Source organism: Eschrichtius robustus, chromosome 3 (genome assembly GCF_028021215.1).
Source record: "Eschrichtius robustus isolate mEscRob2 chromosome 3, mEscRob2.pri, whole genome shotgun sequence".
Lineage (NCBI taxonomy): Eukaryota > Metazoa > Chordata > Mammalia > Artiodactyla > Eschrichtiidae > Eschrichtius > Eschrichtius robustus.
The window spans coordinates 93975505-94263862 of NC_090826.1; the positions used below are offsets into that span (position 1 = coordinate 93975505).

Sequence of the window (288358 nt, forward strand, 5' to 3'; positions counted from 1 at the left end):
ACAAGCTCAGTTCAAGGTTGCATTTACTATGGTTTACTCCCAGAGCAGTGAATACGTTTTACAATAAATCTAAACTAGAAAAGAAGCAGAGGGTGGACACAGCTTCCCATTGCCTCTTTGTATTCCTTTTAAACATGTCCTCAAGTTCAGAGCTCTCAGAGCCTCTGAGGAGAGAGAAACCCTTTGGGTCAGAGGCTCATGGTATGATGGGTTCCCTGACTTATATTCAGAATCACATCAGCACATAGCATCAGCTCATACTCTTCTACTCAGGAAACCACATCACAAAGCCTGTTTTGCAAAATCTGGTTCTTGCAATTCTCTTGTATTGGCACAGGGAAAATACCCACTTCCCTGTGTGTACCTGACTCGAAGACTTTGCATGCTTTTTTGTTTTTATGGTTTTTTTGTTTTGTTTTGTTTTTGTTTTACTTATTTCACACATGGGGACTTCCTGAAGAAAACCAGCCATAGACTACCATACCATTCAAGGGAGAAAATTGTACTTGTATCCTCATAGGAAAATAAATAAGAGCAGAAGTACTATTGGTGGTCACAAGACCCTTCATTACCCCAGCTCTTCTCTTATAAAGAGATAACATTAGGTTAAAATTTTTAAAAAGGAATACAGTCTCCATGTTCTCAATGTGAATTATACAGAGGGACCTTTAGATGAAGTTCTGCAGTGAATTTTTTTTTTTTTAAGCCAGTCTTTGGAGACTGTCAAAAATCCCAATTAGTACCAAATAGTACAACATTTTTATTTTAAAGCAAAATCTATTTTGCAGTAAGCCAGTATATGTTAAGGGCTTTATATTATCCAGTTGAAAGAAAACTACAAAAGAAAGGAGGCAAGTTAATATTCCTGCAAACAATTTTGAAGTCTACCACCATGAATTATTTAAAAACTTGTAAGAGGATATTATATATTTCCAAGGGATATTTTAAATTAAAAAATTAAATATTCTTGCTCCAAATGCCATATTGTAAATAATATGACAGTCACTTCAACATATTTTTCCCTTGTCAAAAGAAAAGAAAGAATTATGTATAATTCTCCTTTAATACTCTCCATCTGGTGTAATGATGTTCTGAGTGGCTAAGGACTCAATTTATTTGGAAAGAATATTATCAATATTAAAGAATTGGTGATCTGTCCCAGATTCTCCAAAATTGATAGGTTGACCCAGTCATATACTAAAGGCACAACAACTCCTCAGTATAGCCAAGCTTCCCTACCTATAAAGATTGCTTTCCCCATTATTCCTGAAACACAGGCTGGCCGCTTGAACTCTGCACTATTTTTGCATATTGTTTCATCACTGTTATTTTCAAGGAAATCACAAACTGATAAATTTTATAGAAGATGTGAAAATAGGGTGTAATGGGGACTTACAGGTGGTGCTCCCAGCTCAGATTGTCAGAGAGACATTTATGGAGGAAATAGTATTTAGCCAGGCAAAGATTAGTTAATGGACATTTTAGAAAGAAGAAGAGGGCTTCCCTGGTGACGCAGTGGTTGAGAATCTGCCTGCCAATGCAGGGGACACGGGTTCGAGCCCTGGTCTGGGAAGATCCCACATGCCGCGGAGCAACTAGGCCCGTGAGCCACAACTACTGAGCCTGCGCGTCTGGAGCCTGTGCTCCGCAACAAGAGAGGTCACCATAGTGAGAGGCCCGCGCACCGCGATGAAGAGTGGCCCCCACTTGCCGCGGCTAGAGAAAGCCCTCGCACAGAAACAAAGACCCAACACAGTCAAAAATAAATAAATAAATAAAATTAAAAAAAAAAAAAAAGAAAGAAGAAGAATTACATGAAAAAGAATAAAGAATTGGTATTTTATAGGAGAGATGGTAAGAAATCTTGGCTAGGTTTAGGTACTTGAGGGTGTGTGATATATCAAGCCTGGACTCTATCCAGAACATTAGAATGAGTCAAAGAAGAATTTAAATAGAGAAGAGAAAATGAACACAATCGTATTTTAGAAAGACAGCTCTGCAAGCAATATGGAGAATAGATTCAATCAAGTTAAGACTAAAGACTTAGTTTAGAAGTAAACTAAAGTGCATTTCTTCCCCAGGGAGAAATGACGACTGATTGAATTAAGGCAATGGCTGTGAGAATGGAGATAGAATGGATTCCAGAAATGTCAGCTCAATTGGTGAACAGCAAGATGAGGAAGGTAATGGAGAATGAGAAACTCAGAAAGATTTCCCAGTCATTGACTTGAAAAACCTGTATGGATGATACCACTATTTACAGAGACATGAACTAAAAGAAACAAAAGATGGGGTTTTTTGGGGGAGAGAGTTGGAAATCATGAATTTAATTAAACTATAGCTTGTGAAATAATAATAAAATTAAGAATACAGACTAACAGGCACTACTCTGATCTATTTTTATCTTTATCTCATTTTCTCCTCATAAAAAATCTCTGTGAGGTGGTTATTATTATTATTATCATTCCATGTTACAAATTAGGAAATTTAAAGAAACTAAGTAATCTTTTCAAGTTTACCCAAATAGTTAAATTCCATGCCTAGTAGACTGTTGTGAATACGTGGTTAAAGCTCAGAAGAGAACACTCTCATAGACGTTTATGTGTAGAACTTACTGGCTTTGTAGTTGAAGTCCTGAAAGTACACAGATATAATGTATAGGATGAGAAAGGAAGACCAAAGGCAAACCTCTGGGGAAGACTATCTCCCAGGAACAGAGTGAAGATGTAAGATGTATAAAGGCAGGAAGTCTAGGGAGGAAACATTATCAGAGTTCAAAATCTGCGTGTTGATCAGTGCTACAGCAGGGAATACATCGTCTGGATTTAGCATCTAGTAAGTCAGGAGTAGCTTGGAGCAGAGAAAGGGTGTTGGATTTTTTCAAGGATGAAATCAGATAACCGTGTGCCCCGGCATGATTAGGAGGAGAGTGAGTAGAGATAGAAAGCGGAAAATGACTTTTTAAAGTAGCTTTGCTGTGGATGCAGAAGAGAGAGTAGCAAGATCTGGGGAATAGGTTGCTTTATTATGTTGTTGCTTTTCTTAATACAGGAGAAATTTGAAGAGAAAATGTCAGAGTATAAAGTTAGGGACAAAAGAGAGGGCAACTGCTTGAATGATGTTCTTTAGGAGATGGGATTTTAGCAAAAATGAACTGATAAGCCTCAAAAAAAGCAAGAGCTCCTCTTCCTCTAAACAGAAGGAAGGTTCTTTTCTGTCAAGATCTGCATTCATTTAAGCTTTCCAAACAAGACAGAGGGGTATATAAGTGAAGTTATTTATTTTTGTTTTAAAACTATTTTAAGTACTTTCAAGGATTTGAAATTCCTCTTCCCAAGAATAGTTTCCAGCTAATGACTGAAGTTTCTAGATCAGATTTTTTCCTTTTTGTTTATCATTGACTTTAATCTTTACATCTCTTTTACTTCTAAAATAGTTGTGGAAGACATAATACGTTCAATCTTTAATGAAACTGTGCTTTTTTTTTTTTTTTTTTCAAAATACAGTCTTCTGTTGGAAGTTTAATAGCAATTGTAGGCAAAGGATGAATTACCTCAGAAAAGGATGGGATGTGTCTTAGAAAGTTTTGTTCACTTTACAGTCCCTGCTGCCTCATAATTCTAGATTACATTTATTTTTCATTCTCCGTGACTGTCTCTGTGCCTCCAAACTGCATTTCTAATCCTTGGTTCTCTTAGTCTCTCTGGGCTGTCACAACAAAATAACATAGCTTGGGTAGTTTAAACAACAGAAATTCATTTTCTCACAGTCTGGAGGCTAGAAATCCAAGATAAGGGTATCAACATGGTTGGATCTGATGAGGGCTCTCTTCCTGGCTTGCAAATGGCCACCTTCTCTCTCTGTCCTCACATGGCATGGTGGAGAGATCTCTCTCTTCCTCTCCTTATAAGGCCACACTCCTATCAGATTAGAGCCCGGCCCTTTCAACCTCTTTTAACTTTAATTATCTTCTAAAGGCCCTTTCTCCAGATACAGTCATACTAGGGGTAAGGCTTCAACATACAAATTTGGGGGTCCAAGTTAATGTCCATCATTAAATGACCAACCTGCCCTTCTAGCTTTATCAACTATTGATCATTTGAGGGTACATGAGCAGAGAGTACATTGACCTCACCTGGAACAATGTTCACTGGGCAGAACTTAGTAATGAGTTCACAATCCCCCCATTGTCTGCAGCTCTGAGGCAGCAAAAAGGGACTTAGCAGGACTTGAGGACAAGGAGAGGGGTCCTGGCCCTTGGACTGTAGGATTTATAACCACAAGATAAAGGAAGCACTAGTGTTTTCCCTAGAAAGAGTCAGCAGCTGGTCTGAGGTTTGCACTTAGAGTAGTACGAGGTGGTGAAATCTTGTTCTGCCTTCTATGTAGTCTACTAGGATATGCATACCTTATGTCTTTTTCCATTCATTGACGTTCCCTCTCCAAGCAGTCCTTCTACACATAAGGCTGGTGTTTGCTCTGGGCTGCAGCTGCAGGGGACCAGTCTCACATCTGGTTAACCCTAACCTCTGCTTTTCCTACTCTACCCATATACCAACCACTCAAAGCTGATTATTATCCCAAAGTAGTTATACTTGTCACAATTCCTATTTTTGCGTTCCTTCTCTTTGTGTAGGATTTCTCTTTCTTCTCTTCTACTTGGGGAACATCTTCTAATAACCTAAGATATTCTCTATCCAAAAGAGCCAAGAGAAATCTCTCCAATTATCTTACCACATTGTTTGGAGTATTCTTCTATGACAGCACTTATCAAAGTATTTATTTGTTGAATATAAATTTATTAAAGCCAAAAATCATATCTCATCCTTCCTTGTATTCCCAGGTTTTATTACCATGCTTGGTATGTGACAAATGCTTGATAAATCTATGTTGAGTAAATCATTAAGTGAAATAGTTTCTCAAATCTTGGAATTCCTAAAAGCATGTATAGCCTGTACCTCACATTGTATTCATTCATTCTTGCAACAAAAAGTTATTTGATACTTTCTGTGTTTCAAGCATCATGCTAGGTCCTCTGAGTACAACCATGGACAGAAAAGTGGTGTCTGGTGTCAGAACTGAGTTCACTTCTGGGTTCTTCCATAGTAAATGAGTGCAGGCAAGATATTTTACCCCTTCAAGTTCCAGTTTCACTATATATAAAATGGGAGGATCATAGTGCTTTCCTATGCAGTGTGCTATGAGAATTAAATATGACCAATCAATTTAAAAAGCTTAGCACTTTTTTGACACATAGTAAAAATTTCTTCTCTTGCTACTTCTTCCTATCATTATTACTTGAAGAATGATCACTGCTCTCATGGATCCCATCCATGGTAAGTACATAGAAGACCTTTGTATTGACATTAATCTGTTTCACATGTGTAAATATTACTTGTATGATTGGATTGCAAATTCCTTGGAGGCAGGTATTCTGTGTAAACAGAAACTCTGTGAAGAGCAATTTCTCCTTCTTGATAGGACTGTAACATCATTTTCAAATGGTAACAATATTAGCAAGGATAAAAAGTTAGTTGCTCAATGTATGTATTAAAGAGAGTGAAGAATCAGGGTTGAATCCCAACCAAGGGATAAACAATAAGTACAATAATAAAAATATACTTTGACAGAATGATTCCTATGGATCAGGTTCAGTGTTCTAGGTGGATCATATAATTTTCTTCTCACAGAAACAGCATCAGATAAACATACGTTTCCCCTGTGGAAACTGAGTTTCAGAAGTATTAAGTAAGCTGCCCAAAGTCACTTCTTCTACCCATTCTTTACCAGGCTAGTGATTCCCAGTTTTTAAAACAGCTAACAAGATCTTGGCACTTTATATTTTATTTTGTGATGTTTTGTCTTTTCCTGCTTCCATCTTTCTATCAATCCCTAAACTATAAAGCAATATGTGACACATCATAGTTTACCTTTAGAAATACACTTAGAGAATTTTTATTTTGTGGGTTTCTTTTAAAGAACTGTGGCTCTCTAAAGAAGAATAGAAATGCTCTGGGAAATAGAAAAGTCAAAGTGGGTAAATATGCTCAATCAATTAAAAAATGTTTAGCATGTTTTTGACAAAAAAATTTTTTTTGACAGCAGAGAGAAATAAACAGGTATAACATTGCACGTGTTGGATATGGGGAGTGTCAAATATGTACTGGAGCCGTCTGTGCCGTATTTGGTCTCAGATACGGGCCAGAGGGAACAAATGTATGCAATGGATGTCATGAACAATCACATTAGTTTGGCCCATTTTATCTTATCTTAAAATGCTTTAAAGTCTCTGTTGATGATTATTATATAGTTAGATTTGGAATTTTGTGTCCTCCACTTTCATTATGTAGTATGTTTGTATTTGTAGTGAATGATTAATTGGATATGGTAACCATATGTCCTGAGTTAGCAATTGCTCTGTATTTTTCATTTTTTAATAAAATATTATTGTTAATATTTACAATAAAATAAGCCAGCATGGATCTGGAAGACCCCCATGTTTTTCTTCCTGCTGCTAGCATGATCACATCTGCTGGTTGTGAGGCTTATATATAGTAAAGAGAAATCACACTTTAATACATGGTTAAACCTGAAAGATGACCAGAGATAATTGATTTTTCTTTCCCAGCTCTCTTTTGGGGCAATGTAACCAACACCACCCTTTCAAGGGAAGCATGCAGTGTACTTTCTGATAAAATGAAGTACTTTTGGACACTGATGGTTAAGAGCAGCAAATTGCTTCCAGTCTTGAATAAAGGTGGAGAAGTAGTCACCACTGCTCCCCTTATGAGACATTTGGTGAGCCAGCTCTTGTGCTGGGGCCCATGCAGTGACTCAAGAGATACATGAAGCTGCAGATTATCAGTTGGCCTATAATATGCTGGACAGCCAAAAAAATAATGGTCATTAAAGTAGACATCATAGAACATTGGTCTCCTTAGGTCTCTGTGATTAGTATTGTGGTGTTGGGAGGTCATGACTACTGAGTAGAGGTCTCCAGTATTATTAACAATCTAAATCAACCCGTTCTCTCAGATAACACTGCTCACTCTTGGTAACCCACCATTTATCATGTCCCTTGGTAACAGAAGAGATTGGGGTTCAGTTTCAATCTCCATTGCAAGTGCCCCTGCTTGTAATGACCCAGACCTCCTTGGCTATAAGTATGACCATGACATTCTTGTGGTTTTCCTTCTCAGGAGATGATCTGGACTTCTGCTATTCCTGATCATACCTCCTGAACATAAAAGATACACTCATGTGGACTCCTGAGTGTTGACACACACCTACATTTCTACTCATGTGCTCTGAAGTCCTGGAGAGAACGTCTCCTTATTTTAAAGCCCTTGTTATTTGTCTAAATTTTGAGTAAAGTTTGCTGCAAACTTTGAGTTGTGTGCTTTGGCCTACAGTAGAAACTAGATTTCGCTAGATTTAAAAAGATTCTCGGGGCTTCCCTGGTGGCGCAGTGGTTGAGAATCTGCCTGCCAATGCAGGGGACACGGGTCCGAGCCCTGGCCTGGGAGGATCCCACATGCCGCGGAGCAACTAAGCCCGTGTGCCACAACTACTGAGCCTGTGCGTCTGGAGCCTGTGCTCCGCAACAAGATAGGCCGCGATGGTGAGAGGCCCGCGAACCGAGATGAAGAGTGGCCCCCACTTGCCGCAACTAGAGAAAGCCCTCGCACAGAAACGAAGACCCAACACAGCCAAAAATAAATATAAAAGTAAATTAAAAAAAAAAAAAAAAAGATTCTCTAACATTCAGTTTGCTCTATTAGACAAAACTGTGTTCGGTAAAGATAAGAACTGTGGGGGGAAAGTAAAGCAGAGAAGAGAGATACAAACTTCCATGGATTTCAATTTTAGATCAAGCAGTCACAGAAGTTTTCACTGAAAAGATAATATTAAAGAAAAAGCGTAGAGGAAATGAGGAAGACACCATGAAATGTTAGGAGAAGGACCTTTCCGACTGAGGGGAAACTAAAACACAAAGGCCTTGCAGCAGAAGCATACTGGTGAGTTCAGAGAAGAGCAAGGAAGACAGTCTGGTAAGAAATGGTGAAGAAGTAGCAGGTCAGAAAGGTAATGAAGCTTACATTGTTCAGAGCGGCACTGTCCAATGGATATCACGAGTCACATAAGTAATTATAAATTTTTCAGTAGCCACAAAGATAAAGTGAAAAATGGAAACTGTGAAATTAATTTTAATAACGTTATTTAATCCAATACATGAAAAGTATTATCATTTTAACTTCAATCAATTAAAAAATATTGACATATTAAAATTTTTTTTATACCAAGTCTTTGGAATCTGATGTGCATTTTTTACTTACAGCACATCTCAATTTAGACTCCACATCTGGAGTGTTCAGTAGCCACGTGTGGAGGTAACCACTGTGCTAGACAGGGCAAATTAGGGACTTGAAATCTATTTTAAGTACCTTGGATTTTACTCGGAGATAGAAAGCTACTGGAGGATTTTTAGAACAAAAAAAGAGGTAAGATTTGGCTCACACATTTTAACAGGATCACTCTGACTACGGTGTTAAAAGACTGAAGAGTGGAGACTATTGCAATATCCCATAGGAGATATGAGAGTAGCTGAGATGTCAATTGTGGCGGCTTTGTGCAGTGATTAGGATCTGGATATATTTTGAAAGTAGAGCCAGACGTAATTTTCTGGCATATTGGTTGTCAGATGTGAAAGAAAGAAGTTAAAAATATAAATTGGGCCAGATACGTATATATTTGAAAGCATCTCTGATCATTCCAAATTGCATTATTGGTCAAGAATCATTGGTTGTTGGCAGTTCCTGTTTCTTATCCTGATGTAATCCCCATTGCTTTGCTTTCCTGATAAATCTCTAGACCTGGAAAGTTATTTATTTTGGATAGAGACATAGTGGGATTTGGAGTTAGAGAAGTAAGTAAGCACTTCCAAAGACCTTAGAAATAGCAAAGAAATTCCTTGATTATTATTTAGAAAACAGCAGTGAAGAGAAACAGGGAGATTGTTTTGAAGTCTACTTCAATGGCCTAGCTAAGAGGTTCCAAAGGCTTGGGCTAGTGGGTTTTTGGGGTGCTAATTATTTGTTTATTGATCAGGATTCTGGATACATGACTATTGCCAGCACCTGAATTCATGGAGCTATACAATTATTTTATATAGATATAGTATTCCAACAGAAAGCAAAATAGAAAACAGTGACCAGTCTCTCTGAAATGTACCAACATTCACCAAGCTTATAAAGTCAGAAGGCCAATGTTTTAATTTATAGTGAAAAATACAAATATTATTTAGACTGAAAAATTGTCTTAATTGATTCTGCAGGTAAAACTACATAGGAAGCCAAAATATAATCAGAAGGTCGCTGGGTGGAAATGGAATCAGAACAAATGGAGTTACTAAAATGAAATTGATTACTAGTGTAAATGAGCTCTGAGAACATAATTCACCCATCCTCACTACAGAAACATAAGTCTTGAACATTCAGGGTTCAGAGCTGGGTGCTGTTTTCTATGGAGGTTGCTGAAAACTGTTATGTCTCATTGTTCTTCTGCCTTTCTCTGCTGAGCCATCTCCCAAGATTGATATAATATTTGTTGTCTCCTTGAAATGTTTTAGCACCATAATAAAGTCCTGGAAATAAAGTTATTTTAAGATTACTTTCTAGATCTTATTCTAGAATATCTATATTATGACTTGACTGAAAAAAAAAAAAGCTTCAAAGCTTTTTAAGGAAAGCCACATTATTTTCCTCATGTAAAACTCACAGCATCTTGAGATGATGGACACAGCATTTAGAACACGTTGAAAAGTCAAAGATGACCTGGAAGATCCTTGCCTTGGAAGCATATTATGCTCTTTCATTAGCCGAGGTAAATAAGGTAGGAGGAGGAGGAGTAGTTTTGGGGAGGATGGTGCTAGGGGCACTTTAAAAATGTAAAGTTTGAGGTGATGCATCCAATTGAGTTCACTCTGTATCTTAGAAGTCCTAGAAGACAAGACAGTTTGAGATGTAAATGTGTTGGTCATTTTGCTCTGAGGGAGACTAAAATTGTGAGAATTATTGAGATCACCCAAGGAAAGAGGAGGAGGAAAGAAGTGTGAAAAGATGCAGAAGAGTGAGGTTTGAGGAAACACTGTCAGCTGGTCTTAAGATTTTCGTGACATAATACACAATGATTTCTATAAAGGCCATTGATTGATGAAGTAGCTTAGAGCCTTGAGATAATTTGAAAAAATCTGTATCTGCCTCAAAAGAGGCTATAGGTGTATGTACACAGGGGTTGCTGAGTCATTTTTAAAGAGCTCGTATAAGGTTAGACCATATAAAAGAGTTTTAATTTTTTTAGGGAAGTTTTGTTTTCACAACAAAACTGAGTGGAAGATACAGAGATTTTCATTGTTCCCTTTGCCCACAGTGAAGTCTTTTAACATATTTAAGGAAGTGTTTTGTAGCATCATTCGACAACTATGACTGCACAATATTTTACAAAGAAAGGGAAATAGAGAATATAAAGGGCAAGTAATATAATCACTAAGTTGAATTCCTTAGAAAGAAACTTCAGGGTTCAAGTCTTGAAAGTGGTAGGGTTTGGTTCCGGTTTTCTCTGTTTTGTTCTGCTGTTTGTTTGATAACGAGCTGGTATGAAATGCTGAATGTGAAATGCTGAAAAAGTTCATTGGAATTTAGAAGATAAAGTAACAGAGGCCAAGACATTGGAAAAGTCATTGATATAGATTTTTGAAGTCATCAAAAATAACCACATAGAAGATAAATATATCAGCATACTGTGTACTTCATGTGTTGTGGGGATGAGTGTTTAAAAAGAGAAACAAAGATTGGGGAAGGTTGTGGAACAAAGAATTAAAAGAGTGAGGGATGATAGCAAAACAAAACAAAACACCTTGCAGGGAAGCAAGAATTCCACCGACTTCTTGCAGTCAGGATTTTGCGGGTAGTATCTCTACCCCTACTAGGATGGTTTTGAAGAAAAAGGAGTCAGCTGGTTTGTTTATTTTAATAAAGACTGTAATGGCTAAAGTTGTATTTGGAGAATTTCTATTGCCATCTCATTAGACATTTTTCTGAACTGTTTATTTCTAGGTTTCAGAGGTGAGTTTTAATGAATTTTTACGTTGCACATTCAATTTAGACAGGAAAGCCGTATGTTGATAAACTTACTGACACTCAATCTGCTTATCATGGTTTCCCTTCAGACCTCAAATTGCATATAAACAGAAAAACTAATCAACTGAAGCAGAAACACAGTATCAATTAGGTTGATGCCTGGGAACTGAAAAAAGAGCAAACAAAATTAATTCCAATCAGTTTGGTAATAAAAAATAAAAAATGTGTAATAACTTGAGATGACTATGCCAGAAAGTAGCTGTGATTTGGCAAAGAATTTTTATATAAATGCTTAGAATCCTTCAAAATAGTATTCAAACATATATCTATTTCTTTTTTGTGGCCGCAACACATGTTATTTCAAAACAATAAACATTTATTGAGCACTATTCTGTACTTTATGAACTTCACATACTTGAAAAAAATCACTGTGGTACTCATTCACAGCATGATGGACTTTACTGTATTAAAGAACCTACAGGTAAGAGAATCTAGTGATGGAGGTTTCTCCAAATTGCCTTCAAAAGTGAAGAAAGTATATTTAAACACCAAGCAAGGCAAGAGAGTACCAACCCTTGACCACCTTGATAAAATGAGTCAAATTAGATTCAGGAGACATTACATACCCCCTGGTAAGTGAGAGAGGAGAAACAGAAGCACAGAATCCAGGTGGGGAAAATAAGGAAATAATGATCATGCTTCCCTTTTTCCTTTCCTCAGTCTTGCAACAAGGCCAAGCTGCAGTGTGGGAAAGCCTGGAATGAAATTGGAAATTTTGATTACAACCTGGAACTCAAAATATTAATTACTGAATTGGTACTCTTTACCAAAATTTATTATTCAAGACTGTCCAGAAAATGTGTTGTGATTTTTCTTAAGTTGCATCCCACGGATATAGTGGTGCCAACAAAGTGGACTTGCAAAGACATTAATTAAATAAACAATCTAGCTGTTTTCTGATTTTAACCTATGAGCCTCTTTAGTTCAATTTAACAGTTATAGCTACATGATAAATACAGTTACTTAGCATAGCACTCAAGGCCTATAAAAACTGGGCCCTGCTTGCCTCCCCTGCTTCATGCACTTCCTAAACTTCTCTTCTCTCCTGTATTTTAAATGTATGTACAACTCTTAGATTCCAGTCAATTTTATGAGTCTGTTCTATTTTCAAGGTGGTTGTTCTAATGAAAGTTCCCATGCCAATTGCTAAACTATAACTTTCAAAAAGTTAAAAATATGACTCTCATGTGAATATAAACACCTGAGAAAAGATTTTATTAAACTCACTATTTAATGAGAGAACTAGTAAAATGTCAATACCATCAAAAGGAAATAGGAAGAAAAGATATACAGATATATAGATATACTTACATATCTATATCTATTTACTATCTATCTACCTATCTAATGGGCACTGGGCCTACACACACACACACACACACACACACACACTCACAATATTTAGTTAGGAAAGCTGAAATAAGCTTGCATATATTCAGACTAGTTAGTATCCCATATCCCTTAGGGTGATGAAATGCAATGTTTAGGTTACTATTTGTACTGGATAGAAATCAATTCTATCTTTACTGAAAAAAATATTTTTATTCCTATGAATATGAATGATTTGTGTGACTCTCAGTTTCCTAAAAGTTAACTCCTACCCCTTCAGATTTGAAAATAACCTAGTCAATAGAAAGTTAACCAAAGGTACACAGTCCTGACCGCTAAATATCACTTAGCACTCCACTGAAAGGACAACTAATAATATCTTTTGCCCATTTCCATGCCTTGGACAATTTTTCTGAAACCATCGATTTACTGGTAAACACGCATTTGTCAAGACTAACCCCAATTGCCATCTCCTGGGTGAAAATGTTTTGAATGCCTCCATGAAAACTCTCTGAGATCCCTCTGTTACATCACCTACATCGTACTTTAGATCGAGAGGGTAGTAGTTCTGTATGTCTTGTCTCTCTGTTCAATGACTAATAGTATTCTCAACATACAGAACCTTATTCAAGCTGCATTGCAATTAGAAGGTTTGAAGCCTGGTTCCATCAATTAGTAGCTGTATAACCTCATGCAAATTATTTACCAGTCGAAGTTTTATTGATCTCATCTTCTGAATGAGAATAATGTCTAGCACAAATTTTACTGTGAGGAGTAAATGAGGAAAAAAGCTTAAAACATTTATTACAATATAGACTCTCAATAAATAATAGTAGAAATGGTAGTAAAGATATCAAGAACATAGAAAATGGTAGAAGGAAGTGAAATTTAGATATACAAGGTTTAACTCATGAGCTCTGAGAATTTCTGAGAATGTATATTTTATGTACCACTTGGTATATTCCACTAGACCATAGGATGATCCTTAAATCAGACTCAAAAATGTCAGTTTCAAGTCCTACTGAAAGTGGATTGTGAAAAAGTACAAATCATTTACTTTATCAAATTATGTAAATCAGAGTAATTCACAAAGCAATTCAAGTTTCTTAAAAATTTATCTCCAAAAGAATTTTATACATGTTTCTTTCTTTGTTCTTTTAGTTTATAAGCTATATAAAATACATTTCTTGGAATTGTATAATCTTCAGACCCTCCTACCCAGATGTTATTAACATTTTTCCAAAGGAAAAAACTAATAAAAATATAATGGCTATCTTTAGGAAAACATGGCTTAATCAGTGAGAACGTTTTATTTTAATGGTTGTATAAAAACACAATTCTAGGCAAAAGGAATGATGCAGGAGAAATTAGAGACGTTGTGGTTCCCAGCATAATATTTACACTCATCTAAGTATTCACACAGAGGGGACTATAGCTCTATAGTCCTATAAGGGGATTTTGAGCCAGAAAACCTGCTCTATTAATTTTCTTCCAAACCATCAGACATCTCATTTTAGAGGGAGAATGAACAACAAATTAATTCCGTTTTAAAGACAGACAAAATGGGAGCCTGAAATATGACAACAAATCACTTGAATTCTTCATGGAGGTTTACCCAAAACCTGGCAGAACAATCACCATCAAAACAAGTAAAAAAATAACATCAATACATTCTCAAAAGAGGTATACCACTTCCACACAACAGTTCATTTCCAGAAGTTTTTTTCTAAGCTGGATTCTTGTAAATTGAGTCATATTTTAAAACCATTGGAAGGACTAATGATTCAAAGGAATCCTTAGTTTATGCAAAAATTCAATGGCTTTTCCTTTTTTTCTATTTTATGAACTTGTATCTCCATAAAACAGAACAAGAAGTTAGCTAATTAGGATATTTGTTGTGAATATTGTACATTCTGATACCAGATTTGGAATGCCAGTGTATGACCGTGAATTATGTTATCATGAATAATAAATATGTCTAACATATTGAGTGCTTGCTTTGTGCCAGACAGTGTACCAAGTGCTTTATATAGACTATCTCATTTAATCCTCATAATACACAAGTGAGGTTTTTTTTTTTTTTTTTTTAACAGAAGAGGAACAGAGATGAGGTAGTTTGCCCAGATGATGGAGCCTGGATCAGACACAGTTTGATGCCAAAGCCAAAGTCCTTAACAGCTCCACCATCCAGCTTTCCTGTCTTAAAGAGGTTGAGAGAGTAGTCACTTTAATAAATGAAAAAAATGATTTGTTCATTAAATTTCCAAAGATAAAATGCTTCATTTTCAGTGGCCCAGTATGAATAAGCTTAAGAAAAAAGAACTATTTATTTCTCCTATAATCTTAAGAGGCAGTTTAAATGCCCTTTTTTGGGAGTGTGGAAGAAGTAATACTTACTTTATTTTTAGCTTTTCATTAAAGGATTTGGGTTGCTTTGACTCAATTTGTGTAAATGCAAACTGCATTTAGAAAATTGTTATATCTATTAAATTTACCTGCTACTAGTGGATCCAATTTTCAGATATAATTAAACATGCCAAAGAGAATATAATGAAATGAATGTGTACTTTCTCAAATAAGACTAACAAGGCTCATAAAGGGGTCAACTTGGTAGAACTATAGGAAGCCTCATCAGGATGGCCATGGTTTCTAACTCATATATATCTCTCATTAGAAATACTGCATAATTATACATTATCTATTCAAAGAAATACATTAGAAATCCTAAAGGGAACAGACTTCTTTCTTTTCAAATAATGACTAATTAACATAATAACCATCTTAGTATTTCAATTAATAATCAAGAAATTTTGTTGAAACCCGAAGGGGTTACAAAAATGAGGTAGGATACCAAAAGAAGTGTGGGTGGGTAGGTAGCTTTCAGTAATTGTCATCAAATCCCTCCCAGCCATTTAATTTTTCCCTTTCCAAGTTCGTCTATGAAATTGTAAGCTGGAGGCATATGACTGTTTGCATTGCTTTGACAACAGGAATATAATCTAAAAGAAAAAATGCAGTGAGAAATTGTCCAAAGGTAGGTTGTAGTTATAGGAAAGATCAGTTTGTTGTCTTAGAGAAAATCAGTGAAACTTAATCTTCCAGAATCCAAATTTTAGGTGTCTTTTTAGAGCTTAAAGGTGAAAAGACTCAGTTGAAAAAGACTCACTTTGGGGTCCTAAGCATATAGCTTATAACCTCTGATATTTTAAACTTTGCAAAAAGAGTGAAAAGAAAAATGAGGTTAATAAGAGGACTCAATAGAATGGAAAAACGAATAATATGAAGAATTTAAAAGCTTGCTAGAGACCTTCAAGATGGTGGAGGAGTAAGATGTGGAGATCACTTTCCTCCCCACAAATACATCAAAAATACATCTACATGTGGAGCAACTCCTACAGAACACCTACTGAACGCTGGCAGAAGACCTCAGACTTCTCCAAAGGCCAGAAAATCCCCACGTACCTGGGTAGGGCAAAAGAAAAAAGAAAAAACAGAAACAAAAGATTAGTGATGACACCCGCACCTCTAGGAGGGAGCTGTGAAGGAGGAAAAGTTTCCACACACTAGGAAGGCCCTTCATGGGCGGAGATGGGGGGTGTGCGGGGTGGGGAAGCTTTGGAGCCACTGAGGAGAGTGCAGCAACAGGGGTGCAGAGGCAAAGCTGAGAGATTCCCACACAGAGGATCGGTGCCCACCAGCACTCACCAACCCGAGAGGCTTGTCTGCTCACCTGCTGAGGCAGGTGGGGTCTGGGAGCTGAGGCTCGGGCTTTGGAGATCAGATCCCAGGGAGAGGACTGGGGTTGGCTGCGTGAAGACAGCCTGAAGGGGGCTAGTGCACCACAGCTAGCTGGGAGGGAGTCAGGGAAAAACTCTGGACCTGCCTAAGTGTCAAGAGACCACTGTTTTGGGGAGCGAGAGGAGAGGGAATTCCTGCTCCGTGTGCCCACAGAAGGCACAGCAGCACCTAAGTGAGCTCCAGAGACAGGCGAGAGCTGTAGCTAACAGCTCAGACCCCAGACACGGGCATGAAATGCTAATGCTGCTGCCGCTGCCACCAAGAATCCTGTGTGCAGGTACAGGTGACTACCCACACCCCCCGGGAGACTGTGCAGCCCTCCACTGCCAGGGTCCCGAGATCCAGGGACATCTTCCCTGGGGGAATACACGGCACACCTCAGGCTGTAGCAATGACATGCCAGGCTCTGCTGCCCCAGGTTCACTCCGCATTCCAATTAATACTACCATACTCCTCCATCTCCCCGGCCTGAGTGAGCAAGAGATCCCTAATCAGCCGCTGCTTTAACCCCCTCCTGTCTGGGTGGGGAACACATGCCTGAGGGTAGCCTACACACAGAGGTGGGGCCAAAACCAAAGCTGAACCCCAGGAGCTGTGCAAACAAAGAAGAGAAAGATAAATTTCTCCCAGCAGCCTCAGGAGCAGTGGATTAACTCCCCACAATCAACTTGATGAACGCTGCATCTGTGGAATACCTGAATAGACAACAAATGTTCTCAAAATTGAGATGGTGGACTTTGGGAGCAACTGTAGACTTGGGGTTTGCTTTCTGCATCTGATTTGTGTCTGGTTTTTATGTTTATCTTAGTTTAGTTTTTAGTGCTTGTTATCACTGGTGGATTTGTTTATTGGTTTGGTTGCACACGTTTTTTTTTCTCTTTTTTAAAATTTTTAAATATTTTTTTCCTTTTTTCTCTTTTTGTGAGTGTGTATGTGTATGTTTCTTTCTGTGATTTTGTTTGTTTAGGTTGGCTTTTATGATTTGTCCTAGGGTTCTGATTGTTCAGTTTTTCTTTTTGTTGTTTGTTTGTTTGTTTTCTTTTTATGAATATGTGTGTGTATGTATCTTTGCATGATTTTGTCTGTTTTGTTTTGCTTTTACAACTTGGTTTGGGGTTCTATCTGTTTGTTTGTTTCTTTTTTTCTTCCTCTTCTTCTGAGCTGTGTGGCTGGCAGGGTCTTGGTGCTCCGGCCTGGTGTCAGGCCTGAGCCTCTGAGGCGGGAGAGCCAAGTTCAGGACATTGATCCCCAGAGACCTCCAGACCCCATGTAATATCAATCAGCGAGAGCTCTCCCAGAGATCTCCGTCTCAACACAAAAAACCAGCTCCACCCAACGGCCAGCAAGCTCCAGTGCTGGATGCCCCATGCCAAACAACTAGCAAGAGAGGACACAACTCCACCCATTAGCAGAGAGGCTGCATAAAGTCATACTAAGTTCACAGACACCACAAAACACACCACCAGATGCAGCCCTGCCCACCAGAAGGATAACATCCACCCCCACCCACCAGAAAACAGGCACCAGTCCCCTCCACCAGAAAGCCTACACAACACACTGAAGCAGCCTCACTCACTGAGGGCAACACCAAAAACAATGGGAATTACAAACCTGCAGCCTGGGAAAAGGAGACCCCAAACACAGTAAGTTAAGCAAAATGAGAAGACAGAGAAATACGGAGCAGATGAAGGAGCAAGGTAAAAACCCACCAGACCAAACAAATGAAGAGGAAATAGGCAGTCTACCTGAAAAAGAATTCAGAGTAATGATAGTAAAAATGATCCAAAATCTTGAAAATAGAATGGAGAAAATACAAGAAACGTTTAAAAAGGACCTAGGGAAACAACAAAGATGGACAACACAATAAATGAAATTAAAAACTCTCTAGAAAGAATCAACAGCAGAATAACTGAGGCAGAAGAACGGATAAGGGACCTGGAAGATAAAATACTGGAAATAACTGCTGCAGAGCAGAATAAAGACAAAAGAATGAAAAGAATTGAGGACAGTCTCAGAGACCTCTGGGACAACTTTAAATGCTACAACATTTGAATAATAGGGGTCTCAGAAGAAGAAGAGAAAAAGAAAATTTCTGAGAAAATATTTGAAGTGATTACAGTTGACAACTTCCCTAACATGAAAAAGGAAATTATCAACCAAGTCCAGGAAGCGCAAAGAGTCCCATACAGGATAAATCCAAGGAGAAACACGCCAAGACACATATTAATCAAACTATCAAAAATTAAATACAAAGAAAAAATATTAAAAGCAGCAAGGGAAAACAACGTACAAGGGAATCCCCATAAGGTTAACAACTGATCTTTCAGTAGAAACTCTGCAAGCCAGAAGGGAGTAGCAGGACATATTTAAAGTGATGAAAGGGAAAAACCTACAACCAAGATTACTCTATCCAGCAAGGATCTCATTCAGATTCGATGGAGAAATTAAAACCTTGACAGACAAACAAAAGCTAAGAGAATTCAGCACCACCAAACCAGCTTTACAACAAATGCTAAAGGAACTTCTCTAGGCAGGAAACACAAGAGAAGGAAAAGACCTACAATAACAAACCCAAAACAATTAAGAAAATGGTAATAGGAACATACATATCGATAATTACCTTAAATATAAATGGATTAAATGCTCCCACCAAAAGACATAGACTGGCTGAATGGATACAAAAACAAGACCCATATATATGTGGTCTACAAGAGACCCACTTCAGACCTAGGGACACATACAGACTGAAAGTGAGGGAATGGAAAAAGATATTCCATGAAAATGGAAATCAAAAGAAAGCTAGAGTAGCAATTCTCATATCAGACAAAATAGACTTTAAAATAAAGACTAGTACAAGAGACAAAGAAGCACACTACATAATGATCAAGGGATCAATCCAAGAAGAAGATATAACAATTGTAAATATTTATGCACCCAACATAGGAGCACCTAAATACATAAGGCAAATGGTAACAGCCATAAAAGTGGAAATCGACAGAAACACAATCATAGTAGGGGACTTTTAACACCCCACTTTCACCAGGGGGCAGATCATCCAAAATGAAAAAAAAATAAACACAAGCTTTAAATGATACATTAAACAAGATGGACTTAATTGATATTTATGGGAGATTCCATCCAAAAACAACAGAATACACTTTCTTCTCAAGTGTTCATGGAACATTCTCCAGGATAGATCATATCTTGGGTCACAAATCAAGCCTTGGTAAATTTGAGAAAATTGAAATTGTATCAAATATCTTTTGTGACCACAATGCTATGAGACTAGATATCAGTTACAGGAAATAATGTATAAAAAATACAAACACATGGAGTCTAAGCAATACACTACTAAATAACCAAGAGATCACTGAAGAAATCAAAGGGGAAATCAAAAACATACCTAGAAACAAATGACAATGAAAACACGATGACCCAAAACCTATGGGATACAGCAAAAGCAGTTCTAAGAGAGAAGTTTATAGCAATACAATCCTATCTCAAGAAACAAGAAAAATCTCAAATAAACAACCTAACTTTACACCTAAAGCAATTAGGGAAAGAAGAAGAAGAACAACAAAAGAAAACCCAAAGATAGTAGAAGGAAAGAAATCATAAATATCAGATCAGAAATAAATGAAAAAGAAATGAAGGAAACAATAGCAAAGATCAATAAAACTAAAATCTGGTTCTTTGAGAAGATAAACAAAATTGATAAACCATTAGCCAGACTCATCAAGAAAAAAAGGGAGAAGACTCCAATCAACAGAATTAGAAATGAAAAAGGAGAAGGAACAACTGACACTGCAGAAATACAAAGGATCATGAGAGATGACTACAAGCAACTATATGCCAGTAAATTAGACAAACTGGAAGAAATGGACAAATTCTTAGAAAAATACAACCTTCTAAGACTGGAACAGGAAGAAGTAGAAAATATGAATACACCAATCACAATCACTGAAATTGAAACTGTGATTAAAAATCTTCCAGCAAACAAAAGCCCAGGACCAGATGGCTTCATGGGTGAATTCTATCAAACATTTAGAGAAGAGCTAACACCTATCCTTCTCAAACTCTTCCAAAATACAGCAGAGGGAGGGACACTCCCAAACTCATTCTACGAGGCCACCATCACCCTGATACCAAAACCAGACAAAGATGTCACAAAAAAAGAAAACTACAGACCAATATTAGTAATGAATATAGATACGAAAATCCTCAACAAAATACTAGCAAACAGAATCCAACAGCACATTAAAAGGGTCATACACCATGATCAAGTGGGGTTTATCCCAGGATGCAAGGATTCTTCAATATATGCAAATAAATCAATGTGATACACCATAGTAACAAATAGAAGGATACAAACCATATGATAATCTCAATAGATGCAGAAAAATCTTTCAACAAAATTCAATACCCATTTATGATAAAAACTCTCCAGATAGTGGGCATAGAAGGAACTTACCTCAACATAATAAAGACCATATTATGACAAACCCACAGACAACATCATTCTCAATGGTGAAAATCTGAAACCATATCCTCTAAGATCAGGAAGAAGACAAGGTTGCCCACTCTCACCACTATTATTCAACATAGTTTTGAAAGTTTTAGCCATGGTGATTAGAGAAGAAAAGGAAATAAAAGGAATCCAAATTGGCAAAGAAGTAAAGCTGTCACTGTTTGCAGATGACATGATACTATACATAGCGAATCCTAAAGATGCTACCAGAAAATTACTAGAGCTAATCAATGAATTTGGTAAATTAGCAGGATACAAAATTAATGCACAGCAATCTCTTGCACTCCTATACACTAACAATGAAAAATCTGAAAGAGAAATTAAGGAAACACTCCCATATACCACTGCAAAAAAAATAATAAAATACCTAGGAATAAATCTACCTAAGGAGACAAAAGACCTGTAGGCAGAAAACTATAAGACACTGATGAAATACGATACAAACAGATGGAGAGATATACCATGTTCTTGTATTGGAAGAATCAAAATTGTGAAAACGACTATACTACCCAAAGCAATCTACAGATTCAATGCAATCCCTTTCAAACTACCAATGGCATTTTTCACAGAACTAGAACAAAAAATTTCACAATTTGTATGGAAACACAAAACACCCCAAATAGCCAAAGCAATCTTGAGAAAGAAAAATGGAGCTGGAAGAATCAGGCTCCCTGACTTCAGAGTATACTACAAAGTTACAGTACTCAAGACAGTATGGTACTGGCATAAAAACATAAACATAGATCAATGGAACAGGGTAGAAAGCCCAGAGACAAACCCACGAACATATGGTGACCTTATCTTTGCTAAGGGAGGCAAGGATATACAGTGGAGAAAAGATAGTCTTTTCAATAAGTGATGCTGGGAAAACTGGACAGTTACATGTAAAAGAATGAATTAGAACACTCCCTAACACCATACACAAAAATAAACTCAAAATGAATTAAAGACCTAAATGTAAGACTGGACACTATAAAACTCTTAGAGGAAAACATTAGCAGAACACTCCATGACATAAATCACAGCAAGATCCTTTTTGACCCACCTCCTAGAGAAAGGGAAATAAAAACAAAAATTAACAAATGGGACCTAATGAAACAAAAGTTTTTGCACAGCAAACGAAATCATAAACAAGATGAAAAGACAACCCTCAGAATGGGAGAAAATATTTGCCAACAAAGTAACTGATGATGGATTAATCTTCAAAATATACAAGCAGCTCATATATCTTAATATCAAAAAAACAAACAACCCAATGCAAAAATGGGTGGAAGACCTAAATAGACATTTCTCCGAAGAAGATATACAGATTGCCAACAAATACATGAAAGGATGCTCAACATCACTAATCATTAGAGAAATGCAAATCAAAACCACAATGAGGTATCACTTCATACAGGTCAGAATGGCCATCATCCAAAAATCTATAAACAATAAATGCTGGAGGGGGTGTAGTGAAAAGGGAAACCTCCTGCACTCTTTGTGGGAATGTAAATTGATAGAGCCACTATGGAGAACAGTATGGAGACTCCTTAAAAAACTAAAAATAGAACTACCGTATAACCCAGCAATCCCACTACTGGGCATATACACTGAGAAAGCCATAATTCAAAAAGGGTCATGTACCACAATGTTCATTGCAGCACTATTTACAATAGCCAGGACATGGAAGCAACCTAAGTGTCCATCGACAGATGAATGGATAAAGAAGATGTGGCACATATATACAATGGAGTATTACTCATCCATTAAAAGAAACGATATTGAGTTATTTGTAGTGAGGTGGATGGAGATAGAGTCTGTCATACAGAGTGAAGTAAGTCAGAAAGAGAAAAACAAATACCATATGCTAACACATATATATGGAATCTAAAAAAAGAAATTGGTTCTGATGAACCTAGGGACAGGACAAGAACAAAGATGCAGACGTAGAGAATGGACTTGAGGACACGGGGTGGGGTGAAGGGTAAGCTGGTATGAAGTGAGAGAGTAGCACTGACATATATACACTACCAAATGTAAAATAGATAGCTAGTGGGAAGCAGCCACATAGCACAGGGAGATCAGTTTGGTGCTTTGTGACCACCTAGAGGGGTGGGATATGAGGGTGGGAGGGAGGCTCAAGAGGGAGGGGATGTGGGGATATATGTATACATATAGCTGATTCACTTTGTTATACCGCAGAAATGAACTCAACATTGTAAAGCAATTATACTCCAAGAAAGATGTTAAAAATAAATAGAAAAATAAAAGCTTGCTAAAATAACAGCAATTAATGGCATTAGTATCTGACAGAGTCTATCACGTGTGATGATCAAAGCATTTTAAACTTTGGAGGATTAACAGTTTAAAATAAGATAGTCTAGCTGTTTTAATTGCCTAGTCAATTACCAATTATTTAAACTGGATAATTTATAAATCAGATTTATATCTAAACCTTTTTTCAGAGTTAAGCCAGGGATCTAGGATTTGCCACTTAAATCAAACAGTTCTATTTGGCTGCTCTTGTAAATGTGGAATCTTCCAAACCACAAGCTGCTTTTGGTGTTTAATAATTCTACAGGTAAAAAACCTGTGGCTATGTAACTATGTGAGAAACCATTGTATTCCTCATTTCTGCAAAAGAGATGAAAGCTAAACAATTCCATATCCTTTTTTTGTCATATTAATTTACTCATTGGCAGTAAGTACATTTTCTGCCTTCTTGCTAAGTGTAATTCTCAAGGCTTAGAAACTAACTTCTTTTTTCATGGCACAAAAGGCCATGTCTTTTAGAAACCAATCACTAAGAGCAGATTGGTTGTCGCCCCCCCCCCCCCCCGCAAGACTGATGAATCACAGTGAAGACAGCTTCACTGTAATCCATTACCTCCAACATAGCTCATAACATAATAAAAGCAAAAAGGAAAAATTAATGTCCTTTTCATGGATAAAATGTTGCTAGGTGCATCATCATTTTCTTTTTCTTACATTACACATTCCAAAGAGAAAAATGAAGTTGGAGTGGCATTGTATTCCAAAGTAATGCTAATGTATCTGCAATCAAGAAAGAAAAAAAGAGTCAAGATTTTTAAATTATAATTACAACCAACGCAGGTTGGGATTCTCACATTGAAATGTGTCTTGTGGAATAATAAAATAAAAAGTATTTCCTTTCATCACCATCAAAGTACTTACAGCTAAGGAATTTGCCATTAGATAAAAATTAGCAGTGAGACTGATTTCACTGTTTACATGATTAAGTGCCCTTGTGTGGTCTAATGTATGTTGGGAGATGCCTCAATCTCTGAAGGTCAGATGTTGAAAATACAAAGTAACAGTGAGGAAGAAGATAAAAGCTTTCTTGTGGCAAAAACATTTCAGAGGAAAAAAATATCTGGTAGTGACTATCATATTTATGGGACTAGAACCTATCCCTTAGTACCTTGTGAAGACTCCGAGACAAAATGCAGTTATTAAAATGAAGAATGTCTTCAAATCTTTACTGAGGATATATTCTCCACATGACATGAAACAATTGTCAGTTGATTCAATAACGTAGAAGTATACGTTATTGATCAGAAAGAGCAAGGAAAATACAACAGTGTATAGGTCTCTTCTTGCTTCTGTAACGAATTACCACAAACCGAGTGGGAAAAAACAATAGAAATTTATTCTATTACAGTACTGAAGGTCCAGAGTCTAAAATTAATGGGTCATCTGGGCTGTGTTCCTTCTGGAGTGTTCAGAGAGAAATCTTTTTCTTTGCCTATTTTAGTTTCTAGAGGCTGCCTGCATTTCTTGGCCTGTGGCCCCTTCCTCACGTTACTCCAACTTCTTCCTTTTCTCATCACATCTCCTACTTCCCATTGTCTCCTTCTTATAAGGACCATTCTGGTTATATTTAGGACCCACCCAGATAATCCAAGATAATCTTCCCATCTCAGGATCCTTAATCACATCTCCAAATACACTTTTGCTGTACTAAGTAACATATTTTTGTAGGTTCTAGAGATTAGGCAGTAGATATCTTTTGGGGGACATTATTTAGCCTACCATTAAACCACCAATGATAAATGCTAAGTGGTAAAATTATTTATGATTTATGTTCATTCATTCATTCATAAATTACTCATTCATCATTCTCAGTTCCTTCTACATGGAAAATATTGTGCCAGGTGGTAGAGATACAGAGAAAAAGTACAATTCCTACCCTAAGGAATTTAGTGTCTTATTTGAAGAAAAACAGACAAAAAACTGAAATGTGATGGGTGAATGAGAAAACATGTAACTCAGACTGAGGGAAAGGAATATGTCAAGGAAGTCTTCTAGGAAGTATCAGGACTGACACGTGAAGAAAAAGTTGGAATCAGTCAGCAAAGTGATGGGGCACAGGCTGAGTTCAGGCAAAGACAACAGCATGAGAAAAAAAGTCTTCTTCATATTTTTAGTCACATGTTTTAATATTTCAGAGAAAACTATGAATAAAAGTTATAATAAATGTTAAGCAGCCATTTCCTTTTCCTCTACTGATCTGTAATGTTTAGTCTTACACAAAAATGTATATCAGTCCCTGTCACCACCCATTGCTGATTAGACCATGACTGGACTTGAGGACAAGCAAACCTTTGCTGGCTAATAACTACTCAGGTTTTCTCTCCCATATGTTGAAACTAAGAGGGACATAGACTGAGGTTAGTTGATGGTAGGCTCTAAAGCTAAAACACTATGATTTAAAGCAGCGGTATACAAGAATCACCTGTAGAACTGTTTACAAATGTAAATTTAGAATATCATGGTATAGTTTTGTACCTTGAATTCCCACATAAAAATGGACAAAGTAACTAAACTGCAAAATCAAAACCACACAGAGAACATTTACAACAAAACTATGTGGTGAGATATACCTACAAACCCTGATATGTCCACAGGTGGGGACAAATTACCAACAACCACAGGAATTTGTATATTACTGACATGAGGTCTGACAGAAGCAAAGTGATGTTTGACCTGAAAATGAGAGAACACCAAATGGCCAAAAGATAGTCCCTGGAATATGCAGCAGGCCAATTTGAGAAAAACAGCTAAAACTGAGGGGTTTTCCCCAACATTAGCAGGTGAGTGAATTCAAGGGGTGCCTGGCAAGATCATCAGAGGGGCGGAAGCAGTTTGTCCCATATGAGCTCGAACCTGACCCACTAGAGCTCCCTTCTAGAATAAGAATCCACATTAAGGAGAAGCAAAGAAAGGAAAAACATAAATAAAATAAATATAAACACACAAATAGAAGAAAAAGCTCTGTGAAGTTAGCTAGCTTGCTCTGTGAAGACAAGCTAACTAAACCAAGACATTTTCTATAAGTTCAGGAAAAATTACTTAACAACAAAATGAGCAAAATATAAATATCAGACTCAAATTCCATACAGACCTCCACAGTTTACAAAAGAATTACAAGGAGAGTTTGTTAAAAATACAGGTATCTGGCTCCTTTCCCAGGAGGTCTCAGCCATCAGTGATTCACCCGTAACATCTCCCCTCGCCCACAAATATCCAAATTATTTCCTTTTTTATGTAAATATTCAAGTACTCCCTACCTTAATATCAACAATAAGTCTCTAACCACACTCTTTATGTGTACCTTACTAGTTTAATTCTCAAAAGGTAGCATTGTTTTCTACTTTTTTTTCTGTAAATTCATTGCATCCTACTACATTTATATGGACTATATTTATCCTCTTAAAAAAATGGTTTACTCCTCCAAATATGCCTTGGTCTATCTTAATGAAAAAATGTGAAAACAAAGGCATCAAGATTAACTCTAGTCTAGATTACATAGTGAATGAAATGTATTTTTAAGCATATTGGAAGAAGTTAACAGTGACCCTAAATATATGTATATTAGCGGAGATGGAGTGAAAAATATTAAGTAACAGATGTAAGAAAACACATGACAACACTGATTAACCTGACATATTTTGACTATAAAGAACATAATAAAACATAAATGGAGTAAAGATAATTTCAGTTCCTAGGGTTTCAAACTTTCTATGACAAATGGCCTGTCAAACTTACCTCCTAGGTGATGACTAAAAGCATATCATCACTTGAAAAATATTTTATTAAATTTTTTAGCTTATATTTTGGGATTTTATAGTTCAGCATGGCTTAGGTAGAGTGACATGAATTGTATATAATCTGAACATATTAAAACAAAGCACTGGAGAAATGGCAGGTTAATATGTAACCAAATTAAAAATTTTATCTGTAATAGTGTCAAATACATTTGTTACCTGGGAAATAGGCTCGATGTTAAAACCAAACAATGATATGAAGTGATGTTTCCAATACCTAAATTATGCACTGAGCTTGATGAAACTGAGCATGACAAACATTCAAAAAAGTATTCAAGAACTTGATGCATAAAATTGATTTCTTACTATTGTATTTCTTATTATATTCATTTTCATGAAAACTCCTAGAATTTCTGCAATTTCCACAAACAAAGGAAAATAGAGCTTTCAGAAGACTCTACTTCATGTCAGATTTCTTATGTTCAAAATAAATTTATAAAATAAATATAATAACATGAAATGTATAGAATCCTGTTAGAATAAACCTTATGCTGGTAATTTTCATTCATAGCAACTATGAGCATCATCAGTCTTCTATGAAGGTCTTACCTACTCTATTAATAAGTTTAAATGTACTAAGCATTATATCACAATCAGTACCTTTGACTCACATCATGCATTTAACCTACTGTGCCACTAAAATCCCTTGATTTACACCCCCAATATGTAATCTGGAAGTCTAAATAAGAATGAACCCCAACATTGTCCAATGTTATCACATTTATACTTTACAACGTGGTGTAAAGGCGATTAGTCAGGTACTTTGATCAATATTTACAGGTAAATTTGTCCACTTTGGCTAATATCCTGAATATAGCTGTTGACAATTTGCTTCTTTTTATGTTTATCCTTACTTTTCTATGATTTTAAGTGGAATGTTTAGTTTTTTCATTTCATATTTCTTTCACTCTTAATTTATAAACTCAAGGTAGAAAGTTGTGTTTAGTTTAATATTCCCTGAATTTAAATTGAGCTACAACCAGATTAAAAAAGTTATTTTATTTTCCTCCAATCTGAGAAATGTTGATACAATCTCTACATTTGGGGTAAAAAAGACTATAAAGATAAAATATAGATCCTGAGTACATTTTTTACCTGTAGCCCGTAGGTTTATTTTTTCCCCAGATTTAAAGTGAATATTTACTCATCAAGATTCCCAAACAGTTTATTAAATATCTTTCCTCCACAAATAGAATTAACACCAGGATTTGTCAGGAAATCTAAATGAATTAAATGCATTACATAGGAACTGAACTAAATACACTGTGTCTGAAATCTGTTCATCATAAAATTTGAGTCTGGTACATAATTCCTTTCTGTCCTCCATTGCTGTACGTCCTTCCTTTAAGACTGGAACTGAGATCATAAATTGGCTAATACAACATAGCAGTCACTGTAATCCTCCAAAAGAAAAATAATTTATTTGATGACATACTTATTTGGATGATTACTTACTGGTAATTAGCATTTCTACAATCATTTTAAGTGGCAATACATATTAGGCTAGTAGAAAAAAGTTGAAGCAAAGCCCTCTATTTTGATCTCACAAAGTCATATCCAATATGACAAGAGAAGACATATCTGATTTGTCCCAATCAGACTTCATGGAATTATTTTTAAAAGTTTTCTGGTAAAGATGAACTTGGCTTATCATAGAAAGAAAGTTCTTTGAAATCTCTGCTAAACTCATTTTCTTTTGGGAAAAGTAAATTTCAAGGCATGATAGTGCAAGGAGTAAATTTTTCATTTACAGATTAATTATAGAACATTTATAGATTACTTGTGCTTAGTCTCTAATTTCTAATTTATTTTAAAGAACAAAAATTATGTTCATAATTTTACTTTGCCTAAATTTAACTGTACACCCTTGAATCACACCAGAATTAGGCAATTTGATTATCCTAATGGTTGTGTCTTAAAACCTGCACACTGGGACCAAAGATGAGGATCTGCATATGTGAAGCTCCAACAAGTTCTGTACACAAGGACTCTCCTCTTGGGAGTCCAGGGATCTGAGAAAGCAATTCTCCCTCAGAACAAGTTTTCAAATATTGTCTCAATAATTAATTCAGAAAAACGGTGCTAAGTGGAGAGTGCATCTTCTTGAATTAATTCTGGGAGGTCTGAGTGTGCCTGGAGCCCTCTTGGGTATATGACAGTGGTGGCAAATTCCTCAAACGTGAGTATTCCCTAATGTTAGGGGGGCGGGGGTCAATCAAAGTTTCATCCTGCTTCACTTCCAGGATATTTCAGTCTGGCACCAATGGAAGCATAATTGGAAGAGCCCATGGCTTGAGATCAAGGCATACATACTCTACTTTCCATGTGAGAAAGGCTCGAAGTGGTTTCTTGACTGTGTGGGTTAAAATCAGAGTAAGAGGGAGGAGGTTCAGAAGGTTTTGCATCTCCCAGTGTACTTCTACCTCAGCTACAGACGCATGGCATCGGAGGACCAAACATGGGTTCCAAACTTTCAGACGGCATCTGTTTGCTTACCATTGCCTGCTGCAATCTTCTTTCTTGTTCTTTTCTTTTGTTTGTTTTTCATCTGAGTGATTTGTCTTTTTAATTTGTTCACTTCTGCCTGACAAGATTCAACAACTCACTCACTCTTTTCCACAGCTGCACACACTGCCTGCGTGAAGTGCGATATAAACCTGTGAATAGCCCTGATGTCTTTCATTACTCCGTCCTTGTTTAAAAAAAAAAAAAAAAGTCATTACCATGCTCTTTAATAACTGGCATAACTCTTAAGATATGGCACTGAAGGCACTTTGTACTCATGCTGGCTAATCTTGCCTACGTTGGGAATAGCGAAGGATTTCCTTTGATTCCATCTTCGATTTAGTCTCAAGAGAACATTTACTAAAGCATGAGTGGAGTTGTTGGCTGTGGAGATGAAACTGCAGAGAAGGAAAAGGAGGTCAGGCTTGGGGAGAACGCTGGTGAGCTGCTTGTGGAAAATCTCCTCTCTGCGTGTTTCTGCTGTGTGTTTTGCCAGAAGCTGTACCCACCAATAACTTTCTCTGATCTATAAGAATACCATGCAAACTGTCTTTACTAACTTTGCTCGCCTAGTTATAAAAACTAAAAAGTTTTGAAGAAGGCTAATGGTTTCAATTACTTGCAAAAATTCTGCGTTGTTGATTTGTGAGTGACCAGTGCTAAAGGTTTCACCTTGTCTTACCTGTTCCAGCAAAAATCCTTCCTCAAATTTGTCACTTAAAAATAGCAGTCCCCAAATATAATCATGCTTAGGCTGGTGCTTCCATGAAGGGGGTCAATCTGGTTCTGGCAAGGAAGGGCAAGGGGAAGCAAGTGAGATTCTGCTTGGCATACATCTGTGCTTAGGACCCCCAATTTATGATGAAGGCAGACCTCAGAGAAGCGCTAACCCAGGGAACTGGGTGTGGGCCTTGGAGCACTCCCCATAGGTTTTAACATGTAGAGTCTAAAAAATGTATTCTATATTTTTAATATATTTTATCAATTCAATATAAGATCCTTCAGATTTTTATAGAGATTTTAAAGCATTAAAATTTATTGTTCTAATTGTTATTTAGATGTCATCTTCTATAATCCTATTTTATGCTCTTATTTTACTGTTTCTTTTTTTTTTTAACATCTTTATTGGAATATAATTGCTTTATAATGGTGTGTTAGTTTCTGCTTCATAACAAAGTGAATCAGTTATACATATACATATGTCCCCATATCTCTTCCCTCTTGCATCTCCCTCCCTCCTACCCTCCCCGTCCCACCCCTCTAGGTGGTCACAAAGCACCGAGCTGATCTCCCTGTGCTATGTGGCTGCTTCCCACTAGCTAGCTATTTTACGTTTGTTAGTGTATATATGTCCATGCCACTCTCTTTGTCCCAGCTTACCCTTCCCCCTCCCCGTATGCTCAAGTCCATTCTCTAGTAGGTCTGTGTCTCTATTCCCATCTTGCCCCTAGTTTCTTCATGACCATTTTTTTCTAGATTCCATATATATGTGTTAGTATATGGTATTTATTTTTCTTCTTCTGACTTACTTCACTCTGTATGACAGTCGCTAGGTCCATCCACCTCACTACAAATAACTCAGTTTCGTTTCTTTTTATGGCTGAGTAATATTCCATTGTATATATGTGCCACATCTTCTTTATCCATTCATCTGTTGATGGACACTTAGGTTGCTTCCATGTCCTGGCTATTGTAAATAGAGCGGCAATGAAAATTTTAGCACATGACTCTTTTTGAATTATGGTTTTCTCAGAGTATATGCCCAGTAGTGGGACTGTGGGTTTGTATGGTAGTTCTATTTGTAGTTTTTTAAGGAACCTCCATACTGTTCTCCATAGTGGCTGTATCAATTTACATTCCCACCAAGAGTGCAGGAGGGTTCCCTTTTCTCCACACCCTCTCCAGCATTTATTGTTTGTGGATTTTTTGATGATGGTCATTCTGACCGGTGTGAGATGATATCTCACTGTAGTTTTGATTTGCATTTCTCTAATGATTAATGATGTTGAGCATTCTTTCATGTGTTTGTTGGCAATCTGTATATCTTCTTTGGAGAAATGCCTATTTAGGTCTTCTGCCCATTTTGGATTGGGTTGTTTGTTTTTTTGATATTGAACTGCATGAGCTGCTTGTAAATTTTGGAGATTAATCCTTTGTCAGTTGTTTCATTTGTAAATATTTTCTCCCATTCTGAGGGTTGTCTTTTGGTCTTGTTTATGGTTTCCTTTGCTGTGCAAAAGCTTTTAAGTTTCATTAGGTCCCATTTGTTTATTTTTGTTTTTATTTCCATTTCTCTAAGAGGTGGGTCAAAAAGGATCTTGCTATGATTTATGCCATAGATTGTTCTGCCTATGTTTTCCTCTAAGGGTTTGATAGTGTCTGGCCTTACATTTAGGTCTTTAATCCGTTTTGAGTTTATTTTTGTGTATGGTGTCAGGGAGTGTTCTAATTTCATACTTTTACATGTACCTGTCCAATTTTCCCAGCACCACTTATTGAAGAGGCTGTCTTTTCTCCACTGTATATGCTTGCCTCCTTTATCAAAGATATGGTGACCATATGTGTGTGGGTTTATCTCTGGGCTTTCTATCCTGATCCATTGATCTATATTTCTGTTTTTGTGCCAGTACCATACTCTCTTGATTACTGTTGCTTTGTAGTGTAGTCTGAAGTCAGGGAGCTTGATTCCTCCACCTCCGTTTTTCTTTCTCAAGATTGCTTTGTCTATTCAGGGTCTTTTGTGTTTCCATACAAATTGTGAAATTTTTTGTTCTAGTTCTGTGAAAAATGCCAGTGGTAGTTTGATAGGGATTGCATTGGATCTGTAGATTGCTTTGGGTAGTATAGTCATTTTCACAATGTTGATTCTTCCAATCCAAAAATATGGTATATCTCTCCGTCTGTTTGTATCATCTTTAATTTCTTTCATCAGTGTCTTATAGTTTTCTGCATACAGGTCTTTTGTCTCCTTAGGTAGGTTTATTCCTAGGTATTTTATTCTTTTTGTTGCAATGGTAAAAGGGAGTGTTTTCTTAATTTCTCTTTCAGAATTTTTATCATTAGTGTATAGGAATGCAAGAGATTTCTGTGCATTAATTTTGTATCCTGCTACTTTACCAAATTCATTGATTAGCTCTAGTAGTTTTCTGGTGGCATCTTTAGGATTCTCTATGTACAGTATCATGTAATCTGCAAACAGTGACAGCTTTACTTCTTCTTTTCTGATTTGGATTCCTTTTATTTCTTTTTCTTCTCTAATTGCTGTGGCTAAAACTTCCAAAACTATGTTGAATAACACTGGTGACAGTGGGCAACCTTGTCTTGTTCCTCATATTGGTGGAAATGGTTTCAGTATTTCACCATGGAGGATGATGTTGGCTGTGGGTTTGTCATATATGGCCTTTATTATGTTGAGGAAAGTTCCCTCTATGCCTACTTTCTGGAGGGTTTTTATCATAAATGGGTGTTGAACTTTGTCAAAAGCTTTCTCTGCATCTATTGATATGATCATATGGTTTTTATCCTTCTATTTGTTAATATGGTGTGTCACATTGATTGATTTGCATATATTGAAGAATCCTTTCATTCCTGGGATAAACCCCACTTGATCATGGTGTATGATCCTTTTAATGTGTTGTTGGATTCTGTTTGCTAGTATTTTGTTGAGGATTTGTGCATGTATATTCATCAGTGATATTGGCCTGTAGTTTTCTTTCTTTGTGAAGGAAAGGTGTTAGCTCTTCTCTAAAGGTTTGATAGACTTCACCTGTGAAGCCATCTGGTCCTGGGCTTTTGTTTGTTAGAAGATATTTAATCACAGTTTCAATTTCATTACTTGTGATTGGTCTGTTCATATTTTCTATTTCTTCCTGGTTCAGTCTCAGAAGGTTATACCTTTCTAAGAATTTTTCCATTTCTTCCAGGTTGTCCAATTTATTGGCACAGAGTTGCTTGTAGTAGTCTCTTAGGGTGCTTTGTATTTCTGTGGTGTCTGTTGTAACTTCTCCTTTTTCATTTCTAATTTTATTGATTTGAGTCCTCTCCCTCTTTTCCTTGATGAGTCTGGCTAATGGTTTATCACTTTTGTTTATCTTCTCAAAGAACCAGCTTTTAGTTTTATTGATCTTTGCTATTGTTTTCTTTGTTTCTATTTCATTTATTTCTGCTCTGATCTTTATGATTTCTTTCCTTCTGCTAACTTTGGGTTTTGTTTGTTTGTCTTTCTCTAGTTCCTTTAGGTGTAAGGTTAGATTGTTTACTTGAGATTTTTCTTGTTTCTTGAGGTTGGCTTGTATAGCTATAAACTTCCCTCTTAGAACTGCTTTTGCTGCATCCCATAGGTTTTGGATCGTCGTGTTTTCATTGTCATTTGTTTCTAAGTATTTTTTGATTCCCTCTTTGATTTCTTCAGTGCTCTCCTGGTTATTTGGTAACATAGTGTTTAGCTTCCATGTGTTTGTGTTTTTTATATTTTTTCCCCTGTAATTGATTTCTAATCTCATAGTGTTGTGGTCAGAAAAGATGCTTGATATGATTTCAATTTTCTTAAATTTACTGAGGCTTGATTTGTGACCCAAGATGTGATCTATCCTGGAGAATGTTCTGTGTGCACTTGAGAAGAAAGTGTAATCTGCTGTTTTTGGATGGAACGTCCTATAAATATCAATTAAATCTATCTGGTCTATTGTGTCATTTAAAGCTTCTGTTTCCTTATTTATTTTCATTTTTGATGATCTGTCCATTGGTGTAAGTGAGGTGTTAATGTCCCCCACTATGATTGTGTTACTGTCCATTTCCTCTTTTATAGCTGTTAGCAGTTGCCTTATGTATTGAGGTGCTCCTATGTTGGGTGCATATATATTTATAATTTTATATCTTCTTCTTGGATTGATCCCTTGATCATTATGTAGTGTAGTTCCTTGTCTTTTGTAGCATCCTTTACTTTAAAGTCTACTTTATCTGATATGAGTATAGCTCCTCCAGCTTTCTTTTGATTTCCATTTGCATGGAATATCTTTTTCCATCCCCTCAGTTTCAGTCTGTATGTGTCTCTAGGTCTGAAGTGGGTCTCTTGTAGACAGTATATATATGGGTCTTGTTTTTGTATCCATTCAGCAAGCCTGTGTCTTTTGGTTGGAGCATTTAATATATTCACGTTTAAGGTAATTATCAATATGTATGTTCCTATGACCATTTTCTTAATTGTTTTGGGTTTGTTTTTGTAGGTCTTTTTCTTCTCTTATGTTTCCCACTTAGAGACGTTCCTTCAGGCTTTGTTGTAGAGCTGGTTTGGTGGTGCTGAATTCTCTTAGCTTTTCCTTGTCTGTAAAGCTGTTGATTTCTCCATCGAATCTGAGTGAGATCCTTGTTGGGTGGAGGAATCTTGGTTGTAGGTTCTTCCCTTTCATCACTTTAAGTATATCATGCCACTCCCTTCTGGCTTGTAGAGTTTCTGCTGAGAAATAAGCTGTTAACCTTATGGGAGTTCCCTTGTATGTTATTTGTCATTTTTCCCTTGCTGCTTTCAATAATTTTTCTTTGTCTTTAATTTTTGCCAATTTGATTACGATGTGTCTTGCCATGTTTCTCCTTGGATTTATCCTGTATGGGACTCTCTGTACTTCCTGGACTTGATTAACTATTTCCTTTCCCATGTTAGGGAAGTTTTCAACTATAATCTCTTCAAATATATTCTCAGTCCTCTTCTTTTTCTCTTCTTCTTCTGGGACCCTTATAATTCGAATGTTGGTGCATTTAATGTTGTCCCAGAGGTCTCTGAGACTGTCCTAAATTCTTTTCATTGTTTTTTCTTTATTCTGCTCTGCAGTAGTTATTTCCACTGTTTTATCTTCCAGGTCACTTATCCGTTCTTCTGCCTCAGGTATTCTGCTATTGATCCCTTCTAGAGAAGTTTTAATTTCATTTATTTTGTTTTTCATCACTGTTTGTATGCTCTTTAGTTCTTCTAGGTCCTTGTTAAACGTTTCTTGTATTTTCTCCATTGTATTTCCAAGATTTTGGATCATCTTTACTGTCATTATTCTGAATCCTTTTCCGGTAGACTGCCTATTTCTTCTTCATTTGTTAAGTCTGGTGGGTTTTTGCCTTGCTCTTTCATCTGCTGTGTGTTTCTCTGTCTTCTCATTTTGCTTATCTTACTGTGTTTGGGGTCTCCTTTTCACAGGCTGCAGGTTCGTAGTTCCTGCTGTTTTTGGTGTCTGTCCCAGTTGCTAAGGTTGGTTCAGTGGGTTGTGTAGGCTTCCTGGTGGAGGGGACTAATGCCTGTGTTCTGGTGGATGAGGCTGGATCTTGTCTTTCTGGTGGGCAGGTCCATGTCTGGTGGTGTGTTATGGGGTGTCTGTGGCCTTATTATGATTCTAGGCAGCCTCTCTGCTAATGGATGGACTTGTGTTTATGTCTTGCTTGTTGGATGGCATAGGGTATGCAGCACTGCAGCTTGCTGGTCTTTGAGTGGAGGTGGGTCTTGGCGTTGAGATGGAGATCTCTGGATGATTTTCACCATTTGATATTATGTGGAGCTGGGAGGTCTCTTGTGGACCAGTGTCCTGAAGTTGGCTCTCCCACCTCAGAGGCACAGCCCTGACGCCTGGCTGGAGCACCAAGAGCCTGTCCTCCACACGGCTCAGAATAAAAGGCAGAAAAAAGAAAGAAAGAAAGAAGAAGATAAAATAAAATAAAGTAAAATAAAATAGTTATTAAAATACAAAATAAAAATAATTATTAAAAAAATGTTCTAAAAAGTAATTAAAAAAAAAAGAAAGAAAGAAGAGAGCAACCAAACCGAAAAACAAATCCACCAATGATAACAAGTGCTAAAAACTATACAAAAAGAAAAAAAAAAAGACAGAACCCTAGGACAAATGGTAAAAGCAAAACTATACAGACAAAATCACACACAGAAGCATACACATACACACTCACAAAAAGAGAAAAAGGGAAAAAAATATATATATCATTGCTTCCAAAGTCCGCCTCCTCAATTTGGGTTGATTCGTTATTTATTCAGGTTTTCCACAGATGCAGGGTACATCAGGTTGATTGTGGAGATTTAATCTGCTGCTCCTGAGGCTGCTGGGAGAAATTTCCCTTTCTCTTCTTTGTTCACACAGCTCCCGAGGTTCAGCTTTGGATTTGGTCCCGCCTCTGCATGTAGGTCACCTGAGGGCCTCTGTTCTTCCCTCAGACAGGACAGGGTTAAAGGAGCAGCTGATTCGGGGGCTCTGGCTCACTCAGGCCGGGGGGAGGGAGGGGTACGGATGCTGGGCGAGCTTGCGGCGGCAGAGGCCAGCATGACATTGCAACAGCCTGAGGTGCGCCGTGCGTTCTCCCAGGGAAGTTGTCCCTGGATCATGGGACCCTGGCAGTGGCGGGCTGCACAGGCTCCCGGGAGGGGCGGTGTGGAGAGTGACCTGTGCTCGCACACATGCTTCTTGGTGGCTGCAGCAGCAGCTTTAGCATCTCATGCCCGTCTCTGGGGTCCGCGCTGATAGCTGCGGCTTACGGCCGTCTCTGGAGCTCCTTTAAGTGGCGCTCTTAATCCCCTCTCTTCACGCACCAGGAAACAAAGAGGCAAGAAAAAGTCTCTTCCCTCTTCGGCAGCTCTAGACTTTTTCCCGGACTCCCTCCCAGCTAGCTGTGGTGCACTAGCCCCATTCAGGCTGTGTTCATGCAGTGAACCCCAGTCCTCTCCCTGGGATCCGACCAAAGCCCAAGCCTCAGCTCCCAGGCCCCACCCATCCCAGCGGGTGAGCAGACAAGCCTCTCGGGCTGGTGAGTGCTGGTTGGCACCGATCCTCTGTGCGGGAATCTCTTCGCTTTTCCCTCTGCGCCCCTGTTGCTGAGCTCTCCTCCGTGGCTCTGAAGCTTCCCCCCCTCTGCCACCCTCAGTCTCTGCCCACGAAGGGCCTTCCTAGTGTGTGGAAAACTTTCCTCCTTCACAGCTCCCTCCCACTGGTGCAGGTCCCATCCCTATTCTTTTGTCTCTGTTTTTTCTTTTTTCTTTTGCCCTTCCCAGGTACTTGGGGAGTTTCTTGCCTTTTGGGAGGTCTGAGGTCTTCTGCCAGCGTTCAGTAGGTGTTCTGTAGCCATTGTTCCACATGTAGATGTATTTCTGATGTATTTGTCGTGAGGAAGGTGATCTCCATGTCTTACTTTTCTGCCGTCTTGAAGCTCCTCTACTGTTTCCTTCTTAATTGCATAATTACTCATTTTGTAATGTATTACGAGTTTTGAAATATTAGGGTAGTCTTTTTCCATACTGCCTTTGAAGAAAGAACAGTTGAACACTTTTATAGCTTCTCTCTTACCTTCTGACTCTTCCCATATATCTGTATTTTATCTTGAAGATAGAGTCCATTAATTGTCACCATTTTTTTTTTCTTTTATATCCTACTTTTCTCCAGCAGTTATACCAGTTAAGATTTTTCAGTACTAGCTCTCCTTCAATTTTGGTGTTCTGTATTCTAATTTATTTTATTAGTCTTTCCCCTGTCTTAATGATGTTGTTTAATTAAACCTAAGTGTTTCTTTTCAAAAACAACAGCCACATTTAGTGGATATTCCATTATTGGTACAAAATTGTACCTATACTTTGAGAAATCAATTATTTAACTCTTTGTGTTCATCAGTGATCCCATGAGTCTTTTTGAATGTCTGGGGATATATTAAGATATAACCTGCACAATATGTATTTATATAAGACTAAAGGATGATCAATTTAGATAAAATAGGAAGACGTGCTAAGTGAACAAAATGCTAGAAAATGCAAAAAGAAAAAAGACATTGTTGTTGAGCTCAAAGTGTGGAATTCCATGTTTAAGATGTTATATTACATCTGCCAGTGTTTTATTCAGGAAAAGATATTTAAATAAATTATTGGGTTGGCCAAAAAGTTCGTTTGGGTTTCCCGTAAGATGTTATGAAAAATGCCCAAACGAACTTTTTGGCCAACCCAATATTTAATCAGTATTTGTTTGATATGTTATTTCATTGAGTTTTGGCATTGAAAATTAAAGTTAAAATTGTTAATGTCTTTCAGTAGTAGTTTATATTTGTACATTTTACTTGGAACATAGTAGGCCTTTTTAATTTCTCTTAGTTCTCAATCTTGAGAATTTATTTACTTTAGTTCTAGATTTTTAATGTTATTTTATTATGTCCTTGCTTATTTAGTCATCCCTCTTTGTTCTGTGCTCTTTTCAGGAGACTCCTATTACTTACATAGTATATTTTCATTCTCCTTCTCCTCTTGGAATAAAATTGCTCCAATCTGTCTTCTATTTCACTTATCTGATTTTCTTCAAGGACAATTCAACTACACTATATTAAATGTTTTCAATACTGATTTTACTTTTTACACTTTAGAAATTATTTCAGTCTTTCTGGGTTCATTGTTAAGTTTCAGTTTACTAACCATTGGTATGAGTTGTTTTTATAAAACTTTCTAGGAATTCATGTGAAAGTTCCTCTTTAGGAATTCATATTACCTTTAAATTTTGTGATTTCTCCTTTTTCTTTGATGTTACAGAATATTTGGTTTGCTTATTTGTTTTAAACTGAGAACGGATTTTTTTAAATTAATAGTCTCTATTAATTTGCTTGCTTACTTCTGGGAAATAGAACTTGAAACAGACTTAAGAGTCTTAATGTTTGGAATTGGAAAGTGGACTAGCTTAAGAAGTTCCCTTTACTTGCCTTCAAAACTCAAATATTTTCAGAAACACATTCCTGTATTTAAAACAAAATAGAATGCAATTCTTGATTTCATGTTGGCAATTTAATATCCCAAGAGAAGGATAAATGAATGAACAGAAATGTATGCATATAAATGTTTACTGAAAGCTATATGTTAGAATATAGATAGCAGCACTCTTTCTAATAGCCCCAAACTAGTAAACCAAACAAGTGAGCAAAAGTAGAATGAATAGATAAATTGTAGTATATCCACAAAATGGGATACTAAACAGCAGTATTAATAAATAAACTACTAACAATGCCAGTACTTACACACCTAATATTGAGCAAAAGAATCCAGACACAAAAAACTAAAACTCATCTATGGTGATGAGAGGTGAGCTGGTGTTACCTTTGGTGAGGAGAGTTGTGATTGGGAGGGAGCAGAGGCCCCCACTTGGGAACTTGGTAATATTTCATTTATTGCTCTGGAAAGGGGTTATATGAACATGTTCACTTTGTGAAAATTTATTGAGAAACATATACATGATCTGTGCACTTCTTTGTGTGTTTGTAATTCTCAATAGTTTATCTTAAAAATGCATGGGATGTAGGGGTAGCCACACTGCATCTGTATCTGCCACACATCTGTAACTAATCATCTTCAGTATCTGTAATGAATATGTTGTCTAATGATAATATATATCATATGCCATTAAACAAGAATAAGCGTTATGCCATAAATGAATGAAGAGAGGGTGAAATAATTCTGATGAGGAATCAGAAATGGCTTCATAAAGGAATTCTTAGTGTAGAGGATTGATCTGGGTGTACAGAGAGACAAAATGAAAGGAAATCAGTTAAGAAGCTATTGCAATACTCTAGGATTGCATCTTAGTATTTAAGGGCTGAGCATTGTGACTTGGGCAGTTAGGTGACTTCTAAGTATTTGTTAAACATGAACAACATTGGACTGAATGCTATCTTTGACAATAAACTGAATTACCACATGGGGGGAATAAAAGCACAAGCTTTTCTCATCATTTATACTAATTATATTTTGGGGAAATTCTGGACATGAGCATGGGTTTTGGGATTTTGATTCTCATTAAACAAAGATATATTGAACCCCAAATTTTGTTTATATAGTCATTAGTGTGTTGGAAATATGGAGACTAATAAACATCACAAAAGTGACAAAATAATTGCAAATTACATGTTGTGAAGATTTCCAATTCACTGAACTCCTTATTGATTTATCTTTGCACTTATTCTTTGATTTAAAAAGTACATAGCAATATTTTAGAAATGCAGATGTAAGACAATATAAGAAGAAGAAAGAATTATATGTACCCAACTCTAAGGTGACCTCCTTACCATGGATTAAATCTATCCACTCATCCACTGAGACAGCACTTACTATAGAGGGTTTAATTTCACTTTCAGCAGCATTATTCAAAGAACGAACAGAAAAACTTAGCAAGTCCACTAAATGTGGACTTCATCAATCAGCTAGCAAACACAACCAAGTCTAAAACAAGTCAATGATTATTTCTATTGGGTCAGAAAGCAGAAAATGAAATATAAAGCAGCTCTGGATTTCTCCAAGAATAGCAAGTTGTCTGAGGTCAACAAAACTTCCTGCAAGTGTTCCTTCTCCCTGAAAAAGATATTATCAGTATCACAATTGTAGACAACCCTGTCATTTTACAGGAATTTGGAAAATGATGTCACTTACAACACTAAACTGTGAAATATAAATGAGAGAGGATGTATTAGAATCAAAAGAAGAAAAAATCTTTAAAAAAAAAAAAGCTTCAAATTAATTCTAACCTCATGTAGAGGTGACAAATGAGAAACCATAGAAGGGAGATAGAGAAGGAGACCAGTGGGGCGAGACTGAATGCAGAGAGACAGGACCAGCGTCAGAAAGCCATGCCTCCCCGCCCGCCCTCCCGCTATTCTTACTCTCTCCTCATACTTCCTGGTTTGGTGCTTTATGCAAATATGCACCTGCTTGGAGATCTCCCGGAAGACAAATGGTGAGGAAAAACCTCTGTTCACTTGCTCACAGTGGGCAACCTGGTTAGATAAACTTATTTTACTTCAGTCTTCAACTGCAAGTAAACAAAATCAAATGAGGAGTATATGAAAAAATAAGATGTATAAATGTGGGAAGGAAAGATCACTACATGCATATTTAGTAAAAAATTTCTAAAGTCTCATCATATGTGCAGACTATAACAAAATTGATCATTTCTAGATATTTCAAGTCAAATCTGTACCAAATCACTGGCATTCCATGAACCAGAACAGACCTCTGATCTGGTGGCATCAATCATCCAACTAGGTCATGCAGAGCAGCTTAAAGACCACGAAGCTTCATTTTGTAGCTCACAGTATAATTCCCACTGTAGCCTTACTACCCATACAAAGCAGAGACTTCAGAGCAGAAAGCCTCCAGGTCAATAAGGTAGTTTTTTTAATCTTTTTTTTTTTTTTTTTTTTTTGGATTGGTTCATTCTTAGGTTCCTGTACTCAGCTGGATTTAAAAAAAAAAAAGCCTCATGAGGAAAGACAGAGAAATGCCCAAATGCTCAGATTTTTTGTTTTGTTTTGTTTTGGGTTAGGGAATATATCTTGTCTCCACTCTCAGTACCCAGAAAAGGCAAAGGACGTCCTCAGTATATATGCTATGGAAGGAAATGCCTTATTCTACGCACTTGGTTTGGGACCTTAGGCCAGTCGTTCCCCCTCCTCTCAACTTTAGTGCATCCCTGGTAAAGTGTGGTTGGTAGTAATACCTCTTCCTGGGATTGTTTCAAAAACATAATTAGATAATGCCTGTGAAAGCACATTGTGAATTCTAAAGTGTTCTGCAAATATAAGGGATAAAAGATTGGAAAGTGCCTCTGGGTGGCTTCTTCTCAAATATACCCAGATATTAACATTTTAGTGAAAAAATAGTGCTAATATTTCTCATTGGCACTTTACTACAGCAGAAGTAAGTAATCTAAGTAGAGAAATATATTTTTCCTTAAGACTCAATAAAGCTATTTTCATTTCAATTGGGAAATTGTGGCACATAACTATTTTTATTTTCCCTGAATTGACCTTGTGGAGAAAAAAAATTAAAATGTTATTCACCACTTGTCTAATGGAAAAATCTGAAAGTCAGAGGAACCGTGTTCTCATCTTGCCATCAAGACCTTGTGTGTGACCTTGGACAAGTTACTGTTCTTCCCATCAATCAGTTCTGTCCAACAAATATTTATAAAGCCCGAATGTATGCCAAGTTCTGTGCTAAGCTCGGCCTGAAGAACAAAGAAAACAGCAAAAGGCATAGTCCTTGACATCTAAGAACTTTACAACTTAATAAATTTTTTCACCTTCCAAACAGAAGGGGTACCCATCTCTCAGGTTTGTTATGAGAATAAAATATAGGATGGGAGAGTGCTTGGCAGAATTGGAATGTGTTACATATGCAAAGTGGTATTATTACTAGACATAAAACCATCAGAAGTATGTAAATGGTTAAAGAATACTTAACAGAGAGAAGTGGAGAAGGGATTAATGTTTATAGAACTTCTGCTCCAGACAGAGAGTTCTACATATATTATTTCATCCACACAACAAACTGGTTAGACGGATATTAATCGCTGCTTTTGACCAGTGGGGAAATTGAGAATCTTATCAGTTAAAACGACTTAGCTAACAAATCAGAGCCCCTATGCAAACCAAGGTCAGTCTGACTGCAAAGACTACAGAAACAGTTGATGTATATTGTGCATTGCTTCAGAAATCCACACATATTTTCACAGGGAAAGGAGTCGCCAAAACTTAACAAGCAGCAATAATCAGCTGTAGAAATAGCTAAGAACATATTTTTTCAACTTATCTTTTTTAACAAAGGCATTTGAAGGAAAGGACAGATTGAACTAATTTAACTAAATTAAGATATCAACATAAAGGAATCAAAAACCGGTATCACTGTTCTCTTAACCCCCGAACACAACTCATGCCTAGTATAATTTTTGTTTAAAAGCAAAACTAATGTTGTTTTGTGGGTCCTTAGGTAGTTAGAATGGAAGGAAAAACTGCACATTTTGGCACTCACATGGTTAAAGGAATCATTTAGAGAGGACTTCATGAACTGATTTCTGTAATGCTTTCTGTGTGGATTAGCATACCAAGCAAAATACAAAAGGTAGCTTAATGCCTAGATATATTGAAATCAAGAGCTTAACTTCTAATATCCTCTCTCCAATCAGGTATGGATTTACAAAACATTTTACTATGGTTGTTATTTTTCCTAGCTAAAACTCACAACTAAATCCACTAGCTTGAAAGACTGTTGAGTTATATTGGTATGATTTTCAAAATTTATTTTCAACCTACATAGAAGAATGAGATAAACTCTGGGGGTATGCAAAAGCTGGAAACTGCTTAGAAGCAGCTACGAAGAGTACATATAAATCAAGCAGCCTGGAATTATAAATATATAATGACTATTTAGAAAAAAATTTTTTAATGATTGATTCTCTTGCTGACCTAAATGGCTATGAATTAACACATTTCCCTCATAGCAGGAAGAGAGCTACTAATATTTATCTAGTGTTTACTAAATGCTAGACCCTGTGGCACATACTTTTTATACATTATTTCATTTACCTCCCACAAAAACCCTATGAAGCAAGTAATATTGTCTTTATGTTCCAGCCAGATGATGGAAATTCTAGATGATAGGATTGAGATTTAGAATTCAAATAATGGTCCAAAACACAAAACTAATAAATAGCAGAGCCAAGATTCATCTCTGAGTCTGTCTATTCCCTTCAATATCCTGCATCCCTCTTCATGTTAGGTACCTTAGAAGGTGCCATCTCTGTATGCCATTTGCAAATATAAAAGGCTTGAAAGGCAATGAAAAGAATTCCTAGTATAGGTTAATTCATTAATTCACTTAACATGTAATTATTAAGTACCTACTCTTTGCCAAGCCCATGATGGGCAACACATTGGTGAAGGAAACATACATGGGCTTTGTTGTCATGGGGTTTACAGTATGAATTATTTTAGGCTTTGAACCAGAGGAGTCTCAAAATAACTCAGAACTGAAAATAAACTAGACTCCACATTGTGAACCAGATGTATCTACTCTGTCACTCACTGTCTGGTGACTCAGGCTAAACAGTAAGCACACTGAGTGCAGTTGTGTCATCAATAAAACAGAGATAACAAAAATTGTACTATTTACCTCAAGGTGGTATTATGAGGAATAAATAACACAATGCATATGAAATTACCATCAACATTCAAAGACAGATGCACATATACATAAAAGGATTATTGTTCTGCTTATTAAGGAAAAGATAATACATTTTTAGCTTATGAAAAAAGCAATTATGTGACAGTATAGCAACAATTTCTACCAGATTGCAAAATTTTGAGGCTCCTGCTCATGTAGACATACAGATAATAAATTGGGAAAGGAATTGCAGAAAAGAATAATTCATTTATTATTTTAATTATTTGATATATAGTATCAAGGCAATCTGGTAAAGCATAAAGCATAACTTTGGAATTTTTATCTTGTGGATTTAGATTTAACTGATCAACCCAAATGCTTGTGCACACACTGAGTGGTGAAAGTGTACCAGGTTAACAGAAAGATGACAAAGAGATGCTCATTGTCCAGTGTGCCAGGCACCGTGATGGGCACAAGAGATGGGCCATATTCCCAGGGAACTTGTAGTCTACTGGGAGATACAGAAAATAGCCAGATGCTATTCACTGATGCTAAGTGTTAAATCAGGAAGATTCAGGGCATTACAAGAACACAGTCTAAAGTCACTTAAATCCATCCTAGTATCTACGAAACCCCTAAACTGAGGGTTTCGGGATGAAGAGGCAATTCCAGGTAAAGGTTAGTGTTTGGTGGTAGAATATTTCAAGCAGAAAGAAGACCTAATGCAAACACATGGAAACAAGAGCAAGCAGGAAACATTGAAGACAGAAGCCTAGTCTGTGGTGGCTGGAGCAGTGGAGCATGCAGAGAGCAAAGCAGGGGAAGTAGTTTGCCGCAAAGTATGAGCTTGGAGAAGTTAAGGGAGAGGTACCCTGGGCATAAAGACTTCTGAGGATGTATTGAGAAATGTGGAATTTCTCCTCACAGTAAGGTAACTGATACTAAGAGGCTTTGATTTTGAGTTGGATTTTGGCTTGGGGATAAGCAAGAAGGTCACAATCAGACTTGCTCTTAAGAGATATCCCACTTGTGTCTGGGTGAAGAATGGGTTGGTAAGGTTAAGCCAGGAGGCTGATTAGGAGGATGCTGAAATCGCTAAGCTAGAACTTTTCCTGAGTTACCATGACCCATGACTGAAAATAAACGAGTACCATAAATATAAATCATAAGCAGAGAGAATCGTTTGCCAAAGAAGTGAAACGCTAATTGAAAAGCCAGAAGAGTACTGAGCAAGGTGTGGAAGATCATGGAGGTGATTAAAGTTGTTTCCTTTGGCTTAGATTTGTGGGACTTCCAGGATTAACTGGAACAATCTCCCTGCTCTCACCCCCCAAGGCCTCCCAATTATCCTTTTTGTTCTGACTGGGGGAGAAGTGTGATTGCTGCCCTTTCAGTAAGTGAAATGCAGGCCCCATCTGTGGGATCCTGAAGGCCAACCTGGTACAGCGTTACTTAGTAGGGGCCAGGGGTCTTATCTGACTAAGAATTCATTTGTGGCTTTCAGCCCTGTCTTTGTCATCACATCCAAAGCACTCAGACTATCTCCTCTCTGCACACATTGCTGCTGTAGAGCATGGTACTGTTTGTTTCACATAGGAAGATAGAGTTATTCATTTCAGTGGTATCATAATATTGAACAGCTGGTCATTGTATCTCACTGTCTCACTTCTCACACACTCTGCGTTTTCAGCCACAGTCCCATGACCAAACACTGTGAAAACCAAAGGAAACGTGTTATAAAAGCAACTATGCTGATGAACAAAACATATAGACCCTCTGGGTATAAGTGAAAAATCCAACAATTCATATTTCTGTCCTTTTCACAATTAACTCTTAAAAAATGTTATGCTGATATAAAACCTCATATTTGAACAATCTATCTCTTATTTTTATAGTTATAATAACAATTGATCTAATTTAATTAGTGATTTTAAAAAGATATTATTAGGGAGATCAGTTATATAATCAGAACATGGAAATTAAATAAACTATTCAAAATTCACAGGCAAATTTAATAATTGCTGGTACTTAACAGCAGGTCACTTGACTCCAGGATGAATTGCCAACTCCCAAACCAGGTCTAAAGGCTCTGTGTATCTGAACTGGCCCTTTGATCAAACCATACGGCAGGCTCAAAGACAATCTTTGTTCAAAGTCAAAACCCCATATGCAAGTCTTCCCATTACTATCTTTGTATCATTTGTGGACTTTTGACTGGTATTGGGATGATAATAATAACATAGTAGTAATAACAAAAACAATGATAACTGAGCAGCTGTCACATAATGGTTAATAATATTAAAACAACAACAAGAATAATAGAGCAGCTGTAACAAGGTAATTAAACATGCAGGCTCTGGGCCACATTGTCTAGGTTTAGTGTACTGGCTCCAACACTCTTTGACTAAATGTATGAGCTTAAGCAAGTTATCTATCCTCTCTGTTCCTCTGTCTCTTTATTTTTTAAATAAATATCATTCAGGTATAAGAAAAAAATTGATTATAATAACACCATCTAACAGAGATGTAGTTTAAGGATTAAAAGAAGTAGTACCTATTAGGTGCTTAAAAAATTATCTGGCACATAGTAAACATTCAATAAGTATTGCCTACAATCATTATTTTTTAAATATGTGTATGTATCTATAGTATTATATTGTTAAAATATTATTAGTATTATTGTTGTCATTATTGTTACTACTGTCATTACTACTTTCTGGCTCACAAAAGCCCCATGAGGTAGGTGGTAAACAGTTACTCAGTTAGCTATTAAGGGATTGAGTAAGGGTTTGAACCAGACATGCCCAATATCAAAATCCATAAAGCCTTGCTTAATTTCTTATTGCTCCCGTAAAAAATTACCACAAACTTATTTTTTGTATGGTATTATAGGTCAGAAGTCTAGCATGGCTCTCCCTGGGCTAAAGTTAAAGTTTGGCAAGGCTGTGTTCCTTTCAGTGTCTAGGGGAGAACCCATTTCCTTTCTCATTCAGGTTGTTGGCAGAACTCAGGTCCTTGTGGTTGTCAGACTGAGGTATTCATTTCCTTGCTGGCTGTCAGCTGAGAACTCTTCCCAACTTCTAAAGGTCAACAACTCTCTGCCTCATGGCTTCCTTCCTTCACTGTCAAATTGAGCTACAGAGTGCCAAGTCTCTCTCGTACCTTGAATGTCTCCTGCCTATTCTTCCATCACATTTCTCTGACTGACTCTTCTGCCTTCCTCTCCCACTTTTAAGGGCCATCTGATTACACTGGGCCCACACAGATAATTCAAGGTAGTCTCCCTATTTTAAGGGCTGTGACCTTAATTCCATCTTCCAAGTTCTTTTTGCCATGTAGTGTAACCTATTCACATGTTTCAGAGCTGAGGGCAAGGGCATCTTTTGTGGGCCATTGTTCAGCCTATCACATTGTGGCACCTCTGAGTTGTGCTGGAGGCCAGTTGGAGTCAGAGCAGTAAAGCTGCTAGTGACAAAGAAAGAGGAAAATGAGCATTATAAGCAAGAGGATATATTAATCAAATGTTCTAAAAGGCAATTCTAATGGCATACTAAGCATGAGGCCAATGGTGAAAGCAAGAGTGTGGGTACAGTAGATCAGTTTTGTGAGAAACAAAACAAATTATAAATGTATTAAAGTGGTAAATGGAAAGTGAAAAAAATAAAAAAGGGTAAATATTAATTTGACAGTACTAAATAAGTTATTGGTTGAAAAGAATAGAAAGGAATTATAAAGAAAACATTAATAGAGCTGAACAAATAAAATATGTATATAAGAAGAATATTTCAAGGGGTTAATACCACAAATGTATTAATATCTCTTGCCAATCAATAAGATGAAAACTCCAATAGACTTGTGGACAAAGGAAATTCATAAACAGGCAATTCATAATTGAAGAAACATCAATGGTCAATAAATATATGCAAACACTTAATTCCATATATATATTATTCTAATATCAAATTTGAGCAAAGATAAAAATTTGTCTAAATAAGAATGTTTTCCTGTGATACAACTTCTAAATGTTTATCTCAGGGAAATAAGTGGAAATATACACCAAAAATATGTATAAGGATATTCATCACAGCATTATTTACTTATAATAGAAAAAAAAATTAAAAGGGTACATGTGACTAAAATGATCCCTTGTGTTTGCAATGAATGTCTTACAAAATCATTGTTTAATTTTTTGGCCAAACGTATGAACATGATTTGGTGTAGAAAACAAACAAATGAAAAATCTATTCAAAGTGTTTTGAAAAGAAAATAAAAATCAAGCTATTGAGATTTTCCTAAGAATACAGATTTGAAAAATAATCTGAGACCCCCAAGCCACAGTGAACCCAATAGGAAGTGGCTTTAAAACCTTTTGGAAGATTTCAAGGCACAAATATAGAACTATTTGGGAAAGAATAAACTAGGATAAAGGCTAAAATACAAATGTGAAGCAAGCATATAAATACATCTGGTTTCATGGAGATTGGGGCAAACATGGAATTTAGAAAGATACTATCGTGAATTGAGTTAGATTTAGTCATAAGTTTACATTTAATGATTCAGAACGAATCATGATTTTTCATTTAATGAGTAAGATTTATGAAATTCTACAAGATTGAAAATATTAGTAATTAATTCAAAAGGCTTGGTAAAGAAATATGATCGCTCACTCAAAGACAATTCGGTATTGGAAATGAGGCATGATTACATCTGGCAGAAATTTATAATACTAAATTGATAGTAACATTTAACTATAGGAAGAGAATGTAAATTTCACTCAGATTTCACACTATGAGTAATGAAAAATCAACTGAGGAATAATTGCAGTCATAAAACATCATTATTCATATACTTCACCTCACAGGGCATCTTTGCACAATACAGAATATGATAATACTTGATCAGAAATGGAGAAATGATCATTCCCATTGGCATCTGGAAAGGTCTAATAGTCAATACCAAAATACACAATATCATAAATGATCAGTTAACAAAGTACGAGATATAAATTAAAGAGTATATGTTTCCCTTACTTCAGGATATTTACCTGGAAAGAATGGGGCTATACTTTTCAGAGAGATTAAACATGAAGGTATTTTCCATGTGCAAAAACACAAATACTTTGATCATTACCATCTTCCTCCAAAGAACATTTAATTTTCTCCATTATTCCCCTTTTCAAAATCCATTCTTTAGAAAAACCTTTCAATTCTGTCCAAAAAATTATTTCCAGTAATCTTGCCATTTGAATATTGCTCACATGCTACGCTTTATATGTGGTGTGTGAATCCCTGTATCCTGTGTTAAATTTACATTTTTCAATCCTTGAAGCAAGAGTTCTACTGTCTAATGGAAATAGTACACTACTGAGAGGAAGAGAAATTCATTAGAAAACTTCTGAAATTTCTTGGTGTTTCCTTTTTCCTAGAAGTAGTAGTCGAGTGAGGTCAAGATCCCTACCTGGATCTGCCCTTAGTCAGGTACTATGTGAAGAAGCTTAGGAAAGTCCTGTGAATGGAAAAGACAGGTTATCCCCAAAGTTGAAGAATACAATCTTTTGATATTTGGGATCTTCTGAAGAGACATAATAAGAACATTTGTTAATCAGTATTTAATTATAAGCTGGAGAGTTCATGTGAGTCACCTAACAGGGAACTCTGTTAAGAGACTTGAGACGTTCTCCAATTAAAATCCTACAGTAAAATAGAGCCCTGGGTATAGTGTCATCATGGAATAGATATATTACCAAAAGGCCAAAGGACCAAAATGAAGAAGTGACAATGCAAAAACATATAAAAATACATTTTTTAAAACTCCATTTAAGCCACAGGGATGAGAAGAAGGAAGAGACAGCTGTTTCAATGACTAAAAATGTTAATAGATTTCTATTCACTCTTTAACATCAGCACCTGTGTTTGTCTGTTTGCTGCAGTGTAGCCATTCATACTCAGCCTCCAAAGACTTCAGGGCTGGGAGATTTGTCACATTTTCTGCATATTCCAAATGGTTAGGTACGGCTAGGAGGCAGCACTAATAATAAAGTACACTGTCATGAATTCACACTAATAACTAGAAAACCAACACAAATTGCAGAGTTGGAGAGATTAATGGGAATGCAGAGACATACAATAAGCAAATCAGCCCTACTTCATCAAGCAAATGTTCTTTGCTGTACAATAACAAAGATAATTGAAGACTATACTGGAAGGGAGTCTAACAGTCTAATAAGTACATGGCTGTGATTTGCTTGCCAATCAGAAACTGAGACATGACCAGTTCTGAAGCAGATGATGCCTGATTTGAGCACTGGCCTTATTGTTTATGATTTCAAGTTTGGCTTAGAGGGTTACATTAGAGTTAAAAAATAAATAAATAAATAAAGATTTCAAGGGAGAGATCGATCAGTCAAAGTGAATTTAACTTAAAGTTTTATCATGTCTTCAATTCACTTTTTTTCATTTCTCTGTAATCAAGATATTACTTTTGTGTGTATATATATATATATATATACATATATATGTATGTATATATATATATATATATATATATATATACACATATATATATAAAGGAATGCAAATCAAAGCAATCAAACTGCTGTAGTTTCCCACACACGAAATAGGCTGCCAACATTTTCGAGTAAAGGAATCTCACTAGTTGTGTACCCTTGAGCTAGTTTTCTTTAAACTTTAGTACACTCTGCTGTAAAACATAAATAATATCGCCTGCCCTGTAGGGTTGCTGTGAGGATTAATTAAGATCTACTGTGGATTTATTCGGTAGGTAGCAACTGAAGATTGGACATGTAGGACGAATGATAGCTCCCAGCATTTCTTTGCATAAATCTATATGAATGAGAAATTTTGTTTTTGGTTCCAAGAGGAAGAAAGAGGATGGAGCATGGTGACCAGAGGCAGAGGAAACCAAGCTGAGAAAATAGAAAATGAAGTCAGTTGTCCACCCACCTCAAGTTCTAAAAAAGAGGTGCAAAGCAGAAGATGAGGGGTCATTTTGACAAAGGATAGTGAGAAACTAGGCATGCAGTCAGCCATACGTCAGGGCTTAGGGAACAGAGATTTAGGAATAGCAAAATTCTTCCCATTTTTCTACCAAAGTGGCAGCATCAAGCCAGAGTGTAGAGCAGACAAGAAGTATCGGTAGTGCCAGCTATGCCTGACAGAGAGGCAAAAATTTCAGTACCACTGACAGCAGTGGCCATGGTGAAATATCTCTCTCAAAACATTTTTGGGCAATAAACACCCAAGAGAATGCTAACACAAAAGAATATGAGTAGACTTTTCTTAAGAAAAGTCTTAGAAATTGCAGAGTAATGGGAGGGCTTGTCAGGGAAGTGAAGAGGGCTGCTAGAAGGAACTAAACAGACATTAAAATCTGGAGCTTAATGTATTTTGTACCTGCAGCTAATAGCACCCGGGTCATTTGAGTTACATGTTCTCCATTTTTTTGTTTGTTTTTGCTTTTTACCCCAATGAAAGACAAGCTCCTAGAGAACAGATGCGCATCTCAAATGTTTTGTATTTCTCACATTACCCAGCACTATGCTGGGCACAGGTTATCTGTTTAATACATTCATATTGACTTTCATAGTGCATAGGCCAGAGGAATTGATTAATAAATAAATAAGTTGAGAGGATGCTTTAGAAAAAAAATTGACAAACAAGACATAAATAAATCACCAAGAACAGATGGCATGCAACCAAATGTTTTTAAAGCAGTCAGAGGACACTGGAATTGCTAGCTAAAATGTTTAATCTTTCATTAGGATTGGACACTGTACCAATCCATTGGCACATTGCCATCTTGTTTTTTTAAAAGACTTGGAAAGTGACCTTGGAATTGGTTTGCTGCTACAGAGTTGAAAATTAGTAAATTCTGTGGTAAATATTAAATAAGCAGTTTTTAGTTGTTTTATAGAAAGGTAAAACAGGCCAAAAAAATGGAATTAAATTTAACTAAGTGGTATTTATATTTTGAAGAATAGGGGACCAAGGGGAACCAATGGGAATCATTTCTTTCAACCTTTAGAAAGTCTTGGGAAGGTTCCAGACTAACAAATTCACCAGATGATTAGAGAAAATGCTGACTCATGAAGAGAAAACTGACTTCAATAGAGGAAACAAAGGCAGGACTAAATTGTTTATCTTTATATAAATGGTGACATTGAGGGATGGTGAGGCATGGTGACAGGACAGATATATATATAATATCTACATAACCAATTTCAAAGAGGAAGCAAACAATTTTAAAGAATGAGTGAGCTTTTGCCAAATAGAGAAGAGAGAGAAGGACAGTTCAGGTGGAGGAGACAAGGTATGCCAATGATACAGAGATTTAATGCTTGCGTTATTTAAGAGAACAGCCTTAGCTCAGATGAGGAAGGAATGGCAAGAGTGGAGTCTGATCCAGAACATGTTAAGCCCCCACTTAAAAGGATGGCTCTATCCTTTAGTCAACAGGGAAGGACAGTATTTCCAAGCACAGAATAGAGGTGATGCTATTAGACTTTTTTTTAAGAAAATAATTTTGGAAATAGAATTTGAAGGAAGTCAGAAGAGATGAAGAGCTGACAGAGATTAGCAGCAATTAGAAGGTAAAAGGGACAGGTTTTTGGTGTGTTCTCAAGTGGTGAGAAGGAGAACTCAAAAATGAAGCTGATATGTTAGAGCTTGAGAGATTGACACATGAGATAGGTAAATTATAGAGGCAGAGAGTAGGCAGAGCAAGCTATAATGAGTTTGGTACATGCCATGTTTAATTACAGATAGAAATGTTCAATTGGCAGAAATATAGGTTAACAAAAATTAAAGATATAGACATATAGACTTGTATAAGTGATAGTTAAAATCTGAACGATGTCTATTTTATAGCAAATTTTTGGGAACACTTCTTATATACCACAGCATTGAGGCTTTCTTTCCTAATCTATTATTCTGCCACATTTAAGGCAGGGTATTATTATCTCCCTTCTGGGCTCTTTGGATAACCCTTTTACCATTCCCTCTGCTTCCAGTCTGTTTACCCTCAAAACCATTTGCATTCTGCAGTGTGTTCTCAGATCACTAATTCCTCAAGTTGAAGAAGCACTGTCTACTCTCCCCGTCTGGGATATTTATGTGGAATATCAGCCATCTCTGAAGGCTCTGGAAGTCCTGTAGCTTGGATATATGCTTCACTTTGTTTAACTCAACATTTCCCAAATTTATGTGACTATGGACATGCTTTATTATTTATTCATTTCTACCTTTCGAAGTAAGGTTTTTAATACGCAAGAAACTAAATACAGTCCACTAAATACAGCAATTAAAATGCCACCTTATTCCCATTACTCTTGGATTGAAAGGAAAATTTTCTAGTTTCCTATGTCTTACAAAATCAAGACCAAATGCACAAGTTGTCCATTCAGCCCTCCAGAATCTAACATGAATGTACCTTTGAAATCTAAGCCTGATCCTTTATGAAACTTTCCCAGCACTTCCTCTGGGAACATAGCATTTTTGAGAGGTTACTTTGTTACAGGTATTTATTCATACCAAAGTTATTCCAACGAGACCATTTTAACTGAGTGTTTTTGATGGGGGTTATTTTGAAATAAACAAGTGAAAGCACCAACTTTCACCTATTTCAGTTCTAGAGGACATATATTTTTACCTTATTTTTCAGCCTCACTCCATCTCACCACTTCATGGTCAACCCAAGGTGGAGAATGGAATAACGCAGAGGCCAGGGGTGGGTGAGGCAGGAAATGGGCTGAAGGATGAAATGGTTTGTGAGAAACACCTAGCAGACAAACAACATATAATCAGGAGTCATGTCACTATACCTGCTTTTCTCAGGAAAAGCCATTAATCAAAATAAGCTAAGTATTTGCTTATTCTCTCCGTATTAACATATACCTTATATGAACTGTCTCTCATCCTTTGATTTCTCACCTAAAAATAGCATTTCATAATGGAAATAGACTAAATAGTCAGTCTAATAATGGTAATTTTCCTATATATATAGGAAATTGTTTTTGGTAAGCTTCCTGATTTGGCCTGTGAAAAATATTGCCTGCCATATCAGTAAACAAAGGATGTTGTAGCCATCCAGCCATCACATTACAGCTGCCCCCTATGGTGGGCCCTGAGGGAACTCAGGATGGAGGAAGGATTCCCCCTCCATCTAGCAGTGAGCTGCTGCAGTCACCCTGAGGGTATACCCTGAGGGCTCAGGATGAGAAAACACAGAATATGGCCCCAGAGAGCTGAGGTGCATATCAAAGGAATGATTTCAGTGACCCCAGACTCTTGCATCTTCCAATACATAGGAGAGCACTAAATTCATTAACTTGAGATATCTGGTTTTCCTTAATTAACAATAATCTTTTGATGTTCTGACTACTTGGTTTTTGTTGCAAAAACTCCTGTGTAGTCTGGGCTCCCCCACTTGCCTCTTTGGAGTACCCTCTCAGGGTTATTTGAGATGCTGTGTCCCAGGTTTAAGTCCTCAGTTTTGTCCACTGAATAACACATAACTCTCAATTTTTAGGTCATGCATTTTTTTGGTCAGTCGACAGGCCAATGTTGTTTCATTGAGAATATTTATTTGAGAAACTTGATTTATGGGGAAATATAGCAGAGAGTTGGGTCGTAATATGATTACTTTTCTCTGCATCAAATTGCACAGAAAATTCTCAATGATATTTCTATTATTATTTCTCTTAATAATAATGGCATTCACATATTGTGTTTTACTTTGTTAAATATTTTTATAATAACGAGAAAGCATCAGGTGTTAAACTCCTAAACTGCTATCCTGGTATTGGTTGTTTTCTTGTTGTAAAAAAGAATGCTCATTGAGGGTCAGAAAGGGAGGTTAGAAAAGAAGTCAGGATCAGAGATATGTTGCAGCTTGACTTACTAATAAAACTAAACAACACATGTAGCCCAAATGAATCTGTGTTTTAAAACAGATTAGAAGCTCATCTTGGCCTTGTCACATCCAGAAGAAACAAATCCAACTCCAGTAGTCTTGAAAAAAATCATACAGTTCTCTACCAAAGTACCTTGACGAGGTGGTGAAGTAGGTGAGGAATATCACACAAAACCCTCCAAAGTCCTAATCAGTCCCGTTTACCCATCTAACGCCTCAAAAATCCTCTTTGCCAGACAGCTGCTACTCCTTAAATCTCCTTTCTCTATCTAATCATCAGCCCTCTTTCCATGACTCCTTGCCCTCAGGATAAATTCTCTTGTTTCTTAAGTAAATCAATCACACCTTTCCTTTTCTCCAGTTCTTCTTTACTGGAGACAGAGATGTTGATGATATCTCTCTAGTGGGAGATAATTATCATTATGTGATCAGCACAGCAAGATGGAGAAAGGCAGAAAATTCAGGCACTTCCTTGGCAGCCATATGAGAAGAAAAGCCTCTGAATACTTCTCATGTGATATATTTGTCACCGTTCCTTCTATTTTGCCAGAAACATTTTGATGCAAACACATAAAAAAAAACTAGAGCATCAAAATGGCCCTATCAAAATGTCCTGCTATCCTTAATGCACTTTGTACTCTAGCCAACTACTTTCAAATATTTATTCTGTTACATCTGAGTTTAAGTTCAATTATTGTGGGCCCTGCCAATACATAGTCACTTCAAGCTACTTACTGTACTCTCACTCATTCATTCAAAAGTTATCTACTGAGGGCTGGTGATTGCAAGAGATCTGGGGAGGGTAGATACAACCAACAACAAGACAGACTTGAGCCTAGCTTTTAGGATATTTTACATTCCAATGAAATGAACGGGGAAAATAAAAGACAAACACATTCAAGTAAACTCACAAGAAAATGTCAAATAGTGCAAAGTGTTAAAATTTAAAATTAGAATAGGTTTATATGATGGAAGTGAATAGGAAGCTGCTTTTGATGTGTGGTCTCTCTGAATCAGAATGACAGAAAGGAACCAGTCATGAGAAGACCAGGACAGTGTATCAGAGAAAGAAAAACTAGTGTGAGTAGGCAGGAGTAAGTTGCGAGGGGGTAGGAATAGAAAGGAGGCTCTAGAACAGCTGAAGATGAGGTCTGAGAAAAGCCTAAAGTAGGAGGCAAGTGACAGGTCATGAAAGGCTTTTTAAGACAGAGTCAGAAGTTTGGATTTTGTTCCAAGCATAAGGAGAACCTAGTGGAGAGTTTTGGAATAGGAGTCTGAATGAGCTCACTTATGTATTTTAAACATCTTCCTAATACTTTTCTAGATATAGAAATTCCATTCCTCAAAGTTCAATTCAAGCATTTCCCTTCTATCATTAGGCCATTTCTATACATTCTGATCAAAATGTTCCTCCTTATTAGGAACTCTGTTAGAACATCAGGTATGGGGACTAGATAGACTTGAAGTCCAAGTTTTGAAACTACGTAGCTTGGGTCCAAATCCCAATTCTACCACTTAAAAACTATATGGCATTTAGAAATCTACAAAAACTTCCTGAGTCATGACTCAAGTATCTCTGAAAGAAAGATAATAATGCTTGCCTTACAAAGACATTACAGGGATTAAGTGACATAATTTATGGAAAGGCTTTAGCACATTGTGTAGAACGTAGTAAGAGATTTTAAAAGATTAGTTTCCTTAATTTCACCCATTTCCATTCATGTCTACTTAGTTTCCAGTGGAATGGGATGGAAACTGTGAGAGGTTACAAAGATTGATCACATACAGACCTTACCTTCAAGGAGTCTGCATCCCTTCATGTAACCACAGAGAGAAGACATGCAGGCGAAGTCCATATACAATGGTATAAAGTGACAAATACTTACTGTAAGTGAGGAAGAGATAAATTCCGTTTAAACCACAAAGAGAAAGTATTTTCTTTCTTTTCCTCCCTCCCTCTTGCCCTTCCTCTCTCTCTCTCAGCTTTCCCACTGCCAAACTTGTGCTTCTTTTTGCAAGCTGCCTTCATTGTATTGGAACGTAAATGGCTTCCTCAGTGTGATTGGGTATAGTGGCCTCAACCAACTCCTGCTTACATAAGGCTAATAATAAATCACTATGGCAGAAACGTCCCAAAACTCCAGGAAAGACTTGATTACCAACCCATTCTAAACCTATTACTGAGATTTAAAACATGAAAGACTTTAAATAATCCAGGTGTAAAAATACCTATTGAGTGACTGTTGTCCTTACCAGAGATAGGAGAGGGAGATTTGAGACCCAGAGACCCAGGGAAGAAGGCCAGGTAGAGGTAGAGGCAGACATTGAAGTGGCACTGGCACAAGCCAAGGAACACCAAGAACCAACAGAAACCAGAAAAGGCAAGGAAGGGGCATGGCCTGCTGGCACCTTAATTTGGGATTTCTAGCATTCAGTACTGTAAGAAAATAAATATCTATTGTTTAATGTACCCAGTCTGTGGTACATCTTTATCACAGCCCAAGCAAACTAATACAACTTCTATTACTGTTTCTACAACTACTTCCAATAACTGACAACTTTTTTCTTATATAGTACCAGGAGCTGATCTAAGGGAATTACGTTTATTAACCCATTTAATTCCAACACAAACCCCATAAGGTAAGTACTATTATTAGCCTCGTTTTATAGACAAAGCAAACTAAGTAACGAACAAGTAACTAACCACAAGTAACAAGTAAGTAACTTGTTCACATGAATAGATTTAAGGATATAGGTTTGGATCCGGATTCTAGAGCTCTCAGTATCTACACACCATAGTCTACCTCCCTGTAGCTACATACCTATGAGATGTTCTTTTCCCTACAGATCAGGATCCTTGGGAAGGTAAGGCTATTTTCCCAGTTAACTTGCCTCTCAAAATTTTTATTTCCTTTTGCACATCCCAGAACGTAAAAGTTACCATTTCCCCCATTAAAAGGGGGCTTTGGCCATTGCTTCTGTGAAATAACCAACTAAAACCCTGTCTGATTTAGAAATAGTTTTGCATGTGCGGATTTTTACTGTTCCTCTTTTCTTTTTCCACACATCATGTTCTTGCTAACTTCAAAGTGTAGAGATCAATTTAAATTCTGTTTCAGGTGGAGGCTGCACCCATTCTTCACCAGGCACTGTTTCTATCTTTCTTTTTCTTTTTGCTTCTTTTCAGGACTGAAAATGCTGAAAACACATGTATTATTAAGCCCCTACTTGTACTTAAAACTGTGCTGAGTCCTGGACTAACCAAAGAGACACAATCTCTGCCCTACAGGAATTGTAAATGTATGTGAGAGTCATATCCGTATCTATAATCTAAAAGATATACCTGTCTAAACAAGAGCAAACAGATTCATCTATGTACTAAAAGGTCAAACGGGCAGTCTATCAAAACTATTGCATTGTTAGTAGAATCATTTTAAATGGAAGCTAAACTCTATTGGTGCACATATTGTTTTGAAATGAGAATGTGCCCTTTCCTGTTTATTCCGGAGGCAGCAGTTTTATGATTTCTGCTGTAACAATATATTTTTGCAAGGCACAATTATGACCATAAAGGGAATTGTGTGGTAAAAACTACAGAATTTGCCATTAGGCAAGAAGATGACTTTTTTACTCAGCTGGCTTACCAAATCTGAGCAGGTTCTTAGCATTTGGGAGAGATTTATGGCCACTAAAGGAAGCATGACTGCCAACCATAAGACTGAAAGTCCTTCTTTAAAAAAAAAAAAAAAAAAATCTATGAGCAAGTAGTAACAACTCGATGCATCTTGGTTCAAGAACGCTCTATTCACTAACGCTTTTGCCCTGCCTCTCTACTCAAGGCTATTTCCTCCCCTAAGTCCCTCAAGAGTACACCCATTTAGTGATTGTCTACATACACACTTGGAAAAGTTAAATTTGCAAGAGCTGAATTTCCCAGGAGGAACCTCTGATTCAGACCAGAAGGAATAGGCTGGAAATTTCCAAGTCTACTTACCCAGAAGCTCTTGGGAATATATCATAAATAACTTAGTTCATCCTGATAACCAGAAGGAAAAAACATTAGGGGACCAGTCCAGGTGATGGAAGGGCCTGTATATGCATCTTTCTGGCCTGAGGCAGGCATTGATTATGTGGGCAATAAACACAGGTTGACCTCTTTGCTAATGGAAGAGGTTAAAGGGAATGAAGGAAGACAATGTAATTAAGATCCCAATCAAATTCTGAAATAATAACAAATCAATTCTTTAAATATTAAAAAAGATAATTGATTAAAATGGGTACATTGAAAGATAATCTTGGAATGATAAACATTTTTATAAGTAACACACTGCTATAAATTTTAGAAAGAAAGAGTGCTATTTATTAAAAATTAAAGGTTTCCAGTGGCTATTTTTTCTTAAATAAAGTAAAAAGACTATCTTAAAAAGTGTTTGTAGCACATGTAAATTTTTAAAGAATTTATAAAACAATAGTAGCAAAGATAAATAGTCCAGTAAAAATAATAAACAGAGGATATGATGAAGCAGTATGTGTTGAACTGGACCCTAATCCAATATCTAGTGTTTTTGTAAGGCAAGGAACCCTAGGACTCACAGATACACAGATTAGCTGGCCATTAAAGAAGAAGGCGGAGATTACAGTTAATGCTGTCAAAAACCAAGGAATACCTGGAGATACCAGAAGCTGAAAGAGGCAGGAATGGCTCCTATCCTAGAGGCTCCAGAGAGGGCATGACCCTGACAACACTTGATTTCAGACTCTGGCCTCCAGAACTGTGAGAGAATAAATTTCTGTTGTTTTAAACTACTCAGTTTTGGTAAGTTGTTACAGCAGCCTTAAAAAAGTAACACACCAAGCGAATGGCATAAAAAACAACACAGTCAATAAATATTAAAAGTCAGTTTGAGCATCATTTTATGAATTATTAGCCATTTGTAATTTTGCCTCTGTCTTTGCTGTCATGTAGTCTATTCTCCACAGAGCAGCCAGAATGTTCTTTTTACAAAGTATATTAGATTAAATCAGACTCCAGCTAAAAATTAACCGATATCTGCTATATTAGGATAAGTTTGGTTACAAGTAACAACAAACCCAAATATCAGAGGCTTAAACAAATACCATCACTTAGGGGACTAGAGGCAGGTAGGTCAGGGACTCAACACTGTCAGGAAGGACTCAGCTGCTTTAAATCCATGAATCTATTGCTCCATTCTCAGATTAATATGATATTATTTCCCACCTCTTCTCTACTTATCCTAGCACTCTGTTTTTTGCAATACAAAATCATCAAATCATAATCATCAAAATCCCCTAATTACTTCATACTTCTCAAAATGTTTCCTTCCCTTTGTTGTTTGCATGGTTACCTGCTCTCTTTGGAAGACTCCACTTCCTTTGCAAAGTCACTCATTAGTACTGATAGTATTTCTCCCATGCTCCTCACACCCTGAACCTGAGAGTTTCAGGTGCCCTCCCTGATGCACATTAGTACTTCATGACCATTTTCCTTCCTTCTCCTTTAAATCTCCCAGCTTTCAATTTTATGCCATTAAACTATGTCACTAGCATCCTCTCCAGATTGCCGTCATCTACAGGCCCTCACTGTAATTCTTTGAAAACCTTAGCTCCTGAATCACGATCACTCTCTCCAATGTCATTCCCTCATAATTCTTCGTAATTAATTATCCATTTATATGATTCTTCCAATTCCCTGGCCTCTCAGTTCCTTGACCTCCTATCCTCCAAAAGTTTCATCTTCTATCCTATTTCAGCCACCTGATCCCATGTTCATTCCTTAGCCTTCCACATTAATAATAATTACATCTGTAATTATGAATAATTACATTCGTAAACTCAACTTCAGGCATTCACTCATTAAAGACAATCTCTTATTATTCCATCTTAGTGTCTCACTTCCATGGGGCTTTAATTTTCACTGTCCCTCAATTTTCCTCAGTTCCTGACTTCCATCTTCATCAACCTTAAATTCCATGGTCATTCATGATAATCACACTCACGTAAGTTCATGACCCCCAAGATCAAATGGCTCTTAGTGTTTTCGAATAATCCTGAAACTCCCCAGTCTACTCAGTTTCCTTTATTCCTAGATAACTATTTATTTCTTACTTTTTACATTCTTCTCAAATGAACATCTCTTTCACCATCCCCTTCTCTCCTGAACTCAAGTCTAATATTTCCAGCTGCTTCACTAGACATCTCTGGATGACCGTCTAATAAGTATCACAAATTTAGAATGTCTAAAACTGAACTCTTCACCCTACCACTGAAAATATGTTTATCTAGAGAATTCCCATCACAATGACTGGTAACTCAATTCTCCCCTTTTCCATAGACCAAATATTTATTGAATTAATAAATTAATTTTCAAAAATTTGGGGGTTCCTTGTCAGCTCATGGCTTCAAGATGGCTCCCACAGTGTTAGACATCATTAGAATATTCAAAGCCAGGAAACAATGGTGAAAACACTTATGGTTCAAATCTTGCATTTTATCTGGGGGCAAAACATTTACTAAAGTGCACAACTCACTTCCCCTTATGTATTATTGGCTAAAATTAGTTTACATTTCCAAGCCTAGATGCAAGGAAGACTTGGAAATTGAGTTTCTATGATTTAGTTTGACCTATCACAATTCATCCCTTGGTCCTGGGCTCCTTTCCTATCATATTTTAATCCTTACTTGGACTTTTATATGCTAGTTACAAAATACCCAGCACCCAAAAAGATAAAATTCAAAATGTGTGGCAACTAATAAAAAATTATCAGGCACACAAGCAGGAAAACATGATGCATAGTGATGAAACAAATTAATTAATAGAAATGACACTAAAATGATATCAATGATAGAATGAATAGACAAGGATATTTTTAAATAGTTTAATTATATTTGATGTGTTTGAGAAAGTAGAGGAAGCATGAACACATTAAGTAGAGTCACAAAAGATATATTCTTAAAAACTGAACTTTAAGAGATATAAAAAATGTCTAAGATGGAAAATATACGAGATGTGATTAATAGCAGATTAAACACTATAGAAGAAAACGATGGGAAACATGAAAACAAAGCAATAGAAACTATCAAAAATGAAACACTGAGAAAAAAAAAGCCTGAAAAAGTGGACAAAACACCAGTGAGATGTGGGACAATTTTCATGTCTAATATAGTTGTAATTGGAGTCCTGGTATTGGCAGCTGGGGAACAGATAAAAACATATATATGAAGGCATAATGGCCAAAATTTTTCCAAACTTGATGAAAACTACAAACTCACAAATTCAAGAAGTTCAAAGAAACCAAATCATGCGGAAACTACACTAAGGCACATCACAATAAAATTGATTAAAACCAGTGACAAAGAAAAAGATATTAAAGTCAGCCAGATACCTACCATAAAAGGGAATAAAAATAACAGAAGACTTCTCCAAAGAGGAACTGCAAGCTAGAAGATAATGCACAATATCTTTAACAATAACAACAAAAACAAGCTTTCGAATTGGAATTCTATACCCAGAAAAAAAATTTGTATTCCTTTATACATACTTGAGTTGTGTTCTAAGATATAGTTATTTTGAAACAGGTTGATCCTTTCAAAGCTTGCTTTCGAGATTTGTTAGGTTGGATTAAAGTAGTCTTTTGTCTTGTCCCACTAATGAATCAGTACCCTCCTAAGTACTCTTCAGGCCCATGTATTACAAAGTTTGCCACTGACTGTTGGGTCATGTGCTGTATCTAGTCTTGTGTTAACCCTAAGAATTCTGTCTCCAGTTCTTTCTCTGTGACTTGTTTCTCACCCTTGTGCTCATAAGTACTCAGTTGAGGACTCATGGGGAAAACTCTGAAGTTTTCCCTGGAAAGTTTTCTTCTCTCTATTACTCTTCCCTGCATATTTTGCCTGCCTTTCCCTTCCTGAATTCTCAGCAATGTCTCCTCAATTCAGGGTGACCACCAGGCTCTGTTTATGGTCCCCTTCCCAGGCTGTGGCCTGGAAATGCTCTATTCACTCCACTAGGACAGTTGACTCATCTCATTTGCTTCCCTTCTTCAATGATCACTGACCTATGATGTCTATTATTGAAAGTTTGAACACTTGATTATATGTGAGTGTGTGTGTGTATATATATAAATATATATATAAACACATGCATATATGTTGTTTTGTTTTTTGTTAAACATTCTTAATTTCTATAAGTATTCCACTGAAGAGTAGTTTTGAGAAGAGGCTACTTTTCAACTTCATAAAGTTTTCTACCATATATTTTAAATTATAGGTATTATTTTTATAATAAAAACACTAAATATTTTTTAAAATATAATTTTCAATGAATTTGAAAGGGAACAAAATCCAGTTTTAACAGACCAAGGAGTATGAGTTGGATTGTGATAAAATATTAAAAGGAATTGTGTGGAATATTACTCAGCCATTAAAAGAATGAAATAATGCCATATGCAGCAACATGGATGGACCTAGAGTTTGTCATACTATGCGAAGTAAGTCAGAAACAGAAAGACAAATATATGATATCACTAATATGTGGAATCTAAAATATGACACAAATGAACATATCTACGAAACAGAAACAGACTCACAGACATAGAGAACAGACTTGTGGTTGCCAAGGGGGTGGGGTAAGTGGGGGAGGGAAGGATTGGGAGTTTGGGATTAGCAGATGCAAACTATTATGTATAGGATGGATAAAAAACAAGGTCCGGGATTCCCTGGTGGCGCAGTGGTTGGGGATCTATCTGCCAATGCAGGGGACACGGGTTCGAGCCCTGGTCTGGGAAGATTCCACATGCCGTGGAGCAACTAGGCCCGTGAGCCACAATTACTGAGCCTGCGTGTCTGGAGCCTGTGCCCCGCAACAAGAGAGGCCACGATAGTGAGAGGTCCGTGCACTGCGATGAAGAGTGGCCCCCTCTTGCCGCAACTGGAGAAAGCCCTCGCACAGAAACGAGGACCCAACACAGCCAAAAATAAATAAATAAATAAATAAATATTTTTTTAAAAAGTTCATTTTAAAAAAAAAACAAAAAAAATAAAAACAAGGTCCTACTGTATAGCACAGGGAACTATATTCAATATCCTGTGATAAACCATAATGGAAAAGAATATATATGTATAACTGAGTTACTTTGCTGTACAGTAGAAATTAACACAACATTGTAAATCAACTATACTTCAATAAAATTTAAAAAAAAGGAATTGTGCACCTTTTCAAGTTAAAACAAGGGCTGGGTGACATTGCTCAAGAGAGAAGAATTCAGATCCTCTCATCTAGAAAGGGAAACTCATGTTTGCACCAATAACTGGAAGAAAGGACATAATGATTGGAGCCATCTACTGAGAGAGAGGCAAAATGCTGCTATTTAGAGCTGCTGGCATAAGCAGAAGTTACACACTCTTCCTGGAATATGAAATTGAAATATGACTGAGACCTTAGTAAGATTCAATAATGTAGAAGCCACTAAAAAAATGGATTTGACTTCTATGTCACATTTGCCAACAACATCATAGGTCCTAAATGAGGTGAAATGTATTTGATAAATTGTCAATGACCAATCAAAAAATTTAATTGCAATTTGAAAGGAAGGAAGAAAATCATCCATTTTTTCACCTGAAAGCAAATTAAATACTAAAGAAGAAAACTGATGAGACAGAAAATCAGAATAAAGAATGGTTCCAGCGTTTTTAGGATAAAAAAAATGCAGAGATGTTCTGAAGCAAAATTGGAATTACTTAACTTAGTTCTTTTTCCCACTTGCCTGTAGTTCCATAGAGCAGAAAACATGTCTGTCTTTATTGTCCTATCCTTATCACCTAGCACAATGCCTGGTACATAGTAAGTACACAATTCTGAATCAATAAATTAACTCTAACTAAGGCCTAAACCGTGTTTATATCATTGCACAAAGAGTGAGTAAAAATTGGGGGGCTTAACTTTTTAACACAAATATGCACAAGTTTTTTACATAATAACATAGTTTGTTGCTATGGAGCTGACAACTAACATCTCAATAGAAGGAGATACCTCAAGTAAATACGTTTTATAGAAAGGGAAATGGCAATACTTAACAAGAAGTTTGTGTGTGTGTGTGTGTGTGTGTGTGTATCACAAATCTAAGGATAAATCCTGGTGGTTGGAGGATTGTTAGGATAGGACACCAGTGATTCCTTAAAGAGAAGCCAGAGAGAAGTTACATTTTCTTAAACTATACTAGAAAAGGAGCAAAGAGGAAGAAATTGAGTATTTGTGGAAACAAAAAACTTCTAAAAGACTCATTTGACTGAAAGCAGAATATTAGAACAAGTTTTGATGTATCTCTGACAATATCCACACTCATAAGGACAATACAAGCTCTACACAAACTCTTCTAGAAAATAGAGGAGGAAAGAACACTTCCAACTCATTTTTGAGTTTCCAACTCATCAGTTTATACTAATATGAAAACTGGACAAAGATATTACAAGAAAAGGAAACTACAGATCAATATACTTCATAACCATAAATTCAAAAGTACCCCAAAAATATTGGCAAATTGAATTCATCAAATCCAACATGATCAAGTGGGGCTTATCCCAAGAATGCAAGTTTGGATCAACAGGTGAAAATCAATTTAATTCACCATATTAACAGACTAAAGAAGAAAAATCATATGATCATTTTAGTAGATGCAGAAAAGCACTTAATGAAATTCAGCATTCATTAATGATATGGAAAAGATCTCAGCAATCTAAGAATTAAAGAGGATTTCCTTAACCTGATTAACAGCATCTACAAAAGAAACTTACAACTAATGACACAATTACCAGTAAAGTAAAAAACGTTTCTCCCTAAGACCAGGGACAAGTCAAGGATTTCTTCTTTGATCTCTTGTCTTCAACATATAAAAATTGGGCAAAACATTCATACAAACACTTCACCAAAGAGGATGTATGGATGAAAAATAAGCCCATGAAAGTATGTCAATGTCACGTCCGTCATTAGAGAATGCAAATTAAAATCACAGTGAAGTACCACTACACATATATTAAAATGGCTAAAACAAAAAAATAAATCTGCTAATACTAAGTCTTGCTGAGGTTGCAGAGCAGCTGGAACTCTCACCACATTAATGCTAGGCATGTAAAATGCAGACACTTTTCAAAACAGTTTAGTAGTTTCTTATACAGTTAAACCTACAACTTACCATGAAACCATATAAACCCCATCCTTTGGTATTTAACCAAAAATGGAAAAATATATACCCACAAAAAATGTTTACAAGCATTTATAGTGGCTTTATTATAATCATCCAAATCTGGAAATATCCCAAATGCTCATCTTCTGATAATAGATAAATAACAGTGGTAAATACATGGAATGGAATACTGCCCAGCAATAAAAAGGAATTAACTACTGCTACATTCAACAACTTGGATGAATCTCAAATACATTATATGAAGTGGAAGAAAACAGATGCAAAAGGCTACATACTATGATTCCATTTATGATATTCTGGAAAAGACAAAATCAGAGGGACAGGAAATAGATCAGTGTTTTCCAGGGGCTGGGGGAGGGCAGGGAGAGAAAGCTTAGAATGTATCAAGAGAGAACTTTTGGGGGTGAGGTTGATAGAAATGATCTATATTTTGGTTGTGGTGATGGGTACAAAGCTGTATGCATTTACCAAAACTCAAAGAACTGTATACCTTAAAAGGTGAATTATATTGTATGAAAATTATACTAGTTACCTATTGCTGTCTAACAAAGTATCCCAAAACTTAGTGGCTTACAACAATAAACATTTATTATCTCACAATTTCTGTGGATCAGAAAAGCAGGCTCAGGTACCTCTGGCTCAGAGTCTCTCTCACAAGGCTGCACCTCAAGTTTTGGGCTGGTACAGTCATCTCAAGGTTCAGTGGGGGTAGGATCCACTTCCAAGCCCATTCAGGTGGCTGTTGGCAGTACGCAGTTCCTCACTGCGTATTGACTAGGGGCCTTCCTCACTTTCTTATAAGGTGGATTTCTCCATAGGGTAGCTCACAGCATGAAAGCCTGCCTCCCATAAAATGAATAAACAAGAGATGGAGAGGTCAGCCCAAGACAGAAGCCACAGTGTTTTTCAACCTAACCTTGGAAGTGACATCCATTACTTTTGCCTTATTCTACACATTAGAAGCAAGTCGCCACATCCAGCTTACACATGAGGGGAGATTATGCAAAGACATGAATACCAAGGGTTAGATCACTGGGGACCATGTTACAGCCTGCCCACTGCACAAATTATACCCCAGTAAGCTTGCCTTTTAAAAAAATAGAAGGATTATAAATAGGACTAAAGTGAAGGGCATACTTAAGGGCAACTAAGGTAAGGAGACAAAGTAAACCAGAATGTGTTAACGTGAGCCCAAGATGCATGCTTACATGTCAAGAGTGACATCTCTCTAGGGAAGATCAGATAGCTGAGGAGGCAGTGGGAGAATGGGAAGAGATAGGACTTTATTGATTAGGCACAAATTGGGGTTTAAGAGCAAGACCTGAGACAAGGAATGAAGACAGAGGTCTCAGGACCTGGAGAGACAAGAGATGATGCCAACTGTCAATACTGATCCCTCTGGGAAAAACTTCAATCCAAAGAGCAAAGCAAAAACAATCAAACAACAGCAACAAAAAACTAGTTACAAAATCAGGCAACAAAATCATGGGTTAACAAATGCTAAGTTGCCAAGCCCCAAATATAGAATTTTTAAAGTTAACTATTGGCTCTCACTCAGTTCCTCAGGATTGGCATGTAACGGGGACAGAAGCCAGGCGGGTCATTACAGAGACCTGATTTGACAGCAATGCATGTGAAGAAACCCTGAAAGGCTTTAGCTTACAGCAAGTTCAATATGTGTCAATAGTGAAATTAATTTGCTTGAAAGGTCAATTCAATATTAGCCTGTGCTCAAAGACTATCATGTTCAATCAAGGGATATTCCCATCCACCTTTATGATAAGATCATACCAGAATCAAATGATCTGGCAGATGTTTTCTCTGTCACTGAGATCAATCTTTAATATCTGAATGACACAACAGAAATGTTAATAGGGAGTTGCAACCTAAAATGTAAGATGGGTAAAGAGATTTTAATGGAATATGTAGCATGCACACAGAGCATGAAAACATATAAATTTATTTTTATATATTATATAATATTAGTTATACTTAATATATATGTTATAATAATATAATATAAATTTTATTTATATATAACTATAAAGCATTTCAAATATTCTGCCCCATTGCCAAAAAACAGAGATTCTTCCCTGGGGTGTGGATAATCTTCAGAAGTAAGAATTCTAGTTCAGTCATTTTGCAGATTGAGACGTGCTAAAGACTTCAGTGGAAAGCAATTACAGTGGCAGTGCTGTTCCTACAAGCCTATTCCTTTAAAGTCTGGAATATACATATAAAGTTGAAGGAGAAGCTTGTGATTTATTTCTCACATGTAGATAATGGGCAAGAATAACTATTTACTATCAGGTTTCCCTTTGTGTGAGTGTGTTTAAATATGCCATTAATTTGAATGCTTTCTAATTGATGAGTAGAAGAATTTAATTTTCATATATGGCTTCAATGAGAAATGGAGCCATTTGGTTCTGGAAAGTTTTTCAGTTACTCTTGTTATCCCTTTTCTTAGAATGTAAGATCCAGAGGATTAGGGGCCACATGTATTTTGTTTACCAGCCCCTAGAAGAAACCCTGCTACATGGTAGGTAGTCAACATTTGCCTCAGAACTAGGTGATAGCCTCCTTACTTTTTCTACTCTCTAACTGTAATAATATGAATTCTTGTTGGTATAAATATTCTTGTTGGTCTCAAGGGTTACCTTTTTTTTTCCAAAAAAAAAAAGGAAACTATTTTCACATAATCATCCACAAAATGCGTCATTATTTACAAAATTAATCCCGCCCTCTTAAGTAATTTGGAGAAGCCTGGATGGGTGGGGGAAACAATTATAAAAATTTTTCTGAAGATACAAAATCCCCATTTAAAAAATGCTGAGCAAATATGCATAAGGTCAGTTACCATAAAGGAGAGCTTACTCTTAGAAAAATTAAAGATAAAATTCAATCGAATTATAAATTAGACCCAAAAAACTATAGCCTGAAGAATGAGGTAATTGACTAGATGTTTTAGTTCAGATGCCAATAAAATAATAATTAAAAACCTTTGATATTTATAATGATAACATATCAATAAAAAGAGCAAGAATTTATTTTTGGCCAGAGTTTACACATATGACCACACAAGTGTGCACTGTACAACTGAAGTGTGCAACTTGTATACCTGAGTGTGAATGATGAATCACTATTTGCCAAGCACAGAGTGATTTGCATACAACATTTCATTTAACAACAATCCCACAAGTAAGATGTTACAACTTCCATTTTGTGTAAATGGAAATCGAGATACACAGAGTTTAGATGGTATCCCCAAGTTCATAAAGCTAGTAAACAGTGGAGTTGAAATTTATGTCACGTCTGTTCAACTCCTAAGCTCAATTCTCTTTTCATTTAGCGTCTCTATCTGAAATATCACTACCGAATTAATTTAATTATTTAAAGCAATATTTATTTGATAAATAGAATTTCTTGGTCTGATTTCATTTCTACAAAATTCTACTAAGCTGTTAGTCATAAATGTAAACAAAGATTTAATTAAATTGATATTTGTTATAATAGTGCTTAAAAAGTAAAACAACAATAACCAACAGAAAAATAAGCAGCCTAAAATTCCAAAATAGGCAAGTAGTTTAGAATATTATGAAATACAGGGTATTCTCAAATTTTAATGACATGAGAAGTGTTCACCAAGTATATAATCTTAAGCATTTACAAGTACTAAGAAGCTTACAAAGTAGTACCACAGTAAATGCATAACCTTAATGTCTTTTTCCTTGTAAATCACATTCATGAGATTTCATTCAACATCTGGATTTTTAAAAAGTCACTGTCTGACTGTAAAATTCACCTGACTCCAGTTCAATATAACAAATATGTTCCTCTTCTCTCCCCAAAGATTATTTTAATAACAGAAGAAATATAAATATAACATAATCCACAATTTCAATGGAGAATCATGAAGGGGACATCTACTGAGCAGCACTGAGGAATAATGTGAAATGTAAAGGAGATTGCACTGGATTAATAACAAAACCTTAGAGAAAAGAAAGGAAGAAAGAAAGAAAGAAAGAAAGAGAGAAAGAAAGAAAGAAAGAAAGAAAGAAAGAGAGAGAGAGAGAGAGAAAGAAAGAAAGAAAGAAAGAAAGAAAGAAAGAAAGAAAGAAAGAAAGAAAGAAAGAAAGAAAGAAAGAAAGAAAGAAAGAAAGAAAGAAAGAAAAAGAAAGAGGCAGAGAAGGAGGGAGGGAGGGAGGAAGGAAGAAATCCCATTAGACAAATATAATAACTTCTTAATAAAATAAAATTGCCTCTAGAAAACCTGGACCCAAGGTCTAGATCCATCAGTACAGGATGGAGTGAGAGTAAGCCAAGAAGCAGGCAGCAGGTTGTTCATCCAAGTCAAGCCCAGTCTTCCATATGCTTGGCTGTGATGTTTGTTCTCAGCAAATGATATGAAATTAACTCTTGAAATAATGTATAACATGTTTCTTGATAAAGCTCAAGAATAGACTTTACGGCCAAAGAGAAAATTAAGGGAGTTCTTTGGATAATTTTACCAAGGAATCAGCAAGAGCTACAAAACTAGCTCTTTGTACTTTTTGTACTTTCAGAGAGCTGGTTGTTAAACATTTACCAGAACACCACATAGCTGCAAGGGAAACTGGAAAATAAACGTTTTTCTCTGTTATTGTTTTAAGCTGAGCATATTGCCATCCCATATTTTGTTGGGAAAGGAGGAGGAAATGGTAGAAAACTAGCAGTAACTAATACATGGAAAGATGTGATTTTTAGTTCTCAGAAATTAAAAATTTCATCATTAAAATAATTTCAAATCTCTACATAAAGACTGACTTGAAGAACAAATAATACTTAAAATGGAATTAGTAATCTAGAAGATATACTTATTTTTTCCACAGTGTAGTACAAAATAAACAATAATATAAACTACAAAGGAAATTTAAAGACATAGAGGGTGGATCTGAAAGGTCTATTTCTATTTTATCCGTACATTAGAAATTTCACAAGCAGTGTAAGTATTCTACAAATAAAGAACAGAAATAATGGAAGAAGAGAAAACATCAAATACTTAACACAGAAAAATTTCCATTAGAGACACATGTCTAGGACAGACCTTCATGTAATCTGGGATGTCAAAGGATAAAGAGAAATTCCTATCATATTCAGTAAAAAAAAAATAAGTTACTTATGTTAGATCAGGAATCAGACTGGAAATACCCAACATTTGCTTAAGAGTGAAAAATGAACTTTTTTTCATTCAAATAGGGGGCAATTTGACAGATTTTACAAAACTGTTAAAGGTGCATATCCTTTGAGTGATCAGATGATTATTCTGGTAGCTATCTTCCATAAATATTGGCACAAATGTGCAAGGACATATACAAAAAAATGTGGCACCATGTAGCAAAAACTAGAGTCAGCCTAGAGGCTTGTCACCTAAGAATAATTAAATGCATTTTAATATTTTCATATTATGGAAGTCTATACAGGCAATTAAAAGAAAAAGTGATATCTCAATGTGCTATGTGAAAGGATTCTATATATTGTTAAGTGAGGAGCAAGTTGCAGAACAATGGATAGAATTTGCATATCCAGGTAAGTGCAGAGGATACACAAAAAATTGTTAATAGCAATTAGTCTTAGACTGGATAAAGGGAGATGAGAACTTCTGCTGTTTATTTTTTACATTTGTTTAATCTTTGATTTTTTTCACAAACAGCAAACCTTTCTATAGTAATTTTTAAAAAGTTATACAAGAATTTTTCATGAATAAAGGCTAGATTTCCAAGAATAAGAATAGTCCAAAAATGCTGGGAAAATATAATAATAAAAAGCCTATACCTTTATGAGTTATAATTTTCATATTTAGGCAGAAATCATGACGTTTATAAATTCGAATACAGAAAAATTAAAACAAAACTACAAAAAGAGCTCCCCCCACTAAAGAAAAAGAAAAGAAAAAGTAAAGTGTAGGGAAAACAAATACCATAAATTAAGATAAAAGACAAAACAAATTGAAGGGACAAAATCATGTAACATGCATAGTAATACTTAAAAATACAAAGTAGAAGAAAGGGAGTTCAAACAGCTTGCCCGAAATTATTTAGCTAAGAAAGCAAAGATATGACAAGACTGGAATTTTGTTCAGGCAGCATCAGTGAAGGGCTCAGGGCCTGACCACCCTGGTGCCCACCTGTAACTGTTAAGTTCTGGCTGTAGGAGCAGCACAGGGACAAGGGGCAGGACACAACAAGACCGCTCATGTCCTACTGGTGCATGTTTAAGTCAGTTCAGAATTTCTGGACAGAAATCTGTGAAATGATTAAAATACCTTTGAAATGTGCCTATACGTTAATTCAGCAATCTCACATGTAGAAACTTACTCTAATAATCAGATACGTATTCAAAACGGTCTTATGAGTGACTACAATTGTGAAACTGTGAAGACAACTTAAGTATCCAACAATAATGGACTGGTTAAAATAATTACAATGTATGGATAGATACAGATTAGACATACAGAGAGATATCCACACAGAGGCATGGAAATTTCTTAACTTTTTATGTATTTTAAGAGGTGAGAATACAGGCTATTTCACATGCTTCCATTAATGAAAGAAATTACATGTATATAGAAATGTGTCTGGAAGTATATTAAATTCACTCCAGAAATATTAGTGAGCATCTAGTACAGAAGGGCAGCACTGTACAGTGGTTGCAAGCACCCACCCTGCAGCCAGATAGCCTAAGTGAATCCCAAGTCTGCTGCTTCCTAGCCATGGACTTGGGCAAATCATGTATGCTCTCTCAGTGGAAAAGGACGCTATGAAGAAAAGTGCAGCCCGGTAAGGAGAATAGAGAGTGATGGGGTTGGACCTGGTGTATGAGTGAGAGTGGTTATGGGAGGCCTTTCTAAGGTCTGAAGAAGAAAACTGTAAGAAGTGAGGGAGCAGAGGGCAAGCACCCCAAATATCCAGGGAACAGAATCCCAAATGGAAGGAATCGCAAATGCAAAAGCCTGAGGTGGGGAGTTTGTGGAGTGTTCTGGGAAGAGCAGGAGGCGAGGGTGGCCATAGTAGAATAAATCATACCCAACTGTTCATAGTGGAATGCATGGAGCTAGTTTTCTCTTCATACTTGTTTGGATTTTTGCAATTAGCATGAAGTACTTTTACAATGGAAAACAGCAAAAATATTCGCATTTGGAAAAAGAAAATAGCGAGTTACTCTCTTTTCTGATTACTCTCTCCGATGAGTATGATCAGTGTTCCGTTTCTTGAAAATACATGTTCATACTTTCTAAGCAAAATTCAAAGCCATCTGCTTATTCAGGCTCTCAAGAGAGGGTTTAGCAGTGAGGAGTGTATGTTCATGATTCTGTTTGGGACAGTGCTGTTTTAATGCTTTGCTCTTTACCTTGCTTCCACTCTCCAACCGTGTTTGATTAGAAACCAATTTTAACTTTAAATGACTTTTTAAAAATTGGCATTTCCCTCATGTGCCAAAAGTAAGGAGCATATCTTTTAAAAGAAGAAAATGAATTTGATAAAACATTTTGCTTGGCTAGAAATGTTTTCAGTAGTTTATTAACTGCAAAATAATTCCCTACTGAATGCCAGAGATCTTGGGCAGGATGTTGCCTGGGGCTAAATAATATGTGTTCACCTTTTAATCACACTGAGCCGGCCTCTGGGGGGAAATGGAAAGTAAGTCCACCAGCATTCAACATATAGTCTTTATTTTAATGGAGAGGAGCTTTGAGCATGACTAGCACAAAATATCAGATAATTCAAAAAATGTTTATGATTTTGCTGGGTTATAGTATAGATTTACCATATAGGTATTTCCAACAATCTTGGAATTCACTCCCATTCAAATGATGAAACCACCTTGTGAAAACCTGAGGTAAGTTGAAAGTCCCAGTCTTATTATTATTGCCTGTTTCTGCCTGATCTTAAAGCAGACTATATATTCATCATTTTCAAGAGCCATAGCTTGAAAAAAAATTATAGATTTCTTTGGTTCATCTTTGCAGTCAGGTTAATTCACTATGTTACCAATGCGACAGGGACACTGACCATTGTTTATTGAGCTGTTGTACAGGTGCTTGACATTACAGCTGTATTGTAAGCAGTGAGGGTGGAAAATAGTGTCGTATTTACATTTTAATCCTGAGCAAATATCACAGTGTTTGGCAGATAACATATGTATAATATTTGTTTGTTGAAATTAAAAGACAGTTCTGGACCACAGTAACTTTATATTTCATATTGTAATAAAAGAGAAATTTGCAGTTTTGTTTCAATAGCAATTCTCTTCCTACCCTATTTCTAATTCTCCAGCAGGCCTGATAAGAAGGTCAGCAAGGAGGCAGCATAACTGCAGAAATTTGTTTCTTTATTACTGAGAACCATTCCAGTCTGAATTTATATTTTCAGCTTTATACCCTAATGTTTAAAATTTTGTGTTTTTTTTAAAGATGAAGCCAAAAGTAGTTATAGTGAAAAATTATTAATTATTCGGAACCAAAATGGGTCTTGTTCATTGTTTGGCTTTGGACACTATTATGGAAATCTGAAGTATTTGGGTTTTTTAAAATTTATTTTTATTTACTTGTTTTTCCTCCGTACATATATTTTTATACAATTTTTAAAGCTTACACTCCATTCACAGTTTTTACAAAATATTGGCCATATTCCCTGTGTTGTACAATACATCCCTGTAGCCTATCTTACACCCAATAGTTTGTACTTCTTACTCTCCTACCCCTGTATTGCCCTTCTCCCCTCCCCACTGGTAACCACTAATTTGTTCTCTATATCTGTCTGTTTCATTTTGTTATATTTACTAGTTTGTTGTATTTTTTAGATTCCACATATAAGTGATATCATACAGTATTTGTTTTCTCTGACTTATTTCACTTAGAATAATGCCCTCCAAGACCATCCATGTTGCTGCAAATGGCAAAATTTTGTTCTTTTTTATGGCTGAGTAGTATTCCATTGTATATATATACCACATCTTCTTTAATCTGAAGAATTTGGTTTTGTTTTGCCTGGGGAAAAAACACACAGAGTACCAGAGATTTAACAGAATTAAGTAGAGTAGCCATTCTGAATGCACTTTCCACCCTCAAACCCACCCCTAAGTCTATGGTGATGATTAATCCTCCTATGAAAGCAACAAAAACAGAGAGGGGAGCATTTAAAGCAAATTATCAGCCCTGTCATTAAAAATATACCTCTCAAAGCATTGCAGAGATGCTTCTGCTTGCCAGTCTCTTCTTTTTTCTTACCTATAGGCCATTAAAATGCCTTAGTGCAGTCTTCAGGTACACTCCAATGGCTACCTTCAGTTACCTCTGTGTATTTCTTTTTATTCCTTGAAATCCCCACTTCTGCAAAATATTACAAGGTAGAGGTGTAGACAGTAATTGGCAACCTTTGGCTGCATTATTGAGGAGATTTGTCTTCTTCCAATACATTTTGCAAAACTCCAGCTACTAGTCATTATTACTAAATGGCCTCTCTCTCTTTTCACATGGTGGTATACTTTTCTGACTTTCCTCAGTGGGTCTTTGTTTTCAGCATATCTGAAACAGCAATTTCTGAGTTTCGTTGCAGTGATTAGAAGATTTTACAGTTCCTATCCTTTTATCAGGAACTTCCATTTTGTATATGAACAAAATATTATCTCCCTCTAGGCTGAAGCCATGAGCTTCCTAACACTTCCCATCTTACACTGCTGTGGGTGGCAGCTCCGGACTTCTGAAACAGTGCATTCCCTGTCAGACAGTCTACAAACAGACATCCAACAAAACAGCAGCTGAAATCTTTTTTTTAAGAGCTAGAACCTCATTCATCACCTGCTAGCAATTTAAAGTTTTTAAATTATACTGTATCATAGTCTTTAGGAATGTTCTATTTATGACACATTGCTCTCATTTCAGTATAGTTTTGTGGGTGGGCACGTCATAGTAGGAGCTAAAGCAGAAGAGAAAGTTCATTAAATAATCATTACACACTTTATAATATATGCACCTAATAAATGCATTGAAAGATTTAAAATATTCCAGGGAGGATGTATTCACAGAGGCAGTTTGAAATATGATTTGAGAAATTATAAAAATATATTTATCAAATACAGACAACCAATCTGTGTATTTCAAGGGAAAATATTTAAACTCTGACTTCACTTCCTATCCATCATTAAGGCCAATTTCTAATGCTCTAATATTTTATTTCTGCTGCAAACTTACCACCATTTACTTTGTCTCTACTATATTCTGCTTAAGGAAAAAAAAATATATGGGTGTGTGTGTGTATGTATTTATATATATATATGCATATATATATATCAAGATATACATCAAGTTTATAGCAAACATTGGGTGAAAATTAAACTGAAAATGTATTAAATAATGAAAAAGATAAATGAAACAAGTTATTAGTCTGGATTATTGCTTTGAATGGATTAATTTGACAGCATAACATAATAATGATTAATCTACCTTTGAACACATATCTATTTTGTCTTTCCTTTCTCACTGATAAAGTTAATATATATGTTAAAGAATGTCTGCTAAGGTGGTCATTAAATAGTTTGCTATTATTAGCAAAAGCCTGGTATTTAAAGATATCAGACCCTCTAGATCTAACACAGAGACAGAAGTGTCCTCGGTATTACCGTTTTTGCTTTGAGAAGAATAGTTCATGTGGCCTCTTAAATAACAGACACAAGACCGTGAGCGCTCACTGCTTTGGATAAAACTTTCGCAGATTTTATTTGTTTTTGTTTTTGTTTTTAACAGAGGTCGATTAACCCCAAATTACTTTGTATATATAATTTAATTTTCTGGGCATAATGTAAGAAAATTCGCATAAGGCATGAAGAGCCATCTGAGAAGAAAATGATTCAGATCCCAACCTCTTCCTTTTTAGAGAAAGTAGCCTGGACAGATGATCTGGTCCAGTTCCAAACTCACCTTGGGCCCTCAGACAATTCCACAGAGAGCTCAAGAGCTGAGATGGCACTTCAGTTTTCCCAAATTGAGGCACCGGGACCAGGACTTGTTCTCCCCATAACAACCAGACATTGGATGCAGGCTGCTTCAGAGGAAGGGGTACACCTTTAACTGGGGCAATTGAAGGAATGCAACTGTGAGCGTCCTGGCAGCCCTAGCTTTAAGTGCCTTCACCTTGGAGGGAATATTCTAGGTGAAACTAGCATGTGTTACACCAGGTTCTTTCAACCATCAAAATTAAATCGAAAGATAATAAAAATATCCAGATAAAATTCTGGAATAAATATTACATTGCATGTTTTCTAAACAAAGAAAGAGAAGAGAGCAAAGAGGAGAGAGAAAGAGAAGGATGAGGTAATATCTTTAAATACCTATTCTCACAAAACATCATGCCTTACACATAATATGTATGCTGAGTAAATAAATTAATGAAAAACAAAGCTATTCTTTTCATTCTGTACAAATATCACATGCATTTATTGCTTATATTACAAACATCTTCAAGAAATCCTGCCTCACTCATTATCATTCATGAAGACTGAAGCTTTGATTGCTTCCTTATAGACTTTTCTGAATATTATCTTATAGCAAGAGTTAATTTGTGTAGATATATTTAACATTTGGCAGGAAATTTACTCTCCTTAACCAATACAATGCAGACAATTGGGTTTATTTTTTTGAAAAGAAAAGTGAAGCAAATGAAATATATTTAGTAAACTCATTATTTTGTAGCCTTCATTGGTCTGTACCCAGTAATGTTAATGGTACTTTAACTTATCTACAAAACGGAAATAGAGTTACAGATGTAGAAAACAAACTCATGGTTACAAGGGGTGGGGGGATTGACATATACACACTACTATATATAAAATGGATAACTAATAAGGACCTATTGTATAGAACCGGGAACTCTACTCAATACTGTGTAATGGCCTATGTGGGAAAAGAATCTAAAAAAGAGTGGATAAATATATATGTATAACTAATTCACTTTGCTGTACACCTGAAACTAACGCAATACTGTAAATCAACTATATTCCAATAAAAATTTTAAAAATCTCAGTAATTAAATGTGCTTTGAAATAACTCTTTAAATATTCAACCATTACCATAATTTATATTAACAATATCTACTCACTTCTAACCAAAAGGACTATTTTTTTCTTAATTTTCTTTATATTCATTTCAGATTACACTATTTTTTCTGGTTTCAGGTATATTAAAACTTTGAAGAATGATAAATGTTCACCAAGTATATTTAGATTTTATAATTATCCTTAGAAGCATTTTACATTTGAGCTATTATTCCATATAATTCCATATTTCTTCTTTACAGAAAGTTGCTGCCATAATAAATCATAATTTTTAATTAAAAGGAGCTATCCAACTCAAAACGTCAAATACCTACCTACAAGCTATATCAAGTAGTCCTAAATGTAAAGGCTTCCACAATTTTTTCACATTCTTTGTAATAGAAAGATTATTTTAACAAGAAACACCATTTATATACTAGTAAAATATTGAAGTTTTATTCTTCAAACCTTTGAACAGGTGTTATCTGGTCAAAGTATTATGCTAGATGCTATGGAAATAAAGCAACAAATAAGCTCTTTTATCTGTCTTCATAAATGTTATAACATTGAACTAAGAGATTATGAAAATAATGTATCATAATAAAAAATAAATTAAAATAAGTAAAATAAAGTTAGTATAAGCAAAGAGAAATGCTCAAATTATTTCAATCATAAGGATGAGGGAAGATTTTATATTAACCTCTAATAAAATATTTATCTCAGAGTACTGTAACTGTTTCCTTCTCTGCCTCTCCCACTAAACTGTGAATTTATAAGTGGGATTAGGTGTATATCACAGTATTTCCTATGCGTGTCACAGAACTCTGAGCTAACAGATGATCTTCTAGATTTTAGGTGAGTTAATATGTAAACATCTTTCACCTTGAAGGATGAGTACCAGTTCCATAGAGAGCTTTCCAAGATGAGAGTGAGCTGTTGGCTTGTTCACTCAAGTCAGTTGAACATATAATCATCTTGAGGAATGCAGAGGCAAATGTTTCTGAAGTAATAGGTTGATAGCATATTATAGAATACCTTGAATGCCATACAGCAGAATTTGATATTTACTCCTCTTGTAGGTAAAGGGTTGAGAATTTGCTTCATAATAACATAACATAATCTGAGTGTTCTTTAGGATATTGGGTTACTTAAGTCACATCCTTTATTTCATTTGGATTCCCATTACTAACTTTTTTAACCCAATCCTAGAAGGGAAGTCAAAGGAAACAAAAGAGATGGACTAGACTAGTTTTGCTCCTAATTTAGATAAGCCAGTTCCAGCAATGAGGGATTTAGGAAACTGGAATATATTTTTTAAAGCATATCTCTATTAAATATCTGCTATATTTCAGATAAAAATTACATTCTTTGAATATGTTTCTAATTTAAAGAAATCCCTGTGTATTGTTTCAATTATCAATTCTTTGTAAATACTACTTCTATGGTTAATTGCATCCCACAAATCTAATCTTACTGAAAAAGGATTGCATTAGCTAAAGTGAATTCAAATCTGTTCAGTATATATTTAATATACACCTAACTCAGAACTCAAAATTGGAACTCAGAATTGTTGAAGGGAACATCTCAGTTGTTGAAGGTAACTCCTGAGTATGAAATTTCTCTCTTCATCCAGAAAGAGTTAACAATTTCTTCCAAACTTAGTCCAACGTGAGACTCTGTCGCAAATTTGAAACTGGAGGCCTTTACCAGACTATAGATTTTACCACATATATGGGCAATTGAGAAGAAAAATGAGAAATTTTATACAATTAAACTGCGTTAAAAACATATCAGAGACTTCATGCTTCAGCACAAACATTTTAAAAACTTGAAAGGAAAAAGAAAAACCTTGACACAATAAAAAATAAATGACTTTTCTTGGATTCGGCAAAAAATATTTTGTGGGGCAAATAGTCACCATAAAATCTGGAAAGGAAAGTGAATTCAGAGAGTCAAAGTTGAGATCTGCTTACCTGGAGCGAAAGCCACTGGGGCTATAAACTTGTAAGAACATGAGCTAATTTTGATAAATTGCTGGAGACTGAATTTGAACTACCATGAGTGTGAGAAGGTCTTAAGAGGACCTCATACTTTCATGGGACTTTCTGCCTGGAATCCCACCAAATTCTCCAGTGAAAATCTGAGAAAGATCCCCTCTGGTTGTAGCAGGACGAGGATAGGAGTAATTATTGTGAAATATACCAAGAGTCTTCTCTCTAACAAAGCCAACTTTCCAGGAGGAAAGAACTTACCAGAGCCTTGTCTCAGAACCACTGGGGAAAAGGCATTCCTCTTACTCTAGTCATGTCTGGCATTCCTGTCTCAACTGGAGTTGGGGAGTGAGAGAAGGAAGCTATTTAAGAAGTAACATGTATAAAAGTCACAGCCAAAATATAGGTCTTCTGAAAGAGTGAGATTTCATTGGAAGGTTATAGTGATTTTAAAGTGTATATGGAAAGACAAAAGGCATAGAATAGCCCAGACAACACTGAAAAAGAAGACAGAATTGGAGGACTCAATTTTAAAATTTCACATAAGGCCATAGTAGTCAAGAAACCATGGTATTGGCAAAAACAAAGCCACCACAGATAAAGGAACAGAATAGAGAGCCCAGAGATAGACCCACAAATATAATCAACTGATTTTGACAAAGGTACAATAGTAATTCAGTGAATAAAATAGAACCTTTTCAACAAACATCTCTGGAACAATTGGATATCCACATGCAAAAAATAGAAAAAAGAACCTAGACACAAACTCATCACTTATATTAAAAAAATGACTGAAAATGGATCAATGATCTAAAAAGCTTCTGGAAGAAAACATAAGAGAAAATTTGAGTTACCTTGGGTTTTGTGGTGAGGTTTCAGATACAACACTAAAAATATGATCCATAAAAGAAAAAACTGAGAAGTTGGGTTTTATCAAAAATAATTGCTCTGTGAAAGACAAATGGAGAAAATATTTGCAAATCATATGTTTGGTAAAGAACTGAATCCAAAATATACAAAGGTCATTTGAAATTTAACAACAAAACCCAAAACCTCAATGAAAAAAATGGGCAAAAGATCTCAACAAACAGCTCATCAAAGAATATATATATACATATATATATAACAAATAAGAATATGAAAAGATCTTCAACATCATTTGTCAGTAGGAAAGTGCAAATTAAATCAACAATAAGATATTATTACACACCTATTAGAATGACTAGAATTCACAGATTTGACAATACCAATTGCTGGCAAAAATATGGAGCAACTGAATCTCCCATTCATTGCTGGTGAGAATGCAAAATTGAAAGGCAATTTGGAAGCTGCTAATAAAGCTAAACATTGTCTTAGCCTACAATCCAACAATTATGCTGCTATATATTTATCCAACTGATTTGAAAAATGATATGCACACAAAATCTGCTCACAGATGTTTACAGCAATTTTATCCATAATCGTGAAAAAGCTGAAAACAAACAAGATGTCTTTCAATAGGTGAATGGGTAAAAAAAAGCTGTGTAAATCCATATGATGGAATATTATTCAGTGATAAAAGGAAATGAGCTATCAAGCCACAAGTAGACATGGCTGAATCTGAAATTCATATTGCTGAATGAAAGAAGATAGTCTGAAAAATTTACATACTACATGACTCCAGTTATAGGACACTTGGTAAAGAAAAAAACACCCAAACAAACAAAGATAAGAAAAAGATAAGTGGTTCCTAGGAGTTTGGGGTTGGAAAGAGTTGAATGGTTGAAGCACAGAACTTTTTCAGGCAGTGAGTGTTCAGTATGATAGTGGAATGTTGAATACATGACATTTTGCATTTGGTAAAACCACTGTAACTTTACAGCAGAAAGAGTGAACATTAATGTATGCAAATTTAAAAGTTTTTCCAAAGTTGAGGGATCCAAAGATGGAATGTAGAAGGTGAAAAAAGAAGTTTTATAACTGTATGAAACAACCTCAGTGAAGGGATGACCAACAAAGATGCTAATGTAATAACTTTGGAAATGAATGGAATCTATAAGAATAAAGACAAAAGTGTGCATAGCACTATTCTGTTCTTTTTTGATGAAGCTGTTCCCACTGGCATGTGGGTTAGCAATTCTGAAAGCCCTATGTATGGATACTGGAATTAAACAAGTAAATGGATAGCAGATGATGGGAACCAGGTTTCTCACTGTTGAAGTGGGAGTATAAGCAAGGGGAGGAGGTTAGAGTGATCCATGTGGTAAGAGATGAGTCAGAGACTCTAATAAATTCATGTTTAGTTTAATATAGATGCAGGTAGGTATTTATAGAGAAATATTTGTAGATGTGTATATATAAGTGGGTTAGTATAGGTACATACATCCACTAAGTCTGTCAGTTTAGAGGGTCTAAAAACAACAAGAACTTAGTAGTAATAAACACATCTAGTGCACAGATCTTGGTTTCTTATATACCATTCTCCTATAATAATAACCAGAGATCCAGGAGAAAGGGTTGATTCTAGGAATAGGGTAGGAAGTATACAAGATGAGCCTACAGCATCTTTAGTGCTCGAATACAAGTACTCAAAAGAAAAAAATGATGTGTAAAAGGGGCCCCAGAGCCAACCCCAGTGGTCGAAGCTGGAATAATTTGAGTAAAAAAAAATTACAAAATATGGACTTGACTTAGTAATAATAATAATAATAATAATGATGATGATGGTATATCAATATTGGTTCACAAATTGTGACAAATGTACCCACTAATCCAAGTTGTTAGTAATAGGGGAAACTATGTATGGTGTATATGAGGACCCTCTTTAGTCTTTTTACAATAATTCTGCAAATCTAAAATTATTCTAAAATAAAAAGGTTATTTTTAAAAACCATACACTCTCCAGAGCTAAGTATATGTTTATGGTTTGAAATATCTATGGATAGATGACAATATCACATCCCAAACATCATTTAAAGGTCTTATGCACAGGTTTCAAGTCCATTAAACTTGCAAGCTGCTCGTACTACATAGTCTAAGCCAATTTTATGCCAAAAGACAAGCCCCAAAACATTTCCAAAACAATTTTTAAAACACATTTTTTATCCATAAAGTCAAAACTAATGTTTTGCATTTTCTGTCAGATTAAATTTTACATTCCTTTTAATCTTTATTGCTTGTATATGAGATGCATTTCAGGTTTCAGAACAAAATTCACTTAGACAAGTAAATGACTTCTGTGCTGTATATTTCCACACATTAATAGCATGATTTACATGCTAAAGAAATGAAATCTTTATTCTGCTGTGGCCACCATGGATTAATTTAATGAATTGAATAGTTTGGATTGCCTTCTGAGAGAGAGAAGGTTAAAAGGTACATTTTGCTAAATATTTAAAATCTTTAACCTTTGTGGTATAGATCTCCATGATTAAAAAAAAAATACATAAAGTACAGTAGTATCTTGCTTGAAATTTTTTCCTTTGTAAACTCACAGGGAATTTACATGATTCTTTGAATTAATACACAATATTTTGTAAATGCTATAATTCTGCTATGGAAGAATTTCCAAATGTGTTATCAGATTTTCTATGATTTTGTTTTACCAAACCTGGGTGTATAGAGGAAAAAATTGTACATATGTGCAAGTGTCATGAAGAGTCTCTTCAGCAGTAACACATGGGATCGCCTTAGAATTCACTGATTCCATTCCTAAATGAATGGCCTTCAGAGTTCTAATTAATTTTTAAATTGGTCACTTGTGGAAAAATTAAGAGCTATCTTTTGATTTGTGTTTTTGGAACTTCTGTATCAATTTATTAGTTGACATCTGGTATTTCCATCACAAAATGTCAAACGTAAGGGCAGCCCATGTACTAGAGGCTTTTGTGAAGCAGAGGACTATATATAGAGCATCAGATTTTTTGTTTCATTAAATATTCTCTTCTCACAATTAATATATTACAACGAATCTATCAAATGTGCAAGATGATTGAGGAATCTCTGTAAATATCTAAGGTAGTGTTCTGAGAAAAACTGATTAAAACGATCTCGTGTTAGGAAGGAAGAAAAATAAGTTTTAAGTCAGAAATTACCTTACAAAATGTGTTTTATATTCTTGATATAATTGGAGAAGACTTTCAGGGATTCAACATATCATAATAAAAGGCAAGAATTTAAAGTAATATATTTTCTTGAATCATTAAATGTAATCCAACCCGTAATGTTTCTATTTAGTATTTCATGTAGCATTTAGAATAAAGTAGGCTCCTTTTGAAGTTTGGACCTAAATGGACTTTTCATACATAAATATACTTTATTGTTTCATTATTTTTATACTTTTATATTATAAATATACACATTAACATCTGAAAGACAAAATTTTTTTTTAAATTAAAATATTAACTATCTACAGAACATATTGTAGTTTGTCACTGCCCACAGCCACCAGCCTTTCCATTGCTGTCACTCTAGTCCTTTTCCAGAAGGCTTTGGACAAGAATCTGAAGACTTGAACTACTGGAAAGCCTTTCCATTCCAGCCAGATTGAAGTTGATTCTTTCCAGAAGGATCCCTGTTTGTCTAAATTATGATATCTGGCCTCTCTCACATGGAATTTCTATTGTCTGCCTTCTTTTCCTAGGTATGGGTCATATCTGTTCATTGCATGTGTCATAATTTTTTGTTGGAGACTGGACATTTTAGGTAATATATTGTAACAAATCTGGCTATTGATTTCCAATCCCCCTCTCCAGGGCTAGTTTTCATTATTATTTGCTTATATATTTAGTGACTAGGCTAGAATATTTCAGTGAAATGTATTAAGACCATTGTGTGAAATCTCTGATTTGCACCTCCTAAGGTATGGCCCTGGGTATATGCACATCACTGTGAGATCACAATTGTTTTAACAGGGCCTTCATTGTCTGTCTTTTCCTGATCTCTCTATTAAGCTGTCTGCCTCTACTGTTATCACACCCAGCTCTTAGACTCTGCTAATTATGGACTGATTTCTCTATTGTTTTTGACAATATCCTCAGGCATAAACTCTTCCACAGCCTGATCCAATTAAATATGGGCAGGGGTAGTTTTAAGGCCAGGTTTGTTCTGACTCTAGGAGGGCTCTCCTTAGCTGTCTGTTCCCCTGCTTGTCTCTGGTAAACTAGATGGCCTATAGTTTAGCTTGGTGATCTCACAGAGCTAACAGCCTCTTAATTATTTATCACCTAAATCTCCACAGTTTTTGAGTGCCCTTAGTACTGAAATTACTCACACTTTGTATGAGATTGAGTTAATTCCTTTGGTGAAAGCTTTGGAGTTCTCTGATTTTATGGACGGTAACTGAGCAACTGCTCTGGACACTGGGAGGGGGCAGTAGCCTCTGTTCTTCTCAGCTTGCTTCTCCTGGCATTGAACATCTGCCCTATGAGCGAGCTAAGGTGAAGGAGAGCCCTAACGTTCTTGTCTTGCCTTGCCTACACGGAGCATCAGGTGGAGCATCTACCCTATGAGTGGAGTCTCTGACTTCTCAATTTCACTCACCAACAATTTGGACTCTGCAACTCAGAGTTGAAGGGAATTAGCAATGCTGGTGGCCTACCCTTCCTAGGAGATAAAGTGTCCCTTGATTGGTAGCTTAGAAGACAGGAAGTGCTGTCCTCTTGGTCACATCTACCCGGAGTGGAGCTTCTGTTAAGCTGAGCTGGTGGTGGGGAGGAACTGAAGGAGGGCAGAAGAGGGATGTGAGATGTGGCTCAACTTCCACAGACTCAGTGTATTTACCTAGTTTTAGTAGATTTTCTTGAATAAATATTTCTTCATTTATTTGCTGTACACTCTTAGGACAATTTCCAGAGACTTTAAATACTTACATCTGTGTGTATGTACAGATATAGGTATATCATTCTGTTTATGTATGTATGTATGTATCTAACTAGCTATCATCTATCTATCTCTTGCTTCTTTCGCTGGGAAGCAAGTTCATGGAGCTCCTCCTGCTGCCATTCCTAAAGTGGAAGACCCCATTAATATCATTATTTTTTGAGCCAGCTGTGCTAAGCTGTCATCAGTAGTAACAAGATCTTCTAATCTCACACTATTTTTTAACCAAGTCAATCATAGGGTCTTGGGTTTCCCTGGTAGCGCAGTGGTTGAGAATCTGCCTGCCAATGCAGGGGACACAGGTTCAAGCCCTGGTCTGGGAAGATCCCACATGCCGCGGAGCAGCTGGGCCCGTGAGCCACAATTACTGAGCCTGCGCGTCTGGAGCCTGTACTCCGCAACAGGAGGCCGCGATAGTGAGAGGCCCGCGCATGGCGATGAAGAGTGGCCCCCGCGTGCCACAACTAGAGAAAGCCCTTGCACAGAAACGAAGACCCAACACAGCCATAAATAAATAAATAAATAAATTTTTAAAAACTCTCATACATTAAAAAAAAATAACTATGAGATGTCATTTGTATATTAAAAAAAAAAAATCATAGGGTCTTGTAAGAGTTCAGTGCTGGTGTCTGTAGCTTCAGAGCTCTTTCTTTTCCCTCAAACTTTCCCCCGGGAGAACAAGAGCCTCAACCTCTCCAAAACCTGATTTAAACAGAAAATATGACTTTTAGTAACTTTCTAGCCTGTTAAACATGAATACACTGTAAATTCTTGTTATAAACAGTATATTAAAGTCTTTAGCTTATTTTGTGCTACAAAATATGATTGTTCTAATGGATAAACAAAATCTGTCATATTCATATGGTAAAATACTAGTCAGCAATAAAAAGGAACAAACTATTGATCCATGCTTCAATGTGGATGAACCTCAAAAACATTATGCTAAGTGAAAGAAGTCAAATGCAAAATACTACATATTATATGATTTTATTTATATGAATTGCTCAGAGAAGGCAAATCTTTAGAGACAGAAAGGAGATTAATGTTTGCCTGAGGTTGGGGGAGGGAAAGGAGACTGCAAATAGGAACAAGAGATCTTTTGGGGAGTGATAAAGATATTCTAAAATTAAATTTTAGTGATGGTTGCAGAACTCTGTAAATTTACTAAAACTCGTTGAATTGTACACTTAAATTGAGATAATATATGGTATTAAAATTATACTTTAATAGAGTCATTAAAATATGATTGTCTTATTTGTCCCTATAATCCCTATATTTTGCACAATACCTGGGACATAGCATGTTCAATAATGCTGATTACATGAATGAATCAATTAACTAATAAAAAATCCCACTGGACACAGAGAGCAACTCCTTGCCCAGGTGGTAGTGAAGAGCACCAAGCACCTATGGATCTATATAAGTTCACCATGTACTAGGAGAGGCAAATGAGTAACAAAACACACAAAATGGAAATAATATGAAATTAGAGGCAAATCCTGTCTGGGTCTATCTCTGATGATCAAGTAGATGGTTACTTTAGGACTGTTCCACCCCCACTCCACACCTCTACTAGGAGAAATGTACACAAAGAAGGATAAGATGAAGAGAAGAGGATTCGGGATCCCCTCTATACCCACCATGTTTCAATAAAAGGAGATCACTACTATCTGATTTTGTACTGTTAAGATATCTAAGTTTTCATTTAAAGAAACTCTCCATGACCAGCAAACAAACAAAAAGTGTGTAAGCAATTTTGAATAATCACATTGATCTCAATGTCAATTGATTTTAAACAAAGTATTTCCTAACTGACTTTAGAGATCATCTCTCAAGAAGTCTTCTTTGACTTCAAGTCTTAGCACCCTTTGCTTATCCATAACATAGGACCAACCACATATCAGGTTGGTAAGTGTTGGGCAAGCACTTTCTCATCCATCATTCTACTCCTGGGAACAGAGTAGGTTCTTAAATAAATATTTATTGCATTATTTAATTATATATTGAAGTTACTAAAACACCATGCCAAACAAACTCAATATTGTAACATACCTTGCAACTCTTAAATGGCTGTACTAAGCACAATATCCATTTGCCAAATTGCGATACGTTTCATTACCCTCTTATGCCCACATTGAGATGTTGGTATGTTAAGAAACTTACTGAATAATCTGTGACAGGTTATGTACATGCTACTCTGTTCACAGGACCATTTTGCCTGATAAAAAACAACATAAGACCAGTATGAAAATTATTTTTTCCAATTCAAAGTATTATAAACCTTAGCCTCTAATGATAATACAAAACCAGTTAAAAGTAAATTTCTCTTTTTCACAAAGTGTTCAAAATTACCCCACTAACTATATTTAAAGGTTTTGGTTTAATCATTGTTTTACATACTAGAAATGTTTCAGGCATCCAATCTCTGACCTGGCCCTGGATAGAAGACTTTTGCCTTCTGTTCTTTATTAACTTAGGCATTTCTATTCCCACTGAAGTGAGAAGAAAAGAGAAAGGAAGTGAAATTTAAATGAGAAGATTTAGTTACATGATTATAATGCCAATAAAAAATTTGGTATGGGTTGAGGTTGAGAAGTATTGCTAAATGCAGTTTTTCAATTATCTATGGATTTCAATTATCCAGGGATCCCTCTCCTTTATTAGAATAAATCACTGTGAGTTAACGTAACTTATTTGGATAGAATTTAAATCTCACCATGCTCAACTTCATTATCTGGAGCAGGGCTTTCATTTTCAAAGACTGAAAGGAATTTAGGAAATTACATGATTGTTAGTTTTTCCTTTCTCTGAAAAAGCTGACACAAAGTGTTTCACACAAGGAAACAATAAACCAGAAACATTTTCAGTTAGTCTCTTTTTAGTACTTCATTGATTATAAGACATATTTTATCATATTCCTGAAACTAAATGGCTATGATACTTGGAAAATATGTTGAGACATAAGAATACACACAGAGGGCTTCCCTGGTGGTGCAGTGGTTAAGAATCTGCCTGCCAGTGCTGGGGACATAGGTTCCACCCTGGTCCGGGAAGATCCCACATGCCACGGAGCAACGAAGCCCATGCACCACAACTACTGAGCCTGCACTCTAGAGCCTGTGAGCCACAACTGCTGAGCCCATGTGCCACAACTACTGAAGCCCACACACCTACAGCCTGTGCTCTGCAACAAGAGAAGCCACTGCAATGAGAAGCTCACGCACCGTAACAAAGAGTAGCCCCAACTTGCTGCAACTAGAGAAAGCCCACGTGCAGCAACGAAGATGCAACCCAGCCAAAAATAAAAATAAATAAAATAAAGAAATTGAAGAAAAGAATATGCATAGATATACAAGTTTAATTCATGTATACTACATGCACATAGATGAATAAGTTCTAGTACCAAAGTCTTGAAAGAAATATCTAAATTTAAATACTTATATATGAAAACATCCCACAAAAGTTTACTGCCTTCCTGAATAGATGTTCAACATTAACTCATGGCATCAAGGCAGTGATTAAATCATAGTTAAGAAAATATGATACAAATGAGCTTATTTACAAAACAGAAACAGACTCACAGACATAGAAAATAAGTTTATGGTTACCAAAGGGGAAAGGTAGAGGGAAGGGATAAATTAGGAGTTTGAGATTAGTAGATATAAACTACTATATATAAAATAAACAACAAGGTCTTATTGTATAGCACAGGCAACTATGTTCAATATCTTGTAATAACCTATAACAGAAAAGAATCTGAAAAAGTATATATATATATATATATATATATATATATATATATATATATATGTGTCTTTGTTGTACACCAAAAACTAACACACCATTGTAAATCAACTATACTTCAATAAAAAACAGACAAACAAACAAAAGAACATGGGCCAAGGAATTTGATCATGATTCCTTTGTGTCTCAGTTTCCTTCTGGGTGAAATAGATACAATAATGGGTTTTTGTGAGAAACATTATAAACGTGTATATGTGTGTGTAAGCACAGTGCCTTGTGCATAGCTAATTAGTAGTTGCACTATGGTTGTTATTTCCTTCCTTTTGCTGACTTTGGGCTTTGTTTGTTCTTTTTCTAATTCTTTTAGGTGGTAGGTTAGGTTGCTCATTTGAAGTTTTTCTTGTTTTTTGAAGGCCTTTAACCCTATGGAATTCCTTCTTAGAACTGCTTTTGCTGCATCCCATATATTTTGCAAAGATGAATTTTCATTTTCATTTGTCTCAAGGTATTTTCTGATTTTCTCTTTTATTTCATCACTGACCTTTGGATGAACATGTTTTTAATAGCACTTTGTTTAGTCTCCATGTGCTTGTTCTCTTCCTGTTTCTAGTTTCATACCTTTGTGGTCAGAAAAGATGCTTGATATAATTTCTATCCTCTTAAATTTGTTGAGGCTTGTTTTGTGACCTAGTATGTGAGCTATCCTGGAGAAGGTCCCAGGTACACTTGAAAAGACTGTGTATTCTGCTTTTCTTGGATGTAGTGTCCTGTAGATATCAATTAAGTTCAACTGATCTATTGTGTCATTTAAGACCTCTCTTGCCTTATTGATTTTCTATCTGTACGATCTGTTCATAGATGTCAGTAGGGTGTTTAGGTCTCCTACTATTATTGTATTATTATCAGTTTCTCCCTTTATGCCTGTTAGTACTTACTTTATATATTTAGGTGCTCCTCTATTGAGTGCATATATGTTAATGAATATAATATCCTTTTCATGTATTGATTCCTTTATTATTATATAATGCCCTTCTTTGTCGTTCATTATAACCTTTGTTTTAAAGTCTATTTTGTCTGATATGAATATTGCTACCCTCGTTTTATTGTTGTTTCTGTTTGCATGAAATATCTTTTCCAACCCCTCACTTTCAGTTTGTGTGTCCTTCACCTTGAAGTGAGTCTCCTATAGGCAGCATATTGAAGGGTCTTGATTTTTTATTCAATCAGCCACCCTACGTCTTTTGATCAGAACATTTAGTCCATTGACATTTAAAGTAATTATTGATAGGTATGTACTTGTTGTCATTTTATTCCTTGTTTTCCTGTTGTTTTTGTGGTTCTTTTTTCTTTATTTCTTCTTCTTTTTGTTTCTACCATTGTGGTTTGATGATTTTCTTTTGTAGTATGCTTGAGTCTCTTTCTTTTTGGTTTTGTGTATCTATCATAGGTTTTTGATTTGTGGTTACCATGAGGTTCATATATGTTGAGCCATAATTATATCTACTTGCTTTAAATAGATAATCATTTAAGTTCAAACACATTCTGAAAGATCTACATTTTACTCTCCTCCCCCACATTTTGTGTTTTTGATGTCATGTTTTTCATCTTCATAGTTATCTCTTTACTGTTTATTGTAGTTATAGTTACTTTTATAATTTTTTTGTTTGTTTTTTAATCTACTTACTGGCTTATTTAAATGATCATCCATCCTTACTATATATTTGCCTTTCCTATTGGGATTTCCCCTTTCCTATAAATTCTTATTTGTTTTCCATTTAGAGAAGACCTTTCAACATATATTTTAGGGTAGGTTTAGTACGGCTGAATTCTTTTAGTTTTGCTTGTCTGAGAAGTTCTTTATCTCTCCTTCTGTTATAAATGATAATCTTGCTGGGTAGAGTATCCTAAATTACAGGGTTTTCCCTTTCTGGACTTTGAATATATAATGCCACTCCCTTCTGGCTGCAAAATTTCTTCAGAGAAATCAGCTGATAGCCTTAAAGGGATTCCCTTGTATATGACTCTTTGTTTTTCTCTTGCTGCTTTCAATTTCTTTACCTTTAACTTTTGCCATTTTAATTATAATATGTCTTGGTATGGGTCTGTCTGTGTTTATCTTGTTTGGGACCCTCTGTGTTTCCTGTACCTAGATATATGTTTTCTTCTTCAGGTTTGGGGATTTTTCAGCCATAATTTCTTCAAATACATTTTCAATCCCCTTCTCTCTTTCTTCTCCTTCTGGAACCCCTATAATTTGAATGTTGGAACATCGTATGTATCCTAGAGATCTCATATGTTGCTTGTGATTTTCTCATTTGCCTTTCTTTCTGCTGTTCTGATTGGGTGACTTTTTAATTCTATCATCTTCAAGGTCACTTATACATTCTTCTTTGTCATTTAGTCTGCTATTCATTGCTTTTAGAGTGCTTTTTATATCAGAAATTAAATTGTCTATTTTTTTTTTGGCCATGCCATGCAGCATGAGGGATCTTAGTTCCCCAACCAGGGATCAAACCTGTACCCCCTGCATCAAGAGCTCAGTCTTAACCACTTGACTACCAGGGAAGTCCCTAAATTGTCTATTTTTAACTGTGTCTTCTTTATAGTTTCTAGTTACTTGTTAAAATGATCCATGCTCAGTTCAATTCTATTTCTTAATTCAGTTATCATTTTTATTACCAACTTCTTGAATTCATTGCTGGGTAGACTGATTATCTCTGTTTCATTATTTATTTTTTTCGAGAGTTTTCTCTTGCTCTTTCAATTGGGAGTATTTCCTCTACCTTTTCATTTTATCTAACTTTCTCTTTCTCTATGAATTTAGGTGAAACAGTTATCTGTTGTAGTCTTGAAATCATATTTTTTAAGTGGAAGCATCCGTGTGTAGACTGTGTGTGCCCAATGTCTTTGGTGTGAAGGCTGTATTTGATGTGGATGTCAGCCACATTTTTCTCAGGGTGTGCGGACCACTATCACCTTGATAGGGAGCGTGACTGGTGTCAAATGAGCTAGAGCTTGTGCAGGGTGTGAAGCAGGACTTCCTCTGTGCTCAGTGGCAGCTGCTGCCCTGTGAGGGGTGGGGTCTGCTCTCAAGTTACTGAAGTGGATGCCATGAGGGTTGGGCTCGAGCTGGCTCTGTTCCTTTTAAGTGTGTGTTTTTCCTTCTCCCCACACTGGGGCCTTTGCCCCAAAGAGGGGAGTGCTGAAGCAAGTGGAGCTCATGTGCTTACAGAGGTCCAATATGTGACCTATGTAGGCATCCGTGGCTCTGCTCAGACACAGCTCAAATTCTGATCTTTTCCCCTGTTGTGGTCTTCTCGGATCTAGTGCAAAGTTGTGGCATGGAGTAGGCAGGGACGGAGCATTCCCTTACCTGGGACTGGGGATCGCAGTGTGCTGGTCACACTGAGTTCAAGTGGCTGTACTGTAGTCAGAAGTCTGGGCTGCTTCTGTGGTGTTGTTTGAGTGAGCGCCAACAATGGCCACCATTGCCCCCCCTGGACCACATCTCAGGCCCCAGGGTCACCTCTGCACCCCTAGATCTAGTCTTTTCCCAGGATCTGGCTAGGTCCAGTGCCAAGCTCTGGTGTAAAGTGAATAGGGCCAGGTTGTTTGCTCAGCTCGGATTGGGGAGCACAACGAGGCAGCAGCCACTAGGGCAGACCTCTCTCTGCTCCACCTGGTGGCAAGCCAGCACCCACACCACACTCCTCACTAGTGGAGTCTAGGCTTCTCCAGACCTTCTATCTGTCCCAGTGGTTCTCCAAGAAGCCAAGGGGGGTGATCTCCTCTGTGTAGGACCCCAGGCTGGGACGCTCAGTCTGTGGCTTAACCCACTCACTCCCCAGGGCATGTGTCTGCCCTTGCAATCTCCCTTTTCCTCTTAGTCTACTTCCAGGGGCACAGGTCTCAACCTGATGCTTTTCTTTCCATCCTACCTGATTACATAGGAATCTTTCTTGCAGCCTTAGGTTGTATAGGAGTTCTTATGCCAGTTTCCAGTAGTTTTCTGTGAGAATTATTCCACTTGTAGATGTATTTTTGATATGTTGGTGGGGAGAGGTGAGATCCATGTCCTCTTAATCCCCTCTCTTGATTCCCCCTCTGTGCACTATGGTTGTTATTAGCAAGTTTGACTCCTTTCTTTCCCTCATATAAAATCAGCTGAAAAATCATCTCAAGAAGTCAATTTCTGTAGTGTTTCTCAAATGTGTCCATTCCTCTTTTTCCACTCCACTATTCTTACCTAAGACCATAGAGCCACTTCCTGGTCTATTGAGATAGTCCCATAACTGTTCTCATTCTCTCTAATCTTCCCTCCTTTAATCCTCTCACAGTCCTGCAAGAGTTATCTTTTAAGGAGAGAGTTATCATGTGTCACTCCTTGGAATAAAAGCTTTAATGCTTTACCATATATCATTAAAATCAGAGCCTCACCTTAGCATTCAAAGTCACAATGTGCTCTAATCAACATTTCTAATGTCTTCACTCTCTGTACCACCTTCTGTCTTCCTCCCTCATCCATCACCCCAAAACACATCCCAAATCATACTCCCTGCCTGAAGATGAGATCTGAATTTTTCCATTTCACAACCTTGGCTTGATTTGTTCTCATTCCCCTTGAAATCTCTCCATTTATGGTGAAGACTTAAACACCCTATAAAGAGACACCTAACTCTGAATTCTGGTCTCCCCAGGCACTGGCTTTCATTCATCTTCTAGAACTCCTGTATTGTGCATTTTGGCAGGCCTTACATTTGCTGGAGCTCTGCATCAGAGCTGGCTTTTGCTTATCTGAAGATTCCTTAGACTGACACTTTATTATGACTGCATGTTTGATTTTCCAATACAATTCTGCCACTAAACAAGGGTTTTTAGATTTCTTAATAATGCTCTTGAAAGAGCCTCATGCCTGAAAAACTTATGAGCTCTAGAATACCAGCCTGAACAAAGCATCCAAGTCCCATTTACATAAGAGGGAATTTGGGACAATCTGTTCCTCTCTTCTTCCTATACTCTAACTAATGTGTCTCTCATATTTCAACTGTGTACTTTACCTCTCTCAAGAAGCATCTCACAGCCCCTTTAGTTGGAGTGCTCTTCCTTTCTTATCATCCAGCTGAACTTTTCATCTTTCCTACAACTCAGCTCACATACTTCTTTTTCAGAATTTTTTCTATTTGTGCCTTTTACTTTTACTATATCACATTCTGTTAAATAAAATATTTATTTTACTTTCTAGGATACCTACATCAGCATCTCTCTCATAGCAAATATCCAATAAATGCATGATGAGTTGAACTGATGTAATAAGAATATCACTTATTATTTATAATAATTATTTATTTTACACTTTTGAAAACAAAACTATGGACATAGACACATAGCAGAGCAGGTAATAATATCAGTGCCCAATTACAGATAAGAACATTGAGACACAGAGTTATAAATATTACTTCATAATAAGAAACCTAGTTCTAACAACTTGCCCAGAGTTTTTCCACAAGAAAAAACTTTCTAGCTCAAATATAGCTATGATTCAAATTTTTGTGGTGGCACTCTAATATTGTAGAGAAGTGTAATAGAAATCGAGTCATTACATATGCATCCTTCCTTCCCCTAATGAAAATAATCTTATTTTACATTAAGAAAGAAATGATTAAAATAAAGGAAGATATATGGTCATACTGCAGGATGGTATGTATCATTTTGGAAAGAAGAGGTAGAACTAAATATGTTAGCATGAAAGTGTCTCTAAGACATATGGTTGAGATAAAAATTGTTTCAAAATGACAAAACAGTGTTACATCACTTACATATTAAAGTTATAAAATATATGATACTATGTATGCTCTAGGAGTACATATGTATATATGCAAATGCATAGCAAAAGACCTGGAACAATATGTACCCAACTGAGAAGATGTTACCGTTGAGGAGAATCAAGGAAATGTAGACTGGTGTTGGGATGCTGGTCATCATACTGAAGTTTAGAGATTTATTTTTTTAATTTAAATAATTTTTTTTAACAAGGAAAATTTATTCTGGCTCTAAGCCAGATACCATGGTTCAAATCCTGTGTCTCCCATTTACTACTTGTATGAACTTGAGCAGTATATTCTTTCTACCCACTCCTCACCTAAAATCTTCATATATACTTACATAGTAGGCCCGGCTGCCTTCATAGGCATACAAATACATTTTAAAAGATTAAATTCTTTTGTTAAACAGCAGAATCTTTAAGTAGAAAAGATACATTCCCCCCCCCCCAAATATATTTACCTTTTAGATGTTCCATATTACATTTGGGAAGTTTATATATACTGTAGATTGGAATCTGAAAATGAAAATTAACTGTGCCAGTTTAGAGGTGCATATGTACTTTTGTCATTGAACTGAATTATGGCCTAATAAGTTAGAACATCTTCCTGACAATCCTAAAATATCACTGAGATCTTCAAATGAAAAATTCAACAAAAATTTAATAAACGCTTTATCTATTTGAATTATTATGTTGAACACTCCTTCTCATATATGGTAATATCAACTTCCCACTCTTGGCTACATTTTTTCTTATAGAAGAGTTCTCCTCAATGGTTGCAAATTTATTTTTATTATTACTGTCCTCTCAAGTTTAGAAAAAGTTTTGACACATGGCAAAATGATATCCTAGAGTCTAAATATATATGCAAATTTGGCAGAAGTTGCTCAAATAATTAATCAAAAATGAAGCCTAGATCATACTTGAGTGGGTCTTCAAAAACTACTCACTGCTGTATAAAGAAAACAAAAGAATTACTGTGTTAACCCTCTGTCACTGCTGCTACTTTATTTTACACTTCTAATTTAATTAAAAAACGGGGCTGTCAGCCCTTATTTTACTCAGACAGCAAAATGCCCTAAAAACTTCTACTCTCCGCTGATTTTTTTGTTTTGTTTTTCTGAATGTTCTTGTTGTTGAGAAAACCCCTAACTGAAAATATTTTTTGTTTAGCACTATCAACCAACATTTCCTGAGATATCTGATGGGCCAGAAATTGTGCTAGGTACTGATAGTAGAGATAAGAACAAGTGACGTTTCTTGCCTTTGTAAAATTTGTAATATAGAGAAAAAGACAAGCAAACAAGTAATTTTTTTAAAATGTATTTATCTGTAAGAACTAAGGCCTATGTGCTATATCCACACACACAAACCAGTTCTTTAAAAGCAATTACATTAATCTGTAAATATATTATTTTGGAAAAAATGGCAAATTTAACCCAAACAGTACCAATTATGTTATATACTAATTCTTTGTTATCAATGAGTTTTTTCTTAGGTCTAATTTTCTGGCTCAAGATATTATTTTCCAATTATCTTCTGGTTTGATCTATATCTACAGTCTAAATTTTCCTCTAAAATTTATCGTGAAAATATTTCAATGAGCATATCAATTCACTACATAACTTCCTTTTAGGCTCTGCCTTATCTCAGATCAGAAGACTTAGATAGATCTTAGTTAGCATAACACCTTTTGTCATGGAGCCACAGGATATCTCTAGCTCAAAATCTTAGCATTTAAGAAGCAGCTGAGTGAGAATTACTGTCCTGTGGACATCTGTTATAACTCTGAGAAAGCAATACCTTGGCAACATTACTTATTTAATATAATCAGGTCTGACCACCAGCTTATGTTTCTGCCAAGTCTATTATGTATAATTTTTAGTTGATGGAACTCTCTTAAAGCCAAATCAGAATGCTGCGCTGTAAATAAAGCTCACTCTTCTTCACAGCAGGCAACTGTGTGATTACTCCTACTAACTTTGTTTCTCTACCTCTGCCAAATCTTTCATATCACCAAGGAAGTGCCCTGGGTGTAAGAGGAAGAGAATACCACATCTCTGCACTGTAATGATGTGTACTTTATCAGCCATTGAATTACACAATGAAAGAAGTAGTAATTGCCTGATGGAGTGTCAGGTGACCTTTGGGTTTTACATATAAAAGAATTCAGAGGCGATAATATATAACAAGTAAAAGTGGCATTTTCAATTTCACAGCTGGATCAGAGCAACTTACTGTTTAGTCTACTATTTCCATGTGAACCCCAAGCACTTGTGTCAGCTTTTTCATCTCTTCACAAATTCGACTGCATTATTTGGAATTTTGAAAAGTTGTAAATAAGCACGATGGTTACTAATTTCAAGTAAATGATTCTGGTCTTGGATATTTTCAGTCTTGCCGTCTCTGAGGTCCTGTAATTATCTATAGTCCAAATCACTCTACCCAGCACTTAATTACATGTAAGGCTTTGTGTTCTTGGGTATAAAATAGAATCTTCCATTTCTGTTGCAACACTGACTAACTTGCAAAGCACTTGTACATAGTAGCTTTTTGATGAAAACTTTAGGATGAGTTCAATCTCTCAGTTCCTGACCTGTTACACTTACTACTCAGAAGGTGAAAATATTGCATCAGGAAGGGACTTTAGTCCACTTTGTAGAGGACAATCAAGCGATTTTTAAAGGAAGTGTAGGTACTCTGCAGAAAAAAAAAATGAACTCATAAATCCTAAGATAATTTCCTTTCTGCTACCTATGGGACAATCATGCATTTTGACACAAGATTCAGATATACTTTCAGACCTATAAACATTTTGCAAGAGAAAAGAAAAAAGTGCTTTCCACCCTCAAGAGAAATTGAAGGAGACACAGCATTCAATACTGTATTGAAAAAAATCACCTGCTTCTGAATTAGGAAAGAGTGGTCCGTTATATTAAAAGAAAAACACAGAAAAAAATTCAAGAAAGTTTGAAACGTGATAAAAATGAAGGAAACTGTATTGGTATTTTTATAAAATAAAAAGTTAAATTAACAACAACACCTTATTTATTGATTGCCTGTATCGAGCCTATATAACATTGTTCCACAGGTAATCAGGGCTCAGATATTAATTTACTTTCTAAAATATTCTAGCCAACTGAAATATGTATTACAGATAATATGGAATCTCTATTTCTCAATAAAAAGCCATTAATTAACAGGCAAAAAAATTGTCCTTATTTCTAATGTGTGCTGAGCTATTAATTAAAACCATGATATTCTGAGGCATAGGACATAGTTCTTAAGCATTTTAAATAGGAATTGGACAGCTGTCCAAATGTAAAGTAAAACAAAACTTTTCATGGGTTTATATAATCTCATCCAACTCCAAGTGGCCCTTGTTAAAGTAACATTTACCTTAGGTTACCCTGACAGAAAATCAAAAAGTTCTGTTTCCTCCCCCTGCGATTGCCAGCTAAGAGATTAGAACTTGTACAACACTTTAAGGTCTAGATGAGGGATCAACATGAATCCTTCTCCAGTCTCCTTTCTTTCTTGGCAAATATCTCTTACCACCAAAACCAATGTGGTTTCCACTCAATCCCTCAGGCCACTGAACTCCTACCGTTTGAAAGGTAACTCCAGAAGCCATAAGGCCATTTTCACAGGGACAGTAATTCACCTCAATATACCCTTCAAATCTATTAAATAAATGAGAATAAGCCTGGTGCTCCTTTTGTGCTGTAGTTCAACTGCCAACTCAAACAGCTGTTAAAAGTTAAAGGGGCGATACAGCAACTGCACGGACACCTGCTGTTCTTTGTGACAGGCACCACTGCCCCTTGACACTGAAAAGCATAGCATTGTCACCCAATAACCAGGCAACTCAGAAGTTTGGGGAGATATATATATATACACACACACATATATATGAGGGCACTGCAGTGTACATTAATCTAAAGATTTATGCTGTTATTCTAGTACCAAGTATACTAATAACTTCTGTTTCCAAATGCATGTTTGCAAAACTGTCAAGCCAAGTGATTTTTCTGCATTAGTGGAACTAGTTGCCTTTTCCAACATCAGGCAAGACTTACTTTTGTAATTTTATGTCTAGATTTAAGCAAACTATGGTTCTTAAGATTATATGTATGAAGAAAGGTAACTTTGCTTTCATACTTTCAGGGGAATTATGTATCATAAAAATATTTTTAGGAGTCCTGCCCAAGACATCATCAAGATCTTTTCTTTTCTAAGTACCTAATGATCTATTATTCAAGCCAAAATGTTGTAGGCCTTTTGGTTTTCATTTGTTATTCAGACCAACTGTCTCATGACTATGTAACATCTCATATCCCATCAGTGTCTCCAGCCTGAGAAAAGTTGGATGTGTTTTTCTCTTATTTGAATTGTGAAATTCAAATAAATGTGAATCAGAAGAAGACTTAACCCTTTTATAATATTAGCTATTACGGCCTGTTGGCTGGCAGATTAAAAACAGAAACTACTTAATGAGAAATTATGTTCAAAATTGAAAGCAATTCATACATAGCAGCCTCATCAGAAGTAAATAGAAGTGTGTAGATACAAGCATGACATTATACTTTCTACTCCCATGGAGCTCTCCTGTGACAGGCAGAGCCACAAAAAAAAGAAAGAAAAAAAAAAAAAAGTAAAACTCTCATTATCAGCCCATGAATACAATATGGATATGTAACTGAATTGAATAGGAAAAAATAATTGGGTTGTAATTTATTTTTATAATATGGGAATAGCGTTTTACCTACTTTTAGTTTAAGAAGAAATATGATTCCAGTTTAATGCTGTGGTTGATTTAGTCTGTATCCTTATCTTTTATGGAAAACTTACAATGAATGAGCTAAAGGGAAACTTGTATAATTCATAAATACTCAAACATGACTAAATTGTTCCCTATATCATTAGAAGCCAGAATTTACAGGTGGATACCAAGGGGTCCTATGATGATGCATTGGATGAATTCACCAGCCTCTCACGTCTTTAAGTTTCTAAGAGATCAAATCTTTAAATCTGACATATGGGAGAGTGGTGATATATTGAATTAATTCTGTAGCCCCTTACTTTCATTTGAGGCCCCACGTGTTTCAATGGACATTTGTTTCCAACACAGCCACACCATAACAAACATTTGATTTGTCAGTTCATTTGGTCAAATACCATTCAAATCAGGAAGTGCTTAGGGAGGAGAAGCACCTAGCTCAAGAGCTGCAGTCTATTTCTGAAGTTGGTCCAAATGGTTTTTTTCCTTCCAGTTTCTCAGAATCCTGCTTCTGTATTAGATCCATCCAGGACTTCAAAAGGATACTTTGGGTTATTTACTGTCTTTTTCTTTTCTCACTAATTAATCAATATGTACATAGTGTGAATTTCCCCATATTCTGTCAAATGCTAAACTTAAGAGTTTTCAGGGTTTGTAGTCTCACTTCCTCTGACGCCATTCTTTTTGCTATATAATCTCTGCCTAACACTGTAGTTTAAATATGCTTCCCACGTTCTTTCTTCCATGACAGGTATGGAATGTAAGTTTATAGGGACAAAGAACAAGGAGACATCAGAGAAAACATCGAGAACTGTACACACACTCTATCACCACCTTTGAAACATTCTGAAACTGGCTATAAAGCAATTAATATCTGTAGTTTGTATATAAAAGAATTTTCATGGGCAGTATCTCACATAATCCTCATAGCAAAATGAAGCGATTATTAATCCCAAACATACATTTACATATGAAGGAACGGAGTCTGACAGGTTAAGTAACTTGTCCAAGATCACACAGCTGGTAAATGGCAAAGTTGGGAATTCAACCAGGTGTAGTGAATCCATATAATTCCCCCAAATCATCTTGTTCTCCAGTGAAAGTTAGAGAAATTGTGGTTTAAAACAATAAGATATAGATTAGCATCAATGAGAACAGGCAATATCCACAGTAGCTATGATCTATTGAGCCTTTCCAGCACAGTAGAACAGAAGTGAATATCTGTATGAAATACTTATATCGTTGCACGTACAAAGAGGAAATATGAACCCTTTCAGAATATGTGAGCCAAACACAATGCAAAATGCTTCCTACAGTTGCCCTTTTGTGAAGCTCACATGATAATCACGTATTCAATGTTTGTCTTCCCCACAAGACTGGAATCTCCACAAAGGGATACATCACTTCTCCTAAGCATACACACTGAGAAGGAAAATAAGGTAATTTTTCTTTTCATTCTAGATTCTGATCAATGTCAGCTCTAGAGTTTCTAGGTTGCCCAGGAGAGTACCAAAAGCTTCTCTTTCATCCTATGCACAATATTGAAAAATAGGCTTATGCTGTGAACATGAATTCTCTAAAAAGTATTTCTAAACCCAGGCATGGACTATCCAACATACAGCATATACACTTATTACTTTTTCAATGAGCACTCTGAAAAGAGTCCTTTAAAAAGTGGCAAACAATTTAATCAATGTGAAGTGGTAGGCTGTATAGACAAATGGGCATCATTAAAGAATACTTGATGGTTAGAAGATGATAAGGAAATGAAGTCAAGAGTTATGCAAAATTAGATGGAAGAAGCAAGGAGGCAGTTTCTGGTGAGGGAAAAAAAAAATGATTTGTCCAGGGGGAGCTCTGCCAGAAGCAATATAAAATGTTGGAAAGAGCTCTTGAACCAGAAGGTATGGTTTCCCTATATACTAGCTATGCAGCTTTAGACAGTCCATTTAAATCCCTGAGACTTCCTCCAATATTGTTATAAAAAGAGACTTTTGAGATAACATGCACAGCCCCTTTAAAATCCATGCATGCAATAAATGGAGGGGGTATGCTATAAAATGTTCTGCAAATAAAATTGTGTAAAAATAGACTTTACTACACTGGTGATTTTAAACGGACTTTAAATCAGTGGAAATAAAAAGAAATGGCCAATTGTGTATATAATGAATAATATGTAGCCATTTATGAATTTCAAGTTTGAAACTTAACTAATCATTTCCTCACACTCATAATATGGCTGATAACTAATATTATATCTCTGGTCTTAGTTGAAACTTCTATAATTTAAATGGTTTTGCTGCCCTCTCCACATAAAAGCATTCAGAGAGCCCTTGACTACATCAAGTTTTGTCAGTTTTGTTTTATTTTGTTTTGTTTAGCTATGTAGGTCTACTGGCCACTACTACAATGTTTAAATTAGGCTCATGCTTCCCTCTGTCAACAAAGATAAAGAAAGACCCATCCTGATTACCTCAGGAAATGTTGGGTTAAAGGACAATAAGTCTTTTTGGCTGTGAAGTAATCCATCCATTCGGAATAACTGCCCCAGAAACAGGTTTTGAAATAGGGAGTAATCAACCTTCCCATCATTAGGTGGGCCTACATGAGACTTTACCTTCCTTCTCTTTGTCTAATGTGATAAGGAATTTTCTTGAGAACTTGTCAGGGGACATAATGGTAGATGAAGCACAACTCCAACTATGTCACAGTAGTCAGACTCAAGCCATGAGTCCTCCAGTATGCTGAGAAGTGTGGAGTTATGTGCCACCTTCAGGCAAGTTTATCTAGACAAAATTCATGTGAGGTTATTGAGAATTATGGAGACCTTAGGTTCTGTTTTCAAATAGGATTCAAATAAAAGGGAAGGTAGATTAAAGCTAACATGACTTCCACTTATTTTACAGGGCAGCACAGTTGAGGGTAAGGAGTGAGGGAGTGGTGGGTGTCTAACTTGGCCAGATTACAGTCCTAACTCTTTCAATAAATTGGTGAATTTGGGAAAGGCTGGCGTAAATAATATTTTAAAGGCATTTAAAATTATAACATTGTATCATTCTTGAGAACTAAAGAAAATACCATTGTTCATCTTTTTGGCCAGTCCCAATGGCTATTTCTATTCTACATCTGTCTAGAAGGTCAGAAGCAGAGACTGAAGTAGCACATCTCTTAAAGACAAACAGCATGGGGCATGTTCAATATCAGTTTATTCAGGACACACCAAAGGCATGATCTAAAGTTTATCCTCTGACTGAGCCCTGAGTAAAGACTTTGAAACTGGTCTCTATTTTCAGTTCTCTTTATTTAATGTTTTATAGAATCTGGAAACTGTAGAGCAGAGAGAACCAATTTCTTTGTCAGTCAACATGACACCATGACAACAAGCTGAAATTTGAAAGATTGTCAAATCAACAATTGTTTTGTCTATATGATGCCAAGTAACAGCCAGTTTGATTGATTTGTTTTTTTAAGTACAAATTTGTTCACTTGTTGAAGCATGTACATACAAGTCTTTAAATAATCATACCTTTTATTTTCTTCACAGGGTATAGACCAATTTCAAACATATTATCTCATTTTTATTCTGATTTTCCCAACAACCTCAGAACTATAAGTAGAGCAACTATTATTATATTTGTTTTACAAATGAAGATTATAAATGGGATTTACATAGCGTGGGCATAACTATCTCAGTTAATTTGCTCTACTTTCTCTAAGTGGAATGGAAAAAACAATGTTTTGTACATTAAATAGTAGTGTGTAAATTTTGCCTGGCCCAAATAAAATGTTCAGTAAATAGTATTCAATTAGATTCTCTTATTTTCCATCATCAATAGCAGAATCTCCACTTTCCTGAAGGATTATTTCTTTCCATCTACAGGCATATGTTGAATACCCTATTGCCTTGAATAGCCTAGGTCCTAGAAAAGCAGAGTTGTTGTCCATTCGATACCCAGGTTTGCTTCCTTTATTTCAAGTGAAAATAGCCCCTCAAATATATGAACTCCTAACTCATTTCCAATAGACTGATTCTGCCAAAATGTCTTAACCAACATTGTAAAGATACTGAGGCTTAAGAAAGTAATTAGGTCATTTGGTTGTAAGTATTCTAATCAAGACATGAATCCTGTCTATATCACTACAAAGCTTAGTCTTCCAAACACTTTAAAAATATATTTTCAGATTTTATGTCAAACCCTAAAACATTGGTTATCCTGGAGATTCCCATCCATTGCATTAGTGGTTTCCTATACTCCTCAGGAAGGGCAGATACCAAATAGAAAACTATCACTCACCTTTAATTTTAAGTTTGCTCTTGTTTTTAATATAATTTAATCTAATCTATATATTTTATTTTATTTAGTTCCTAGACACAATGTTCTTAAAAGCCAAATATTACTGAGAAAGAAAGTGATTTTCTTAATTCTTTGGCTCCCTTTAAAATAGCAAGAGCTGGTCCTGGATCCTTGAGTTGTAGATAGAGAGAACCTGCCATCTGGATCAGGCCAACCTGTGATCTCTTCTTTCCCTCGCTCAGCAGACTTTATTGAGTGCCAACTATGCAAGGAACAAGCTAGAGTCATGGAACTTCAAGGAGCTTGTAATCCAGCAGATGGCTCAGATATTGACTAAACCATAAGGAGTGTGATGTACAGAAGTGCAGGATGCAGTCAGGGACATTTAACAGGGAGTGAACTTGGTTTAGGGCCCAGAGAAAACTATCCACCCAAAGTGACGAGATATTCATACTGTAGCCTGAATTGTGATTATGAGTTAGCTGGGGGGAGCGGTTTCAGGCAGCTAGAAAAACATATCAATGGTGGTGGTTAATTTTATATGGCAACCTGGCTAGATTGTAGCACTCAGTTATTCAATAAAATACTAATCTGGTATTACTATGAAGGTATTTTGTAGATGTGGTTAACATCTACTATTAGTTGATTTAAGGAAAGGAGATTTCCCTTCACAATCTGGGTGAGCCTCATATCATCATTTGAAAGGCCTTAAGAGCAAAACTGTGGTTTCCTTGAGGAAGAAGAAATGCCATCTGTGGACTGAAGCTTTGGCCCCTGCTTGAAAGTTTCCAGCCTGTTTGAATCTACAAAGTTCAGACCTGCTCACCCCACAATTATATAAGCCAATTCCTTGAGATAAATCTCATATACATTCACACACACACACACTACAAGTTTTCTATGTCCTCACAAGGATATATATATATATATGTATATACATCAGGAAGTGGGGTGCTGCTGTCATAAATATTTTACAATACGGCAGTGGCTTTAGAATTGGGGAATGGGTATGGTAGAGGTTGTTTCGACAAGATTGTTAATAAAAATATAGAGGTTAAAGGTAATGTCTCAAAAGGAAATGAGAAACATTTTATTGAACACTATAGGAAAGGAGATACTTGCTATAAAATGACAGATACTTGACTGAATTTTATTCTACAGTTTGTGGAAAGCAGATTTGTAAGTGACAAATTTAGATATTTACCTGGGAATATTTCCATGTAGAGTGTGGAAGGTACAACCTCATTTCTCCTTGCTAATTTCAGTAAAATGCAAGAGGAAAGAAGTAAATTGAGGAAGGAACTATTAAGCAAAAAGGAACTAGCATTTGGTGATTTGGGAGGTTATTAGCCTACCCAGATTCAAAGGTTGCTAAAATTAAGAAGATCATTATTGAGAAAGTATGCTCTGGACAGAAGGCTGAGGGTATGGCTGAGCAAACTTTTGTTAAGGAGATTAGGTGTGTGATTCGTGGATCTAATCAATCATCTCTGCAGAAGCCAGACATAGTGATGGAGTTTCCCAGGAAGGACCTGTGGAGAATCATCCTGTCTAATCATCCTGTCACATGGGACACCCACAAGGGTTTTGAAAATGTTATACCAGCAGGAACATGGCCATCTTGGTCAGAAAGGGACAGAAATTGGACTTAAAGAAGGTTGTTGGACTCCCCAAATTCTACAGGCGGGAAACACATTGATAGAGTTACCCACCTGCAAACAGCTGCTACCATTTCAGAAAAAGGAAGAATGACTCAGGTGATGGAGCTGCCAGTGAGGGCACAGAGGGTAAGGAAGCCACCGCTGAGGGTGCATGGACAAACACACATCCCTCAAATACACCAGCTCACACTCCTCTCATCAGGGGTCACCATAGCCACAATCCACTAGTAATTGTTTCTTGTAATTTACACTGATTTAGGTTATTTATTTTTATACAACTATTAATACCTCTTGTTTTGACATATTCCAGGGAATCACACTGTTTTTATATTAGAGGTAGTGGTGTTTTACTAAACTGACATCATCTGCCTAGATTCCAATTTTTATTTCTTTCGGTTCCTAAAGAAAGACTTTCCATTGATTCTCTATAATCTAGTCAATCAAATCCTGACTTTTCTTTGTGTTTTGTAAGATTATGGAGAATCACTAGAGATAATGCTGCATGTCTTGACTCCCACTACTTTCTATTTTTTAACGTGAAAGTTCTGAATCCTGGCTCTTTAAGCTTCTCTAAACATTCCATTCTCAAGCCCATCTCTGTTCCTTTACTCATGTTCTTAATCCTGCCTCAATGCTCCTCCCTACCCCTCTCTGTCCACCTTATTCCTACTCGTGTTACATGGCCAACTCACTTTCCGAAATCTTTCCAGACTCTTCCAGCCTACCTAAACCTTTTGTTTTACACTATACTTAAAGTCAATATCAAAACTTGAGTTTGAGATTTTTATGCAATCGTTTAATGTGTTTGACAGTCATCTCTCAACTATACCACAAGCTGCTTGAGGACAATGATTATATTTTGCAAATATCAAAACACAGGGAATAAAATGAGCAATGATATAAAGCTATAAATATTATGAATGAGAGCAACAGGGTGATGAAAAGCATTTCTGAATCAGCAGAGAGCTTTTTTTCAAACCTCAGTGGCCCATCCCTGCTTCTGGAAACATATCCAGAGAAATGAAACTCAAAGTGCAGTTCTCAAACTTCAAGCATCATGATCATTGAGGATGCTGTTTAAATAGAGGTCCCCAGGCCTGTCCTGCAAGGATTCTGTGGCGAGGCCTTGGTATCTATATTTTCACCAAGCCAATCAAGTGGCTCTTCTTCTGAAAGCTGAAGGACAATCTTGTGAGAACTATTGCTCTAGCGATGAGTAATGAAACTAGATATCCTGGGATGCAAGACTGGGCAGGAAGAAGAGAAATCAGACTTTAGCCAGGCTCTCAGATACTCCCTCACTCCCTGTAAGTTATGGTCTGGAACTTCTGACTCTCAGACTCTCCAGCTCTTTCTAACTACAAGGTCTTCAATTCCTCACTTGACAATCCGACCTTAAACTTACTTGCTCTAGTAAGACTTCTACACACATATTAATGCTTTTCAATTAAATAAAAATGTATGAGCTAGAATCCCTTTACTCTCCCTATTTTATTGGTGAAGAAACTAAGGCACAGAGGGTTAAGGAATTGCCTAAGGCCACAGACCAAGTAAGTAGCAGAGTTGAGAATCAAAGTCAGGCAATCTGGCTGCAGAGCCTGCACACTTAACCACTATAAAGCCATCACGGTGTCCTGCCTCATGGACTCTGCATTTTGGATATACTGCATGCCTTTCCCAGCTGCTACTCTCAATAAAATCAAAGAATAAGTATTCAACATCTACTTTGTGTGAGATGCCATGATAAGTACTAGGGATAGAACCCAGAACAAAACTCTAACCATTTCTGCCTTTAAGAAGCCTGCATTATAGTGGAGAATCCAAGCAAGTAAACTAACATGTAACCAAATGTATTGACAAGCATTACAATAGGAACAAGACCGGGACATAATAGGAGTACATAGGAAGGGAACCTATCTTAGTCTTGGGAACTAGAAAGACTTCCCAGAGCAAATGTGATTTAAGCTGAGATCTGAGAGAGTTCCTATAAGCAAGTTCAGGTGATGGGCTCACGGCGTTTAGAAGAGAGTGGTCATTAGAGAATGTTACAGTCAAAGGCAGGGCATGTGCAAAAAATACAAGGTAAAGAAAATGTGGTACATTCTAGGAACTTTAAGTAGCTCCTTGTCACTGTAGAGTAAAAGAAGATAAATGGTAACAGATGGAAGAAGGAGGAAAGCTTTCACATATATTTTCTTGATTTCTCTCTTACTGCTGACCTTAAGAGATATACTCAAATTCTTGATTACTCACCATGCTCAATGGTTTAGTTTGAAGTTTTTTTGACCCATGAAATTGGATGAATCAAATCCAAGTGGCTTAGCGGAGCTCACCTTAGATCCTTTCCTTGAAATTAATATGTGTTGATTGATTAATTAGTCTAATAAATGCATATTTGATTTCTGAGTATACCCAGGCTTATAACTGAACATAATCCTCTTTGAATAACAAAAACATTAAAGAGGATTCAGAACTTTATGTGTAAATATATCCAATAAATGAAAGCTTAATCTAATACTTGAATACTTTTTGAAAGTTGTTTAAACACTTCTAATTTATAGTTAGGGACCTTCATTTTCAATCTTCATTAATAAGCACAGGGCAATAAAGATGGATCACTATATTAATAAAACAGAATTATTATGTGTTATTTATACAGGACAGCAATAAAATCATACCGAGAAGATTAAGCACTCTAACATGCTGTAATTTATGTTAAAGTAATGTCCTACTTTGAAATCAGATTCTGTTTTAAACAGTGAAGTAGGACAAATATTAGAAACAGCAAAGGGGGATGGAAAGATAAAAAGCCAGCTTCATGTAGAATATTGAAAATCTTTTGACCAATTTAAAGGAGAGATCATTTGAGGAATATAATCTGAGACAAAGGAAGGTTAATGATGGCTCCTCCTCTTTCTCCCTCTTTAATCCTTCATAGTTAGTCAATGTCATTTCAAAAACAACCTTCATAAGAGCAAGTAAGGTGAAGTGTTTCAAATGTCCTCTGAGTACTCTCTGACGCTCTTGTCTGGCCCTGACACTCTGAGTCACTAAAGAAAACACTTCAGCATATATAAGATATCCAATTCTTAAAGGAAGAATCTCCACAATCAAAAAATGGCTTAAAAAGGAAAGCTAGTGCTAAGAGTAGGCTGAAGCCTTTCTCCTACTGCATTTATACCAACTAAAACTATAAAGTATCTCTTTGAAATACAATTTTGAGAATAAATGAACAATATGGTTTATTGCAAAGTTTCTGAGCCCTGATTTTGAAAAATGCCTTCAGACTATAATTTTTAATCTGGGGCCCCACCAAGAAGTGTGCAGCCATATATCAGAGGAAAGTGATAACCAGAGATATAAATCTGTTGTATCACTCTGGAGAATCAATTTCACCAAATAATTTTGGGGAAAAGTTTTGCTTTTTTTTTACACTTGAGATTTTGTCACACCTACACACAATCAAAATTACTTTTTGGTCATGAGCCTAGAAAGTAGACATTTTTCTGGGTAGTAAGTGACTGTCAAATTTGTACTTTTGTGTTCTAAGAAATTCCAAGATATTAGCACTGCAGTTGAATTAAAGAGAATGAGTCCTCAATGGAAAAGAGAATAGATTACGGGCTTGTCCTAGTATTCAAGGTTGGTGTTTTTCCAGAACTGAAATTTATCATTCTTTTTCCCTGAGTCTCCATTTTTACTACACACACACACACACAACTCATTGGCTCACCAAAATTATCTCAATCTCCTGTCACAAATGTGTGTTTATATACATATATATGAAATCTCATATATATGAAATCTCATATATATATGTGTATATATATATGTGTATATATATATGTATGTATGTGTATATATATATATATATATATATATATATATATAATGCAAGACTTCCATTTTCCCATATTGTAGAAGAACTACAAATTCTGAGTTTGACAATGTTTGATTTTAGTTTCATGTTGCTTTTACGTTTTAAAAGTTAAATGATTTTTTACAGTGAACAAGGATTTATGATTCAAAAGGGAAAATTTGAATAAAACTTCTCTGAATCTTAAATGTGGTTAATTGTTGCCCTAAACTTTCACACAATATAATATGCATTCAGGTACATTAAAATCTGTAGATCACGATATACATGTCAAGTGATTCTATTTCCATTGTATGATCACATTCATTGCCTCATATAACCTTCTCACACGTACATAAAAATATAAAACTAAAAAATAATTCAGGAACATGTAATCAATACTTCCTAAAAACCTTAAGGCGAAAAACATGAAGGACTTGACCATCATTAATAGTGACCAGCACAGCGTCTGACATATTGCAAATATTAAAAAAGAAAAATATGCTGAATATTGTATGTGTCCAACTGTAGTCTGGAGATATAACCCACACCAGTTAGTTTAGCTGTGCTGTACTAAAGAATTGAAAGTGTAGAAAGTAAACATTATGGTATCATGGAGGTAGCAACTACGAAGGTAGCAACTTCCGAAAGGAAGAGGTTGGAATGATTTAGACTTAGATCTTAAAGAAGAGCTCATACAGCTGACAATCAGACCTCTGAGGATAGAGATGCTTGGCTGATGAATCCCCAAGCTTAGTGGAAAAGAGGGAGGGCTACTGGGTCCAGACCTCTGAGCAGGTGAAGGAAGTCTTTTCTTCTTCCAGCGCTCCAGTCTCCCTCTTGAATCTAATAGTAGAGCCAGACACAAGCTGGCAGAGCAGAAATATGGTGAGCAGAGTTCCAGTACCAGTGTCACAAAGCAAAGTTTAGGAAGGTGGGTTTGGAGCTGACACAGTAGCTCACATCTGGCTCCAATATACAAGTGGTAGACTGAATGAAAGAAGAAGGTAACAAAAAAAAAAAAAAAGAGAGAAGAAGAATGAAAGAATGAATCATTCAATCAGTGGCTGCCTGCTTAAGAATCGAAGCTCCTATAGAGCATTCTAATACCTGTATTCCCAAAAACTAGATATAAGCTGAAATTTATGAATCATATCACATTTAAATGCACTGGGGAAGTTTGCTATTTAAAGAACTTTTATGGCAAATTGTTTTGCAAGACAAATAATCACTCACTCATTTAACTGGTGCATAAATTACAATTTTCCTACATTTGGTTTGCTTAAGCAAATTGGAACTATATTGAAAAATATGAGATTCATGAAACAACCATCATTATAAAACCTCTAATACCTTTTGACTCCCAGAGGACTTCCTCAACATGTAATAATGTGCTATATTGAGGTGGCACAATTTTAGTTCCTGGTAAAATGATAAAATCTTGAGTTCCTTCATTCTTACCCTGGCCCAACTTTGAAGATACCACAGAAGAGATTGAGGGAAATTGATTAAATTGATAAAACAAAATTTTAAACTGTGAGCAGTATTAAGAAAGAAAAGATATTTATGTGTGTGTGTGTGTGTTAGATGGATTGCACTGAAATCTCCTGGAACAGAAGAAGGTATTATACCTCAGAAGAATAATAGACTGTGGGACAGCTTTTGGTTATCTTATTTTGCCTCACTGCCTACTATCTTGGATAGATCTCTGTTTTCTCTTCTTTCACATCCACGACCAGCAGAAGTTTAAAAATTATGACACTAGCCAAGCAGTATCAGAGATATGACATAAAAAGCACAACTGGAATGGAGAGCAGCTGATAACTAATCAAAGCAAAGTAGTAAGTCCCTGAGTAGTCCCTCTGCCATCCTCCACTCCCTCCACAAATGAGGGAGAAGTAATTACACCCTTAAGAGAAAATTGTTGGAGAATATAATTCCTGAGGATAAACAAGTGAAAATTATAAAGTGGTCAAACAAGAACTCTCTGCCTTATGTTGCACCCACTTCTGACCTCCATATTCTAAATCCACCAGGAAGTGTGTAAGCTAGGTCTTGATTTTAGTTTTTCAACCTGATTACACATTACCAGCCAACATAGCCAATATTCCTGTAGGACAAGAAATAACTAAATAATTGAGCAAGGCAAAAACTACAATACAAAGGCAATTCATCAATCTAGATGGAATATTTTAAACATATTACAGTTTAAAAAATGTAAGAACACTGAAGACAAAGAGAAAATTTTTAAATTTTTCCAAAAGAGTAATTGCCAAAAAGAAAGACAAATTAGATTGGCAACAAATATCTCAAGAGCAAGACTAGGTGCAAAAGAGATAATGGAATGATATTTTTAAATATTTAGAGGAAAGAAACTTTGGCTCTGAACATTATATCTAGCTAAATTCCCGTTTTAAATATATCAGTCTATAGAATACAAACCTTAAGAATATTTTGAACACAGAGACTACATTTGAAAACATTTTTTGAAAAATATAAACAAATCCAGGAACTTTCTAGGTGTGTTTGATAATTGATAAAATTTACCATTATTTTATAAATCAATGAAAACAACATCATTGAAATAAATCCAAACAATCTATTACTAAAATTATAGGTGATAACAACATGGTGGAGTAGTGAAAGGTGGGTAGCCTGGGGGAAATGAGAAGGAAATGAGTGCATAGATAAGTCTTATTTGGGACAAAGATATAAGCATCGTTAAACTTAGGAAATTTAAAATGAAAAATAATAACATATATATGAGATTTATTCTATGTAAGAATACAATTAGAATATGTAACTTCCATAGCAGCAGCAGAACTATAGAAAATATGCAGGAAAAGAGGAAAAGGAAAATAAACATATATGGCAAATGACCTGACTAAAACAATAATTAAAATAAATTTAAAATTTTAAATTCACCAATTAAAAGCAGTAAATTATCATATTGAACAATACTAGTACCCTACTATATTTTACGTATAAGTAATGGATTAAAACTAAAATGGTATAGAAAGTTAAAATTAAGGGGAAAGGAAAACAAATGCCACCAATTATGAACCAAAACAAAGATTAGGTAACCATTTTAATATCAGAAGATAAACAGACTATAGATACATGTACATGTATGCATGCACACATATGTACACATACACTATAAAGAATGCAAGGTAATGGTAAAAGAAAAATGGCTCAAAACTATGTAGGACACAAACATACATATGAACCTAACAACATAGCCTCAAAAGATATCAAGAAAAAAATAACAGAACCATCATGAGAATTGGAAATTGATAATTGCTTAGTTCATATCATTTTGTTTTGCTTTGTTTTCATGGAGAAAAAAATCAAAGTGCATCTTTACAGAAATAAATTAGAGGTGGAATAAAGATCTAAATGTAGAAAAAATAAAGGTGATAGAAGAAATTTCAGAATATTTCTGTGACCTTTTGATGGAAAAGACTTTTTAAATTAAACCCTAAAAAATAAACTCCATAAAGTATACAGCAAGAACAAAGATGTTTTTGACTACATCAAATAAAACTTTATGTTGAATGAAAGACAATATAGATAATGTAAACAAATGAGTCATAACCTAGGAGAAGATAATTGCAAAACCTAAAACTAAAAATATATTAATATCTGGGATGTAAGTGGAACTCCAGAAAAAACAGCAAGATATGTATCAAAATCCAATATAAACACAGAGAATGAAAAGGAATAGGTCAATTTCAATGTTTATCAGAAAAAGGCAAATTAAAATAATTGTGAGATATAAGTTTGTATCTGCTAAAATTGGCAAAAAAAAAATAAATAAAGATAAGTAAGTCCAAGTGTTAGAGGGCAGGTAGAAAGCTTTACATACTGCTGGTGGAAATATCCTGGCATACCCTTCCTGGAAATAAATCTATAGTATCTGATGAAAACTAAGTTACATACAGTGTATAACATAACTCATTAATTCTACTCTCAGGAATATATACCCCAGATAATATATATATTTCTATTATATATATATATATATATATTTAATATAAATATATATATACATATCTGTGTTTTCCTGGTAATGATTGCATACTCTGGAATACCTTACAGAAGTAATGAACTAAAAGTTTATACTATAACTTGAGCATTTAAAAAACATAACATGGAAGTTTTAATAAAGTAAAATGATTATAGATATAACAAAATATCATAATGTTACTTAAAAATTTATACACACGAAACAACATTGTAAAGGATAAGTACATATCTAAGATCTCAGAACGATATATTGTAAGTTCATTGGGAAGGATGCCTATGGGAAGAGAGGGTAGAGGGAATGGATTTGGTGAACTGAGGAGAAAATAAAATAAGAGAGATTCCTTGCATGGACTAATGATGTGAGCAAGCCACAAACAGAAGAGAAGTATTTATTTAATTATTAATCTTTCAATTTAAAAAAAGTAGAAAAAATTGACTTTGTAGAGTTTGTGTTACATAGTCTCATACATTACTGGTGAAGGAATAAGTAGTATTTTTGGCCAAAAAAATTACCTATTACTAAGTACTTTCCGATACTTGAGATGTGGCAAAAACTCATCTACCTAACCAAGATTTAAGCCAGGCTGGACATTGGCTTAGCAATGGAATCTGAGATACCCTAATGTCACTGTGGGGCAGCAGCGAAATGAGCCAGTTCTCAGAAAGAGAGAAACAAGCCAAAAAATTAAGATGAGTCTGAAATCCAAAATTTCAAAACATGGGAAGAAAACTAACATTAAAAATCCAATAATATTAGGTAATAAAATAAAATATAATAAAAATGTAAAAAGAAGATTCTACAATACATATGCTTGGAATCTCTCATAGACGTATGGTTGTTCACCCCTCCCCAAAAAAGTATTTTAATTCCTCACGCTGTTGAACTAAGATGTGGCTAGGTGACTTGCCAAAAAAAAAAAAAAAAGTAAGCGATAAAATTCCTCTGAGTGTCCCTGCTTGAGTACTTCCTGTAATTATTTATCTATCTATCATCTATCTATCTTTCACATTTATATAGATATTTGAACTCAGGTTCATTTTCTGTGGCTTCTACACAGTAATTCTGTTTTTTCCTTTAACAGAAACAAAATACAACTCTTTCTCATACACTGTATCTCCTTGAATATTTTATAACAAATATCATGTATCTTCTTTGCCTTCTGTTCTACCAACTGAAATCCCCAACCTCATAATTTTTCCTTAAGTGGCATAGAAGTCAAAGTCCTTACTATTGTGCTTACTTATCAATTTTTCCAAAATATTTGGTGTGGAAATTCAAGCTGAGGAATCAAACTTTACATTGTTGGGGAAAAAAACTATGTAAAACAATTATAAGCCTGGGACCACAACAGAACCCACTCTTGGTACTTATTTTTCTTCATAATCATTTAAAGAAACATCATAAGAAATATGGCCCTAAAATCAGAACAAAGCTGGAGTATGGTGGTAAAAAATATATTATTCTTAGTCAAATATCTGGATGAAAATTCTATTTCTTCCCCTTACAGGTTGTATGTTTCCATGAGCAAGTTATTTAACCCTTATGAGTCTTGGTTCACTCAGCTTTCTTATGAGGATTCAAAAGACTTGCTCCCATACTAGCTTATGGTGTAAGGAATTAGGTAAATAAACTCAATGAGTGCTGCTTTGAAATGTTTGGAAATAATGACAGAACATATTTCAAGAAAGCACTACAAAACTTTGAATCATGCATTTTGACAAAGTAAGTATTTAAGTTGAACTCTCCCAAGAGTGTGAATTATATTCATCCAGTAACAGAGATTATTTTTGAAAAGACATGTCTCAGCAGCAGTCATTTTAATCTAGTGCATTTGGATTATTTCTCAAGGCAGGCCAAAAAAAAAAAAAAACCCTCCAGGTCTATATTATTTTTCCATGGTTATTCTTCCCAGTTCTGATGTTTCTGTATAATGTATTTAATTGAATGGGACTCAGTGATGGAAGGGATGCAATATTTTGTAAACTTAGTTGACAGTTTACAATTGATGGGGAGGGTGCCTCAATAAAAGAGAAATCTGGAGCTGGAAGTCAATAGGAGAGAAATGTGAGAAGCATGAAAACTCCACTTATATAAGAAAATCACTGATTTTTATTGGAATCAGAAGAAAAATTATTATTCTAGGTATGAGTGTCATGTAGTATCTTGATCCATCATGGTTACCTGAAAGTAATATTTTACACTCTTTAAATCTGTACAGACATACACATCATGAATATATGCAGGAATCCAATAAAGCAGAGCATAAGTGGGCATTGGCATCCCCAGAATTCTGGGAGGAAAATACTGTTGCGCAAATGTGACAACATGTGATTGAATGAGTTAGGTAACAGTCAACGTTTTGGCTTTAGAAATGGTCATTCCTGTTACCCAGGAAGGCAGAAAGGGATTTTAGGTCGTCAAATCAAAGAACAATCTCAAAGTCCCAGCTCCTTGAGTGAGCAGAACATGATCACTTCCTGAAGGAGAGACACTTGATGACAAAGGAGAGAGGGGCACTTTCTCAGCCACTAGAGTGCCTCTGCAAACGGATCCTTTACTCAGCCTTGGAAAAAAACAGCAGCTGCAGCTTGCCCTTTTAGTCAGAAAAGAAAAAGAAAAGAAAAGTGACCATAGCAGCCGTACAGCTGTCACTGCCAGAGAAAGGGACGTGGAGAATTCAAAGTGGGATAAATAGTGTTGGCACTACAGTAAAGATGTAGAGAATTAATAATGCACCAGGCAACTTCTCTAGATCTCCCTAGCCTTCCATCAAAATCAACTGAGACTAATTATATCAAGCCAAGTATTTCAATTGACAAATAAAAGGACAGGTCTAGCTCTGAATTCTTCTCTCTGTTTGATATGATTAATGTTGCATTATACTACAGAAGGCCACTTGGTAAGTGGTTAAACTATGATATACTTGGCATTTATGAAAGAACTTTTGCCATGTTGCAATGATGTGTTTTAAGCTTGACCACACAGTGTTGAGTTGGCTTTGATAATGCCCTGGTGAAGGCTGGCTGTGGGAAAATAGTAAAATAGTTTTATCCAGCATGTACTTAGCCCTGCTGTTTTCAACACTGAGGCGAGTTGTTAGAACACCTTTGCTCAAATTCAGATCAAAAAAACCACCCTGAATTACATTCCCATATATTTATTTCAAAAATTCTTAACTAATTCTGTTGACATAAATGTCTGAAGTAGATATTATTATTATTACTATTATTATTACTATTTCATTAATCCCATAGTAGCTCACATTTTTTATTAAAAAGTTTTTCTCCCAGTTTTCTCAATTTTGTGCCTCCACTCCAATTTTTAAAATAAATTTGCAATCTTCAGCACATTCATGTTACATAGAATGCTACATATGTTGCCATAAAACCATTGAGAAAGAACCACAGATAGCTAAAGCTTCTCAAACCTAACAAGGCTTTTGGCCATAGAGCAATGGAATCGTAAGAGTTAATGCAAGCACCAGCAAATTAATGTGTTATTCTTAACAAATGAGTTTAGAGACAAGGGAGTATTTTTTTAAACAAATCTTAATGAATGTTATAGGAAAAGAAAAAGAGATGTTATTATAGCATGCATAGAAGTACCATTACCACAAAGACAGGCTTATGTGAGAATCTATTTCTAAGCAGTGCTTCCTTTTAATGACATCGTGTCCATAAGACCTTTCACTTTAAGTTGAACTCTTTCCAAATTTGCATTTGTCATTATAGGTTCTCTTTTCTTCTAAATTCATTTAGGAAAGCTAAAGATGGCCAACCTAATTAGGCTACAGGGTAAGAACTTCCACACATAAGAAAAATATTCATATTTTTAGGCTAAGATAGATGAAAAATTACTTAAATGGAAAGTATGTGGTAAATTTAGTATAAAAACAATTTAGAAGAAAGAATTCTGATTAACCAAGGATTGCATTCAAATAATTAGGAATAAACCATTGCACACTGTAGAGTGAAAAGGTAAAATAGGGGCATGTAGCATTCTTCAATATGTATCTCCCATTATATTATTCATCGTTTAACACTTGCTAAAACAGAACACAAGTACATGTAACAGTACTTAAGTCTCCCCGACCATAACCATTTTACATTCTCAAAACAGCAAGCAACATTAGGATTGGTAGGAAAGAGTGAATTCTAAAACATCTATGTCTGTGTATCCTTTTGCGTCTATTGCTAATGGAGGTCAAGGCAGGCCGCCTCCAAAGGTACTGCAAAATTCATCAGGAATATGTCTACTTGCTGTACATTTCTAAGCCTTCTCCCAGAAAATTTCTGTTTCTAGAGTGCTCCTTCTAATTTTAAATTGAAACAATATACCTGCCCTAGTTTAAAGTACAGAACTTGCATACTAGGTTAAAGCTCCCTATCTCATCACTTACCGCCTTGCCGTGAGCTGAGCAGATATCCCTCTAGTCGAGCTCATTATCTGAAGCCTTCTTCCCAGGCGTTAGCCCAGTCAGGTAGAGTGGTCATTATTTCTCAAGGCTAAGGGTTACTTTTTGAGTCCTGTTTTCAAGTTCACATTTGATTATAAGGCTAGCTCTCCTAACAATCTTCCTCTTATCCTCTCTGCCTGTGCAAAAGGCCACTGGTGGCACAGACAGGCTAATGCTGAAGAGAACTTTTGTTCTTGAGAATTTTTAAGTCTAGGAGAAATTGTCAGGAAAGTTACTCCATAAAAATTGCCAAAATAAATTTCTGATTTGTGTCATTTGCTAAATAAAATTCCAAGATTGCCTGCATTATTAGGTTTATTTCATTTGAATGATTTTTGTGGGGAGAATTTGTAAATCAAGGATAAAAATTCTATTTTACGTGTTGTGATTATACAATAAGGGCGCTAGTATATTTACAATATCTCCAAAGAATTAAAAGACATGATCAACATTTATAGAAATGTGTTTGTATATGTATAAAATGCATATTTATGCTGATACATATATCAAATTCTAATTTTAAGGTGATTTATATATATATATATTTTTTTATTTGGATCATGAGCTTTGATCCAATTTCCTTAACTAGCTAAATTCCTGCATTGTATCTTCTCTTTGTTGGTCGTCAAGATGATACTTATAATTCCCTTCAGTTGAATATCATGATTCAAGTTTATCTATTTACGATTTATAATTATTTCAGGAAGGATTCAGTGAAACTACCTACTTTTCCAAGTGAAAAAAATTCAACTTTTGATTACTTTCTTTTATTTTTTTATGCTACAGAGCATCTCCATCTTCCTTTTAGCTTTGCTTCACTGCTTTCCAGAGCAAACTGCCAAGACCTTCCCATTATCATTCACTTCCCTAAACACTTCCATATCATTTCTCTCGTGTGCACTTTACTAGAATTACAGAACAAACCAATTTAATCTCTGATGCTTTACAGTATATTTCAGATTGGTCTCTCTTTTATACAATACTTATATATGTGGATAGATCAAATAAAATATTTACAAAAAGCTGGTCTTACAAAAGAAACTTTGATTATACCAATTTATACCGCAAAGGTCGTGCATATTTACCTCTATATATATCCAGATACATAGATTGATAGAAAGATAATTAGATAGATGCTCTCTTACCTTACTGTATGTAAGTCAAATTGCCTGTACTGCAGCGATGTGTTTACTTGCCTGTCTTTATGGTAATCTAGGTTATTTTGTGTGTGTGTATGTCTTTCTGTTCTTGTAGCTTAATTTCTTTTGGTTTATGGCTCAATAAATAAAACACCCTATCATTTAAACCAACTCTAACAATTTACATATCCAAGATAAGGATGTGGCGAGCATGCTGTTACATAGTCAATCATGGTTTCATTGGGAGCTAAATAATAAATACTGTGGCACTCATATTCTCTATTTCCTAATATTTTACCCTGCCTTATTGAGCAGTTACTGGCAGATAGTAGATGAATGATACGTATTTGATAAGAAATTGAAGAAACTGAATACTCTCAATTTTTTAAAATATCACCTTACCTTTTTTTCATCAGTGTTGAACTAAATCTTTTCATCATTTACTAGTTCACACAGAATTATATTCTCTTTTACAGTTTTTTTTTTTTCTTTTATGATTAGTGTAAGGCTAGTTTCATTTTGTTTTTTGTATTAACTTCTTTATGGCATTGTTAACCTCATCTAGAGACCAATTAAATAATTTAAACTGTTCTACTGTTCTGAGACTTTTAATCTCACTTATTCTGTCATTTTTTTTTCTAATCAATTAACATGTTTTTCACTGAATATTTAAATTGGAAACCACCATAAATCACTTACTCATTATTACATGCACCAAATTTCACACAATCAGTAACCATCATAACACGTATTTAAAAAAATTAGAACAGAGCAAGGACTTATTCTTCTTCCATTTCTAAGGCACTGTTCTGTATTCCACTTTGCTATTGTACCCACATCTTCCCCCATCTCAGAGAAAGGCAGGGACTCCTCCTGCCTCAGTGTGGCTGCTTTCCCTCCAACTCCACTTGGGTGCAGTGATTTTCTCCCTTCTAAGGGACTTGGAATTCAGTGCATTTTCTATTTGTTTCTTTTTTAACGTCTCCCCTAGTGGTTCTTTCCCATACAACATTCACTTTTCAGTACTTACATTACTTAAACTTGTTTTAGTTTCTACTCTTAGTAGCATCTGACACTATTAACCAAATCCATGTAATTAAAATATTATCTTTCCTCAGTTTTTTCTGACCCTTCACTCTCCTTAACTTTCTTCTACTTTGAGGGGTACTTATCAGTTTAAACTTTGTTGCCGACAGTTCTTTAAAACTCATCATATCTGTATTATTTTTCTACTGCTCTTGTAACAAATTATCACAATTACGGTAACTTGAACAGTACTGAAGGTCAGAAGTCCTAAAATCAACATGTCAGCCATCATTACCTCTTGGCCTTTCAACAGATCTCCCTATATAAGTTGTCTCTCATTATTTGTTGCATGTTCCTAAACATATTCTGATTCTGACAGTACACTGCTTAAAGTCCACCAAAGATTCTTCATTTCCTTCAAAATAAAAGTCAAGCTTACTAACATACATTATAAATTTACACCGTTTCCCTCTTAAACCTTATCCTTTGCTGCCCCATCCCATTTCCCTTTTCCTTACTGAACTCAGTAGTTTCCTGGGCTCTCCCAGCTCCACGTCACTCATGATAAAAGTTATTCATTCTGTCTGGAACACTTTGTCCTATCTGAATCCACACTTCACATCGATGGCCCCTATCTATCCCATATGTCCCAACACTGATGTCATTTACCCCGGGCACCTTTCTTCTACTGTGTTCGGACTAGTTGCCACTTTGCCTTTGTTCCCATTGTACACTGAACTTTACCAATTCAGCATTATAAGGTAATGACAGGTGCCTTTCCTGTATCTCCCTCCACATCATATGCTCTGGGAGACAGGATCCATGTCTGCCAAGGTTGTCATTCATCTCTGTGGACAGCACAGTGTAGTACGAGGGCTCAATATGTCTTGTTGAAAAAATGAATTTGCAAGAAATGGTATAATTTCTCTGAGATTAACTGTAACTGAAGAGCTTAATACTGATCAGTATTCTATAAACCATTTGGTGTGAAGCCATTCCCATGAAACATTGAACATTTAAAATTCTTATACACAGAGAAGAAGCAATTCAATTAATGTCATGAAAATCAGACATATGACACTGTGCCAGCTACCATCAAAAGTACAAAATTCTCTTAAATTCTCTGAAAGTTCTAATAAGAAAGATATGCTAGATGTAAAAAATAACAATGCAATATACAATGAGATCCATGCTAAAAGAAAAGTTCAAAGGGATGCAGAACTACAGAAAAGGGAAAAGATTATTATAACATGTTAGTGCACTGAGCCACTTAACAGTCCAGACCATAAAGACCATCAGGCTGGAGGTAGAGCCCAATATCACCATCAACAGGATAAATAGCAAGATCCGGCATAAGGAAATTACTAGCAGAAGCTCATCTCTCCAGGTAAGTAGCGAGAAGATGGCCTCCCTCTTTCTGACTACAACATCCAGAGTTGACCCTGCACCTGGTCCTACATCTGAAGAGGTGGCTATTAATTCTTCAACCTTGTACTATTTTCAAGATGGCATTACTCTGCATCATTGTCATTCATTTAATTTAAGTCCAAACTTTACCAGTTTCAGTAAGATCTGAACCCTTTCAAAATGTTACACAATGTTTTGTTGTGTGGTAACGAACAACCAAAAAAGCATCTTAAGGAAATAGACAATCTATTATTCATCTTTTTTTTAAAAAATAGACTCTCACTGGCTCTTGACACATATGTGTGGCAGTTTTAAAATACGGCCCCATAAATCATTAATCCTTCCTCAACAAGATATGGGGTCATTGTCCCCACATCTTGGATCTAGACAGACTTGTAGGTCTGCTTAACCAATAGAGCACAGCAAAAGTGACACTATGTGACTTCTGCAGCTAAGTCATAAAAAGCCATGAGCTTCCTCCTAGTTCTCTTGGAATTCTCAGTCTCAACCCTAATTTTTGGGATGTTCTCTCTCAGAACCCAACTGCCATGGTGTAAGAAAATTTAAGGTAGATGGAGAGTGTCCCAGATGAGAACAGATATTTGAGTAAGAAAATTTCCAGATTGTTCAGACATTTGAATCTTCCCATATGAGGCTCTAATAATTGTGTTAAGAGACAAGTAATACCTTCTGTGCCTTGTCCAAATTCCTGACTCATAAAATTCATGCATATAATAAAACAGCTATTGTTTTTGTAGCACTGATGTTGAGGTGACATGTCAGGGAAAGGTATTTCTTAGCTTCGCCTCTGCATTACAGAGGAAGTGATGCAGTGATGTTGTGTTGACAATGGGCAATCATCACACCAGGCAAGTGCTACTAAATAAGTGTCAGTGTGGAGAGGCACAGGACATACTCAGAAAAATAGCAAATCTCTGCCTAAATTGGATTCTTTGGTAGAGGATAAGAATTGAAAAATAAGTTGAAGCCAAGTGTGTACTTTTTTCCTGTAGGAACTAGGAGGAGGGAAACAAAGAGCACAGAAAAAAATATCTGGGAGAGAAACTGTAGAATAATAACTAATAAGATTTGGTGATTGCTCATGTTGGGGCTGGAACTGGGATTAAAAGCTAAAGATGCCATGGCTAACAAAAGCTATACCTTCCCCTCTAAGTCAGTGTTTTCTGAACTGTAAATTTTTCATCTACCATCTTGAAAATGTTTGTTAAATCCATGTACCTACCATAGTATTACCTACTTAATATTTTTCTTTAAATATGTTCATTATGTTAAATTCATAATTTTATGTTACAAAGAAGATTTATATCCTGGTCAAAAATGGAAAGTATGTATCACTCAATAAAATAGAATAGATGGATGTCAACCCTGAGTCTAATGGCCTGAAGATTCCTGACATTCCATGCAAATAGAAACTGTTTTCTTTCTTAAGTGAGGGAAAAATGGAATTAACAAACTGTGACTATTAAGCAAGTTACACCAAGATTTATGCCTTCTTTCCCAAAAGACAAATTGTACGTATATTGCAACAAGGAAAGAAAACACATTTGGGGTAAAAATCCTATAAGAAGCTTTCCTGATGGAAATTATATACTTTTTTGTTTTTTAATATCTATATTAGTGAATGGAGAGTAACTTGCTCCCAAAGAAAACACTAGAGGACACCATGACTCTGCTAAAGTGAAACCAGAGTGGTGATGGGCAGTCATCCAGGCATGGGGATTCTGCCTCTATAGGGTTAATACAAGCTCCTTTGCAAGGATTGTCTGATCATGCCCCTGCAGCAGGGCTGGGGACCAAACATCCACCCCTCTCTAATTCAGAGGTCCTGCTGTTGGTTAAAGTCATCCCACCTTTGACCAGAGCACTAAAGCAGTCTAAGAAGCATAGTCATGTGATTTGGCATTTCTTGGACAGAGGAAAAAAAGGGGTGAGGAGTAAAAACAAACAAAAATCTTCGACTGGTGTATGTCTCTTTTCTATGTCCACCTCATTGAAACTAAAAGAATAAAAGGAGAGCTTAGCCCCGAGAGGGAAGACAAGTCTGGTTTTGGAGAGTCCTAAAATAATTATAAAAACAAAATAATCTTTCTAAATTCTGGATACATATTTTTACCTGTGAAGGTGGTTTACCTCTAAGATCTGTTCATCCTTTCTCTTAAAAAAAGGGTGATTATCCAGTGTCACGGAAGGATAAACTCATACGACCATCAAATATGCTGGTTTCCTTTGCTGTAATCAGGGTCCGAAAGAACACTGTAAAGGAATACTTGGTGAGACAGTTTTACTTAATGCTGGTGGAGAAACAAGATCAAGTTTGTTGTTGTGTTTGATCTTGGTATTATTGTTTTGAGGGAGAGATAGGATATCACTCCAGAAGCAGTAAGAATAATTCCTGGTGGCAAGGAGTTCATTTTCGAAAGCTATTACAGAAATGCAAGTAGGAATGAGACAAAAGTCTAATTTAAGTTATTAGTAACTGAAAAACTAGGCTGGATTATCTAGAAAACATATTAGTGAGTGATGTGGTGGCAGTGAGACAAAGAAGATTTGAGAATGGCACAGAGGTTTCTAGATTAGAGGCTGTTGAAATAATGATGTTGTCAATACAATCTAAGCTTACAGGAAGCAGAGCAGATTTTATTTTGGACAGGGAGGTTAAAATAAATTTCTATTAGAATTCAAGTGCATATAGAACACCTTGTTGGATGTACCCAGGAGGTAGCTTATATGCTGAGCTTGGAAATTCTCAGATCTAGTGATGGAGACTTGTGAATCGACATTCTATGCTTCCTGGAATCATAGAAGTGAAGAGGTGACCCACAGAGACAAGGCAGAGCAAGAACATGAAAAGACAAAAGGCAAATTCCTTTGTTAAAGCCTACATGTAGGCGGATGCCAGGGGAAGGGAGGCGTAGCCAAAGATCAGAGAGGCAGGAGAATACCAGACGCAGGTGACTCTGTCAAAAACAAAATGGCTAGAAACAAATTGATGGTAAATCAGTAACCCAGAAAAGGAGAAATAAAGCTTGGTGAGATACTGAGAGGAGAAGGAATAGGATAAGAGCTTAATACCTGTTGTACATGATTTCTCAACTTGTGGTTCTATGAACTGCCATGCTGTCTCTTTCTCTTTGTATTTCAAACCCACTAAATGCTCTGGCTAACTTCCCTTCCATCTTCATCCTGGCTAACTCCTGCTCATACTCATACTTTTGCCTCTGTACTACCCCCAGCTGAAGTGCAATTTTGGCCCTTTCACCATCTTCTTCTAAAAACATGTACCAACCTTGATCATACACTTCATTTGATACCCTGTATGGCTGATGTACTTGTCTATTTTCCCAATAAAAATAGGAGCTCTTGGAAATAATGATGTTACATCTCTTTCTGAATGGGGCAACCCTTGGCACATTGTAGATGTTTCTAGTTCACACTTCACAGCCTCTGGATCAGAAGCGAGAGAATTTGCCTGGAGGTGGCTCATCTCAAACAGCTCTGTTGGTGTTAACTGGAGGTGAAGAAGGGCTTAAGCAAACACAATGAGAAAAATCATAGCTTATCAGTGAAGTGTGCATAGTGAGAGTGGGTTTGTAGGCAGAGAGGGAAAAAAATGAGTAATTGCTTAATTTTCACTTCTAATGCAATATTCCCTGGCTGTTTGACCACTGGCTTCTGGGAACATCCCATAATCAGTATATTTATTCTCTGCCCCTAATCTGTGTCTCCAAGTTTTCCTTGGCTGTCTCATTCCTGGCTTGTGGCCCTAAAATATCCCACAGCCTGATGGAATACTGCTTAGCACATAAATCAGTGACACTTTTGTCTCCCAGCATGGGGACTGTGAACCATTTGCTCTTTGAAGAACTTCAAAGTGAACTAGAGAAATCAATGAGTCTCACTTCCAAGGAGGTGAATGATTTTTTACATACACTCGTTTGTTGCTAGATTTTTTTTTTTAAAGATAGCCAGGTAAAGGGCCTCCAAACCATTCTCAGTATAACTTGTATGAACCACATAGGACAAAAAAATATATATATATGGCTTAATTCTGCTTTTCTTGAAGTTCATTCAACAATACCTTTCATGAAAATTTAGGGACCCAAACTTCAAGTCAGTTCCAATCACCTCAAGAAGTATTTGTTATACTTCTGTAAATGTCAGGTGCTGTGCTGACTTCTGAGGATGAGACTGAGAATAAGATAGACACAGATCTTCCTTCATGTTTCTTACTGTCTAGTAAGGAAATCAGATGAAGGTTTAATTGAAAATAAACAAGCAAATGTATAAATAAATGACAGCATAAAGGACAAAAAGTTTCTAACATGTTGACTTAATGATATTGATATTTTGCCTTTTAAAAAAATTATAGTTTTAAATTTTCTTAGAGACAATTAACTCTAAACACCTCAGTAAAGTTTGAAGATTTAAAAGCTATTATTCACAGGTTTCCTTTCCATTGGAAAGCAATGCTCTCATTATACCAAAAGCAAGGTTGAAAGGACTCTCAAACTCACCTGTTCCTTTCATCCACTTACCCTCTGGTTTCTAAAATGCCAATGTGATCACACATTATTCCTCTGCTTATACATTTTCAGCAGGCTCCTGTTACCCACAGACCAAGCTCAGGTTCTTTCACATAACCTATGGGTTTGTTTGTGTTTTTGTCCTCCAACCACAAACTTTGGCCTTTCAGCTCTATTTCTACCAAATACCCCCACAGCCTTGATGCACACACCACACATACACAAACACTTTATGTTTCATAATGGAAAACCAAGAGTTCTTGAGATATACTACGATGGCTTACAAAGTCTTCCTTGCACAAAATATTCTCATTGCCTGAAAGTCTCTCTCTACCATGTCTGCTCTCTCTCTTCCTTACTACACTCTCGTGACTCCTTCTTCTTCCTTTAAGACACAGCTGCTATGTGCTTACACACTCACCAGGAAGTGTTGAAAGAGCCCCTTCTCCCTCTTAACATTCTGTGTGCTCCCGTGGCATCCTTGGCATGCTTCTGTCTCAGCATTTGCCACACTGGGTTTATTCATGTATTTACTCTACTAGACTACAAGAGCCTTAAAGCAGAGACTGTTTATTATAGTATTTTCATCTCCCTAGTGCATAAACCAACACCTGCCATATAGTACATACTCAATACACATTTATTGAATAATGCATTTATCCACAAGAAATTTGTGCCATTAACAGTAATAAATATTTCACACAAAGCCATGATGCTCAAATAAAAAAGTAAGTAATAAAAGACTATTATTTTAAACTAATTTGGCAGGGACTGAAATTCTATTTCTGTAAAAGCTGTCATGTATCAGAAGTTAATCCAGGACCTAGCAGGTACAATTTTGGTTGTTGGGGAGCATTACAAAACATCAGTAAGTGGCAAGTACTTTTTTTTTTCTTAATGGCTATAGAGGTAAATTGGTCTTAAATGTACTGACCATATGAAGCTGTACCACAGACTAACATTTGGATGGTCCTTTAAGTAATGTCATTTATAAATATAAGCATGCAAAACACTAAGCTGAGAATTGCTAGATCAAGGCACATTTACAGCAAACTTTAAACCTCATAGAATTTTCCTGTTTTGATCTAAAAATATATATTTCACAATAATCTTACTATGGCTTGCATTCAGACTGCTACCTATAATAGTTTCTGATTTTTATGGCTGGTTTTCTGTGGCATATCTGATGTACAATAAAGTTTTAAATGCTTGCTTAATAAGGAATTTTAAATACAGATTATGTGATTCCTCCTTGCAACACTTTCTGCCGAATACCCTTGTTCTGCAGGGAGTTTCATTAGCATGTGCCCTGCTCTCATCCCCCAGCCCTCATTGCTTCAGACAAGCATGGGCTTAATTGAAAGAAAAACCAAGCCGTGACTGTGACTCAGGTGTGAAGGCTGTTTCTCTCAGCAAATGAAAACCAGTGGAATGACTGAGTGTTCTTCTCCATACCCTTCTGATAGATTTAATACTGCATATTAATTGTTGTTCTCATAGCCTCTACTCTGTGATTGTTTTCCCCAGGATCCTATTGAGGGTGATTGATGTTCAGATAAATTTGATGGTTTCTATAGAGAAAGAAAGGTTAACATGTGCCAGTAAGAACATTAGGTCACAAGATCTTAGATTGGTCTACATAGGAAATACAATATTAACACATGCTTTTGCAGATTTGAAAAGAAACAGTCTGGTAAATAAAGTTCAAAGCTGATAATTAGAAAGAAAAAAAAAAAAAACTTGGCTTCTTAGGTCTAGTTTCTAACACCTTTTCTTTGCGACATCCAAACAGATATGTCTTTTGGTTTACCAGTTAACCCAATTGGAAAGATAATTTCTTGATCATATTCATAGCTATGCTAAAAGAATTGAGGAGAAAATAAAGATTTTTAAAGTGTCTATTTCACTATCACCTCACTCCCATGCTGAACTATAAGGTTCTGCAAGACAAGATTGGAGTTCTACCTTGCATTGCTTAGAGGCTCCATATGTGTTTCCTGGACTTGAACTTCACTGTAATATATTTAAGTTTACCTAGTACAGGTGTAAAGGTATCATTTTTAAAACCAACCCTCATTTTCCTTCCTCCCTGATTTCTTTATAATTTTTTCTTTTTATTGAGCACTTATTTTTATAAATAGCCTCAAATCTTTTCTGAAATCAGGCAGAATATAAAAACAGAATGAAACAAAGAAAGTTAATTCAACATTTTCAAAGAGGAAGAAAAAGGAATCGGTAAATTCACATTGTAATTATATTCTTAGTTTACTTTATATTATCAGAATATCATTTAGCCAAAAGCTTCTGCTTTGGGTTGCTAATAGTTTACGTAAAATGTCTTTGCTAAACTGGACTCCTTAGGGTGAAGCAAGTTCACTTATGAAATCCAACCACATCTTTATTAACTAAAGGCCATAATGAAGGCTGAATTTCTTGCTGAAAAAAAAAATTATCTTGGGTATAGATGCTAATCTAAAACCTACTTCATGAATTTGCTTATTTTTTCTGCTCCCTTCAGACATTAGCCAGCTAAAGCCATTACACATACATTAATTACACCAATTAGTCCCAAATGCACACACACATACATTCAAGACTGGATTATCTGAGCTAAAAGAAGTGGTTAGGCATGGCACAAATAATACAAGTAGCAAAAAATTCAAATCCCAGGTACATTGAGCTAATGAATGCATTATATATTTTTGGCATAGCTCAGATACATTATTATGCTTTTCTTAATTTAATAATGCAATTACCTTACATTTCCATATTCTATCCAGGTAATGATAGGCAGAACAGGCCCTGATTTATAACTGGCATTGGGAAAAGCCAGCCTACACTTTACAAATTTGCTCATGTCTTCTATTCCTTCTTTATTTTCAAATATGTCTTTTTTACCTAGCTGGACATCCTCTATACTGTTGCTTTAATGCCCACAATGTCCGACACACCCAAGAACAATTATCCTCACAGGTGTAAGCATTCATTCATCTCCTATGATCAAAGGAAGCTGGAAGGCAGCCAGTCAGTCCCTACCTAAAAGTAATCCCAACTTTCATTTCTTTGGAGTTTGGAGAGTTAATTAGTTTTTTGAATTAACTTCCATAACATTTTGCTAGTTTAAATCACCCTTTGTAAGACAGCATAGTGTAATGCAGTGATTCTAAAATTTTACTGTGCAAAACAAAACAATTTGGAGAGCCTTGTTAAAACACAGACTGCTAGCAGAAGCAAGAAAAACTACAATCCTGCAGCCTGTGGACCAAAAACCACAGTTACAGAAAGATAGACAAGATGAAAAGGCAGAGGGCTATGCACCAGATGAAGGAACAAGAAAAAACCCCAGAAAAACAACTAAATGAAGTGGAGATAGGCAACCTTCCAGAAAAAGAATTCAGAATAATGATAGTGAAGATGATCCAGGACCTCGGAATAAGAATGGAGGCAAAGATTGAGAAGATGCAAGAAATGATTAACAAAGACCTAGAAGAATTAAAGAACAAACAAACAGAGATGACCAATACAATAACTGAAATGAAAACTACACTAGAAGGAATCAATAGCAGAATAACTGAGGCAGAAGAACGGATAAGTGACCTGGAAGACAGAATGGTGGAATTCACTGCTGTGGAACAGACTAAAGAAAAAAGAATGAAAAGAAATGAAGACAGCCTAAGAGACCTCAGGGACAACATTAAACGCAACAACATTCGCATTATAGGGATCCCAGAAGGTGAAGAGAGAGAGAAAGGACCAGAGAAAATATTTGAAGAGATTATAGTCGAAAACTTCCCTAACATGGGAAAGGAAATAGCCACCCAAGTCCAGGAAGTGCAGCGAGTCCCATATGGGATAAACCCAAGGAGAAACACGCCGAGACACATAGTAATCAAAGTGGCAAAAATTAAAGACAAAGAAAAATTATTGAAAGCAGCAAGGGAAAAACGACAAATAACATACAAGGGAACTCCCATAAGGTTAACAGCTGATTTCTCAGCAGAAACTCTGCAAGCCAGAAGGGAGTGGCATGATATACTTAAAGTGACGAAAGGGAAGAACCTACAACCAAGATTACTCTACCCGGCAAGGATCTCATTTAGATTTGATGGAGAAATCAAAAGCTTTACAGACAAGCAAAAGCTAAGAGAATTCAGCACCACCAAACCAGCTCTACAACAAATGCTAAAGGAACTTCTCTAAGTGGGAAACACAAGAGAAGAAAAGGACCTACAAAAACAAACCCAAAACAATTAAGAAAATGGTCAGAGGAACATACATATCGATAATTACCTTAAACGTGAATGGATTAAATGCCCCAACCAAAAGACATAGACTGGCTGAATGGATACAAAAACAAGACCCATATATATGCTGTCTACAAGAGACCCACTTTAGACCGAGGGACACATACAGACTGAAAGTGAGGGGATGGAAAAAGATATTCCATGCAAATGGAAATCAAAAGAAAGCTGGAGTAGCTATACTCATATCAGATAAAATAGACTTTAAAATAAAGAATGTTACAAGAGACAAGGAAGGACACTACATAATGATCAAGGGATCAATCCAAGAAGAAGATATAACAATTATAAATATATATGCACCCAACATAGGAGCACCTCAATACATAAGGCAACTGCTAACAGCTATAAAAGAGGAAATGGACAGTAACACAATCATAGTGGGGGACTTTAACACCTCACTTACACCAATGGACAGATCATCCAAAATGAAAATAAATAAGGAAACAGAAGCTTTAAATGACACAATAGACCAGATAGATTTAATTGATATATATAGGACATTCCATCCAAAAACAGCAGATTACACGTTCTTCTCAAGTGCACACGGAACATTCTCCAGGATAGATCACATCTTGGGTCACAAATCAAGCCTCAGTAAATTTAAGAAAATTGAAATCATATCAAGCATCTTTTCTGACCACAACGCTATGAGATTAGAAATGAATTACAGGGAAAAAAACGTAAAAAAGACAAACACATGGAGGGTAAACAACACGTTACTAAATAACCAAGAGATCACTGAAGAAATCAAAGAGGAAATCAAAAAATACCTAGAGACAAATGACAATGAAAACACGAAGACCCAAAACCTATGGGATGCAACGAAAGCAGTTCTAAGAGGGAAGTTTATAGCTATACAAGCCTACCTAAAGAAACAGGAAAAATCTCAAGTAAAAAATCTAACCTTACACCTAAAGAAACTAGAGAAAGAAGAACAAACAAAACCCAAAGTTAGCAGAAGGAAAGAAATCATAAAGATCAGAGCAGAAATAAATGAAATAGAAACAAAGAAAACAATAGCAAAGATCAATAAAACTAAAAGTTGGTTCTTTGAGAAGATAAACAAAATTGATAAGCCATTAGCCACACTCATCAAGAAAAACAGTGAGAGGACTCAAATCAGTAAAATCAGAAATGAAAAAGGAGAAGTTACAACAGACACCGCAGAAATACAAAGCATCCTAAGAGACTACTACAAGCAACTTTATGCCAATAAAATGGACAACCTGGAAGAAATGGACAAATTTTTAGAAAGGTATAACCTTCCAAGACTGAACCAGGAAGAAACAGAAAATATGAACAGACCAATCACAAGTAATGAAATTGAAACTGTGATTAAAAATCTTCCAACAAACAAAAGTCCAGAACCAGATGGCTTCACAGGTGATTTCTATCAAACATTTAGAGAAGAGCTAACACCTATCCTTCTCAAACTCTTCCAAAAAATTGCAGAGGAAGGAACACTCCCAAACTCATTCTATGAGGCCACCATCACCCTGATACCATAACCAGACAAAGACACTACAAAAAAAGAAAATTACAGACCAATATCACTGATGAATATAGATGCAAAAATCCTCAACAAAATACTAGCAAACAGAATCCAACAACACATTAAAAGGATCATACACCACGATCAAGTGGGATTTATCCCAGGGATGCAAGGATTCTTCAATATACGCAAATCAATCAATGTGATACACCATATTAACAAATTGAAGAATAAAAACCATATGATCATCTCAATAGATGCAGAAAAAGCTTTTGACAAAAAAAAAAAAAAAAAAAAAAAAACACAGATTGCTAGGCTCCCACTCCCAGAGTTTTTGAATCAGTTGGTCTGGGATGAGATCTAATAATTTGCATCACTAACAAGTTCTCAGGTGATGTGGATGCTGCTGGTCTGGGGACCTTACTTTGAGAATCACTAGTGTAATGGTAAGGAATGTAGCTTAAACCCAGCTCCAGCACAACTAGCTGTTTAACCTTGAGCCACAGTTTTCTTATCTGTAACCTGAGGGTAATTATATCAACCTATTTCATAGAGTTATTTTGGTTATTAAATGAGTTATGTATTTTAAATGAATATAATGGTATCTGGAACCTAGTAAGTGGTGTTGATTATTATTATTGTTGCTGTTTCTATTTACAAACACAGGTCATCCAGAATAATCATAAATGAATTAACACTAAAAAAAGAACAAAATGCCTTTCTCTGAAACAGTTGGTTGAGCACTAGACACTGGGAGAAAAAGAATGTTGATAGACCAACCACTTAGAGTAACTTAGAAGAAGAAGAAGATTTGGGGAAAGCATGTAGGCCTTTACTATATTATGATGCATCATCACAAGGCAGGGAGAGAATGTATAACAAAAGTGAGGGAAAGGGTACTAAGGAGAAAGTCCTTGATTTTTCTCTGATGTACTGATGCTGGGCTCACATTAGGGATTCAGTAAATGTGTGTTACATGTCTATTTTGTTATTTAAGCCCTGAGTGAGGACTGAATATGCAAAAGTGAGCAAAACAAAAATGTTCTCTGCTCTCCTCCAGCTTAAAATTTCGTTTAAAAAATCATATAAGTCCATGTGGAAAAGCGAATGTCACAAATACCAAACAGGGTCTTATTGTTTTAGAGATACCCAGTGAGACTTCTTAGAAAAAAATGATTGAATAGTTACAATCCATAAACAAGGCCAGTTAAGTCAATAGAAATTTCTCAGTTTCTGAAATAGTTAGATGATAGATGGATGAGTGTCCAGAAGGACAGATGGATAATTAGGTGTTGAATCAAAGCCTATTGAGGGCATAAATTTTACTAGTTAACGATTATTTGTGATATATAAATTAAATAGTTCAAGACCAAACTGTTTAACTATAGCTAATAGAATTGATTTCAAAGACAGTTACAGAAAACTCAACTTTTCAGAGGCCTAAATGAATAGGAAATAATTTTTCTTGGATAAAAGAAATCTGGAGGCAAGTGATGTTGGTTTGGTGGCTCAAAACTTCAGGACACATGGCTCTGAAATTCCCTCAGCCTTTCCATCCTGATTGTCACCTCATGGTCACAAGACAGCTGCAGTATTCAAGGCATAAAAGTGGTGCATTTTCATCTACTTTCCTGATAGTCCTTCACTCCCCACCCCCACAAAACAGATTTCTCTTTAAGTATCATAGGTCGGAATTGATTCACCAGATAATTCCAGGGGCAAAGCAGGCTGGAAAGTGGGAAAAGGAACTGCCATAATTTCCATTGGTTAAGCATGGCCCCCTTCCCTAGGAGGAGTCTGGGTACAAAGCTGAGATCTTGCTATCTAGGAAGAAGGAGCAACTGACAGTTTCTGCTAAAAAAAATATGCATTTTTGGTTTATAGGTGCATTTATAGTTATTGGGTTGTAAATATTGAAGTTTGGTGGAGATAACAATAAAATATCAATAAAAATTGATATATATGTATCTGGTTGTCTTTTATCCTGGGTAGTAGAATTCCCCAACCCCACAAACATTCAGAGTGATGATTATTTTAATAATACGAAATGGAATTATCTTTTGTTCCTTGAGGGGTAGAAGGAGAGAGCAAGAAATCAACAGGAAATTGAGCATTTATTGATAATAAATTATAATTTTTCTTTTGGAAAAGTTCAAAATAATTGAGAATTTACTATTCACTTGGTGCAGATGATTGTGGAAAACTTTAACATTTTAACAAATTTTTTTGAAGTGAATATCAATACTATCAAGTACCAAGCATTATGATGAGCTCTTTTGCATTCTTTATGTTTAATCCTCACAACCTCTATTTTCTGATGAAGAATCAGAAGTTCAGAGAGGTCTAATAACTTGCCTAAGGACATATAGCTTGAGTTAGAGAATGAAACCCATATTTGTACAACTTTATTTAGAGTTTCTGTTTTTCCTACTTTTCCATTTATGTTTTAATTCAATAATTATTTCAGATATAACATTTGATATGTCTTGGGGAAAAAATACTTAAAATTATTACCAATCAAATCCTTGAAGTTGTTTTTATTTGGAAAAGTAAGTCAAGATAAAGTTGATTTTTAAAAATTTTTTATTTATTAGTTTTTGGCTGTGTTGGGTCTTTGTTGCTGCATGTGGGCTTTCTCTGGTTGTGGTGAGTGGGGGCTACTCTTCCTTGTGGTGCACGGGCTTCTTATTGCAGTAGCTTCTCTTGTTGTGGAGCATGGGCTCTAGGTGGGCAGGCTTCAGTAGTTGCAGCACGCAGGTTCAGTAGTTGTGGCATGCAGGCCCTAGAGTGTGTGGGCTTCAGTAGTTGCGGTGTGTGGGCTCAGTAGTTGTGGCGCTGCGGGCTCTAGGGCAGGTGGGCTTCAGTAGTTGTGCCATGCGGGCTTCAGTAGTTCTGGCTGGCAGGCTTCAGTAGTTGTGGCTCACAGGCTCTAGAGCGCAGGCTCAGTAGTTGTGGCACACAGGCTTAGCTGCTCTGCGGCATGTAGGATCTTCCCGGACCAGGAATCGAACCCATGTCCCCTGCATTGACAGACGGATTCTTAACCACTGTGCCACCAGGGAAGTCCAAAAGTTGATTTTTAAATACACTTTCATTTTTTATTTTAAACATGACAGTGACTTTTTATATAAAAGCACATGAACATTTAGATAAACATTTCCTTTTTTTGTAAATGATAGAAATTTAGCACTTTTGAATTTTAAATGGTTTTCAGTACATTGATTTTTTTACTATCATTATTTTTTCCTAGTCCTTTCTTTTAAAAGAATGTCAGGCTCAAATTTCCTCTTCAATAGAAAGTGATATTTCCAAGGTATACTTTCAGCCTAAGGTCCTTTGCCTCATAGACCCAGAGGCAATGTGTAATTAAATAGTGCTGACTCCCAGCTTTCCTTTCTACAACTCTTTTGTCATAGAGACTCTCACACTGTGTTGTAATCACCAGCTTACTTCTTTTGCTCACTTTCAAAGTTTTTCTGTCAGACTTGTGTGGAGTCAGGCCCTGTTTGCCATCTTTCCTCCCAAGTTAACTCCTTTGAGGGCAAGGATCATCTCTCATTTATCCCCTTTAACCTATTCCCAGTACACAAGGGAGAGAGAAGTGGCCAAGAAAGAGCTGTAGGAAGAAAGTTGCAGAAGTCAGAAGCAGAGGGACCCTTAACGTGAAATGTCAGCTGGAAGCATGATACATGAAGAATGAGATTATTTGATGGTTAAAAATAAACTGCTAGAAGATGTTCACTTGTGCTCTCATTATGACCTATGTATTCGAGCCCAGAATAAAAGAACGTAGTGAGTTCACTGGGCAATAGTTAAATGTATGGATGACAACACCCAAAGCCTCTGGACAATGGATCTTTCAAAAGAACACATATGTGGAGGACCTTCAAGATGGTGGAGGAGTAAGACATGGAGATCACCTTCCTCCCCAAAAATACATCAAAAATACACCTACATGTGGAACAACTCCTACAGAACACCTACTGAACACCTACTGAACTCTGGCAGAAGACCTCAGACTTCCCAAAAGGCAAGAAACTCCCCATGTACCTGGGTAGGGCAAAAGAAAAAAGAAAAAACAGAGACAAAAGAGTAGGGATGGGACCTTCACATCTGGGAGGAAGCTGTGAAGGAGGAAAAGTTTCCACACACTAGGGAGCACCTTCACTGGTGAGGATGGGGGGATGGGTGGCAGGGAAGTTTTGGAGCCACGAAGGAAAGCACAGCAACAGGGGTGCAGAGGGCAAAGCAGAGAGATTCCCACACAGAAGATAGGTGCTGACCAGCACTCACCAACCTGACATGCTTGTCTGCTCACCTGCTGGGGTGGGTGGGGGCTGGGAGCTGAAGCTCGGGCTTCAGAGTTCAGATCCCAGGGACAGGACTCGGGTTGGCTGTGTGAACGTAGCCTGAAGGGGGCTAGTGCGCCACAGCTAGCTGGGAGGGAGTCTGGGAAAAACTCTGGACCTGCCTAAGAGGCAAGAGACCATTGTTTTGGGGTGCACAAGGAGAGGAGAATCCTTCCCTGTCTGCCCACAGAAGGCAGAGCACGTCCTAAAGGAGCTCCAGAGACAGGCGTGAGCTGCGACCATCAGCTCAGACACCAGAGACGGGCATGAAACACTAACGCTGCCGCTGCAGACACCAAGAATCCTGCATGCAAGCACAGGTCACTATCCACACACCACCTGCCCCCCGCCGGGAGCCTGTGCAGCCTGCCACTGCCAGGGTGCTGTGATCCAGGGACAAATTCCCTGGGAGAAAACATGGCACACCTCAGGCTGTTGAAACATCACGCTGGCCTCTGCCACCACAGGCTCGCCCTGCATTCTGTACCCCTCCCGTGCCCCAGCCTGAGTGAGCCAGAGCCCCCTAATCAGCTGCTCCTTTAACCCCATCCTATCTGGGTGAAGAACAGATGCCGGAAGGTGACCTACATGCAGAGGCAGGGCCAAATCCAAAGCTGAATCCCAGGAGCTGTGCGAGCAAAGAAGAGAAAGGGAAATTTCTCCGTGCAGGCTCAGGAGTAGCGGATTAAATCTCCACAGTCAACTTGATGTACCCTGCATCTGTGGAATACCTGAAAAGACAACGAATCAACCCAAAACTGAGGCGGTGGACTTTGGGAGCAACTGTAGACTTGGGGTTTGCTCTATGTGACTGACTAGTTTCTGATTTATATGTTTATCTTAGTTTAGTTTTTAGCGCTTGTCGTCATTGGTGGATTTGTTTATTGGTTTGGTTGCTCTCTTCTTTACTTTCTCAATTTTTAAATTTTTTTATTTTAATAATAATTTAAAATTTTTTTTTATTTTAATAACTTTATTTTATTATTTTCCTTCTTTCTTTTTTTTCTCCCTTTTCTTCTGAGCTGTGTGGATGACAGGGTATTGGTGCTCAGGCCAGGTGTCAGGCCTGAGCCTCTGAGGTGGGAGAGCCAAGTTCAGGACATGGTACCACCAGAGATCTCCAGGCCCTACATAATATCAATTGGCGAGAGCTCTCCCAGAGATCTCCTTCTCAAAACTAAGACCCAGCTCCACTCAAAGACCAGCAAGCTCCAGTGCTGGATGCCCTATGCCAAACAACTAGCAAGAGAGGAACACAAACCCACCCATTAGCAGAGAGGCGGCCTAAAATCAGAATAAGTTCACCAACATCCCAAAACACACCACCAGATGTGGCCCTGCTCACCAGAAAGACAAGATCCAGCCCCACCCACCAGAACACAAGCACCAGTCCCCTCCACCAGGAAATCAACACAACCCACTGAACCAACCTTACCCACTGGGGGCAGACACCAAAAACAACACGAACTATGAACTTGCAGCCTGCAAAAAGGAGACCCCAAACACAGTAAGTTAAGCAAAATAAGAAGACAGAGAAATATGAAGCAGATGAAGGAGCAAGGTAAAAACCTACCAGAACAAACGAATGAAGAGGAAATAGGCAGTCTATCTGAAAAAGAATTCCGAGTAATGATAGTAAACATGATCCAAAATCTTGGAAATAGAATGGAGAAAATACAAGAAACGTTTAATAAGGACCTAGAAGTATTAAGAGCAAACAATGATGAACAACACAATAAGTGAAATTAAAAACTCTCTAGAAGGAATCAGTAGCAGAATGACTGAGGCAGAAGAATGGATAAATGACCTGGAAGATACAATACTGGAAATAACTACCAGAGAAGAATAAAGAACAAAGAATGAAAAGAATTGAGGACAGTCTCAGAGACATCTGGGACAAAATTAAACGTGCCAACATTCGAATTATAGGTGTCCCAGAAGAAGAAGAGTAAAAGAAAGGGACTGACGAAATATTTGAAGAGATTATAGTTGAAACCTTCCCCAATATGGGAAAGGAAATAGTCAATCAAGTCCAGGAAGCACAGAGAGTCCCATACAGGATAAATCCAAGGAGAAACACACCAAGACACATATTAATCAAACTATCAAAAATTAAATACAAAGAAAAAATATTAAAAACAGCAATGGCTGAGTAATATTCTATTGTATATATGTGCCACATCTTTTTTATCCATTCATCTGATGATGGACACTTAGGTTGCTTCCATGTCCTGGCTATTGTAAATAGAGCTGCAATGAACACTTTGGTACATGACTCTTTTTGAATTATGGTTTTCTCAGGGTATATGCCCAGTAGTGGGATTGCTGGGTCATATGGTAGTTCTATTTTTAGTTTTTTAAGGAGCCTCCGTACTGTTCTCCATAGTGGCTGTATCAATTTACATTCCCACCATGACTCAGCCGTAAAAAGAAAAGAAATTGAGTTATTTGTAGTGAGGTGGATGGACCTAGAAGCTGTCATACAGAGTGAAGTAAGTCAGAAAGAGAAAAACAAATACTGTATGCTAACACATATATATGGAATCTAAGAAAAAAAAAAAAAGGTCATGAAGAACCTAGGGGTAAGACAGGAATAAAGACACAGACCTACTAGAGAATGGACTTGAGGATATGGGGAGGGGGAAGGGTAAACTGTGACAAAGTGAGAGAGTGGCATGGACATATATACACTACCAAGTGTAAAGTAGATAGCTAGTGGGAAGCAGCCGCATAGCACAGGGAGATCAGCTCGGTGGCTTGTGACCACCTAGAGGGGTGGGGTAGGGAGGGTAGGAGGGAGGAAGATGCAAGAAGGAAGAGATATGGGAACATACATATATGTATAACTGATCCACTTTGTTATAAAGCAGAAACTAACACACCATTATAAAGCAATTATACTCCAATAAAGATGTTAAAAAAAAAGAAAATAATAAAAAATAAAAAATGTTTGCTCAGGTAAAAAAAAAAAAAAGCAGCAATGGAAAAGCAACAAATAAGTACAAGGGAATCCCCATAAGGTTAACAGCTAATCTTTCAGCAGAAACTCTGCAAGCCAGAAGTGAGTAGCAGGACATATTTAAAGTGATGAAAGGAAAAAACCTACAACCAAGATTACTCTACCCAGCAAGGATCTCATTCAGATTTGACAGAGAAATTAAAACCTTTAGAGACAAGCGAAAGCTAAGAGAATTCAGCACCACCAAACCAGCTTTACAACAAATGCTAAAGGAACTTCTCTAGGCAGGAAACACAAGAGAAGGAAAAGACCTACAATAAAAAACCCAAAACAGTAAAGAAAATGGCAATAGGAACATACATATCGATAATTACCTTAAATGTAAATGGATTAAATACTCCAACAAAAGACATAGACTAGCTGAATGAACTCAAAAACAAGACCCATATATATGCTGTCTACAAGAGACACATTTCAGACCTAGGGACACGCACAGACTGAAAGTGAGGGGATGGAAAAAGATATTCCATGCAAATGGAAATCAAAAGAAAGCTGGAGTAGCAATTCTCATATCAGAAAAAATAGACTTTAAAATAAAGACTATTACAAGAGACAAAGAAGGACACTACATAATGATCAAGGGATCAATCCAAGAAGAAGATATAGCAATTGTAAATATTTATGCACTTCAACATAGGAGCACCTCAATACATAAGGCAAATGCTAACAGCCATAAAAGGGGAAATCAACAATAACACAATCACAGTAGGAGGCTTTAACACCCCACTTTCACCAATGGACAGATCATCCATAATGAAAATAAATAAGGAAGCACAAGCTTTAAATGATACATTAAACAAGATGGACTTAATTGATATTTATAGGACATTCCATCCAAAAACAACAGAATACACTTTCTTCTCAAGTGCTCATGGAACATTCTCCAGGATAGATCATATCTTGGGTCACAAATCAAGCCTTGGTAAATTTAAGAAAATTGAAATCGTATCAAGTATCTTTTCTGACCAGAATGCTATGGGATTAGCTATCAATTACAGAAAAAATCTGTAGAAAATAAAACACATGGCGGCTAAACAATATGCTACTAAATAACCAAGAGATCACTAAAGAAATCAAAGAGGAAATCATACCTAGAAATACCTAGAAAAAAATGACAAAGGACAATGCAAACAAATGACATGAAAACACAACAACCCAAAACCTATGGGATGAAGCAAAAGAAGTTCTAAGAGGGAAGTTTATAGCAATACAATCCTACCTCAAGAAACAAGAAACATCTCAAATAAACAACCTAACTTTATACCTAAAGCAATTAGAGAAAGAAGAACAAAAAAACACAAAGTTAGCAGAACGATCAATAGCAAAGATCAATAAACAGCAAAGATCAATAAAACTAAAAGCTGGTTCTTTGAGAAGATAAACAAAATTGATAAACCATTAGCCAGACTCATCAAGAAAAAAAGGGAGAAGACTCAAATCAATAGAATTAGAAATGAAAAAGGAGAAGTAACAACTGACAGTGGAGAAATACAAAGGATTATGAGAGATTACTACAAGCAATTATATGCCAATAAAATGGACAACCTGGAAGAAATAGACAAATTCCTTGAAAAGCACAACCTTCCAAGACTGAACCAGGAAGAAATAGAAAATATAAACAGACCAATCTCAAGCACTGAAATTGAGATTGTGATTAAAAATTCTTCCACAAACAAAAGCCCAGGACTTCACAGGCAAATTCTATCAAACATTTAGAGACGAGCTAACACCTATCCTTCTCAAACTCTTTCAAAATATAACAGAGGGAGGAACACTCCCAAACTCATTCTACGAGGCCACCATCACCCTGATACCAAAACCAGACAAAGATGTCACACAAAAAAACTACAGGCCAATATCACTGATGAACATAGACACGAAAATCCTCAACAAAATACTAGCAAACAGAATCCAACAGCACATTAAAAGGATCATAAACCATGATCAAGTGGGGTTTATTCCAGGAATGCAAGGATTCTTTGATATATGCAAAGCAATCAATGTGATAAACCATATTAACAAATTGAAGGAGAAAAACCATATGATCATCTCAATAGATGCAGAAGAAGCGTCTGACAAAATTCAGCACCCATTTATGATAAAAGCTCTCCAGAAAGTAGGCATAGAGGGAACTTACCTCAACATAATAAAGACCATATATGGGAAACCCACAGCCAACATCGTTCTCAATGGTGAAAAACTGAAACGATTTCCACTAAGATCAGGAACAAGACAAGGTTTCCCACTCTCACCACTATTATTCAACATAGTTTTGGAAGTTTTAGCCACAGCAATCAGAGAAGAAAAAGAAATAAAAGGAATCCAAATCGGAAAAGAAGAAGTAAAACTGTCACTGTCTGCAGATGACATGATACTCTACATAGAGAATCCTAAAGATGCTACCAGTAAATTACTAGAGCTAATCAATGAATTTGGTAAAGTAGCAGGATACAAAATTAATGCACAGAAATCTCTTGCATTCCTATACACTAATGATGAAAAATCTGAAAGAGAAATTAAGGAAACTCTCCCATTTACCATTGCAAAAAAAAGAATAAAATACCTAGGAATAAACTTACCTAAGGAGACAAAAGACCTGTATGCAGAAAACTATAAGACACTGATGAAAGAAATTAAAGATGATACCAACAGATGGAGAGATATACCATGTTCATGGATTGGAAGAATCAACATTGTGAAAATGACTCTACTACCCAAAGCAATCTACTGATTCAGTGCAATACCTCTCAAACTACCAATGGCATTTTTCACAGAACTAGAACAAAAAACTGCACAATTTGTATGGAAACACAAAAGACCCCCATAGACAAAGCAATCTTGAGAAAGAAAAACGGAGCTGGAGGCATCAGGCTCCCTGAATTCAGACTATACTACAAAGCTACAGTAATCAAGACAGTATGGTACTGGCACAAAAACAGAAATATTGATCAATGGAACAGGGTAGAAAGCCCAGAGATAAACCCATGCACATATGGTCACTTATCTTTGATAAAGGAGGCAAGAATATACAATGGAGAAAAGACAGCCTCTTCAACAAGTGGTGCTGGGAAAACTGGACAGCTACTTGTAAAAGAATGAAATTAGAATACTCCCTAACTCCATACACAAAAATAAACTCAAAATGGATTAAAGACCTAAATGTAAGACTGGACACTATAAAACTCTTAGAGGAAAACATAGGCAGGACACTCTATGACATAAATCACAGCAAGATCCTTTCTGACCCAGCTCCTAGAGAAATGGAAATAAAAACAAAAATAAACAAGTGGCGCCTAATGAAACTTAAAAGCTTTTCCACAGTGAAGGAAACCATAAACAAGACAAAAAGACAACACTCAGAATGCGAGAAAATATTTGCAAACAAAACAACTGACAAAGGATTAATCTCCAAAATATATAAGCAGCTCATGCAGCTCAATATCAAGAAAACAAACAACCCAGTCCAAAAATGGGCAGAAGACCTAAATAGACATTTCTCCAAAGAAGATATACTGATTGCCAACAAACACATGAAAGGATGCTCAACATCACTAATCATTAGAGAAATGCAGATCAAAACTACAATGAGTGTCTCACACCAGTCAGAATGGCCATCATCAAAAACCTACAAACAATAAATGCTGCAGAGGGTTTGGAGGAAAGGGAACCTTCTTGCACTTTTGGTAGGAATGTAAATTGATAGAGCCACTATGGAGAACAGTATTGAGGTTCATTAAAGAACTAAAAATAGAACTACCATATGACCCAGCAATCCCACTACTGGGCATATACCCTGAGAAAACCATAATTCAAAAAGAGTCACGTACCACAGTGTTCATTGCAGCTCTATTTACAATAGCCAGGACATGGAAACCACCTAAGTGTCCATCGACAGATGAATGGGTAAAGAAGATGTGGCACATATATACAATGGAATATTACTCAGCCATATAAAGAAATGAAATTGAGTTATTTGTAGTGAGGTGGATGGACCTAGAGTCTGTCATACAGAGTGAAGTAAATCAGAAAGAGAAAAACAAATACTGTATGCTAACACATATATATGGAATCTAATAAAAGAAAATGGTTCTGAAGAACCTAGGGGCAGGACAGGAATAAAGACGCAGATGTAGAGAATGGACTTGAGGACACGGGGTGGGGGGAAGGGTAAGCTGGGACGAAGTGAGAGAGTGGCATTGACATATACACACTAGCAAAGGTAAAACTGATAGCTAGTGGGAAGCAGCCACATAGCACAGGGAGATCAGCTCGGTGGTTTGTGACCACCTAGAGGGGTGGGATAGGGAGGGTGGGAGCTAGGCACAAGAGGGAGGGGATATGGGGATATATGTATGCATATAGCTGATTCACTTTGTTATACAGCGGAAAGTAACACAACATTGTAAAGCAATTATACTCCAATAAAGGTGTTTAAAAAAAAAAAAGAACACATATGTTAACTGAGTTCTGTCTCTATTGTCAGGTAGAAAATTACTCCCTATTTTAATTAGAGAGAGAAAGTGTGATGGGGAGGGGGAAATGAAAAGGGAAGGAATATATTTGAATATTTATAGGAGAAGATAATGAGAAAATGTGAAGAAGGATCTTAACAGTTAGTGCACATAGGATATTATCTATAAAGAAAAAATTATTAAGAAATAACTCAAATGACCATCAGCTGCAGAATGACTGACTGCATTAGGGTATATGCATAAAATAAAAAAAATTACTCAGAGACTAGAAAAAACAGTAGATGTATACATACGTCACATGTCAGACCTTACACTAATTCTCATAGCCACATTATAAATGATATACTATCATTATTCTTATTTTCTAGGTGATGAAACCAATGCGCAGCTGTGTAAAGTTACTTGTTCAAAGTCACACAGCTGGTTAGTGAAAGAATTGGGATTCAAACCTGGGGAGTTTCTGCTTAAGCCCTGAGCTCTACATGGAGTGAATTGGCCAAAACTCACTATCACCATTACATGAAATGAACAGGTCACTGAACAGTATGTATGCTAATGGTCCCATTTTTGTTAATGTAATATAGAGCTACAAAGAAACATTGAGTAGAACAAAATCAAAAGTTAAAGAAGAAAATGAGGCAATCTAGAACTTTCTAGCATATCCCCAACCAATTACAAAAAGCATTAAATTGTGTTTGGGAGATGCAACATTGTGAAATTCCTCTAAAGCATTTGGCTCTCTTTGAAATGTCCCTTCAGCCGTAAGAGAAGATCATTTTCATATCCCCTCTACAGATCCGCTTGATTGCATGTCAGCTCTATTAGAAAGTTGCTTCTCGCTAATTCAAGTTGACTTTTTAATAGCCTCTTATACTTCAATCACCAGACACATGACAATTTTAGGGTTTAAAAACTGCCATCACTTAGATCCAGGCAGACTTAGTTCTTGGCTGTGACCAAAACACAGCGTTAAAATTTGCAGTTTAACTTTAACTGAGTGCACTAATTTTTAGGTTCTTTACTTTTTACTACCTGCTTTTAATTCTTATGTGAGGAGAATACTATGGAGAATGAAACAAATCAAGTGACCCCAAGCAAGAGTGGGGGAAGAAGAGAGTAGTTCTTTGTAATACAGTATTTCTCTCCAGCAGTATGTTGACATGCGCTAAAAGATAAAAGTGCCAAGGTCAGCCAGCAGCTCCAGGGGGTCCTTTCCCAAGATGGCCAGCCTGGGATAATTACCCTCACACAGGAAAATTACCTGTGTTGTCCCTCAGGCACAGAGACAAAATAAATCAAAGCAGTTGCAAGGCTTGGGTTTGTCAGACTGCCACTTTTCTGTTTTCAGTGTTTCTTGATTCTCTGAGTGATTTATTTATTCGTATAAATTTTGAAAGTAATTCATTAATATTAGAGAAAGGCTGGGACTTGATCTTTAACGGGCTTTGGAGTAAAGAGGACTATTCATTAATATATTCAGTCTTTCCTCTCCACCCTCTTGAGGGCATCACATCTACCTTCATTATACTCTGACCCGAATTTCTTAGATCTGAGGGTCACTGAGATGTTATGAAATGTTAGTCTACAATTCTCAGTGAAATTTGAGACCCATGTACAAGAGAGATGCTGGCATGGGGCATCAGGCTTAAATTTTTATAAGTTATTTTGTATCTTGAAAAACTTCAGAAAACATAAAAATGAAGGCAGAGAACTATCAAAAGAGGCTAGTGGGCTAAGACATTGATTGGAAGTATAATCTCCAGGATCCCATCTTTGCTCCTGACATATCATTTACTCCAAGTCAAATTGCTTAATCCTTGACGTTCCAGAATTGTATATATACTGGAAACAAAATAAAACTTACAATACTGATATATGAAATGTGGAACTAAATCCAACAAAACCATTAATCCTACAATACCTTCATTATAGGGAAGAAAAACCCACCAGCTCGGGCTTTCGTGAAGTCACATGACTAATTAGTGGGTGGTGAGGTATGAGGAGGCAGATGACTGGACTCCCTACCTGAACAGTTTCCTGCTGCCCTATATTGGCCATGGGCCAGTAGCCTATGAAGAAACTTATGATGACAAATAATAAATCTAGATTTTTTTCAGTGGGGCTATTGACTTCATATTTCTGTGCTTCCATTTCCTTAAGTAGAAAATGAGAGGTCTAGAATTCCTTATGCAAATATTTTTCAGACCCAATGACCATTTGGAAAAACAAATGGGCAAAGTAACAACAACCAAAGACATGTGGCAGCCGAGTGGAAAGGCCAGTGACATCACTAGAGGATGGCCAGTGAATTATTAAAGAAACCGCCATCTTCTGTAAAGGCAGCCACATGTGGAGCTCAGGGCTTCCTGAAATGAGTGCCTACCCTGCAAGATGCTATAAAAAGAGCGCTCCAAGATGGGGTAGCTAAGTCTGGGTACCTAGCACATTGCATAGAGCCCCGTGCAGAAATTACACGGTAGTTGAGCACCTTTAAGGCGCTCCTTAAATCCTGAGTAAAGAAACCTGTGTATCCTTGTTTAATACAGCATTTACCAAGCATAAATGACCAGAAAACTCTGTTTATTCATGGACTATCTATTAATATGGTATATAAATGTTCTGTACAACACATACTGGGAAACCCTGGGCAAAGCCTAGTCAAAGAAGACTCTACGTTGCCCATCCCCGCAGCCCTTTTCTCAGGTCAAGGCCATCTCCCCAACCCCAGACCTAAACTTTCCAACCACTCCTCTTCAGTCCTCTGGCAGTTCTCACCTTGGGGGTTCAGGGTAGAGGGTCATGCCCTGAACTCCTTTCTTTGCTGTGGACCAGAGAGAAAGAGACAGGGGAGCATCTTAGTACTAAGAGGCAAGGGAGCTGCAGGTAACCAGGTGTTCACTTTGGACATGAATGGGGGTTGGATGAACAGCTACACCAGTACAAAAGGTGTAAACCAAAGCCAGCCCCAGGCAAAATGACACGTGTGATCACCCTATAGGGAGAGCTTCTTATTGCTCCAGTGGTGACTCTGAGGTTGCCGCTAGCCACTGGCCACTGCAGGGCAGTTGAACATCAGCATATCTCATCATTTCAATGTCCTTCTCCCTTTTCCCTTCTTTTGAAGTAAAGCTATAGAGTTTCTAGTGAGAATTAATTGCTCCTTTTTCTAGGTTTTCCTTGGCTCTTTGTTTATATCTGTTTATATATATCGCCTAGTTTTATAGCAATAATTTGCATGTCTGCCTTCCCAGCCAAAACAAAAAGTGCTATAAGGTACAGCATCTACGTTATTCACTGTTTCATCCTTAGAACTCTGCACATAGTGGAAGCTTAATAAATGTTTAAATGAATGAACAAATGGATGATGAATGCAGGAATGGCAAAAGCACAACTTCTAGATTAAGCAACAACTGTGACTCCCTGAATTTATATTTTTTGTCATTCAGGTTTAAAGGCTATAAACTCGGCAGCAATTACTTAATACCCCCTTGCAGATCCCATTCCTAACCTTCACTCTGCAAACTTATTGTTCTTTATTCTAATCCAAATCTTTTCTTTTAGTACTGTCAAAGGAAACTCTGGTGTCCAAGGAAACCCTGAGATATCATTCTAAAATTTTTAAAAGGTAAAATGTTTGTGTAAAAGGAAGGGAAAATGCCTCAGTTCCAAACACTTTGGTAAAAGCGGTGATGAGAATTCACAGGAAAACTGACCCACAAAATATATACACAGCTGGGTTTTGTTGATCATAAGAAGGGAAGAGACTCATCTCCCTTCCTGAGACTGAATACACCTTGCTCTTTACCATGAAGGGCAAGCAAGGTGGGGGACAGAGCAAAAACTGAAGACCAAGATGGTTAAGAGATAAGATTAATGACATTAGTAAAGTTGATGGAGACCTGTGGGCTTCAAGTGATTGTAATAACTCATATGAAGCCCAAGGGCGTAAATATTTAACGATATTTAACAAACAGTCACTTCATGGTCTCATATCCACCATAGGAAAACAGAGTAAAAGTGGTGATATTATTGTCTCTTTGAGGACTTGGTTATTTAACAATTAAAGGAAGGAAAAAAGAAAATCTAAAAGGATTTTCCCTTCACATGACTTCTCTCTGAAACCATACTCAATTCATTCATGACTTGGAGTAAAGATTCTCATTCTCATTGCTTCTTCTGTGCAACGCAGGCATTGGGATGTTTCTGGCAACTCTTTCTTGCTGTTTAAATTTGAACCTATGCAAGCGGTCTTTGCTCCGTGGAGTGAGTGAGTCTCTTTAGTAAATTGGCTTGCCACCTCTGGCTCACATCTGTCACTGTACTTAATTGCTCTTGGTTCAACCTATTTTGTTTTCTGTTCCTTTTGTGGGGCATGTTTCAATAAGGGGGATACGTCAACCAGTATCAACCAGTATCACTGACCAGTCAGTGTCAACCAGGGGGAGCTTCCCAGACCCCATCCATTCAGTGTCTAATACAGGATTCTTGGCCAATTCAGTCAACTTCCCCTTATCCCCACTCCAATCACTTCACTTAGGCCCAGGCGACAGTGGCACTGCGAAAACATATTAGTGAGCTTACTCCTGCCAGCAAGAAGAGAGTGACATTGCTCACTTCGGAAAGGTAAATCAACTTCACAAAGGGCACCATCAGTTTAATAAGAATCTGTATTTACTGAGCACTAATTATGGGCCAGGCACTGCACTGAGTGATTTACAAACATTATTTCATTAATCTATCACTACAGTTTTATGAAATATGCACTTTTATTATTCCCCAGATTACAAATGATGTAACTAAGATTTAGAGAGGTTATGTAACATGCTCAAGGTCACAAAGCTAAGAAGTGGATGAGCAAAGATTATAATCCATAGCTGTCTGGCTCCCAGAGTTTGCCCTTTAATTAATCTACTATAATACCTCACATATGAGTGCATGAAAAAAGACAAAGCACTAAATAAATGATAGTCAATTTTAAAAATATGAGAAAGATACTTGCTAAAGTTATATGGTGGTTGAAAATTTAAAAGAATCCTGAAAATTTCCAGAGCAGAAACATATTAGCATTATAGTATGAGCAATTTTGCGAGTTTTTCTTAAGGACCCTCCTGTGAGGACATCTTCATGGGAAGATGATAGTCAAGGCCATGAGAACTGAGTGGACGTAACTCACACTCAAGTTAGTGATGAAGCAAGAGCTTTTCTTCAGGGTAACTAAAGCACTCAGTATTCTTCCTTGTCTCTTCTCCTTCAGTTTCCCAGACCCCATCCACCCAGTGTTTAACGTGGGAATCCTCTCCCTCCAGTTTTGTTAACACCGTAGGTCATCCATTCCTTCCGCTGACTCTTGGGGCATCTGTAGTCTCTCAGCAACTCTGCATTCCAGGTCTCTTTTCCTTTATATCTCTTACCTCTATATCTCTTTACCTCTGAATATAGGCCTCTCCCCACTTGTATTCCTCTCTCACTCCCCATTTAAATATCCTTCCTTCTGCTAGGACTTGCTGTGAGAGGTGAGTCTCCAGAATTCATTGAGACAGGGACTGGTTTTATAAAATACGTATAAAAATATGGTCAAACTACAATGTTCTAGATCAAAAGTAAATTTCCAATACTTTAAGAATTCCACCCTAGACACTGAATTATGGTATTAAGTTGTAAATTCCATTTTATTTATTCAGTAGTAAAAAATGATTATCACTTAGGTATATATTGATACATGGTGAGAGACTTGGTGTCATGGTGTTTAAAAGTATAGGCTCCAGAGGCAGACTAAGTTGGAATTCTGGCTCTGCCACTTATAGCCATGTGACCTTGAAAAAGTTACTTCATTGCACTGTGCCTCAGTTCTCTCATAGGTAAAATAGGGATAATTATATTAACTAGTTTATAGGGTTGTTGTGAATATAAAATGAATGAATGTATGAAAAACATTGATAAGAGTAGCTGGTATAAAGTAAGCACTCAAAGATGTTATAATTATTATAATGTCTTCACAATATCAGTAGACCTGCTCTAATAAACCAGAGAAGTGAGTGATAGATTTTCTTAGGCTGACCAGGCAAATACATAAAGAAATATGTGCTTAAGATTTATACTCAGTCTATCCGGCATCCTTGGGCTTATACAAGCAACATAGAAGTAGTGTCTGCAAATACTTGCCCAAGAATAGAAGAGAAAAAAGAGAACTTATCTATTTTAAGATTCTGTTGTGGTAGGAGAATCATGGGATTTGATGTCAGAAGAATTAGCTTCCACCGCTGATATTCTTATTTGTGAGTTTCAAAAACTTCTGAGTCTCTTTGTTTTTAATTGCAAAAATAATACCTCTAATCAGAGTGACATCCCAAAGTTGTCATATCAACAGAATGAGATAAAATAATAAGTTTAAAGCACTATATACTTTTAGTGCTTACTGTTTTGTTTTTCAAAAAGCATTTTGGAGCATCGATGTATAAAGCCTTATACATGTTGAGCACAGCTTTCTAAAAAGCAAACGTATACATGCTAGATGTTTCTAGTCCATATGCTATAATTCTCATAAAACCCTCCACACAAATATCATTGTCTCTGTTTCACCAAGACCAAGGCTCAAAAACAGATTATGGAATGCTCAAAGTTACACAACTGGTAAATGACATCTAAATTTTAACACAATTTTTCAGCTTCCAAAGTCTAGATAATTCTTTAAATTATAAAACCAGCCTCATTTATTGTAACTCTTTACGGGTACAGTTGACTAGATATAAGCATAAAAATATAGTAACTTCCCTCAGAGAATGTGTAATCTACTCGGAGATAGTAATTACATATCTATGCTGCTATAACAAACTCTAAAAATTCAGGATTTTATACCAAATAAATTTATTTCTTACCCACTTAACAACACAATGTGGATGTTTCTGACCAGTGAACAACTTTCTCCCTCTAGTGATTCATGGACCCAGGTACCTCGCACCTTGTGGTTCTGCCTTTTCCTTGGGCCTTGGAGTCCTCTGCTTTCCATCAGCAGAAGGGGAAAGAAGCAGACGCTCCACCTGCTTTTTAAGAAATTCTTGGCCCAGAAGTGACTCTTCTCACTTATGCTCCTATTCTACTGGGGATAGCTAGTCATGTGATCACATCTGGTACAAGAAGGGCTGGAAAATGTAACGCCTGGTTGGGCAACCGTCCCAGCCACAATCCACACTATAGAAGAGAGTGGCACAAACTTTAGCCAGAGCTGCCTGGGTATGTGAAAGATAATAAGCGATGGAAGTTTGTTAATTCCCTAAAAGAAAACTCTATAGATGAGTTGGGTTTTAGAAGTCAGAAATTTTCAGGTTTTAGATAATAAACAGATAATACAGTCTCTGTATCATATTATATGTCATGTCCACACACAGGTCTAGAGAAGATCCCTATAATCAAACACAGTAGTCTTTCTGCAGTGAAATAAATTAATATTCACACTAAAATGTTATAAATAAGAATAGAAATCAACTCACATCTGTTGAAGTCAGGGTTTGCCACCAAAGAGGCTTTCCAAAAACCTTCAACAGATGAATAAACTTTTAGTTTTCTGAATTGCAGATACAGAATTTGTGAACTTGCATCAGGACTAGGGATATGATTCAACAAAAGCATAAGGGAAGGACTTGTGTGTTGCTAGCAGATTGTAGAAGAGCTCTCGCTCAAGTGCAAGAAGGTCACATGTGACTGGTCAATTACCATGTGTTTCAGCTCCTTAACAAGTTAAATGTTTTGATCTTTTTGTACTTCCAAATGCAAAGAGTTATTAGGCCCAGTGAGAGAATAAGTACTTAACCATTTGTTACACACACAGAACAGCTGCCACCTGGCATTTTCTTTCCACTTACAACACTAAGTGGATGAACTGACACTTTGAAACTGATAATCAAAATGTCCTTCCCACTAAGCTCTAATCATCAACAATAGGCCCTTTTAAATGAGTTATAAACCTTTCAGCTCAGGAGCAAATCAGCTTATGCTTAGCTTTATGGTATAGCCATTTCATTTTTTACTCTTTTTTTGCGTTAAAAATAAGAGATAATCTATGAGTTTCATTTGTGCTCTTTTTAAACTACTTTGAAACCCAGACAACCCTAAACATTTTCTGTGACCCAGGACATTCCTCAAGTGAAATTTTTTGAGCCAGGTGCTTAATGCAGATGACCACACAGAGATATATAGTATATTGTCATGAATTAATCATTATGAGATTTAATATTTAGTGAGTCAAGTCTGATGATCATTAAATCTGGTGATGTGACCTTGATGTTAATTTTTTTTTTTTAAATTTATTTATTTATTATTTATGGCTGTGTTGGGTCTTCATTTCTGTGCGAGGGCTTTCTCTAGTTGCGGCAAGTAGGGGCCACCCTTCATCGCGGTGCACGGGCCTCTCACTGTCGCGGCCTCTCCCGTTGCGGAGCACAGGCTCCAGACGCGCAGGCTCAGTAATTGTGGCTCACGGGCCTAGTTGCTCCGCGGCATATGGGATCTTCCCAGGCCAGGGCTCGAACCCGTGTCCCCTGCATTGGCAGGCAGATTCTCAACCACTGCGCCACCAGGGAAGCCCTAATTTTTTTAATTATATATTTTTTCAAATATAGGTCAGTTAACTTTCTCATGACTCTAGCTATGTTTTCTAATCTCCCAGGTTGTAACAAAAGCACTAACCTCAGGCAATTTGGAAAGGCTTTGTTGCATGATAATAAGAATTTAAACAGCACACACAAAAACCTGATATTTATTTAAATAACATCATGAATAAAAAAACTGATAGCAATATTCATCTCATGACAACAAACTAGTTGAAAATGCTGCAAACACCTAAAAATAATGCATTTTAATTTTCCTAACAGCTTGGAGAGAAATTGGATGTTTTAAAATTAAGACCATATAGGGGATTGACTGGTAGGTCTTAATTTAAATAATAAGGCTGTATATGATACAGTACTTCATATTACATCCAAGACATTAGCTCCAGTATTTTTATTGGTATGAGACAGATTATAACAATTTACATAGTTCCCCTCCTTGATTGTTATCAAACTCTTTAGCAGAGTAGAGATAATATCTTAGGTATACAAGATGTGCTTTTATGACTAATAGCCTGAAGATTCTCGAATGAATCTGCAACACATATAAAACACAGGTCTGTCCCAAATGGGCTGAACTGGGTGTCAGAAGACCAGCTTTACAATACCAACTCTGATCATATGGGCAGGTGACCTGTTTCCTCACTGGTAAACCAAAGAGGTTAGATTTACTGATACCAAGAGTTCATTTCAGCTCTAGCATTCTATGGTTTCAATTAATATTACTTCAGGAATAGAAATTTATTTTGCTAGAAGAGGTTTGTTCAGGATTCCATGGCTTCTGGCTCAAGTCACACTTGTGATGAGAACGCCTTCCTTCCTGAGTGTCTTTATCACTGCTATTATGTCTTGCTTTTTCTACCATGCCCACAGAACATGTGTCAAAGAAAAGTTGCACCAAATGGGTTAAATAGGCAAGGAAGATTTTATTCAAGACTATTGCAATGGAGATGAGAGATTGAACCCAACTCTGCTGAAATGAAGGGTGGGAGGGCTTTTAAGCACCAAGGTGAGCAAATAGAAAAGTACTGGAGGACATTAGGAGGAGGCTGGTAAAGGTGATTTAGACCATCTGTGTTTGCCAGTTGGTGCTTATCAAAGTTAGGCTCCTACTCTCCCACAGAGATTGGGAGTTAGAGGCCCTCTCCTTCTTGATAATTACATTTCAAAGGGATGGCTCCCAGATCCTTCAGAAAGACATTTTTTGGTTGTATAAGATTTATATCTCAAAGGAGCAGAGAAAGAATTTACAGTCTCAAGTTTTCTAAAGTAAATGCTCTAAGAAAAGGGAGGTCAAGGGTCTATAGTCAGGAAGAAACCTGCCTAAAATTTACTCAAACTGAGGGAGAAATTAAGCCTGTCTTGTCAATGTGTCCTTGTAAACCAAACATTGTGGGTTGAAGAAGGCCAAATAGGGAGTCCCCAGAGGACAAAAACAGCTGGAAATGAGCTCTGCTAATGTCTAATGATCACGGATAGGACACTTGACTTAAGGCAGCTTGCCTAGAGGCAGCTTGCCTAGAGGCAGCCTATTTATCACCGTTTCTCTAGTGCCCAGCAGATGCCTGTCACACAGTTGTAATTCCATAAAAAAAATGTTCAATGTGCAGAAACTAATCTCTGTGAATCAGTTCATGACGATGCCACTTCTTTCTCTTGCCTTCACCAACAGAGAATTTCTGACCATACTGTCACCATGATTCTCATAACTCTCTAATCCACAACTGTCTCAAAAGCAAGAATCTAATTTATCTCTCTCTCTGAATCCATGGTTGAGGACATGGACTGTGTAGTTCAAGTGCAAGCACTGAGTTCAAGTTTTAGTTCTGATGCACAGTATCTGGTTGACCTTGAACAAGTTTATTAACCTTCATGGATCTCAGTTTTTACATCTTTATGAAAGAAATAATACCAGTACCTACTTCACAGGGTTGTTGTGAGGGTTAAATAAAAGAATGCAAAGAATTTAAAAGAATTTTAAGAATAAAAGTACTTAACAAAGCACTTTGCACAGAGTAAGCGTTTAATAGTTACTGGCTTGTTTTAAATTGTTAGTACTTTTCATGTGCATGGCTTGCTAATAGTTTGTTGAATAAATAAACGAAAAAATGAAAACTTACCAAAGAAGATAGGTGGTATTTTAACTTTACTACTGCTTCTATCCTGGATATTTGAACTTTAGATAGAAAAGTAGAAAATCTTTCATTCACTAAACAAACCCGATATAGCCAAATATGTCAATGGAGATTTCATCTCCATTGATAATTAGTAAGATAAAAATAAATTAAATACTTATTTTCAAAGGAGAAATTGCACAACAAAATTTCTTACAGATTTGTGAAATTAATAAATAAACACAATGTAATACTTTCTAATTTAAAATTTTTCCCAATTTGGAGCATTTCTTTGCTTAGTTGCTTGAGATATGATTCCACTAGAATTCAAATTACTTTTCTTTTTCTGTTTACTTGGTAAAGTACCTTGACACCCTCAGTCAAAAGGCATGTTATTAGTAATAAGAGCTGTCAGGGAGGAAGAAATTTTCCTCTATCCTTCTAGGTTCCTCTGGCTGGTCTAAGAATCCAATTGACATGAGATAGATTAATAGGAGAAGATCAAACAAAAGTTTACTAACATGTACACATGGGAGAGACCCAGGTAAACTGAATAACTTGCCCAAATGACTGAAACCCTCAACTTAAATATCATCTTCAGCTAAAGACAAAAGAAGATGTTAGGATAATGATTTGGGACTTCAAACCTGGGGGAAAGCAATTCACATGGAGATGAAAAGGCAAATGTTTGGTAAACAAATGTTTGCTGGACCATACAGAGAAAATGGGACACAGAGAGGAATTTTAACAAACAGATTTTGCTAGGTTCCTCCTTGTCTACCACTTCTAGTTCATACTATAGTTATCTATGGTGATAGCTCCCTTCTGGAACAAGTCATCTAGCTACATACTTTTAGGCAGTTGTGCAGAGATCACAGTCTTTTGGGCCTTGATTGTTTTCAGCTTTAAATAATTCACATGCCAAAAGAGACAGGTATTGGAGTGGCAAATTTTGCTCCCCTATAGAGGTCTTATTTAGAGAGATTTGATGGCCTCTCAAAGATAATGATACCAGATCATTCCCATCCTCCTGTGTGCACCTTTGGTGAGATCTCCAAAACACAAATAATATGGATGATAGTTTTTGGGGGGTTATGGTAATTTATGGCAATTGCATAAAACAATGCTCTGTTCAAAATGAAAATCTGAATGGAAAAATAAAAGGTGTTTTTATTTGGGAGAGCATGTTACATCAACGTTTCAAATAAGTTTGATAATGGTAATGTGTAAATGAATCAAAGAAGAAAAGACTAGTCATTTGGTAGAGAAAATATGTCAACAATAGGTCTGTGTATTTTTTTTTAACATCTTTATTGGAGTACAATTGCTTTACACTGTTGTGTTAGTGGCTGCTGTATAACAAAGTGAATCAGCTATACGTTTACATGTATCTCCATATCCCCTCCCAGTCTGTGTATATTTTATTCAAGGAAATTGAATGCCTCTCACTTTATGTTCAGAGTATTTTTCCAAGTATGATGTACTACTTCTCAAAAAGTTATAAAGCATTTCCCAGAATAAGTTAAAAACATACGTATTCTATTGAGACTACAATTGACAACAAAAGATGTCATGGTTTGGATGATCAATACAACAAAAAGAAATTCATATCAACCTTATGAGTAGGCAACACATCCAAGTTTCAGTCTCTGATTGGAATTACTTGTGTTTGCATCTTTCTCAGTATTAAGAATAAAGGACTTCTGACTGAAAAAAAAATCATTTTAGATGACTTTCTCTGGGAAAGCATAAGGGATATTCCTACTGGAAAACATTTTCCACTCAGAGTTTACTTTGTTATAAAAATGTTCACAGTAATAAGTGCTGTGAAGATACTAGAAAGTATAAAGCCATGGTGTCTATTCTTGAGACACATAATTTGCTGCCCATTTCTTTACTTCCCCATACAGTAAAAAATTTTGAGAGAGTAGTCTATACCACCAGTCTTCAGTACCTTCTTTTTTCCTCCCTAGTCTCTCTTCAATCCAATCCAATCAGGCTTTTATTCCAATACCCACAAAAAATTGCTCTTATCGACATCACTAAAGACCTCCATGTTGCTAAACCCATGGTCGGTTTTCAAATAATTTAACCTGTTTGTAACATGTCTCTCTACCTTAAAACATTTTCTCCATGTGGCTTCCAGGACATCAGATTTCCGTGTTTGTCTGCCTCTCTTAACATTCTTCCCCAATCCTTTTATCTGGTTCTTCTTTCCTCACTTCCTTACCTTCTCCATGTTAGAGAGCCCATGGGCTTAATTTTTATACTTCTTTTCTAAATAATGCTTTCCTTTGGTGATCTCATCAAGTCTCAAGCATGTAAATATCATGTATTTATATCATAAAATTATATATCTAACCCAGACCATTCCGCTAAACTCTAGACTTATGTATCAACTCTCAACTCAACAAATTCACTTGACTGTCCAGGAGGTGACTTAAAATTAATGTGTCCAAATCTGAGACTTTGATAGTGACTACAAGACCTGCTTCCTTTTTTAAAACAATATTCCACAGTGCAGTTAATAGAAATCTCCATTCTCCTAATTGCTCAGGTCAAAAATTTAGTTTTCCTCTTTTAATAATAAAAATGTACATACTACCCTGAGATAGTGTCACATTTACAAAAATTCAAAATTTAGCAACATGCTCTCTGATTGAGGGGGAGCAGCTTTGGGAAGACAGGTACTTTCATACATTGTGGTGCATACGCAAAATACACAACTCTAGAGGCTATTTTGGCAATATTTTACAAAACTATATTTGCATTTACCTTTTGGTCCAGCAATCCTACTTCTAGAAATTTATTCTGAAATATACCTCCAAAAATCAGAAAATATGTTTGTACAAGGTTTTTTATTGCAGCATTTTTGTTACTGCAAAATATTGGAAACAACCTAAAGGTCCATACCTAGAAATTAATTGAGCGAACTACGGATCATCTACCCAATGGAGTACTCATAGCTCTACAGAAGAAGGAGGATCTCTATGAATGAATGTGGAATGATTACCAGCATATATTGTTAGGTAATAAAGCAATGTACAAAGATGTAAGTATAACTTACTCTCTCTTAGATAGGAAAAAGTGGAGGGAGACATATACATTTATCTGTTTATTTTTACAAAAAGAAATATAGGAATGATAAAGTAAACACTAATGTAATAGGCAAATTGGTTATGGAAATCAGAGTAGAAAGCAGCATTTCTCTGAGAATAGCTCTTTGTATAGTTTTGACTTTGGAAAGAGTTTAATATTTTACATATTAAAATGATGAGATTAAATCAAAATTAACTGGAGCAAACTAAACTTGAATACAAATAGAAACAAATAAATTAAACAGCATAACAAATGGATTATATAACCACATAGGGAAAAATGAAACTAATCCAAATAACGTCTGTACACAATATTTTGATTATATATCCTCAGACTAAAGAAAATGTGAATAAGTCTTCAACTTAATTTAGTAGATTTGCCTTTGTAGTAGTATAGGTGTAGCAATTCTCAAACTATTTTGTGTATATTTTGAGACTGAGCCAATAGTAAATATATTGATATTTTGGGGGATCCAAACTCTTACTCTGAGAGAAGGAAAATACAAATTGAGAATGTGGGAAGGCAAGAAAGAACCTTGTGGTTGGAACTGGAATTTGAAATCTTAGTAGCAATGCATGATATTTTTCAAAGTAATAATTATCTATTTTCTCTCCACTGAAATGGCCCAGGATCAATGAGCATAGTGTCCAGATCTTGATTTCTTTTTCTTTTTTTCCTATTATCTTGGGAGACTGACCTAAGAAAACATTGGTATGATTTATGTCAAAGAATGTTTTGCCTATGTCCTCTTCTAGGAATTTTATGGTGTCATGTCTTATATTTAAGTCTTTAAGCCACTATGAGTTTATTTTTGTGCATGGTGTGAGGGTGTGTTCTAACTTCACTGATTTGCATCAATGAAGCTATCCAACTTTCCCAGCACTACTTGCTGAAGAGACTGTCTTTTTCCCATTTTATATCCTTGCTTCCTTTGTTGAAGATTAATTGACCGTAGGTGTGTGGGTTTGTTTCTGGGCTCTCTATTCTGTCCCATTAATCCATATGTCTGTTTTTGTCCCAATACCACACTGTTTTGATTACTGTCGCTTTGTAGCATTGTCTGAAGTCTGGGAGGGTTATGCCTCCTGTTTTGTTCTTCTTCTTCAGGATTGCTTTGGCAATTCTGGGTCTTTTATGGTTCCATATAAATTTTAGGATTATTTGTTCTAGTTCTGTGAAAAATGTCATGGGTAATTTGATAGTGATCACTTTAAATCTGTAGATTGTTTTGGGTAGTATGGCCATTTTAATAATGTTAATTCTTCCAATCCAAGAGCATGGGATAGCTTTCCATTTCTTTGAATCATCTTTAATTTACTTTATTAATGTTTTATAGTTCTCAGCATAGAAGTCTTTCACCTCCTTGGTCAGGTTTATTCCTAAGTATTTTATTTTTTTGGTGCAATTTTAAAAGGTATTGGTTTTTACATTCCCTCTCTGATATTTCATTGTTAGTGTAAAGAAACGCAACTAATTTCTGTATATTAATTTTGTATCCTGCTACCATGCTGAATTCACTTATCAGTTCTAATAGCTTTTCTGTGGAGTCTTTAGGGTTTTCTATATATAGTATCATGTCATCCACATATAATGACAATTTTACCTCTTCCCTTCCAATTTGGATACATTTTATTTATTTTTCTTGTCTGATTGCTGTGGCTAGGACTTCCAATACTATGTTGAAAAGAAGTGGTGCAAGTGGGCATCCTTGTCTTGTTCCAGATTTTAGCAGGAAGGCTTTCAGCTTTTCACCATTGAGTGTTATGTTGGCTGTGGGTTTGTCAAAAATAAGTTTTATTATGTTGAGATAGGATCCCTCTATACCCACTTTGGTAAGAGTTTTTATCATGAATGTATGTTGAATTTTGTCAAATGCTTTTTCTGCATCTGTTGAGATGATCATGTGGTTTTTGTCTTTTCTTTTGTTAATGTAATGTATCACATTGATTGATTTGTGTTTGTTGAACCATACTTGTGAACTTGGGCTGAATCCCACTTGGTCATGGTGTATGATCTTTTTTTACGTATTGTTGGATTCGGTTTGTTAATATTTTGTTGAGAATTTTTGCATCTATATTCATCAAAGATATTGGCTTCTAATTTTCCTTTTTGGTGGTATCTTTGTCTGGTTTTTGTATCAGGGTGATGGTGGCTTCATAGAATATCTTTGGGGGTGTTCCCTCCTCTTCAATATTTTGGAAGAGTTTGAGAAGAATTGGTAAAAATTCTTCTTTGTATGTTTGGTAGAATTCACCTGTGAAGCCATCTGGTCCTAGACTTTTGTTTGTAAGGAGATTTTTTTAGATTTAGATCTTGATTTCTAAATACCCTTCTCCATTAAAAGGAACCAGGGACCCTGGTTCCAGAATCTGATGGTTAATTTCAGGGCTGGGGCAGAGAAAGTAATAGTGGAGTAATGTAGAGCTCTCCCTCTAGAATCAGACCACTTTTTCTTCTTTCAACACTTGGATGATTAAAGTAGCTTTCTGACTTGTTTCCCTGCTTCCACTCTTGCTCCATACATTCTATTTTCAACAGGTGGAAATAGTATCATATTAAAATGCAAGTCCAGTCATGTCCATCCAAAGTCCCCCAGTGTCTTTCCACTTCTATCAGAGCAAAAGCCAAAGTCTTTGAGGACTTCAAAATTCATACAGAATCAGGTCCCCCATTCTCTCTCCCTTTAACTTCCAGCCATATTGAACACCCTGTTGCTTCTCAAATACACCAACAGCACTCTTAACTTAGGGTCCTTGTATATGTTGCTCCCATTAACTCAGCATGCTCTTCCTCCAGCTATCCACATGGCTCTCTCCCTTACCACCATCATTTCTTTACTCAACTATCATTTTCTTGATGAGGTCCTTTTTGGTCACTCTACCCCAAATCACTAACCCTTAACTCACACCTTCCTATTTTCCATGTTTTTCTTTTCCTCAGGTATCACTTTCTATTTTATTAATCTTTATTTTCTGTCTATCCCACTGGAATGCATATTCTACATATCTGTTTTGTTCACTGCTGTGCTCCCAGAGCTTAGAATCATGCTAGGTACATTATAGATACTCAAATATTTATTTGCTTAATTAAGTAAGCAACAGAGTAACCAAATACACCAAAAAAGTCAAAAGAATAAATGGTATATATAGCATAGTATATAAGTATAGTATATTATATAATAAGCATCATGTAATGCCATATGTATAAATGGTATTGAAACAAAATGTGTTTGAGTTTGCTTAAATGAGATACTATATAGATGGCATGATAATGGAAAGTTAAAAATTGAACTGGAGCTTAACAAAAGAAATTGGTGGGGAAAAAAAAGAGTATTGATGGAAAGAAAACACTCAATTGAGGAGTCACTATATCTTGAAAAAATTAAATTATTTTGAAAGCATGCCCTTTCAGAACATGGATTTCAAAATAGAATGAAAATTATCAATACCACTGTCACACTTGAATCTTCCAAACTACATTTAATACATCTCATGGAAAAGAGAGAGAGAGAGAGACAACAGGAAATAGTCACTCAGGCTAAAGACATTGAGCAGTCATTGCGCTATTGTAATCTGACCCAGAAAATCAATTCAAATCAGAGATCCATAATTCCACAAGTTCTCTAGACTTGTTTATGAATTATCTCAAACCAAAAGGCATTTTCTGATATTATGTCACACTTTCTTTCTCTTCATAAGTCTGATCAGCTCATTCTTATTTAAAATTCAGAACTTGGGTGAAAAATTAGGAAGCATGTCACTACCTCTTCTGCACTTTTGTAAAATTTCAAATACTAATCTGGGAGACCCTTAGTAAACTATCCTTTGAAGGATCTGAGAATACCTTACCATTCACTATGCAATTAATAATTTTTTCCTCTTTCAAGAAAAAAATGAACTTAATAAAATGTGACTGTTATATACTATTTTTAAGAAAAGTACATCAACTTGTGTATGTCCACAAAATAAATTTCACATATTGCAGATAATATTTGCAAAATTCTGAGAGAAACTCCCTTTGCTCAGAAAGTGCCCTGTTTGTTATTTAATAAACAAAGAAAGAACTCCTGGCTAAAGTTCATTCAAATGCTGTTATGAAGATGTGACCAGTTATCATTACGGTCTATTATTTATGTCCCAGAAGAGATAAAATAGGAACACCTTCACCCTTGTTCAGAAGTCATCCAATCATGAAACAGAGCTTAGCTGAGGTTGTGAACAACCACTTCTGTATCACCTCTCTACCTTCAAGTGAACTCTGCCAGTGAAGAATCTGGAACTGCTCAGACACATTTAGAAAATCTTCCCTCTGGCAGGTTCTGAAAATCGATGGCTGATATCTGAAGTTGCTTAACATTGTCTTAGATAGAGAATGAGTATACAGCACATTAACCTTTCGTTTGGCTTCTTTATTTTGGTAAACTGAAACAACCAATTTTTGCTTTTGTTTTTATAAAGAATCAGAGTGAGATCTTCTCCAGAGACAGAAATCACCCCTAATTTGGCAAGTTCTAAAACAATGCAAAATTGCATCATCATTATCAATCACTTTATGTTGCATCGTAATTATTTGGGTGCTCAACCGTTTGTCCACCAGCCTGTGACCAACTCAAAAAGAAGAATTTTATCCTAATGGGTTTCCATGCTGTGTGTGATATAATACTTAGTACACGGATGATATGCAATGAATATTCTGAAAAGAATACAAAGCATGAAGCTCTTCGAATCTGTGAATGATACAAAGCTTGGGAAATGGACAGCTCATGCATTGAGTTACAAAATCATTAGTTCAAATTGTCTCTAAAATCAAACTGAAATCTAGTAAATAACATTTTCAAATCTTCCATTCAGACTTTTTAATAAAGTACCCAAATATAGGTCAAAAGAAAATGGGCTAAACTGCAATTCATAAAGAAAACTCTCATGAATTTTAGCTTACAACAAACTCTAAATAAGCCAGTGTGAAACGACCCCTTAGGGAGCTAATGCAGGACTGAGGTGTACCCCAGATACCACCGCCTCCTCACCTCCAGAACCTGCACATCAGGCCATGAGAAGAGTGATGTTCTTCCCCTATTTTAACAGGGAAAGAACATTTTTAGCTCTATAGAGAAAGAGACTTGCTATTGAAAAGATCTAGCTATGACATAGAAGTGAAGGGCAAAGAATACACAGAGGAACTGCAAAAACTCCCAGAGGGAAGCAAAAAATGAGATGAAGATCAGCTCCAACAAATTAGAAGTAATAACAGGACTCTCTGATCAGAAAATAACTGCCTTCCTGATGGAGCTAGAATGTCTCTGAAAAGCAACATTCTGAAATCTTCCAAGGGGGTCTCAGCATTAGAGAATGTCCTTGTGAAGACTAAAAGAATCAAAGATGGATTACAAAAATTTATTAGAGAGCTAGATGAGCAAATGATGCCATGGAACAAGAACAAAGAGCCTCTGACAAATCTCTGGAAGAGGTTGAGCTGTACTTGAATTAAACCATTAAAAGAAACACTTTCCTTGAAAGAAAACTTGCTGTGGAGGAGAATCTCCTGGAATATGTTCAGCAGATGAAAGATGAAGCTAAAGATGTGTGGAAGAAATGGCAGAACAGTAGAAGCAAGAGAAACCCAGAACTCCATGCCCAGCTCAGTGGAAGTTAAGAGGTTGAACATAGCCATCCAAGTCCAAAACAATGGCTCCATGGAGATCACCAAGGAGGACCTGGCTCTGATCTAAACATATCGAGGAATTCTAGTGTGATCTGGTGCCTCATCCAAGCCCTCCCACCTCCCAATGCCTGTGGCATCAATGTCTTCACCTATCTCAAAGTGAATTTACTATTGTAAATAGGGCATCCTGACAGACCTTTATGTCTGATTACTCTCCATACTGGGCAAGAATCCTGGCATTATGATAGGAAAGCAGTGACCAATAGCCTGGCAGTATCTGTGTACTTTTGAGCCATGAAACTTTGGGTAAAGCTTGGAATTTGGGATGCTGCCTGCAAGAATCTCCCTACCATTACTGCCATTGCCATGGAGTGTAGTCAAGATGTTGCTTTAAGAAAACCAGAAAGCCCTTGATTGGTCTGCCCATTCAATTGGTCCATGCATATCCTTATATCACTTAGCTCTCAATCAGCTGTAGTTGCAAACTGTCATCCATGTCTACCAGAACAAAACCTCCAATGCTTTATGATACATTAAAGATTAACATTTTAGGGCTTCCCTGGTGGTGCAGTGGTTGAGAGTCTGCCTGCCAATGCAGGGGACACGGGTTCGAGTCCTGGTCTAGGAAGATCCCACATGCCGCGGAGCGACTAGGCCCGTGAGCCACAACTACTGAGCCTGCGCGTCTGGAGCCTGTGCTCCACAACAAGAGAGGCCGCGATAGTGAGAGGCCCGCACACCGCGATGAAGAGTGGCCCCCGCTTGCCGCAACTAGAGAAAGCCCTCGCACAGAAACGAAGACCCAACACAGCCATAAATAAATAAATAAATAAATTTTCTTTAAAAAGATTAACATTTTAAACTATTTCCAGAATTTGAGTAACAATCAAGCAGATTATTATTTTCTAAAATGATAGCAAGCTGCCTCAGTGCCTAGCTAGAAGCTGATTAATCTGTCTGCTATTGGGCAATTAGAGGTATGCTAGCCTCTGACTTCTGGTTGAAATTGAAGGTAAATTTCTTCTTGACCAAATCTAGTGAAAGATCTTCTATTCTTTAGGTGTTTCTTGACCATTACACTGTTTGACTTTCCTGTGTGTGATTGACCTCATTTTCTGGCCTCAAGAGGATCCTCTGTCAAGACAGACTAGAAACATGGCCTCTGATAATAGGACTTTAAAAAAAACCTTACTGGGGCTTCCCTGGTGGTGCAGTGGTTGAGAATCTGCCTGCCAATGCAGCGGACACGGGTTCAAGCCCTGGTCTGGGAAGATCCCACATGCCATGGAGCAACTAGGCCCGTGAGCCACAATTACTGAGCCTGCGCGTCTGGAGCCTGTGCTCCACAACAAGAGAGGCCGCGATAGTGAGAGGCCTGCACACCGCGATGAAGAGTGGCCCCCGCTTGCCGCAACTAGAGAAAGCCCTCGCACAGAAACGAAGACCCAACACAGCCAAAAATAAATAAACAAATAAAATTAAAAAAAAAAAAAAACTCAATTTAAAAAAAAAATAAAAATAAAAAAATAAAAAATAAAAAAACCTTATTGAATTGACAGAGACATCCTTCAGAGGATATTCACATATGAAGATGGTTCCTGGAAGCTTATTTTTCAAAGAAATAAAATAACACAGGATATCAAATGATCTACCCTGGCTATACTCATCATTGCTTGTCATGAATGGATGTCTCACATTTTTAGACTAGAATAAAAGAACACGCTAATTTCAGGGGCATTATTCCCAACTTAATAACTTTCCTTTTGTTACTAAGTTATTTTCTTGAAAAAAAGCAAATGTATCTTTGAGTTGGAATTATAACTTTTATGTACTACTGAAATTCAACAGAAGAAATAAGTCAAAGTGCCAGACTTCTTAACCTAAGAAATTTTCTTAATTTGCATCAAAAAGACAAGCTTTTATTTTTTTAACCAAAAAAAAAAGTAAGAGAAAGAAATGTTCACTTTGCTTCCAGCTGAATGATAACCCCATGACAGTGCTTAATAGTGCAATAGGTACCTACATTTCTGTGTTGTTGTACATGTTTGGCTTCTGTCTGTTTTTATTTAACTTAGTCACTACATATGAAAAATCAAATATATTTTTAAAGATTTTTCCATTCAAGTAGGCTTTTCAGTAACATTTTGGGGAAGGGTAAATAATGCTAAATGTGTTTTACAACTGATCATTTAATTGAGTCTTCTAAGTTTCCATCATAGATGGTAACAGTCCATTTTTCCCTTCTCTCAAATCTTATTCCACAGAGTTGCTATGTAGAATAAAGTTTGTTTTGAATGGTAGGAAAAAAAATAAACTAATGTAAGCTTAGGGGACTATAGTAAGTCCTGATCAAAGGTGGAACTGGTACTACTCCGCTTTGCACAGGACACTCCACATCAGTGATATGGTGTTCCCCTGAGAACCAGGCACTATTTAGTTAACTAACAAAGGCACAAACATTCCAGGAAGTGCATTGGCTAACTAGGGTAATTGAATGATGACCAATATGATGAGAAATTATTAAAGGTGCTGGGAACATTACATATAAAGAGAAGCATGAAAATCTATAAAGGCATACCTCAGAAATATTGTGGGCTCAATGTCAGACCACAGCAATAAAGCAAGTATCACAATAAAGCAAGTCACATGAATTTTTTGATTTCCCAGTGCATACAAAAGTTATGTTTACACTATACTATAGTCTATTAGGTGTGCAATAGCATTATGTCTAAAAAACAGTGTACATACCTTAATTTAAAGTATTGTGTCGCTGAAAAATGCTCACCATCATCTGAGCTTTCAGAGAGTCAAAGGTCATTGATCACAGATCAGCATAACAAATATAATAATAATGCAAAAGTTTGAAATATTGCAAGAATTACCAAAAGTGACACAGAGACAAAAAGTGAGCAAATGCTATTGGAAAAATGGCACCAATAGACTTGCTTGACTCAGGGTTGCCACAAACCTTCAATTTGTAAAAAAATCAATATGAGAAGCACTGAATAAAGTGAAGTGCAATAAAACAAGTATGCCTGTACTTAATAAGAGGATTATCTTCAAAATTCCTTTCTTTCAGAGCTGTTGTACTTCATCCACTAATGTCAAATTCTGGGACAGAATTCCATAAGAGGGCTTCTGTCATCCTTTCTGTGCTGGGAGCTAAGTGAATTGATACAGAAGAAAACCCAGATGTGATCATGTCTACAAATGGGAATAAGTACTCAACAGCCAGCGACCAGCATCTAACTTCCTCTCACTTGAGCCCTTCCTAGTCCATCCCTCTTAGCCCTTGGAGTTAAAGGAACACTCCAAACAGAATATGAGTCACAAACTCAACCAAATAGCCTCTACTGCCTTCAAAAAAGCTTCAAGACTAGTTTTCTTCTGTTGGGAACAGCAGTCTCATATGAGCAGTCTTTCAACTCCCACTCAGCTGCATAAGAAAGGGCCCTGAGTCTGGAACACTTTTCATCCAGAAATAAGGAACACAGCCTGAGCCAGGTTTCTCACCCTGTGTGAGAATATCTTTCTCTGTTTCTGATTCACTGAGTGCTCTTTTGTTCTGCTTAAAACGTGTGCATTATATGGCAGTGGCCAACCCCACTGTTACATCTGTCTTATCTGGAAAGGGGACAGGGTACCTTCCACTACAGCAAGAGAGGGGTGGACATAGGCCATTTGCCCTGTGAAAGACCTGTCAGCCATGGGGGACAGATGCTCACCATCCTCTATGTAAGTAAAGTGTTGTTTCATCCAGTGCTTGACCGCCTTGTGTTTTCCTTGGTGACTCCAATACCAAGACGCAATGGGCAGAACTGTTTGGATTTCTGTTTCTGATGGTTGGCATAGTGATGCTCTTTGCTTTCCTCCATGTAGTGAGATTCCTCCTCTGGGACTGGTAACCAGTGACCAGTACTCTGCTCGACACCTTCTAGACATCCTGTGTTTATAATTCCTCTCTTTCTCCCGGCAGGGGTGCTACCACCTGATCTAAAAGTACCCTGGAGGATTCAAGTGGGAAGACATCCAAATCTGTCTCTCTGCCCCAAGGGCAGAGTATCTACTTTTCAACCTATCTGTATACAATGAAAAGATAAAGGATTCTTAAGGAAAATCCCAAACTCCAAGTATGGCAGGGATAAGGGATAAGGGTGCCTGAGAGGCACCTGGGATACAATATTTAAGGAGATGCTCATTCTCAAAGTATTGCTAAGAGGCCTTTCATGATCTGATCTTTCCCAGTTCCATCTTTCAGTGTCCACACCTCACATTCTGTATCCCAAGTCTACTGAACATCTGGCTGGCTAAATGTACCAGACTCATGATAGTCTGTCTATCAGAAACACCCTTCTCTCTTTGTCTATCTAAATCTACTCTTCCTACATTAATCAAATACAAGGAAGATTTCTGGAAAATCTTTCATCCACACAAAACTGTATTAAGAGTCCTGACTACCATCAGGACAGTATTTATCACACTGTACACATAGTTCTCTTTTTTTAAATCAAACTTACTGAAGTATAACTTACATTAAATAAGAGCCAGTCATACTGTGTTAAGCAAACATAGTATATCTCTCCATTTATTTGGATATTTCATTTCTCTCAGCAATTTTGTCATTTCTAGTGTACAGTTCTTAAATATATTTAATTAAATTCAATCCTAGATTTATAAGTTTTTGATGTCAATTTGACATGACGCATTTATATAGTACTAATTTCATTTTTTAATTATTCATTGCTAGTATAGAGAAATACAACTGAAGTTTCTACAGTGATTTTGTATCTTCCGATCTTGCTAAATTCATTTTTAGTTCTAGTAGCTTTTTTATGGATTCTTAGTATCATGTACATACACAAGCATGTCATCTGCAAATGAAGACACATTTACCTCTTTCTTTTTGGTTTATATGTCTTTTATTTCTTCTACTTCCCTTATTACACTGACTGGGACCACCAGTAAAATCCTGAAGAGAAATGTTGAGAATGGAGATCTTTATCTTTTTTCCCAAACTTAGAACCATTAAATATGATGTTAGATGAAGGATTGTGTAGATGCTCTTTTTTAGTTTGAAGAAATTCCTATCCATTTCTACTATTTTGAGAGCTTTTATCATGATTTGGTTTTGTGTTGTCAAGTGCACTTTCTCCATCTGCTTTATCTACTGAATGTACTGAGATGCACTTTCTGCATCTACTGAGATTATTAAATGTTTTTTCTCCTTTATTTTAGTAATATGGTAAAAATTCATTGATCAATTTTCAAATTATAAACCAATTTTTGACTCTAGGGATAAATTTCATTTGGTCAAGGTATATATTACTTATTATATATTGCTGGATTTGATTTTTCTAATGTTATGTAAAGGATTTTATCATTTATGTTCACATAAGAGTATATAAGAGTATTCACCTGTAGTTTTGTATTCTGGAATGCTGTAATCTTGTAACATTAATACCATAAAATGAGTTTAGAAGTTTTCCTTCCTTCTGTATTTTGTAAATGATGAATATTATTTTTTTCTTAAAGTTTGTATAGAATTCACAAGTGAAGTTATCTTGAACTAGATTTTTCTTCATGGGAAAGTTTTTAATTATAAATTCAATTTATTTCTTAGATATATGGCTTTTGAAATTTTATTTCTTCTTGGGCCAACTTTTGTAATATGTGCCTTTCAAGGGACTTTATCTGTTATATCTAAAATGCCAAATTTGTTGACATATTATTCATATAATATCATAATATTCTTTGTTATTCTTTTAATTTGGTTAAAATATGTAGAGATATCTTTTTTCATTAGGACATTGGTAATTTATATCATTTTCTTTTTTCATGTTCAATTAACTTGAGTGTGTTCACTTTTATTGATGTCATCAAAGAAAAACCCTTAAGTTTCATTAATTTTCTCTATTTTTCATTTTTTCTTTCATTGCTTTCTGTTATTATTATTATCTCTTATTTGCTTATTACCTTCTACTTTTTATTATTTTTATTTCATTTATTTATTTATATTACTTTTATCTTCTACTTACTTTAGGTTTAATTTGCTTTTCTTTTGGTAACATTTATGAAAGAAACTTGGGTAATTTATTTTAGATATATTGTATTCTTTTCTAAAATAAGAACTTAAATCTATAAATTTCCCTCTATATAATGTTTTAGTTTCATCACCCAAATTTTGATATGCTGTGTTTTCACTGTCATTCAGTAAAAAATATTTTCTAAATCCTCATGTAATTTCTACTTGACCTATGGGTGCTTTGAACTATTAGATTGAGTTGGTTGATACTTGTTAGTACATATATTTGTTCTACCAGTTACTGAGAGAGGATTAGGGAAATTTACAAATATGACTGTCAGTATGTCTGTATCTTTTTCAGTTTTGTCAGTTTTTTCCTCATGTATAATAGACTACTTGATATTATCCCACATATCACTAAGATCTTTTTCTCTGTGTATTTTAGTTTGAATAGAACTTTTTTCTCTGTGTATTTTAGTTTGAATAGTTTTTATTAATATATCTTCAAGATCACTGAAGTCTTATTCTGCAGTTTCCTGTCTGTTGTTAATACCATTAATATTTTCATTTTATATAGTGCATTTTCCACTCTAAAATGATTTTTTAGTTCTTTTTTTGTATTTTCCACTTGTAGCTTCATTATGTTTATGTTTTTCTTTAAACCCCAGCACACTTATAATCACTATTTTAAGTCTACTGACTATTAAAAGCCATTGGTAATCCTATTATCTCTGTCATTTCTGGGTCTATTTCTACTAACTAATTTTTCTGCTTGTAATAGGTCACATTATCCTGCTTCTCATGACTTTTAAGTGAATTTGGACAGTGTGAAATTTATATTGTTCTCTGTTTAAAAGATTTTCTATAAAGAATGTTGGGAGACTTCTCTGGTGGTGCAGTGCTTAAGAATCCTGCTGCCAATACAGGGGATACGGGTTAGATCCCTGGTCCAGGAAGATCCCACATGCCACAGAGCAACTAAGTCCGTGTGCCACAACTACTGAGCCTGAGCTCTAGAGCCCACAAGCCACAGCTGCCGAGCCCACATGCCACAACTACTGAAGCCCACGCACCCAGAGCCCGTGCTCTGCTGCAAGAGAAGCCACTGCTAGACGTAACTAGAGAAAGCCCGCACACAGCAATGAAGACCCAACACAGCCATAAATAAATAAATAAATAAATAAAAAAATAAATAAATAAATAAATAAATAAATAAATAAAAAGAATGTTGGGCCTTGTTCTATCAAGCAACCAAGGAACCTGTGGGTTGGCTTAATTCTTTAGAGACCTGTTTATATATTTTGTTACAATAAGTCTAAAGAAGATTTTTCTTTAAGGCTACTTTAGCCCTGCTATCATTCTGTGGTCTCTGCTAAGTGTCCTGTGTGTTCAATACATTTCTCTACTTTGCCTGACTGGGGCTCAAATGTCTCATAGCAATGTTTGAGCTTTGGGAACTGCTCAGCTTATAACTCAGTGGTAGTTTTTCTTTATTCTACTTCATGCAGTTTAGCCCTATACATATGCAGCTTATTGTTCATCCGAAAGCTCAAATAAATCTCTACACGTACTTCTTGGACTCTTTTTCTACGTAGATCCCAGATTTCAGCCACCTTTGTGTCCTTAAACTCTGATTTCTGTGTCCTCAACTAAGAGAGGCCACTGTATTCAATTTTCCTCCCTCTACCATGGTCCAGAAAGTGCCTACAAGAAGAACACTGGGAAAAACATAGGGCTCACCTCATTTATTTTCCTTAGCTGGGGACACATTGTTGAAATGCTGACTGTGTAATGCCTGAAAAGAGTTGTTTAACATATTTGGTCCATTTTTCCAGTTATTTATGGCGTGAAGGCAAGTCTGATACCAGTTGGTTAGAAGTGTGAGTCTATCACACTATATTTTAACTGCTCATTTTCATATAGTAGGAATCTCAGTTTGAGCACAGGCTACAGTCAAGGCTGAACTTCAGGAAAGTTTGATGTATTAGTTTTTCTTATTGCTACTGCAACAAATTACTACAAACTTAGTGGCTTGAAACAACAGAAATTTATTCTCTTAGAATTTTGGAGATCGGAAGTATGAAATGACTCTTGCAAGGCTAAAATCAAGGTGTTGATAAGGTTGGTTTCTTTGGAGGCTCTAAAGGAGAATCCATTCCTTGTCTCTTCCAGCTTCTAGAGATTCCCACATTCCTTAGCCCATGGCTACATCACTCCAATCTCTGCTTCTGTTGTCACATTACATTCTCCCTAATTTGATCCCCTTACCTTCTACTTTTAAAGACATTGTGTTTACATTGATTCTACCTAGATAATCCAGGATACTGTATTCATCTCAAGAATCTTAATCACATCTGCAAAGTCCTTTTTGCCATGTAAAGTAACATATTCACAGGTTCTGATAGTTAGTACTCAGACATCTTTGGGAGGCTACTTTTCAGCCTATCACATGTGGCATTCTGTGCAACAATTACTTTATAATCCATTTACATCACAATTTAGGATTTTTAATTAAGCAGGATGGAAGAGATTTTATGAGTTGTTTATGGGGATGGATTAACAGATGGTGAGGACAGTGTATTTAGAGGGTTCTCCAGAGAAACAGAACCAATAGGATGCAGAGACACAGAGAGATAGAGCAATCTGAGATGTACCTTAAGGAACTAGTCCACATGATTGTGGGGCTGGCAAGCTTGAAATTTGCAGGGCAGGCCAGCAGCCTGGAAATTCTGGCAGGTGTCAATGTTGCAGTCTTGAGTTGAAGGCAGTCTGGAGACAGAATTCCTTCCTCTTCTGGGGACCTCACTTTTCTCTTAAAGCCTCCACATGATTGGATGAGGCTCTCCCAATTATGGAGGGTAATGGGCTTTACTCAAAGTCTGTTGATTTAAATATTCACATCTAAAAAATACCTCCACAGCAACATCTAAACTGGTGTTTGATCAAACAGTTGTGCACCATAGACTAGCCATGTTGACACATAAAATTAACAATCACAAGTAGCATAGTATCTGGCCCTTCACCCAATCACCTGTGTAGAGGAGTTGCTATAGGCAGAGGGTAGATGTTATTTGTATAAAAAACTTAAGACATATTTTCATAGAATAGAGTATGCCTCTAGTATAGGTGTTCTAAAGTGAATATAAAATTATTTGGCATCTCAGCATTTGGAGGCTTTGAGAACACTGGAGCTTAAAACTTGGTGTGGACCTGCACATTTTTACAGTAAGAAGAGCCTCTTTTGAGTAGTTTATCAGAAAATATCAGTGAGAAGGAGCCTGTGCATGAGATAAAGCCTGTGCTGAGAGGCTGACTTCTAAACACATGAGGAAAACTCCCTGAGAACTTCCAATATCCTGAGGTAGATTTGCAAGCTGCTGGGTGACATTTACAAATTGGGGGAAATTATGTCACAGTTAATATTATAAATATTAAAATGATCCAATGTGTACCTGAAAGGGGGAAACCCCTAAGAAAATTCAAGTTACAGTTATTGGTCTGCCATTAAGCAGAAAGCTACTTGAATGGGGACTTTTCTTATTCACCACCATATCTTGGGTAGCAATCAATAAAGATTTACTGAAGAGTCAGTCAGTGAATAAGTAAGAAGAGAATTAAATAAGAGAGAAGAAAATGAAAATAACTAAAGTTCTTCTACATAGTAAGAAATTTGTAGGTAATGTATATTCAGCATCTAGGAAATACAAGGAAAATAACACCACACACATAAAGCATCATGGTACTAGAACTCTAGGAAGTAAATATAGAGGGATTAATACTCACTGTCAAACTCTAATACATCAGTATGTCTGGTGGCAAAGGACAGTGAACTGACTCTAGTCATTCTTTCCCATTGTGCATCAGAAACCACACACCCCTTGCAGAACTCAGTGACCTCACATAAATGTTATTTTGATGGTTTCTTTTAAAATAATAACAGGTGAACAAGACAAGGATGTCCATTTTTTGCCATTTTTATTCAACATAGTATTAGAAGTCTTAGCCACAGCAAACAGACAAGAAAAAGAAGTAAAACAAATTGGAAAGGAAGAAATGACGTTGTCACTGTTTGCAGCTGAAATGATACTATACAGAGAGAATTCTAAAGACAGCACCAAAAAAATTACTAGAACTCATCAGTGAATACAGTAAAGTTGCAGGATATAAAATTAATGTACAGAAATCTGTTACATTTCTATACACACTAACAACAAACTGTCAGAAAGAGAAATTAAGAAAACAATCCCATTTACAATCACATCAAAAAGAATAAAACACCTATGAATAAATCTAACTAAGGAGGTAAAAGAACTGTACTTGGAAATCTGTAAGACACTGATGAAAGAAATTGAAGGTGACATAAACAAAGGGAACCATATACTATGCTCATGAATTAGAAGAATTAATATTGTTAAAACGACAATAACACTCAAGGCAATCTACAGATTCAATGAAATGCCAACCAAAATGCCCATGGTATTTTTCACAGAACCAGAACAAATAATTCTAAAATTTGTATGGAAACAGAAAAGACCCCAAATAGCCAAAACAAGCTTCAGAAAGAAGAATAAATCTGGAAGTATCACAGGCTTTGATTTTAAACTATACTACAAAGCTACAGTCATCAAAACAGTATGGTACTAGCACAAAAACACATACAGAGATCAATGGAACAGAAAAGAGAGGCCAAAAATGAGCCCATGCTTATATGGTCAATTAATCTATGACAAAACAGGCAAGAGTATATAATGGGAAGAAGACAGCCTCTTCAATAAATGGTTTTGGCAAAACTGGACAGCTACATGCAAAAGAATCAAACTGGACTATTTTCTCACACCATATACAAAAATAAACTCAAGATGGATTAAAGACTTAAATGTGAGATTTGAAACTATAAAACTTCTAGAAGAAAACATAGGCTGTACAAGCTTTGACATCAGTGTTAGCAATATTTTTTGTAAACGTTTCCTCAGGCAAAGGAAACGAAAGCAAAAATAAACAAATGGGACTACATTAAACTAAAAAGCTTTTTCACAGTGAAGGAAACTATCAATAAAACAAAAAGACTGCCTACTAAATGGGAGAAGATATTTGCAAATGATATACTTGATAAGGGGTTAATATCCAAAATATATAAAGAACATATACAACTCAACATCAAAAAAACAAACAACCTGACTAAAAAATGGGCAAAGGACCTGAATAGACATTTTTCCAAAGAAGACATATAGATGGCCAACAGGCACATGAAAAGATGCTCATCATCACTAGAGAATGCAAATATAAACCACAATGAGATAACACTTTGCACCCTTCAGAATGAAAAAAAGACATTATCAAAAATGTCTGTTATCAAAAAGACAACAAATAATAAGTGTTAGGGAGGATGGGAAGAAAAGGAAACCTTATGCATTGTTGGTGGGAATGTAAATTGGTGTAGCCACTATGGAAAACAGTATGGAGTTTCCTCCCAAAAATTAAAAATTACAACTGCCGTATGATCCAGCAATTCCACTCCTGGGAATTTATCCAAAGAAAACACAAACACTAATTAGAAAAGCTATATGCATGGCTATTTTCACTTCAGCTTTATTTACAATAGCCAAGATATGGACGCAACCTAAGTGTCCATTAGTATATAAATGGATAAAGAAGATGTGGTAAATATATACCTTGGAATATTACTCAGTCATAAAAAAAATAGAATTTTGCCTTTTGTGACAACATGGATGGACTTAGAAGGTATTATGCTAAGTGAAATAAATCAGACAGAGAAAGACAAAGACAAACACTGTGTGATTTCACTTATATGTGGAATCTAAAAAAAAAAAAAAAGAAGAAGAACAAACAAAACAGAATAGAAACTGAGTCATAGATAAAGAGAACAAATAGTAGTTATCAGGGGAGGAGAGTGGGGGTAGGAGAGAAATAGGTGAGGGAGATGAAGAGGTATAAACTTCCAGTTATAAAATAAATGAGTCACAGGTATGAAATGTACAGTGTGGGAACTATAGTCAATAACTATGCAATATTTTTGCCTGGTGACAGATAGTAACTAGACCTAACATGGTGATAATTTTAAAACGTATAGAAATATCAAATCACTGTGTTGTGTACCAGGAACTAACATAGTATTGTAGGTCAATTATACTTAACAAACAAACAAACAAGCATATAAAAAGAGATTAGATTTGTGGTTACCAGAGGTGGGGGAAGGGGGACTTGGATGAAGGTGGTCAAAAGGTACAAACTTCCAGTTATATGATAAATAAGTACTAGGGATGTAGTGTAAAACATGATAAATATAATTAACACTGGTATATGTTATATATGAAAGTTGTTAAGAGAATAAATCCTAAGAGTTCTCATCACAAGGCAAATATATTTTTTCTATTTCCTTAATTTTGTATCTATATGAGATGATGGATGGTCACTAAACTTATTGTGATAATCATTTCATGATGTACATAAGCTAAATCATTATTCTGTACACCTTAAATTTATACAGTGTTGTATGTCAATTATATCTTAATAAAACTGGAAAAAAATAACAAGTTGTTTTGTTTTCAAGCATAATAAAGTAAATCAGCTACACTACATTATGGGTGTATTCACCAATTAAACAAAAAAGACCAAAAAAATAGGACTATAATTTTCATAAGATTGTCACCAAAAACAATTTTGAGTAGATAAGGTAATGAGACTTTTAAGGGAGAAACTGCATAGAAGGAAGTAAAGTGGTTTAACATCTATGTTCTTTGAGAGTATACATATTCAAGGGACTAGGGATGGGGGAAGGCAAAAAAGAAGAAGCCAGACAGATGGGAGGAGAACCAGGAGACTAAATTAAGAAAGAATAGGAAAGGAGAGGGTTTCAAGAAGTGGGAGGAAGAAATGGAAAGTACTGAAAGCTACTGATATGGGGGGATGATAAAGAAAATATGCTAATAGGTAAAGTAATGTCTCCGAGGAGATGGGAGAAGAATAATGTAAAACAGGTGGCAGGGTTATCCTCAGACAATTCATAGGAGGAAATGAGTGAGGGAAGGTTGGAAAATCAATCTGTGAAGGTGCCAGTGAGGCAGGAAGTTGGTAGAGAAGGTTGAAAACGTCATACTGGTAACTTTTGTTTTCTTGGTAGGGTAAGAATAGAGATTTTGTATGAGTTCATGACAGGGTGATGGGAAGGCAGATTGAAAATAATCATGAAGGCTTGAAATCATTCTTATGGAAAATGAATTTTAGGGTCCTTAATAATGCTGGAAATTATTCTAACTCACTCTATGTTTTTTTTTTTCTTGCACCAAGAAAACAAATTGACCCAGGGTTGGTGTTTTGCCAAGCAGATGCCTCACAAGGACAAGGGGTTGAAATGATAGTTCATGAATGTGCTCCTGATCTTTCTAGAAAGAGGAAATAAACGTGTGCAAAGGCTTATGGTGGGAGGAAGCCTGAAAGGAAGTCATCGTGTTGAGAGTACCGAGTACCAAAAGTCAGGAACAGCCTCATTCATGATGAGGCTAAAGAGGTAGAGAGGAGCCAGACCAGTCAAGGTCATATTTTCTCATAATCATGAAGATAATAAACAGAATGTAGCCTGATCAGATCTACATTTTTGACAAGGTCATTCTGACTGCAGTGTGAAAGGGGTTGGGGGAGTGTCTAAATGAGTGGAATGTAGACCATTTGGGAGGGTGTTGTAATTATTCCAGGCTAGAGGTGATTGTGCCTTAGAAAAAGTGGTGATGGAGAGAAGAGTGGGTACTTTAGAGATATTTAGAAGCAAAGTTGACAGTCTTGTTGATAAGCAGAACATCCTGTATGTGACACCCACTTAATGGGGTAGGCAGGTTGACGATTATTGCATCTGTAAATATGGATTCCATAGTCATATTTACATGTCAACAACGTACAACCCATAAACTACAGCATGAATATTCCTCAACATTAAGAAGAAATAGAATGACCACAATGAGGGAAAATATTCCTGATTTTTGAAATAGGTATTAGAGTGTTATCTGAATTTGACAGCAAAATTCACAGATTATGCAGCTGGCTCTGCTTTGTCATTGAGTCCACAAGCTAGTGAACAATGTCACCATTTATTCTAGAAGGAATAAGCACCCAACCAAATCAGAGAGTTGAGTAATGGCTCTCAGTAATACTCTCATCAGAACTCATTCTGACATCACACTAAGTTCCCCAGACAAATTACCAAGTTTTACACATAAATTTTTCTTCTCCATATTCCTCTCAGCCAAAGCTTTGCTTTAACTTACTTTAAATTTCTTTCGTGTTTTTCTCCCATAAAATAAGTGCCAGTACTTTCACCTCAAAGTGCCTTCTCTATTTTATTGTCTTATAACAAACTCTCCTCATCCTCCAATAGCATATTTTGCACTGAGAACGAAGTTAGGGGAAAAACTCATTAGATGTTAAGCTCTTTGTGAGAGTTTTGTCTATCTTTTTTTCTCCAAAAATTCCCTAAAACCTATGATAGTGCCTGGGGTTCAATCAGTGTTCAGTAAATACTTGTTGATTAAATAATAAATACATGAATGAATGAACAAATGAATGAATGAAGTTAGTTTAAATGTCATTTTCTCAGATCAGTCTTCTCCAGTCCCCCAGAATAAGTCATATTCCTTTATTTTGAATCAAAGACACTTAAGAAATAGCAGGTGCAAGAAGGACACTCTGACCCTCTTTTTTCTTCCTAAAAGCAAAAGATAAAACTCCCATGTGAAAGGCACCCTCCTTGTACGAGGAAGAAGGAAAACATCTTATCACAAAGAATTTGGGGCTGAGAAATCTGTACAAACAAACCTTGTTAAACTCACCCCTATCTTCCTAGTTACTTCTTCACCATTTACTCTCCCTAGCTCAAATCCCTTTGTCTTAATAATCCTTCACAAATGTGTTGTCTCTTTGTCTAAAAGGTATCAAAGCTTCCTGCTCTGGTCACTTCTGTGGGTCTTCATTCTCTTCATATACATAAAAATTTAATAAAATTTGTACGCTTTTCTCCTGTTAATGAATTTCATGTCAGTTTAATTCTTAGGCCCAGCCAGAGACCCAAAGAAGGTAGAGGAGAACTTTTCCTCCCCTACATTCCTACCGATCACTCTTTTAAGTCCCCATTCTTCTCCTTCCAGGCACTATTCACAATTGTAATTAAGTGTGTAACTGGTTATTTAACTTATATTCCCTAGCATACACTAAGCTCAACAGCAGCAAAGATCATGTTGTCTTATTCATTGCTGTCTCCCTGGCGCCTAATACCATGCCTGGCACACAGAAATAGGGCAATGAATTTTGGCTGCCAAATGAAAAAGTGATAAATAAAATAATCCAAAGATATAATGACTCTTAGATAAGGGAAGGAATTTGCAGCTTCAGATGCACCCTGATTTTGCAGTTAAGGGAATGCAAGCCCAGAGAAGTTAAATGATTTGCTCAGTGTTTCATAGCTAATAAGAGTTCAGGGCTGTATTTCATTCCCAGTTCTCTCCAACTCTGTAGCTTGTGCTTTGAAATGGAAACACTATGCCATGCTGCACCATTTAAGCAATGATATATTCATTTAAATCACCAGAGATCACATTTTCATAAGAAAAAGAGTTTGTAGTATGAGATGAATCAATCAGCCATATGGAAGGAAGAAAAAAAGAACAGGCTGAAAGCTTCCTTTCACTTTGTACAATATGAATTGTCACAGGAATCAAATTCGGCACATACTGTAATGCAGAGAAAAAAAGTTATCCCACATTGGATGTAAAATGTGACTTGCATTTTGTCTGAGTTTTTGAAATCCTCAAGAGGATACCAAAAGACTTGTGGAGTTGAGGGCATAATGTTTTGATGATAGGCTTTTTATGCACTTATCCACAGGCATCGAGATGAGGACCTGGAAAATTAAAGCCGACCTCAGACATAAAGAATGCATTAAACGATGAAGCAGCTGGTCAGGGTCAGGCAGCCTCCTTGAAGCAGAGTGGATATGTCTCAGGACTTCAAGTCTCCAGACAGAGGCAGGGGCAAGGAAATGGCCTCTTCGGCCATAAAACATTTACATCTGTTCTTCTTCTGTCACTTCTCTTTGAGGTTGTTTCCCTTGTCTTCAGCAACATCCCAGATTCACAACCAGATTCTTAGGCCTGCTAAATAGAACAGAGGTCTAACAACAGTGATGAAGTCTCCACCTGAGACTGGCACCTAATTCTAACAATATCAAGTAGATAATGGAGTTTATGGGCCGTTAATTATTAAATCTGTCTAACCTGCCACAGTCAGATTCCATAGATTGTCACTTTCCATGTCTCTCTGCAGCACAGCCTTTGCCACTCTAGAATCTCAAGTTCTGACCTTCTAATAGGTCCTTATCACAGAATTTCAGAATTCGAAGGCATTTTAGAGATCAAAAGTAAAATACATACCACGTGCAGTAATCGTCTTTAAAACATCTGTCTTAAAGACTCATCTAGCCTGTGCTGCAGTCCTGTGGTGGGGAATCACTGCCTCATAAGGCAGCGTCATTCCATTGTTGGACAGATCATATCGTTAGAAAAATCTTCCATCATTAAACCAAAATTGGCTTCCCTATAGCTTCCACTCCTGTGGCTTCTTCTGCTCTCCAGAATTGCATACATCTTTTATGTACATTATATGCCATGTTGTAAAAAAAATATGGCATATTAAAAAGAGCTCTGGAGTCTTACAAACTTGGAGTCAAATGCTAATTCTGGAACTTATAAATCACTTATCCTTCCTCAAATTCAATTTTTTCACCTACATAAGGGAGACAACACTTCATGGAATTGCTGTGAGAACTTAACGAGTTACATGCTACTCAGAGCCAATGGGTAGAGTCCAGTGTGAAGAGCACAGCCTCTGGAACAAGCCTGCTTGATATGAAACTTGGCCCCAACACTTAGTAGCTATGTGATGTGACCTTGGGCAATCTATTTAAACGTTTTAGTCTCATTTTTCTCATCTACGTAATAGCTATAAGGAAAATCATGTTACCTATCTCAGGCCCCTTCTATCTAGGAGCAATATCCACTAGGACCTCAGATTCTTCCACTGGATCCTGTGTATTTGGTCCAGAGATAATAGCCAAGCAAAAGACTGGAAAAGGCACACACGCTCTTAGTCACCACAGTCTAGAGCTGTCACTGATCACTTCCTCTCACATCCAAGTGCTTAGAGCTAGTCATGTGCCACATCTGGACGGAGAAGCCTGGAAAATGAAGGCTAGTGGTTTTCCAGGAAGAAAGAAAGTGGGTTTAATGAGTATATAGTAATGTCTCTGCCACAAGCTCTAAGAGGAGCGCCTAACAAATATAGCCTCCTAAATGTGGGTTATCACTACATCTATACTATGTGATATCAGCAATTAGAGCAATTATGATGATAAGAGCCCTTAATACTTAAAAAGTGATCACACTTGCTGGGTGAAGCATTCTTGCTTTTTCCAGCAGTTTCCCATATATTGTGTTTCAGGGCCTTTCACTTGTTCTTAGACTTCATAATGCCACCATCATGCTGGATCCTGGGCAATGCAGAATGTACACCTCTCAGCTCAGAGAGTGCACACAATATGAACACATATCAACTCGTTCCACTTTACATATCTTTATTTTTCTCCATTCCATGATCTCCCTGAATCTGTGTCTTGTGTTTAACTCAGACTTTGGGACATGCCATTGATCAGGGATTTTCAACTGTAAATTTTGATCTATGGGTAAGACAAGAAAACCTTAAGACACCTAAACTTGCATTTTTAGAATAGAAGAGAAAAAATATAGAGTTGCTGTTAGGTTTAAATGAGTTTCTATATGTAAAGCATTTAGAACCTTATTGTTGTTATAAAATTTATTTATGAAGACTATTGTATTCGTTGATGATAAATATTCATTAATTGCTGTATCAACTTTGTGTTTTTAATATTACACACTTTAATACACGAGCATATACAATCTCACGTACCTACTTTGCATCATGGACTATTCTCTGAAAACTAAGAAAACAAAAGGATGTGTTAATATCTTTGGGTCTATCTTGTATAATAGGAAAGGAATTTGTGCAAAGCAAATAGTCAGTCTGATTAATGAGCCCCAAACCAATGAGGTTGTGTTGTTTCTGAAGTAAAAAAAATAGAGCATAAAGGGAAAATAGATGAATAAAGAAGGAAAAAAGGATGGAATAACTTGCCTTAAAGTGTGGCAGAAAAAGGCAGTAACATTACAGAAAAAGAAGATCCATAATACATGAAATTCATATTATATAAAAGAAGATAACAGAAGGAAGAGTGGGAAGAAGGGAGTAAGGTCTAATATCTTCAGGTGGAAGGAGGCAATCCAGAATCAGGCCCTTCTTAAATAGAAAGCTACAGGGCTCTAGAGAATTTGACCTATGAAGAAAGGACTGTTATCCCTGTGACCTAAAGGTCAGCCTTCAGACCTCCTCTGAGAAGTAGAAAATTACTACCAATGAATAGTCAAAAAATAAAACTTTCCGCATTTCCATGGCAAAGTACATAACCATAGAACACTAACTTTTAAAATCGGAGACAACTTTAAAAAGGAAGAAACTTCTCACACAGCTACAACACGGATGAATCTTTTTTTTTTTATAAATTGCTCAGTTGCCTTTTTTTTTTTTTTTACTATTTGAAATGCATCCTCTTTGTTTATTTTTATTTATTTATTTAGTTATGGCTGTGTTGGGTCTTCGTTTCTGTGTGAGGGCTTTCTCTAGCTGCGGCAAGTGGGGGGCCACTCTTCATCGCGGTGCGCGGGCCTCTCACTATCGCGGCCTCTCCTGTTGCGGAGCACAGGCTCCAGACGCGCAGGCTCAGTAATTGTGGCTCACGGGCCTAGCCACTCCGCGGCGTGTGGAATCTTCCCAGACCAGGGCTCGAACCCGTGTCCCCTGCATTAGCAGGCAGATTCTCAACCACTGCACCACCAGGGAAGCCCCAACATGGATGAATCTTGAGGACATTATGCTACATGAAATAAGCTAGTCACAAAAGGACAGATATTGTATGATTCCACTTATATGAGGTACTGGAGTAGTCAGATTCATAGAGATAGAAAGTAGAATAGTGGTTGTCAGGGTCTAGGGGGTGGGCGAACGGAGAGTTAGTGCTCCACGGGTACAAAGTTTCAGTTTGGGAAGATGAAAGAAGTTCTAGAGATGGATAGTGGTAGGGGTTGCCCACGTGGTGAATGTGTGTGATATTACTGAACTCTACACTTAAAAATGATTAAAATGATACATTTTATGTTATATATTTTTATGACAATAAAAAAGATTAGAAAGTATGAGTGTCTCACACTTCAGTGAGGTAGGTATTGCTTTATAAAACATTTACTTCATATATACATGCACTTGGTCATGAAGTAGGTGTATTTCTTACTGTGGGTCAAGATTCAAAAAAAGCCACTGTCCCAGAGGAAATAACCAAAACAACAAAACAAAGCATATACACTATTTTCCTAAAGCAGAGTTGCCCTCTCTGAATCTAAGATTCTTAATAATTGTTGCTTTTGAAGCCCCAGAAATAGTCACAGCAGTGTATATAAACATCCATGCACAAACACACACACACACACACACACCACCTTCCACTTATTGAAATTACTCCATGCTCTTACATCCCTTCCTTTTTCCCTGCTCACTTCATCCCATCCTTCAAGGGTCAAGCTGGACATTCTTCTTCCGAGATCCCCCCTTAACTCCACCTCTGACCCTGATTAGAGAAAAACGTATTTCTCTGTCATAGCATTTATTATTGTATTTGCAATGCTTGTTTAATTTTCTGTCTCCGTCACTCAGTTATAAACTCTAAGAAGAAAGTGTTTATCTTGCTCACTGCTAATTTCCCAGGATTTAGCACAATGTCTGGTACACTATTAAGTGTTTAATAATTATCAATGAATGAATGAATGGTGATAGTATGGAGATAGAGCTACCTCATTAACAACCTCAGACTAAAAATATATAACATGTACTGTTAGATAGCCTAGATAAATACTGATTTCACTTTTATCCCTATGCCTCAGTTCCCTATGGTCTATTCTCAAGAAAGGATAGAATGATACAGATATTTATTTCCTCATTATTTATATGGCCCCTCTTCCAACATGACAGTGAGGAGCTTAGAGTTAAAGGAATGTATGTAATAAGCTCATTAAAGCAAAGAGAATTTTATTTTAAGGAAGTGAAATATAAACATGATTATGAGGGCATATCATATGGTGAAATTGAGCTTCATTTTAGCTCTGTGTTTCATGGCAACCACAGATGTCTGAAATCCACAGATGTGCCTAAAAACCCCTAGCCCCCTAAAACCGTTAATAGCTCCTTTGAAGGTGTTATTTATACGGATGCATATTTAAAAGGAGGCAATTTTCCAGACTGCAAACACTGGCCATGAAACCCTGTGGTATTGTTCTTAACTTCTTACTAGTATCTTCTTACTCTCTATTCTTGCCTCCAAATCTATCAAAGGTGAGAGATACACTCTTCTGTGCTTCCATTCACCTGCTGTCAAGTTTCCAGAGAGGATGCTAATCTGAGGGAAACCGGAAGCAGGTAGGTCAAAGGCCAATCTTTGCATTTTTCTGTTTTTCTCATGTTGAACTAACTTCCAGCCAGTATATATATATACACATATATATGTCTAATATAACATTTAGCCAACTGCCAGTTCTACCAGATACTCTGTACTCTAAGGGGGACATAAGAGAATAAATATAAACTTTGGATCATTATTCATTTTCACTGTGGAATCATGGTTATTTGAAGTGCAATTTTGTTCTCTGATGCCATTCTCCACATCACATTTAGAATCTTCTGCTAACACAGGAAGTTAATTTGCTTTTCCTTCACTCAAGATATTGATGAATATTTATGAGAACAGGCTTTCAGACCACCCCTGCAGCATATCATCAATAAACAGCTGACTATTGACAAAACTGCCATTGAAACAAAACTCAGAACGTATGCCCCTCCAAGAAATTCTGACTTTGACGATGTAAAGTGAAAATCAGACACTAATAGTGGCTTTTACAATTAGCAAGTCACTATCGTATTCTCCTGTGGGATCTCCGGACCTCCAAGACCCTTAGGATCAAATGAATTACCCTAACATTAAAATTCTTTTTCTATCCAGCCTTGCATATCCATACTCCAGTCTTGAAAGTATACTACAATTAGATGTGAAAATTTACTCACTACATACATTTTCAGGTACCATGTCCCCCAATGTATAAAGACTGTACATTCCTCAGAATCTGTAGGAGTATTATCTAGCTAAAAATGTGGCAATGGAGTTCAAACAAGGAGCCTGTAGTTTTGAACACAGAAAGAATAGAACACTAATAAGAACATCATATCCATTTATGTAAGTGGCCAGTGATACTCTGGTACCCAAGATGTAACACGTGGACAAAAGGGCAAGTTCCAGGTTTCTGGGCCTAGGTGATCAGAGCTGTGCACCTCCGGAGAGCTAGAGGTGAGACAAGGGCTACTCCTGGAAGGAAGGAGGGACTGAAATGGATGGTCAAGGGGCTTTGGCACTTCTGCTTTCTCTGCCTGGAATGTTTTTCCCTTACACCATTAAATGACTCTCCTTTATATTCTTTAGTTTTCAGTTCAAATGATACTTCCTCAGAAAAGACTTCTCTGGCCACCCTCCTTTATATATTCTCAGTACCCCAGACGGTCTTGATTTCATTGCCAGCTTATTTTTTTGTGTTTCTTGTTATCTTAATTTGGATTTTACTTGTGAGATAGAATGTGAGCTTCTAAGACCAGGGGCCTTCTCTATGTTCCCCACAGCCCAGAATATGACTGTGAATGAAGTAGGGGTTCAGTGAGTACTTGTGACATGAATGAATGAATGAATGAATGATGGAATGCATTCATACTTGTCCTGTACAGACTTTGGCACTCATACTGCACACATACTCTGCTACCTCTCAGATTTGCCTTGATTACACGTTTGCTCCCAATAGGAGATGGTGCAATACATCTATTTCTTTCTAAAAGCTCTAGAATCCCTTGTCATTAAGGATGCCCTATTGCTGCACAAAGCCTCATTTAATCCTCATAATACTCTGTGAGAGTGGTATTATTAACCCATCTCAGAGGTAACGAAACTCACGAGTGGAATATAGACTGAGATTCTGACTCCAAATCCCCTGTTCTTTCCTTCAAATGAAATACTGAGCCTCTTGGTATCTGTGGTGCTGAAATGAAAACAGACATCAATGCTGGTAGTTTCACTAATCTCCTTTTTTCCTTTGTTTTCTTTCGCCTGGTTTTCATGTCTGTGAGAGGTAGGGGAGGGTGTGTGTGTGTGTGTGTGTGTGAGAAAGAGAGCAAGAGAGTGAAAGAGAGAGAAGAATAGATTCTGTGCCAGTCTCCAACATTCATTATATCCCCTGAGTTTAATCATCTAAAATGTTTCAACTCCTAATTTCTTACCCTGGGTCAGGGCAGTATATTTGGAAGAACATTGACTTTGAACATAGAAAACATAAATTCTAATATTGACATCAGTATTAACTTTGTGGCTTTAGGTAAATTACTTACCCTTTCTAAACCTCAGTTTCTCTAGCTCTAAAATGAGAATAATAACATTATTTACCTAATATAGTTGTTATGAGGCATAAATGAGAGTTTGTATCTAAACATCCTAACAATGTGTTGGGCCCTTATAAGATCCCTGTAAAAGTTTGTTACCCTCTTCGTTACTTAGGTTCTATTTTTCCTTTTCATTATTCTAAATATAGTACATATAAGGATTACTTATTGTTTAGGCATTTCTATATTTACTCTAGTAATAAATATTTTGTTTTCAGCAATCACTGTTTTGCATCTCATAAACCAAGTTTAGGCTATTGTTGGTGTTAGACATCTATTTAATTTTTTTATCCTTTGACTCAGTCCTCCTGATAATCCACAAGTATGGAAGTGGAATCTGTCTGTGGTTGTGATTTTTTTTCTAGCTATCATACTAACTGAACTCAAAAAGAATTATAGAGTCTTAAAGTTTAGAAAGAAACTTAGAGGTCATTAGTTCCAAAGGCCAGCTGAATAAAACTTGCCTGGGGAGCTTGGTAAAAACACAGATATTACAACTCAGCCCCATGGATTCTGATTTAGTAGGTATGGAAAAATACCCAGAAATTAGTACTTTTATGAAGCTCCCCACAAGATTCTGATGCACAGCCAAGTTTGAGAAGCAATGAAATATAGACTAGCAGTTTTCAAATGTTGTTAAATCAGTGAAAGCCTTTTTTCACTTCTTTACTTGGAACGTTAATGTGTAAAACTAATAAAAGTAGAACTTTTTTAATTAAAGGGGAAGATGAAAACCTTGACTGTTCCCCCTCCTCTATGGCTCCCAAGGACCACTAAGGAACTCCACTGAGGAGCGGTTTGGAAACTATTGATCTAGACTGAGTTTTCCAAAATATTACTGATACATGGTCGTTCAGGTCCAGTTTGAATACTCCCAGTGATGTAAAATTTTCCTTTTATAAATAGTCTTTACAACTGAAATGTACAGTTATTTCTTATTTGCTAGTAATATATTGCTCCCCTAGACTTCTGCAGGCTTGTGTACTGACATAATTCAATAGCTCAATTGAGCATAAAACTAAAAATCTCCCTGGGGTGAACACAATACTTGTTCTTTCCTTTCATCCCTACCTCCTGGTATTCTAATCACCTTTTCTGTCTCCTTCTTAATTCATTTCTGATTCTCCCTTCTTTCTTCCCAGATAGTCACAATATAACAAAGAAATAGCATATAGAAGTTCAAACTGTTAAAAAAATCTCATTTTAAATTATGGGAAATTTATCTCTTTGACAAGGAGAAAAAAATAAACTAGCTTATTTGTGTCATCTTGTGATATAGTTTGGACATATCACAAAAATTTTTAAATTTCTGCTTATTCTACAGCACATACTCACAAAAATATTTTTGAGCACCAATTCTGTACCCAGCCATGTGTTAGTACTGGATACATAAAGGTGAGTCCGATTCAGCTTCTGCCCTCCATGCACTCACAAAGTCAAAGAGGAGACAAATACATAAACAGTTGTAATATAAATAACGAGGTAAGTGCCAAAAAGACATTATAGGAGCAAAAAGGGGAAGGTGACTAGCTACAGTGGGAGTAGTTATTTGAATTGGGCCAAGACGAAGAATTAATGAAAGAACCAGAAGAAATAGGGAGGGAAGGGAGAGAAAGAATAGATCAGTAAAATTATAATAAAGCATGGTTCTCAATATTAAAAAATAAAAAATAAATGAAATGCTTGGAATTTTTACCAAAACTGTTATGAAGAATACAAGATCTCTGAGAAATCTCTGTAATTCCCAATTGTGAATTCTAAAAAAATCTGAGCTCTAAAAGAAAAGCAATGTGATTTCATCTGCATGATGACTCAATAGAAATGTATTAAATTAAGATCAGCAGCATGAACTTTTGTTAAGGAATCTATGGATCAGGAGATAGGGTAAGAATTACTATTTTTTATTATTAGCTTTATAGAACTATTTCACTGTTTAAACTATGTATACAGAATGATTATAGAAAGAGCATTGCATAATATAACAAAAATTTAATTTTACTTTAGAAGAATAAAATTCCTATGGATCAGCATACTTGTATGTTGTCAACTCAATTTTACTGCCACCTTCTTCCAAGATGCCCTCTACATTGCAGAGGACAAACTGGGAACTACATTTCCCAGCATCCCCTACCCTTATAGATCCAGAATACAAGCTGCTAATGAGAGGCCTTCATGCAGGAACTGAAATGCTGAAGAAAAGTAGAAGCCATCCTTTCTCAGAGGAAGTTGCTCCCAAATGCCTGGGCAGAAAGCTGACGTGAAGTTTAAAACAGCTTACAGGGAGTCTTAAGAATCTTCCACCCACAAGAGCGCTGCAGACTGAGAGTTACTGGGAGCTCTTGGGGTTTGCAGCCATTTCCTGGTGAGCTCTTAAAACCACAAACTTCAATGCTTATAAGCAGAGACAGTCTGAGATAGCTTCCTTGACCTTGGCCTGAGCTTTGCAATGGTTCTGTAAGATTCGAATTCCCTATACTAAAACCCTTTATACTTAGAATGCACAGACTTAGACTGGCTTCTTTTTCCTGATGGAACCTAGCTGATACAATCAGTTTCAGAAAATGCTTTGTTACTTGCTCATTACATCTACTATGTCAAAAACAACACTGCAGTGATGACAATTGTTGTTCTAGTTACTAGAATTAGAGAACTGATATAGGAAATGGTGGGTAAGAGTGTAATCTGTGGAACAAGGTTCCTGGGGTTCATTACCCAGCTCAGCAATTTTCAGGCTATTGCATCTTGGGAAGATACTTAACCTTAATGAGCTTCCTTTTCTTCCTCTGTAAAATGAGGATAATAGTTGTACCTTTCTTAGAGGGTCACCTGAGAATTAAATGTTAATACAGGGAAGTTTTTATACAAATCTTTGGCACAAAGTAAACTTTCAATAAGTGTTAATTATCAATATTGTTGTTTATTCTTTAAATTTTTTCTGATATCTCTTAAGATCTCCCATCTGGTGAGTAATGACAGTGGGTCTCTCCTTGACCAAACTTCAGTCAGACTCCTCTGAGCCCTTTTCCTGATTGGGAAGTCTTAAATAAAGTCTTTCTTGCCATTTGTGATAAGTGTCCAGTGAATCTTTTTTTCTTTAACAGTAGCAAGGATTAAAAAAAAAAAAATCTAATTTTGGTTAAATCCTTTATACTTGAAAATTTAAACATTCTTTTTAAATTTGACCTTTCTTTCTGTTTCTTTCCTTCTTTCCTATGCTCCTGCTTAAATTGTTACCTGGATACTTGACTTTGTGTTAGACTTTGGGCGTGTACCACCTTGAGTCCAGTAGTGTTTGGCTGGCTTTATCCTATCCTTGCCTGTTGGCCTCCTCTTTTTGACTGATGAAATTGTAGTCTATAATTTCTCAGCCTGATCAGCAGGTGGTGGCCCCTGGATGCTGACTAAGGCTTTGCTGGGCTCTCAGTTGAGAGTATATTTGGAAGTACTCTGAGTCTCCATGATACCCCATGTGGCACTGATTCAGCTGCTCCTTCCCTTCCCAACCCTGCACCACCAAAGACCCTGCTATGATGATACCTGGTTTCCTCTATGGCCTATGGTATTCTTACTGGTGCTCAAATCTGTGTCCATGCCACACAAGGACCCAAAGGAGGTCCTCATGTAAGAATAGATCCTCTCTGTGGTTGACCATGATTCCATGTTGGCATGGGCTTGTTCTGCATAGCGATCTCTTCAGCTCACTAGGGAATAGGCAAGAGTCCTCCCCCATCTAGGATTTCAAAGCTGACAAACAAGATTTTGTGGACCCATAGATTTCATCCAATATCTCTCCAACTCTACTCTCAACTTCTTTCAGTTATCTCTACCCATAATCCTCTCAGGATCCAAAAAGGTAGAGTTCCCTTTTTCCATGCTATATCCTGAGGTAACTTCATATCACTATGGAAGAAGCTGTGACGTGACATCAAGCCTAGTGCTTTATATTTCAAATAGGAGGGACTTTAAAAATATTTTCTCTTTTAAAAATATCCAATTAACTTGCTGCAATATTATACTGTTTTTATTTCCCTACAAATTCATTTTATAACAATCCTAATTTCCACTCCAAGCCCCTCAAACACACAAACAAAAAAAGCAAAAACAAACAAAATACTCCAGTAACAGAGCTACTAAGACTTAGCAGAAATATTGGTAAACAGGATAAATATAAGATATAATACAAAAATCAATTACTTTTTCTATACTAGTAAAACTGCTTTAAATTGTCATGGGACAAAGTAATTCATTTACAATAGTAACAAAAACTATTAAACACCAAGGTATTAATTTAACAAAAAAATTCAAGATTTATGTGAAGAACACCATACAAAGCCTCCTTATTAAAAGGCACAAAACCAAGTATCTATACAAAAAATGAAAAGATTTGTATGGAAACACAAAAGACCCCGAATAGCCAAAGCAATCTTGAGAACGAAAAATGGAGCTGGGGGAATCAGGCTCCCTGACTTCAGACTATATTACAAAGCTACAGTAATCAAGACAGTTTGGTACTGGCACAAAAACAGAAATATAGATCAACGGAACAGGATAGAAAGCCCAGAGATAAACCCATGCACATATGGTCACCTTATCTTTGATAAAGGAGGCAAGAATATACAGTGGAGAAAAGACAGCCTCTTCAATAAGTGGTGCTGGGAAAATTGGACAGATACATGTAAAAGTATGAAATTAGAACACTCCCTGACACCATGCACAAAAATAAACTCAAAATGGATTAAAGACCTAAATGTAAGGTCAGACACTATCAAACTCTTAAAGGAAAACATAGGCAGAACACTCTATGACATACATCACAGCAAGATTCTTTTTGACCCAGCTCCCAGAGAAATGGAAATAAGAACACAAATAAACAAATGGGACCTAATGAAACTTAAAAGCTTTTGCACAGCAAAGGAAACCATAAACAAGACCAAAAGACAACCCTCAGAATGGGAGAAAATATTTGCAAATGAAGCAACTGACAAAGGATTAATCTCCAAGATTTGCAAGCAGCTCAAGCAGCTCATGCAGCTCAATAACAAAAAAACGAACAACCCAATCCAAAAATGGGCAGAAGACCTAAATAGACATTTCTCCAAAGAAGATATACAGATTGCCAACAGACACATGAAAGAATGCTCAACATCATTAATCATTAGAGAAATGCAAATCAAAACTACAATGAGATATCATCTCACACCGATCAGAATGGCCATCATCAAAAAATCTAGAATCAATAAATGCTGGAGAGGGTGTGGAGGAAAGGGAACACTCTTGCACTGTTGGTGGGAATGTAAATTGATACAGCCACTATGGAAAACAGTATGGAGGTTCCTTAAAAAACTACAAATAGAACTACCATTCGACCCAGCAATCCCACTACTGGGCATATACCCTGAGAAAACCATAGTTCAAAAAGAGTCATGTACCAAAATGTTCATTGCAGCTCTATTTACAATAGCCAGGACATGGAAGCAACCTAAATGTCCATCGACAGATGAATGGATAAAGAAGATGTGGCACATATATACAATGGAATATTACTCAGCCATAAAAAGAAATGAAACGGAGGTATTTGTAATGAGGTGGATGGAGTTAGAGTCTGTCATACAGAGTGAAGTAAGTCAGAAAGAGAAAAACAAATACAGTATGCTAACACATATATACGGAATCTAAGGAAAAAAAAAAAAAAAAAAAAAGCCATGACGAACCTAGTGGCAAGACGGGAATAAAGACACAGACCTACTAGAGAATGGACTTGAGGATATGGGGAGGGGGTGGGGTGAGATGTGACAGGGTAAGAGAGTGTCATGGACATATATACAGTACCAAATGTAAAATAGATAGCTAGTGGGAAGCAGCCACATAGCACAGGGAGATCAGCTCGGTGCTTTGTGACCACCTAGAGGGGTGGGATGGGGAGGGTGGGAGGGAGGGAGATGCAAGAGGGAAGAGATATGGGAACATATTGTATGTGTATAACTGATTCACTTTGTTATAAAGCAGAAGCTAACACACCATTGTAAGGCAATTATACTTCAATAAAGATGTTTAAAAAAAAAAAAAGAAAAGAAAAGATATCTTGGCTGGAAAACCTTAGTATCACTAAGGTGTGAATTTCCTCCAATATCAAATTGATTTTAATTCCAACTTCAAAGTTTTGTTTTGTTTTTTTAAGGGATGGGGGGAATGGATAAAATTATCTTAAAGTTAATGTGACAGACTTACAGGAAATTGTAAGAAACAGTGTAATGAAAGTAGATTTATCCTACCTGATATTAAAAATTATCATAAATTCTCTGTAATCAGATAGAATCATCATAGGAAGAAAAAATAAATCAGTGGAATAAAATATAGTCTAGAAATATATCACAGCATATGTGGAGATCTACTATTTGACAAAGGTGATTTTAAATTAATCAGCAGAAATATAGTTTATTTAATGAATGATGTTGGCACAATTGGCTATCCATCTGGCAGAAAATAAAGTTGAACTAGTACTTCACACTGGAGACATACAAAAATAAATTCCAGATGGATTAAGAGCTTAAATATAAAACAAAGTGCATAGGGAAAAATAGATATGTAGATATAACTTTGTGTGGGGAAACCTTCTTAACCAAAATGGAAAATCCAGAATATCTAAGAAATAAGATAGAATATTTGACCAACCAGAAATTAAACACTTTTGTATAGAAAATGATACCCTAAACAAAATAAAAAAAACAAAAAATTAGGAAAAATATTTGCAAAATATTGAACAGAAAAAAAAATTATTACCTATAGTGTGCAAAGAACTCTTTACAAAATGGATAAGAAAAAGGCAAACTACTAGATAGGGAAATGGTTAACTGATACATGTAGACAAATAACTGAAAAAACAAATTTAAATGTGATAACTATATGGTCAATAGATATGTAACCTCATTAGTAGTTAAGAAAACAAAGTATCATTGAGATACTTTTGGTTATTATCAGATTGACAAATTAAAAGTTCAAAGAGAGATAATACAATATATGGCGAGGATGAAGGTAGGACAAAAGATAGTAAATAGAAATCATTTTGGCCTCTGGTAAAACAATTTCTCAATATATATTAAAAATAAACATACAAATAACCTTAGTACCAGTCAGAGCTCTCAGCTGTAACAAAAGAAATGGGCCCTGGATAATTTAAATAGAAAATAAATTTATTGGAAGGAGATTAATCATTGACAGAATTCACAGGGAAGTTGGAGAATGAGATGAAGAAAATGGACAAGGATCCTGAAATCTGAAAACTGGACCCACAGCCAAGGGCAAGTCCAAGAACAGTCCACCTAGAGTATCTCTGTTTCTGCATGTGGATGCCAGACAGCGCTGTTGACACTCAACTAATTTTCAGGAAAGGAGAGACTTCAAACTCTTATGTTTAAAAATTAATTTTTTTTCTCTAACCTGAGAAGGTCATTAAGAAAACATACTTAAAAAGTTTTCAGTTCCTTCAGTTTCAATTTAATTTCATTTTGTTAGTAAAAATTCATAAAAAATTAAATAGAAGAACTTTATAAATATTGATATGTATATAATATATACATAATAGTCATCGATTTTTAATAATAATTTTTGGGTGATGGAATAGTTTGGATTTTTAAATACATTTTAATAATCAGTAATGTTTTATAATTAGGAGTATCAGCTTTGTTTAAAAAATCATTACTTGATTAAAAGTGGACTGGGTCATTACCTTATTTTGAAAAAAGAATTGTATTACTTTAGATACTTTACCCCTGTCAATAGTGGATTATTTTTGTCCATAACAAGGTGCCTGGAGGGAATCATTTCCAGATTTGGTTCTGGAAATACAGTCAGGATACTGGATTGTAATTTCTGTAATTTTCAGTGTTCCCATTTTAGTTTCAAGAAAGCTGCAGCAGTTTCAGGTATCTTGGGCCACATACTATCTTCAAGCATAGAAAAAGTAGAGCACTGCCTCTGGCTTCTCAGGGATACATCTAACCAGCCTTCTCCTTATTTCTACCCCTATGTCCTGTCTGACTCTTCTGAGATTAAGTCAGGGATCTCTTCATGATATTAGAACAAAATTGGGGTTCTGTTAGCCAAGAAAGGGGGAGAAGGAGGCCATGGCTTTTTAAGAAGTAACCTACATTGTCCACTACACCCATTTTGTTAGTTTCCATGTGAGGGAAAGAGAGAGAGAGAGAAAAAGAGAGAGAGAGTTAGTTTATAAACAGCTCTGAAATTTCTGTGTTTATTTTTATAACAAATATAATTAGGAATTCAAGATCTCAACTTAACTAATCATCCAGGAAAGAAATTTGACATTTTCATGAGATTGTTCCTTATTTTGTTCTTCATTGATCCTTAACTACAGCAAAAACAGTTTCTCTTTCCAATATATTTCCTTGGCTTTTGCTGTGAAGCAATGAAATTTGTGGTAGAAACTAGGTTTAAAAAGCTTAGACAACTGGTGGATCCATAATCCAATGATAGAGTTGTCTCTAAATTACTGAGAATAAGTTATATTGAAATTAGCATTTAAATTATACCTTATGATGCTTTCTATAATCTTTTGGGCATTAATTGCTAATAAATTTCAAAATATGAAACAATATAAACATTTTCCTCAAAAAATCCAAGTGTGATTTTTTTTTTCCTCTTACAGGCTTCTGATTTGTAGGTTTGCAATAAATCTGGCATTGAGAAAGGAGCAGTGAAGAATAGATATCATTTAACAAAAACTGGAAGATGACAATCAAAGAACTTCATGTAGCAATGACCATAACTTCTTCCTTCTTTGCTTTTGAAGAAAGTCCTAGCTAAATGGCTGATTGACAGTACTGGAGAAGCAAATGGAGGCCTTAGTTTCCTAACTAAGAAAGTTAGTTGTAAAATTCTTATCTCAGGAAACAAAATCAAGCAAGTTGAAGGAAGTTACTTCTAATCTCTATGCACATTTCCATGATCCAGAAAGGTTTGTTTTGCTCCTACATTAAGAGAAATTGATGCATTTTAAAGAAACATTCTCATCAGAGTCTAATAAGATTGGGTTTGGAATAAGTAGATAACAATTACAGATAATGAAAAAGGAATCTAATTGCACCTAGACGTTTGTTTTCTACAAAATCTTCATCTCTTTGTATAATCTTTTTAAAGATAGTGCTTAGGAATCCTGGTCAGTGTTTTGCTGTTTTAATAAAGCACTCTATTTTTGTATTAAATTAAAAGTATTAGAGTCTCTTTTAGTTAACTCCATCTATCCCATAAAACCCTCTATGTGGAACACATATTCAAGACCATTACTCAGTGGCAATGCAATGTTTCAAGCAGAATATCTAGCTAGATTCTAGGACTTACAATTCAAAGGAAAGTGTGGCGGAACTACTCTTCCTTGATGGAGAATTGGACCATCTAAGAACACCAGAAGAAAGAAAGAAAAGAAAAAAAAAAGAATAGTCAAGAACCCTGACAGTAAACACAGTGCAAACAACCAAACAATTAAGCTATAAGCTAGGACTAAACTACGTGAGGAGCTTGTATTTTGTCCAATGAATGTGCAAACAATTTCATTCTTTTATTTTTATCTTCCACCCTTGGTTAGCTGCTTGAGGTAAATATAACATTTGGACAAATATTTGCAACCAGATTGTAACATGTATGCCATTTAAAGTCCAGTGTGGAAACAACTTCATCTGGCTCAAATATGGTTTGAATTTAAACGAGTTATTTAAGTGTCTTGATTTTTTACAATTTGTTTATCCTCAATCAAATAACTTTGTTATTTTCTGTTGTTTCTGAAATCCTCCCATTTAAAATGTGTAAGCTACAACCTGGGGTTTGATTTTGTTATTTTTAACTAGATATTATAAAATTCCCTTGTTTATGTGGCTGGGAGGGTGGAAATTTGGATTATAAGATTTAATTAAGACAAGAGTCATTTTATAAAATATTTGGCAATGTTCTTTCCCTGAATGATGCTTCAGTAAAACTGCTTTACAAGCAGTGAACACAGCAGACTGATTTGATTGTTGAAAAGTGAATAAAATCTGCATCAAACCACACCAAACTAATTCTGAGTTCGAGTCATTTTGCCTGATCCTATGGAACTATAATAACTAAAGGCCAGTAAATTATAATTTGAGAGACAACAAGATTTCTTCTTAAAGGAAACAAAAAGGCAAAAATACATGTTAAGATGTTTAAACAGAATTTTCATTTGTGGGGCATTAGAGAAGGAATAAAAGACATATTTGAGATTTTTTCCTCTAATATGTGTGTCACTTTAAGCTTATTTTGAGACATGAAGTAAATTTGCAAAGGAGTATAGTAGCACAGGCCAGGGAATTTTATATAGCTTCTCCTTCCTTCATTGTATATACAAAAAGTCAGAAGGAAGGATTTCTCTGTCATCGTTCTTTTTCATTCTCTCTGTCTCCACCTCTCCCTTTCTCTCTCTCCCTCTCTGTCTCTCTTAAGCCTCTGGAGTAAATGCATCTTTAGTGATTAACATAACATTCAGAATTCAATTTCCAGCCCACAGTTTTATGCAGAAGCTCTAGGCATAAGGAAGAAAACAATATCTCAGTGAGGAGTCTTCAGTCAAGGGTTAAAGCAGTCATGTTAGCTCTTTTATTTTTCTTTATTCTGCATCTCACATAGGGACACAAAGAGATCAACCAACGGGAATTAATTATTTAATCATAGAAAATACATGAAAGTGGTCAATGTCTGTACTTGTCGAGCACAACAGTCAACAAATTTTTATTAAAGAAGTGCATTCACCAGGTAGAGTAGAACCTGGAACTCCTAAGAGACAGAAAGACAATCAACAAGGATGAATACAAATTGACTAATGAAAGCAGCTACAAGTTGGTAATAACCCCTAGTTTTCAAAGAATTTTTAAGAAAATATAAACCTGACTTTATAAACTCTGTTTTCCTTTGATTTTAATTCAATTCATTAAAGCCCTCATATTTTACTATCATGTTAGGAACTTTTTTTTTTTTCCCTGATTAAAACAGTTCTATCTTAGACTACAAAACAGAAGATGCCCTCTTAAAGGATAAATCCTTTAAAAGTGCCTACATAAAACTTTAGTCTATACATCTCAAAACAAAATGCTAATACCCTAAATCCATTATCATGGTGTTATGGACTGAATGTTTGCATCCCTCAAAATTCATAGACTGAAGCCCTAACCCTCAATGTGATGGTATTTGGAGATGTGTCCTTTGGAAGGTAATTAGGGTTAGATGAGGTCATGAGGTTGGAACACTCATGACAGGATTAGTGCCCTTTTTAAGAAGGGACACCAGAAACCTTGATGTCTCTTTACCACATGAGGACACAGAGAGAAAGTGGTCATCTACAAGCCAGGAAGAGAGCCCTCACCAAGAACCAAATTGGCCAGCACCTTGATCTTGGACTTCCCAGCCTCCAGAACTGTAGGGAAAATAATTAGTGTCTGTTTTTTAAGCCACCCAATCTATGATATTTTGTTATAGAGCCCAAGCAAACTAATACACATGGTCTATAAGAACTGATATTATGCAAAGACATCCTTGTTTAGGATGCAGAAGTCAGGCTGACCTTACCTCTGTGTGACCTTGAACAGGTTAAGAAATGTCCTTACCTATTTCTTTATCTAAAAGATGGGGGGTACTAATACTTGCCTCATTCAAGTGTGTGAAAATTCAAACAACATGAAACAAAAAGCTTCACAGAGTGTCTGGCAAGTAGTAAAAGCTAAAATAATCTTCATTATTTGAGCCCATCCCCAACACTTCCTTAGGAAGTCATAGTCCCTTACAGTTGATAGCACAGAATGTGACTTGATCAATTGCTTGCTATTTTTACAAAAACCTGCAGATTCCTTTCCTTATTTTCACCAGTACTCCATTGAACATTAAAAAATACTTTGCATTTATTTTTGATGATGCCAACAAGAGGTATTTCACCCATCAAATGGCTCTTCTGAAATGTATTATCATTTTTTTGAAATATGATGTTACCATCTAAATTCTGGTTGTTTTTCAAGGGCCTTGAAACATAATTCTAAATCTATCTGAATAATATACTAATAAGTCAATATAGTAAATATTTTTGAGTGCTTGATACATGCTGAGAAAACAAAGGTTGTCCTGGGAGCTGTAGAGCACACAGGGGTGGCTAAGACAGGGCCCTGTCCTCAAAGAGCTCAGAATAGTAAAGAAAACACACACACAAGTAAACATCTGGTAGTGTACAGAGTGCTCTAATAGGCATAACCATAAGATAGTGAAGGCCCAAAAGAAGGATTGGCCAGTTCTTCTTAGGGTAGACAGCAAAGCCATCCTGCAGAAGGTAAAACAATTAAATGGGTGTTTTCCAGCATTGCTTGAACCCTGTATCTTACTTCAAGAACTGACAACAGCCAAAGTAAAATGAATTTGTGGAGGAATGATTATATGCAATGTGAGCCTTGATATTTCTACTCATGATTTTTTTTTTCCATTCCAGGGTCCAACACAGGATACTACATTACACTGAACAATACTGAACAATAATAGTAGCAAATTGCAACCACCACTACTACTATTACCACTGGATTAATACTACTAGTAAAAATAATCTCTAACATTTGTATAATTCTTTACAAAGTATTTACATATTTCATTCCTGTTCTACCCTGTAGTTAGTATCTTAATTTAGTACCAAATGAGGAAACTGAGGTTCAGACAAACTCAACATTTGCAAAGTTCTTTTTTTGTTAGGAATGGGAAGAAAGCATCAATAGCACTGACACTACTTTCTTAAAAGTGATGAAGTATTAGAAAACAGAAAGAAATTCTACACCTTCCACATGCTTCACCTAACTAGTGTCCTAGCTCCCACTGTACTTGTTCTTAACTACTTGAAAAAATTAGTTAACATTCTCATTTGCATCAATTAGCATTCTGAGAACTCTAACAAATGCTGTTCATAAGCTGTATTTATACTACAATACTTTTCCTTTTTTCACATTTTTAATTATGAAAGTAAAATATGCTCATTATCAGCAATTAGAAACATAGACAAATATTAAGGGGAGAAAAAATTAATCCATAACCGTAAAATCCAGAGACAACCACAGTTAATATTTGATGATATATTTCCTTCTAGCCTGTTTTCCTTTTTGCTTGTGTTTGGACATATATTTTTATTAGGGAATATACTGTATAAACAGATATGTTATGCTGCATTATTATTTTTTTAATTTGGGGGGAATAATTTTATATTTACAGAATACTTCCAAAGATTTTATATTTACAGAGAGTTCTTATAAACCCTTCATCCAGCTTCCCTTAGTTAACATCTTATATAACTATGGCATATTTTTTAAAACTAAGAAATTATAACTTAATTTTTAACTAGACTACTTATTTTCTTCACATTTCACCAGGTTTTCCCCCAGCTTCCTTTTCTGTTCCATGATGCAATCCAGTGCGTCACATTTAGATGTCATGTCTCCTTGGTCTCCTCTGATTTGTGAAAGTTTCTCAGTCTTTCCTTGTTTTTCATGGCCTTGACACGTTGAAGACTACTGGTCCCATATTCCATAGAGCATCACTCAATTTGGATTTTTAATGTTTTCTCATAATTAGTGCCCTTCTCATCACATCCTATCAGGGAGTACATGATATCAATGTAATTTATCACTGGTGAAGTTAACCTTGTTTTCTTGGTTAAGATGTGTCTGTCAGGTTTCTTCACTGTAAAGTTACTATTTTTCCCTTTCCATACTCTGCTCTTTGGAATTAGTTATGACTATAAGTAGTTATAATATATATAACTACATATATATATATATAGTTATATATCTATAATATATATATATATTTGGAATTTTTTTCTAAGAATGATTTGTCTCTTCACCATTTATTTCCATCAGGATGAATTCATGAATATTTATTTTATACATTGAGTTAGACTAGTTTTTTTTGTTGTTGTTGTTGCTCAAATTGGCCCCAATTTGGCTGTTGAAAGCTCTTTAATGTTGGCTCTTGTGTCCTTTTGAAATGCCCAATCCTACTTCTTTTTGTTTTTGAGCATTTCGTTACTTTCTGGCACTACAAGTTGCTCCAGGCTTATCTTGTATATGTCCTATCCCAACCCTAGAATCAGCCATTTCTCCAAGAAGCCCTAATTCCTTTTATTCAACAATGGTGTTAAATACTGAGATCTGGGTTCTAGGTGTTATCATTTAAATGGAAACACAATATTATTTACCAAATACATTATAGTACATCTGAACAACCTGTGATTTGATCTGACCTACAATTGATGCTTCTCTATTTTTTTCTCACTAAAAGAATAATCTGCATAGTATAGTGTACTGGTTAAAAGCCCAGGCTCTGAAACCAAGGAACCTGGGTTATAAACTAGTTCTCTCACCTACTTGCTGTGTGACCTTGGGCAAGTTGCATAACCTTTCTGTGTCTCAGTTCTATCATGGAACTAGCAATAATACCTATCTCACAGGGTAACTGTGAGGTTTAAATAAATTAATATTTGCAAAGCACTTGGAGTGGTGCCTGGTATCCATTAATTACCATATAAATGTTAGATGTTATCATCACTATTCTGATAACTTTAACCACAAGTGCAATACTGAAAAGTCAACATCCAATCATAGCCAACACATATTGAGTCTATCTTATGAGAAAGACACTCATTAATCCTATTCGTGAAGTATATCCTATTTTTAAATGAAATATTTTTTTAATTAATTATTAATTTAAATTTGCTTTAATGGGCATATTTTAATTCATATTTTATTCTTTAAGTGTTTATATTCAATTTCTCATCAAAACTTTACATGAGAAGAGCATCTCCAAGATGGCCTCCATGGATGCCTTTCCTCACTGTGTATGCATGCTACCTTTCACATAAAGAAGCAGAATCTAGCTCTCCTTGCCTTGAATTTAGAATTTTCCTAGTTAAACAAGTTACTAAAATGCAGCAAGAGTAACATTCTTGAACTTTTGAAACTAAATCTTATCAGAAGCTTTGGTGCTTCCATCTGGGAATCTTGAAGTCCTTATTTTGAGGATGTCCATCTCAGAATCAAGCTGCCATGAGGCTAAAACCTAAGTTGTATGGAGAGGCCAAATGTAGGCACTCAGGTTGACAGCTCCAGTGGAGTTATCATTTAACAGCCAGCATCAATTGCCAACTATCTTGGATACTCAGTTTAGTCAAACTTCAAATGACTAGACTCAGCTGATAACTTATGCCACCATATGAGAGATCCAAAGCCAAATTGTATACTGTTCAGTCAACCTACAGATCTATGAGCAATAATAAATTATTGCTTTAAGCCACAAAGTCTTTGGGCTCTTTGCTATGTAGAAATAAGTAACCAAAACAGATTACTTCTTCAATTGTTTATACTCAACAATTAATGAGAAACTTTGTTCACAGAAGTAAAGGTAGCAAATATCAGAAGACTATTAATAGCTTTCTGACTGATGAATGGAATTCTCACCATTGCCAGAATTTAGATCATTTCCTTTCTTTAACTAGTATGTCATGAAATCCAACAACTCTTTTTTTTCTTTCCTTCACCAATGTAATTTTGAAAAATCTTGTAATAATATATTTGGATTTCAAATCCAATACAACTTTTTTATATGAAGTATTACAAAATAATGATACAGCTTTTCTTTACATACAGTCAAATGTTGCTCTAATGTATGTTAATGATTCTTTATTAAGATTAGCATTACAATGTAAACTAAATATCATTAGCAAAATGTTTTTCACTCCATGTTTTCAAGATTTCATTTTCTCTTGATCTATAAACTCTGCACATGTTAATGTTTTCATGGAGTCCTTACTGTTTTCATTAAGTTCCTTTAAAAGCTCAGTGATGTAAAGTTTAGCAAGCCAATAACTATGCTTCAAAATAGCCAATGTGAGAATCATCCAGAAAAAAATGTTTTTGATTCTTACAGCTTAAAAATTTTTGACAAAAATCTTCCCTTGGATGAGCAACACAATTCAGTATGAAAGAGCAGAAAGTGGTGTCTGCTCCCATTTCTTCACATAAAGCTTAAAACAGGGTGGAGAAGCTTAAATTTTATTAGATTCACCACTTTGATAACATCATTAAATATAGAATTCTGATCTACAGCCAATGTCTACATCTGAAAGCCTCACTGTGAAGAAAATAATGTATTTCTTGAACCTTAAGGTTTATAATATGAGCTGTATGCAAAAGTCTTTACAATTTTCTGTCATGTTCCCTCACTCTCAGGACACACAAATTTATGTAGGGTTTTCATATTATCTGTATCGAAGTATTCACTAATCAATTTAAACAATTCATCTCCTGTAAGCTCTTTTGGTATTTTATAGAACAAATAAAGTTCTTCAAAGCATTTCTCTTTAGAGATACTCACTAGCATCATTACTGAAGTACTATTCAATCTGTAATGAAACTTCTTTAATCTAATAATATTCTGGATTAGCGTGACCTCTATGTAATCCAGCATGTCATTAATGTGTCTACTAATTGCATTAATCTAAAAGTGGTACATTTCCTATTTTCTTTGCATCATTGACTCCCTGTGTTATATTAGCAGTTTCAAGACAGGCTGTAAAAACAAAAGGTCTACAATTGAGTGAGGCATTCTCTATTTGGACATTACAGAATTTTTTTTTTTTTTAAGAGTTAGATGTAAAATGGATTTATTTATTTATTTACTTTTTTAATATCTTTATTGGAGCATAATTGCTTTACAATGGTGTGTTAGTTTCTGCTGTATAACAAAGTGAATCAGTTATACATATACATATGTCCCCATATCTCTTCCCTCTTGCATCTCCCTCCCTCCTACCCTCCCTATCCCACCCCTCTAGGTGGTCACAAAGCACCGAGCTGATCTCCCTGTGCTATGCGGCTGCTTCCCACTAGCTATCTATTTTATGTTTGGTAGTGTATATATGGATATTACAGAATTTTATAATCAGTTCTTTGAGTGTAACCTAATATAGTATAAATAAGTTCATAGAACAAAATTGTCTCTTGGTCATTCATTCAATAATTATTTATCTAGACCCTACTATGTGCCAGGCATGGATCTTTGTCAATGACCAAAATGTGCAAAGATCTTTGCCCTTGAGTTGATTACATTTCAACAAGACAGACAGTAAACTATATAAATAATAAAACTTATATTACCTAATATATTAAAAGATAATATATTAATTTGCTAGGGCTGTCATAGCAAGGTACTACAAACTAGGTGGCTTAAAGAACAAAAATTTATCATTTCTCAGTTCTGAAGGCTAGAAGACTAAGATCAAGGTGTAGGCCAGCCTAGACGGGCTGTGAGGAAAAACCTATTTCATGCCTCTCCTCTAGCTTCTGGTGGTTTGCAGCCAATCTTTGGCATTCCTTGGCTTGAAGACACATCACCCTGATCTTTGCCTTCATCTTCACATGGCATTCTTCTTGTGTGTGTGTCTGTGTCCAAACTCCCCCTATTTATAAAGACACCAGTCATATTTGATGAGGGGCCCACCCTATTCCAATTTGACCTCATCTGAACTAATATATCTACAATGACCCTATTTTCAAATAATGTCACATTCTGAGGTAATAAGAGTTAGAACTTCAACATATGACTCTTTTTGTAAGAATACAATTCAGTTCATATGAGATGATATGTGCTATAATATAAAGAAAGTAGATCAGATGAAGGGATGGGAGTGAGGAGGACAGACTGTAATACAAAATAGAATGATCAGGGCAGGCTTTATCAAGAAGGCTTAAGAGAGAACTGAAGTAGTAGAGAAAGTCAGCCAAGAAGATGTCTAGGGAAAGAGCCTTCCAGGCAGATGGGAGAGTCATAGAAAAGGTCCTTGGGCCAGAGTCTGCCCTCGAGCTAGAGGAATAGAGGGAAGTCAGTGTGGTTGGAGTGGAGCACATGAGAGAGCAGTAAAGAATGAAGAGCCAACTCATGTAAAGCTTTGCAGTATATTGTAAATTTTGGCTTCTACCGAGTTAAATGGAAAGTCAAGGGACGTTTTGAATAGAGTGACATGACTGATTTCTGTTTAACAAGGGTCCCTCTGGCTGCTGTGTAGAGAATAGACTTACAGTGGGTAAGGACAAAAGGAGAAACACCTATTAGGAGGCTCTTTCAGTAATCCAGACACAAGGTGCTGGGGTCTAAGGCCAGGGTGAGAGCGGTGAAAGCATGAGAAGTGATAAAAGTCTGCATTTATTTTTGAATTAGAGCTGACAAGACTTCCTGAAACACTGGAATGTCATATGGGGAAAAAAGACAGCTCAAGGATGACTCTGAAGTTTTGGATTGTGCAACTAGAAAGAAAGCGTTGCTATCAACTTAGTGAAGGAGGGCTGTTGGTGAAGTGGGCTTGTGGAATACTCTTTGCTGTAGGCAGCCTCTAAAACAGCTCCTAATGACACCTACCTCTTGGTATTCATGTTCTTGTGTATGACTCTCCTCTCAGTGTGGGTTGCATTTAGGGACTTGTTTTATTTGATATATGACAGCAAACGTAATAGAAAGTCAATTCCTACATTGAGTTAAAGAAAGGTCATGGCTTCAGTCTTGGATGCTCTCTCTCTCCTACTCTCTGGCTCTTTCACCCGTCTTAGGGATGCCAGCTCCCATGATGAGCCACTGTGCTGTGGATAGTTCATGTGGTTGGGAACCAAGGGAGGCTTCTGGCGAAGAGCCACTGAGCAACTAAGTTGTTGTTAGTCCAACAGCTCACAAGGAACCGAATCCTTCCAACAACCACAGGAGTGGATTTGGAAGTGACTCTTCTCCCTGTCAAGTCTGCAGATGAGACCATAACCCTGTCCACAAGGATGATGTCGATCAAGCTCATGACTGCCCTTGAGCCAGAGGACCCAGCTAAGCCACGTCTAGATTTCTGACCCATAGAAATTGTGAGATAATGAATGTTTGTTGTTTTAAGCCAGGAAATTATGGCATAATTTGTTATGCAGCTATGGATAAGTAAAACACTCTTAAAAAGCTCAAAGCTTTTTTTGAGCAAAAACATTCATGACGTTTTGGGGTAAGATACCAAAGAATTTTCTTATAACCATTGATTCATTTACTAATATTCCATGCAAAAAAAAAAAAAATTTAAAGTGAGAGAGGAGAGAATTATAGGAACTGTCCAATGTATATTCGAAGAAATTCTCATTATATTGCTTAATGAGGACTTAATATTTTTGCAATATTGGGTTTATCTTGGGAGTATGATAGCTTTCCAACTTTAATGAGAAGTTTGTCCATTAAGATGGGAAAACATATGTATGTAAAAATCATCTAAATAGAAAGTCCTTAAAGGGACCAGAGACTATGAAACCTCCAAAAAATTCATTTTCAAAAATAGTTTATACCATCTCCATTCTTAATAAAATTTAAAGACATATTTTCTAAAAATATGAAGAATTAAACATATATTATGCAAAGTAAGAAGTAATAAAATGTTAATTTTCATCACTTTAACAATTAAAATTTTGAAAATTTTACATTAAAAATATTCTTGACAGTCATATGTAGTCATATGCTATATATTGATTTCTGAAACTGTAGTGTTCTATAGTCTCTTTTTAAAATCAATTTAATTGAAAAAGGACCTGAGGGAGTTCCCAAGATGGACGAGTAGAAAGACCCTGAGCGCACCTTCTCTCACAGGCACAGCAAAATTACAACTCTTTACAGAACAACTATCCATGAAAAAGATGGGAAGCTACCAGAAAAGATCTTCTACAGCTAAAGATATAAAGGAGGAACCACAATGAGACAGGTAGGAGGGGTGGAGTTGTGGTATAGTCAAGACCCATACCCCAGGGTTGGATGACCCACAAACAGGAGAATAATTACAATTGCAGAGGTTCTCCCCAAGGAACAAGGTGCCTGAGCCCAACATTGGGCTCTGCAGCCCAGGAATCCTGCACTGGGAAGACGAGCCCCCAAAACGTTTGGCTTTAAAGGCCAGTGGCGCTTATTTTAGGAGACCCAGAGGGCTGTGGGAAATAGAGACTCCACTTTTAAAGGGAACACACAAAATCTCACATGCTCTGGATCCAGGGAAGAAGCAGTAATTTGAAAGGAGCCTGGTTCAGACCTACCTGCTGATCTTGGAGAGTCTCCCAGAGAGGCAGGAGGCAACTGCAGCTTACCCTGAGGACATAGACTCTGGCAGCAGCGTTTTGGGTGCTCCTTCTACCATGTGGACACTGGTGCTGGCAAGCGCCATTTTGGAATCCTCCCTCTAGCTCATTAGCACTTGGACCCAGCCCTGCCCACGCCCGCCAGCCTGAAGAGCCCACTGCTTTCCTACTCCTGCATCCCCCCCCCAAGCCTTTCCAAAATGTACATCACTGCCTCAGGGGATCTTTTCAAGCTCTGCCTCACAAACTACAAGCTCTTTAACCCTTTGATTGGATCCTATTGTGCCCATGATCCATGGTCTCCAGGAATCTGTGGTTGTTCTGGATGCTATAATGAAATGCGATAGCCAGAGGGGCTTAAACAACACACAATTATTTCTCAAATTCTGGAGGTTGGAAGTTCAATATCAGGGTGCTATGCATGGTCAGGTTCTTGACAAGGTCTGTCTTTCTCGTTATGTATTATAGCCGTCCCTTGGTGTGTGCAATGCAAACAGAGAGTGATCTCATGTCTCCTTTTTTTAGCATTAATCCCATCATGATCTCCTGATTTCATTTAAACCTAATTACTTTCCAAAGGTACCCACTTCCAAATACCATCACACTGGAAATTAGGGCTTCAATTCAGGAATTTTGTGGGAACACAAGCACTCAGTTCGTAGCAGAATCCTAGAATAACTAACATGGAAGAAGGTGGCAGAGACCATTTAGCTTTAAGAAGTATAGGAGATTGTATTGATTATATGGCATCCATCAGGCCTTGGGGAATAAGCAAGCCTGCCTCAGAGAAAGAAAACAAGAAAAATAATTCAAGCCCCATTATAAACATGTATTCTACAGACTCTCCCGTTACTATTCTGTTCCATCAAAATTTACACACCAGAGTGGCTGGGTTTCTCGCCGAGGAATGGGAGAAAGCTGAGATGATCAAAGCAGTTGCTGGAAACAACAGGGAAAGGAAAGTCAGGAAGAGGGGCAGAGCTATCTGGATTTGGGAGGGAAGAGGGATTCCCAAGTGGAGAGTGGGCAGTGTAGGTCCAAACGTCTTTTTGTTCACCCCAAATCCTAGTGAATACTAATTTTATGTGATATCACTATTAAAGTTCCCTTGATCTCCTAACTTGTTAATACCTCTACTCAAGTCTTCGAAGAAATAACATTTAAGTTAGAATTTGAGACTAGAATAATATACCAACCCCCAAAAATAGTGCATAAGGGAGAAGGAGGGGAAGGAGAGATAAAAGCGGAAGAACATTCTAGACTGAAAGGGAAGAATATATTAATAGGTCCTGAAGTGAGAAAGAGCTTGGCTTTAAGGAAAATTAAAAATTAAGGTAATACCATGCTAAGAGGTCATAGAGGATAAACCAGAGAATAGATCACTGGCTTTGAGATTGGAAGGATAGGACAAAATGGTAGGATATTTAAGAATTACAATGAAAACAGATATCCAAATTCATCAGTGGTTAAAGTCAGCATATTTGACAGCAAACTTTGACCAGACTTTCCAAAGAATGGAAACAGGTAAGAAATGTTTTCATAATTAGGTACCCTCTGCTGTATATTATCTGGTTTACATTGTATTAGCACAATTTAAAAGCAAAATTAACGAGATGGCTACGCAGTGCTACTTCCTAGCTTTTGGTGACAGGTTGTGGTTTTTAATTGTTCAACATGTCTTCATTCTTTGCCTAAGAAAAACATCAGCTATAAAGGCTCAGAAAGCTCATGACTTCAATAGGGATGTGGACTTATCTGAAAGAAAGAGGAGGAAAAGTACAGGAGTGTTTGAGGAGTGTAAGGTGATGTTCAATAGAAAGAGAATACAAGGAGATACAGCTCCCAGAACTTTAAGACCCCCTCCTTGGGATATGACTCATTTAACACAAATGATATGTCAGTAATTAGAGTTCTCATAAACATCATTTACATCCCCACTTCTAAGTTATAATCCTCTACTGGTAGCTATAAGACTCTATCACATGATTTTGACATCAGTCAATACAGGTGATATAGCAAAAAAGATAACCATTATTCAATCATCATCTAGGAGGTACTGTTAAATTTTTAAATACATAATGAGTGGGTGGAAAGGTAGAAAGCAATTGTGTAGTGTAACGTGAAAAAGTCTTTTCAAGAAATATTCTAGTTCATTGTTGAAGTTAAAAGCTATTCACACTCTATCATTGCACTAGCAAATTCATGTAATTTTGAAACTTTGTATATCTGTTATCCCATTCCTTTGTTTAATCATAAATAATTTTGTCTAAAGAACAATCACTCTGATAAACACTGATATGTTGACTGTGAGTACCATCCTAATATTCATTAAATCACAGTTTGAAGAGGAAAACTTTTACCACTCTTCAACTGCTAATTTTTAACTATTGTTTTTATACTAATCAGCTGTTTTGTCAAGTTAATCTGGCTAGAGATTTGATCAAAAAAGGTATAGATATGTGATGTGTAATGAAATAAGCCAGTTTTCAAATCCAAAATTACTTTTTAGCAAAGGTATTATTTGTATGACAGTACCCATAGCTACACAATATTGCATTTTTGAGGATGTGGTCTCAGCGTCTACAAAGTATAAGAGACGGTTTATTTGCGTCATACTTATCTTTACCCTAAAGTGCATTTAATGAAAAGATGTTGCATTAGTTTCCCAGATTTCAATTCAAACACATGTTTACTGAGTGCCTGCAAGGAATAAGTCTTTCTGCAATGTACAGGATCCTGCAAAGGTGAGTGAGACTCTTTCTGTCCTAACATCTCACATTCCAGAAGGGGAGCTAAGATATGTGCTTGAAGAACAATAATATAAATAGAATGTGACAATTGCTAAAAAGAGATATATGAACACTTGTTAAGGGAACATAAAAGCACCAGAGATTAATGGCTGCTAAACCCAGAAGAAGGTGATAAAGAACCTAATTGAGTAAGGAAAGGGCTCAAAAGGCTTCTTGAAAACGATGGATTTAAATCGCAGGGGTGCATTTTCTAAGTCATACATCATTCTTCTTTAAATATAGTTCCTTTGTGTCTCTATCTAATATTTATCTCACAGGTTTGAGATTTAAGGAGTTTTATGTAATCTAAATCTTTATGCAATTATAAAATAGTAAAATTATTATTATATCATTATTATTGCTGTGTCCACAGCCCTGTGCTAAGCATCATGAAGATTGCAAAAGCACTGCCAATGCTGCCTTGAAAAACCTTGGACATGGGTAAGTAGAGACAAAATACCACAAAACACATAAGACAGATAATACAAGGCAACAGATAATTGATATTGGTGGTGACTTTCTGTACTCCCCATAAACTGGCCAACAACGGGACCCCAGCTACAGACTTCTGCGTCATAGAGCCCAGCATGCCGGCCAAGGGCCTCTGTTTGTACTCTCGCTCTAGGTGAAAACCACAAATATTAATAGTGGACCTGTTATTCACCAAGGACTCATAAAACAGTCTCAAGATTTCTTGTGACCCATCTTAAGAAGTAGAAGTCCGAACAATGCTCTATTGTACTGGATGCTTTGAAGGAGGCTAGAAAAACAAAAATGAAAAACCAGGTTGACTCTTCGGTTCATTTGATGTCCTCTGATAACATCACAGGCTACTGCTTACCTAACAACTGTTAAATAATGCATTTTTCTTATATAACAAATCATTGAAAGTGAGAGGTAACCTTCTTCCACACTGAAAGTATTTGAAAATCCACAAACCTGTGTGGGATACATAATGTGTCAGTTTATTTACTATTTTAGATCTTATCCTGAAAGTCCAATTAAGCCCCTCACTGATTTTTTTAACATGAAACGCATGTTTCATGAGATGATCATCTGCTCCCCAAAGCTACCTGTGTTGCCTCAAGGCTCCAGGAGTGTTGGGTGGAACAAGGAGGGGGAAGTTAGGAGCGGAGATGACTGGAGCGAATATACACAAGTCATAAGCCCTAAGAGATTCCTGGGTCTTCTTCCCTTTCAGCAGCTGAGGTTACGCACAACCCATGCAAAGTAGAGTGCCCCAATCCAAATCTACCCTGAGGAGATCTGCAGGATTTGCTTTAAAACTTTCCTCCCTGAACCTAGCTGCTTCCTGAAAGTTTAATGCTCCAGGGAGCTGCATCGACTCTCAGGCAGCTAAGGTCCATTTCAGGGTATTGAAATAAGCAATTATAAAGAGATGGCCAAAGGGCCAGAAAGAGGTAATGTAGCTTCCCAAAGTGCTCAACTCTTCCAGGAAAATGTCTTTGGAATGTTGGGCCCAATGAGGAGGAATAGATTCATAAAGCAAAGTGAAAATAAAAGAATGTAAAGAGAAAGAAAGACAAAGAAGGTACCAAAAGATACACTTGGGTAGAATAATGTTTAACTTAATAAATAATGCACATCATAAAATATGTATTTATTTAGTAAACACCTAGTATACCACAACATCAGTCACAAAAATCACCCTGGTTTTGCAACTGAATAATAAATACAGCACCTTAAAATATCTGACTGCCAGGTTGGATCAAAGGGTGAAGCCAACACATACTGACCTCAAATTCCACAGCCTTCTCCTGCGTCTGCGGAAGAAGACAGAGTGGATGCTGAGTGATTAGGCCATGGAGGTAGCTGCAGGGTATCGAGGTGCTGAATAATGGATATCCCTGGGAGCCCTTGGTGGAGGCTACAAGCCACCATGGGAGGAGGGAAGAGTGATGAAGAACTTTAAGGGTCTTGCTGTGACCAGAGAAAAAACCAGAAGAGAAGAGATTGGCAATAAATCTTTCAGTACCCAAGAAAACTGGCTACCAGATACAGGATTTTATCCATTTTAGCAGAAAAACATTTCTTCTCTTGCTGTATAGTCACTCATGTGAAATGAATATACTAATGCTATTAGATCCAGTCTGAGAAAGATGAACCAATATTACCCATTCGAAACCATTGGTTGTTTAACCCTGGCTTGCAGATTAGCACATATTAATTGACAGAACGAGCTTTGCCGGGAATGTTCAGGATGCTTTCCAAACAGTTCAACTGAGACACTTTATTGATCATAAAGGGTTCCTAATGCAAATGAAGGAATGCCGAGGCGGCACTACTGTCGACAACAGGCTGCAGTTTACAGCGGTAAACTCCCCATCTCCTATCAAGCCTTCAGCACGCTGTTCACTGCGCAGCCGTTATCTTCACATGCTGACACATGTAATCTAACATTCTCACTTTGCCACAGTCAGAGCAATTGCTTGACAATATGATTACAGTTTCCTGTCAGCTCAGGCACGGAATATTTCTGTGAGCTTTCAGCAATTGCAAAATATTTTGATTTTGAAATGATAGTAATCCATGAAGAAAAAGTCTTCAAAATATTGATTTCTGACAACAAATCAAGATCTGCATAAAGGACATTGCTTTAAGTGTCCATGAATAAGGATGCTTTGGAGTGCAGAGGGAGACAAGGGGAGGCTGTGATAATATGATGAAAAAGAGACGGACTTGGGTTGTGGAAACTACTGAAGGAAGCAGAGCTTGTGACAAAAAGCCGCCATCAGTGGTCAATGGCCTGGTGGATATAATTGAATCACCACTCTACTGGTCCAGTGTACAGTGCATGTTTGTCAATGTCATTTCAAAAGAACACTCTTCCTCCTTCAACCGAATAAAGGTTGTTGGGCAAGTACATTGGTAGAAATTTTGTAGGAAATGGAAATGAAGAAAGAAACTTTACCACTTAGAAGGCAAAATATCTCTTAGTTTAATAAATAATAATGTGTATGTATTTAAATGAATTAATCTCAAACATTGAAGGTCATATCTCTCTGTATGAATTTTTGTTGCTTACTCTAAAATGGAGAGACTTTTCAATAATTGGGTAAGACTGGCTCCTTGTGACCCCTGGTAGAGATATGAAACAGAATTTATCTGAATTATTGACCTTTCCCCCAGAAATGAGAATGTGCTAAGAAAGACCTCCACATTCTTTTTTGTTCCCTCAGAAAGCAGTCATCCAAAATAGTTACTGCCAGCATTTTAGGCACTTCTACTGGATGGTAGTTTTCTATAGGACAAGACAAAACCGAAATTATTTCTACAAATGAACAAGATAGAAATGGACAAAGGATTAGACTGAAAAATCATGGAATTTTAAATGGAGGAAAATGTTCTAAAATGAAAACTGATTACTGTAGCCCTGGAGCTAAGGGTAATTTATAGGTAGACCAGTAAAACATGTGTTCCTCAATAATGTAATCAATCACTTTACCTGGAATCTAGCCACTCAGCGATGTAATGCTCCAGTATGAATTTAGATTTTTTTTCAAGCTGCTATTAGTCAAATAGCTTTTAATGACTTCTACATTTAGACAACAGTTAGGGCTATTTAAATCTATAATTTGTCCTACATTTCTTCTTAAACAGGCATGCAACATATATGCTGACATTGCTAACACTGCATATATTCAGAACAGGAAAAGCATATGGTTATAACACATGGACTTTGAAAGCATTAATTATTCAGAAACAAAATAATCTGCCACTGAAATTTCATTTCTGTAATAAGGTATAACTTACATAGAGTAAACTTCATCCTTTCAGTGTACCACTCTGAGTTCTGGCAAACACATATAGTCAGGTAGCCACGATCCCAACCAAAATATGGAACAGTTCAATAATCTGTTTCCCAAATTTCCTCCTGCCCCTTTGTAATCAACCCCTGCCACACCCTCAGTCCCTGGCAACTACTGATTTGTTTTCCATCCCTATAATTTAATGTTTTCCAGAGTGTTACATCAGTGGAATCATGTAGTATATGGCCTGTTAATTCTGCTGTTTTTCACATAGAAAAATGCAATTGAGATCTAGCCACATTGTTGTGGTACCAGAAGTACATTCTTTTCTTTGCTAAGTAGTATTTCATTGATTGGATGTACCTCAGCTTCAATTGATTCCAGTTTTCAGCGATTACTAATAAATCTACTATGAATATTAACATACATATTTTTGTGTGAACATAAGATTTCATTTAACTGGGGTTAATACCTAAGACTAGGATCACTGAATTGTATGATAAGTGTATGTTTAACCTTACAAAAAAATGCCAAACTGTTTTGAAAAGTGGCTGTATTTTTTGAATTCCTGCAATCAAAGTGTGGGAGTTTCAGTTGCTCCACAACCTTATCAACACTTGGAATGCTCAGTTATTTTGTGTGTTTGTTTTATTGGGTTGGATAAAAAGTTTGTTCGGGTTTTTCCATAAGATGTTACAAAAAACCCGAACTAACTTTTTGGCCAACCCAATTGTTATTCTAATAGATGTGCTGTGGCTTCATACTGTGGTTTTTAATTTGCATTTTCCGAGTAACTAATGACGTTAAACATCTTTTCATGTGCTTACTTGCCATTCCTATATTTTCTTTGATGAAGTGTCTGTGTAAATCTTTTGCTCATTTTTTTAAAAATTAGGTTGATGGTTTTCATATTATTGCATTTTGAGAGTACTTAGGTTAAACTGGATACAAGTCTTTTATCAGATATATGATTTCAAATATTTCTCCCAGTCTGTAGTCTGCATCTTTTAATTCTCTTAACAGTGTCATACATAGGGCAGAAGTCTTCATTCCAATGCAATCCAAGTTATCAACCTATTTTTTTCCTACTATGGATTGTGCTTCTCATATTGTATCTAAGAAACGTCTGCTTAATCCAAGATCACAAAAATTTTCTTTTATGTTTTCTTCTAGTCTACAGATTGTTCATGACGATACAGTTTAAAATAGATATAATATTAATGAAATCTCAGTGACATCTCTGAGTAAAAAGAGTGGACACAATTTGTTTTTAATTCAGAAGAATACTAAGAACCTTCAGTATTTCACACATTTGGAATTTCTGAAATCACAGTCTCTTCCCTAAAACATAAAAAATCACACAGTGTAATAGTCATTCATTCATTCATTCATTCATTAATCAAGTATTTATTAATGGCCCTACTATTTTCCAATTACTCTGTTAGATGATGTGGTAACAGAGTTAAAGATGTAGTTGGTCTTTTCCCTCAAGAAGTTCTACATCTCTGTCCTATATCACATGCTTATATAGGACAGAGACAAGGAGTGAGAAAATTGCAGCACAGTGTGATAAGAGCAAAGATTCAGGTGGCCACCAGCAGCAAGATGAGTGCAAAGTGGGACACTTAACCCAAAATGACAGAACATAGTAACCCCATGAAAGAAAGGAGATAAAACTTGTAGCCCTCAGGAGCACACAATCTGGTGGAGGAGATGAAAGTATAAATACATAAATAACAATTTAATTACCAATGTTCTAAGTGCTATGAAAGAAAATGATAGAAAATGAAGACAATACATAACACGATATAATTTAGTCTACTAACCTAAGGGAAGACACCCATAAGAAATTAACATGAAATTGGAAGCTGAGCATAATTAGAAATTACCTTAGAATAAAAATTCAACGTTCCAGACTGAGGAAACTGAACATTTTAAGACCCTAAAATAGGAAATAAATGAACATATTTGAGGAGCAGAAAGGTCAGGCCAATAGGGAATTGTGTAGTGGTTTTCTAATTTTAGTTTAAATGAGAATCTTCCAGAAAGCTTGCTTAAAATTAAGATTACTAGACCCCACATATAAAAATCTTTATTTAGGAAGTCTAAATTAACAAGGTAATTATAATGTGATGTATCAACCACCATACTTCAATTAATTCCAGGATAGAAAGAGGGAGACTGTGGTAGGTAAGGAGAAAGGAGGTAGGAATTGAGTCATTCAAAGTAAGTATAGTTGAGCCAAACTTTATCCTAAAAACCTTGAGAAGCTTTTGAAGGATATGAAATAGGGATGAGACATGATTCAGCTTGCATTAAAACAAATTACTTTGGAGTGATGTCATCAAGACAGTGACATAGATTGTACCCAACTTCAGTCAGCCTCACAAGAGGGTCAACTAGCAACTATCTATACACAAGACACCATTTTGAAGATCCCAGAACCCAAGAAGTGAGGCTTAAACACTACCTTGGACAACAGAGACTAAGAGGGACTGCATCAGGAGAGTAAGAGCAGCAGCTTCATTTTAACCAACTCAACCACTCCCCAGGCCAGCACATCACCACACCTAGAGGGGCCCACTGGGCTTACAGTTTCTCCAGTGGTAAAAAGAGAACCCAAGGTGGACATTCAGCTTTTCCAGAGTTGCAAGATGATTCCGAGGAAGTATACTCAGGTCTTACCCCACATACATCACAGGGCGGTATTCGTGCAGCTCCACCAGGAGCTAGGGATCAGAAGGAGACAGATAAAGGGTGGTGGTGCCTACAGCAACCTTCACTCAGGTTTCAGCAGACCATGTTCCTGATTGCAGAGGCACCTGGGCAGAAATCCCAGCCTGAGGCTCTGCATATCTAGAGAGCTGAGCCATGGCCTAGTCTGGCCAAGGAGCCTATTTGACAGTTCAGTCTGATTAGGATCATTGGCTACAAGATTGAAGCTACAGTGGAGTGCATTTGATAGCCCATGCTAGCAGGGGGACAAATTCACAGTCTCACCAACCTGCTGAGCATAGCATCCAGTCCCATCACTCTGGGAAGCATGGCCACAAAAACCAGTAGCCCAATAGCTGTGGAACACATCCTACCCAACTGTTGAGCATAGCTCTGGCCCTGCATAACCAGGGAGCTTTAACAGTGACCCTGAGAATCCTGGAGAACAGCCTATGATACCACCCCACTGAGGAGCTCAACCTACAACCTCACCCAGTAGCAGAGCCCAGCATATGGCCTTGACCAATTGCTGGCCAGCCTGTGGCCTTGCCTAGGCAGGGAGTGCAGCCAATGACTCTGCCCAACCATGGAGCATAGCTTACAGCCCCAACTGACTGACAAGACAAGACAGTGACCTTGCCCAACTGAGGAGCACAGTCACTAGCCCCACTATCAATAATGGATTTATCATCCACACAGAGAATCAATAAGGAAAGACTTGGTTTGAACAGCACTTTGATGAATGTACATAACAGACATATACAGAACATTCCATGCAATAGCAGCAGAATACAGGTTCTTTTGAAGCATGCATGGAACACTTTATAGGATAAATCATATGTTAGGCCACAAAAGAAGTCTCAACAAATTCAAGAAGATAGAGATTATGTCAAGTATCTTTTCTGAAAATGATAGTATGAAACCAGAAAATTCACAAATATGTAGAAATTAAACAACACACTCCTGAACAACCAATGGATCAAAAAAGAAATCATAAGTTAAATAAAACAATATCTTACAAACAAAAATGGAAACACCAATATACCAAAACTTATGGGATGCAGCAAAAGCAGTTCTAAGGGAAAGTTTATAGCTATAAATACATATATCAAGAGAAAAGAAAGATGGCAAATAAACAACCTAACATACCTCAAGGAACTAGAAAAAGAACAACAAGCTAAGCCCAAGTTAGCAGAAGGAAGGAAATAATAAAATTAAAGCAGAAATATATAAAATAGAAAACAGGAAAACAATAGAAAAGATTAACAAAACTGGAAAAGATAAATAAAACACACAAACCATTAGCTAGACAAACTGAAAAAAGGAGAGAAGACTCAAATAAGTATATAAATGAAAAAGGAGACATTAAAACTGACACCACAGAAATATAAAGAACTGTGACTAAAAATTATATGCCAGCAAATGGGATAACCTGGAACAAATTAATAAATTCCTAGAAACATGTACCTCGTAAGACTGAATTATGAAGAAACAGAAAATCTAAACAGACCAATAACAAGTAATGATATTAAATCACTAATCAAAACCTCCAACAAAGAAAAGCCCAGGACCATGGGTGGATGGTGGATTTCATGGGTGGATTTTGCCAAACATTTAAAGAAGAATTAATGCCAATCCTTCTCAAACTTTTCCAAAAATTTGAAGAGAAGGGAACACTTCCAAACTCATTTTATGTGGCCAGCATTAACATGATACCAAAACCAGGCAAGGACTCTATGAGAAAAGAAAATTACAGACCAATATCCCTGGTGAATACAGATGTAAAAATTCTTGACAAAATACTAGCAAACTGAATTAAATAGCACATTAAAATAATCATACACCATTATCAAGTGGAATTCATCCCTGAGATGTAAGGTTGGTTCAACACATGTAAATCAATAAATCTGATATATCACATTAATAGAAAGATAAAAATCATATGACCATCTCAATAGATGCAGGAAAAGCATTTGACAAAATTCAATATCCTTTGATGATAAAAACTCTCAACAAATCAGGTATAGGAAGAACTTAATATAATAAAAGCCATATATAACAAGTCCACAGCTAACATCATCCTCAATAGTGAAAGGCTAGAAGGTTTTCCTCTAAGACGAGGAAGAAAACAAGAGCACCACTATTACTACTCTTATTCAACACAGTACTGAACCTCCTAGCCATAGAAATCAGAGAAAAAAGAAATAAAGGGCATCCAAGTCAAAAAGAAAAAAGTAAAATTCTCTCTATCTGCATATGACATGATCTTATACGAGAAAATCCTAAAGAATCCACCAAAAAACTGTTAGAACTAATAAACAAATTCAGGAAAGTTACAGGACAGAAAAGCAACATACAAACATCAGTTGTATCTCTGTACACTAACAATGAACTATCTCAAAAATAAAGATAATAAAAAAAATAAAATAAAAAAATATAATTTTATGTTATACATAATTTTATATTATATATAATTTTATAATTTTAATATAAAATTAAAAAATAATAAAGAAAACAATCCCATTCACAATAACATCAAAAACAATAAACACTGGCCTTAGAGAGCTGTGAGCCCAGAAGTGGGGAGAAGTTGGAGAGGTTGGTAGGGGAGGGTAGGAAGAAATTGCAAATAGACCCCTGCCCTGGTCGGCTGAGCCCCCAGGGAGCATCTCTGCAGTGTCCAGGCTTTGTATGGATGTGCCATGCATGGCCCTGTCAGGCCTGAGAGTTTGCAAACTGTCCCTGCTGCAGCCTGCCCCACGGTGGCCCTGTGGCTCCTGCAGTTGCCGCGGTGACCCCAGGCACAATCCAGCCCAGGTAGCCGCGCCACAGTCCCGGGGCACCATGACTCCATGCCCCACCATGCCTTGGGCCCCCTGGGGATGGCAGATGGCAGGCGCTCCTGGCTGCTGCTGCTGCTCAACAAGGAGGAATGATTACTGTTCTAAAGTGAATGTTGGAGGTGGATACTTTAGGCCATGCCCCAGGGAATATTAATTGGTGTGAGCTCTCCTGGAGGTCCCCATCTCGGCACCAAGACCCAGCTCCACCCAGCTGCCTGCAAACTCCAGTGAAATCTAATTAAACTTAAAAGCTTTTGCACAGCAAAGGAAACCATAAACAAGATGAAAAGACAACACTCAGAAAGGGAGAAAATATTTGCAAACAAAGTAAATGACAAGGGATTAATCTCCAAAATATACAGACAGCTCATGCAGCTCAATACCAAAAAACAAACAACCCAATCAAAAAATGGGCAGAAGGCCTAAATCGACATTTCTCCAAAGAAGACATACAGATGGCCAAGAAGCACATGAAAAGATGCTCAACATCACTAATTATTACAGAAATGCAAATCAAAACTACAATGAGCTACCACCTCACACCAGTCAGAATGGCCATCATCAAAAAATCTACAAACAATAAATGCTGGAGAGGGTGTGGAGAAAAGGGAACCCTCTTACACTGTTGGTGGGAATGTAAATTGATACAGCCACTATGGAGAACAGTAAGGAGGTTCCTTAAAAAACTAAAAACAGAACTACCACATGACCTAGCAATCCCAATCCTGGGCATATACCTGGAGAAAACCATAATTCAAAAAAAAGTGCACCCCAATGTTCATTGAAGCACTATTAGCAATAGCCAGGACATGGAAGCAACCTAAATGTCCATCAACAGAGGAATGGATAAAGAAGATGTGGTACATATATACAATGGACTATTACTCAGTCATACAAAGGAATGAAATTGTGCCATTTGTAGAGACATGGGTGGACCTAGAGTCTGTTATACAGAGTGAAGTAAGACAGAAAGAGAAAAACAAATATCGTATATTAAAGCATATATGTGGAATCTAGAAAAATAGTACAGATGAACCTATCTGCAAAGCAGAAATAGAGGCACAGACGTAGAGAACAAACATATGTACACCAAGGGGGAAAGGGGGCGTGGATAAATTGAGATATTGGGATTGACATATTACACTGATATGTATAAAATAGATAACTAATAAGAACCTGCTGTATAAAAATAAATAAATAAATAAAATTTTAAAAAAGAACTTGTGGTACATATATACAATGGAATATTACTCAGTCATACAAAGGAATGAAATTGTGCCATTTGTAGAGACATGGGTGGACATAGAGACTGTCATACAGAGTGAAGTAAGTCAGAAAGAGAAAAACAAATATCATATATTAATGCATATATGTGGAATCTAGAAAAATAACACAGATGAACCTATTTTGAACTACTATCAAAATAGTATAGTACTGGCATAAAAACAGGCAATAGACCAATGGAAACAGAATCAAGAGCCAAGAAATAAACCCAAACACACATGGTCAACTAATATTTGACAAGGGATCCACTAAGAATTCTTAATGGAGAAAACAGAGTCTCTTCAGTAAATGGTGATGGGAAAACTGGATATCCTATCCAAAAGAATGGAACTGGACCCCGCTCTTAAATCATATGCAAAAATTAACTTAAAAAATGTATTAAAGACTTAAATGTAAGGCCTGAAATCATAAAACTCGTAGAAGAACATAAGGAAAAAGTACTTGATATTGGTTTTGGCAATGACTTTTTAGATTTGACACCTTAAACACAAGCAGCAAAAACAAAAATAAACAAGTATGGCTACATCAAACTAAAAAGGCTGCACAGCAAAAGAAATGACCAACAAAATAAAAAGGTAACCTATTGAATGAGAAAAAATATTTGCAAATCAAATATCTGATAAGGGGTTAATATCCACAATATACAAGGGACTTATAACTCAGTAGCAAAAAATAAATGAATAAGTCAGTTTAAAAATGGGCAAAGACCTGAATAGATAGTTTTCCAAAGAATATATACAAATGGCCAACAGATACATGAAAAGTTGTCAACATCACTAATCACCAGGGAAATGCTAGTCAAAAATATACTGAGATATCTCTTCACACCTGTTAGGATGGCTATTACCCAAAAGACAAGAGTTAACAAGTGCTGACAAGGAAGTGGAGTAAAGAGAACCCTTGTGCACTCTTGATGGGAATGTAAATTGGTACAGCTACTATGGAAAACACTATGGAGGTTCCTCAAATAATTAAAAATAGAACTACTATATGATCCAACAATTCTACTTCTGGGTATATATTCGAAGGAAATGAAATCATTATCTTGAAGAGATATCTGCACCCTCATGTTTGTTGCAGAGTTATTTATCTCAATAAAACTGGAAAAAAATTAAAGAGAAATAAGTTGTAACATCAAAGAAAAGCAAGTAAGAGATAATCTAATAATAAAATATGGTCCTTTAAGTTGAATAAATAGCTTTATCAAAATCTCTCCTGCCTCACACTCTCAAACTCATTCTATGAGGCCACCATCACCCTGATACCAAAACCAGACAAAGATACTACAAAAAAAGAAAATTACAGACCAATATCACTGATGAACAAAGATGCAAAAATCCTCAACAAAATACTAGCAAACAGAATCCAACAACACATTAAACGTATCGTACACCACAATCAAGTGGGATTTATCCCAGGAATGCAAGGATTCTTCAATACATGCAAATCAATCAATGTGATACACCATATTAACAAATTGAAGAATAAAAACCATATGATCATCTCAATAGATGCAGAAAAAGCTTTTGACAAAATTCAACACCCATTTATGATAAAAACTCTCCAGAAAGTGGGCAAAGAGGGAACCTACCTCAACATAATAAAGGCCATATACGACAAACGCACAGCAAACATCATTCTCAATGGTGAAAAACTGGAAGCATTTCCTCTAAGATCAGGAACAAGACAAGGATGTCCACTCTCACCACTATTATTCAACATAGTTTTGGAAGTCCTAGCCACGGCAATCAGAGAAGAAAAAGAAATAAAAGGAATACAAGTTGGAAAAGAAGAAATAAACCTGTCACTGTTTGCAGATGACATGATACTATACATAGAGAATCCTAAAAATGCCACCAGAAAACTACTAGAGCTAATCAATGAATTTGGTAAAGTTGCAGGATACAAAATTAATGCACAGAAATCTCTTGCATTCCTATACACTAATGATGAAAAATCTGAAAGAGAAATTAAGGAAACACTCCCATTTACCATTGCAACAAAAAGAATAAAATACCTAGGAATAAACCTACCTAGGGAAACAAAAGACCTGTATGCAGAAAACTATAAGACACTGATGAAAGAAATTAAAGATGATACCAACAGATGGAGAGATATACCATGTTCTTGGATTGGAAGAATCAATATTGTGAAAATGACTATACTACCCAAAGCAATCTACAGATTCAATGCAATCCCTATCAAATTACCAATGGCATTTTTTACAGAACTAGAACAAATCATCTTAAAATTTGTATAGAGACACCAAAAACCCCGAATAGCCAAAGCAGTCTTGAGGGAAAAAAACGGAGCTGGAGGAATCAGACTCCCAGACTTCAGACTATACTACGAAACTACAGTAATCAAGACAATATGGTACTGGCACAAAAACAGAAACATAGATCAGTGGAACAAGATAGAAAGCCCCGAGATAAACCCATGCACCTATGGTCAACTAATCTATGACAAAGGAGGCAAGGATATTATACAATGGAGAAAAGACAGTCTCTTCAATAAGTGGTGCTGGGAAAACTGGACAGCTACATGTAAAAGAATGAAATTAGAACACTCCCTAACACCATACACAAAAATAAACTCAAAATGGATTCAAGACCTAAATGTAAGACCAGACACTATAAAACTCTTAGAGGAAAACATAGGAAGAACACTCTTTGACGTAAATCACAGCAAGATCTTTTTTGATCCACCTCCTAGAGTAATGGAAATAAAAACAAAAATAAACAAATGGGACCTAATGAAACTTCAAAGCTTTTGCACAGCAAAGGAAACCATAAACAAGATGAAAAGACAACCCTCAGAATGGGAGAAAATATTTGCAAATGAATCAACGGACAAAGGATTAATCTCCAAAATATATAAACAGCTCACTCAGCTCAATATTAAAGAAACAAACAACCCAATCCAAAAATGGGCAGAAGACCTAAATCGACATTTCTCCAAAGAAGACATACAGATGGCCAAGAAGCACATGAAAAGATGCTCAACATCACTAATTATTAGAGAAATGCAAATCAAAACTACAATGAGGTATCACCTCACATCAGTTAGAATGGGCACCAGAAAATCTACAAACAACAAATGCTGGAGAGGGTGTGGAGAAAAGGGAACCCTCTTACACTGTTGGTGGGAATGTAAATTGATACAGCCACTATGGAGAACAGTATGGAGGTTCCTTAAAAACCTAAAAATAGATTTACCATATGATCCAGCAATCCCACTACTGGGCATATACCCAGAGAAAATGATAATTCAAAAAGACACATGCACCCCAATGTTCATTGCAGCACTATTTACAACAGCCAGGTCATGGAAGCAACCTAAATGCCCATCGACAGACGAATGGATAAAGAAGATGTGGTACATATATATAATGGAATATTACTCAGCCATAAAAAGGAACGAAATTGGGTCATTTGTTGAGAAGTGGATGGATCTAGAGACTGTCATACAGAGTGAAGTAAGTCAGAAAGAGAAAAACAAATATCGTATATTAACGCATGTATGTGGAACCTAGAAAAATGGTACAGATGAACCTGTTTGCAGGGCAGAAGTTGAGACACAGATGTAGAGAACAGACATATGGACACCAAGGGGTAAAACTGCGGTGGGGTGGGGATGGTGCTGTGCTGAATTGGGCTATTGGGATTGACATGTATACACTGATGTGTATAAAATTGATGACTAATAAGAACCTGCAGTATAAAAAAACAAACAAAACAACTAATACTAAACTTTCATTGGGTTATTCGTATGGAAATATGTTAATATAAATGTTTCAGACATTACAACAACAACAAAATAAATAAATAAATATGACTAAGAATTCACCAGACTAAAAAAAGAATATGAAAAATAAAAATCACTCCTGCCTCATATCTTTTGACTGTGAAACGTCATCAAGAATCCACAAACTTAAATGTGAACATATGGTACGTGTTTTTGAAATGTTAATCAACTCAGCAAGATAAATAAAAGAGTGAAGAGTCAACTGAATAGTGTAGATGAGGCTCTTATAAACCAAAATGAGAGTGATCAAGCACTGGAGGTTGAGGAAAGTATTTAGGTGCTTCAATTAATACAGTAGGTGCTCTCTAAACATCAGCTAATTGACTGAATGAATGCATGCATGAATGAATTGGGATCACCTAATCTGTGAAGGCTTCAGAGAAGTTGTAAGATTTGAGGTGGCCTTGAGAAATAATCGATGATTTGGAGAGGTAACTACAGCAAGGAAGAAATTCCAGTTCTAGGCAATGACAATGATAAGATCACAAAGTGATAACGTTCAAAATATTAGAAGAAAGAAAGTAGCTAGCAGAGGGCTCATGTCTCTCTTCACTCAAACTCTTTCTTTGTCGCCAAATGACAAAAATCTAATGAATTAAGTGAATTCAAAACCTAGCAATTATTCATTACATGCCCGGCAGTAGTACTACAGTCATGGACATGGGATATTCAGGTAAAATAATCTGCAGAGAAACAAAGAAATACATTTACTGCCTAAACTGTTTCGCAGTTATAGCTTTGCTTCATAGCCATGTTCACATGGATAATTGTATATATGGGAACAGGAAAATTAATACAACTGTTCTTCTTGTGCTTTTTGATGACTCTCAGGCAGTGTCACCAGCTAAAGATAATGTCTGAGGGTGTGGTAGAGGTGAGGAGAGAACACATGGTAGTAGGAGGAGAATTCTAGGACTGAATTATAAACGTTGGTACTTATATATCTATATAGAGGAGTTTCAAAATAAATTTTAGTACTACTGCTTTATGAAACAGTTCAGAGGACTTGAGAGATCTTTCTGTAAAATTCAAGTTTCTTAAGAGGGCTATTGTTTTAAGCATGCCTGATCCTTTTTTCTTTCTTTTTTTTTTTTTTAATCCTGAATTGACAAATAGAGAAGAGTAGAAAAAGCATTTTGAAGGTATTTGGTTAACCACACACTTGTCTGACAGAAATGACAAGGCAAGACCCAGAGATCTGGGAATAATAACTAATAAGTGACTAAAATTTTCGTTAGCTCTCACCCTTCTTTTGACTGATGGATTGAAAGTGACAAGACAATCAGACAATAGTATTTGAAATGAATCAATGACTGGTTGTCTCATATGGATTTTATTCATTTCTTTTTATCTTTACACACCACCCTTGTCTAAGAACTCACTTAAGTCCATGCAATAGCTCCCACTGGATTTTCTATTTTTTTCCTTCCAGTTATAGTGAGATATAATTGACATACAGCACTGGATAAGTTTAAGGTGTACAGCATAATGATTTGACTTACATACATCATGAAATAATTATCACAACAAGTTTAGTAAACATCCATCTTCTCATATAGACACAAAATTAAAGAAATAGAATATATGTTTTTTCCTTGTGATGGGAATTCCTAGGATTTACTCTCTTAACAGCATTCATATATAACATACAGCAGTATTAATTATATTTATCATGCTGTACATTACATTCCTAGTACTTATATACCTTATAATTGGAAGTTTGTACCTTTTGACAGCCTTCATCCAATTCCTCCTGCTCCCACCACCCACCTCTAGTCACCACAAATCTGATCTCTTTTTCTATGAGTTTGTTTTTTAAGTATAGTTGACCTACAACACATTGTTAGTTTCTGTTACACAACATAGTGATTCAATATTTCTATACATTTCAAAATGATCACCACAATAAGTCTAGTTATGGTACATCTGCCTACAAAGATATTACATAGTTATTGACTATATTTCCCATACTGTACATGTCATATCCATGACATTTATTTTACAATGGAAGTTTGTACCTCTTAATCTCCCTCACTTATCTTTCTTCTTCTAAAGATTTGTCTATTCAAATCCTCTAACAATATTTTGATGGTATTTTTTAATTGATGTTGAGTTGTATGAGTTCCTTGTATATATTGGATATTAACCCCTTATCAGATATATTGTCTGTGAGTATCTTCTCCCATTTGGTAGGCAGCCTTTTCATTTTGTTGAAAGTTTCCTTCACTATTCAAAAGCTTTATAGTTTGATGTAGTTCCATTTATTTATGTTCACTTTTGTTTCCCTTGCTTGGCATATGGAGATATATCTTAAAAAAATTACTAAGACTGATGTCAAAGAGTAATGTTTTAGAGCTAACTACCTAGTTTTTCTTCTAGAAGGTTTATGATTTCAGGTATTATATTTAAGCCTTTAATCCATTTTGAATTTATTTTTGTACATGGTGTAAGAGAGTAGTCCAGTTTGATTCTTTTGTATGCATATGTCCAGTTTTTCCAACACTATTTATTGAAGAGTCTGTCTTTTCCCCATTGTATATTCTTGCCCTCTTTGTGGTAGATTAATTATCCCTATAAGTGTGGGTTCATTTCTGGGCTCTCTATTCTGTTCCATTGGCATATGTGTCTGTTGTTTCTGTGTCAGTATCATGCTGCCTTGATGACTGTAGCTTTGTAGAATAGTTTGAAATCAGCAAGCAGGACTCCAGCATTGTTCTTTTTTTTCTCAAGACTGTTGTGGCTATTTGAGTTCTTTTGTGTTTCCATACAAACATTAGAATTATTTTTCTAGTTCTGTGAAAAATGTAATTGGTATTTTGATAGGGATTGCACTGAATCTGTAGATTGCCTTGGATAGTATGGTCATTTTAAAAGTATTCATTCTTCCAATCCATGAACATGATATATCTTTCCAGGGATTTGTATTCTCTTCAATTTCTTTAATCAGTGTCTTATAGTATTCTGAGTACAGGTCTTTTACCTCCTTAGGTAGGTTTATTCCTAGGTATTTTATTCTTTTTGATGTGATTGTAAATTGGATTGTTTCCTTAATTTCTCTTTCTGATTGTTTGTGTATAGAAACAAAATAGATTTTTGTATATTAATTTTTTATCCTGATGCTTTCCTGAATTCATTGTTGTGTTTTAGTTGTTTTTTGGTGGTATCTTTAGGATTTTCTATGTATCATATCATGTCATTTGCAAACAGTGACAGTTTTACTTTTCCTTTCCAATTTGAATTCCTTTTATTTCTTTTTCTTGTCTGATTGCTGTGGCTAGGACTTCCAACAGTATGTCAAATAAAAGGGGCAAGAGTGGGCAACCTTGACTTGTTCCAGATCTTAAAACAACTTTCCTCTGTTGAGAATGATGTTAGCTGTGGACTTATCATATATGGCCTTTATTATGTTGAGGTATGTTCCCTCTACACCCACTTTATGGAGAGTTTTATCATAAATGGATGTTGAGTTTGGTCAAAAGTTTTTTCTGCATCTGTTGAGATGATTATATGATCTTTAATCTTCAATTTGTTAATGTTGTGTATCACATTTATTGATTTGCAGATATTGAGCCATCCTTGAATCCCTGGGATAAATCCCACTTGATCATGTGTATGATCTTTTTAATGTATCGTTGAATTTGGTTTGCTAGTATTTTGTTGAGGATTTTGCATCTATGTTCATTAGTGATATTAGCCTGTAATTTTCTCTTTTTTGTGATATATTTGCCTGACTTTGGTATTAGTGTGATGCTGGCCTGCCTCACAGAATGAGTTTGGAAGCATTTCTTCCTCTGCAGTTTTTTGGAATAGTTTGAGAAGGATAGGTGTTAACTCTTTCTAAGTGTTTGGCAATTTATTGAGACTTGTTTTGTGGTCTATGTATCCTGGAAAATGTTCCATGTCCCCTTGAAAAGAATGTGTATTCTGCTACTTTTGGATGGAATGTTTTAAATATATATAACATATATATATAACATAATATATAGATATGTATACATTATGTATACACATATACATATTAAGTCCATCTTATCTAATGTGCCATTTAAAGCCAAGGTATCCTTATTGATTTTCTGTCTGGATGATCTGTCCACTGATGTTAGTGGGGTGTTAAAGTCCTCTACTATTACTGTGTTACTATCAATTTCTCCCTTTGTCTGTTAATATTTGTTTTATATATTTAGGCACTCTTATGTTGGGTTCATATATGTTTACAATTGTTAAATCTTCCTCTTGGATTGGTCCTTTGATCATTATATAATGGCTTTCTTTGTCTCTTGTTATAGTCTTTGTTTTAAGTCTATTTTGTCTGATATAAGTATTGCTACCCTGGCTTTATTTTCATTTCTATTTTCATGGAATAACTTTTTCCATACCCTCACTTTCTATCTGTGTGTATATTTAGATTTGGAGTCTCTTCTATGCAGTATATATCTGGGTCTTGCTTTTGTATCCATTCAGCCACTCTATGTTTTTTTTTTATTGGAACAATTAGCCCATTTACATTTAAAGTAATTATCGTATGCATGTACTGACTGCCATTTTGTTCATTGTCTGGGGTTGTTTTGTAGTTCTTTTTTGTTCCTTTTTTCTTCCTTTGGTCTCTTCCTTGTGTTCTGATGACTATTTTTACTGTTATGTTTGGATTCCTTTCTCTTTATTGTGTGTGTATCACATTACAGACCTTCAGTTTGTGATTACCATGAGGTGTACATGTAGCAATCCATATATATATATATATATATATATATAATCCATATATATGTGTGTGTGTATACATACATATATATATACATACATATATATATATATATAATTATTTTAAGTTAAGTTTGTGATCTCTTAATTTCAAATGTATTTTAACAACCTGGCATTTTTACTACCTGCCATCCACAATTACTATTTTTGACATCGTATTTTACATCTTTTTAAGTATCCCTTAACTACTTGTGGATAGAGATGATTTTACTATTTTTGTCTTTTTTACCTTCCTGCTAGCTTTATACACGGTTGATTTAGTACTTATTATATTTGCCTTTACCGATGAGAGTTTTCCTTTCAAAATTTTTATATTTCTAGTTATGACCTTTTGTTTTTTGCTTAGAGAAGTCCCTTTAACATTTCTTGTAAAGTTGGTTTAGTGGTGCTGAGTTCTTTTACCTTTTGCTTATCTGTAAAATTTTTGGTTTCTCTACCAAATTTGAATAAGAGCCTTGCTGGGTAGAGTATTCTTAGTTATAGGCTTTTCCCTTTCATCACTTTAAATATATCATGCCAATCCCTTCTGGCCTGCAGACTTTCTGCTAAACAGTCAGTTGATAACCTTAATAGGCGTTCCTTTGTAGGTAAATTTGCTTTTCCCTTCCTGCTTTTAAAATTCTTTCTTTATCTTTAATCTTTGCTATTTTAATTACAATGTATCTTCGTGTCATCCTCTTTGAGTTGATACTGCTTGAGACTCTAAGTTTCCTGGACCTGGATGTCTGTTGCCTTTCAGGTTAGGGATGTTTTAGCTAGTATCTCTTCAAATATGTTCTCTGCTCCTTTATCTCTCCCTTCTCCTTCTGGGACCTCTTTAATATGAATGTCAGTATGCTTGATGTTGTCTGAGAGGTCTCTTAAGCTGTCCTCATTTCTTTTTATCCTTTTTTTCTTTCTTCTGTTCAGCTTCAGTGATTTCCACTCCTCTGGCTTCCAGCTCGCTGATCTGTTCCTCCTTATCATCTAATCTACTGTTGATTCCTTCTAGTGTATTTTTTGTTTCAGTTATTGTATCCCTCATCTATGTTCAGTTCTTCTTTATATTTTCCAACTCTGTTTAAAACTTCTAACTTCTCACTCTCTTTATCCAGTCTTCTCCTGAGTTCTTTGAACCTCTTTACAATCATTACCTTGAATTCTTTATAGGGTAGATTTCTTATCTCCACTCCATTTAGTTCTTCTTCTGGGGTTTTATCTTTTTCCTTTGTTTGGAACATACTCCTCTGTTGCCTCATTTTGCCTAATTTGCTGTTTTATTTCTATATATTTGGTAGGTTGGTTATGTTTTCTGACCTTGGAGAAGTAGCCTTTTGTAGGAGACATGCTATGCAGCTCAGCAATGCACTCCTCTGTGTTCACCAGATGTATATGCCATAGGGGGTGCCCCAATATGGGCTGCATGGGTCCTTCTATTGTGACAGGCTGACTACTATGGGTGGCCTGGTAGGTGTAACTGGTCCCTAGTCAGCTTGGTTGCCAAGGTCTGCCTTGTGCAGAGGCTGCTGGCCACTGGTGGGCAAAGTCAGGTCACAAGGTGGTTGGCTGCAGGGCCCTAGGGATTCACAGGATTAGTGCTGGCCTACTGGTATACAGAGCTGTGTTCTGGGTGGGTGGTTGTGGGGCTTGAGGTCCAATATCTAGTGTTGACATGCTGGTAGGCAAGGCCAGTTCCTGACATGGTTGGCTGCATGGTTCATGGTGTCCTAAAGCTTGAGTTGGCCAGCTGATGCATGGTGCTGGATCCTGGAGTGGCTGGCTCAGGGGCCCAAGGTGTCCTGCTTCATGGTTCCTTCTTTATATCTTTAGTTGTAGAAGATCTTTTCTGTAGTCTTCTAGTTTTTCTCAGCAATAGTTGCTCTGTAAATAGTTGTAATTTTGGTGTTCCATGGGAGGAGTCAAGCTCAGAGTTTTCAAACTCCGCCATCTTGGCCATTCTCCCCCCCAAGATTAATATTCTTCTCTTTTTAAATGCACTCAATGTCCAAAATAAAACAACTAGCCACTCTTTGTCAGATTCCCAATTTAAAAAATATATATATAAGCTATAAGATGTATGAGACTTTAAGATAGTCACATTATACCTCTCTTCATCCCAAACAGCTCTTATCAGAGTATCTCACGCACTAAGGAAGGTTACCAAATCTCTTAACTGGTTTAATCATTTTTCTATATGTGAATTGTTCTCAGAAGAAACAAAATCTCTATTCTTCACTTCCTTTGTCCTATGTTCTAAAAACTTAGTAAGTGATCAAATCCTAGTTTGAGTCAGTGTATTTCTACCATATGCACAAACTCAAATGTACTCAAATTCAAGTACATGCACTCATAAAAGGGATGAGAGAGAGCAATGGAGACACAGATAGAGAATTAAACAGTATGAACAGTTCACTTGTCATTCCACTCACTGAGCATATGCCCTAGAGTGAGCACGAGATGAAAAACGGGATTCTGCCTTTTCCTCTGTTGAGTTCACTTCCTACGCGTCTCTCTTAGTGATCATCTTGCTGCAGTTCTGAGTATTCTAGTTTTCAAAGATGTGTATTGCATATAATATGATTCCTAAATTCAGTGCAATTACTTCATCTGGTGCTCAACCAAAAAAGAAAAAATCTATCTGTTCCCAAACTAGAGAGAAAAATTGGCTATACTGGACTTACTGGGAGACAGTATATCACTTTCAAACTTGGTATCGTCCTAAGAGGTTTTCAAGGGCAAGTTTGCCTGTACTCAACTTTTGCTTTACCTGCTGACTCTAGACATTATGCTCACTTAAGATGCCACTCTACAGCATGGCGCTCCACTGTACCCTGAAAAGACTCTTTCTGACTTTGACATTTAATGTATTTTATGCAAAGTGTTATTTATTCACAACTGATGATTAAAAAAGAAAAAAAGATAAAAACATCTAAATCACCTCCCATGATTTAAGGCTTTTAGAAGCACTATTACAGATAACAAACAAATATAGGGGAAAAAAATCAAAAAAAGGAAAAAACTTTAACACATAGATCACATACACATGTGCCCACCAGGGCCTTACAGGTAAGGAAACAAGTGGAGAATCTTGGACTTATCAGAATACAAGGTCTGGAGAGGACTGGAGAGGCAGAATAGCAGGAGCTCCAACTCACTGTTTCAATGCAGGAATAGAGGCTCAGTGTTGCCATTTTTTTTTTTTTCAAAAGAAACTGAAAATCTGGATTTATATAGGAAAGACTACCAAGGAATTTAAAAAATAATAGCAAATCCTCTGGGTCAAGACCACAAGAGCACAACAAACAAGATCCACTGGTCTAACTTAACACAATGACCATCCATTTGCAATCTCTGCACTACCATACCTTTATCACAAATAAGTGGTTTTTAAGTAAAAATATAACCATCTGAACGCATCCAGTGCTTAATTAACATTCTGAAGATTAAATAATGTATGGCTTTCTTTGTATTGGGCAATTACAGCATTTTGCTGAATCAGAAAAAATGCAATTTTCAGTTCACTTGAGAAAAAGTATTTAATACCTCTCAACATATAGGGATATTTTAGTATGATGCCAAGTTTGTGCCTGGAATTCTTTCTTTCTTTTGATTGATTGATAAGAAGTGTTTCCAGTCACCTGTTTACCTAAGAGTTAAGAAATAAAAGAAACTAAATAGTTCCCTACACCTGTAAGACAAGTTGGATTTATTCTTTATGGGATCACAGTGCTAGATTATCATCATACACACCTGTAAACATAATTTGATGGTTTCTCTATCTCAAAAAAAAAAAAAATCCTGTAGCCTCAAAATTAGACCTTCCATATGAATCAGGAAATTCTTATCATAGGATGCATTTCTGAGAGGGGAATATAGGACTCTAACAATATAGTTGTTGGCAGAAAATTGTCTGACTTTGATATACACAACATCTGAAGCCACAGCTTGGAGGTTGAGCCCTTACATCATTATTCCATACATACCAAACCTATTTGCTCATTTCTGTAATCGTTCACAGAGCACAGAAACCATCAGACAGTAATAAGTCCAGGAAGGCAAATTGTACTTATGGTTGTAAGGGCTGTAGTGCTCAGTAGACTGGAATTACTTTTCCAGCAAAATAAATCAGAGGGCTTCCAAAAATTTTTAAACCTCTAATCATGAATGATGTTTACATTTCTGTTGGTTTCTAGATTTACATCCAACATATGGTGAGCAAAAAATATCAAAACCCATTCCAGAAATGAAAGGCAAAATCTGTCGTACAATTTGATGTGCCCCAAGTAGTCTGGTACCAGAGATTATAAATCTGCCTTTTGTTATATCAGTCTTTCTGATGGGCATGTTTTAAAACTGCATGCAAAATAGTTCAATTATAACCGTCACTTGTGTAACTATTGTCTAATAATATAAACGGCCTATTATAGAATAATTGTGAAAACTAATATGAGTTTAAATATAGGAAACTTCTCCTATAGATCTGGAATGAACTCTTATAAATAAAAGGATACAGGATGTAGCATTAATAAAGTTGCAGCAACTCAATGGGTGGCAGTAAATATCCACCTATCATTGCTCTGTCAAAATAATGCAGCAGAAACTGCCAATTTTTGCTTATAGGAAATATAGGGAGGTTGATTGATATTCACTGATCTTGGTATTCAAGATGGTAGTTACTCTGTGTTAATGTCAATGTCAAGGGAAGAGTGTACGCATACATGACCAGCAACTTCACAGGGAAAAGTCCCCCTCCCAACCTTTAGGTGTAGCCATCTCTAAAAAAGAAATGCTTAATTACTACTCTATGTTATACCTATTTCAATTTTTAATTTTTTTCAAATGATTATTTATAGCTCACATGCAAGAGCTTTTGAACAAATGCCTGCATTTTAATTACACAAGTCCAGAGTTCTGTGCTGTACTTTTTTTTTTTTTAATCTTCAGAGATATACAATGCTGGTGGGTTTCAAAGATACAAACTAATCTGCACAGTTGGGGTGCTATATGCCATCCAAAGATCATGAAATTAATGAGGTCAACTTTAAAGGGGCCAAATTTTCTTGAACTGGTTTGATTTGAGCAAAGGGACTCATTTTATGTAGTCTTAAAACATTTTTATTAGAGCTATTTAATTTTATGACACTGGTCCAAAGAATTTGCTAAAAGTCAGGGGAAATCTCCTATATTTCTTCTCTCTCTCCCTTTCACTCTCTTGGCTATCTGCCTCTTTCTCTCCTATTTTCTGTATATTGAAATTTAGAATCTGATATAGTTATAATTTACCTACAGTCCCTTTTCTCCTACAGCACTCAGATTTGAAGGGCATTTAAAGATTTAAGGTGAGTTTTGAATCTTAAAATCAGCATGAACACCAATGTAAACTCTGAGTACATCTCTACATGTTCATCAGTCCCCAAAACTTATTTTAGAAGCTCCTACTAAGTGCATATAATATTTTCACCTCTCTCAATATTAAACAATAAAAAATAAACAAAACTATTATTTCTGACAGGTCTCATAAGACATTGGTTTTAAATTCGCTTCCATGAGGAAGAGGAAAATGTTTTAATTCTCTTATTATTAATGTTGAGCTAGTCCCCCATGGAGCTCTAATGAAGTGACTAATTGGAAAGTCATTTGGAACAGTATAAAGAAATATACATTTGTTACAAATATTTTATTACTATTACCTATAATGATAATAAAAAATACACCATAATACTCATGGCCTTTCAGTTGCATTTGTTCCTTGGCTGTCGTTATTCTACTGCTAAAATCAACTAAAAGGGTTTTGGCACCTACTATGATTCTGTGCACTAGGAAATAAAGTAGGCTACATTGTTCTCATCCAGAAATAACTTAAAATCTAATTGGCAAGCTAAGATACATACACTCAAACACACGCAACTTTTGAAAAATTGATGTATGTGTTTAAAAATCATAATTAATATATCTTGTATTGTGTGGGACAGACACTGAGTGTCACATGAGGGAGAGAATATGTTTAGCTGATTAATTGGGGAAGATTTCACAGGAGGTAGCTATATGCCTGGCTTTGATGTTTGGGTAGAATTTCATTAAGTATGGAGTAGTAGTGTGTGCATATGTACTGTGGTTTTGGTGGGAGAGGGCAGTGTCTTCCAGGAAGAGGTACAGTGGCACCAAAGGTACTAGACTGTACAAACCATCTTAAGAGGACAATGAGGACATAGCCTGGATGTTCCAGGGAGTATTGAGCTATATCCAAGCTAAGAAATGTGGATTTTTATTTAGTAATTAATTAAAAATGTTGAAAGATTTTTGAGTGAGAGAATACTAGGTACAAAGTATAATTCTTAGATGTTTAATCTCTCAGTATTATAAAGAATAGATTGAAGGAATAGAGACCAAACTTTGACTTGCAATAGATTAAATACAAGGTGATTAGGACCTGGACCAGAATGGTAGCAATATAAATAGGAAGAAAAGGACTAGAAGAGATGTTTTATTTCAAAGGCACTTGATAATAGCTGGATATGTAGTGTGAGGTTAAAGGAAAAAACAAAGATGTCATGACTTAAAGGCTGGATGCCAGAGAGAATGCTCCACCACTTATTAATTTACTTTAAAAAATGTATTCTTTTAACAAATATTTATTGAGGGTATACAATTTGTCACACACTGTGCAAGTCCATGTGGGTTCAATGAGGTGTGCAAGCTTTAGAGGTAGATAAATAGATAGATATGAAATAAACAACATATGTCTATTAATTATAAGTATTTATAGAATAAGTATTCTAAATGTAGGGACATATATACATATTACATATGTATATTATACTATACATATAAGACATGTACACGTAATATATGTTAAATATGTATATTATACATATAATCATATATACATATACACCCACACTTTTGAGATGAAGATTGACATTAATCAAATAACCAATATATTAATTATAATCAAATAACAAATATATAATTATGAACTCTGATAGGGCTTATAAAGGGAAATGGAGGAAACTATGCGTGCATGCCACAAGAATACTTGTGTGAGTTGGGATTGTCCAAGGTTTCTCTGAGGAAGTGATGTTAACTAGGCAAATGATGGAAAGAGTATTCCTAAGAACACGAACAGTGTGGGCCCAGGTTTGGAAGGGGAAATTTATGAGTTCATTTCTGGACAAGTTGAGTTTGATGCTTCTTTGAGACATCCAATTGGAAATGTTGAATCAGAAGATAGAAATATGGGTCTGACACTCAGAAGAACAGTCTAGGCTGCAGATCTAAATGTAAAAGTCCCTAGCAAAGAGATGAGTCATAGATATGGATGAAAACCACTAGGAAGAAAATTTACAGTAAGAGGCTTACAGGGCTTAGAGCAAGCCTAGAAATCTGCAGTGTTCAGAAGGGGAGTAAAGGAGGATATGCTGGCCCAGGAGACTAAGAAGTTGATGGTTAGGGAAAAGAAAATGCGGAGGATGTGGTATGAGATAATTAAGGAAGGGGTTGTTTCTCGCCGGAAGTAGTTAATATTTTTGAAAGTTGCCTAGCGGACAAACAAGTTGAAGCCTAAAAAAGACCTCCCATTGGATTTAATTATATGAAGGGCATTGGTGGCCTTGATGAAAGTAGTTTAGGAAGAGGAGAAGGAATAAAGGCCAAATTATTGTTGGATGAGAACTGAGTGGGAGGTGAGAAACTAGACAGCTGGGTTTGAAACATTTGGCAGTTAACAGACTTTAATAAAATAAACTTTTGAAAGGAAGAATGAGGATTTGTTGCTGTTGTTCTTGTTGCTTTGATGTATGTGCCTGTATATGTGTATGTTGTTTGTTTTTAAAGAAATAAGATGTCGGTTTTATCCAACTTGAATTTGGGAGGACGGCAGAAACTTAAAAGGAAAAGTTTCAAGCATCTACAGAGGAAAACCAGGGCTCAGGAGAGAAGACAGGGCTGGAGAAATGGATTAGGTCATCATCTCAGAGATGAGAGTCATTGCTCTAGAAAGGCTTTGGTGAGAGGAGAAAAGCATAGAGAAAAGCTAAGAACCCAGGGCTGGTTTTAGTGAAATTCTCCGTTTAGGAAAAGAAGCTAGAGGTGATACGGAGTCTAGAAATGAAGACATGGAAAAGCAGCCCAAGGAAGAGATAGAGCAATGAGGTTGAAACCAAGGGAAGGATAAGTTTTTAAAAGAAGGAAGACTTCCAAAGCAACGTGTAGAAACTCTTAAATTGTGCTATTTGCAATCACTAACACTCAAAAGAGCCATTTATTCAAGCCGAATAAAAATTTTTCTTATTTGAATGTCTTTAAAATATGATGACGCACTCCCCTGCTTTCTTATCCAGTGTGGGTTTTGGAAAACAAAAATTATGATAAAAATAAAAAGCTAAGTATTGATGAGAGGATAAATAGAAAATAAAATATTACTCCAAATCTCCCGAACTGAAAAGAATCATCATTAACTTTAGGTAAAATTAATTTCAGGCATCTCTTTATGTTCTTACATAGATGGAAGATAATAAATAAGGATATATGGAATTAGAGCTGGATACTATAGAACTTGGTATCTAAAGAGACCTATCTGGTTAGATTCTTAGCCAGCTAGATATAGATAGATATAAGTCCTTCAAGTAATAAATTTGGAAGAATGGAATCACATCATACAAGCTGTTTTAATACAAATATAAAATTATTTTCATTTGAATCGAAGAAAAAGAAACCAGTGGGAATAAAATGCTAGAATCTACATAAATGTTTCTTCAACAAAGTGGTATTAGTTCCTAAAAGAGCTTGCTTATTTTAATAAAAATGGAAAAAAATGTTTAAAAGTTTGTAATATTATATTTTTAACTTCAAATTTCAAATTTACACAAGTCCATTGACTTTCCTTCATGATAGATGAATAAATTAGTCTTAGACATGTTCCCATCTCCTTTCCTATGTCTTTCATGATTTTTGTTTATTTTTCTCCCTTGTCTACGTGATAGCATTTAAATTCTGTCCTTTAGCTATAAGTACCACTCTTTAGTCATAATTTTATATCTTAACCAATTCAGAGCTTACTTTTCTTTTTTTGCCATGTTTCTCTATTCTTCAGGTTTATCCTGATTCACCTTCTGGCCAGCAAGATCCAGCCAGTAGTTTTTCAAAAAAAAAGATTTTTTTCACTGTTGCATTCCCTAAGTTCTTCCATGCATAAGGTGGTCTGCCAAACTGCCTTTGTACTTAGAGGACAACTAGACTGGGTATAAGACCTTGGACCACAACATCTTTTTCTCAGAATTTTTAAAGCATATATATTGTCTTTTGCTCTTGGAGTCTCTTTAAAAAGATTGAGGACAGTCTGATTTTTAACCTGTTTTCTACTGGGCTGTTTATATATTATTTCTTTGATATTGAAATTCAGCAATATCATCAAATTTGGCTCCAATCATCCTGTATCATCTTTTCCAAAGACCCAAAATACCTTTTTTATATGTAAATGAAAGCCTCTCTTTTTATTTTCAGGGATTTTTCTTATATTTGAAAGCTTTTTTCATTCTAGTCTCTTCTTCAGGAACACTAAATATGCATCAGTTAGATACATTCTGCGTTCTCTATTATCTTATTCATTACTATTTTGTATCTTTGTTATTTTCCATTTAATTTTGTGTATTTTTCCCCATTATACCCACTATATCTTTGTGCTTTGAGCCACTTCTATTATATTTTAAATTGCTTCATGACATGGCTTCACTTCCAGTATGTTTTATTTGTTCCTTACATTTCTTTTCTGAGGACTAATAGTTTGCTTTTAACTTTCTTCTATTTTATAGTCTCTTATTTGCACCCTTATATATATATTTTTTACTTCTTTGAAAAGTTATTTATTTAAATTCTTCCTGTGTATTTTTAGGTAAGAATTCTTATGCTACATGTTTACTTTGCTACCATTTGTTTATGTCTATTTCCTCTTTTTTCCCACAGTTTATGGGTTGGTTTCTAAGTTTTACTCAAGTTTGAATGAGGCTAGCTACCTGCTGAAAAATAGTGTATAGGAGGATTGGGGAGTATGAGCTATAGGATAGGTAAGTCTAGAGCCTTGATGGAAATTTGTGGTCTCAAACACTCTCACACCAATTCAGTTATTTCCTTTGTCCTGAGTGTATGATGACCCTCTGTGTGCAAGTAGTCATTGTGACTCACAGAAAATCCTTTTATGTCAAGCATTCCCTGTGCGGCTGCCTCTTTTTCCCTGCATCACCTCTGGCACTCACCCTTGCAAAGAACACTAGGCTTCAGTCAATAGTAATAGTGAGTCTCTGTTTAGTTTCTCCTTCTGTGCCACGTCCCCTGCCATTCCATGCTATTAAACATATTCTACAGGGAGGGAGGTTCTGTGCTTTTCTGCAGCCACTATACCCCCTGGATCTTGTTATCTTGAATCAAAGAATCATTGGCTATGCCTTTCTGGATTGTAACATTTACTTTTGAGAAAAATCGATATCCATCAATGTTCAAGGAGGCGTGCATTGGCTCTCAGCATCCTGTCCTGTTTAGGTTCCGATTTTACATGATTTGGTGAGTGTGTGAACAGTTAGTAGTTTGAGGTTTTAGCCATTCCTCTGTTTCATTTTAGCTAGTTCTTTTTTTTTTCTTTTTTTAAATTTCCAGTCATTATTTTTAATGGATTTGAGAAAGGAAAAGAATTGCCTCAACCCTGCTATCTTAAGCTGAAGTTCATGTGCATTAATTTAAAAATGCTGGGACAATGCAGCTCTTTGATAGTTGTGCAAAGAGAGAATATACTATTGTGATTCCTCAAAGAGTTTAAAAGTTTGAAAAAACTGCAATTCCAGGAAAGGAAACTCTCCATTTTGAAACTGGGAACTTTAGGGTGTATAGAGAATAATGAAGAAAAAGATTGACCTGGATGTAGAGCTAAAAGTTATCCTGGCACCATTAAAAGTAAGAGAATTTCAGATGGATTATTTCTAGCATGATACCTATGAACCTTTATAGTCATGTACCCTTTCATCTACTTGATTTTAAGTGCTTGTCCTAACACCACCTATTTCTTGTTACAAGGAGAAAAAAAAAAAGTTTCTGCCTGAAAGATTTTATCCTTTACAACCCATTTTCTCCCCCAACCTGACCCTGCGGTGAAGTCAAAATGACAAATTTGTGACATCATAATAATTTTTTTCTCCAGGAACAAACTGTGAAGCCATTAACACAGGATGGTGACTTCACTGCAGGATCAAACAGAGCAGCTGGCTAGCGAGGAAAGAGGGAGCATTCTTTTTCAAACACACATGTATCTTCAATAATAACCAGGGAAACTCAGAAAATTACTGTCAAAGTAAATTGCATTTTGTATAAATGCCACCTCCTTTCAAGTTTGCCGCAGCATGATCATGCTTCTTTATTTAGTGGTGTTGCCCTTTTCTCCTTAGAGACCTTTAACAAAATCTCCTTTTATATTTCATGTATCATTAAAATGACTTAAATGAGTAGGAATGGGGCATGCCTGATATTTATTTTTAATTATTTACATAAATAAAGAGGTGTTCTTATTTTATACCTACTGCAGTTCTGAAAATATATTTTACTAAGTGGATTTAATGCTCATATTAGTATAAAGCACTCAATAGGTAATACCTGTTTAGTTTTTCATTCACCAGGCCCAAAGTGTGTGTTTTGATCCAAAAGAAATCCCACAAGGTGATTATGATACTTCAGTATCATTGTTCGTATCTCTATTCAGATCTATGAATGGTGAGGTGAGAGACAATGTCTCTGCACTTGAGAGATAAGGTTAATATATATGACAAATTAAACAATACTGCAAGGAAATATGAATAATGCCAAGTAAGCAATACAGACCTCACATGCCAGGAGTTCAGAGGAGAATGCCATGACTGTGAAAGCCATGGGAACCGAGAGGTTAGGCTCTGGAGCTGGACTATTCAAGCCTCAAATCTCAGCTCTGCAATTTAACTGCTATGTGACTTCACTTCTCAAAGCTGCGATGTCCTCAGTCGTAAAATAGGAGAAAATGATACCTATCTCACAGTGTGGTTGTGAAAGGTAAATGATAACCTATGGAAAGCACATAGCAAAGTGCATGGCATAGTGAAAGTATTCAGTGAATGTAAAAATGAGCTGCAGTTTTCAGATGCAATTAATGAAGGAAGTCAGACCCTAGAATTTTAAGTAAAACAAGATTTAGAAGGCAGAAGTAAGAAGTAGATTAACCTATCTGGAACTTGAGATTCACAAAAGAGTAAAAAAGATAGGTTTAAAGAAGTAGATTGGTGTCAAATGGTGGAAAATATTGAATTCAGGCTACATTTAGAGTGGATTCCTTATTATTCATTCAATAATTTTATTAAAAACTTATTATGTGTCAGACAGTCACCTAATAACTGAGGATATAATAATACATAAAATGAATAAAATTTCTATCTTCATGGAACTTACACTGAGCAAAGGTAAGATATTGATGGCTGTGAACAAGGACGTAATGTGATACAATTTATATTTTAGAAATATTAATTAGATGGTCATAATCAGAAGAAATGAAAGCATGCTGGGACTAAACTTTTTTTCTGGAATGTTACTTCAATGACTCAAAAATGATAGGAAGAAATTCATGATTAGACTAGAGTCAATGAGAATAGAAAGATCTGACAAAGATTGCAAAGAAAAAAATCATAAGAATTAGAAACTTATTGAATGTGAAAATGCAGACATTCAGAAGAGATCCTGTTCTTATCTTATATGCATTCAAACATTCAAGTGAAAACTCAGCAGATAAATTCCATGGGAGATTTGTGATTTTCTTTCTTTTCTGTTCTCTTAACAGTGACGGTTGGAGATGTGAATGGATAAAATATTTGAAGGAGATGTAAAGAGATCAGAGAAAAGGTAGAGCAAACTATCACGTTCTTATTCCATTCTTCTAGAGAAGGAAGAAAATAAATCAGAATAAGAAACAGAAAAGAAGTAAAAATATAAACTTCAGATATAGTATTGTCATAAAAGTCAGAGGAACAGTGTTGTGATAAAGGAAGTGGTCAAATGTGTTAAATGTACCAAACCACCAAGAAAAATGAAGACCAAGAAAGGACTGTTGAATATGACAAGTGAAGAGGTCATCTGAAGCCATTTCAATGAGCAATCTCACTGGATTGGTGAAATAAATCATTAGTAGGAAATGGAGGCAGTAAATAGACGCCCCCCCCCCCGCCTCCTTCAGTAAGTTTGGCCTTAAAAGATAAAAAGAAGTTTAAGTGTCTCAAGTGTCAAGCAGGTGAGTTAGTCACTCCCCTTTTCCATTCCAGATGTTAACTGTAATTCCAAATAGTCATTTCAGAAGTGCCTGCTTTTGATTACTGGGAAAACTCGTGAATGGGCATAAGTGGCTTAATGCAGGTTCACCAACATTGCAGGAGAGGAATACATTTTGATGATGTCAAGTAATTGCATTATCTTTATAGTCACAGCATGTAATTAACTTTTTAAATATTACACAAAATTCTGAAGCCCTTAGATTGGAGCTCTGTCTAAGAGAAAGAGTCAGAAGGAGAACCTCTGCCTGCTATGTGCTGCAATGATCCCATATGTACAGAATTCTAACAGAATGTCTCTCCCATCATATACAGATTTATGGATGAGCGCCTTTATTACCGGACATCTTTCCTTCTTGAAGATGACAGAAACCTAGAGCTGTCAATTGCTAATAAACATAGTTTTCTTGCATTACAATCCACCCTACAATGTGTTTTCCTTGTGAAATCCCAAGGGTAAAAAAAAAAAAAAAAAGATGTTTATCTACAACCAGCTGCAGTGAAGCTGTCACATATCTAAGCTGATTTGTCTCTCTATCTCATGTCTGAATTAGCACATGCAGTGCTGGGGCATTTATGTCTGCCGAGGTGAAGCCAGAAAAACATGCCACCGTTATCTTTTTCAACCCATATTATCACAACGCAGGCACAAGCAGGCTGGCTTCTTTGAATTTGCGTTTTTTGATTAGATACTACCTATGTCATCACCTCTTCTGAAAAGCCCTTCACTCAGCCCTAATGATGGAGGATTAGAGATCCTGAGAGATGATCCATCCATCAAGTCTCTGAATACTCATAGTCCCAGACATTTTTTTAAGGTATCAAGATATATGTACATTCTGGGTCTCATGGAGAGAGACAAGCTGACTTTTCCTTTTTTTTAGAATTTTGTATTGTAATAACAAAAAAACCTTAAGAGTGCATGTCTTTGCCCACCTTAATTTCTTCTCATATTTGGTGGCTAAAACAGAAGTATCCCTTCTATAAGTAACAAATTTCCCCCAAATTTTCACCACTTGGTTACAGATTCAAATTGGCTGTACTGGTACCAAAGGGAAATCATTGCTCACACTGGTTGGTGGTCTTTTAAACAAACAGTAGAAGCCATCACAAGTGTCCATATTGCCATGAATATTTTTTTTGAATTTTATGTATTTTTGGCTGCATTGGGTCTTTGTTGCTGCGTGGGGTTTCTCTAGTTGCGGCGAGCAGGGCCTACTCTTCGTTGCGGTGTGCGGGCTTCTCACTGAGGTGGCTTCTCTTGTTGCGGAGCACAGGCTCTAGTTATGCGGGCTTCAGTAGTTGCAGCACGTGGGCTCAGTAGTTGCGGCGCATGGGCTCTGGGGCATGTGGGCTTCAGTAGTTGTGGCGCACAGGCTTTGTTGCTCCGTGGGATGTGGGATCTTCCCAAACCAGGGATCAAACCCATGTCCCCTGCATTGGCAGGCGATTCTTAACCACTGTGCCACCAGCGAAGTCCATGCCATGAATATTTTAAAGGGAAATAGTGGAAGTGTGTCTATGACATTTTTCAAAGAAAATATTTCTTCTCTAGTTCAAATTTAATCATGAAAAATATAATACCTTGTAGACAATATATGAAAGAGAAAAACAAAACACATCTGAGACATGGTAACTCCTTCAAGGAGTTTATAGCTTTAAGAAGAGGAAAACTTGCATACATAAGGCAACTAGATAATGACAAAGCAATATATAATGATAATTTGATGTTATAATTGTTTCCTTGTATGTTTAGGGGAGATGGAACACTTGAGTGTGTACAACATATTGGGAAGAAATGAGTTTTGAGTCACAGTTGAGGAGATAATAGGCATGAACATCTTAGGGTTGTTTCAGATGTTGTAGGAGATAGATTATTTTTAAAAATTTATAATGTTTAATAAATTTAATTTAAAACATTTAATGATAATAATAAGTGCTATGTAGAATTGGGCCCATTTTGGACATGGTGACACAAAAAGAACCAATTGTCAGGGAGAAACTCTGGATAGAGAGGCAATATGACAGATAATGAAGCTGGAAGACAGCAGTTTAGAGTTGATTTGATAAAAATGCTGAAAATTTTTAAGAGAATTTACCACTTCAGAAGACTTTTCTATGATTTCCTTCAACATCATTATTCCTCAGTCTTGACTGCACATAAGAATCACTTGTGGAGATTTAAATACTATCAATGTCTCAGTTACAGATATTGGTAGATTTTCAGTGTTTCCCAGGTGTTCATTATGTGCAGCCAAAGTTGATTACACTGTTTACTGTTGAACAAATGAGATAGGGATAGCAAGGAGTACTTACTATATCAATTTACCTGAGAAAAATAAGGTCAAAAAGTTAAAATGACCTAAAAGTTAAAATAAGGTTGTATAGCTGTATCATGATAGACCTTGACATGGAATCTACCTCTGTGCTCTTAGAAGAGGTTTCTACTGTTTTCTGACATTAGAAACAGCTTGAGTATCAGGACAACTTGGGAAAATGGCCTTTGATGTGGATGAATCTATTGCATGTGGGCAGTGCTGAGCAAGGGGTGCCCGGGAACAGGCTCATCAGGCAGAAACCTCCTATAACATTCTGGGGATGCAGGGATGTTGTAGATGTACATAAGCATGGTTAACTCATAAGTGAGGCCATATATGACCAGATGGCAATGTGACTTCATAGTAACATCTCCTAATTTGGGGCATTAAGGAAAAAACCTGGAAAACATAAAAAGCCCACTATTACAGTCTATTTATATCTTCAGACTTGGAATTCTTCTAATTAGTAGTCAGCTTCAACTCGGTGGAGGTGACTATGCAAATCAAACCTGAAATCACTACTATAGGTCAATGGGTTGTCATTAAATTTGAAACATCTCTGCCTCATGATGAAAAGGTAATAACTTCTGGTTGATTAGATACCTGGAAATTTCTGTTACATAAAAATTCTGTCTTATAAATCATTAAGAAAAGAATGAGTCATACTTACATGCATAAATATTGCTTAATCTCAACACATAACTGTGTGCATTATTAATTAATAACATGTGTTGCTCATAAACTACATTTAATGCTTGATATCAAGTATAGTAGTTGACCCTGAATAGATCCCTCTTTTATAAAGCTTTAAAAATGGCATGCTCTGAATGTAAATGAATTTGACAGATAAGGAGGCTTATCTGTATTTGAGTAAGTGCATAATCTTAAATTTTTGAAAAACACAAAGAGTTACGGTTTTACCAAGAAATTCTTTATTCTGGTAGAGACTGAATTAGTTTAATATGAAAATTCCATACTTGGTCAGTTATTTAATCCATTCAGCTTGGAATCTAGTCCCTGATAGAAATGACAAAAACTGTATTATGAAAGAGAACTGGTTGACCTCCTCGTCGTTCACTTGAAATCACCCATAGCTTCTTTTAGAAAATTGTTATGGATCTATGAGCTATGATTTAAAATCTAAGATTTGAAATACATAATTTTATTTGCTGGTATGCAGCTATTTTTCATTATTTTGAATCTGTATAAAGCCTCAGGGTAATGAGTTTCATTATTTCACCATAGGCTTGCTACCTGCTGTATCAAGCAGTGCTTCCATTTATTTGAAATGTTTGAAATGTTATGAGTGCTAAAAGTTAATCACTTGATGTATAAGGACAGATACCCAAATGAAACACCCACAGTAAAGCAAGTTCAGAAAATGATGTTGTGCAAAACACACAAGAAAAAATGAGCTAAAAATTGCAACTCTCTAGAACCTTGAAGGAATTAGATATTCCAGCTGAGTTTTCCGGATAGCTAAAATGTACTCCTTTAGGAAATAAATAAATAAAAATAAACTTAAGAGTTGCAAATATAATACCTGCAGGAACCATGCAGGTAGAGTATGGCTAAAGGAGATGGCAGCTATTTAGCTCCAATTATTTGTTTGCTTTGCTTGTTTTTAAGCTAATAGTATTTGTTGAAGAATGAGGTGTATACAATAAAATGCATAGATCATAAGTACATAGCTCAATATTAGCAAATATATATAAACATGACCAAATTCAAAATAAATAATATTTCCATTGGCCCATAAATTTTCCTTTCCAGTCAATTTCTCTGCCACTCCCCCCAAAGACAATCACTATTCTGATTTCTAACATCATAAGCTAATTTTTTTAAGATCATTTAACAACATTATATCTGGAATCATGAAGGATGTACTTTTTACGCTTGTCCTTTTTTGCTCTGTGTAGTATTTTTGAGATCCATCCATGTTGTTACACATCAGTAATTTGTTTTTATTTTTATTGTTGTTGAGTAGATTCCATTGTATGGCTCTACCACAGTTTGTTAATACATCCTGTTGATGGGCGTTTGAGTTGTTTCCAGTTTGAAGCTATTATGGTTAACGTTGCTATGACCATTCTTAGATAAATCTTGTTCTGGATGCATACATTTATTCCTCTTGGTTAAATTAGGAGTGGAATTTCTGGCCCATATTTTAGATTTATGGTTAACTTTATGATAAAATTTCAGTTTTCCAGAGTGGTGAACATATTATTAATCCCATTGGTGATATATAAGAGTTGTCATACAGTTGATGATTGAAAAGTGAGAATGTGGGTTCAGTATCACTACATTTTCTAATTTTTCCAAGAAACTGATAGATGCCAATTTTAAGTGAAAGTTTCTGATTTTTAAATATTGTCAAGTAATTCAATTGTTTCAAATTAACTGATGTACCTAAACATTCACCAGCCAGATTCTTCCTGCAGGGCACCAATTTGACATTTCTGATATATTACATACTTTATCTCCTTAAATAGAGTAACCTAAACAGATCCAATTATTTCTTGATGACTTAGACCATTTATAAATACCAATTATTATTCTATATTATTACATTCTTGGACTTCATCAGAATCTATTGAGGTACAAATGTCTGTCTCAATATAAAGTAGCCCCCAAAGGTATAAGACTTATTCTTTTATATCACTTCTGCTTTTTGTAAATTTTCTACCTCCTTTGTTGTCATCAAGCCATTTGCTAAATTCTTGATGATATATATGATTATTCTTCCTATTCCTAATTTATTGCTTCTTAGTCTCCTTTGCAGGAATACAATGACTTTTTCTTAAAGAACTATGTATGAAATAAGGACAAATAAACTTTGAGAAAAGGCCTGAAAGATACCTCTAGAAGTAAAATGTGAGAATTTGAGACATAGATCTTGTGACATCTATTTTTCTGCTTAGAGTGACCTGTTTATTTCCTGGTGCTGAGCCATCTTCCAGAGAGAGGAGTTTGCCGGAGAGCTGAATTTTTAGATAGCTAAAGTATTAGTCTTTTATCAGCAAGGGATTTCATCCAAGGACAAAGACCCAAATAAGGACTAATAGGTGGAAGTATAAGATGTCCTCATAATATAAATTTCTTCAGAAAAAAACAAAACAAAACAACAAAGCATCCCCACCTGTGCGAGTGTTTCATTATACAACAGAGTAGTGTTTTATGGTATTTATTGTGAATATTCATAAAGGCTGACATGAACCATTGGTTCTCAAATGACTACTAAATATTTTTTGGAAATGCAGAAAATACACCCAATTCCTGGCTTAATTTTGAAGCAATAATAACAAGAATAATTGAGTGTTTAGTACGTGCTTGGCACTATCTAAGCATTTTACATGCATTGTCACATCTGATCCATCTAATGAGTATAGTTATTATTATTAGACCCATATTCCAACGGAGGAAACTACAGCCCAGACACATTAGTAAATGGACCAACTCACCCAGTTAATAGATGATAGGGGCAGAAATTGAAACCAGAATGTTTTCTTACACAACCTATGATATTATCCACAATGTTACACATTTCTGTGTCTACATCGTTTTCTCTTCTAGGTTGAAATTTTAAGAAAATAATTAATTTAATTAATGCCACATTTGCAATTACTTTAATAACTTGCAATAAATCATTGTCACAATTCCCTGCATTCTACTATAAACTGTCAGAAATCACTACTGAATGAGTAGCATATTCTGAATAGGCTATATTTTAACAAGCCTCTTTATTAAAGGACAAAATTGTTAAGCTGAAATGTTTGCCTGCATAATAGATGCCTTTGAGGTATTATAAAGATGGCTATGAATGGTCCTCTCCATTTATTTCCACAGCCATATTTGCAATATATTCACAAGCAGACACTGACTATGTAAGTTAGTTTGACATACCACTTAGAAAATCAAGTAATTTGTATCCTAGGTACTTGAAAAGAACAATTAGCTTTCTACTAGAAAGAAAAGAATCTGTGCAATTGTACATAGACACAGTACAAGCTGTATAGTGTTTCCTTGTGCTAAATAATTAATCACATATTTCTAAAAGTGTTCCACTTTATTGATTTACTAGGAAGGCTTTTCCATGTTTGCTAGCTAGTTCACAAAGCCCTGTCACTCTGACAGCTATAATTAGGAATGAGTAGGATTTCTAAATTTGAAATATTATTTGCTTGACAATTAACTTTTAATATAAATGAGTGAGTGGGTTTGAATATGTTCTTTAAAAAATCTCCTACAAGAATATAAAATATGGGATCTTTGAATGTAGATGTTCCCTACACATAATCCCACTGAACCTCACCCCTCTCCCACTTTCTCTAGAATTGGAAAGGTCAGCCTGAGGGATGCTCCTTGTTCGGAAAAACAGCCTCTGCTGATGGGCTTTCAACACTCATCTCAGGCTCAACCAGGCCTTGACAGGAACCTTGTCATGGAGCAACTGGGCTCCCATTACTCACTCAACTCTTCACTGGGTCACTGCAAAGTGCTAGACATTGTACCAGCTTCTTTGAACATAAACCTGAATAAAGAACACATTCACATTTCCCTAATGACTTAGCAATCTCCTATCCCCACAGGAATCACTGTTCTCCCCCAAATTGCTAAAAATACCTCAAGTTTCATTTTTTGCTTAAATTAAAATACAGAAAACAATGCAAGTGGGAGACTTTGGGTTTAGATATAAGTTCAAAGCACTCTTGTTTAACAGAGTGCATATTAAAACTTGCCCTGATATCTTGACATAATAATCATGTTTATTTGGTTGTCAGAATAAGCTTTCAGATTGTTGTTAATGGGTAAAAGATTGAGCAGGAATAGAAGATCCTGGTAAATAAAGGCATTATCATTTAACAGAGACGCAAGGTTTACATACAGATAAAATATTTAATGTAGGTGGACATAAGAGTCTCACTGAATTAGAAAAACCAAAATTCATTTTCTGAAGACATCTGTTTATACCAATATGGACATATATAGGAATACAGAAGGTATGACAGTTTTAGCTGATTGATTATCTAAAGCAATTGCCATTAATAGAAACAGTCTTTGAGGTTGTTCACTATATGACAATATGTTTTGACTAAGCTTTCAGTATTAGGGATAATTAAGCAAATCTAAGCATGTCAAAAACTTTCAGATCTACCAGGAGTTTCTTTAGTGGTACAAAGATACCCCACTGAGAGAAGACAAGGCCCTCTCTTCCTGTTTCAAACAGGGACCCGTCAGATCCCCTCAGCAAAAATCCTGAGAAAATTGTATGTGAGTGATATTATGAGTATTTTGGTACCGTTTCACTGGGAGATTAAGTCCTCTGTGGGGTTGCTCAAGTTTTTAAATGCATTGCATTTTTATGCAGAAAATGGATGATATTGTTCTTCCCCTTAAGGACAAAACAAAAGAAAATTGGATATGAATTAACACATGATGGTTTTATAACATCTAAAAGAAATAACTTCCTTAGAGAAGCAACTGATAATTATTGGAATGTATTATGGAAATTTGTTTCCCTCAAGGTGGCAAACTCGTGGCCTGTGGACTGAATCTGGCCATCAGACACATTCCTCTTTGCTTGCACTGTATTTTAAAACATTGAGAGATGCCATGTGAAAATTCAGATTTCACACTTCTATTAAATGGTCTGGCAACTCTGTGCACTGATAGCAGTCAGCTGGAGCTGAGCAGTGGTTGTCCCAATAAATTGGACAGGCTCTCTCCAGTTTACCCTGATCCTCTCCACTTCCTATTACCTGCTTCATACATTTATTTTACCTGCTTGCCCCTCATAGGTAGCTGTTTTTAATCCTGTTTTTATTTCATTTACCCATCCTAGTTAGTCATGATGTACTATATTTCTTCTTCTAAAGTTTCAAAAATATATTCATTCCTTCTCCTCCTCAATCTTGACTAAATGCAGAGAATGCAGTAGGAATGCATTCAAAGGTTTGAGTCTCCAAAAAATTAGAAAATAGGCAACTCAAGGCAAACAGCCCCATATAGTTCAAAATCTCTGGAAAACCATATGTGTTAAAACATTTAGCTTAAGAGCATTCAGAAAGTGTCCTCGGAGAACAGAATATGGGTAACAAATTATTTTCTCCATTCCCACCCTCATATCTAATGCTGGATGCAAATTAACATAGGGTGAAATCTAGGAATCCCTCAAGGTCAAGTCTTCCCAAGTCCCATGTCACTCTTCAGATGTAGTTAGATAATGCCTTATATGAAAAAGCAAAGAAATGAAATACTTCTCACAAAGAAGCCTTTCCAGGAACAATTATAGCTCTGCACTAGTTAAAACCTAGATCATTCTGGTGTTCGAGTTCAGGAAGTCAAAAGGAACAGAAACCCTAGCACTGGACCAAAGCTGCCTTCTGGCATAGATATCTTCAGGTAGCAGTATACCTAGTGTATTTGACACCAGGAATGGATCATTTTTTAACACCCCTTCCTCTACAAAACAAAATTATACTACTTATAGTCATCAAATGAAAGGAATACTGGTGATAGTCAATAGAGGGATACAGATGAGATCTTTATTTTATTAAACTTTGTATGTAAAATCATATCAGTTAAAATAATTTAAAAATTAAAATAAAATAATTACTGTACAAAAAAGTAATGGATTAATATTTTTAATTACACTAACTTTTTAAAAAGGTGAAAAAACTTATTTTTAAGGTTAGTCTGTAGCAGTAATAGATAATAATATTATAGTATCTATTAAGTAAATTTTAATGAAATCAAGACACCTGCTCACAATTTACTACTGATGTTACATTTTATTTTCTTGATTCAGTTTTTAGTTTTAAAACAAATGGTTAATAATTTTGAAAGAATAAACTTAATTTTAAAACGCATTATTTACATTCCCTAAAATATTTCACATACATACTAAAATTTGTACTTTCCAAACAAAAATATTACATCTTACAGTTTGCTTTCTTTTTCACTGTTTTAAATTTTTAAACAAATCAAAACTATGAGATATCACTTCACACTGGCCAGAATGGCTATCATCAAAAAGAACACAAATAACAAATGTTGATAAGGATGTGGAGAAAAGGGAACACTTGTATACTGTTGGTAGGAATGTAAGTTGGTGCAGGCCCTGTGGAAGACAACATGGAGGTTTCTCAAAAAACTAAAAATAGAACTACCATATGATCCAGCAATTCTACTCCTGGGTATGTGTAAGAGAAAATCAAGAACACTAATTCGAAAAGATACATGCACCCCAATGTTCACTGCAGCGTTATTTACAATTGCCAATGTATGAAAGCAACCTAAGTGTTCATCAACAGATGAATGGATAAAGAAGACATGTATATATATACAGTGGAATACTAGTCAGCCATAAAAAGACTGAAATTTTGACATCTGCAGCAACATGGATGAACTTGGAGGGCATTATGCTAAGGGAAATAAGTCAGACAGATAAAGACAAATACTATATGCCATCACTTGTATGTGGAATCTAAAAAATACAACCAACTAGTCAATAAAACAAAAAAGAAGCAGACTCACAGATATAGAGAACAAACTAGTGGTTACTAGTGCAGAGAGGGAAGGAGGGAGGGTCAATATGAGGGTAGGACGAAAAAAGGGGTTTTTGGGGATTATATGAAACCATGCTTGTGAAACTTTTGAAAATTGTAAAGCACTATAGAATTTAAAGAATCTTTCATTCAATTCAAAAAAAAGGACTCTGGAAAAAAAATTTTGTAACACAAATAAAAACTCCAAGTGGTCACATAGGATAACAGAAATAAATTAGCTCAGGTTCTCTTTCTTTGTCGTAACAGATTATGTACCTCCTTATTGCCTACACCTCAACAATTCTCACTGTCCCATCCCAGTGGGACATTCCACCTCTGTCCTGCTGGGAATGTACCAGTAAGGCTGTAAGAAGAACTGGAGAAGCATTCCTGGTTAAGGCTTTGTTAAAAGTTAACTGAGACATATAAAAAATTTTAAGAGTTTGAGCAAAAATTGATTTGAATGTGGCAGCACCAAAGCAGAAGTGGTTAGGAGCACTTCAACCACAGGAGCTGGGGAGAGACTTGTATGGAGAAGAGGTGGAAGCAAAGCAAGAAAATTACTTGATTGGGTATTGCTTAAGCATTTGCCTTATTTGGAAAAGCCTAGTGAGCTGTTTGTGATTGGTTGTCCTTAGATTTTGATTTCTTAATCTTGAGGCACTTACAGGGTTAGGTCTTGGTTTGCTTAACTAGGCTGTTATTTTACAGCCAATTATTTTATCAACAAAATGGGGTTATTCGGGAATAGCAGAGAATTGCAATTCAGAACAAGCATGCTACAGCAAAAACCACAGGCATCCAGAGAGACAAATGAGAGGACTGTTCTTTTATAGAGTAAAAGGGGAAGTTGGGAGGGATTGTAATAAGCAAAGAGTCCATTCATAATAAGCAAAGAGCCTATTCCTAATAAGCAAAGAGTCCATTGTAATAAGCAAAGAGACTGTCCATAGACAGTCTCTTTGGCTGGGCTGTTGCTGGGCAAGGAGAAAATCTTCCTTCCTCCTGCTGGGATAGTAAAGTAGTAACCTTCTTCCTATTGGAGATGCAAGGTACATTTCTTCCTTTTGGGGGTCTGCAGACAGGCATCAGAGCTCCCCCTTCTACCCTTTCAGACTCCACTTTAAATGAGGTTTGCTTTATTCATTTTCACAGCTGCTAAGGCATTAGAATCATTTCAGTCTAATAGCCTCCTTCTTTAATTAATTTAACAGCTTTTAGATAATGATTAACTCAGTCTTGTCTGACCTCTTGCGTAATTTGGATCTTGGGAGAAGGGGCGAAGTTACATGACTTAGCCCTTTATTCTAGCCACTAGGAGACTAAATGAACAGCAGGATTGAAAATAGAAGGGCATTCTCCTGTGTAATAGGATGTGGACATTCTAGACCCCATCCCAAAGTACTTCTAACTCAAGATGACCAAGCTATGGAAAGGTCAAGAATGGAAAGGTATGTGAACCAACTCAGCTCCTGCAGTATTCATGGCACCTCATAGAACAGTGCTTTTCAAGCTTTATCTTGCATATAAATTATCTGGGAATTCCAATTCACTTGGTCCAGGACGGGGCTTAGGATTTACGTTTCTAACAAACTCTCAGATGATGCTGATATTTCTGGTCCCAGGACACGTGTTGAGTATCAGTGGTCTAGAACAATCTCATCTAACCTCCTAACTTTTCCATGATTCTTCCAGTTGTTCCCAAGGGGCTTGGACTACTGTCTTAGTCTTTTGGGGCTGCTACAACAAAATGCTATAAACTGGGTGGCTTATAAACAACAGAAATTTATTTCTCACAGCTCTGGAGGCTGAAAATCCAAGATCAGGGTGCCATCACAACAGGATTCTGATGAAGACCCTCTTCCAGGTTGCAAACTGCCAACTTCTTCCTGTGTTCACACATGGTGGAAGCAGCTAGGGAGCTCTAAGTGAGATTATAAGAACACTAATCTCACTCTCAAGATCTCTACCCTCATGAACTAAGCACCTTCCAAAGGCTGCATCTCGTAATATCATCACATTGAGCATTAGAATTACAATATATGAATTTTGAGAGTACACAACCATTCTGACCATAGCATGTTTAAAACTTGAAAGCAGCAGTTAAAGGAACAGAGAAAGAGGGAGAAGAGTGGTGGGGAGAGAGGGCAGAGAGATGGCTGGTAGGATAAGCATAAGTCTGAGAAACCATCCACATAGCAGTTGTAAATTGTTTAAATTGAACTTTCAAATATCACAATAGTTGATCAGCAAATATGGTTATGAATATCTGATAAAAAATTATAGTTGTAAATTTGTTTATTTTTTGATTAAAGATTATTTGGTTTAATTTCTAGTGATTTTCATTAATAAAAATCAAATTACACTAATGATTTCACAGTCTATTCTGTGTTATTCTAATTATGAATTAATTTTTATGATCACTATAAGTGATTGTTAGCAAATCACATTTAGGCAATTGCTAGTTTTAGATCACCCCAAATGCTATAAAAGTCCAAATTAATTTGTAGTTTATCAGTATTTATATTATAATAAAAATATTAATATTTCATATAATTTTGACATAGCACTTAAATGGATCCTTGGTACTCCTCTGAGTATATATAAGTTAAAACAACTGAGCAGTTCTAGATTTTCTGTGTTAAACTCCATCTGGCTAATGCAATGGAGAGATTTCAAAATCATTTCTTAGTGCCAGATTTCAGAATCAATCCCTCAGTATTCTTACGTCTTCCTTCCCTGCAAGGTAACCAATTTAAGTGAAATAAAGCGAATTTTAATGGAATAGACTGTTCAAATGACCCTATTTCCTGAAGAGGGCATTTTCATGAATATTTATTTAATCTCTTTTACTTTTCTCAGGTTTTATTTTAAATTATGTTCACCAGTATAACCTCGGGAGTTGAAAACTCTATTTTTTCTTGAAGACACTGAATAATAAACATACACCTGTTGCATAAGTTTCTAAGAGATTTCTATAACTTGCTTTTAAAATATTCATCTAATGCCATCAAGCCACAAATAATAGATACACCTCCTCTTTCCTTTAGATGTTTTAAAAATAGGGTAAAAATAAAGACACATAGAACTGATATAATTGAAAGATAAAATGAAATAATTATATCATTTAAAAAGGTATCACAAAGAGGAAATATTGATATGTTCATAGTGAAAAGGGGAAATATGTGTGTGTGTGTATATATATATATATATATATATATATATATATATATATATATATATACTGAATGCAAAGTTTTATCTCCCTGAAACACATAAAAAACGTAAACACTTTGCATAAAAATTTGAAGACTGCTCATCCTATGGAGGGAGTTTGATAAATTTTTATACTAGCTGGGGCAAGAATAACTCATGTCTAAGTTTTCCCTACACCTGCTTTAATCAGAGTCATTAAAAGCTTTATTTAAGTTCAAGTCTGTAAGCATTTTAAATAACTGAAAATAATTGGTGAGTAAACTTGTCCACAATGATTCTTTTCCCAGAAGATTCCCATTATTTCAGTTAATGAGAGGGAAAATATATATATATATATTCCAAGAGAATTCTATTATGATTCCTCCAAGTCCCAACAAAAATATAGAAAACATGAAGCCCTAGACTCTTTGATAATGGATTTTTAAAATTACCATTATTATTACAAATGGCTCTGGCTGAAGCCATTCTGTCTTGCCCCTCCCACTTCTGCCAGGGAAATCCTTTCCCTGCATCATACATTTAAAATCATAACCAACGATAAAAATGGTATTTAATAACAGGTTTTGTGAGAACTTTGCCTGATAACTTTGAACAACTTTTAATTATTTTTAACCAACACTTTGAACACTCTTAACATTGGAAGCATTCTGAGCTTTAAACAAACTTAAAAAAATTAGCACACAGCCTGTACATAGCTTGGGGCCTGCTAAATTATTTATTTTTTACTCAGTTCTGTACCCTTTCTATATAGGATACATGAAATGGCTAATGAATAATGCCTAGCAACATGACTGATATATAGAAATCAGTCCATAAAGAAGTTTCCTTTCTTCCTCTCTCATTGTTCTCCTCAACAATCTGATTCTAAGAATCCCTTATATTCCTATCATTTTATTAAATAGTTCACCTGTCAATCTTAGATTTTAGAGCCAGAAAATCCAAATGTGAATTTTTGAGCTGACACTATACGTGTGAGTCATAAATAAGCTCAGTTTCCTCATTGGTAAAAAAGTGATAATGATCCCTACTTCATGGGGCTGCTGTGAAAAATCAAATAAGGCAAAATGTATGTGAAACAGCTTTGTGAGTCAGTGAGGGTAACAATTATGAAAGCAAGCACAAAGCTGATTTTATATCTTGGCTATTGTGAATAATGCTACAATAAACATGGGTATGCATATATCTTGTCAAAATCCTGTTTTAATTTACATTGGGTATATACCCAGAAGTGGAATTGCTGGATCATATGGTAGATCTATTTTTAACTTTGTGAGAAAACTCCATATTGTTTTCCAAAGTGTTTGGACTAATTTACTTTCCCACCAGCAGTGCACCAGGGTTCCCTTTTCACCAGATCCTTGCCAGCACTTGTCTCTTGTCTTGACGATAGCCAGTCTAACAGGTGTGAGGTGATAGCTCACTGTGGCTTTTATTTGCATCTCCCTGATGATTAGCGATGTTGAGAATCTTTTCATGTGTCTGTTGGCGATTTTGATGTCTGCTTTGAAAAAATGTCTATTTAATTCTACTGTCCAGTTTTAATCATTCTTTTTTGTTATTAAGTTGTGTTAGTTCTTCAGATATTTTGGATATGTGACTCTCTCTCTCTCTCTCTCTCTCTCTATATATATATATATATATATATATATATGTATATGTATAACCCCTTATCTAACATATGGTTTGTAAAATTTTCTCCCATTCTGTAGGCTGCCGTTTCATTTTGTTAATATACAATGGAATATTATTCAGCCATGAGAAAGAAGGACATCCTGCCATTTGTGACAACATAAATGAACCTTGAGCACATTATGCTAAGCAATGTAAGTCAGACAGAGAAAGACAAGTACTGTATGGTATTACTTATATGTGGAATCTAAAAATTCTGCAAAAACAGAAAACCTGTAAAAAGAAAACAGAGAGTAAAATGGTAGTTACCAAAGGATGGGGGCTGGGGGAATAATATTTACGGTGCTTAAGAGTGCAAACTTGTAACAAGTTGTGAACATAGAGATCTAATGCACAATATAATGAATATAGACAATAGTATTGTACTATAATGATAAAGTGTGATAAATATTGCTTCAATGGCAATCATATTAAATAGATAAATGTATCGAAGTAACACTGTATGTCTTAAATTTATGAAATGTAATGTCAAATTTATTAAATAAAAAATAATGTAAAAAACAAACAAAAGAAAGTTAATGCTAAATTCAAAGGTGGATAGATTTGTAAGCCCCACTAAAACATGCAGTAGTAAAAATTAAAAAAATATAAAAAAAAAAAACTAGCCCCTAAGCAAATTTCTTCATACATTTCTTTCTCCAGAAAACCAGATGCTGAGTGGAAAGGCGGCTCCAGCACAAAATAAAAAGCAGCACAGAGCCAGATCCATTTCAATGCAAAACCTAGAATCAAATTGCTCTTTTGTTTCACCTTGATATTCTTTTCTCAGTGCTGTGGATAAAGGCCACAGGCATTAAGCCTGGTTTACCTTGGGATTTCCCATCAGCCTTCAAAAGGAACCAAAGCACAGCAAGTCTGAGCTGATTTCCATCATAGGTGTAAGATCGCAAAGGAACTGACTTAACACCTCTTCATGTGAAAAAGTCCTCAGGCTTTTAGGTGACTGTAAATTCAATATAATCTTACTTTGTAAAATGTGAAAATAATACTAATAACAGAATAACAGTAATAATGATAATAGTTAATGTTTATTGAGCACTTACAATATGCCAGGCATTGTGCAAAGAGCTTCCTATGCACTAACTTATCTAATCTTCCTAATACCATTATCCTCATTTTTTAGATAAACAATTGACAATAACAGCTATCACTGACTGCAGACTTATTTTACAAAGTAACCTAGAGGCTTTATACATCTTATTTCATCAAATTCTTAACATAATTATGTGGCCAAAATCCAAGAAAGAAAAGCCAAGAATAGGACTACCATATACTAAAACCCAAAGCCTATAAATGTTTTTCAACGGAAGTGGATGAGAGACTGTTCAGAGTGCCTCAGGAAATTCAGCATCCCTGGTCCCTAACCACTGAATGTCAGTAGTGACCCTTTCCTAGACATTGTTACATTCAAAACATTTCTACTCACTTCTCATTCCTCTTTAGGGGACAATCATAGACCTTTTTGAGAATAAAATGATAAGGAGAATGGCAAAATAGTTCCTTGGGTTTAGCCAGGAATGGATTTTGGATATTTGTTCATTCATTCATTCAATAAATGTTTAATGGGTATATTCTGTTCCTAAGGCAAAAGACAAGGTATCACTGTGTCAGCAAAAAGAAAATACATATAATCCACATCCTGTTTACAGTACATAAAGAGAAGAAGAACATAAATACAAATAACCATTTAAAAGAAAGTGATGTGTACTATAAGGCATGTGCAAATTAAAATGTCCTTGGAGCTTAGAGAAGAGTAGTCATCGCTAGTTGGAGAAAGACTCAGAAGTTTTCATGGGTATGATAAGGTTTAGGCCTAGGCTTTGAAGGGAGGATAGACTTCGAACAAGTAGAATCTGAAATGAAGAGAATTCCAAGCAAAAGGCAATATGAGTCAAAATATAGATGTGCCAAAATGTAAGGCATTTTGAGAAACGGTAATGCCTTTATGGCTAAAGGAAACTAGTGTGTGGGAGCTGAGGGGAGGGTAATAGGAGAAAAGGAAGAGAAAGTCAGAAAGGAAATAAAGGAGGGGCAGGCTAGTCTGGTGAAGAAGGGTCACTGAACATTCTGAATAGAAGAGAGCCATGACAATTTACCACATACTTATGTGGCAACTGTATTAGAATGGATTGAAGAGGGCACAGCTTGGAGATAAAGAGACATATGAGAAGAATCCTGCCTGTGTCCACAAAAAAAAAACAAACAAACAGCAATAGAGGAAAGGGGTAGATTCAGAAAATGTTGCAAAGATAGGCTCAATCCTGACCACTGGCGTTAGTGGGTATGCTTCATTCATGGTGAGGTTTTGAGGTTGGGTGAATTCATGGAGTTGTTTATTCAACCAACAATTATAGAATACATTTGCCCATCTGGACAAAGTATTGTTTTAGGCCCTGGAGAAAGAGAGGTAAACGATTCCCAGTCTTGGGTTAGCAGAAGGAGATTTAATGTCAGGTCCACAAAATAATGTCAAAATAAGAAGTAGATTTCATGGGAAAAGATAGATGCAATTATGCAAACACTGAGTTTGAAGACCCGGCGGAAAATCCAGAAAATGGCTCCAATACATAAGATTTGTAACAATCCAGCTCTATTATCTCCTTTGTGAAGGAGATAATACCTTCCTGACTCATCCAACAAACTTTTTTTTGAGTGCCATCTATGTGCTTTTCACTGCACAAATCTCAGAATACAAATATCTAAGTGCTGTTTACTCTGCTTGCTTCTAATCTCTTGGATCTGCCCAACTCTCTTTATCCACCCAAAATTACCCTCATTAATGTCTCCATTGCCTCTCAACTTAATTAATGGGTCTTCTCGGATGATGTTCCTTCTGTATAAACTACTCTATTTCCCTCTTCATCTGCCTGACCTCTTTTCATCTTTCATTTACCAATTTATCTATGCCTACACCCCAAAGTATAGATCTGATGCCCTTACAATGTGATAATACACTATAGTTTTACAATCATAGCACTTATCATACCACATTTTCATTTCCTGTTAATTCATAAGTGCTTGTAACCTACTAGACTGTAATTGTCAGGAGGACAGGGATTATCTTCAACTCACAATTTTGGTACTTATATCTAACAGCACCTCAGACATAGCAAATAATTGATAATATTTATTGAGTTAATGAAAGGGACTTACATTCTAACACAACTGAACACTACTTTTTCTACCAAAGAACCCTACCATACATGGTATTATTATCCTCATCTCAATATAAATGCAATTATTTGCTATGTATTTGTCTAGTATACCATGAACTCCTTGAAGTCAAGAACAGCATTTTATAATCTCTGTGTGCCCTGTATCTTCCAAGCGAACTTTAACATGGTAGGAACTCAAAAACTTTTTGCTAAGTGAAAAAGTGAATAAAAATCAGTAATTTACATACACCATCTCATCTAATTTCCCCAGCAACACTGTGTTCTATTAATAGATGAGACATCTGATGCCTTTGCAAATTATCAGCAAGGACTATTTTCTAAAATTCTAGATAGACTTAATAAATTTACAGTAGTTTATATCACAAACTTCCCAAAGATATTCACTCCAATCAATTCCTTTCCATGTTATTCTGATAGACTAAAACAGAATTCCCCCTTGGACAGGATATGGACCAACTTCCTAAGAACTACCTGGGGTGCTAGTTAAACATACAGATTCCAGGGCCTTACCCAGAATTCTTGAATCAAAATCTTATGACTAACAAAGTTTGAGAAGTACTAGAATAAAAGAGTAAAAGAATTCTCACTCACACTGACCTGAAAGATTCATTTCCTGTAATGTAACAAAAATCAAACTGTTGTCCTTGACAGAATTATAATCACATCTGTTCTCAGGAATCTCTATTTTAGGATCTAGGCATATTTCAATTACCAGTTAAAGAACAGAAACTCAAAAAAAAAAAAAAAAAAAAAGAAGCTGCATTCCTTGAGCACTTCTTACATAAACATTGTTCTGTCTTTATTCTCTAAGGCAATCACAGTTTTGACATTATTTAGTAATGCATTGCCCCCTTGCAGAATCATAATTGATCCTTTGATAGGACACAAAGCTTGTGCTGGGAAGAGAATGTATTTACTGTCTAAGTATATCCATATTTAGAAAGATGCAGCTGATGAGTCAAGTGCTGCCAGATTAAAAGGTCACCAAAAAATGAGAAAACTTAGCTTATTCAGAGTTCTCTTAAGAGAGATCTTTGGAGTATTATTTTAAGGTCCATCATTTAAAATGTATTTCGTGCTACTGAATGATCTAATTGTCATGTTTTTATTAGAGTATATATTTATAACTAAATGTAATTGTGGAACTGAGTGAGAAGGTCATTTATCTATCAATAATATAAGTTTTACTACATGAGAATATACAATTTTGTGCTTTGTTCATTTGAACAGGGTTATGAGGGAAAGACCTCTTGGTGGTTGGAAATTCGTAGATCACAAAGGTTTGCATGACTATTTTATGAACTGTGATCCTGAGAATGCCATTTTGTCATTGTTTCTCGTCTACTGTATTAGTGAAAGTTCTTGTGACTGTAAGCAATAAAAAGCAACTCTGGCTCACTTCAACAAGAAGAGAATTTTTGTTGAAAGAATATTAAAATACCTCACAGATTTCAAAGAAGAGTTAAAAAAATAGTAGACTTTTTAAAGTAAGGGACAGAAACAAGTCATGAAATTTCATTAGCAGTTCATGTTATAATCAATGTATCTCAAAAATCAACTGAGTCTTATTGCCCTTAAGTTCAAAAATTTAAATTCTAGAGAAACAGAAAAGTTTATTGACCCATTCCTCTTCCAGTATGATTGCACTGAAATTAAAAATTTCTGTTCAACAAGAATACTTATATACAAAGTAAAAACAGAGATGATAGAATGGAAAAAGATATTTGTAATGCCAAAAACTGACAAGGTATTTATAATCAAAATACACCAGGAATTTTTGCAAATTAGCTAGAAAAAAACCAGTAACCCCAATTTAAAAAATGGATACAAGTAATACAGAAGAGAAAGTCCAAACATCCATGAAGTATGTGAAGAGATGCTATAATGTTCTAGAAATCAAAGACATGCATATTAAAGCCACAGTAAGAATCAAACTAAACCTATTAGTTCAGCAAAAATTAGAAAGGTGGCAATGCCAAGTGTTGGAAGTAATGTAGGGCTGTTGGAACCTTCAGGCACTATTGTTGGGAGTGTGAACTAGAGCAGCTATTCTTGAGAACAATCTGGCTCTACCCAGTCAAAATAGTATGTGTACAACTTCTCATTTCCAACTCTATTTTGGATATATATCTCAAAGAAGTTCGTATAGAAGTCCCAAAGGGAACATGTACAAAGATATTCCCTGCAGTGTTATTTTTGTATGCAAACTTGTGTATTCAATACTGAAAGAGTGATAGGTAAAATGTTTTGAAGGCACACCATGGAGTTCAATGCACGATTAAAAGCAACAGCCTAAGATGTAATCATAGAGACCTTAAAGATGGCGGAGGAGTAAGACGTGGAGATCGCCTTCCTCCCCACAAATACATCATAAATACATATACATGTGGAACAACTCGTACAGAACACCTACTGAACGCTGGCAGAAGACCTCAGACTTCCCAAAAGGCAAGAAACTCCCCACGTACCTGGGTAGGGCAAAAGAAAAAAGGAAAAACAGAGACAAAAGAATAGGGATGGGACCTGCACCTCTGGGAGGGAACTGTGAAGGAGGAAAAGTTTCCACACACTAGGAAGCCCCTTCACTGGCAGAGATGGGTGGGTGACAGGGGGGACGTTTCGGAGCCACAGAGGAGAGCTCAGCAACAGGGGTGCGGAGGGCAAAGCGGAGAGGTTCCCGCACAGAGGATCGGTGCCGACCAGCACTCACCAGCCCGAGAGGCTTGTCTGCTCACCCGCTGTGGCGGGCGGGGCTGGGAGCTGAGGCTCGGGCTTCGGTCAGATCCCAGGGAGAGGACTGGGGTTGGCGGCGTGAACACAGCTTGAAGGGGGCTAGTGCACCACAGCTAGCTGGGAGGGAGTTCGGGAAAATGTCTGGAACTGCCTATGAGGCAAGAGAACATTGTTTCAGGGTATGCAGGGAGAGGGGATTCAGAGCACCACCTAAACAAGCTCCAGAGGTGGGCACGAGCCGCGGCCAGCAGCGTGGACACCAGAGACGGGCATGAGATGCTAAGGGTGCTGCTGCAGCCACCAAGAAGCCTGTGTCCAAGCACAGGTCACTATCCATACCTCCCCTCCTGGGAGCCTGTGCCGCCCACCATTTCCAGGGTCCCGTGATCCAGGGACAACTTCCCCAGGAGAACACATGACGCGCCTAGGGCTATTGCAATGTCTCTCTGGCCTCTGCCGCCGCAGGCTTGCCCTGCATCCGGACCCCTCCCTCTCCTTTGGCCTGAGTGAGCCAGAGCCCCCTAATCAGCTGCTACTTTAACCCCGTCCTGTCTGAACGAAGAACAGATGCCCTCAGGCAACCTACACGCAGAGGCTGGGCCAAATCCAAAGCTGAACCCCAGGAGCTATGTGAACAAAGAGAAAGGGAAATCTCAGCAGCCTCAGGAGCAGTGGAATAAATTTCCACAATCAACTTCATGCACCCTGCATCTCTGGAATACATGAAGAGGCAACAAATCATCCCAAGATTGAGGCAGTGGACTTGGGGAGCAACAGTAGAGTTGGGGTTTGTTTTCTGCATCTAATTTGTTTCTGGATTTATGTTTATCTTAGTTTACTATTTAGAGTTTATTATCATTGGTAGATTTGTTTATTGATTTGGTTGCTCTCTTCCTTTTTTTTTTTTTTAATATATAGATATATATATTTTTTCTTTTTCTCTTTTTGTGAGTATGTATGTGTATGCATCTTTGTGTGATTTTGTCTGTAAAGCTTTGCTTTTACCATTTGTCCTAGGGTTCTGTCTGTCCGTATTTTTTTTTTCTTTTACATTCTAATTTTTTTTATTTTAAATAATTAAAAAAAATTTTTAATAACTTTATTTTACTTTATTCTTTCTTTCTTTCTTTTTTCCTCCCTTTCCTTCTGAGCCATGTGGCAGACAGCGTCTTGGTGCTCTGGCCAGGTGTCAGGCCTGTGACTCTGAGGCGTGAGAGCTCAGTTCAAGACACTGGTCCACCAGAGACCATCCAGCTCCATGTGATATCAAATGGTGAAAGCTCTCCCAGAGATCACTATCTCAATGCTAAGACCCAGCTCTACTCAACAACCAGCAAGCTACAGTGCTGGACACCCTATGCCAAACAACTAGCAAGACAGGAACACAACCCCACCCATTAGCAGAGAGGCTACCTAAAATCCTAATAGGGTCACAGATACCCCAAAACACACCGCTGGAGGCGGTCCTGCCCAAAAGAAAGACAAGATCCAGACTTATCCACCCAAACACAGGCACCAGTCCCCTCCACCACAAAGCCTACACAACCCACTGAACCAACCTTCACCACTGGGAGCAGACACCAAAAACAATGGGAACTATGAACCTGCAGCCTGCAAAAAGGAGACCCAAAACACAGTAAGTTTAGCAAAATGAGAAGACAGAGAAATATGCAGCAGATGAAGGAGCAAGATAAAAATCCACCAGGCCAAACTAATGAAGAGGAAATAGGCAGTCTACCTGAAAAAGAATTCAGAGTAATGATAGTAAAGATGATCCAAAATCTTGGAAATAGAATGGAGAAAATACAAGAAATGTTTAACAAGGACCTAGAAGAACTAAAGAGCAAACAAACAATGATGAATGACACAATAAATGAAATTAAAAATTCTCTAGAAGGAATCAATAGCTGATTGATTAACTGAGGCAGAAGAATGGATGAGTGGCCTGGAAGATAAAATAGTGGAAATGACTACTGCAGAGCAGAATAAAGAAAAAAGAATGAAAAGAATTGAGGACAGTCTCAGAGATCTCTGGGACAACATTAAACTCACCAATCTTTGAATTATAGGGGTTCCACAAGAAGAAGAGATAAAGAAAGGAACTGAGAAAATATTTGAAGAGGTTATAGTTGAAAACTTCCCTAATATGGGAAAGGAAATAGTCAATCAAGTCCAGGAAACACAGAGAGTCCCATACAGGATAAATCCAAGCAGAAACACACCAAGACACAGATTAATAAAACTATCAAAAGTTAAGTACAAAGAAAAAATATTAAAGCAGCAAGGGAAAAGCAACAAGAACATACAAGGGAATCCCCATAAGGTTAAGAGCTGATCTTTCAGCAGAAACTCTGCAAGGCAGAAGGGAGTGGCAGGACATATTTAAAGTGATGAAAGGGAAATACCTCCAAACAAGATTACTCTACCCAGCAAGGTTCTCATTCAGATTTGACAGAGAAATTAAAATCTTTACAGACAAGCAAAAGTTAAGAGAATTCCGCACCACGAAACCAGCTTTACAACAAATGCTAAAGGAACTTCTCTAGGCAGGAAACACAAGAAAAAGAAAAGACCTACAATAACAAACCCAAAACAACTAAGAAAATGGGAATAGGAAGATACATATCAATAATTACCTTAAATGTAAATGGATTAAATACTCCAACCAAAAGACATAGACTGGCTGAATGGATACAAAAACAAGACCCATATATACGCTGTCTACAAGAGACTCACTTCAGACCTAGGGAAACATACGACTGAAACTGAGGGGATGGAAAAAGATATTCCATGCAAATAGAAATCAAAAGAAAGCTGGAGTACCAATTCTTATATCAGACAAAATAGACTTTAAAATAAACACTATCACAAGAGACAAAGAAGGACACTACATAATGATCAAGGGATCAATCCAAGAAGATATAACAAATGTAAATATTTATGTACCAAACATAGAAGCACCTCACTACATAAGGCAAATGCTAACAGCCATAAAAGGGGAAACTGACAGTAACACAATCATAGTAGGGAACCTTAACACCCCACTTTCACCAATGGACAGATCATCCAAAATGAAAATAAATAAGGAAACACAAGCTTTAAATGATACATTAAACAAGATGGACTTAATTGATATTTATAGGACATTCCATCCAAAAACAACAGAATACAGTTTCTTCTCAAGTGCCCATGGACCATTCTCCAGAACAGATCATATCTTGATCACAAATCAAGCCTTGGTAAATTGAAGAAAATTGAAATTGTATCAAATATCTTTTCTGACCATAATGCTATGAGACTAGATATTGATTACAGGTAAAAATCTGTAAAAAATACAAACACATGGAGACTAAACAATACACTACTAAATAACCAAGAGATCACTGAAGAAATCAAGAGGAAATCAAAAAATACCTAGAAACAAATGACAATGAAAACACAACGACCCAAAACCTATGCGATGCAGCAAAAGAAGTTCTAAAAGGGAAGCTCATAGCAACACAATCCTACCTCAAGAAACAAGAAACATCTCAAATAAACAACCTAACCTTACACCTAAAACAATCAGAGAAAGAAGAACAAAAAAATCCCAAAGTTAGCAGAAGGAAAGAAATCATAAAGATCAGATCAGAAATAAATGAAAAAGAAATGAAGGAAACAATAGCAAAGATGAATAAAACTAAACCTGGTTCTTTGAGAAGATAAACAAAATTGATAAACCATTAGCTAGACTCATCAAGAAAAAAAGGGAGAAGACTCAAATCAATAGAATTAGAAATGAAAAAGGAGAAGTAAAAACTGACACTGCAGAAATAAAAAGGGTCATGAGAGATTACTACAAGCAACTATATGCCAATAAAATGGACAACCTGGAAGAAATGGACAAATTCTTAGAAAAGCACAACCTTCTGAGACTGAACCAGGAAGAAATAGAAAATATAAACAGACCAATCACAAGCACGGAAATTGAGATTGTGATTAAAAATCTTCCAACAAACAAAAGCCCAGGACTTCACAGTTGAATTCTACCAAACATTTAGAGAAGAGCTAACACCTCTCTTTCTCAAACTCTTCCAAAATATAGCAGAGGGAGGAACACTCCCAAACTCATTCTATGAGGCCACCATCACCCTGATACCAAAAACAGGTAAAGATGTCACAAAGAAAAATACAGGCCAATATCACTGATGAACATAGATGTGAAAATCCTCAACAAAATATTAGCAAACAGAATCCAACAGCACATTAAAAGGATCATACACCATGATCAAGTGGGGTTTATCCCAGGAATGCAAGGATTCTTCAGTATATGCAAATAAATCAATGTGATAAACCATATTAACAAACTGAAGGAGAAAAACCATATGATCATCTCAATAGATGCAGAAAAAGCTTTCAGCAAAATTCAACACCCATTTATGATAAAAACACTCCAGAAAGTAAGCATAGAGGGAACTTACCTCAACATAATAAAGACCATATTATGACAAACCCACAGCCAACATCGTTCTCAATGGTGAAAAACTGAAACCATTTCCTCTAAGATCAGGAACAAGACAAGGTTGCCCACTCTCACCACTATTATTCAACATAGTTTTGGAAGTTTTATCACAGCAATCAGAAGAAAAAGGAATACAAATCGGAAAAGAAGAAGTAAAGTTGTCACTGTTTGCAGATGACATGATACTATACATAGAGAACCCTAAAGATGCTACCAGAAAACTCCTAGAGCTAATCAATGAATTTGGTAAAGTAGCAGGATACAAAATTAATGCACAGAAATCTCTTTCATTCCTATACACTAATGATGAAAAATCTGAAAGAGAAATTAAGGAAACACTCCCATTTACCATTGCAACAAAAAGAATAAAATACCTAGGAGTAAACCTACCTAAGGAGACAAAAGACCTGTATGCAGAAAACTATAAGACACTGATGAAAGAAATTAAAGATGATACCAACAGATGGAGAGATATACCATGTTCTTGGATTGGAAGAATCAACATTGTGAAAATGACTATACTACCCAAAGCAATCTACAGATTCAGTGCAATACCTCTCAAACTACCAATGGTATTTTTCACAGAACTAGAACAAAAAACTGCACAATTTGTATGGAAACACAAAAGACTCACATAGACAAAGCAATCTTGAGAAAGAAAAACGGAGTTGGAGGAATCAGACTCCCTGACTTCAGACTATACTACAAAGCTACAGTAATCAAGACAGTATGGTACTGGCACAAAAACAGAAATATTGATCAATGGAACAGGATAGAAAGCCCAGAGATAAACCCACGCACATATAGTCCCCTTATTTTTGATAAAGGAGGCAAGAATATACAATGGAGAAAAGACAGCCTCTTCAATAAGTGGTGCTGGGAAAACTGGACAGCTATAAGTAAAAGAATGACATTAGAACACTCCCTAACACCATACACAAAAATAAACTCAAAACGGATTAAAGACCTAAATGTAAGGCCAGACACTATCAAACTCTTAGAGGAAAACATAGGCAGAACACTCTATGACATAAATCACAGCAAGATCCTTTTTGACCCTCCTCCTAGAGAGATGGAAGTAAAAGCAAAAATAAACAAATGGGACCTAATGAAACTTAAAATCTTTTGTACAGCAAAGGAAACCATAAACAAGACAAAAAGATAACCCTTGGAACGAGAGAAAATATTTGCAAATGAAGCAACTGACAAAGGATTAATCTCCAAAATTTACAAGCAGCTCATGCAGCTCAATATCATAAAAACAAACAACCCAATCCAAAAATGGGCAGAAGACCTAAATAGACACTTCTCCAAAGAAGATATACAGATTGCCAACAAACACATGAAAGGATGCTCAACATCACTAATCATTAGAGAAATGCAAATCAAAACTACAATGAGGTATCACCTCACATCAGTCAGAATGGCCATCATCCAAAAATCTATAATCAATAAATGTTGGAGAGGGTGTGGAGAAAAGGGCACTCTCTTGCACTGTTGGTAGGAATGTAAATTGATACAGCCATTATAGAGAACAGTATGGAGATTCCTTATAAAACTAAAAATAGAACTACCATATGACCTAGCAACCCCACTACTGGGCATATACCCTGAGAAAACCATAATTCAAAAAGAGTCATGTACCACAATGTTCATTGCAGCTCTATTTACAATGACCAGGACATGGAAGCAACCTAAGTGTCCATCGACAGATGAATGGATAAAGAAGATGTGGCACATATATACAGTGGAATATTACTTGCCATGAAAAGGAACGAAATTGAGTTATTCGTATTGAGGTGGATGGACCTAGTGACTGTCATACAGAGTGAAGTAAGTCAGAAAGAGAAAAACAAATATTGTATGTTAACACACGTATATGGAATCTAAAAAAAAAAAAAAAAAATTGTTCTGAAGAACCTAGGGGCAGGACAGGAATAAAGATGCAGATGTAGAGAATAGACTTGAGGACACGGGGAGGGGGAAGGGTAAGCTGGGATGAAGTGAGAGAGTGGCATGGACATATATACACTACCAAATGTAAAATAGATAGCTAGTGGGAAGCAGCCACATTGCACGGAGATCAGCTCGAGGCTTTGTGACCATCTAGAGGGGTGGGATAGGGAGGGTGGGAGGGAGTGAGACGCAAGAAGGAGGAGATACGGGGATATATCTATACGTATAGCTGATTCCCTTTGTCATAAAGCAGAAACTAACACACCACTGTAAAGCAGTTATACTCCAATAAAGATGTAAAAAAAAAATAGATGTAATCATAACAATCTAGGTGGATTTAAAGGCATCACTCAGTGAAAAATATTGAACAAAATATATTACATAATGCCATTTTATGCTAATTAAAATTACATACTAAACACTAATACACGTTTTGTAAGAGTACATGCAAGCGAAAAGATTCATGTTATGTACATTTGAAATTTGGCCTATGGTAAAGAAAGGGAGGAAGATGGGAACTAGGAATGGAGATACCATGGAATCATTAAATAAATGAAACAATGTAGGGGACAGGTATGGACCAAAGATGACAAGGTACCTGAGATAAGTAGTTAACCATACTACTTACCACATAGCTACATTTTTACATATGTTTTATTAATGTAAATATAATAAAAAATAAAAGTAGAAGTCCATGTAAATACATTATCTTATCTGAAGAAGAATGCAGGTTGAGTGTCCAGGAAGCTGAATATGAACATAGATAGAAGTAGCTACTCTCAGCTTCTGAAAAATTTTGTGATCTATCATTTCTTTTACTATCCCGATACATTTTACAATGTTCTTCTTTTATTACCACAATTTCCTAAACCCTGGAGAACCTAATTTTACTTTTACGATTATGTACACATTATCTTTCCAGCCTTAACTTTCCTTTCTTTCTTACTGACATTTACATCCACGCCATGACCCAGTCAGCTTCAACCTCAGTTTGTGGCCTCTCCATCCATCAACCAACAGCCTCCTCCACCCTGCATCATTCATGCACAAACTTGACCATATCTTAGACCTCACTGTCATGTTTTTTCTTTATAGGCCTCTAATAACTTCTTTGCAATGTACTCTCCCATCTTCTCTCATTCACTAAACCTACTACTCTCCATTGCCACTGAGACTCTGATAACTTAAGCACAGATTATTAAGAAACTTGATTACAATTGACCCCTTGATACTACAGTCATCTAACTTTTTAACATCTAAAATCTCACTTCTCTCTTAGCAGATGGCCTCATTTCAGACTTTTTTAAGGATATTGAGCTCCCTAACTATCCTGCACCTCAGTTCTCCAAATGTTGACCATTATCCATATCTACTCATCCATTTTCACCTTCACAGGAACAGAAATCTTTCCTTTTATCTAACTGCTCCACCACAGTTATAAATCCCAACCCTTTTTAATTCCTGAGAAACGTTCCTTCCACATTTGTCTCATCTTTCTTAGTAGCTCCAGTTTCTCCCTGTTCACTGGGTCCTCTCTCTTTCTTCGGGCTTACCTAAGTCTTCTCTCATCTTAAAAACAACTTTGCACTGAAATCATCCCTTCCATCCTAAACCTCTCTCTCTCTCTCTCTGATCCTATGAAGGCATTTAGACACATACCATCTTGCATTGTGGCTAAAATTTTTTTTTTATTTTGAGTAATTGTTTCACTCTACATATTACCCCACCCACTACCACACACACAGACACATACATGAGGACACATATGGTTGATTCCTTGGGGTGAAAACTCTTTGCTTCAGTATTAGCAACAATTTTATTCACTCTGGACACATCCTTTCAGTATCAAAGACCTGGAAATATAAACTATTTACAACTCTTGCCTGGGTAATTTCCACTGCTTGCTAACTGAATTCTCTGTCTCTCGCCACTCTGACCTTCTTTATTTCTACAACACAAATATCTGTATTTCTCTATTGCTATAAAACAAAGTTCATCTCTTTAGCATGACATGCAGTCCTTTAGCATAGCATATAACCTCTCTCAAAAATGTAACCCGAACACTTCTTTCCAGTGTACTCCATGTCCTAGTCATATCAAGCTATTTGTTTTTTCTAAAAGCAACCTGCTACCTTTCTGTTTTATTTTCATGCTGGCTACAATCTGATCAATCTACCTGAATGTCCATTCTCATCTCTGCCTAGTAAACTCCTATTCAGCCTTTAAGACCTCTCCCAACTATTATCTCCCTTGTGATTTTCACAGGCATTAAGGTAAATAGACACATTCTTGTTCTTTCTGTTCCCATGGCCCTCTGTTAGCATCCTATATTTCTGCTATCATAATGCTCATCACACTTTATAATAATTACCTAAAAATATATGCCTTACCTACCAGAATGCAAGCAGAGACAGTCTATCTTACTAACCATTGTATCATCAGCACCGCAGTCACTGCCTATCATATAACATGTAGTATATGAAGACCTTTTGGCTGAATAGAAGAAGGAATAAATGAATTAGTTGTATTCATCTATATATGTCGCCCACTTCATCCACTACCTACAGAATTGTTCCAGAGCAATAGCTAGTGCTCAATAAACGGTTCCTGAGTGGATAAATAGAGGGGTGAATAAATGAATGAAATCTTCCACTTTCCTTTGTCTAGGCTTTATCAAACCACCTCCACCTTTACATTTTAATTTATCATTAATCATTAAAATTGGTAAGACACTGACCTCTCTTAGCTTTATGCGCCCCTGACACATTTAAAAAATCTGTTAAATATCATTTATAATATATATGTAAGTCTATTTTTAAGATAGTTTACTTTTTATTGTTATTATATCAGGGCATAAATTAAGCATAATCTTTCACTCATGAACATTATCATCACTGGTCATTAATGCCCCTTTGAATTTTATTTATTTGCTTATTTACTGAATGTAATTCTATGAACCCATCAAACCACCTAAGAATAGAGTATTACCAATAGCTCATATCTATCTCTGTATTACTTCTTATTCCTCTCCTCCCGTTCCCCACTGTGCCAGAGTAACCTCTATACTGAATTTTGTTTTTATCATTCCCTTGTTGGCTTTCTTCTACTTTATCACATATAGATGTATACTTGCCTTTGAACTGTATAAAAAATATGTCATATTGTATATATTCTTCTGGGAATTCCTTTATTCCTTGAGAACTATACTATGAAAAATCAGCCAATGTCTGTTTTTCTTATAGTTATAATTTCTCCTGGAATGGTGAAAATCTATTGTATTGTAATTGTATTATCAGTTACAGGAAAGCAATGCCTCCTCTCTGAGAAGTCTGAGTCCTCTTAGACGTGTGAGTTCTAAACACTTACACAGTGATACAATTAGTATATTTTTAGATTGAGACTTAAGAAGTGATCTATTTAGGCTCTGAGTACATTGTCCATTGATTTATCTTTTTTTAAAAAGGCATAAAATTTCAAGCATATGAGTCTGCAGCTAACTACCCACATACATCTGGGATTACTCTATGGCTCACTAACAAGAACACATTCTCTTCTTGTCTAATTTGTTCGTTCAAGAAGCATTTATTTAGTCTACATACTGTGCTCCTAGCACTGATTATAATGCCAGGTATTCCTTCTGTTTGGTCATTTTCCTGACTTATCTTTTACAAATCAATCACATAAAACATAAACTCTTCTTATCAAAAACCCATGTGCAGTGGTTGGTATATAATTCTTACCAGCCAATAAAAATCACTTTAGCACGAGACAAAAGCAGGGGAAGCAGCAGCAAATCTTAGTGGAGTGCAGTGAGATTGACTCCAAAGAGGTAGAAGGCAGATGAGTGTAACAGGCTTTAGTACCTGGCTCTGCCATTTTTTATCTGAGTATTTTTGAGCACATAACTGAAAGCTCTCTGTACCTCCCTTTGTTCATCTGTATAATGAGACTAACAGCAGCACTGACTTCACCAGGTTGTTATGAAGATGAAATGATTTAATATTTATACAGTTCTTAGAAAAATGTCTGTCACATAATACAAGCCATTATAAGTATTTGATAGGTAAATAAATGATTTTACTTATATTTCATGTTTGCTTACTTCTAACTTTAGCTGCATTTTGATTCCCTCTAATAAAAATAACCATAACAGCCTGTTGGCGTTCTGTCTGTGAGAATCTTTTCTGTTGGAAACCATATACAACATGACAACTCTGATATAAGACCCTGTTCTAGGTAATTATGGGTTGGAATTTCATTTTGCATATATGCAAATTTCAGGTGAGGACATTACGTTGACCTAATTCATGCATGCAATTATGCAATGAATATTTATTGAGGTCTTTATGCAAAGAACTGTGCTAGGGCTTAAGCAAATGTAAAGATAAATCAGACATGGGATTTGACTTTGAGCTGCTTACAATCTAGTAGCAGAGATGGCACATAGATGTCATAAGAAAAGTGAAGGTAAATTGTTACAAGAGTTCAAGGAAGGGAAATATTTTACCCCGACAAAGGTACCATGAATTTCTAAGGAGGATGCAATTCAGGTAGACCCTGAAGGGTGAGCAGAACATGCAAAACATAAGAGTATTCCATTGTAGTAGAATGCAGGATTGTATAGCTGGGTGGCAAGTTATTTAACCAAGTATGCCTCTAGTATAGGCAGTAAGAATAAATAAGGCTAAAAGATAAGCTAAGACTAAATTATGATAGCCTACCATTATTAAGGACACATTATGTTCTGAATATGTAATTGTATTTAATCTTCTCAATAACGCTGTGAATAGATACTAATATTATCCTATTTTATAGATGAAGGCACAGAAGATCGTAGAAGCTAAGAAGAGCCCTAATTTCTCACAGGAGCAAGTAGGAGATCTGGGTTTTTGATCAGGTCAGTCAGAGACTAAAGTCTGAGCTGAAACCAATAAACTTACCATCTGGAATTAATTTTGAATTAAGATTTTTCATTTCAACTTTTCACTTGTGTTACAATTAAAGCCCAAGGTAGGAAAGATTTGGGTTCTAAATAAGTAAATACTAAAATTCCTGATATGCAAAGAAATGCTATGTGGGAAAAGGCAGAAGGTCCATATAAAAGGAATGTGTATCTGAGAATCTTTAATTGCCGTGAATTCCTTGCAGACTCAGATGGAAGTTGCCATGCAGCATATTCCTATAAAGAGAGAATTCTTGACACTGATACCTGTGGAAGGGAAAGGAAGACAGGAGAACTGGGTAGAAGAAACTGTTCTATAATGAAGCCTCAGTAAAATCCTCAGCCCGCCTCACAGGGGCTCTGCCACCAAGATGGCTTTTTAGAGTTATCCCTAGTTGAGTTGAGGAGCTTGTTCACCTTTGTACCAGCTTGTTCACCAGTGATTGGATAAAATCCACTCCTACAAGGGAGTATGACCTTTGATAAGTCAAAGCTCTTTAGTCCAGGCATCCTCAAAGATGGCTGATGTGGTGGGGGGCTGTCTGATAGCAGCATTCCCTAGGAATAAGCCCTTCATTTCTGAAGAAGGACCTTCTTGAAGAAGGATCATCACAGCTTCCACCAAAGGAGTAGATTAACCCCCAAATCTCAAAGATCTAATCCAAGAGAAGTTCATTACTCTCTCACATAAAGTCAAATTGATGTTGGGCATTGGGTGTTGCTCTGTTTATGCCATCATTCAGGAACCTAGGGTTATTCTACAGGTGGCTTCCCTCACCATTAAGGCCTCAGCACCCTCTTCATTTAACCAGCAGAAGGGAAAATAGAGAGAATAGGATCACATAGAAGATTTCCATAAATCAATGCTAGAAGTAACATCTATCGGTCTTGCCCACATTCCAAGGGACAAAATCCAGTCACTTGACCGTACGTACCCAAGGGAAACTAGAAGTGTAGTTAATCTGTGGACTCAGGAAGAAAGAGAAACATGTTCTGAAAGAACTTGCCAGTCTTCACCAAAAGAACTTAATGATACTAATTTTTTCTTTTTATTGTATGAAGCAATGTGACTTGCAGACCATTCAGTGTGGAATTCAGCATACATGAATTCCTTAGTAGTGAGTTCCATCTCTGAGATCAGGCAGGCCTAAAATCTGACCCAGACTTAAACAGAACTTAGAAAATGTGCAAGTACATGATAACAGGATCAAAATGATTGACCAAAGGTGTACCTTTATTGTGGTTGTTTATCTCAAGTCACTGTTTTTCTTTCCCCAAATTTCTCCCTCTAAAAAATAATACTTTAAAACATTCTGTCTGTTTACAGTATTATTCTACTGCAAAGATAATCATATTTTTCTTATTTTGGTTAGACTCTTTAGAGTTTGGGTCCAGGAGTCTAGATGAAAACACCAGCAGTTCTTGCTGTTAGAAACTACAATATACACTATAGAGAATTCTTCAGTGAATAAAAAGCAAGTAGTGGTTTTCATGGCAAAAACATGGTAGATACCACAATTCTATATTCATAAAATTTCAAGTTTTTCATATACCTTCATCCTAAACCTAGCAGGAAAACGAATGCATTACTTACTTTTTGGATTTATCTCTAACTCAGATAGGCTGGCATACAATAATATTTCATGTCTGTGTGCTTATTTTTTTGAGCTGTTGTGTACAGCCTCTTCTCTCCCTCACTTACATTGCTATATTTCTAAAATAACATTCTGACACCTTTTATCCTCCATTTGTATCATTCTAGCACTTACCTTTTCCAACTGCAGCATGAAGTGTGTATTAACAAGTGTAAAACATCTGGGGATTGTTTCATACTTGGGGACCAGCACTGCACTAAAAGCAACTTGAAAACCTCAAACTTATTACTGTGCTTTCTGCCTGAATAAGCTTTAAGGTCAAACACTTTAGGTTCATCTGTTGCTACCTTCTAAACCCTGAGTTTAGGGACAAATCATTTTACCTTTACACTTTTCAGTTTTTTTCATCTGTAGAATGGGGGTAATGATAATGTGATATTGTGATTTATAATGAGAAATATATATGTGGTCTTTGTCCCTAAAGCTCCTAAAACCATTGGAATTTCCTAAGTGATGAGAGATATAAAGGTGTCTTTCATTATGTTAATGAGGGGACATTTGGAAAACACCCAACGATGCAGCCTGGTTGCCAGGCACACTGGGAGAGGGCAAAGAAGCTCAGTGCCCTTTCCCCATACATTGCCCTAGGCATCTTTTCCATCTGGCTGTTCTTGGGTTATATCCTTTTATAATAAGCCAGTGAGCTAGTAAATAAAATGTTTCTCTGAGTTCTGTGAGCCACTCTAGCAAATTAATCAGAAAAGGGAGTCCTTGGAACCTCCAATCTATAGCCAGTCAGTGAGAAGCACAAGTGACAACCTGGACTTGAGAATGGTGTCTGAAATGGACAGTCTTGTAAGACTGAGCCCTTAACCAGTGGACTCTGATGGTATCTCCTGGTAGATGGTGTCAGAATTGAGTTGAATTGTAGGACACCGTGCTGGTATTCAAGAAGTGCTAGTTGGTCTGGCAAAAAAGAGAAAAGAAAAGAAAAGAACCCACAAAACAAAAACAAACAAACAAACAAACAAAAACCCCTTCCCATGACTCAAAATTGGTAGCCAGAATCTTTTAGTTTAACCAGCCATCATACAGAGCTGTTGGGGATTATTGGTAATTAACACTCATTATGTGTTTGGTACTGTTCTTAGTGATTTATTTATTTAATTTTTACATACCAAAACTGCATGAGGTGAAGCAATTATCCTCTCCCACCTCTCCCATTTTATAAATGAGAATGTGATTCATAGGAAATTTAAGCACGATCTTACTGTTGGTATGGGTTGGGCCACAGAATCTGAATCCAGCCAGTCTGACTCCAGAAATTACACTTTCAACCAACACCCTATATACTGAGTATTGACTCAGGGTCACTTAAAACATCCCTGTTGGGCCAAAACCACTCTGCTTTACAGAATGGCAAGCTAAGTGACATTCATGAATTATTGGTCCCAGACCTGTGCTGTTGCTTAATTCCTTGAGTTGATATCAGCAGTAGTAAATCTAAGTGTTCAAAATCCTTTGAATTCTCCAAAAAAGATACTGATAATAACAATCCAAACAAGTAACATTTTACCAGCAGACTCAGTTTGTCCTCCTAGTAATTATTCTGTATGAATCCAACAGGTAATTTTATGATTGCTTTCTCTAAAATTTAAATAACTTAGTGGAAACTATATAAATAATGCTGTAGGGATAACAAGCCAAATTAATCACATTAAAAATCTTTTTTTTTTTTCAATGACATAAAGAAATCTTACAAGAACTGAAGTTTTGAGTGAGAGAATTATTTTTTTCAAAATACAATTTTATTTTCAAAGTACTCTTTGGGACTCCTAAGAAGTGAAAGATAAACTCCAACCCTTCATTTAAAAGTCATTTTTCAAAAATTAAGAAATTGGAGGTGTTCTTTATTTTTGTTATTAAATAAATCATTCTTTAAAATAACTTTTTATATTTATATAGCTCACTTCTCTAAGACACTCAAACTAAAACACTCATTATACTAAATTACCCATGAAAAAGAACTTGAACATGTGACATGACAAAGTATTTAAATTTAGAATTTCACTGGTAAAATACCTCAGAGACTTTATGGGACTCCTTATTTGATGCTGGCTCTGGGGAAAATTGGAATGAAATATTGTAAAGTAGTCATGAGGAGGAAAGAAACCCTGGCTCTGCTTGTGTTGAACACCTATGTGCTACATGGAACCCACTGCTCTAACCTGTAGGATTGGGACCAGGGGTTATTAAGGGAGAATATCTATCCTCTTGAGTGACGTACAGTGGCTCACCACAAACCTTAACTGCTGCTATGGATGTTGGCCACAAAGAAGTTGCTTTCCTGTCTTCAGATATCCTATAGCACTTTCATTCTTCATATTAAAATACTTACTGCATTCTGCATTCTATCATTGTTTGCGAGCCTCCTATATCTCCCCTATTACATTAGAAATTCCTGAAGAAAAGTGGTCAAGCCTTCTTTATCTTTGAGTCTCCACAACACCTAGTAGGTTCTCATCATTTATTGAATGAATGAATGAGTGGATAGATGGATGGGTGGTCTGTGCATGCCTGTAGAGTAACAGTCCCTAAAACTCTACTCCAGTCAAGTTATGCATATATTTCCAACACATATGGAGTCAGTATGTTCATGAGCTGGGGCTGTGAGCTGATTCCTGATAACCAGCACTAGATACCATTTATTGAGTAGCCCTATTGTGTCAGGCAATGTCTGGATAATCGTCACAAAACTCTTTCCAAATAAGAATATTATCCCCATTTTGCTAATGAAAAATAGATAAGAGCGTTAGGTAACTTGCTCACATACAACTAGTAAACAACAAACCATGGTCTAAATTCAAAGTTTGTGTGGTCTTAAAAAGTCATTTTAGGGGACAGTTTTTTCCTCAGAGTACATTATTAGTATCATCGTATTTTATAATGTTAATAGACATAATGTATGCAATGTCAGTGAGATACCTCCAGACAATAAGAAAATAAGTTCTATGATTCCAAACCATTCTTATCTTATCTGCAATTTAAAAAAGGTTTTTTTCCTTTCTTTAATACTTTTCCTTTTTTCTCAGAACTCAGGGTATCACTTGCGACTCCTCCTTTCCAGAAATATATGCAGAAGTTTTACTAGCCAAATAAGAAAGTCTAACTTATCAAACTGTGTTGTATAAACTATATTAACCAACTACAGTGTATAATGAGGCTTTTAGGCCTGAGGCTGAAGTGGGGTTTCCTGTCCCCCTCCTTAATTGAAAATAGACTCAAAGGACAGGCCCAACCTGACTTACCTGTCATCGCCAACCGAGCAGCTGACACTCAGAGGAAACTGCAGGGAAGATTCCACTGAGATGCCCTTCCTTTAAGCCAACCCAGAGAGCCTGCCATACCAGGGCTCAGGTAGTGAAGAGGGCTGTGGCAGAGTAATTCCCCCCACTAGTAAACTTTATTTCAGTGAAATTCTTAAATCAGGAGGAATCAGATAAATCACTCCTTTTCCCTATGGAGAAGAGTAAGTAGGGGACAAAGAGGGAGGCTGTAGGTTTTGGTTTCAGTTCCTTCCTTTGGGGGCACAGGAATCAGAAAAGGAAATGAGAAATTCACTCCCTACCCCAATGCACAGAGCCTATAATACTAATATACAATCTGTTTTACAATTCAAATCTTGGTTTAGATGTCACCTCCTCTGGGAGGCCTTCTCTGAATGCAAAATCTAAACCAGCTCTCATTCCAAATCACTATTACATTGGCCCCATTTTATTTCCTTCATAGCATGAAGGAAATAAAATTATTTTGTTCACAACTTATTTTGTTTATACATTTTTTCCTTTGCTTACTGTCTGATTTTTGTCATTAAAATATAACCTCCACAGAGTAAGAGTTTTTCTTCAGGGATTTCAACAGTGTCTGGCACCTAATGAGTATTCGATAATTTTTTAATGACAAAATGTGCTCTTACTCATATGCCTATACATTTGATCTCATCACTGAGACTGCTTGTTGTTTTATGGTTAAGAGCCATGTCTTAAACTTCTTTTAATGTACCAATAGGATTTGTCACTTGGTGAGAATTAAATAAACATTTGCTTTTGTTGATATATTTGTTCAAGTTTTTCCAACAACTTTTTCTGATGAATTCACAGAGTTTCTCCATTAACTACTAAACACTTTTCTTAATAAGAGAAATGTCTGATAATTTTCACTCAAACTGACAAGTCTGCAGTTAAATCATAGATTACTGGAAATAAATGGATTTCCCCAGGCCACACAAGTCTTCTGGGAAGAAGGACATTATTGAGTTTCTCTTAAGAGAATAAACAGCGTTTCATGACTTAATCTCACCTGTTATTATGAGATCATAGACCTATGAAATATCTCTCCGAACAAATAAAATGATTTTTTTTCTGATACAATCTAGGTGGGTTTTTTTAATTAACAAACTTTATTTTTTTAGATTTACAGAAAAGTTGGGCAGAAAGTATAGAGTTTCCATATATCCTCTACCCTATCCTCTGTACAGTTTCCCCTTCTATTAACATCTTGCTTTGGAGTGCTGCATTTCTTACAATTGATAAATCAATATTCATACAGTATTATTAACCAAAGCCCATAGTTTACATTAAGGTTCACTCTTTGTGTTGTGTAGTTCTATGGGTTTCAATAAATGCATAGTATCACATATCCACTATTTGCAGTATCATACAGAAAGTTTCACTGCTCTGTAAAAATCCCCTGTGCTCTACCTATTCATCCCCCTCTCCTAGATAGAATCTAGGTTTTAAGTAATGTTTGTTCATAAAAATCTATTGTCAGCTGCCCTGTGATGGCTTCTTCTTTCTTCCCTTGTGTTATCTTCCCTCAGGCAGGTCTATGGTCACAGGCTGCCTCATACCGCAGACATCTAGCGCCGACGTGGGGCACGGCCTGCTCAGCAGAGCTCAGTGAAATCCTGGTAATCTTTAGGATATGAAAGCCACCTTGTATTCCATGCCTCTGTCCTTTCCTTGTGCTATATTTTGTTACATATGGACAAAAGTGGTACTCTTATCCCCCAATATCTTAAAGAATCATCAGTAACATCACTTTTTCAGGTATTACTTGCTACACTTTCTCTCCCTAGTCTTGAAAGACAAGTCCCATGGGGAAAGAGTCCAGTGATAATTCTAAAGAACTTGACATACTGAGCAGCAATGGGGTTTGGTGCTAGAACTCAGGGCTCAGCAAAAGTTGTCTACAAAGGGCCAGAGAGTAAATATTTCAGGCTTTGCGAGCCTCATATGCCTGCTGTCACATATTCTTTGTTTTTGTTTTGGTCTGTTTTTCGACAACCATTTAGAAATGTACTAATTCTCTTAGTCTGAGTCCATAGAAAAACAGGCCACAAGCCATATTTGCCGGTAGTTTGCCAAACCCTGCTCTAGAGTCAGACCAATCTGTTGGGTCTGATTGTGGTTTGATTCTTTCTCTGCCACTAAATATTTACCAGACACATATGTCTTCCTAAGTTTCCTCATTTTTAAAAGATGGATAATAGTTCCTACCTTAATAGGATAGAATGAGGATTAAGCAAGATAATGCTTATAGAGCTCTTAGCACCATGCCTGACACTTGGTAAGCATTCAATAAATGTTAATTACCGTTATTATCATTTCTCAGAAGGACATGTCCTCCCTGACTGCTAGGTCTTTATTACTGACCAAGACTGTCTGATTCCATCTGCCTTTAGGATAAATTCTCTTCTAGGACTTTCCTTGTTCCCTCATGCAAATTGAATCTATATGGACCTTCCCATCCATCTGCCAAATATGGCCAGATGTGTTTAGTTCCATGGAATGTGATAAGATATAGGCTAAGACCCCCTCCTACAAAAATGAAAGTAAATAGTAATAGACAAGATGGATACCACCAATTAATACATGTGCGGCAAATTATCCAATAATGAACAGACTAGTTCAATTATGAATACCCCAACACTTGAATGAGCCAAGTAGCATAAATATCCAGGTGAGTTACAGTTAAATCTCATTACAGTTTCTTGCTGAATTTAGGTACACCTAATCAGTTTCCAAAGAGAAAAAGACATTTTTTTCTTGGCACAAACTGCAGTTGTTCAATTCAACAAATATTTATTGGACATCGATTTTGTGAAAAGCATTGAGCCAGGCATTATAAGGGAAACAAAGATGAGCAAGACACAGATCTACCTGTAAGGAAGAAGAAAAAAAGGTGGGTGCACAGACAGGCATGATAAAAAGTGTCTAGAAGTACAGGAATGAGGTATAAGAGAACACAGTCAGGAGTTTGCATTGTTTCTCTGAGGAGTCAGAAATGGCTCCAAGTAGCTTTTCAGCTGCATCTTAAAAGATGGATAGGATTTCCACAGGCTGAAATTAAATGATAGGAAGAATGGCTTTTGTTAGAAAATAACAAGAAGTACAACTGACCAAAGCACAGGGATCCTGACGGAGAGTAGTGAGTGTGGAGACTAGAATTAGAACAACCTGAAAATGCGTGAGTGTTCGTCCTGTCCTAACCCCTTACGTCACACATGAGGAAGCTGCATCTTAGAGATTAAGCGCCTTTCCCATGTTGCACAGCTAATGGCTGAGCTGAGATGCCCCTCAGCACCCCGGTTCCCAGGCTGGCTCACTTTCCATTACCTAATAGTTGAGAACACATAATGGATGAAATTAAATATCATACTCAGGGTGTTGGTTTTCCTCTGTTAGAAGTGACATGACACTGAAAAATTTTGAGCAGCAGAGTATCCTTGTCAGTGATGCAAAGGTCAGATTTAAGTAGCACTGTGAAAGGGGGGCTAGAGAGGAAGAGGCTGGAGGCAGGAAGATGGGCAAAACATCACTGACATTGCTCCTGCCTGAACCAGGGTAGTGGCACTTGAATGCCTTGCATGGGACAGATAAGAGGGGTACTGTGAAAGGAGAATCAAACAACTGGGAGGAAAAGTAGAGCAGGGAAATGAGAGGAAGTACTAAAGAGCACTTGCTTCTGCCCTGAATCTCTGTGTTATTGTATCACTACAAACCTAACACATTACCTGTTGGTACATGGAAGAGACAGAGGAAAGCGGAAATAATTCTGTGCTCCATCCCAGACCTGCTGCCAACTCTTCACGGTGCCTAGCAAGTCACTTCTCTGAGCTCTCATTGTCCCATTTTGTAACAGGAGGCCTTATCTGGATGATGTCTGATGCCCTTTCCAACTCTCATGACAGCGGTTCTAAATCTCAGATGCTAGAGGAAGCACAGGGACTGGGGGCTGCCAGGTGGAAAGATGCTTCCACCTGGAACAAAACTGGTGCACACGTCTTTGGAGTTGGAGGGGGCACAGGTTTGAGGAAGAAGTTGCTCTCCTGTCTGAGCTCAAGGAGAGTTCTGCTTGGTTGTTTGTCAGCCTCCTTGAACTCTGAAATTGAACACATGGCCTGATGAGGTGGCAGAAGAGGCTCCAGAATGGTGTACCTTAGCAGCTTGCTTCTGTGCAGCAGGGTCCAGAAATAGCACGCTCCGTGCGGAAGGCTGCCCTGGCGCATGCCCTTCCCGACGGTTCACTCAGCAAGTCTCGGAGGTGTCACCTGCTGTGGCAGGCAGTCAGGCTGGGAGCTGTCTGTCCCCAGCGCTCAGGAAAAGGCCATCTGTGAGGACGCCTCACTGAACACAAGGCTTGCTGAGGGTTGGGGAAGACCTTTTCCTTTTCACTCCTTTATGCGTAGCTTGATGTCAGGAACCTGTGACTCAGCAATGCTTTACACCCAGCCCCCACCCTCTTCTGTGTCCACTCTGCCGAGTCACCAACCACAGCTCCAAAAACACATTGCCCTGAGTAGTTTTTCTGCTTCTGAGACAATGCAAGTGCCCTATGGCACAATATGATTGATATATCTTTCGGTTTCAAATGATCAGTTATGCAAAATGCTTCATTAACGATAACTACTAGAGTCAATGGCCAGGGTCATCGCAATGCGGTTCATCTGTGTTTGGATTCACTGACCCCTCCCACTCTCCTTGTCAAGAGATATCAAGGGACAGCTTCATCAGGAATAATGGCCAGATGTTTGCTTGTTAATGATCCTACCATAATCAGAAATGCGATGACCACGGGATGCTTAATCTTGTCAATTTTTGTGACAGAAAACATACTTAATTTATCATCAGCTTTGCAGAAAGCAGAGCTCGTGTGCATCCAAACCGAACCAGAAAACAAAATAACTAGAATTTAGTCTTATTTACACTATGAGCCCAACATAAGCTTTGCCTAGTTTGGCCAAACTGCTAGTGTTTCTTGCACAGTCTAAGAGCTTAGCGTTTGGGACACGGACAAGCAGCCCCCATACCCCACTCTGAGTGCTAAGCTGAGCTGAGCTGAGCGTTATGCTGAAATGAGCTCTCCTGGGATCAGTGCCAGGCTCTTCAGTCTGGCCTGCGGTCCCCATCAGTGCTCGGTCTCACCGGCATGGTGTGGAGGTGCTTCACCTGCTCTGCTACTCTCAGCACTCATCATCACTTCTGTGTGGAATCATGTCCTCCACTGTCTTCTCTGGCACCTAAACATCCCACAGACCATGGAGGTCCTCTCAAGGTGTGTGTGTATGTGTGTGTGTGTGTGTCCCCTCACAGGGTATTCTCAGCTAAAACACTAACCACAGTGCACTTCTCTTCTCCGAATATGAATGTGCCTACAGCCTACATCCTACCCAATCATGCCGTATGCTGTGTCATCTAGTCAATGTATACAGTGTCATCTGGTTGTTTCCTGTCGTATCTCCCCAGCTGAATCAGGCAGGGTCTAAGTGAAGGCCGTCTCATAACTTCCACAGTTGGTGAATTGAGTGAAGATGGAAGAAATCCTCATAGAAGCAATGAAAATTATAGAAAAGAAGTTAGAATCTGGAGTCCAGAACCAAGTTTGAAATTACAACTCAGCCTTCTACCAGTTGTGCAACTGTGGGCAAATTATTAAACCTCTTTGAGCCTCAGGTTCTTTGTGTATAAAATGAAGTTCTTACAAGGACCAGGAAAAATAACACATGTAAAAAGTCTGGGACAGTGCCTGGTATGTAGTAAGGACCCAATAAATGTCAGTTCCCATTTCCTTTGTGAGTGATCCAATAAAGAGACTAGAACCTAGAATCTCAATCTCTCTCCCTCTCCATCTCTGTCTTACAAACTCTCTCCCTCTCTCTCTCTCTCTCTCTCAAACACAATCCCCAGCAGTTGGTATCTATGTAAGAATACTGTGAAGGATAAAGAACCAACAGTTGTTGAATCCAACAACAATATAAAAAGTATGAATTTGACCTAAGGAAATGTCTTGTTTTAACATCATCTCAATCTTCTCAGTTCAGAAAATAAGCAAACACACAAAAGTGCTGGAGCCATGCTGTGTCTTAGCTCAGGCTGCTGTAAGAAAACACCATAGACCGGGTGGCTTAAACAACATTTATTTCTCCCAGTCCTGGAGGCTGGAAGTCTGAGATCAGGCTGCCAGTGAGGTTGGGTTCTGGTGAGCCGCTTTTTGAGTTGTATACACCCACCTTGCAGTATGCTGACATGGCATTAGTCCCATCGTGGGGCCCTCAACCACATAACCTAACCTAACTCTAATTAACCCCAAAGGCCACACCTCCAAATACCATCATATTGGGAATTAGAGCTTCAACATATGGATTTGGGGGGGCCACATTCTTTCCACAGCACGTGTCATGTAGGTAACGCTCATAAAACTGCAAAATGTGGCAACTTCATTACATTTCATGACTTTGAAAGCGTTATATGGTTATTTTTAACACTAATCAGTCACTTTATTGGTTTATTATTTGCTAACAATATTGATAATATTTTATCAATAAGAAGCAGAAGTTGTTTCCACAACCATAATTTATAAACTAATACCCAGAATGCCAAAGTTTTCTTTGCAGAGTCAAACAAATTAGGAGGCTCCTCTAATTTAGTTTTTTAACTAAGTTTCTGTTCCAGAAATAATAGGAACACAATAGACAAAGAGCAAAAAAGAGAAAAAATAGACTGAAAAAAATAATGCAGTTCCATGCTCTCTCATTACCTTTGGGCAATGATATCAAAATACCTCAAAATGCGTCAAAATGCTATGGTCACTAGAACAGTTTGACTGAAGCAGCAGAAAAATAGCATTTTATCCCATGTGTACACTGAGTATGAGATTATAGCAATGCTGAATGTTCTAGAGTTCTCCAACTTCTGAAAATGAGAAATACCCCTTTCACTCTTCCCATTCAGTTTACCCAGCAAGCCACTGAGAAAGCCTCCTCTCCTCTTTAGCCTTATCTTTCACTGGCTGGTGCCTATTTAGCACTCTAGTTTTATCCGTCTTATTATTGTCTCCCATCAAGGCAGCTCTCATGGAAGTAATTGTTATGATGAAGGGCTAGATGCTGTGAGAGAGACTAGGGGGAGAAGGAGGATGAGAAGGAAGAAGACAGAGAAATTGCTAAATACCAGAAAATATTTGTATGTGTAAAACATCAAAAACACTAGAACTGCAGCAGGGGTACATAAGAGGAAAGAGAGTTTACACCGGAGGTCTATTTACTTGGCAACTTATTATAAAATGTTATTATGAATTTTTTGATTATGCATTTCCAAGCTGAAATCAATAATGTTTACATCAAATGACATTACCCTTAATGGATATCTACAAACTTATCAACAGCAATGGTATTAACTCGACTAGCTCATCAGCAGTTGACACCTGTATCTATCTACTTGCTCACGCCAAGACATCTGTGAGTCATCCTTGAGCCTTGCCTCTCTTTCATCCCAATCACCGCCAATTCCCCACCAAACTCCTCTCACCTTTACCTTCCAAACATTTCTAATTCACCCAGATTTCCCATGTCTTCAGTTTTACCAGCCAGGTCCATCACCTTTCACGAAGACTTGTCCAGTGAAAGTTTAACTTCTCTGTACATCTATTCTTTCCCCTCCGAATCCATTCTCCAACAATAGCCAGAATGACCTCTATAAAAGGCAAGTCTGATTATGTCACTCACTACACTCAAATCCCTTTAACTGCTTCTTGACATTTTTTAGAAAAAAAAAATCAAAATTGTTAACAAAAACCTAGAAGTTTCTGCATAATCTAGCCACTAGTTGCTTCTGCAAATTTTTCTTTGCTCCCACTCTTTCCCTCTCTCACTCGGCTTCTTCTCACCCACCTGCTCTCTTTTCCTCAAATATGCCAAGTGAGTTCCTATATCAGTCCTTTGGTTCACACTGTTCTCTCTGTTTGAAGCACACACCACCAGCCCTAATCCCTTTTATTTGGCTAACTCCTACTGATTCTTAAGTTTTGTCTTAAATGTTACCTTTTCAGGGAGACCTTTCCTGACTCCGGAGTTTAGTTTAGGATCCCTCTTATATTCTCTCATGGCATTAGTTACATTTTCTTCAAGACACTTTAATTGCAGTCACATAGTCACATGTATGATTTTTTAATTTAATGTTTGTATCCACCACTCAAGTCTAAGCACCATGAGGGTAGAGACTGGCTCTTTTTTTGCCATTGTTCCCCAAGCTTAGCACAGCATCTAGTACATAATGTCAGTGCTTTGTTGAATTAATTCATGAGTAAATACCACTTACCTCTCTTTAATCAAGCAGCTATGTTCCCACACAGCCATACTTCTGTGTTAAATAATGGCTATCAGTTTTGAGCACTTACTGTGTGCCAGGCATGTGCCAAGCATGTCACATACCTTCTGTTTATGGCAATTCCATAATGTAATGCAGTTGTCATCCTCATTTTATAAATAGGACACTGAGCCACTCGAGGTCACAGATTAGTAAAACTGAGATTCAAAGCAAAGCCATTCAGGCTCCCCTGGCCAGCAGTGTTAACCAATTCACTATACTGCTCCTTTGCAAGAAGAGGTCAGTTAAACTTTGTGGGTGGGGAGAAGGATTGAGAAGCATGTGTTTTGTCTTGCTCTCTGCTGTTACTGTTTCACACCAACCAAAGGATAAAGTTTTTCTCTGTATTTGTCATTTCCATTGGCAATTACTCTTAGCATACCATTCTGCAGGGAGAAACTGTGCTTCCAGTTTCCAAAGGATATTAAGCCACAGGCAGGAATGAATTATAGCCTGTCTCTTCCAGCTATTTGAGTTTGTTTGTTTTAAATATGAACACAT

General features: G+C 36.3%; 1 pseudogene; it reads right to left on the bottom strand.

The window, feature by feature from the left end:
- Positions 1–29071: 29071 nt before the first annotated feature.
- LOC137760613 (BRISC complex subunit Abraxas 2 pseudogene) lies at positions 29072–207295 on the bottom strand (annotated as a pseudogene).
- Positions 207296–288358: the final 81063 nt, after the last annotated feature.